Source organism: Sarcophilus harrisii, chromosome 2, assembly GCF_902635505.1.
Source record: "Sarcophilus harrisii chromosome 2, mSarHar1.11, whole genome shotgun sequence".
Lineage (NCBI taxonomy): Eukaryota > Metazoa > Chordata > Mammalia > Dasyuromorphia > Dasyuridae > Sarcophilus > Sarcophilus harrisii.
In genome coordinates, this window is record NC_045427.1 from 591,609,513 (window position 1) to 591,897,870 (window position 288,358).

The 288,358-nt window shown below is 39.0% G+C and overlaps 3 protein-coding genes, 1 long non-coding RNA gene and 1 pseudogene across 5 annotated transcripts; 2 read left to right on the forward strand and 3 right to left on the reverse strand.

Moving 5' to 3' along the window:
* Positions 1-43,466: 43,466 nt before the first annotated feature.
* On the reverse strand, positions 43,467-60,359 carry LOC116421918. 2 transcript variants are annotated; one of them, XR_004232511.1, is made up of 5 exons: positions 60,106-60,359; positions 50,208-50,287; positions 47,452-47,578; positions 46,763-46,887; positions 43,467-44,212 (listed from the first exon to the last, which is right to left on the reverse strand). It is a non-coding gene; the product is annotated as an uncharacterized LOC116421918 (long non-coding RNA). The 2 variants fall into 2 exon arrangements; XR_004232510.1 differs by lacking the exon at positions 43,467-44,212 and having other exon boundaries at positions 45,778-46,887.
* R3HCC1L (R3H domain and coiled-coil containing 1 like) lies at positions 59,603-164,255 on the forward strand. Its single transcript, XM_031956221.1, has 8 exons — positions 59,603-59,700; positions 83,858-83,993; positions 112,418-114,222; positions 142,594-142,769; positions 154,131-154,201; positions 155,086-155,181; positions 155,625-155,765; positions 164,176-164,255. The coding sequence occupies exons 3-8, from the start codon at positions 112,432-112,434 to the stop codon at positions 164,241-164,243; spliced, it is 2,343 nt and encodes a 780-aa protein (XP_031812081.1). The 5' UTR covers positions 59,603-59,700; positions 83,858-83,993; positions 112,418-112,431; the 3' UTR covers positions 164,244-164,255.
* A 4,861-nt stretch (positions 164,256-169,116) lies between these two features.
* LOC111718801 (lysyl oxidase homolog 4-like) lies at positions 169,117-175,173 on the reverse strand. The gene is made up of 8 exons (XM_031956222.1): positions 175,154-175,173; positions 174,577-174,744; positions 174,228-174,390; positions 173,420-173,663; positions 172,095-172,210; positions 171,660-171,796; positions 170,371-170,482; positions 169,117-169,405 (listed from the first exon to the last, which is right to left on the reverse strand). Exons 1-8 carry the CDS (start codon positions 175,169-175,171, stop codon positions 169,338-169,340), a joined length of 1,026 nt encoding a protein of 341 aa, XP_031812082.1. The 5' UTR covers positions 175,172-175,173; the 3' UTR covers positions 169,117-169,337.
* A 283-nt stretch (positions 175,174-175,456) lies between these two features.
* LOC100927888 (lysyl oxidase homolog 4) lies at positions 175,457-187,911 on the reverse strand. The gene is made up of 8 exons (XM_031949364.1): positions 187,256-187,911; positions 183,823-184,065; positions 180,608-180,916; positions 179,621-179,799; positions 178,584-178,789; positions 177,421-177,459; positions 176,025-176,319; positions 175,457-175,675 (listed from the first exon to the last, which is right to left on the reverse strand). Exons 3-8 carry the CDS (start codon positions 180,879-180,881, stop codon positions 175,457-175,459), a joined length of 1,212 nt encoding a protein of 403 aa, XP_031805224.1. The 5' UTR covers positions 180,882-180,916; positions 183,823-184,065; positions 187,256-187,911.
* Positions 187,912-226,137: 38,226 nt separating this feature from the next.
* On the forward strand, positions 226,138-241,911 carry LOC100927635 (annotated as a pseudogene).
* The last annotated feature ends 46,447 nt before the right edge of the window (positions 241,912-288,358 follow it).

Here is a 288,358-nt window from a genome sequence, read left to right on the forward strand (position 1 = left end):
ATAAGTAAAGAGGCAAAAGAACTGGGATTTGAATAAGAGCCCCTTTAGAGTGACATCAACATTGCTCTTAGGGGAGCAGGAAAGAATTCCCCAGAAGGCTCTCAGCCCCGAGAATAAGGAGCAGAGGTCAGGGCCTTCCATGAGCCATTTTTCATCAAAGACATAAAATGTCCCTTTACCACAATTTTTGGAGCATACCAGCATTCTTTCCCTTAAAAAAATATAACCACCCCCCTTACTCTTCACCCAAAGGCTAATTACTCTGCCATTCACCAACACTGGTCTTTTACCTATTCTCTAAACATACCCAGAGACCTACAGGCGTCCTTGTTTCTCCTCCAGTAGGGAACCTGGTTTGTAGCAGCAGTGATTGGAATATTGAACTTGAAATTAGAATTTAAATCCAGCCTCAGCCACTTCTTGGCTGTGTGACTCTGGGTATATCACTTACATTCCTTTAGCCTCAGTTTCCTTTTCTATAGGAGATAGCATATGTTAAATGCTTTGCAAATCTGAAAACAATATATAAATGCTATTACTATCATCATTATCCCTAAGGACCCTGGTCAAAGTCTGTGGCTATTTCTCTTGTCACTCAGAAGATACACAGATGCTAGACACCAGAAGTCAAGCTAAGTGTTTCCTGGGAGAATGAAGTCAGATTCTGGCAAAAGCTGGGGAAAAGGGAGGGGGTAGGGAAAATAAGGTGAGTCTAGGTGAGAAAATGACATTATTGGCAGGGCTGATGGAGACATTGAATGGAATATAGAAGCTGGAAGCCATGGCAGCAGGAGACAAATGCCTCATTCCCTCTTCCTCTCCTCCCAACCCCCACTGCCAAAGAATCATTGACTTCAGAGCTTATGTGGTTCAGCTCCCTAACAGAATTCACAGAATCTCAGTCAGAAGGACCCTCAGCAGCCACCTAGTTCTTTTAAATCTTATAGAACTGTGGAATTATAGTTTTTTTTTTTTGGGGGGGGTTGCTGCAAGGGACTTTTGAGATCACTTAGCTCAATTCCCTTATGTTGTTAGGTGTGGAAATCCTAGCCTTGAGAAGTAAAATGACTTTCCCAGAGTCACACAGGTAGAAATCATCAGAGACAAGGCTTGAACCAAGGTCAATAACTCCAAATCCAATGGTCTTTCTACTTCACCAATGTTTAGTTCACATCCAAACCATATGTGATCAATAAATCACATCTCAGAACATTTCTGACAAGTGGTTAAACTCCACTGAAGGTCTCTTCTGACAAAAGCATTTGCTGCCACCCAGGGTCACTCACATTTCATGTCTCAACCATTCTAACCATTCATACATATTTCCTTCTATAAAGTAGAAATCTACCTATTTTCGACTTTCCCATATCATTCTTACTCCTGCCCTTTGTATCTAAGCAAAACAAGTGTCATACTGTTTTGACAGGATAGCTCTTTCTATAATTTAAGGATAGTGATCCTTAAGACTCTCACTCCCAACCCTCCCACTGAAAATCATCTTTAATTCAGACTAAATAAAACAGTTTCTTCAACTAATCCTTGAGTGGAATATTTTCCACTTGCCTTATCCATCAGGTCACCCTTATCTGAAGAAACTCCTGACTGTCAATGTCTTTCCCAAGGACGTTGTTTTCCCATAGCTTCTCAAGGTTTCCATGACTGGATACAATACTCCATCTGTAGTCTGACCAGGTCATGATACAATGGGACTTATCATTTAACTTATTCTTTTTTCCTTCCTTCCTTCCTTCCTTCCTTCCTTCCTTTCTTCCTTCCTTCCTTCCTTCCTTCCTTCTTTCCTTCCTTCTTTCCTTCTTTCCTTCCTTCCTTCCTTCTTTCCTTCTTTCCTTCTTTCCTCCCTTCTTTCCTCCCTTCTTTCCTTCCTTTTTTCTTTCTTTCTTTCTTTCTTTCTTTCTTTCTTTCTTTCTTTCTTTCTTTCTTTCTTTCTTTCTTTCTTTCTTTCTTTCTTTCTTTCTTTCCTTCCTTCCTTCCTTCTTTCCTTCCTTCTTTCCTTCCTTCTTTCTTTCTTTCTTTCTTTCTTTCTTTCTTTCTTTCTTTCTTTCTTTCTTTCTTTCTTTCTTTCTTTCTTTCTTTGGCAATTGGGGTTAAATGACTAGCCCAGGGTCACACAGCTGGGAAGTGTTAAGTGTCTGAGGTCAGATTTGATCTCTGGTCCTCCTGACTTCAGGGCTGGTGCTCTATCCACTGAATGCATGCATGGATGCAGCTAAGTGGTATAATGTATAGAGCCCTGGGTATGGATTTAGGAAGATCAAGCTTGAATTCAGCTTCAGACACTTACTATCTGTGTCATCCTGGGCAAGTCACTGTAAAATGGGAGTAATAATAGCATTTATTCCCAGAGTTTTTGTGAGGATCAAAAGAAATAATATTTGTAAAGTATATAGCATAATATCTGGCACACAAAAGGCACTTAATAAATGCTTACATCCTTATGAATGCAGCCTGAGATCCCATTAGTTACTTTTCTGCCACATAACTTTGTTAATTCATATTAAACTTGAATTTCAATTGAACCTTCAGATCCTTTGCTTATGAAATATTTTCTACCTATATCTTAATAATAATCACATTCCTAATCAGGAGTCCAGGCTTGAACTCATAAAGATGAGAGTACCTGACTCCAACCTGATGCTCTACCTATTGTGCCATGTAGCTGCCCCATAACAATGATAGCTAGCATTTAAATAGCATTATCAATAAATAATTATGGTTAACATTATTAAGATTCCATGTGATATAATGACTGATTTTTTTTAATTTTCAACATTAATTTTTGATAAGATTTTGAGTTCCAAATTTTTTCTTCCTTCTCTCTCCTTTCCCCCTTCCCCAAGAGAGCAGATATTCTGATATAAGTTATATATGTACAATCATATTTAACATATTTCCGCACTAATCAAAGAAAAAACAGAACAAAAGGGGAAAACCACAAGGAAAACAAAAAGAAGGTGAAAACAGAGTGCTTCAATCTGTATTCAGACTGGGTAATAGCATTTTCTGTCATGAGTCTTTTAGAACTGTCTTGGTCATTATAGTGCTGAGAAGATCTAAGTCGATCACACAGTTGAGCTGCACACAATGTTGCTATTACTATGTATGATATTCTCCTGATTCTGTTCACTTCACTGAGCATCAGTTCATGTAAGTCTTTACAGGCTTTTCGGAAATTTGCCTGCTCATCATTTCTTATAACACAATGATATTCCAAGATATTTATATACCACAACCTACTCAGCCATTCCCCAATTGATGGGCATCTCCTCAATGTCCATTTCTTTGCCACCACGAAAAGAGAGTTGCTTTAAACAGCATTTTTTGAGGTTTGCAAAGTCCTACACAAATATTATTTTATTTGACTTATATAACCATCCTAGGAGGTAGGTGCTATTATTATCCCCATTTTACAGATGAGGAAACTGAAGCAGACAGAGGTTAAGTGGCTTGCCCAGAGCCTTAGAGCTTGTAAATATTTGTGTCTAGATTTGAACTTAGGTCTTCCTGATTCCCGACCTAGTGCCCCATCTACTGTGCCAGTTAGCTAATACCTTTTTGTATTTGTATGGTTTATTCCTTGAACTCAAGAGCAGTACTTCCTATTCCATTCATCTTTTTAGACTTTGCCCAACCTCCCAACTTATCTATTTTCTGGAAACTCACTCTTCCTCCCAGATTCAACTCCTCTGCAATTCAATAACACCCCTTATTTCAATTCATTGGTAAAAAAAATTTTTTTGAACAAAATAGGACTAGAGATAGAGCTTTATGGCCCACCACTAGAGACCTGTACCTAATTGAACATTAATCAACATTCTTTTGGCCATTCAAACAGCTTTGAATCCGTCTAAATTATCCTATCATCCAATCTGTATCTCTCTATCTTGTACATTAGGATAGCATGAGAGTTGAAATATCTTACTGAAGTCTAAGTATTTATGTCTACAACATTCCCCTTACCTGACTAGAATAATGGTAAAAAGACATTACTCATTCTTGATGAACCCACGCTGACACACAATGACCACTGTTTCCTTTTCTGAATGTTTGCAAACCAGCTCTTTAATAATATGTTCTAAAATGTTTCCAGGAGCTAAAATCAAGTCTCTGTAAATAATACCACTTTTTCCTTTGGGAAACCAGGATAAAGCATGCCCATTTTTATTCCTGTTGAATCTCTCTCCCTTTTTCTCTGACTTTTAAAAGATCACTAACAGTGGCTCAGTGATCTCATTTGCAAGCTCTTTTGGTATCTCGGGATATAATTCATCTGAGCTTAATGCTTTGAACTCCTTGAGGTCAGCTACCTTCTCACACCATCTCTTCAGTTATCTTGAGCACCCTTTCCTTATTAACCATTTTTGCTCTATTCTCCCTAGTCTGAGATTCATTTTATCTTGGGCCTTTTTTTATTACCAGAAATGGTTTTGGAAATGAGGCCCTTAGGAGACGGACCTCCAGCCGTCAGAGGAAAGAAGCAAAGGGATGAGAGAGCCCCTTGACATGCTTATCTTATACCTCTAAATTAGTGTTTCCTTCAAAGTAATCACCTTGGGAGTCACCTTAGAAGGCTTTCTACTCATTCCAATGATATACAGAACATTACTAGGACTCCTCTTGGAATTGCCTTTAGAATCACACAAGAAAATAAAAGATTTCAATCTGTACGGGGCCTTGGAAGCCATCTACTCCAACCCCTTCAGCTTGCTGAAGAGGAAACTGCAATTCAGAGACCCTTAGTGCTTTAGGTTTGAATCCCAGCTTTGCTGTTCAGCACCTGTGTGACTTTGAGCAAAGCCCTTAGCCTATTGTTCCTTATTTTTCAATGAGGGGGTTCAGTTAGATGACTTCTAAGGCTCCTTCCAATTTGTACCTCATGGTCCTATGATCCTTTTGTTTCTGACTCAAAATACCCTATCTTCTTCACCGCACTGGGCTTTCAATATCTATTTGCTCTTGCAAAAAACCAGATTCATCTTCTCTGGGTGAAGAGGTTGCCACCATGCCACGGAGGATACTCAAAAGGGTGTCTGCATGCTGAACACCATCCCTAGAAGAATTCAACTCCAAATTCTTGGCGCAGGCTTGCGAACTCCCAGGGTAATAGTTTTGAAGAGGACAATATTCACAGGATCTAGATTTAGAGTCGGGGACCTTTGAGAGGTCTTATCACCCAATCTCTTCATTCTGCAGGTGAGGAAACCAAGGCATTGAGAGTTTGTATGACAGAGAATAGGGACAAAGCCAGTATTTGTATTCAGATTCATTACTCTTCACTGGCAGCATACTACCTCACCCTATTCAGGTATGCAAAAGAGCCTCATGATCACATCTAGGGTTTTTCTGGCCTCTTTATTCAAGTAGTGTGAAGCATTATACTAACATTATTTCCTTCTCAGGCTTTTGTGGGAGGACTTGCCTTTCTCATTTCACAGATGAGGAAAAGTGAATCACAAAGGAAAAAGAGAATAGTTTAAATTCATTTTTTACCTGATTTTCTTTTGGGGGGGCTGAAGCATTTGGGGTTAATTGGCTTGCCTAGGGATCACACAGCTAGTAAACATTAAGTGTCTAAGATTGGATTTGAACTTAGGTGTTTCTGATTTGAGGACTGGTACTCTATCCACTGAGCCATGTAGCTGCCTCTATTCATTTAATAAATTCGAGAGAAAGGCATTAGATCCTTAGCCACAACAGAATCAAGGGTCCCGGCCAATATTGAAAATGCCAAAATGCATCATCAGACTGAGAAAGTCATTAGGAAAGGGTGTTCAGGGCATTAGAGTGAGGTTGGAGACTTGGAAATTAAGATCATGGAAGAGGGATGGAGGAGGAAGCAAACCCGATAAACAAGAAGCAAAATTCTGAGCACAGGACATCAGAATCCAGTGGCCAAACCAAAATTGGCTTCAGTTTCCAAGTCAATGTCAAGGTCAGAATGCATAGGAGAAGCCTTATGGGAAGAAATGGACAGCTCACTTGGGAGCCAGAACGCCTCAGGCTCCTTCATCTCTGTTCCCAACTATGTTTGTTGCTGTCTCCTCCATCTTCTCCTAGCGTTCAAGTTAACCTCTGAGGGCCCAATCCAAGGGCTTCCACAAGGATCCTGGCGCAGGGAAGCTTGCAGAGAAGCTGAGGGTAAAACCAGAAAGGGAAAGAAGGTGTCTTCTATTTCCAGGCAGGGTGTCATCCCTGGAGCTCTTCTGAAAAGAAGAGTTTTGCCCCTGGGAGAGGTTTGCTGCATCTATACAATTTAATTCTCTCAAGTAGTGGGACAAGCCCTGAGATAATAAAGAAGGAGAGTAACTGAGTGAATCTACAAAGACTTTAATACACAACATTACAGGGTAATGGGAAAATCGATGGGAATGTACAGCAGGGTCACCCCAACTGCCAGCATTGCTGTCATTAATGGGACAGTCAAAGTTGCTGCCACTGCAGGTTCCCTGGGCAGGGCACCAGCGCTGGAGCCTGTGGGGCCAATGCGAACCTGCTTCCTGCTGCTAGGGGTGCCAGGAACTGGTCCCTTGGGAGTGTGGAGCCCGTAAATAATAATGCTTTATTTCTTCGGTTTAGTCCTACCTGTCTCCTATGGAGTGAAAGTGAGCCCTGAATAAGGTTTACAATGCCCCTGCTTAAATTTTCACCACATCACCTACAAGGTAGTTATAGAATCAGAGATTTAAAGCTGGAAGGGAAATCAGAGTTCTAGTTCAGAGTTTTTTACCCTGGGATCTACAGGCCCTCAAGGGATCCATAAATAGATTCAGGGAGTCTATAATTTTGGATTGGAAAAAAATTTACATCTTTATTTTTACTAACTTCAAACTGGAATTTAGCATTTCCTTCCATTTAAAAATATGATTCTAAAATATGTTTAGTTTTTTAAATTATAAACATGATTCTGAAAAGGGGTCCAGGGGTTTCCCAAACTGCCCAGGGGTCCATGACCCATAAAAGGTTAAGAAGTCCTCTTCTAGTTGAACCCCTTCTTTTTATATATGAAGGAACTGAGACTCAGAGGTTAAGTGAATTGCCCATCCTTAGGATTGACACTCAGGTCCTCCACTGGCCCTGGAATCGGGAAGATCTGAGTTCAAATCCAACCTCAGATACTTTGTAGCTCTGATTCTGGGCAGGCCACTTAGTCCCTATTTGTTTTCTCAGCTGTAAAATGGGGATAATAATAGCACCATCTCCCAGAATTGTTGTAAAAATCAAATGTCACAATATTTGTAAAGCCCTTAGCCCAGTGCCTAGTACATAGTAGATGCTTAAATATACTTATTTCCTTCCAAATGTAGCACTCTCCTTATGACACCATATCTTTCATTTATGATTGGATATGAAAGGGTGACAAGGGCAATCATGCTTGTGATCATGAGCAACATGGTGATCATGCACCCTTATCAAAGGTCATTTCTGTCGGATAATAAGTTCTTAAAATAGCAGCATCTTCACAAGATTGTTTTTAACTTGTGCTACTATTGCCTACCCCTTCCCAACCTCTCAGTCCCCTAAAGGGTAAACATGACTTCAACATCTGTCACAGATTTTGCCTGACTCATCTGGGTCCCTAAAAACAAGCATATCTCATCTAATATTATGAATTGATTTCATGAAAACATAGCATTAGATGAAATAATTTTTCTAAGGAAGGATTGAGGAGTCTTTTAATTAGGGCTTGTAATGGGGAGGAAAAGCACTGGGTTGAAGATGGATAAGGCTGTGGCTTGCATCCTGGATGGTGAAAAAAAAGATTATTCTGGAAATAAAGGAAACCTGTGCCTTGGAAAATGTTTTTTCTCCCCCAGGATTCTGGGTTCATAATGATGGGATCTAATCTTGGGGACCTGACCTTAAAGGATTTGTTACAAATACACACACACACACACACACACACACACAGAGAGAGAGAGAGAGAGAGAGAGAGAGAGAGAGAGAGAGAGTCTCTTTGTCTCTCTTACTTTCTCTCTATCTCTATCTCTTTGTCTCTGTCTTTCTGTCTATCTCTGTCTCTCCATCACTGTCTCTTTCTGTCTCTCTCAATGTAGCAGCCATTCTTTGACCTTATCTCACCATGGATCAGCATAAGAGTTTTGACTTGCTCTATTTACAATTTTAGCTAGTTCACCCCTGTTTAAGCAGCCTTGTGGTTCCCAATTCCTGCCTCTGTTGGTACCACACACTTGGGGTAGACACCTGACTGACATAGCACCTGCAACTTAGAACTCCTGAACTCAAATGATCCTCCAGTCTCAACCTCTCTGGTTGCAGTGATTTTAAGCTTATCAACAAGTCTTGTCAGTTAATCCCTTTGGCTCATTGACCAACTGACCAAACAAAGAGAGAAAGAAACAGAGACAGAGATAAAGAAAGAGAAACAAAGAGACAGAGAGAAACAGAGAGAGAGAGAGAAAGACAGAGAGAGAGACAGAGAGACAGAGAGAGAGAGACAGAGAGAGAAGAGAGAGAGAGAGAGAGAGAGAGAGAGAGAGAGAGAGAGAGAGAGAGAGAGAAAGAGAGAGAGAAAGAGAGAGAGAGAGAGAATAAGCAATTGGTCATTGAAATTGCTTCAAGAAAATCTAGGATGTTCATGATACAGCTCGTGTTTTTTTCTCTGTTTAGTTGCCTTCAGTCTTGTACCACTCTTTGTGGGGTTTTCTTGGCAGAGATATTGGAATGGTTTTCCTTCTCCAGTTCATTTTACAGATGAAGAACTGAGACAAATAGAATTAAGTGACTTGCCCAGGATCACACAGCTAGTGAGTGTCTGAGGTCAGATTTTCATTCAGCTTGGAGTTTTCATGACTTCAGCTCTGTCACTCTATACATTGCACTGTCCACATATAGCTTATCACTAGTTCATATCTAGGTCTTCCCAAATATGAGTAATAAAGTCTCTGTCTCCCATGCAAGCACTTAAATTATTAAGTACAGGACAACCTTTATTTCATCCCACACAAAAAATAATAAAATTCAAAGAATTCATAGAAGACTATAATCAGATAAAAAAAAACACACAAAGCATTTAAATAATCCATCATTCCTGACATTGCTCCTCCCCAAACTGAATTCCAGCGAGTCCCTCTTCCCCAGTGTTCATCCCCCCAACTCCCACACCCCTAGATTATCATGCTATAGTTTAAACTCTTCCCAGAAGATAAATATATTTCAGGTGCTGCTAAGCAATCAATCCCTTCCTCATTGGTCTTTCCCTGAGTGACTTACTGGCTTTGCTATCCAAGTAACATTGTCTTTAATTCTCTAAGGAAACTGCTCCATCGGGAAATTTTATTTCCCCAGAAGGTGTGATTCCCAAACTCTCAAACTTACCTTAGTGGATAGGGAACAAGATATACAATCAGGAGAATCTGATTATATACCCTGCTTCAGATGCTTATTAGTTCTTTGTTTGGGGCAGCTCATTTAATATGTGTGCTCAGTTTCTTCATCTGCAAGATGGGGGAATAAATTGCCTTCTCACCCAAAAGCTATAATCCTACCCTTTTAGGACAAAAGGGTATTCATGTGTCTGCTGCTGCCATGTGCTTCTGCTTGGAAATCTCTCAATGCCTTGGTTGCCACTATACTAATGGGAAAGTCCATTCTTAGATCTATATACTGTCTTGTTTTCGAAAACTGAAACAGAAAGAAGGTGACCAGAGGTCAAAGAACTTCCCTGTCAAACCACATAGGAAAGCCAGACTTATTGTAAATACCTCACTGACATAGCCAACTGCAACCTAGAACTCCTGAACTCAAATGATCCTTCCTCTCTATGTCAACCTCTCTAATTGTAGAGCTTTTAGGCATACCAACAAGTCTTGTCAGTTAATCCCTTTGGCTCATTGACCCTATTGAAATTACTTCAGCTCATCATGTTCTTTTATGAAAAATCACCTCTTCTGGTCTATCTCCTGACCTCCCTGGCTTCCTTTAAATCTGTTAAATTCCTCACCTTCTACAAGAAGCCTTTCCATTCAATGCTTGTACTTTCCCTCAAGGAGTATCTCCAATTTTTCCTATAAAATATTTCTTGTTTATACACAGCTATTTGCAAATTGCCTCCCCCACTAAATGGAGAACTCTTTGAAAATAACTGTCTTTTACCTTTCTTTATATCTCCAGCACTTAACACAATGCCTGGTACAAAGTAGATGCTGCAAAGAAGCTTGTTGATTGAATAACTTCTCTTGGGAGAAAGAAAGGTACATACACACAATTTTATTTAATAGGAGAATACAGACACATTTCTGCCTTGCTAATTCTATAAATTACATAATCTGTTCCTGGAAGGAACAAATTGGTGGGTGTGGATTCTGCCCCCACCCCATTCAGAACTTAGTTCTCTGCTTTGTCTGTCTTGTCAGAGTAAGCAAGAGAAAAGGGATCTAAACTGTTGTCCCAGCTCACTTTTATTTGCCATAATGAGAAGCAGCACTTTTGATGAGAGTCCATTCTCTTGAGTTGAACAATTATTTGTAAGTTCCCTGTGCTGTATCATCAAGGCATCAGTGGGCAGACCCATATTTTATAGGAAGGTGCTCCTTCAATGTTTCCTCAAAAGGACAATGCAATGTAATCTCATTAGAAGGTGATCAAGGAACTCATCAGATCCATCCTTTGCCCTAACAAGAATGACTGCTAGTCATATAACTTTCAAGTTTGCAAAGCATTTTACATACATCATTATTTCACAGTCTTAGGAGGAAGAAAACCTAAGAACTATGGTTGCCTTTTTGCATGTGAGGAAGGGAAGCTCAGGGAGAATTGGTCATGGGAAGATGAGCTGACAATGTCAGAGGTGGTCTTTCTCACTCCAATTCCTATGTTGTATCTTGGAAGGGATAAGAAGTCCCCCTGGTGGAGCCCAGACTGAGAACTATGGGAGAAATGAGTTTGGAAGGAAATGATCTAACTTTATTACAATGGGGATCGAGACACTCTAGTGGAATTCAATTATGCCTTAATGATTCTATCGAAAAATACATTGGTTGAAACAATGTGAGGTGGTTTACACCTATATTCTTTTATCAATACTGCAAAGTTTAAGTATTTGTAATCTCCTTAGTGTGACTAATCCTTCCCCCAATACAAGGTACAATTATTCTCAAACTCTATGTTGTTTTCTATAATTACTGTGATTATTGCACATATTTAATTTATATCAGATTGCTTGCTGTCTTGGGGAGGGGGGAAGAGAGGGAGAAAAATTTGGAACATAAGGTTTTGCAAAGGTGACTGTCAAAAATTCTCTTTGCATGTATTTGGAAGAATAAAATATGAAATATATAATTACTGTGATCAAAACATTTATTATGTGTAATTATTCATTTGATATTAAGCTTCTGTGATGTAAAAGACTCTGTGTCAAAGCACTGAGAAGATGAAAACAAGAAGGAAGTATCTCCTGATGTCACAGTTTATATTCTACCGAGAGAATCTAACCCATACACAGATAAGGAATGGTGGAAACTAAGAAGAGATTCAGACAAAATACTTTGGGAATATTTGAAGAGGGGGAGAATATGACTAGTTGGTGAATTGGCAGAGACTTCATAAAGGAGATGGTACCTGAGCTGAACTTTGAAGAAATTAAGGAAATCCAAAGGATTATATGAAGAATGTATTGGGAAGGGGAAGGATGAGGTGACCTGTGCAAATATGGAGACTAAAGAACTAAACCAGCTAAAAGTCCTTTCTAGTCTTTATGTATTCTAGTTGCAGCAAGTGGGAACCGATTTTACATGTCCATCTAAGAAATTTAGATTTTTATCCTTGAAGAGCAAGATGGAACCAGTAAAGGTTTTGAGCAAGAGAGTAGCAGAACCAGGTCTAAGGAAGCTTATTTTGGCAGCTGTCTGAAAGGCCAATTGCTGAGGGGAGAGTCTGGAGGCAGAGAGGCCAATTAGGATGCTGTTACAGTGGTCCAGGGGAGTGGTAATGAGGGCTGGAACTAAAATAGTAGCAGCTGGAGCATCCATTGTTTCTCTTACTGTGTAGGTGCGGTGGTGGGCATAGAAACATATACTCTTAAAGTTGAAAGAGACCTTAAAATTAAAGGTCATCTAGTCTAAACGCCTCTTCAGCAGGGATCCCTGTTTCATTATCTCTGACAGACCTCCTGGCTCTGTTTGAGTATCTCTAGTTATGAGGGGCTCACCATCTCACAAGGCATCTCATTCCATGTTTTGACGGTTCTAAATCTCACTGAATATTTCTTTATATTTTGTTGAAATCTGATTTTCAGAAATGCTAGTTCATTGAACCTAATTGCTGGAAGAGAGGGGGATTGGAATTTTGTTGTTCAGTCATTTCAATCATGTCTGATTTGTGACCCCATCTGGGATTTTCTTGGCAAAGATACTGTAGGGGTTTGACATTTCTCTCTCGCTCATTTTACCAAGGAGGACATTGAGGCAAACAGGGGTAAGTAACTAATCCAGGATCACACAATGTCTGAGGCAGATTTGAACTTGGGTCTTCCTAACTCCAAATCCTGCACTCTATCCATTCTGCCATCTAGCTGTTTAGGAAAGTAGAGGAGAAACCTCCAAAGACAAATTTTACTTTCCTTGAGAATTTTTCCCCCTAGAACTCCGACAGCAGTATTTCCTTCAGTCCCCACCTCCACAGGTGACACCACTGAGATTGTCACCTATTACAAGTTATATCTTTCTAAGTTAAGGCTATAGAAGCAAAAGGCATGACCCCTACCTTGAAGGGGTGAACAACAGAGTTGCTGGAGAGAGGAGAGAACTATATCTACCTTTGTTGCTGAGTACAGATACCACCTCTTCCATGAAATCTTCCCTGATCCCAACTACCTCTTACTCCCCAGGTGACAGCATTCTTTCTTTCCTTAGCTATTCCTAGAGCCCATTTCATGCTGCCTTGTACTTTATTTATTTTTCCTACATTTCATCTCTGTTTTGTTTTTCCACTTTGTCTCCACCTCTATTAGAATGAGACCACACATAGACTCCTTGCATCCAGAGTGTTTGTATCCCAGTATCCAGCATCATAGTTTGCATATAGTTGATACTTAATTTTAATTGCTGAAACCTTACAAGGAATGTTGGAGTTTATGGGCTAGATTACTTTTTTCTCTTGTATATTTATTTATTCTATCATAATTAAAAAAACTGGGATAATTAACTCTTTTATTCTATATAGTTTCATTCATGACTTCATGAAATACACTACCAGAAAACCAGGCTTTGATAAAGCCATTGGGATTCAAATGGAGCTACCTGATCATGCCTTAAACCCAAATCACTCTCATTGGTTGGCCAGCAATAATTCCTAGCCCAAGCCTCACTTGGTCAACCCAAATGGGTTTCGAAGGTTCCGAGTGAGAGTAAATAGCAATTGTTTTTGTTTTGACTGGAAATTCTGAAGGTCTTCTTTCTCAGATTTATTAATTTTTTTTGACTAGGTAAAATAAGCCATTTTTTGCTTCATTTCTTACCTAGCCTTAATCACTGGATGGGCTTTGTCTCACACAAACTGAGAACTAGGAAAGACATTAACATAAAAAGGACAAAGTCTCTCACTGTCCCCCATCCCTACCCCAGGCTATTTACAGTCCTCCTGATCTATACTTTGTCACTGTATCCAGATGATTCCAGAGGAGAGAGTGAGTTGGGGACCTTGCATAGCTCTGTCCTACTTAAATTCAATTCACTTGCAAGTCAAAATATCACATTCCTGATATCATTGGTCTTCTTCGAAAATGATGGACAAACAACAAAAACAAATGCCTAATAAATGATCATTGAGCTAAACTGTGATAGTAAGAATAATCTAACATTTATATAGCTCTTACTATGTGTCAAGCACTTGCTAAGCCCTTTACAACTATACCTCTTTTTGTCCTCATAGCACCCTGGAATGTAGCTGTTTTTAGTATCTCCATTTTACAACTGAAGAAAAACAGTCAAACGGATTAAGTGACTTGCCCAGAGTCACATAGCTAGTAAGTCTGAGGCTGAATTTGAATTCATATCTTCCTGACTCCAGGTCTAAAGTTCTGTGCATCATGACCCCACCAAGTGGTCTCTGTAGCATGGTATGATGAAAAGGGCAATAGACTGAGGTACTAAAGCCCTAGGGTTAAGTGCTGCATATGACATTAAGTTGCCGTGTAATGGTGAGAATGATCCTCTGGGCCAAGAATGAAAGGAAATATTTAAATATGAAAAACATATGGATAGGGGCAGCTAGGTGGTGCAATGGATAGAGCACCAGCTTTGAAGTCAGGAGGACCTGAGTTCAAATGTGACCTCAGACACTTAACACCTCCTGACTGTGTGACCCTGAGCAAGTCACTTAACCCTAATTGCCTCAGCAAAAAAAAAAAAAAAAGAGGGAGGTGTGGGGTCTGGAGAGAAAATAGTTTTTTTTTCTTCTTCTGCAAAATGAAAGGGTAAAGTGATCTGTCTCTTAAGTGCCTTCCAGCTCTAACATTGCATGAAAGATTTGGACCCAACAGAATAATAATTTTGGCTCAATATACAAGCAAATGTGGTGCTAAGTCTCTATACAAAGAAAATTCTAACAGAAGATGGGGTTAACCAGGGAAGGCTTTGTTTGAAAGGACAGCTTTGATCTGGGTCTTCTAACTATAGGAATTAGCTGAAGGGAAAATGATGATCCTTTCTTAGGTTGGGAAAGTAATGTGGGGAAAAAACATCCAGCAAAGACAAAGTAGGAGATATTGGGGATGGGAAGAAGAGTAGCTGGTTAAATTTGGGGAAATAGTAGGGAACAAGTTTTGCTAATTAAGATAGAACAAAGTTCACCTTCTTTCTGGTTTTATCTAGAGACCTCCTGCTACCACAAAAGCTGAATGCTGTGGATGTTTGCTAAGCTACTGCTGTGAGTACTGGAAGTACAGGAAAAACTGGTGGCTTATAGAAAAGAAAGTTTTCAAATAGCTAGTGTAAGTATGAACCATAGAACTGACAAAGGATGAATTGTTAATAATAGTTGACCTATCAGAACCTAGTTATTTTTCAGATTTAGCAGCAAAAAGTTAGCAGACAAAATAAACATAAAATCCATGCACAAAATTCTCTTTAGAGAATTCTCAGTCTCTCACTCAGAAACCATTTACTTTTATCTTCTACATAATTCTAACTTAGTTGGTTATCTGGTTTCCTGGCTAACAGATAATTATAAGCAGCAAATGGAAAGGGAGAGAGACTTCTGACAGATACATTGACAATTAGAAGTTGCAGCTGAGAGTTTGACAGCAAGGGCAGAGGGCTCAGATGGAATGAGGGATTTGGGGGGAAGAGAAAAAGAGTAAGAATGTCAAAAGTAGACTGACTGAAAAAGCACAGCAGTCTTAAGCCATTTAGTGACAAGAGCCCTACATAGCTCAATAGGACCTGAAGGCATATCCCAATGATGGATGTTCTCAATGAGCATCCTAGTTCCTCAACTCTGCCTCATAGAATTTCTCTTTTCTTTCAAGACACTGCTCAAGACCTATCTTCTATATGATGTTTTTCCTGCTGCCCCCAACTACTAATGCCCTCCCCCTCAAACTACCTTGTGTTTATTGCCTTTGTGTTTATAATTTATACCAGGTGTGGGGAAATTTTTTTCTGCAAAGGGCCATTTAGATATTTATAACATCATTTGTGGGCCATACAAAGTTATCAACTTTTAGAACTCAAGTTGTAGCACCTAGTTTTCAGCTCCTCATCATCTGTGACTGCCTTAGCAAATGATTTTGCAAGTTTTTTATGACCCTCAGGACAATCTCTACCCCTGATATATCAGGGGTGAGTGTATATGCATGTACACATATATAACATACATGGGATATATATGCACACATACATAGACATAAATATTCCTATATACAGAGTGTCTAAAAGTGTGGTTTTAAGTGCAGTTTTAAACTTTAATATCTATATGTATATGTATAGACATCTATGTGTGTATGTAGAAATATATAGAAATGTGCATATTATTTATTCATCTATATCTCTCTATTGTCTTCCTCCTTAGAGATCTGAATTTATATGAAGTAGAATTTATTGCATTCCATGTATTTCTATCTCCAGCATCAAGCATAGTGTCTGGCACACATAGTGCCTAATAAGTATTTGTTGATTCATCCAAAAAAAGTCAACATATGAAAGTTTAAGATGGTGAGGGTTCTAATACAATTAAGAAAGATTTCATCAAAATGGTTAAAACAAAAGTTTTGGTGGTCTAATAAGATAAAGAACTACCTCAAAAACCCCTCTAAATGGAATAGCTCATTCCCTAAGGGTTGTAGATAGCAAAGATTTTACAGTAATTGCATGATCTGGAAGTGTCCAGGGCAAATGTAGTTAAAGAGAGACCTTGGATTTTAGTAGGTCATGTGTACCCAATGATGGGATTTTTTTTCACCATCACTTCACAGTAGAACTGATGCTCAGAGACAAGAGCAGAAGATAGTGTATATACTAAGTTGTAATTATTAGCTAACGATTGGGAGGTTGGGCTTCCTAAGGAAATCCTATAAGTAACTGGTACTAGAAAGTAGTCTATAGAGACTGTTGCAAGCACCACAAGCTTGCCATTATAAAATATAAACCTTGGGTCAGGAAGATCTATATTGAAATCCTGCCAATTCAGTTCAATAAATTGGTGCCTTCTATGTGCCAGGCACTGTTCAAAGTGCTGAGGATACAAGAGAATCAAAAGACAGTCCTTAGGGGCAGGTAGGTGACTCAGTGGATAGAGCACCAGCTTTGAAGTCAGGAGGCCCTGAGTTCAAATTTGATCTCAGACACTTAATACTTCCTAGCTGTGTGACCCTGGGCAAGTCATTTAATCCCAATTGCCTCAGAAAAAAAAAAGAAAGAAAAGAAAAAAAAGACAGTTCCTGACCTCAAGAAGCTTATAATCTAATCTTCTGTGGATAAGTCCCTCTCTTTTCCTATCTATCAAATGGGAATGATACTCTCCAAAGAACCTTACCTTACAAGGCAGTTATAAGGCTCAAATGAGAGGAGATAACTAAAGCACTCTGCCAACATTAAAAACGGGCATAAATTCCATCATCATTACTATTATTGACATTATCGCCTAAATTCTGGCAAATTCCTGGAACAGAAAGTCTGTCAAGAAGCATTTATTAAGAACCTACTACATGCTAGGTAGGCACTGTGATGACTGCTGGCTCCATTTCTTCAGTAAATCTCCTGACCACGCGGTTCAAAAGCAATCTCATCACCACATCCCAGGCAGTAAAAAGAAAGAGGGGGGGGGGCGGAGAGAAGAAAGAGGGACCCTGGAATTTGGCAGGGGTGCCTGCAAGAGGAAGGGGAACCTGAAGGGGGGAAACGGGAAAGGGGCTTGGAGATGGGGGAGGGAAGTTGGGGCGAGGAGAAGGGAGTCGGGGCCAGCAGCTAGTTCTTTGTATAGCGCAGTCATGCTGGGGTTATTAAAGGGAAGAAGAATGAGACTCTGTATCTCAGCAGTGCAGGGCAGGAGTCATCAGCAGCGGTTATTAGAATCCTTTCCCCACCAGTGAAAGACACTTATCGCTCTTCATCAGCAAGGCTCTCTCAGATATGAAAAGAAAAATCAACTTAACAGGTGGGGCCTCTCCTTTCTCTACCACGTGAAAGGCCACTAGCTACAGTGTCTAGACAGTCCCCGAGCCCCATCAGAGCCCCCCCGCCCCGGTGTCAGGGGATCGGGGATGCGGCCCGTCAGCTAGACGGAGCCCCCCCTCCAGGAGCCCTGGCCCATTATCAGTAAGGGCTCTATAGATTCCCAAGTAGGAAACCTTCCAACTGAAACGCCATCACCTGAGGGCTATGTATGCCAATGAAGAGTAACGGCAGTTACGGACCCCCAAACAAGAATTAATTAGGGTGGAGGGAGCACTGCAAAGTGGCTGGAGCTCGCTGGAGGAGCCCCAAGAGGCAAAAACCTCGGCGCGGCTGCCCTCGGCCCCATCAGAAAGATCAAATCGCGTGGGATTTTAGCTAGGGTGTCCAGACCCACGGAGGCGAGGGTCATCCATACGCTTCGTGGAAATGGAAAATGTTAGAACCGGAAGGGACCTGAGAGATCGTTTTATCCACAAGGAAGTTGAGGCCGGTAGAGAGTAGGGGTGGGGAAGGGGAGAGAGGACAGGAGGGGGACTTCTAGAAGGGATGAAGGGAGAATGGGAATAATGTGGCCGAGATCACACAGCTGGGAAACGGCAGATCTGGGATTTAAACCCCAGACTTTATTGCCTCGAGGACAGAGCTCTTCCATGATACTCACCGCTTCTTACAAGCCTCAGAGATAGCAATCCACCGCTTGGGTCTTGCGGCTCTATCCCCTTAAGGTTCTAGCCTTTTGTTCACTTACTAGACAGCAAAAGCTTGAGGTTAGCTTTCTGTGCTATTCCAAGACATGGTATTACCATCTCTTCCCTTAAGTCTATTAGCCCCTTTCTGACTGTACATGACTTCCTCGCCACCTTTTAATTTTCTTCTTTGGGGGGGAGGGAGGCAATCGGGGTTTGGTGACTTGCTATGTTATGCACTTAAGTCATACATCTTGAACTCGGATCTTCCTTACTTCAGACACCGTGCTCAAACCGTTACTCCACCTAGCTACCTCCTTTTTATCTTAAGGGAAGAGAATCCACATCTCTCCATCTGCACTCCTAGTTTATAGAGTCCTGGACTTCATGGGGAAGATATGAATTCAAAGCCTGCCTGTGACTCCTAATAGCTGTGGGAACTTGAACAACTCACTTATCTTTTCAAGGTCTCATTTTCTTTTAAAAATAAAATAAAATATTCTCTCAAAAGAGAATATATGGAAAGTACTTTGCATACTTTGCATACAGCGTTCACCTCTAGAGGATGAAGTTTCTGCTACCAATACACAGTTTCAACTGCTCTGCAATTTTAAAAAAATTAATTTTTTTCCAAATATCAAAAATCACCCCCTTTTTTCCCCTTTGCAATTTAGTCTTGAGAAATACTTGAGTCATGGAAAGAGTACAGTGATTTGCTCATGCTACCCCCATTAATATATATCAAAAGCTGCACTTGTACCCAAGACCAGCTCTCAGGTCACTGCCTCTTGCCTTTAATAAATGCTTATTAAATTGAAGTTAATTTGATGAGCCAGAGAAGAAACTAGCTTTCTAGTTACAAAACACAGCAAATGTAGTGGTTTCTATAATCATCATATGCCATATTTGTCTTTCAACTGGCTATAGGCTGTAAGAGCTTTATAAGTGTCTATTATTCTTATCATAGTTATCTTCTGGATGACTTTGCTCCTCCAATTCAATCCTTTCTGTCTAGTCTCTTAAATTTCTCCATTTGTTTCTTCTTCTCCTGTTTCAAAATGCTCTAATAATTATACAAATATGTACACATGTATTGAATTTAACATGTTTAACATATATTGGATTACTTGCCATCTAGGGGAGAGGGTGAGAGGAAGGGAAGGAAAATTTTGGAACTCAGGGTTTTGCAAGGTTTTTCAATGTTGAACAATTATCTGTGCATATGTTTTGAAAATAAAGAGCTTTAATTTAAAAAAAAATGTTCTAAGATCTGCTATCTTGAAAAAAGCCCCTTTGGTTGATGTGCTGACCCTTGGCTACCAAGTCTAGGTAGTGATGACCTCAAATCTTTTCCCTTCACCTGCTCTCCTCTATGCAGCAGAAGCAATGTTGTTTCCCTGCCAAGGCTGAAGGGAATCTTGTCCCTCCTCTTCAGTGAAGCAACCGAGGAGGAAGTCTTCCCCCTGCCACTTGATGAAGGAGTAATGGATGTTTCTGCTCACAACCACAGGGAGCAGAGAGATGAACCAAGGCAGCATGGAGATAGCAGCAGCCCAGCAAGGGGGGAGCAGTCCTTGAGGCAAGCCAAGCTGGGGACCTACACAGAGATGGTGCAACCAGGAGCCATGCAGAGAAAGGAGTTACATGCATGAAGAGAGGAGCGTGGAAAGAAGGCAATCCTAGACCCAGCCTCAGTACTTGACTGAAGTCTTCTATCCCATAGCCATTGAAGAATACCCTCCAGCTACAGAGAGAGATTGAGTCTATTGCTAGGGTCATTAGTTTGGAGAATCCCAAACACTCTTGGGGTGGAAGATTGAAAGTATACTTTATTAATACTATAATATGGCTGATTTGAGTTCATTACCTTCCCATTCATTTCTGTCATGATTAAATGCTTGTTGTTCAATACTGTTCTTTCCCTGAATCCATTAGCATGGTACCCAATTGAAAATATAGATTGGTGAAATATAAGGTTCCTAGTTTTTGTGCTACATGGGGAGGGGTCAGGATAAATAAATTGCCATCAGAAGTTCCCACAATTAGAACCTGTACCTGTGCATGTCTATAAAGAGATGGATTCACTGACTATACATGCAATGAATTCTCTTTCCTTTTACCAACAAGTTTCTTCAACACTCCATAACTTAACTGGACGATTACAAGTCTCCAATTGCTTCCAATCTCTCCCCATTCCAATCCTCCACAGAGCTTCCAAAGTGTATTGTTGAAGTATGGGTCTGACTCCATTCCAATAACAACCCCATCCCCTCATAAACTCCAGTGGCTCCCTATATGTCTAGGATCAAATATAAATTCTTCCATCTGGCATTTAGAGCCTTTCACAACCTGGTGTGTTTATATGTACTTCCTATCTACTCATTTTCCTCTTAAACCCCACAGCATGGCTTCTACCAACGCACTGAAACAACTTGCTAATAGGTTACCCATGATTTCCTTGCAAAATTCAATGGCCTTTTCTCAGTTCTCTTGCTTCTCAGTCTCTCTGCCTCCAGACATTCTCACTCCAATTCATCTTGCACAGTGGTGCAGACTAGTCTTTCTAAAACAGTTCTCATCATATTGCTCCCCTCCTCAAGAAACGTTAATGGCTCCCTATCGTCTATTTTATCATCTGAACTCTTCTGCTTGATCTCTCTGCTTCCACCATACACGGAACACTAAAGTATACTCTTCTAGGATAAAATAATAATTTTCCAGTGTTCACAGGGACTTGATGATTACCCCTAGGGGATTCCTGGGAGTATGGAAATTCCTTAGAGAGTATGGGATGCTGGCACATCATGACATCCATTTTACCAGTCCTTCCCTCTGCACAAATTGTTTTCATGCAGGGAAAATCAGATTAAACTTAATATTAAGGCCATCCTTAAAGGGTAAAAGAGATGACAAGATAGGCTTACAAGGGTTGTGTCTAGAAAGGAAAAGAAATAGACCCACCTCTTGACCTTAATGATAGTGATGACATTATATATTCATTAGAGTTTCCATATCTTTTAAGGCTGACTGATGCAAATTCATTTGTCTGACCTCCTGTCACTGCCTAGCTGGAAGTTGGGGAAAGGGAAACTTAAAGAAGTTCCCTGTCCATTTAACAAAGATCTATTGAGTACCTTAATATATTCATGATTGTGGGAAAGAGAAGGAGTCATGGCCCTTGCTTTTTTTTTTTTTTTTTTTTTTAATCAGGATGATCTGTAGCTATTCAGTGAAGCAATTTAAAACCCTTTATTTAGTGCATTAGACCAGACACTAGGGATACAAAGATGTAACAGTCCTTGCCTTCAGGGAGGATAGATTTTGGGTTAAGATGAAAGAATGTGTAACTTGTGGGATCCTTCAGTCTAGGACTTTAATTATCTACCTCAGATTACAGGTTAGAATCCTCTCTATGTCATAGCTCATGAGCCCCCAGCGGTGTATTCTGTGCATTTTACCATTCAGCTAAATATCAGTGCCAGACATTTCTTCCTCCTCTCCACAGGTAGAAAACCAACTTATCCAGTCCTTACTGGGAATCCTTCCAACTTTCATTTTTATCTCTGCCTTAGGTTACTTTCAGGACAAGTCCCCAATGTAAAAATTTTTATATGTAAATATAGCATTGCCCCCGTGATCTCTGAGTCCCCTCTCCCATGAAGACAAACATATTCGGGAGAAGAATCGGACTTCATAAGATAATATGATGCAGACATATTTGGGGAATGCATGTAGCAACATATGTAACCCAGACATATATTCTTGGAGGGAAACTCAAATCTCTGAGAAACCAAAGATGCTATGCTTTCTACTTATGGGTTTATATAGCTCTCTGCTGCACCCTGCTAAGTGTTCTCAGATCCAATTCACTATCAACTCTGGCTATTCTCAGGAGAGAATAGGTTTCAAGTATGGGAAATGGCTTGTACAAATACATGAAGATGGGAAATGGACTTTTGAATTTGGGAATTAGCTAATAATTAAGTCTTGATGGAATGCAGAGTTTACAAAGGGTAGTCATATGGGACAAGGCTGCCATGATTTTGGATATAAGTGGCAACATTTCTAGGTCTCAGGTTTCCTAACTATAAAGTGTGTGTGTGTGTGTGTGTGTGTGTGTGTGTGTGATGACATAAGAATGGAACTGGATGTTCTCTAAATAGGGGTCAGATTGTGACAGGCCTTTAATGCCAGGATGAGAAGTCTGTTTTATTTAGGAGACAATGGGAAACTAGTGACAGTTTTTGAACAGGGGGAATGATATAGGATCAGACTTGTTGGAGTCAACTCTAGTTATAAAAAAAAAGATTCTTAAAGTACAATCCATGACGTTTCTTAAGAATGCCAGAGGGAGTAGAGGGTGTCCTATATTGTATTAATATATACTAATATATATTCATTCAATATAATTCATATATTAACATATATTCAACAAACATTTATTAAGCTCCTTCTAATTACCTAGGTTTACAGCCTCAGTGTTGAACCTGATTGCCACTCATCCCACACATAATTATCATTGCCATATAACCTCCACAACATGTCTCATGTACACCCTCTTCCTTTTACTCACAGAACCACAATCCTAGTTCAACTTCTTTTTATCCCTCCCCCAGACAATTGACATAGCTTCCAATTCCTTCAAATCTCTCCCCTCTTCAATCTTCTACATAGCTGTCAAAGTGATATTCCTGAAAAGACTTGACCACATCATTCCCTCCCACTTAATAAACTTCAGTGGCTCCCTATATCAACTGAGAGATCAAATATAAACCCTTCTATTTGGAATGAAAACTTCTTTACAAGCTGGCCCCATACTTGCTTTCTAGCTTTAGTACAACATTAGCCTCCTCCATACATTAGATAATCCATCCAAACTGGCCTTCTTGGTGTTCCTCATCCACAATGTTACATTTCTTGCTTCTGGAGGCTGTCTTTCATGCTTCAAAAGCATTTTGTCTTCACCACTGCCTCTTGGAACTTTTGGTCTCCACAACATGTTACCCTCCCAAAGGACCTTTCTGCTCCCTCCAGGTTCTAGGACCTTCCCTTCCCCTGATGTTACTTTTATTTCCTATGTACCTGTAGAAACATGTATTGTGTTCTTATGTGTCTATATATGTGTGGTGTCTCCCCCATTAAAATGTAAACTCCTGGAGGATAGGGTCAGTTGTGCTTCTGAATTTGCAATTAGCTAATTGTACTAGCATCAAGCACAGGGCTTCGAATATAGGAGTTTAATAAATTCTTGTTAGTTGATTAAAGCTCCCACTTTTACCATCTATATTATGCTAAGCTCTGAGCAAGATATAAAGATAAATGAGACCCAGCCCCTCCACAGTTACATAATTATAATACAAATGTAACATTCATGTTCTATTCGTTTTGGAATTCCCAATGGATACTGGGTTAAATATAAGGGTAAGATATGGCCTCTATATAGTATATAATCTATTAATAGAATAGGCAAGAATTGTAAATCAAAGGCAAGTTATTTAATTGGAATAGACTAACAATATAAATAACAGGAAAGTCAAGCAGTAGAAGCACTATCAGAACCCCCATACATAAGTAAGTAAAATATCCCACAGGAGAAAAAAGAAAGGAATACATATTTATATAGCACCTGCTATATGTCAGGCATATGGGTATCCAGGTGGTTCAGGGGATAGAGTACTGGGCTTAGAATCAGGAAAATTTTTCTTTAGAAATTCAAATCCAGTCTCCAATATTTCTTAGTTCTATGATCCTGGGCATAGAATTATGATTATAGTTTTATAATCCTGTTTGCCTCAGTTTCCTCATCTGTAAGAATAGACTGGAGAAAGAATTGGCAAATAACTCCAATGTATTTGCCAAGAAAACCACAAATGGTCACAAAGAGCTGCACATGACTGAGATGACAACAACACGTGCCAGACATTATGCTAAATACTTTACAAATATCATGTGCCAATGAAGGAGAATTCGGGGCCTCCTTCCCAGCACATCCTGATAAAACTAATGTTCATTAGGCATTCTGGAAAGTAATTTGGAACTATGCCCTCAAATTTACTGAAGTGCATACCCAGAAAGGCTTATAGATTCACCTTTCTCAGTGGAAGGTCCCATGACTTTACTCTAAGTGGGGATAACTGAGTCACATTTCTCTTCACTTCAGGTTGCTTTTCCCTATTCCAGCAGCTTCCAAAGTCTGTCTTCTTATGGATCTTCTAGAGGTACCTTAAGGTTATCTTCCATTTACACCAAATGTATCTTGTATGTACCTATTTAATTTTATGTTGTATTATTTATGAGAATGTACTCAATCTGAAGGTAAGAACAGTTTTTGCCTTTCTTTATCAGTGTCTAATAATTCTAGCCTTTAGAAATATCAATAGATTGAGTGAGTTGTTGATTGTTGGTCTCACACTGATCACATATGATAAGGAGTCTTTCTTAAGACTGTTTCTTTTTGCTTTTTCAGCTCCTATTACATCTCTCAATTATTAGTACCAAACTACATAAATCAGCAAGCATTTATTAAGCACCTATTGTGGGCCAGACTTTGTGCAAATTACCTTGGAGAGCCAAAAAACTCTAAGAAGACTCTTAAGAATAGCCTCTTCCACAATTTCTGTTACCATGACAAAGATGACATCCTCTTTAGACAAAATAAAACATAGCAATTGACCAAGAGGGCTGAAGAAAAGACTGTGTAAGCCCCAGAGATGAAGAGGACTCCAATTTTAGGGTTTTTTTGGTGGAAGTTGCATTTAAAGCTGGGTCTCAAAGAAAGTTTAAGATATCAACAGAGGGAGAGAAAGTGACTAAGTGGGAGGTGAAGGACAGGAATTTCAGGCATAAAAAACTTTGTGAACAAGCGCGATAAAATGGAAAAGTAGGAGGTTAGTGAATAGTCTAGTTATAGCTGGAGGATAATAGTCATACTTTATGAGCATTGAGGCAGCAGAATATAGGAGAAACACAACTGGTTTGGGAGTTAGGGAACCAGGGATCTCTGTCCCTAACTTCTCATCTTGAGCCTGTCAAAGAAGGCATCTGAAACTCTGTATTCCTGTCTATAAAATGCCTTAGAGGCAAGAAGGGGGCCATTGAACTAAAGGTTCTCCAAGTCTATAAATCCATTAACACTCTGTCCCAGTCTGTTGCAGCTGCTTTGGGATTTAGAGACTTTCACAAAAGTGCCAAACTGGCCAGTGATGCTAAAAAACCTTTATTACAGGCATATTTTAGCTCAAACAAGGAATGGCACCACACTTAACCTGAGCTATCTAGAAGTTGGAGTATGGGGGATCAAGGACAAGGGAAGAGGGGTTTAGGCAAAGATAAAACTGGGTCTTTGTTGATGGACTTTAGATGCAATAATTTTTAGACCATAGGAGGATTTAGAACTAAAGGGCGACTTTGAGTGCTCCTATTCAATAACCTTCATTGGCTCCCTATCACCTCCAGAATTAAACTCTGGTATTCAAAGCCCACCTTTCCAATCTTCCTATACATTATTCCCCAGCATGTACTTTTCTTTTTTTTTTTTTTTTTTTTTTTTTTTTTTAATTTAATAGCCTTTAATTTACAGGATATATACATGGGTAACTTTACAGCATTAACAATTGCCAAACCTCTTGTTCCAATTTTTCACCTCTTACCCCCCCCCCACCCCCTCCCCTAAGTGGCAGGATGACCAGTAGATGTTAAATATATTAAAATATAACTTAGATACACAATAAGTATACATGACCAAAACGTTATTTTGCTGTACAAAAAGAATCAGACTCTGAAATATTGTACAATTAGCTTGTGAAGGAAATCAAAAATGCAGGTGTGCATAAATATAGGGATTGGGAATTCAATGTAATGGTTTTTAGTCATCTCCCAGAGTTCTTTTTCTGGGCATAGCTAGTTCAGTTCATTACTGCTCCATTAGAAATGATTTGGTTGATCTCGTTGCTGAGGATGGCCTGGTCCATCAGAACTGGTCATCATATAGTATTGTTGTTGAAGTATATAATGATCTCCTGGTCCTGCTCATTTCACTCAGCATCAGTTCGTGTAAGTCTCTCCAGGCCTTTCTGAAATCATCCTGTTGGTCATTTCTTACAGAACAGTAATATTCCATAATATTCATATACCACAATTTATTCAGCCATTCTCCAACTGATGGACATCCATTCAGTTTCCAGTTTCTAGCCACTACAAAAAGGGCTGCCACAAACATTCGTGCACATACAGGTCCCTTTCCCTTCTTTATAATCTCTTTGGGATATAATCCCAGTAGTAACACTGCTGGATCAAAGGGTATGCACAGTTTGATAACTTTTTGAGCATAGTTCCAAACTACTCTCCAAAATGGTTGGATTCGTTCACAACTCCACCAACAATGCATCAATGTCCCAGTTTTCCCACATCCCCTCCAACAATCATCATTATTTTTTCCTGTCATCTTAGCCAATCTGACAGGTGTGTAGTGGTATCTTAGAGTTGTCTTAATTTGCATTTCTCTGATTAATAATGACTTGGAGCATCTTTTCATATGACTAGAAATAGTTTCAATTTCTTCATCTGAGAATTGTCTGTTCATATCCTTTGACCAATTTTTCAATTGGAGAATGGCTTGATTTTTTATAAATTAGAGTTAATTCTCTATATATTTTGGAAATGAGGCCTTTATCAGAACCTTTGACTGTAAAAATATTTTCCCAGTTTATTGCTTCCCTTCTAATCTTGTCTGCATTAGTTTTGTTTATACAAAAACTTTTCAGTTTGGTATAATCGAAATTTTCTATTTTGTGATCAGTAATGATCTCTAGTTCTGCTTTGGTCATAAAGTCCTTCCCCTTCCACAGGTCTGAGAGGTAAACTATCCTGTGTTCCTCTAATTTATTAATAATTTCATTCTTTAGCATGTACTTTTCAATCCAGTGACATTGGCCTCCTGGCTGTCCACAAACAATATCTCTCTGCTCCAGACATTTTCTCTAGCTGTACTTCATGCCTGGAATGCTCCAACTACCGATCTCCTCTGTCTTCCTTTAACTTCCAACTAAAAGCCTACCTTCTGGAAAGGGATCTGTATGTGCATGAATGTTTGTGGCAGCCCTCTTTGTAATGGCCAGAAACTGGAAACTGAATAGATGCCCATAAATTGGAGAATGGCTGAATAAATTGTGATATATGAATATTATGGAATATTATTGTTCTGTTAGAAATGACCAACAGGATGATTCCAGAAAGGCCTGGAGAGACTTACATGAACTGATGCTGAATGAAACGAGCAGGGCCAGGATATCATTCTATACTTCAACAACAATACTATATGATGATCAGTTCTGATGGACCTGGCCATCCTCACAATGAGATGAACCAAATCAGTTCCAATGGAGCAGTAATGAACTGAACCAGCTACACCCAGTGAAAGAACTCTGGGAGATGACTAAGAACCATTACATTGAATTCCCAATCCCTATATTTTTGCCTGCCTGTATTTTGGATTTCCTTCACAGGCTAATTGTACAATGTTTCAGAATCCGATTCTTTTTGTACAGCAAAATAACAGTTTGGTCATGTATACTTATTGTGTATCTAATTTATACTTTAATATATTTAACATGTACTGGTCATTCTGCCATCTAGGGGAGGGGTGGGGGGAAGAAGGGGAAAAATTGGAACAAAAAGTTTGGCAATTGTCAGTGCTGTAAAATTACCCATACGTATAACTTGTAAATAAAAGGTATTAAAAAAAAAAGAAAAAAAAAAGAAAAATAAATAAATAAAATAAAATCCTACCTTCTACTGGAAGCCTTCTTCAATCTCTCTTAATTCAAGTGCCTTCTCTCTATTGATTATTTTTTATTTATCTTATATTTAGCTTGTTTGTTTATATATTTTTTCTTACTTATCTAATTGTCTCATTATAGTAAGCTCCTGGAGGATAGGGATTGTATTTTGCCTCTTTCTGTATTCCCAGTTCTTACAACAGAGCCTGGGATCCAGTAGGCAATAAATGTTGATTGTTTGATTGACTGATAGTACAATTCCCACATTTTACAAATGAGGCAACTGAAATTCAAGGAGGTTAAATAATTTGCATGGGATCACACAGCTAATAAATGTTTGAGGTAGTATTTGAACTTGAGTCTCCCAGACACCTTCAGTACTTTATTGAACCACTTAATAGCTTCATGATTTGACAACAAAGCTGCTAGAAGTTGCCTTCTGAAATCACAGACCAGTTACACAAAGCTCTGTTCATTTCTCCTACTTTGCCTGGCTTACATCCTCTACCCCAAGTAACTCCAAGATGAAGGGAAGCGTTTATAGGGAGAAGATGGGGGAGAAAGTTCCCTGCAGAAAAATCTGATTGATTACCCATTTCTGTCGTCACAGGAAGGGAGATGCTAGGAATTGGTTAGAAAGTCCATGCCCTTCTTCAACCTGGGATTGACAGTTTTTAGAATGGAAGATTCTTGAAAAGAGAGTGCATGGAGGCCAAGGAAAGAATACATCTAAGCCAGAGGCAGCCTATTGAAAACAAATCTGGATCTCAGATGTCACCATTAATGTAGGAGCTTTGAGTCGAGCCATTGCTTTTAGAAATCCCTTATTATTGCAGGAGGGTATATGTGTATTTGGGGAAGAGGCAGGGCATGCAGAGAAGATTGGAAGGAATCATAATTAACCTGTTAATATCTGTACTCATGGATGTTAGTTTTTTTAGAATAGATGACCTGATCCAAACTAGAACAGAACAGAGGCGAAATAAGTTTGAATAATGAGAAGAATCATAAAACAAGGGAATTAGATATGGAAACTTAAGAGCAATCTAATCCAATTTCTTCATTTTACAGATGAGTCCGAGTTTATAAAAGTGATGTCAGTCACCAAAGATTATACATGTAGTAAGGATTGTTGTTGTTAGTCATTTCAGTGTCCAACTTTTTGTTATCCCATTTGGGTTTGTTTTTTTTTTTTTTGACAAAGATACTCGGGTAGTTTGCCATTTCCTTCACTAATTCATTTTACAGATAAGGAAACTGAGGCAAAAAGATATAATATATCTTGCCCAGGGTAATATAGCTAGTAAATGTCTGCGACTGGATTTGAATTCAGATTTACTTGACTCCAAGTCCAGCACTCTATCCACTGTACAACCTAACTGCCTCCCCAGCAGACCTAGGGTCCTACAACTCCAGAATCCAATGTTCTTTTCGCTAAAGGAACTTCTCACCTAAGAGCTGTTTGGAACACAAGAAGGTTCAGGGAGGGCCTCAGTCTTCCAGGGACCTGGGGATTAGAAAGGACAGAGGGACTGGAGGAAGAGAAAGTAGAAAGCTTATACTTTACCTACTGTACAATTTTCCCCCCACAGACTGGTTGTGATTTCACAGTTTGTTGACCAACCATTAGAACCTTTGTCATATCATTAGAGATGACTTCCAACTGCAAAATTGTGTTAATGACCCCAATAAGGATCTTTACTTGCAGGACTGGGAGGTGGAAATGGTGATATCTAGCACGAGGAGACTTAACTGCAAGCTGGACTCAATAGAATGGAAAATCTAGGAGACTTTGAAGTGGATGTAGAAGACAAGGGAATTGTTTGTTGGAACTGCAGGACCTAGGAGCCAGGTTTCACAGTGCAGTCGATCAATACTGTTCTTTCTAAGGAAACAAACAAAATCAATGCCAGCTGCCCCAGGGCTCTGAGCAGATCTGGAAGCAACAGGCCAGTATATGTGTAGCCAGGAGGCTCCACAGCAACAATACCCCAAAGTGCATCAGGCCCATGCGTCTCAGGAAACCTGTACCTTATTCATTGTGCACACACAGTGCCATACTAAGTAGCCATCTTTGGCATTAAGGCAAAACCAGCCCAGTCTTCCACCTACTGCATACAAAGCTATAGAACGTCAGAATTCAAGAGAGTCTTGGAGATTAACCTTCCAGTCATGGAATGGATCTGTGCTATAGTAGTCCTGACAAATAGCCTCTTCTTGCTTACCTATGATAACAGGGTGTTCTCATTGCTTCACGTGGCATTCATTGCTGGACAGCTCTAATTATCAACAATATCTTTTTTATCCTGAGCTAAAACCTGTCTCCTAATGATCTTCCAGCCCTCTGCCCTAATTTAGCCCTCTAAGGCCATGCAGGCAGCTGGGTAGAGTTCTGCCCTGCAATCTGTGAGATCCGAGTTCAAGACATTAATTAATTAGCAAGTCATTTCATCTATCAGCCTCAGTGTCTCCATACGTAAAATTAAGGTTTATTACTAACGCCCAGAGGTATTGTGAAAATAAAAAGAGATATTTGTAAAATGCTTACACATCTTAAAGAACTATGTGAATGCTAGTTGTTGTTATTATTATTGCTCCTTTTTCTGTGTGACAGGTTTGTTTTTTTTTAAATAATTGAAGATAGCCAATCATACCTAATTTTCTGTTGTTGTTGCTGAGTCATTTTTCAATTGTGCCTGACTCTTCTTGATTCTGTTGGTGTTTTCTTGGCAAAGATACTGACTGGAGTAGTTTGTCATTTCCTTCTTTAGCTCATTTTATAGTTAAGGAAACTGATGCAAACAAGGTTTAATGACTTAAGGTCATATAGCTAGTAAGTGTCTGATGCTGGGATTTGAACTCAGAAAGATGAGTCAAGTTGACTACAGGTCTGGCACTCTATCCACAATGCCACCTAGCTGCCCTTCATCATCCTTCAGATGAATTGGTTCCTTCATCTTTCACTCTCCCAGTCACCCAAGCCTGGACACTACTAATGTGCTAATTCATGTGCCTACTGGGCTGAACACAATGTCCTTGAGGTTCCTAACCACTGATGGTCCGTCTCTCACCTTTGTGCCTTTTCACAGTCTGGAATGCAGTTCTTTTTCCCTTCTGCTTCTTGCATTTTTCTAAGCTTTTTACTTTTCAAAATATGCATGATTTTCAACATTCACACCCTTGAAAAACCTTGTGTTCCAAATTTTTTTCTCTCTCCTTCCCTCCACCTCTTCCCCTAGACAACAAGCAGTTCAATATATATTAGACGTGCAACTCTTCTATATGTATTTCCACAATTATCATGCTGCACAAGAAAAATCATTACAAAAAGGAGAAAAATTGAGAAAGGAAACAAATTGCAAGGAAATAACAACAAAAAAGTGAAAATACTCTGGTGTGATCCACACTCAGTCCCCATAGTCCTCTCTCTGAGTACAGATGGCTCTCTTCATCACAAGACCATTGGAACTTTACCTTGTCTTCTTTTTGTATGTATTTTATATGAACAGCGTTTGTGTAAGCGTGATATCAAAATCACTGTGCGTCATTTTAGTCTTGATGACCTTAATTAGATGAGAACAGGTCTCAATCAAACTACAATTGGCTTTCAGCCTAAGTATGAAGAGTCCTTCAGAAATGGAGTGCTTCTGCACAGGAATCATGTTTGGATAGGCTGAAGCAATTTGGCCATGACCCAGTGGTCATCTATAAATTATTGATCAAGTTAAGAGGGAAGTCATTCCAGAAATTAAAGCAAGTGTGGCTCTTCAGAATACCCCTGAGGAGGAACTGTCTGAACTTGTTCGACCTCAGCATTGACCTTGGCTGGGCCTTCTTTCCCAGCCCTACCACTTTGTTGAAGAGGACCTTGTGAGTTAAGAAGAGTCTGAAGGATTTTGGACTTCCCACCAGCACCTGGGAAGTAGTAAACTTAGTATCATTCTTCTGGAACAGTAATCCTGACTCTCCCAGTATGCCCCCAGAAAACGCTTTTTGGAAGATCAGTTCAGTCCTGGAATTCATTCCTCAAGAGACCTCTAAGCTCATGTGACCCTTCTTCAGAAAGGATGATGCCTAAAGGACCTTTGTTTAAGGAATCTCAGGCCAGCCATTTCTTCATTTCTCATAAGGCTGCAATGCAAACTACTCCATCATACTCTCCAGAGCTGGGATAACTTCCTCCTCAGTCCTATTCTTTTTTTCCAGATTTCTCTTGTATATTGTTTTCTCCCATTAGAATGTGAGCTCTTTGAGGGCTGGGACTTTTTGCTTTTATGGATACCTACAGTGCTAAAGCATAATTCTTAGCATATAGTAAGGTTTTGATAAATGATTGTTGATTGACTGACAGCAGAAGTTAGGAACAGTGTCTAGATTTAGCTAAGAACAGAATGGATAAATACTCACCTTTCTAAAGGGAATATTGAGATAGCTAGGTAGATAGAGTATGATGCTTAGAATCAGGAAAATTCAGCTTGTTGAGTTCAAATCTGGCCTCAGACACTGAGAAGCTGTGTGACCATGGGCAAGTCACTTAAATCTGTTTTGCCTCAGTTTCTTCATGTGAAGCTGGAGAAGGAAATGGCAAACTACTCCAGAAACTTTTTCAAGAAAACTGCAAATAAAGTCATGAAAAGTCAGATATGACTGAATTATAAAAAAGAAATATTCTTTGGCACTCCACAAATAAAAAAAAAGAGATTTCCAAGAACCAGAAATTGTGTGTTACCACTTTGCCACAGATACTCTCTGAGCTGCAGCTCATTTCTCCAGAACTCTGTTTGTATTTTGGGGTGTGCAGATTCTTCATGTTTCCTATTCTTACCATACCTCTTAGAAAATATCCCTTTCTAAAAGCTTCTGGCTAAATAATTCTCAGCTAATAATCTTGTAGTAAAACACACTCTGGAGGTTTGAGTCAATGCCATTAGAGAATAACCTCTGACTGCTTAGTGGGGGTCCTCAAACTATGGCCCACGGGCCAGATACCACAGCTGAGGACGATTATCCCCCTCACCCAGGCCTATGAAGTTTCTTTATTGAAAGGCCCCCAAAACAAAGTTTTTGTTTTTACTGTAGTCTGGCCCTGCAACAGTCTGAGGGACAATGAACAGGCTCCCTATTTAAAAAGTTTGAGGACCCCTGGTTAGGGGCTGCTTCTAGAATCCTGAAAGAGAGATGTAGCCAAGCTCTAGGCACACAAGTCTCACTGATGAGAATGGGAGTGGGATAAAGAGCCTTGGAGCTTAAAGGGGTTCCATGGATGGACTTCTGTGTGTACATTGTTGATTCCCTCCAGAGAACATCAGCTCCTTTAGAGCAGGGATTAGTTGGTTTTTGTCTCTGGTTTCCTAGCACCTAGCAAGGGGCTTGGCACAGAGAAGTTCTCTAACAAATGCTTATTGATTGATTGATTCATTGATGGATGTGGTCTGACTGGCGCAGAGTACAGTAGAACAATTACTTCTTAATGGATGCACTATACCAGAGGTGTCAACCACGCAGCTCTGGGACTGGACAGAGCCTGCAATGTTCCTGAGTGCAGCCAAACCAAATTAAAATGTAGTTGGGAAATATTTAGCAAAATAAATTAAAAAGAATGAAATGTTGGTAATATTTAAATGTAGCTGTAAGTCACTATGCTGCCTGTTGGCATTATGTATGGTTTAGTGTTTCCATATTTCTATCTGAGTTTGATCCTACTGTCCTAGTCCAATCCCAACCATATCCTCTTGTACTGCTGTACTCCAAGTGGCAGAGTGATAAGGAGGGAAGGGGATGCTGGATTTTAAGTCAGCAGACTTGGGTTTATTTCTTGGCTTTGCCACTATTTAATACCTGTATAACCTTGGGTAAAGTACTTTTCTTTGGGTTGTGATGTCCTCATCTGTGAAATGAAGAGATTGTTCTAGATGACCTCTAGCCAGAGATATGCTGGTAAAATGTTAAACAACCAGCTCTCCAGGGAGAAAACTTTTATGTAGGATGCACTATTAAGTTTATTTGCATCTCAGCACTTTTAAGTCTAGATAACCAACCAAACAATAAATCACACCCTGGCTTACAAGGCATAAATGCTCACAATTTGAAAATGTAACTACTGGCTCTCAAAAAGTTGGCTCCAACTCATCAGGGCCTCTAAATACTCTATAACTATGTTGCTATGATGTAGATCTTCAGAATTCTCCATGCTTCATTTTTTTTTTTGTTTAGCATTTTTTAAAAGTTTTGTCTGACTTTTCATTACTCCTTTTGGGGTTTTCTCAGCAAAAATACTGGAGTGATTTGTGATTTCCTTCTTCAGCTCATTTGACAGTTGAAGAAACTGAGATAAAACAGGTTAAATGATGTACCCAAGGTCACATAACTAGAGAGTTCCTGAGGTCAGATTTGAACTCAGGCAGATGAGTATTACTGATTTTCAGCCCAGCACCCATCTAAACTTCTCCTTCTCTCATTTCCTCACACTCGGTCTGCTCTTTGACTTTGTTATAACCTTCAGTTCCTTCCTGCCTCTGCCCCATCTTTATTTTCCCAGTCCATCTCCCTATACTCTAGTTTTCCTCACCTCTGCCTGAAGTTTTGATCCCACTTTCATTCAAAAACCCACATTTATTAAGTATCTACCATGCACAGAACACGTGTGAAGTACTGAGAACTTTACTTCACTAGCAACTATCCCAGAATCCCTTGCCCCATGCTTTTGCTGAACCTGGTCTACAAATTCTTATCTTCTGAGTAACTTCCACCACTTAGAATTTTTTCTGTTCCTCACAGGGCTGTGGATCATCCCTGGAGAAAATCACAAAATTGACTTGATTTCAACCAGTAAAAATTTATGGCATATAACCTTAGTTGAGGCTATGGCGCAGTTTGACAATCCTTTTCTGCCTTTATCGATTCCCTATCTCATTTCCTACAATGACTGTTCTGAACATTTCTTCTCTCCTTTTACCCCAACTGGCCTCCTACTCTTTACATTTATAGTGGATGGCCTAGTCTTTACTTCCCTGAGAAATAAAAGCATTCAGCGTGATCCTTCTGCCCTTCCTCAAAACTTCTCAGCATCATCAGTCACTCTATCCACCTTCCCTCCTAGTCATAGTGAAAGAAGGTATTTTTCCTTCCCACTAAGACTTATCACTTGAACCCATTCTCTCTTGCTTTCTCTAGGCCCTCACTCTAGATTATCTCCTATGCTCGAGATACTCTTCTTCCTCACCTCCACTTTCTAGCTTCTCTGACTTTCATTAAGACTAATATCAAATCCCACCTTCCGCAGGAAGCCTTTCTCAGTCTCTTTCATTATGACCTCCCCCTACCTACACACATAATCTGACATCTTCTCTCTCAATTTATCTTTATTGAGACTGTTTATATCAGGTATGCACAATTTTTCATGTTGTTTTCTCCATTGGAATGTGAGTTTCTTGAGAGTAGGGACTATTATGTTTCATTGTATCCCGGGAATTTAACATAGTATCTAGCAAATGGTAAAGCAATTAATAAATGCTTGTTAACTTGGGCAAATAGGTGGTACAGTATAGAGCAATAAACCTAGAGTCAGAGCAATAACCTAATGAGTCTTCCTGACTTCAACTCTGGCCTCAGACATTTACTTGCTGCATGAGCCTGGGCAAGTCACTTAACCCTGTTTGCCTCAGTTTACTCATCTGCAAAATGACCTGGAAAAAGAAATGGCAAATGATTCTAGAATCTTCATCAAGAAAACCCCAAATAGGGTCATGAAAAGGCAGGCACAAGTGAACAAGAAAAAAACTTGTTCACTTTTCCTAGGTCACATGAGAGTAAGTCTCAGATTCCAGATTTAACCTGAGATCTTCCTCACTCTGGTCTTCCCAGCACCCGAGTTTCTTCTAGCTACCTTGCAATGGGTAAGCACTAGATCACTTAGTGCCTTGTAAAGTAGTCAATACTCTGAGTAGACTCATTTGTATCTAGGAAAGGATGTGCTATTGATTGATTGATTTCTGAGATTAAGATGCCTGTAATCATACTAAAATAAGAAACTGAAGTATGGCAATGCTAACCAGTATTAATAAAAATTGGGATGGTAATAATAAACAAGGCAGCATGTAAAAGTGGATAGAGGATCAGCACCAGAATCAGGAAGATCAGGGTTCAAGTCATCTCTGATATATACTAGGCCAGTGATGAACTACAATATATTTATCTCTTCTGGTATCCTCGGCAACTCTTTAAGTCACCAAAGAGTTTTCTCTTTGCTTTGGTGGAGGTAATTTCTCCATTGGGAATTCTCTACACAGTTGAAATCAGCTACAGACCACTGCCACTTCCCACACTGAAAAATAATTATTGGCATGTGGATAGAACTGTATGATTTACACAGTACTTTATGTACATTATCTCTTTTTTCTCCTAATGATTAATAATTGTGTTCTCCCTCCTCCTTCTCCTCCCCATCCCCAAATATTTATTAACTTCTTATTTGAGAAACCATTCTAAATTTCTTGTCAGGTACTTGCTCAAGTATCTTTTAACCCCTCTCTAGTTTCCTCATCTGTAAAATAAATAGCATTTACCTTACAGAGATTCTGGGGCACCAAATGAGATAACATACATAAAGCACTATGCAAAACTCAAAGAGCTACATAAATGTTGCATTCATTATTTGTTTAATTTGTCAGGAATTGATTTTGCCATTTAAAAAAAAATCTGTTATTTTATACTTTTTAAAAATTAGAACAACATATGTGCATCTTTAATCTTCTGGCACATTTCCCATTCTCAAGGATTCCTTAGAGAATACTAAAAGTAGCCCTAAGAGCTAATCTTCAGATTCCTTTACCTTCTAGGCTATAATTTATCTGGACCTGAACACCAGAAATCATTAAAATGACTAAATGTTCTCATACTATTCAATTCAATTTCATAAATATCTATTAACCCCTTATTGAATAGAGAACACACAGTTCTAGAAATCATGAGAGAAAGAGATAAAATTTAGATAAGATGCAGTGCTTAGAAAGAAACATGAAAAGAAGGGGGAAATGGAAAAGGAATCAGCATTTATATAAAGCCTACTATGTGTCAAGTACCATGCTAAGAGTTTTTACTAATATTATCTCATTTGTTCCTCACAACCACCCTGAAAAGCAACTACACCAAAAAATAAAATCAAAGAGAGAAAAGTTTCTACAAGGTTGTTTCAATTCAGTTCAATTTAGCAGAGATCAGCGGAAAGATCACCAGTATCAAGGAATATAGGTTTGAATATTAGTTAGTTCTTCCACTTAACTACCTATGTAACTTTGGATAAATCACTTCAAATCTTTTAGGCTTCGGTTTCCCCATCTGGAAAATGAAGGGATTGAATTAGATCACTTCCAACATCTCTTACAACCCTAAATCTATGATTCTTTGAGTCTGTACTCTGTGCTAGGCATGGAGATACAAAGGCAATAATTACCCCAACATCAACATCTGTATCAGCATCAACAATAGTAGCAGCAGCAGCAGCAGCATCTCCCAGAAAGAACACTGACCCATAAAAAGTTAAAAACAGTATTTTTAATGGATGATATTACAAATAGTATTAAGCTTTTTTTTTAATGTGCCAGATACTGTTAAAAAGCACTATGCATCCAAACACAAGCAAAAAGAAAAACAATTCCTGTCCTCAAGGAGCTTTTATTTCAAGGGGAAGGATTGGGCAGACAATATGAAAAAGGAAATTGAAAAGGGGAGAAAAGAAGAAGATTCCTAGCTTAGAGAGAAGGGATGCTGGGGGAAAGAAAGAAGAAATGAAGAAATAGCTAGTCTAGATACCCTCTTTAAGTGTAGGTTTTGGGAGGAGGACTCCACCCTCCAATCATATATTCCAGAAAATATGGAAGGAAAACCTTTCAAGACATATAAACCCAATAGTTATAATTATTCACTACTTGTGTGATGTTGGGCAAGCCATTTGATCTCTTTGGGGCTCAGTTTATTTATTTGTAAAATGGGAAAGTTGCACCAGATATGGCCTAAGATTCCTTTCAACTCTAGATCTGTGGCCCAGAGAGAAATGTGTGGACACGGGGAGGAGGGACATATCATATCTATCTTCCTAACTGCTATTAGAGTATGTTACCTCTAGTGAACATGGAGAAGTTAAGATTACATGTCAATGTTGTTGTTGTTCAGTAATTTTTTCATTGTGTCTGATTCTTTATGACCCCATTTGGGTTTTTTTAGTTGTTGTTTGGCAAAGATTTCTTTCTTCAGCTCATTTTATAGGTGAGCAAACTGAGGCAAACTCACCCAGGGTCATGTAGCTAGGAAGTATCTGAGGCTGAATTTGAACTCAGTTCTTCCTGATTCCAGGCCCAACACTCTATCTATTTTTCTATCTACCTCCATATCCCAATATTTATCAAAAATTTAGTCCCTAATGGCAACTGTTGAATTCACCTGTATAACTGTCCACAGATCATTAGAAGAAAATGTATAATTATATTATAAAATTACAAGAAATCATAATTATATGATTAAATTATAAAAAAACAAGGAAGCAATTGTTCCAGAACCATTTCTATATGAACTAATGAGAGAGAGAGAGAGAATAAGGTGATTATGTCCATACAATAAGAGAAACTTCAAATTTACATAGAGTTTTACATACATTATCTCATTTGAAAACCAGTCCCTATCCTCAAGAAGCTTATAAATCTACTGGTCGCCAAAGTCAAGTTCTCAGGTACTTTTACTAGGAAGTAAAGACTTTGAATAGAAGACCTGGATCATGGAACCATAGTCTTAGAATTGTAAAAGACCTTGGAGATCATCAACAGATCATCTGTTGTCCAAAGACCAACTTAGCTATGTTTGGAGAAGATGAGCAAAAGGTAATTAATTTTTTTTTTAAGGAACTGCTGTTCATTTAATCTTCTCCTAAGGTGTGAAGGTTCTGAAATCTATACTGAAAATGTTGGCAACAACACCAATGAATTAATTTAATTTAAAAAGTGTATTAACCACCTACCACATTCCCTTGTGACTGGACACTTGGAATGCAAGGACAGGTAGAAAACAAGCCATGCTCTCAATGTGCTATGCCTGGCACATGGTAAGTGCTTGATATCCTCATTTGTAAAATGAGCTGAAGAAGGAAATTACAAAGCACTCCAGTATCTTATCTTTGTCAAGAAAACCCTAAGTGGAGTTACAAAGAGTCAGACATGATCGAACAACTGAATGGCAACTAACTCTCTCTCTCTCTCTCTCTCTCTCATTTTCTCTCTTTCCCTCCTTCTCTCCTTCTTTGTCTCTCTCAGTCTGTTCAACTGTCTACCTATAATCTATATCTACATCTATTAATTAATAATTTATTTATAATCTATTTATAGATTTATTAATGGAGAAAGGGCAAGTACACAAATAACTATAATATGAAAGAGATAACTGAAAGGGCAGGCAAATACTATGAGACATTTGAGGAAGGAGTAATCACTTTCACCTAGGGGAATCAAAGAAGGCTTCCTGGAGGAGATACCCCTTGAGTTAGGCCTTAAATGAAGACATAGAGATGAAACTAATGAGAAGAAAATTCATTCCAGACATATCATAGAGTAATATGAACAAAGATATGGACATAGTAGAAGATAAATGAAACTGGAAATGGAAAACAGCCTTGCTTGGCTAAAATCCAAAAAATGAACAAACAAACAAAAAAAAAACCATGTAGGGGCATGATATAAACTAAACAGGCAGATCTGAGCCATAATGTAAAGAAATACCTCAAATACTTGGAACATTTTATTTTGTATCTATAGGGAGTTTATGAGTAAAGAAATGGCATATTCGTAGAAAACTCTTGAAATAAGTTGACAAAGATGTGTAGAAGAAATCCAATGCTCTGCTGGTTTATGGTAGGAAAGATCATTATCCACTTTAGGGATTAAAGCAGGCTTCATGGAAAGTCTACTATTTAAGTTGGGCTTTAATAAAGGAGCCCAAGACTATCCATCTTGGTCCATAATTCCTTCCCTACATGACTTATTCTACCTTTTCCAATAGGAATACAATTATTCTTGCTGGAGAAGATCAAGGGAAAAACAACAATTCTCAAATCTCATTATCATTATACCATAATAATAACTGACATTTCCATCCTGTTTAAAACTCTGCAAAGTGCTTTACCTACATTATTTCATTTAAGCCTTAAATAGTCCTCTGAGGAAGGTGCTATCAGCATCCTCTTTTTTCCATTTTAAGAAACATAGACAGGGAGAGGTTAAGCGATTTAGTTGCCTGTGGTCACATAGATAGTAAGAGTCAAAGGGTAAAATTGAGCCCCGGTCTTCCTAATTTCATTCTGACCATACATAATTGTGAGTACCAGGAAGCAAATCTATACAGACAGACAGATAGATATGGAGAGAGAGAGAGAGAGAGAGAGAGAGAGAGAGAGAGAGAGAGAGAGAGAGAGAGAGATAAATAGGGTGAGGGGGAGAGAGAGAGAGACAGAGACAGAGAAAGAGGTAGATAGGAGACTAAAAGATAGATAGATAGGTAGATAAGTAAGTAGACAGAAACTGAGAAATAGATAGGTAGGAAGATAGGAGATGGGGAAGGGAGGGAAGTAAGGAGGGACAGACAGAGAGAGGGAGGGAGAGAAACAGAGAAAGAGTGAGGGAGATATGAGATGGAAAGATAGGGAGGTAGATAGAGAGAAGGAGAGAGAGAGTGATAGAGATGGATAGGTAGAGAGATAAGTGAGTAGATAGAAAAAGACGGAGAATAAACAAGGAGTAGATAGATAGAGACAGACAGACAGATGAATGGATGGATAGATGATCGATCTTTCCCTCACTATATTTTTTTTTGAGATTCTCATATACTTCTGAGCTTTGGTCATCCCAACATGCTTTTTCTGTTATTCTTCACTGCAATGAGAAAGTTAAAAACTTGAGAAGAAAGGCAATACTGCAGAAAAATCATGAAAAATAGTCAGATAGGGCCCCTTTAATGTGAAGAACAGAGAGGCAGAATGAAACCCAGGGAATTGGCTCCTGGTACTTCAGTTATATATGGCCAGGGCTACTGTCCTCCCTGAGATGATGAATTCCCTGAGGCCACAGCTGCGGGGGACATTGGGAGCTTATGAGCAGCATGCTGTCAGCTCAGGAGAAGAGCTGATCATCAAGAGGGTTGCAAATTAGAGTTTCTTTTTTGACCTCCTCAAAAAGTTCAAATACTCCAGGCATTTATCTCCCTTCGAAGCTATGGGCCAGAATTCCTAACTTTTGGGTGTATACTGAAAACATAGATAAATTGGAAGATGTAAGTATGGGATTTTAATAGTGAGGAACTAATTACTCTGAAAAGGAAACTCTTGGCAGGAAGGGTACAAAAACTCAACATGTTTAGATCCTGTAATTCATGCATCACAAAATCACAGGGCAGAAAAGACCTTGAAATCTATAGTTTTGCTGTCTCTTGCATCCACATATAGCTAAAAATGTATACTTCTATACTTGCTGAGGGATTGCCTGACCATGTTAATCTAATGTACCATTGAAAGGCATGTATGATCTATGGAGCTATATAATAATGACCTATAATAAAATTACCGATTAGGCATAACATAAGAGCATAGCCATAACTAGGGCAGGGTGATCAGAGTTTCCCTCAGGGCTCCAAAATGCAAAGAGTGTGAAAATGTAAGATGATTTTAAAAGATCATGCAAAGTTAAAATTTATTACATTGACTTTTTATAAGCACTTCCATTCCTACAATTACATAGAATTGAGATGAACACTGTTTATATTGGATAATTAATTAAAATAGAAAGCTACTATACTTTCTTAATAATTAGTATTTATATAGCATTTCAGTTTGCAAAGTGCTTCACAAATATTATATCATTTTATTCTCAAGACAATCTTGGAAGGTGAGTGCTCTTCTTATGCCCATTTTGCAGATGCAGCAGTCAAGTGACTTGAAGCTAAGTATTTGAGATTGGATTTGAATTTAAGTATTCTTGACTTCAAGTGTTTTTCTCTGGAGTAAAATATCAGGTAAACTCTACTTTAACTTGGTCTCATTCTGCTTTGCTTCCTCTGGCAGTTTTTTGAACTCTCCTAGGACTTTCTCTCAATGGCTCAGGATGTCTATGTTTCTGCTACTTGCCACATTCACCAAAATTGCTTGTTAAAGTTATGTTTCAGAGTTACCATGAGCTGGATTCAGTTACCAAGCAGGAAGTCAGAAAATAAGAGAGACCTAGTTCTCCTTCTGTTTTAGTCAGCAAACAACATTTATTACGCACCTACTACTACTACCTGGGCAGAATACTTGTACATTTTAGATAATACCAATCGTAGATGACTGACCAAATAGGATAATGCAGGTAAAGTGCTTTTCAAATCTTAAAGTCCTATATAAATGTCAGCTATTATTATTATTAATGGGGATGGGTAGCCTGAGTAATAAAATCTCATTTGCTTTACAATTTACAAAGCACTTGTCTAATAATAATACTGTGAGATAGTTGCTGCAAGTATTATTATTCTTATTTCAGAGAAGGAAACTGAGACTCAAAGAAATTAATTAATTTGCCCAAGAAATAGCAGCACTAGAATTAATTCCAAGACAGGGTTCTATGATTCTCTAAGATTACTTCTCTTTGTACCATATATATTTGCTATTAATACATACATACATACACACACACACACACACACACACACACACACACCACATACAGGTTACATTGTCTGTGTCAAGTTTCTCAATTTTCCCTCATATGTAGAACATAGAGAATTTTAAAATGTCAGAGCCAGAGAAACATCTTAGAGATCATTGTTTTTGAATGTGTTTTTTTAAATACATTTTATTGATACTTTTTGTTTTTATCCAATGAAACCTTTCCTTTTTCCTTTCCCAGAGAGCAAATCTTTGCAACAAAGAATTTAAAAAGAAGGAAAAATCATTTCAGCAAAATCAATATGTATTTTTTTAAAGCTACCATTAAATATAGTATTTTATGCCTATAGCCTTCCTGCCCTCCCCTGTCAGAAGAGATACATTCTCATATCTCTTCTTTGGCGCTAAATTTGGCTATTATATAATTTTATACCATTCTATTACAGTATTGTGTTCATTCTTTTCCTGGCTCTGCTTATTGTACCTTGCATCAGTTCATATAAGTCTTCAAATACTACTCTGTGCTCATTATATTCCATTTTTAATTGGGTTATTCAGTCAGCAAATATTTTTTATGGTCCAAGTACTATGGTAAATTCTGGGAATATCAGTAAAAGGAAACAGTTCCTGCCCTCAAGGAGCTTACATCCTGTAGAGGGAAGATTAATATAAATTTGGAAACTAGAAAATGAGGGAAATAGGGAGGAATTTACTTTGTTTGGGGGAATGATGAAGTCCATAGTACAGACAGGTGAAAAAGGAAGACATAACTGGCCTGGATAGTCTCCTTAAAGGATCAGGGTGTAATGCTAGAGAAACTGAGGCAAGATAGACATTAGAGAGTTTTAATATTTTATTGGAGAACTTAGATTAATTGATCGGATTAGACTCACATCTCAAAAAATCCAGTAGTGAATGAAGAATTCCAGCGATTTTTGTAAGACTCCAGCTATCAGAGAAACAAAGGCAAGGGTGGATGGAGCACTGGTGAACGGGAATTTCCAGGAACAGACCATAAATTCGGTTCTGACAGATTGGGAGTAAGGACCATAAATTCTTGATAATTTAGGAGGATTTAGGAGCCAGGATATCTGAAATAGAAGATCTCCCCTTTATCTGAGATTAAATATTTACAGTTTATGATCCTAGAGTAGCTGGCCCTAACTTATATCAGTCCTAATAGTCAGGAAGGAGGGTTGCAACCAGGGGACCTGAGGTAGAACAATTCAGGGAAACTGAAGTAGAACAATTTAGGGAAACTGAAGCAGAACAGTTCAGGGAAATCGAGGCAGGGCAGGGCAATTAAAGGAAACTGTGGCATAACATGGGGAGGGACCACAGGGACTAAGGATATTTCTGAGATATGACTTCCAGGGCTGCAATGATCTTTCAGGATAAAAAGCTTTCTGGAGAAATCAGTAGCATAGCCTGCCAAGAAATGGAACAATAATATTACATAATATTCATACAGCACAACTTATGGAGTCATACATTTAGAGATCTGCTCTAAAAGGGTCATCTGATCTCTGAAGTCCAACCCCCTTATTTGATAAGTGAGAAAACTGAGGCCCAGTGAGGTTAACACCTTGCCTGAGGTCATAGAGATAAAAATATCAGAGATCAGATTTAAACTAATTCTTCTGACTCCAGAGCTATAGCTCTTTTTTACCCATTTCTCGATCAATGGAGATTTTACTGAAACAAAACAGTACTGCCATGAAATTTTGATATATATAGACGGGGTCTTTTTTCTAAGAGATCATCTAATCTCAACTTCTCATTTTTCAGATGACAAAAAGGCCCGTAGGAGTAAAGTTACATGACCTCCTTATCTATTTCTCTTGCCCAGGTTCCCTGGGCTTATATTCAACCTCTATCTACAATAAGATTCTCTTCCATCCTTATGTCTCACTGATACTCCAGAGTATGTTGGGGTAAGAAAGAGTCTCTCCTCTTGCTGAGGGCATTTAGGATTGTGGACAGAGAACTTTGGATAAGGAATGGATATAGAGAAGTAGATTTTTCTTTATCACTCTTCCCATGGGGCCAGGGAGATAGAAAGCCAGGCAGGAATTCAGCTAACTGACAGGTTCTCACTAAGGGCTCTCCTTCTGTAGCTATATAAGTAATATAGAATAACACCAAACTGGGGGCATGTGTCTGAATGCTTGGAGTGCCAGGTTTTGCTTATTGGTGAAGTGAAAATTTTTTTTCAACACTTCCCTCAGCAGTTTCCTTCCATGAAACTGTGCAGCTACCTAGATGCATTATAGGCTTAATTTCTCTTTCATCAGCACCAAATTCAAAATCGACAGAGGATTTAGCAATCTAAATGCTCAGAATTGCTCTCTCCACCTACAGTCTTTCTCTGACCAAAGTTCAAGTTGCATGTTGCACATTTCCCGACAGTAAGAGAGACCCATTAATATTTAGCATGTTACATTTTCAAAGCACTTTACTAACACTAATTGATCTTTTCAGCACCCCTTTGTGAGATAGATTAGTACTGCTATTCCTACTGGGGACACTAAGGCAGAGAGAAGGGATGTAGTTTGCTTTTGAACCAATGCTGGAATAAATAGAACCGGAGGTCAGTGACAGCTAGTTCTTTTTTTTTTTTTATTAAAGTTTTTTTTATTTTTTAAAACATAAGCATAGATAATTTTCAACATTCACCCTTGAAAAACCTTGTGTTTTTTCTTTTCCTTCACTCCACCCCCTCCACTAAACAGCAAGTAACCCAATATATGTTAAATACGTACAATTCTTCTATACGTATTTCCACAATTATCATACTGCGCAAGAAAAATCAGATCAAAAAGGAAAAAACGAGAAAGAAAACAAAATTGAAGCAAACAACAACAAAAAGATTGATACACAGTCAGTTTCTACAGGCCTCTCTCTGGGTATAGATGGCTCTCTCCATCATAAGACCATTTGAACTGGCCTGAATCATCTCATTGCTGAAAAGAGTCACATCCATCAGAGCTGATCATCATATAATCTTGCTGTTGCTGTGTACAATGATCTTCTGGTTCTAGTCACTTCACTTAGCATCAATTCATGTAAGTCTCTGCAGGCATCTCTGAAATCATCCTGATAGCCAGTTCTGAATCCCAACACTGAAACCTCCTATGCCCAAAACAGTGCCTTTCATATAATAAGCATTTCAGAAATATCTGATGAATACAACTGAAAATTCTAAAGGGCCTTAAGCTTTTAGGTATGAACTTATTTAAAAAATTTTTTTTGATAACTGCTTGATAATATAATTGATTTCTCTATTAATACTATGTATTTTATTTTATGTGTTTAATGGGGAGATGGAAACAAGCATTTGCCTACTATGTGTCAGGCACTGTGCCAAATATTATTTAAATATTATTTCTTTTGATTTAATTTTAAAACATTAATCTGAGAATAGTTCACAGACTTCACCAGAACACCAAAGGGATCCATGACACACAAAAAAGTTTAATAAGTCCTGCTCTAGACTGAACTTCTTGGATGCCCCAGGAACAAATCCATTTTCTTTAGGTTTTGATATCCCTGGGGTTTGTTCATTCATTCAAAAAGTAATTTTTATATGCTTATCTCATGTATTGTACAATTCTGGGCATATAAAACCAAAAACAAAGATTAATTGGGGAGAATTACTAAACCAGCTTCTGCCAAGTAGAGGATTCTCTCAAAAGTAACAACTTTCGGTATAGATGTTCACCATCTTCCAACTTACTCCTGAAGGATTGGCAAAAGATGAGGAGACAAAATTTTGCTCTGAGGTCCAGAGTTTTAACATAACTTTAACATAACTTATTGTATTTAATGAATACACACACCTATCCATTCAACAAATGTTCTTCTTCCTACCATCTCTTAGAAATCCTTGTTTCCTTCAAATCTCAACTCAAGCATCACCTTTTATACAAAAACGCTTCCTGATTCTCCCAACTATTAGTGCCTCCCTCCCAAAATTACCAGTTAATCATGGATGTTACTTGTTATACATAGCCATTTGCATGTCTTCTCATTCATTAGACTGGGGGTTTCTTGAGGGTAGATCTTGTCTTTTGTCTTCATATAATTAGCTCTTAGTACAATGCCTGGAATACAGTAATTGTTAGAATTAATATGGTGCTTACTATGTGTGTTGTTCAGTAGCATCTCACTCTTCATGACCCCATTTTGTTTTTGGCAAAAATATTGGAATGCTTTGCCATTTCCTTTTCTAGCTGCTAAATAAATGGTTGTTTATTGACTATCTGATAATTCCCCATAGAATGTAAGTTTCTTGAGGGCAAGAACCATTTGATTTTTAGACTTCATATTCCTAGTACCTAATGCAAAACTTGGCAATTATTAGAAACTTAATAAAGGTTTGCTGCTTGCTTGTTTAATGCAAGAAAACTGTTAGATATTCAGGGACATACAGAATTTAGATAACATAGGGTTCCTGTTTTTATGGAGTTTACAGTTTGATAGAGGGATAAGGCTCTCAGCAGAAATAACTAAAATACAAAATATTATATAATCATTGAAGTGGAGAGTAACAATGTAACTCAGTTTAAGGATACTTACTACAGACCCTAGATACAAACTATAAGTGTATCTGACTTTAGATATGATGTTTCTTTGTGGAGGGAAACAATCAGGATTAAGTCACTTACCCAAGGTCATACAGCTAGTAAGTATCTGAGACCCCTTTTGAAGTCCGGTCCTCCTGACTCCAAGGCAAGTACTCTATTTACTCTGCCACTTAACTGCCCCATTTGGTTTTCATGCTCATAGTTGCTTCTGTAAAAAGGATGCTAGATTTAGAGCCAGAAGTAATTTGACTTTCAAGTACTTCATGAAATTACCTCCAGTTTCTTTGGTGTGTGTATGTATATATATATATATATATATATATATATATATATATATATATATATATATTTGCATATATAGTTTGTATAGTTTCCATGCTGTCTCACTTATTAGATTGTGTGCTCCAGGAGTGCAGGGATTGTTTTTACATTTCCTTGTATCTCTAGTTTAGCTTAGAATATCTAGCACATAGCAGGTACTCAATAAATGCTTGTTGACTTGTCAATTTTTCCTTCCCTCCACTATTCATTGTCTGAGGTAGGGCTAGACCTCAGATCCTTGGTATTCTGAGTCTGATAATATATTCACTAGTCATCTAATGGCCTCTAGCTACCTCTGAATGGTTAATTGTGGGGCTTATCTCCGGGCATCCTGATCTATGTCTTCCATCCAATCCACCTGACACCAGAGAAGGAAATGAGGCAAGTCAGGCATCACCTCCCTGATGTCATGGTCCTCTTCAAGAACAAAGACAAACAATGAATTATGAGTAGTAGGAGCTGTTCTACTGGGAAGCCAACTGGCCAGTTTAAATTGAGCCTTTTCCTTTTCCTTTTCCCTTTCCCTTCCCTTTCCCTTTCCCTTCCCTTTCCCTTTCCCTTCCTTTCCTTTCCCTTTCCTTTCCTTTCCTTCCCTTTCCTTCCCTTTCCTTTCCTTCCTTTCCTTTCCCTTCCCTTTCCCTTTCCCTTCCTTTCCCTTTCCTTCCCTTTCCCTTCCTTTCCTTTCCCTTCCCTTCCTTTCCTTTCCTTCCTTCCCTTTCCTTCCTTCCTTTCCTTCCTTTCCCTTCCCTTTCCTTCCTTTCCTTCCTTTCCTTCCTTTCCCTTCCCTTCCTATCTCTCTCCCTCCTCCCTTCCTTCTTTCTTTTTTCTCTTCCTTCCTTCTGTCCATCATTTTTTCTTCTCTCCTATTCTTTTGCCCACATAAGGTATCATACCTTTACCTGCAGGTGCTCTGCCCTCGGGAATGTAAATTTTGATTGCTAAAACCACACTAGACATCTTAGGATTTACCGATTAGATTTCTTTCTTATATACCATGCCTTAAACCCATATCATTCTGGCTGTCATTGACTGACAACAACAGGGCTCAGACCCAACCTCATTCGGTCATTATTTGGGACCAGATGGCTTAGAGTGAATGTAAATAACAATTGTTTCTGTTTGGGCTAGAAAATCTGAGGGGTTTCTTCTCCCATACTGATGTTTGTTTTTTTGTCTTTTTAATAGGTAACAGAGGGCATTTTTTGCCTTATTTCTTACTTAGCCTTAATCACTGAATGGACCTTGCCTTAATCAAACTGAGACCTTGAAAAGACTTTACCTTAAAAAAGATCAAAGTCTTCCACTGCACTTAGGGCCATCCCCATTCATCTTTCTCTCTATCTGGCCACTGGATCCAGATAATTCTGGAACAGAAATGAGGCAGGTGACTTTACACAGCCCTCCCTCACTTAAATCCAATTCACTTGCAAGTCATAGCATCACCTTCCTGATGTCATGGTCCTCTTCTATAAGGAAGGACAAACAACAACCTCAATTTTCACCTACAATTGAGCCCACTCAAAATTTTGAACTTTAAGGAGGTAGAAATGATGGGAGGAACCCTGAAACTGTCTCTACTTTGGGGGGAAGCCGAGGTAAAAGACTTGAGAAACTCCTTGAAGGAGTCTCCTTGAACCCTTGCCTCTGTGAAAGACCCACCCCAGGAAATCAAGTTAAGTAGTTTCATTCTATTATCTTGGTGGGACTAGTTGAGTCCAGGTCCACTCATACTCAGCCCAAGCTGGAGATCTAGATTTCTATTGACTTTTATTGAGCTGAAAATTGGCTTGACCACTCCCAGTAAGTGGTCCTATTGTACTGTAAATCTAGACCTGGGGGTAGTAATTTCATTCAATTGAAACTTCTATTCAATTCCAAGATTTTGGTTTGATTTCAACTGCTCCCAGCCCCTAGCAAAAGTTTCAAATTATAAAAGGGGGCAATCTGGGCACTTCTTTGCAGAGGACTTAAAAGCAGGAATCATGCCAGGCCAAGGGACCTCCCCTGGTATAGCTGTCTGAGAGGATCCTCTGCCCACTGAGAAGGCATTTTCTTCTCAGTGTCAGCCCTTCTTTATCTTTCTCACCTATTTCCCTAATAGGACTACACCCTTCTTTACCTCTCTGTCCAGATTTCTCTGCTAGGAACTTTCTCTCTCTGTCACGACCTTGCTATGAAGGAAGTCAGTCTTCCTAGCAAAGGCTGACTTCCCAGTGCCAATAAACTTTTTTCCAGTATAACTTTTCGGTTTGTAAATTCTTTTATGAAGGATGTATGCTGACCAGAAGGGGTTTCCACAAATGTCTGCCCTGCACTGGCCCTCATCATTTTGGTTCCCTGGCTGGGAATCGAAGGGATCTGAACCTCATCATTTAGAGATCCTTCCCAATATAAGAGGAACTCTTATCAATTCCAAGATAGCTAAAGGCTGCTAGAAGATAATGGTGCCATAGTGTATAAAACTTAGAGTCTAAACCACTCATCTTTTGAGTTCAAATCTGGCATTAGACACTTACAATCTCTTTGACTCTGGTTTAGTCACTTAAGTTCCGTTTGCCTCAGTTTTCTCATCTGTAAAATTAGCTGGAGAAAATTCCTAAAAAAAAAAAAAAAAAACATAGGGTCATCACTGAAAGAAAAAACTGAACAACAAAGGGTGTAAGGCTTTGAGTACCTAATTTGCATATGAAAAGGCCAGGAAAGAAGCTTAAACATCTAGCAAAGACAATGAATTTGCCCCCCAAGTACAAATTGCCTCAGTGTCTCTGTATCTTCTTATCTGAACTGCAGGAAAGACTTTAGAGTTTAAAACAAAAAATTGGAAAAATGTGGATTCCAGAGCTGTTTGTTGATTGTTTAGCAAATTCCATTGTCCCTATTTTATGGCCTAGCTAGAAAAGAAGTAGATTTGGGGAATGTGCTGAATTCTCTTTGTCAGCCCTTGTGTGTACCAGGAAGAGCTGTAGAAAAAAAAAAGAAGCTAAAGATTAAAGGACATTAGCTTGTCAGCACAGCCATGCCCTCTGACCTCCTGTCAGGGAGTTGTCTGTTCTTCTCTCTTGTCAAGACCCTGAGGGAGAAGTGGGGAGGCTTCTGCTAGTCCTCGGATAAGGGTGCCTGCTCATTCTGAAAGAATACAGCAGTGCCCCAGTTGAAGTCGGGAGGAGTAGCCATGACAGCTGGCTTTTAGATCTGTTCAAGCAAGGCCAAAAGCTTGCACACCAGACTTGAAAACCAGACACTTGGAGGATACATAAGAAGTTGTGTGGAGCTGATATCTCCAGACTAAAATTCTTTATCTCCTTTCTCCCCCCCTTAGGCTCCCTCAATAAAGCCTGAAACCTTTTCTCTGGTCTCAGAGAAAGTCTGTTTACTTTTCTTTGGTTTAAACATTTACTTTGTCTTTATAAACAGCATTAGCTGGGTGTACTTATTGGAAATGCAGCTGGGAGGAGGAAATTGAGCATCCTGGGAGAAGAAAGATATATTCAACACTGAGGTATTCCCTTACTCTGCCCAAAGGAATGTAAATTTTGATATCTGTAACCTAGCTAGGTATCTTGGGGTTTACCATCCAGTTTTCTTTCTGAAGAATCTAACTTTAAAACCAAATCACTCTGGTTCTCATTAATTGGCCAATAATAGGTCCCAGCCCAATCCCCAATTGGTCATTGTTTGGGCCCTGATTGACTCAGAGTGATTGTAAAAAGAAATTGTTTCTGTTTTGGCCAGAAACCCTGAAAGTCTTCCCCTCCTGATTGATTTTTTTTTTTTTTGCTTAGGTAAAAGAGGCCATTCTTTGCCTCATTTCTTACTTAGTCTTAATCATTCAATGAGCCTGGCCTCAATCAAACTGAAACCTACTAAAGACCTTAACTTAAAAAAAGTAACCATCTCCCACTTCACTCAGGTCCAGCTGTAGTCCTCCTGATTTATATCTTGCCATGGGATCCAGATAGTACTGGAGGAGAAAGTGAGGCTGGTGACTTTTCACAGCCTACCCTCACTTAAATCCAATTTACTTGCATGTCATGGCCTCATCTTCCTTATGTCAAGGTCCTCTTTGATAAAGTAGAATAAACAAGTTGGGTTGTTTTTGGCTGGGGGCTTGAAACTTAAAAAAAAAAAAAAAAGAAAGAAAGAAAAGAAAGAAAGAAGAAGAGATCCTTTTGTGAAATTTCCCAGCACAAAGAAAAAGCACTTGTACTGGCAATCTATCCAGGTAATGAGTTAATTGTAGTGTGAAGGGTTGCAAACAGGAGTGATTGAACAACTCTGCTGGCTACCTCACCCTATATAAATGATCCAAGAGAAGTCTTTTCTGACCAAGTGGATTTTGAAAGGAAAGTATCCACGATAAGGTAGCATTTGAATTAGACTTTGAAAAGATGTTTTGGGTGAAGGAGGTTTTGATAGGTAAAGGGCATTCCTAGTATAAAGAACAAAGAAATGGAAATGATAAAATGGAGCATATTGTGGAAAGAAGGAAGAAAAGGAGTATTTTTTTAAGCTCCTATTTAAAGTAATTAATAGTGTCATCCCACTTAATTTTCATTTTATCCTATGGAGGTAAATGCTAAGATTACCCCTCTTCTTAAAATTGAGAAAATTGAGGCAGACAGAGATTAGGTGATTTTTTCAGGGTCATTCGCTAGTTAGTGGCTGCATTTGAACACTGTACTTCAGGTTCAGAAGTACTACAATTTCTAATCGCCTAGTCAAGGCATGACTCATTGGACCCATGCCATTTGACTGGCTCAATATATATGTGTGTACACACACACACAAATATAAATATATATGTATGTGTGTGTGTGTATATGTATACATATACACACAAATATAAATATATGTATGTATATGTATATATGATATATATGTATGCATACACACACACACACTCACACACACACACACACACACACACACACACATATATATATATATATAATATTTTTTTTCCCTCTGTTATTTAGACCTTTCCTAGATCTGCATAAAGAAGCAGATTTGGGATTCCTGTTGTCTAGGTCCAAGTAGGTTTCTCTGGTGCCCTGCTGCCTTGGGTTTGGTTTTAAAACAAAATTTTAAATAGTATATTCCTGGTTGAAATGTAGCATTTTTAATCCTTCTCTTTCTTGGTCACATTGATAAGGATTTTGTTCTTGGTTTTCTTTTTTTGGTGAATGATGATGAACAGAGAAGGCAAAGATGCAGACTCTCAGAGAAGAGTGATTCAGGCCTCAGGGTTTCACCATGAGAAGAAACAAAGAGAAAGGGCTCTAGTACTAGCTTTTAGGACTTTGGAACTATGCAGTGGGCAAGGAAACTTTGATAGCAGTCACACCTTTTCCCTCTATGTTGTTATCTTGGAGTGCCTTGACTCAGGTGTGTTGGTTTGCCCTTTACCACTACATTTCATATTATACTAAGCAAACTTCTGTATTATCTTTATCTTAGGGGACTTCCTTCTACTGTAGTTTGGGGATGGAGGGATTATTATGCCTCAGTTTTCCTGAATTGTCCTGCCACAGTTTTCCTGCCTCAGTTTCCCTAAATTGTCCTGCCTGTTTCTCTAATTGTTCTGCCTAAATTTTCCTAAATTGTTCTCCCTCAGTTTCCCTAAATTGTTCTGCCTTGTTCTTTGATTTGTTCTGCCTCAATCCTCCTGGTTGCAAAACCCCCCTTCCTGACCATTAGAACTGAGATAATTAGGGCTGTAGCTGGCCACTCTGATCTTCTAAAAGAGTCATAAAACTCCAGATGTCCTATCTCAGATACCTAATTGGTATCCTCTACCTCTATCTCTAAGTTCAGACTTCCTGGCTCCTAACTCCTCCCAAGTTATCAAGAATTTATGGTCCTACCCTCTAACCTGTCAGAACTGGATTGATAGTCCCTTTCTGAAAATTCCCTGATCACCAGAGTTCTGACTCCGCCCTGCCTTTGTCTACCCTGATCACTTAGAGCCATATAGGTTTCTTTGGAATCACACATTCCTTACTGGATTCTTTTGAAATGGAAGTCTGATTCAGCCCTGGGACCAAAATGGATCCTTTGGTCCCAGAAAATCTCTCCCTCTCAGAAATCCAAATAAAATATTAAAAACTCTTTAATCTCTATCTTGCCTCAGTTTCTCCAGAATTACAGGATGAAAAGGAAAACATTAGTGACAAAGAAGTGATTTCCCTCCCAGGACGAGGTTTGGCTCATAGCTTCACAAACTAAGGATCAGTGTGACCTAGTGAGAGCTTAGGGGTGCAATGGATAGAGCACTGGACCTGGAGTCAGGAAGATCATAATTTAAATCTGACCTCACACACTTATTAGCTGTGTGACTCTGGGCAAGTCATTGAACCTTAGTATAACTCAGTTTTTTCTTCTACAAAATGAGAATAATAATAGTATCCCAGGGTTGTTGTCTTTGCTTAGTATAATGTCTGGTAAATATTAACTGCTATATAAACGTTAGCTATTATTATTATTATTATTATTATTATATTTTGCAGCCAAGCCAGGGATCCCCAAGTGCTGAACAATGGATTTCAGATCTCCTTAGGAACCTCTATGAGGGGAAAAGGGAAGGTAATAAGCACCTACTGAGTTTGGTGCCAAGCATAATGTTAAGCTCTACTCAACTTCTGGGAGTCTTCAGTTCTGTAAATCCTCCTTATAGCTGGTTTTCAAAGTCTGGCTTAGAAGCTCCCGGCCTGCCTGAACAGGGCTCATAGGCTTCAGTCTCCATCATCTCTAAATATTATCTCATTTGATAGTATGACCTCATAAGGCTATTACAGAAATGGTTCAACCACATGTACTTCCCTCCTATATTCTTCCTCCACCTTCTCAGAGAATCTTTGAGAAATCAAAGAAAGGAACATAGTGTGATGGAAAAAACCCAAAAAACTAGAGTGGAGAGTGAGTTAGAATAACAAACAATAGACATTTACACAGCATTTTTTGGTCACAACAGCCTGGTAAGGCAGAGAATATAGGCATTAACCCCATTATAGAAGCTCAGAGATGAAATAACTTGCTCATAGATAGCCAGCTACCAAGGGCCAAAAGCTGCTTTTAAACTCAATCCTTCCAGCCTCTAAGTAGAGTACACTACTGATGAGGCATTCCAGAAACCCTGGATACCATTTCTGGATCTATTACTATCTATGTAACCTTAGGAAAAATAATTTAATTTCTCCGAGTCTTCCATTTCTCATCTATAAAATGGGAATAATAACTATCTAACAAGGTTGTAGTGAGGATCAAATGAGGTAATGTAAGCAAAGTGCTCTGTACCCGTAAAACCTCCTATTAACATTAATTTATAATATTACTTGGTACTCCTGAGATTTTCCTCCAGCAGAGGGACCTAGGAGTTTACAGTTAAACCTAATTTCCTTTAGAAGTCTTCCCTGAAAGTAAATATGGAATTGTTTCCCTCTTTTAAAACAAAACGCTACCAGCCTCAGGCAGTCTGCAGGTAGAAGCATAACCTAAAAGAAAAGGGGAGGCCATTTCCCCAGACATTTTCCCCAGACACAGTCCTGAAGTGGGAATCTATAAATGAAGTAGGAGTCATATATGGAGTCTCCTTTCAATGTCTCTCCCACCCCAAACCTTCAGCTTAAACAAATATGCACACTATTGTCATAGAAGCCTATAGAGTATCTCAAATGTAGAACAGGGAGAGACCTCCCTCTCTGACCTCAGTGTTCAGCTCCTCTTCCCCATCAACAGATGACAAGAACTAAAACCTAGAGAGTTTGAATGACCTGTCCAATGTGACAAGTGCTAAAGAGTAACAGAAGCACAATTTGAATATTTGAATCTAGGTCCTCTGACTTCAAATCCCAAACTTTCTACTATACCATGCTATTTTTTTTTTGTCACATACCTATTTACCATCACACTCTTTTTTGTTTGCTTTGGGAGGAAGCAATCTTCCTTAAGTAACTTGTCACACAGTTAGTGAGTGTCTAGGGCTGGATTTGAACTCTGGTCCTCCTGGACCAGTGCTCTATCACCATGCCAATATTCACTCTTTTGAACTGCACTTTAATTCTGAGGAGAGGTTTTTCTAGACTTCCAGCTCTGTCCCCTCTGTGAACCTTCTCTCCCTCCAAAAACAAACAAATAAAAAACTCCTCGCCCCACCCCAATCTGGAATGACCACAGAGAATATAGAAAATATAGAGCACAGTATTTTGGATGAAAATAAAATCTGCCAGGTCCAGGGACTTGGGCCATTGTTTGGGTACCTGATGCCATCCTGGGATTCATGGTGTGGATGAATGTGCTCATCAGCTGCTCTGTCCTAAATCACCTACTGTTATTGCTTCTTGTCAACAGTGGGGCATTGGAGGGGATCGGAAAAGCAGTCACTTTGAGACTAATGAGCACAGATCTGAATATCAGATTTCTTCTCCAGTCTGTCTCACTCAATAAGAAACTGAACCTCCCAGTGTAAGTTATGCTCCTGAGGGCTATGGTGCTACCTGTGGAAGTCAAGGTGCCTTAATGTAGAAGCCATCAGTTAAAATGATCCAGGGCTGGAAAGCATCCTTCTTATTGGACTGAAATCTTGGCATTGAACTTGCCCAAATTCCAAACTGCCCTTTTGCCTCCTTCATCTTTTGAAATCCTTTCTTCAAGGCTCATTATTATCTCAACGTGCTATCTCCTCAATATAACCACTTATATTCCTGCTGAAAGTTCTCACTCTCTTTCTGTCTCTCTTTTGTTCTCTCTCATCTCCTTGCCTGTCTGTCTCTGTCTCTCTCTTTCTGTCTGTCACTCTCTCCTCTGTTTCTCTTTTTCTCCATCTTTTTTCTTTCTCTCTCGATCTCTTTGTTCTCTGTCTCTATCTATCCTTTCAAATTTCTCTTAATACTTTTCTAGGATCTTTTTTTTTTTATAATTACCGCACTTGTATCACAACTGTTCATGTATATGTCCATTTCTTTCTATTAGATTTTAAACACCTTAAAAATTAGGTTTGTGCTATATCCATCTTTCTATCCCTAATATCTCACTCCGTACTTAAACGTAGCTTAGTGTTTGTTGAACAAAATGAAATTGAAGTGGAAGGAAGGTCCAGTAAAGGAGCATGGGAAACTCCAGACCTGGTATTTTATTCACTATGCTACCTCGTTGCCCTTATGCATAATAGTGGCCATAATATTTATGTTTTTAAAATTTTAATATTTTTCTCCTTTTCTTTTTTTGGAACAAGTGTTTTGTATGTAGAGTTACTTCTTCATTGGACCATAAGCTTCTTAAGAACCCACACTGATTTTTGCATTTCTCTATTATCCACAAAACCTAGTCTTCTCCATTTGACGTGACTTTTCTGCATGCCCTTTCCCATATTCCCCTGCAAGATATAAGAGTATAATTGATGACATGTTCATCATCACTGCCCCAGAGTTCCACCTACCCACTATCTCTCCCTCTCTAGACCAACTTCTGGAAATAAACAACAAAAGAAAAAACAAACAAACAAACAGCAACCAGGGGAGTATTTTTTTGTTTTCTTTGCAGGACTGCTTCAGTAATAATGCAGAGTACACATCTTTTTATCCAACAGTTAAGAGATGCCACTAGTCAGTCATTCTTTATTTACTATTTCTTTTTTTTATTCAGGTCTTTTGGGTTTCATGACTCCCTACAATATTTTGTAAGGCACCAAATACATTTTGGACACTATGTAAGAGTAATCCACTCTAACAATAGTAATTGAGACAGCTGAGAAACTCAAGGAAGCAGTTTGCTTCCTTTTTTTGAATTTTGATTTTGAATTTAGCTTTTTTTTTTTTTAATTTTTATTGACAGACTGATTTGGAAGAGACAATGTGGCTCCATGTCTAAATAGCTAGCATAGACTCTAAAGACTCTGGGTCTAGTCTCAGCACAGAGTACCTCCAGATTCACTTAAATTAAGCAAATAATTTCTTCCACCTGGACCTCAAATCATCACCTGAAGAATCCCCATTATTAATGATACCAAGCTATCTGCTAGCTATCTTACCCAAAACTATGAACAAGAAGGATGATGATAATATGGTACTTTGTCCAAAGGATCGTGGAAATGTTAGATGACACATTTTAGAACTTTTAAGGAGGCAGCTATCAGATTGTATTTTGGAATCTGCCTTCTCTCCCCGTGGGACCCACATTCTTAGTAGCCTCAGTTTCATTCCAAGCTTAGGACTCTAATTTCTGGTTTCCGGCACAGTTGACTTGTCAAGTCCCTTCAGGATAACCATGCAGTTCCTGCTCAAAGCAGGGAGGATCCCAGGATGATAGCTGTGTCTGGGGAAGAGATCTCAGCACCCTTCTACTCCATTATAAGATAAATCTGAGACCAGGGTCACTCAGGTAGTAAACCTAAGAGGCTGGATTTGAAATTGGTCTAAGACGGCCAGAAGGAATCTAGAGAAAGGTCAACTCGTTGGGGAAAGGACTTCCTATCACCTTTAGGATGAAATATAAACTTCTCTTTTGCTACTTAAAACCCTTCTCAAATTGGACCAAATAAACCTGTCCAGCCTTCTTAGACGTTACTTATTTCCCATCTACCTTTCACAAACTGTCCTAGCACTTAGCCCTTCATTTCCTGCAAGCCTCACCCCAGGCGCCCCTTCCCAGACTTCCTGGCTGCTAGTGCCCTTCCCGCTCCCCAATATTAATTATGTCTTTATATATTTTGTGCAGAGCATGCATAGAATGTGGGCGGGATGTACCAGCAAACAGCACCACACCAGACCCGTGCTTTCTCCACACTACGATTTTTATATATAATGTAGTCATGAAAGCGCTTGCAAAGAGCTTTACAAATGCTCCTGTTGCGTGATCCTCACAACTATTCTGGGAGCTTGGCGCTATTAATGTCCCCGGTTTGTGGATGAGGAAACTGAGGTAGATCGGTTACGTGTCCTGTTCAGCATCATCCGAAGTATCTGAGTGGTACCCTGGGTTCCCATCCCGTTAGGGGTTGGACTACACATTCCCCGAGACTGTGTGGGAGTCTGGGAGAGGCTTGTATCCCGCAGAGAGGTCACGAGACCCTGGTACGTCCCTTTCCAGCTCTGCCTCGGTCTCAGTGAGATAATGGATGCAAAGCACTTTGTGAACCTTGAAGCGTTCTATAAATGCCCCTGATTATTACTCTTCACTGCGATGGCTTCCTTCGTAGCCAGAGTTCCTAAGTACTGTTTATAGAGCAATAAAGGGGTGTGTTGGTAAACAACCCCACGGGACTCGGAGGGAGCAAGGGCCAGATGCAATACACGTTTAAGTTTAACCTGCATTATTAACCATTTCTTTAGTTAATCGAGGAGATAATAAAACCACCCCACATCGGACACGCTTTGGGATAACTGGAGTGTAAATGACCACCGAGAACACGGGCTCTCTCTAGCCGGTTAAAGCTCGCCTGCAGTGTCAATCAGAAATCAACAAACATTAATCGCCTACAGTGTCAAACAGAAATCAACAAACATTAATCGCCTACAGTGTCAAACAGAAATCAACAAACAGTAAGCGCCTACAGTGTCAATCAGAAATCAACAAACATTAAGCGCCTACAGTGTCAATCAGAAATCAACAAACAGTAAGCGCCTACAGTGTCAATCAGAAATCAACAAACATTAGGCGCCTACTATGTCCCAGACTCTAAACTAGGGGAGCTCCCGATTTAATGGGCGACAACATGCAAATGACTCCGTGCAAACAAGACACGTAGGGGATAAATAAGAGAAATATAGCGGACAGAACGCGGCAGTTTTTAGGGGCTCCTAGGAAAGGTTTCTTGTATTAGGCGGGATTTTAGGGTGTTTCTTGCCTCGTCTCCCCTACAGGGACTACAATTCCCAGCAGGCCTTGCGGAGACTAGGGGGCGGGGACAAGGGACAGAGCCAGGGCCTGGGCCCGGCGCGCGCGACAGCAGCGAGAGCGGAAACGCGCGCCGGCGGAGGAGCCTATGGAAGCGACGAAGATGGCTGGCGCCGCCGGGTAAATGCCCCCCCCCCCCCACCCTACTTCCTCACTCCCCTCGGGGGGAGGGGGGCTCTCCTCCCTCTGTTCTGGCTTGCCTTCTCCGGCCCCTTCCCGCCCGTGGCTCTTTTCCCCCCTAAGCCCGGGGACCTAGCTTTCGGACTCCCCTCCCCCGAGGCTGAGGAGCGCTTTCCGCCTCACGTGATGCCGGGGAGGGGGGGAGGCCCCGGGCGGAGGTTACGGGAGAGGGCGGGGAGGAGGAAGGGAAGGGGCGGGGCCCTCCGCTTGTCTCTCCACCCCCCTCCCCCCTTCCCATCCCCTCGAGGCGTCGCGCTGCGGAGGCGCCGGCCCCTCCCTCCTCCCCTTCTCCCTCCTCCCCTTCTCCCTCCTCCCCTTCTCCCTCCCCTTCCCGGCCCGGCCTACCCCGGCTGTGCGCCGCCTTTGTCCGCCCGGACGGCGCCCCTGAAGGGCCGTTCCGGGCTTGGGTTGGCTCCCGCGGCGTCGGGGAGGTTCGCGCCCTGGGGGCGGACGCCCCCCGTCCTCGCCGGTTTCGGGCTGCCTGCGCCCGCCGCGTGCCCCTCCCCCCCCTCACCCGGCCCACCACTTTCCCCGCGCTCCCCCCCTCCTCTCCGCGGTTTCCCCGGGCCGCTGCCGCTGCCGGTTCCGGGCCCTCCCCTTGTTGGTGGGCGGGCGCGGACTCCCCAGGCCCTGGCGGGGCGCGGGGCCAGTCTCCGTCCTCCGCTTTAGCGCGCATTTTGCGAAACTGAGGGCTAGAGTGTAGAAATGAGCTCTCGTGCGACCTCTGTGCCACCCAGACGGCCCTATCGGGGAAGAGGAGCGGGCGGAGAACGGCGTTTGTTTTATTTTTTTTACTTTATTTATTAAGCGGCGGCTCTGCGCCTCCCTCTGGGAATTTTCTCATTAGCTCCTCTCAGCAACGAGGCGGTTCTCTTGTACAAATGCGGAAACTGAGGCAGGCAGCCGGAGCCGGGTCTGCCCGGTCCGGGAAGCATCAGCGGCGGGATGGGCTTAGCCGTCCTGTTACCTCTCCGCCCCTAGTTCTCCCAGAGGTTCACGCTGGCTCTTTTTGTGCCCACTCTCTAGTCTTTCCGTCTCCTTCCCCCGGGCCACCGTGTTCAGAACCCAGACTTCTCCCTCGAAAACACCAGTTTTGTCACTGTCACCGGCTGGCTCCAGAACCTCGGCCTTCTTACTGTTCAATCTCAGCCTCTCCCCTTCCCTCTCAGCTTTTTTCTCCCTTTGCGTCCGGGTTGTTTCCCACTGGCCCCGCTAAGTTTTCCCCTCCTCCTTTGTCTTTTCTTCATCTCCATCCTCGCACGCCTTCCCACTTAGCTTTCCGTTTTACCCAGCCAAATCCTACCCTTAAAGTTTCGGCTCCAGTTGTCCCTCTTTTAAAGTCTTCTAGGAGTTGTCATTCCCTTCTTTTGAGTTCCTTATACATTCACTGAAGAAAATTGGCACCTCACTGCTCCCTGTCTTGAATCCTCAAGTTGTTTCCTGCCACTAGACCTTGACTAAACCCCAGTTTCATTTAGGCACCCCAAATCTAGACCTCAACGCTGTCCTGATTAACCCTGCCCCTTCCCTGTTTGCTTCTATAGCGGGGCACTACATAGGTTTTCAGTCATTTATATTGTTGTGAGTAGTAATGCTTATACTAGGCCACCATTCCATAATCTCTTCCCTGCAACTCAGATATCAGGGTTATTGTGACCCATTCTGTCTATGATTTGTGTCCCTCTAAGTCTCACACTTAAAGCGTTGAACATAAATAACTGTAGTTCCTATCCAGTTTCTTTTCTAACTGGCTCCCTGCAGGTCTGGACCCTCCCAGTCTTTGTATCTTAGTTTCCTTATAAACAAAGAACAGTTTTTTGATTCCCCCTCCCCCTTGGTTATTCCCTTCTAGTGATTGTTAAGCATTTTAAAAGCTATGCCCAAATCCTTGAATGGAAAACACTTAAAATATAGTTAGAGAGTCTAACTTTGTAAGTGGAACAGAAAATCCCCACAGAAATAATTTTGCTGAAATATAGCTTCCTATTTCTGAATACTATAGGATGACAGTACTATTAACTGATTGTCTTTAGTCACTTTGTGGGTCTCCACCAAAGTAAAGCTATAGCCTTGCTTTTAATTTAGGGAGTGATAATCACACATCTTTATGAGCACTTAAGGTTTTTGTAGCGCTTTACCCTATTTTATTTGATATCACAATCTTGTAGAGTAAGTTCTGTTATTTTCATTTTCCAAATTAGGAAACTCGGACTCAGAGAGCTTAAGTGACTTTTCCAGGCTCAAATGCCAAGGCTGGTTTGTGATTCTGTATTTTCTAACTCCTAGTTCTCCACTTTATTTCTTATATATCATGCTGGCTCAGGGAAGGTCATGATGCAAGGTCAGATATCTGTTTCGTTCTATGAAGAATTTCTATTGTACAGTTTGATATGAGTAGAATGATAGATCTGGGGGCTGAGCAGCTCTAGAAGCCCTCCTACTAAGTGTTAGATGAGGTGTGACCTTCACCATGCTCAAATCAGTATGACCAGGAGGATGGGATATAGCCTTTGCAAAGATGTGGAATGCTGCCTTCTGTCTAGTTCCTCCAAAGGAACTGTCTATAGGTATTTTCATGACTTGTGGTAACAGTCCAAAGGTAATAACCTTTGTGGTAACAAGGTGTGCATTATAACTTGAAGTCGCAGTACAACTCTTGTAACTTGTATGTTGGCTTTTATACAAGTAAGAAATTCTTGTCCCCTGGTTTGAAAAAAATAATCTGACGTGGAGCTATAATACTTGAAGGCACAGTCAGGTGGAATAAAGTAGTAGAAAGTGCAAGAGGGTGTACTTTCCTCTCATCCTCCCTATTCCCCCTTCCCCAGTTTTTATCAGTGAAGTTAACCAGGCGTTATATACCCAGGGTGGTCAGACTAGGTGAGGCCAATGTGAATGTCAAGTAGAAGAGGATGATTTGATGAACAAAGAAGAGAAATTAGGTTTCCATTTTAGACTGTTAGGCTTCCCTTCTACTGGAAGGTCTTAGCATAAGGAGTCTAATTATATATTTGTATTACTAACTATGCTCTGATATATACCAAGCCAGGTGTTTGGAAAAGGTTCCTTTCACATCCACTTTGGTTTCCTATCAATACATCTCTGTCTTGCCAGCTGCATATTTGCTCACAGGATAAATCAGGAATAGTGTGCTATTTTTTCCCATAATGTGCTTGCACATGAAAGCTAAGGAATAGAGTGTTATTTCCATCCACATCTGCTTTGTGTGCTATAGTGAATGTTACTCAGATTTTTCTTTAAATCTTTGTTCTCTGAATGTTTTTTACTTTTCTGAGACATCCTCCCCTATTTGGAAGGGTAGGGCATTCTCCAATATTGTGGATACTCAATAAATATTGAATGATCATGTGTCATCTGATTATGTAGATGTTGTTACTGACCCACTATTGGTATAATTTGCACTTTGAATTATTTTACTAGTAGTGGTAGTGGATTTGGCTAATCCATTTATACTCTTACCTAGGTCCTCTTGTGCCCAGTGTGGACTTTTTGCTGGCTGGTGTTGGGAGTGCAGTGTCTGAAAGTGGAAATATGGAACAGAACAAGGCTAATTGGCCCACAGGGGGATTGAACCCATGACCTTGACTTCATTATCACCCTGAACTAACCAGCCATAGACAACAAATACATATTAAGATGTTTCAATGGTTCCCAAAGAACTAGTTTCTTCACATAGTTCCTCATTCCCTTTCCATTGGAACTGAGAGAACGAGAAACTATAATAAAAACTAGAGCCTTCTTACTAGTAGTACTCAATGTTTTTTGGTCTGTGAATTATTTCACTGAGTGCAAAACTTTACACTAATCATTTGTGCTACCCACTTGTGCTTACCATAGCCAAAACCAAACTAAACCTAACACATGCAACCTCCAGTCCTCAACAAACTGAAAAGAATACTGACGTGGTTTTGATGAGACAAAAATGATAGAAATCAGAAATAAATTAACTCAGGCCAGAAATAAAAGAACAGAAATTGCCTAATCATCAACTTAAATAGTATAAGAAATCCTCTAAAGTACTACTGGTGGTCGTAGTTTGAGAATCACTATAGACTAACCACTAAACTATAGAATTTCTAGCTATTTGTTGAATTACTGTATATATTGCAGACTCCTGCTAGTCTTCAGGGAGACAGAAGAAAGAAGACATGCTGGTTTACTTTTAAGGGGATATTCTGACTTCTATCAAATCTTTCCTTAATAATTGTACTGATACCTGACGGAGGCAAAGGGCCATTTAGAGTTGATGAACCCAGGAGGATTAAGAAAACCCTCTAACCCTCAAATGTTTATTAAATGACAGAGAAATCCTCATTATCTGAGCCTTATATACTAAAGAAGTTCTATGGTGTCAGCAGCTGTGCAACAGCATCAAACCTCCATTTGGAGAGTCCTGGGAGGCTCCTCCCTCAGAAAATATGTGCCCTCAACCTATGAAGTCTATTTCTTAATGTCTTCTGAACACTGTCTCTCTGTCTTCCATTCTTCACATTCACTTTTCAGGTATATTAATAATTGTCATCCTGACTGTTTTTTTCTTTTGTTTTTCAAACCTGACTGGTCATGATCCAGTGATACCTGACAAAAAGTGCTAGAGACAGCAGGCTTTCAATGTGAGGCGTTGTGAAACTGCCAAAAAGCAGAGGCTGTAGATGTGGAAATGTTTTTTCTCTTCAACTAGAATTTGAGGCAGCATTTTGGAGAAAGGTGTGAAATTCTTTAATATAAGGTCTATCTTTTATCAAATCTGAATATATGTATTTGGTAGTAGTATTTTTTTATATAATTTTTTTTAATTTAAAAATTTTTATTTTCCATTTCCAAATTCTCTTCCCTCACTTTATCCTCTCTTCTATCCATTGGGAAGGCAAGAAACATCTAATGTTACATAAAATATATTTTCATATTAGCCATGTTGACAAAAAGAAGCCAGAAAATGGAAATTTTAAAAAAATATGCTTCTGAATTCACTCTATAAAACTATCAATTCTTTATCTTGAGATGGATAGCATTTCATCATGAGACCTTTGTAAGTGTCATGGATCATTGCATTGATCAGAATAGCTAAGTCTTAAACATTTGATGATCATTACAATCTTGCTGTTACTATGAACAGTGTTTTTCTGGGTGTATTCATTTCACTTTGTATCACCTCATCCAAGTCCTTCTCATGTTGTTCTGGAGCCATTCCTTTCCTTATTTCCTGTAGCACAATAGTACTCCATCATAGTTACATATCATCACTTGTATTACTATTCCCTTGATGAGTTGATGAGATTCTCTCAATTTCTGATTCTTTATCCCCATAAAAATTGCTGCTCTATGTATTTTTGTACAGATGTAGCCTTATCCTTTTTCTTAGATTCTTTTTGGATCTGGATCTAGTAGTGGTATTGCTGTGACAGGTTATAACAAAGTTGTACTGCTCATTGGACTTAGTTCCAAATTCTCCAGAAGGGCTGGCCCAGTTTATAGGTGTTTCTATTGACTTAGGATTGGACTGTTTCATGGTCTCCTTTCCGTGGGATGTCAAAAGGAGTCTATGATTAAAGAAAAAAAGGAAGGTAGATAATGTTTGTGTTCTCAGATTCAAGTTAAGATTTTTGTTCTTAATTAATGCAGATAAAAATTGATGAGAAGGAAGCCTTGGAAATGTTGAGGTGCTCATAGGTAAGAGAGAGACTTGAGGGCAGGTTGGAAAACATGAGGAATCATAATTTTAGAGCTAAAGGGGACCTTTTCAGATGAGGAAACTGGGATTAAAGAGACATGAAATAATTCATCCATTGTAATACAAGTTTGAACCCAGATCTTAAATCTAAATCCATACACCCTTTTATGACTTCACTTTGAACAATCTCATTCTGATAGTACCTAACTCCCTATCATTTGAAGGGTTAAAAATTGCCTCAAATGGAAATAAAAGGGAAAAGCACAAATAACATTTTCAATAATATTTATGCTGAGAATTTTAATAAGGCCTCTTTCACCTCTAAAATTCCAGATCTATGATCCAATATGCCTTTCCTTTGGTTACTAAATTTATTTTTCATGCTTGGCATTTTTAAATTGTTTGCCTCTCCAAGTCAGTTTATCTATTGAAGGCCATTGTTTGTTGTTGTTGTTGTTTTTGCTGAGGCTTGGGGTTAAGTGACTTGCCCAGGGTCACACAACTAGGAAGTATTAAGTGTCTGAGGTCATATTTGAACTCAGGTCCTCCTGACTTCAGGACTGGTGCTCTATCTTACCTGCCCAAGACTCTTGCTTTTTTTTTTTTTTTAAAGAAATGCTCACTTTGCTTCAGTCTCAGGATAGCAACATCTAGGCTTTGTTGTTGTTATTGTTATTGTTGTTTATGTACATCAATAAATATTTATTAATATTTCAATTCATTCTAACAAATATTTACTAAGCCCCTATGTGCAAGACACATGTACTAGTGCTAGCGCTGACCAAGATGAAATAGTTCTTGCCCTCTTGAGGAGCTTACTATACTGGAAAGGCATTCTTGTTATAAATAAAAGTTTACATCTGAGTGAATTGTTGTCTCATAGGTATTGCATATAGGGATTGCTTAAGTTTGCCTAAAGAATATATGGGAAATGTTATTGAAAGGCAACAACAAACAGTTCATGGAATATTTATTTCCTCATAGTCCTTATGATGAGCATAAGAAGAATTGCAACTTAACATTCCAGTATTTATTGCAGTGGGTAAATCATTCTTTTTTTTAAATTCAAAATCTTCTGAGTCAACATATATACTTAATGACTTCATTGGAAATATAGGAGAATAGCTAAAAACTACCTTGGTTAATATGTCAGGATTAATAAATGAGAGGGAACAAAAGCTTTTATACTATCTGTAAGCCTCATACCTACATATCTTAAATACTTTAAGAAGAGTTAGAAAGTACTGAATATCACACAAAAATAAATAAAATGACAAAAAATAAGAAGACAAGGTCTGTTTTAAGATGTGATCATAGGTATGATTATTTACACAGATCATTTAAAAATCAGTTATATGCATGCACAGACTAGAGAAAAGCAATTGATAGCAAATGCAAAGAATAAAAATGAGAGGATATTTCATGTAAATATAGATGACCTAACCATGGTGTACAGTAAAGATGTTGACTCCCCAAAATGAGAATGGACAAAAGTAAAGGTGCTGGCTCATTACTGTTTGTTTAAAAATTTTTTATCAGAACAGCACAGCACTATTACAAAAAGAGATCCTGAAGAAAGTGGAAACAACCCCCCAGCCATCAACCATTTGTTACTCTTACCTAACACAGAGACATGGCAGCCACAAGTTAACATGGTTGGAAAATTACTAGCAGTATTACTAATAGTATTGCTTTACAAGGTAGTAACAAAAATTGGAAATTAAACAGATCTGTAGAAAGTTTGACATAGGACCCCAGCTAAGCCATTTTTTCCTAAGAACATCTATAGATGAAATGGAAGACATTAAATAAACATGAATTGGAACAGATCTGCTAGTGTTTTTATAGGTAGGCAAAGACATTTCAGGAAGAAGGAAAAAAGAGACTAAAAACTAGAATTTGTAGTCAGTTCCATTGGGTAACTATTAGTAGCTAAGTCCACTTACTATACCATCTGTAGGAAAAATCTAGTAATTTGGATAAGTGCTTATAGATTGAGGTACACAGGTAGTAATAGCAGCAAACATTTGTATAGGGTCTACTATGTTCCAGGTACAACAATCTTGGGAGGTAGGTCCTATTATCCTCATTTTACATTTGCAGAAAAGTACTGTACATTTGTAGAAAAGCAGTGGCTAAGTGACTTGCCCAGAGTCAAAAAGCTACTATTGATATTTATATAGCTTCATATTTGTAGGAAGAAAGCCTAGCTTGGAGTCCTACCTCTGACACATACAGGCTCTTTACTCTGGCTAAATCATTTAACTACTCTGTCCAAGACATACTCTAAGACTAAGTCACAAAACAGTTACTGATATTGATATTGGAATTAATAGAGGAAATTTTCTCACTATGAAGCTTCTTATCCAGGTGGTAACACAGACCTGGACTCAGAATCACTTAGTTACTTAGGCACTCCATGTCAAATGTTCTATTCAGTAGGCCATTGACTATTTGTGATTTTCCTCCAAAATTTCTATATAAACAAGGTGTATTGTTAATTTTATCCATTCATGTAGTATGTGCTGAAGGGGGGGGGGGGGAAAGAAAAAAGAAAGAAGAAAGAAAATAAGAAAGAAAGAAAAAAAGTAGTCGTGATCAGACAGTGTGCATAGTTGCAGAAAGGTCTTGAAGATGAGGACTGAGAAGAGTTAATCAGATTTAAGAACAGAGGGATTGTTAATAACCTTCATCTCTTTCATCTACATACTTTGAAAGCAAAGATCCCTTTTATCTATAGACTTTCAACAGGGTTTTCCCTTGAGGATACTACATTTCTTTCAAATCCTTTCCAACTTGACCTGAACGGAAGGGCCAGGAGGAAAGGTGGGCATATTTCCTGATCCCCATTACCATTTGTAGAGCATTCCTCTGCCATCATCTTAAAGCTAATCTTTACACTTTGGAAATCCATATAATTTATTTGTTACCACAGTCTTTTTACTAATTGTTGTTATCTTCACATAATTGCTCCAACTTTTTCATTCACTTTAGTTATTTAGATCTTAGTCTTCCTCATTACTCTATCCTTCTGCTGTCATCCTGATGCCCTAACTTCAGTCTCCTTAGTCCAAATCCTTCTTTCTCCAATCCATATACAAAGAGACTGAGTCATACCTTAGACTTTTTTTTTTTTATTTAATAGCCTTTTATTTGCAGGTTATATGCATGGGTAACTTTACAGCATTAACAATTGCCAAACCTCTTGTTCCAATTTTTCACCTCTTACCCCCCACCCCCTCCCCCAGATGGCAGGATGACCAGTAGATGTTAAATATATTAAAATATAAATTAGATACACAATAAGTATACATGCAAACCGTTATTTTGCTGTACAAAAAGAATCAGACTCTGAAATATTGTACAATTAGCTTGTGAAGGAAATCAAAAATGCAGGTGGGCATAAATATAGGGATTGGGAATTCAACATAATGGTTTTTAGTCATCTCCCAGAGTTCTTTCGCTGGGCGTAGCTGGTTCAGTTCATTACTGCTCCATTGGAAATGATTTGCATACCTTAGACTTTAACATCTATTTCATGACTTGGAAGATGTAGAATCTTGAAATTTCATTCTCTGAACATAACTTTTTAAAAACAAAATCAATTTTATTTTGTTTTCAGATCTGAATTCTCCCTCTCATTCCCCACTAAGAAAGCAAGAAAAATAAAGTCCATTACAAAAGTACAATTAGGCAAAACAAATTCCCACCTTAGCCTAGTTTTAAAAAAATTATGTCTTCATTTTCATTTTGAGTCCATCACTTTTCTGTCTAGAGATAGATGCATATTTCATCATATTATCTTCTGGAATTGTTATTGATCATTGTCTTAATCAGAGTTCTTAAATTTTTCAAAGTTATTTGCCTTCACAATGTTGTTGTTATAGTATAAATCATAGTCCTGTTTCTGATGGGGTACAGGTGAACCCCCAAAATATATTGGGGTTTCAGGCTCTTGTCACAAGGCGTCTAAAAAGAATTTGTAGGTTTAGACCATCTCCAAATCAAGAAGCAAAGATTTTATTGCACTAATGGCATTGAGTTAAGTTTAGCCTTTAACAAGGAGAAAGATGCCATAAGGCAAGCTAAATTCCTAATGATCTAATAACAGTGGGATGGGAAGAACTGCTGATGAAGTGGCCATTGTGATGCTTAGTAAGCAGGCTAAGTTTCTAAAAAGGGATTAGAAAAGAAGTGGAGGACCAGGAGGTTCTCTTATAAGAAAAAAATAATATCAGGAGTTAACATCTGAAACTTGGCCTTCTGATTGAATATAGTAACTGAGGGGAAGGAGGGTCATGATAATTTTGTCTGTGCTAGGAATTCCACTAGGATTCACTGCAACAAAGGCCCACTTAAATTCAACAAAAGCCTCCTGTCAAAGGCTCTCCCTATGGCCCACATATCTGCCTAGGACCTGGGGTCTTTTTGCTTGGGTCTTATTCACCTCATTGATTCTCTTTACTTCTCTTTGTATCAGTTCATACAAGTCTTCCCAGGTTTCTCCAAAAAAACCATATTATGCATCATATCTTACAGTACACATTTCTTAATATAAGTTATCCCCTCTTACAGCTGGTTAGGAAATGCTTCATGTAGGAGTTAGCATTTTAAACTTAATTTAGAAGAATAAAGAGGAACATTAGGTGGGAAAAGGTTTTTCAGAAGAGAATTAGCTTCAGAAGAAGCTTTAAATTTTATAAGAACTGCTTGACTTGGGTGGAGAGCAAACAGGTGCCCATAAAGTCATTTGGTTCACTTCTTAGCTAACACATCAATTTCAGTTAAACTCAAAAACATTTACCAAGTGCCTGTTATGTTAAAGAGAACTATGCTAAGTACTGAGAGAGATAATAGTTTAAATAAAAGTCTCTGGTCTACTACTAGTAGTAGTAGGAGTATATTGCACACCACAAATAACTATAAAAAATGGTACATCAGGAATACCTGAGCAAAATACAATGTGAGGTCCTGTTATGCCACAGTGTCTTTTAACTGTTCTACCTCAGTTTCCCTGCATTAGTTTCCCTGATTGTTCTGAGTTTCTTTAAATTGTTCTGCCTCAGTTTCCTTAACTGTTCTGCCTCAATCCCCTTAGTTGCAAACCTCTCCTCCAGTTCATTAAGACTGACGACCATTTGCTCTAAAATTATAAATTGTCAATGTGTGAGACTCAAAATAAGGGAGAGTTCAGACTTCCTGGCTCCTAACTCCTTTTGCCATCAAGAATTGATGGCCCTACCCCCTACCCTGTTATTGTTTTCTTTATCCCAGTTTATCAGAATGTCGGGTGTCTCCCATCACCCTGTCAGAACCAGATTGATAGTCTGTCCCCACTCTCAATGTTCTGACTCCACCCCTGCCTTGATATACCCTTGTAACTGAGCCATGTGTATATATGTCATTGAGAACTCATATTCACCACTGGATACTTTGAGAAGAGAGTCCTGTCCAGTCAATCAAACTCTCTAATTAAAAAATATTAAAAACTCTCTAATCTCTTATCTTGCCTCAATTTCTCCAGCATTACAGTCCAAAGGGGAAAAAGTTCTTACTTAGATATGGTTTGGGAAAGAATCAAGGAGGGCTTCCCATAGAGTGGTCATCTTCAAGAACAAAAAGGCAAACAATTTGGGATTCAACTGGAACTAGTCAGTTGGTCATAAAGCTTTTTTCCTCCCTCCCTCCCTCCCTCCCTCCTTTCTTTATTTCCTTCCTTTCCTTCCTTCCTCCTTCCCTCCCTTCTTTTTTCACTCCCTCCCTCATTCTTTCTTTCTCCCTTTCTTCCATAGAGGGAATTATACCCTTATTTGCAGCTGTTCAGCCGAAACCTCCCAAGATGTCTTAGAATTTTACTTGTTAGATTTCTTTCTTAAGAACTATTCCTTAAACCCAAATCTCTCTGTCTCTCAGTTGATTGACCAGCAATAAGTCCCAGCTCAAGCCCAGTTGGTTATAATATTCTATCAGATTAGATGGCACAGTGAATAGATCAGAGTAATTCTTGCCTTTAAAACTTGAGTCTTTGGATTTATCAATCACTATGTTATGATGGCCTTACTATCACAGTAACTTAATACTTAATACACAGTAACACAGACTTAATAAATATTGTTGATGAAATTTTACCTAACTTTAAGGTAGATTTAAATATGCCAGTATGTTAAGAAAGTCCATGCTAAGGTCAGGAAACTAGAAGCAATCTGAGCTTGTACAATTCATATAAGCCTCCTTTCTTTTCCTTCCCAGACTGTAATGCCCCATTTTTCTGACAAGTTGAAACTTGTTCTGAGTTGTATATATTTACCCATATTTGTACAGGCTAGATACTTTGACTTTAATTAAATCTTTATCATATCCTTGACCTAAAGCCTGAATTTGTATTGTTATCCTGTAAATACCAAGAAGAATGTAATATGTTTATGTTTTTTAAATAGGTCAGGATAGTGATTCTCAAGTTTTCATTACTTCTGCAGAGTGCTTAAGTGTTTTGTCTTCATTTGGTTAACCCCAGTCCTCATGACTTTATTTTTTTGCCTCAATTATCTTTTATTTAACAGTAGCATTGTGAATGATCAGAAAGTACCCAATAACCTATGGAATTTAATTGGGTTAGATAATTTCAAGGTTCCTTCCAGCTCTCTTGATTAATAAATTTATAAATGCATCAAGCATTTATAAAGGGCACAACTTGCAGAACACTATACTGTAAACTGTGGGGGTGAAAAAAGACATAGAAAATAGCCCTTTCCTTCAAATGACCTATAGTCATAGGGAAAGGGGAATAAGGGATGAGAGATTAGACTCTTAGACGAAAAAGTAGAAAATATAAGCAATTTAGAGATGATACAATATAACTACATATTTGATATACATATATTTGCATACATACATCACACATAGACAAATAACTCAGACATATAGTCACTATGGTACTATATATATTGTAAAGTAAAGCAGTGATCCATGTGATGTTAGGGAAGCTTATTTGGAGGAGATAGATCTTAAACTGATTTTTGAAAGAAGTGATAGTCGTGAATTGATTGAAAAAAAAAAATCAGAATGGCTTTGCAGGTGGAGAAATAGCATGAATGGAAGCTTGAAGGTCCAGATGAATAATGGTGCTAAAGATCTTAGATTGAAAGCTGGAAAGGACCTTAGAAATCATTTAGTCCAACCCTCTCATTTAACAGATAAGGATGTGTGACCATGATAAATTAATGTGTTAAATGCTTTGGATATGATGGAAACCCTATCTAAAAGGTAGACATCAGAAATTATTTCTATGATAGTTATGTGAAGTACTGAGAAGAACAATTAATAGAGGCCTTGAATGCTAAGCTGGGTTCCAACTTGATTCTATCCTTGATAAGGAGCCATTGTATATTCTAAAAGAAGGATCCATGATAAAATTTGAGGAAGATTATCCTGGCAGCATTGTGTGGGATGGACTAATGTAACAAGATTGGTTATCCTAGTAATCTGGGAATGGGATCATGAATGTCCTGTTATATCTGACTTTTGTGAAAGGTATAAAGGTCAAGGGAAATAGGTGAGCAGTGGACATGAGACAAATGAAAGGAAATAACAAGTCAAAGCAGAGAAAAGTGATCAAAAGTTTAAAGCAGAAAAACAGATAAAACAGATAGGAACACAAAGATGCAGTTTACTCTGTCTTGCAGTCTTGTCTTTCATCACAACCATCTTAATTTCTGGGTAGTGATTGTTAGCCATACCTTGTTCCTTTTATCTTCTTCCTTATCACCCAAACCCCCAGTGTTTAACAGTAAGTCCATTTTTCTTACCTTGTGTGCCTCAGATCTAGCTATGGCTGTAGAAATAGGAAATTTGAGATCCATTGCAGAAAAATAATCAAGACTAGGTGACTAATTGGCTATGGGGATGAGGGATAGTAAAATAATTTTTTATTTACCCTGAGATAACAGGTATATATAGTAGTGCCATTGACAATAATGGAGAAATGGGGAAGGAGTGCTGATTTGCAAAGGGAGAGCAAGATCAGTTTAGTTTTTGAGAGGCATTTTCAGATGCCAAGATATATGTGATGTGATTATAAAATAAAGTATAAGATTAAAAAAAAAAACAACAGAAATTAAACTGGTCCATTCAGATGTGGTCTGCAACTTTCAATCATTTGCTTTTGTAGATTTATTTACATGATTTATTTATTACAATAGTGTAACATAATAGCTCAAAGCCTTTTTTTTGGAAAGTTTCTTTTGGAATTGCCTTCAAAGCAAAAGTCCAATAGGAATCTCAGACTCTATCCAAAAGAGAACTCATCTTTCCCCTCAAATTAACCCCTATTACGTAATGGTATCACAGGTACCATTATGTTCCATTGCTCCTATCTTTCTCAATGTCCTACTCCAGATGTGCCTACTCCCCCCCCCCCCCCCCCCCCCCCCCCCCCCCCCCCGCCGGTGTCATCTGCAATGCTTGCTTTGTAGGGAATAAGCATGTTTTCATCCAAAACCTCTTTCTCATTCCATCTTCTTACCTCATTGAAATCTGACTTCCCTCTGATTTTAGTTTCTCTTCCCAGTACAGATTGCACATTAACTCATATGTCTGACTCAGAGGTTGTGGTGGAGGAGTGGGGATATTCCCTGCTTCTCAGTGTTACTTCAAGACTTTCCCCCTACCACTGTCATTCAGTAACCAGTCCTCCTTTAAGAACCATTCAATTTATAATTTATCAGAATTTTTTTGGCTGTCATCAATTGACCTGAACACTTTTCTCCCTCAGGGAGTTCAAGTACCTGACTTACTGTCTTTCTCTCCTCCCTAACTCCTGCCCTCTTACTAGGTGACTTCATTGTATCTATTGACACTCTCTCAATACCCATTTACCCAGTTTTTCAGGTTGCTTTCCATAATCCCTTTCTTCTTCCCACCTCATCTGTACGGAGATGGTCGTATCCTTGATCTTGCCATCATCACTCAAAAGTGAGTCATTTTCATATTCATGAACTCTGAAATTTATCTATCTGATTACATTTCTTTTTTCATTTTATTTTTCCCTCTACCTTACAACACTTAATCCTATTTTTCATCCTCACTGGGAGCACTATTCTGCAGGTTTTTTCCAGGTCATGACCTTACATTGTCTGTGGCCTCCTCCCTATCTCATCTTGACCCTTCTACATTATTCTCTTAAGTCCTTTACACTGTCGTATAATAAATCCAATTTTGCTGTGATGTCCTCTACATTCCTTCCTGTTTGTGTGCCATGAAGGAAACTGGAGACAGTCCTGAAACTATGTTCCCTGGGTCCTTTATGTTACTTAATCTTAACCTTAGACCCTCACTGGGCAAGGTATTATTACTTTTATATCTCTCCCATCACTTCATTATTCTGCTCATCACAACAGTTTTTTCAAATTTCTTCATCTCTTCTCAAAACTCCCATGATTTTTCCCTTCAGCCTTCTCAGCTAAGAGCCTTGTCACATATCAAAATAAAACCCAAACAAAACATTGAGGACATTTGCCATGTGTATCCAATAAAGTATGCATACAACTTTATCTCCTCCCTTCTTCATTTCACATCATTCACAGGCCTTCCACCATCGTCTGTCTCCTTCACCCCTGTCTCATTTGAATAGATGATCCTTCTTCTTTCTTTTTTTTTTTTTTTTTTTTTATTTAATAGCCTTTAATTTACAGGATATATACATGGGTAACTTTACAGCATTAACAATTGCCAAACCTCTTGTTCCAATTTTTCACCTCTTACCCCCCCACCCCCTCCCCTAGATGGCAGGATGACCAGTAGATGTTAAATATATTAAAATATAAATTAGATACACAATAAGTATACATGACCAAAACGTTATTTTGCTGTACAAAAAGAATCAGACTCTGAAATATTGTACAATTAGCTTGTGAAGGAAATCAAAAATGCAGGTGTGCATAAATATAGGGATTGGGAATTCAATGTAATGGTTTTTAGTCATCTCCCAGAGTTCTTTTTCTGGGTATAGTTAGTTCAGTTCATTACTGCTCCATTAGAAATGATTTGGTTGATCTTGTTGCTGAGGATGGCCTGATCCATCAGGACTAGTCATCATCTAGTATTGTTGTTGAAGTATATAATGATCTCCTGGTCCTGCTCATTTCACTTAGCATCAGTTCATGTAAGTCTCTCCAGGCCTTTCTGAAATCATCCTGTTGGTCATTTCTTACAGAACAGTAATATTCCATAATTTTCATATACCACAATTTATTCAGCCATTCTCCAACTGATGGACATCCATTCAGTTTCCAGTTTCTAGCCACTACAAAAAGGGCTGCCACAAACATTCGTGCACATACAGGACCCTTTCCCTTCTTTATAATCTCTTTGGGATATAATCCCAGTAGTAACACTGCTGGATGATCCTTCTTCTTGCCAGTATAAAACTCTATATACACAAGTGATTTTATTCTATTCATCCTGTCTAGCAGGATGGTCCCTCCTTTGGCCCCATTTTTTCACTAATCTTGTCTCTTCCTCTATTCTGGATGCTTCCCTGTTTCCTACAAACTTGTTCATGTCTCTGCCATCTTTAAAAACAAAAACTCTTTCTTGAGTCCCCACTAGCTTTCACCCTCCCTCTTCTTCTTTGTGGGTAAATTCCTTGAAAAGGCTTTCTACAATTGGTGCCTCTACTTCCTTTCCTCTCACTTTGAAAGATCTCTCTTTAAAATTACTAGTGATTTCTTAGTTGCCAAGTCTTGCATTTCTATAGCCTCTGAAACTCTTAATCATCTTCCTGGATACTCTTTTTGCTTTAGGTTTTCAGGACACTGCATTGAGTTAACATCTTGTTTCAAGCATGCTTCTCCAGAATTCTGGTTCTCTACACTCCTGCCTATTTGATCTTTCCTAAAACTTCTCTTGGAACTTCATGCAGGTCTGGCCCTAGTAACGGTCTGTGTCCCTCCAAGGTACTGGATGGCCATAGTCTTTTCTTTCTCAGCTATTTTGTTTGGTAATCTTGTCGGTTCCTCTTGATTCAATTTATTATCTCTGTGGAGATGATTCTCACTTCGATTTATCCATTCCTAACCTATTTGTTTATCCTCCAGTCTTTTATCATTGACCTATCAAACTGGATGTCCCATAAACATTTCAAAATCATTATGTCCAAAATCAAACTATTATCTTCCCCCTCTTCTTAATGTCCATATTGCAGTTGAGGTATATCCTCCTCCTGCTTATCCAGCTTTATAGCCTAAGTGGTGTTTTTAACTCCCTATTCTCTTCCTCCCATATTGTTGCTGAGGCCTTTCAGTCCTACTGTTGTAACATTTTCTCTGATACTGCCACCACTAGTCCAACCTCCTCTTAGCTATCCACATGATCATGAAGTACAAGTTTGACCTTGTCGCCTTCCTATTCAGCAAACTCCAGTGGCTTCTTTTTGTTTCTAAGATCAGATTTAAAATCATCTATTTGGAGGAGACATTTGAAGCCTTTTGTAACCTGGTCTTTCCTTTAAACGCTTTTCATGTCTTATTTTTCCACATACTCCTCAATCTGATGATACTGACCCCCTTGCTGTTACTTGTGTAAGGTGCTCCCATTCCTCAGCTCGTGTGTGTGTTTTCCCTGATTGTTCTCTATCCCTGGAGTATTCTCCCTCTTCACCTTTGTTTCCTGGATTCCCTGGCTTTCCTTAAGAGTCAGTTAAATCCCACCTTTTTCTGCATGAGGCCTTTCTGTCCCAGTCTTCCTCACTGCTAGTACCTTCCCTCTAAGATTTTCTCCAACTTATACTGTATATATCTTGTATGTACATATTTTTTGGCATGTAATATCCTTCACTGGTTTGTGAGTTCCACGAGGACAAGAACCACATTTATTCTTTTTTTTTTTTTTTTAAAGTAACCAGCTCAGTACCTAGTACATAGTAGGTACTTAATACAGATTTGTTGTTTGCATTTGGCTATTTCCAAAAGTTTAACTGGCCCCAAAGGATAAAGATTAGTTTTTATTGAAATTCCTCCAAAGAGTATACTAGTAGATTCTGAAGGTATATTTAAAAGAAGAGTTTAAAAAATATAATGAGTAATGGCAGCCTTGTTAGACGAATATAGCCTCTCAAGGTGACTTCTTCAAAGGGACAGCACTTATTTGGATGTATGTATTCTAGTTCATTTTCAGAAAAATCAATCATGCTTTTTTTCATTTATTTTTTATTGGTGCCTTTGTTTTTACATTTATTTCTAAATATAATCTTTCTACTTCAACTACACAGAGAACATTGCCTCTTAACGAAAATTTAAAAATTTAGCAAAATCAACCAATACATCCATTGAGTCTGACAGTTTAGTCAGTCAACATCTGACAGTTTAGTCAGTCAACAACCATTTATTAACCTCTTACTATATGCCAGACACTATGCTATACCCAGCCTCCAGCCGCTGTCTTGTAAAAGACAAGAAATACATTTTCTCAACTTTTCTTCAGGACCAACGATGTTCATTATAATTATGCTGAATTCAGTTTCCATTTTTGTTCTTTTCCACTCATGTTGATGTAGTCATTGCATTTATTTCTGGTTTTGTTATTTTATTCTGCAACAACCCTTATAAGTATTCTGAAGATTCTCTGAATTCTCTGTACTCATTTCTATAACAGTAATATTCCATTACATTTATGTACTGCAGTTTAAATACTTCCAGTTAATCTACTGTTCCTAATACTTTGTTGTTCAAAAAGTGCTCTTGAGGGTGGGGTGGAAAAATGTGTGTGTATATGTACATACACACATGTACACCACCTACCCACCCACCCCCATACCTGAGACCTTTCTGCTTTGACCTTCTTAGGGTATTTGTCTAATAGTGGACTCCCAAATCATGTGCTCTGGACATTTTTTAGTATAGTATAAATCACTTTCCACAATTTTTGAACTAATTCACCACTCTACCAATAGTGTATTAGTTTTCCTGTATTTTTTTAAAATAGTTTTTTATTTACAAAACATGTGCATGGGTAATTTTTCAACATTGACTCTTGCAAAACCTTCTGTTCCAACTTTTCCCCTCCTTCCTCCCACCTCTTCCCCTTAATGGCAGATAGTCCAATACATGTTGAATATGTTAAAGTATATGTTAAATCCAATATATTTATACAGTTATCTTGCTGCCCAAGAAAAATCGGATCTAGAAAGAAAGAAAAAACCCGAGAAGGAAAACAAAAATGCAAGCAAACAATAACAAAAAGAGTAGAAATGCTATGTTGTTGTCCACACTCATTTCCCATAGTTCTGTCTCAGGGTGTAGGTGGCTCTCTTCATTATTAAACAATTGGAACTAGTTTGAGTCATCTCATTGTTGAAGAGAGCCATGTCAGTCAGAGTTGATCACTGTATAATCTTGTTGTTGCCATGTATAATGATCTGGTTCTGCTCATTTCACTTGGCATCAGTTCATGTAAGTCTCTCCATTGAAAATCACTGAAATCATCCTGCTGGTCATTTCTTACAGAACAGTAATATTCCATAACATTCATATACCACAATTTATTCAGCCATTCTCCAGTTGATGGGCATCCACTCTGTTTCTTTCCTGTCTTTCTTAATCTGACCTACATAATCATTTTACTTTATGATCACATTTTTTTATAAATGAAATCATCCTGTATACTTAGAGGTATGATTGGAATTCCTATGAAAGATCAGGCCTAGAAATGTAGCTTTGGTAATCTTTAGCATATAAATAGTAGCTGAAGCGGTAAAAATATATTAGTTCTTTTTGAGAACAGGTATAATGGGAAAAGTTCATGGGACTAAAAACTGAGTGGTGAAGAATTTTCACAATTTTTAGACTCAAGGAAAGAATAATCATTGAAGAAAACAGTAAGATTAATCATAAAGAGAACCTGGAGACTATATTGTCAGGAAATTAAGGAAGAATATAAGAGGGCAGTGCCGTACTCATCTTATATTTACAATAGTAGCTCTTTTCATAGTCATTTTGTTTGTTGGCTTGAATTGAGGCGATTGTTTTAAAAGAGGCCTGCAATACTAATTAGAAGAGGTATAAAAGAGATGAGAACTGAAAAGAGATAATTGTATATTTTCTAGGTCATTCAGTGGAATGGTAAAGGGTAAAGGAAAAAAAAAAGAATACTAGATATCAAACCTAGAAGAGAGTGATTAAAGATTATTTATTTTACCCTTGGAAGAGAAGTGATAGGATTGTGATTAAAAAGGAAGAGCTAGACCAAGTGTAGATTCCTTCCTCCCCTTTGGCCTCCTTCCCCACCTCCAAGATTGTTGAGCTTATTTAAAGAATCATAAGACATTAGAAGAAAGAAGATAAAAGGTGTTAGAAGATGAGGCTGGTTTTTTTGTTTTGTTTTGTTTTGTTTTTTAGGAAATAGGGAGAGATAGAATACAGAGCACAGAGTTAGCTCTAGAAGGGGGACATTTCTAGAGAGGACAGCTATGTTGACATACTGGAGTTCGAAAGAATCATCTTTCTGAGTTCAAATCTGGCCTTAGAAACTTTCTAACTATGTGACCCTGTCATTAAACCCTGTTTGCCTTAATTCCCCATTTATAAAATGAGTTGAAGGAAGAAGTGACAAACCAATCCAGTTTCTTTGCCAACAAAGCCTTGAGTGGGGTCACAAAGAGCAGGACATGACCAAACAACAAACTTGGTACATAATCAGAATATTAGACAAAGGAGAGACAGAGAGAGGAGTTTTGAATTCACACACAAGACTGCAGGGAATAATCAGCATTTCAGGTAAGCATTCTTTTAAAGTGCCTAATATGTGCCAGGATAGATGCAGAGGTAACAGCAGTAATGATAGACAGTGTGATATAATAGATAGGATCTTCCAGTTAGGAAGACCAGGGTTTTGAGCATGTGTGACCCTGGTCATGTTGGTTAACCTTTCAGGGTTCCTAGCAGTTCTTCAGATTCTAAGTTACAAATAAAGTTGCTAATTTGTGATAAAGAGGATTTCTATTCAAGGAATTTCCAATAACAAATATATATATATATATGAAAAAATATTTTTATTTAGTGCTTTAAGGTTTCTATAATAATTTACATACATTATTTCATTTGACTCTCTTAGTAATTGCATGAAGGATAAATATTATCTAAATTTTTTAGATAAAGCAAATTGAGACTCAGAAGGGTTGACTTATTGATGGTCTCAGAGTAAATGTTTGAAGTGGGGATTTGAACCTAGACCTCAACTGAGGTTATACCATATTATTTACCATGCATTGAAGTTGAGAAAGATTTTAAGGTAATAAGAGATAATAGTAATAAGTAACAAGGAGAAAGTGATTTGAAGTAACTTTTGTGGGGTATAAACTAGAGAACTTGAATATTAGTAAGATGATCTTTCAGAAGCTAAGATCAGATGATTATGATCCAGTATTTGGCCAAGTCTCTTTGGTTATAGCATTTTGTTCATCAGTGCTTTGCAATTGTAGGAGAGTGAAGGAAGAAATTTTCTGTAGGAATTATCCAATATTGGAGTTGACAAAATGTGCTTTTTAAAAGAGTAAAGGAATTTTATGGTAGTATGTAAGTGTTCAACTCAATCAATTGAAAGCAGTTCAAGATTGACACCACAGGGTTAATAATTGTTACTTTGGTCTATTTATTCCAGTAGTGTGTTAACTTAATTTTTATTGTCATGGTTTTTGGGGAGGTATTGATGAGTAGTACAAAATGGCCTAAAGTTTGATCTGACTCCTTAATGAGCTAATGCGAAATATTTTTCCCCATCCTGCTGTCAGATCTCAGCAATGATTTCAAGATAGAATAGCAAAAGGCTAAATATATTTTTGATATGTTATCAACCTATACTATTGTTCAGATGGCTCTCATATATTGTCATTCTGTTTCTTATCAGTGTTTTTTATCTTCGTATTATTTTTGCTTCACACTCTTCTTAACTGTATTTCCTAAAACATATTAATCAGCAAATTTAATTAAATGTGCTGTTTTCACTCTTTCTTCTTTACTAATGAATGTATAAGTAAGGCCAAATCTAACAATCTTCCTTGTGCTATAGTGATTGAATTCTCTGTCTACTCAGTAATTCGGTATGTTTATGTGGTACTTATTTCTCTTCCATTACAAACACTAGAGAGTATAAAAGCTGCCTAGCACAGTGCCTTGCACATAGTAGGAGAATAATAAATGTTGGAAGATTCTCTCTTTTATCTCCTCTCTATACTCACCTACAAATAGAAGAAAGGTGTAATAGTGCTAAACACTGTTTGTTTATATTTATAGAACAGATTTCTGAAACACTGTTTTTGTGTTCCTTTCTGGAAAAATATTTAAATATATATTGTAGATTTAGAATCACAAAATGCTTTGCTCCCTAGACTTTTTTCTCTAACGTGATCTTTGAGAACTGCAAAAGTAGATAATTTTTCTAGGTAACTATTAATAGTATCAGACCATTACAATTCTTGTGTGTCACAAAGAATGGAGCACAACTGTCAGATAGAAAGATGAAGGTATATTTGTTATCTACAGAAAGTATCGCTATTTTTTTTATGAGACAGAAGGATTAAGGGCCTGGTTAGCTTGTGGACTTGTTTCTTGTGGATTTCTGAGTTAGATTTTGGTAGAGCGGCTCTTTTACCTAGGTCTCAGAGAGATGGCAGCCAAATGCATGCTCTCATCCCTTTGTTTATGTAGACATGAGAAATAAGTGGTTTATTTTCTGGCTTGTTCAAAAGGCTCAGGATAGAGAGAAATTTGGATTTGAAAGGAAACTGGAACTTTTTTTTTATCCTTTTTTACCCCATGGTCCACAATTCATCAAGTTTAAGAATTTCTTAGTTTCTTTTCTGAAAATGACCTTTTTTTATATACATGACATTGTGGAGGATATAAGATCCAGAGGATATAACTTTCTTTGTTTTACTATGATGCTGATTTTTTTCCTTTTCTCAAGTTTTTGCCATCTTACAAAGTGGTAAAAATTAAAATATTCCTTGAAGTTCAGAAGCTTGTAACTTCATTTATAATTAAAAGAAAAGTAAAAGTAAACTCAATTAGTAATTTTTATGTCAATAATTATTCTACTTTTAAATATACTAACCCGATACTATGAATAGGGCAAATGATGCATACATTACATGTTTTCTATTATTCTTTGTAGTAAAACTAATAAGCGTGTCTAACTACCTCTTTTAGAAAAAACAAACAAGCATGTGCTTTTTCATGGATTTAGAATTTCAGTATATTTTGCATGTATTCAGGGTTATTTAGAAATCTTTCTAGGCTGCAAGTCTTGTTTCAGCTTTAGTTGATTTTTAAACAATGTTTAGAACTCTTGACTATTGCTAATACTCATTTGTGCCTAGGAGGCACAATGCATATGGTCATCTAGCATTTATTAAGTTTCTTTTATGTGTCAAGGCACTGTGCTAGGTGTTTTATATATAGAGAAAGGCAAAAAAGAATCTACTCTCTGCAGTCTCGTAGTCAAATGGAGGAGACAACATAAAAACACAAACACAATATATACAAGATAAATTAGACATAAAAATATATTATAGAAATATATACCTATAGAGAGGACAAATTGGAGAATATCTTATAGAGATGGCACTAAAAATAAGGTGCAATAGGAAAGGTATCTTGGAGAAGATGCACTTTGCTGAGACATGATATAATCCCAGGAAATGGCAGGCAAAGATGCAGAAGGGAGTGTTTTAGGCATGGGAGAGCCAGGGGAAATCCGGCTGGAGTTAGGAAATAGAATGTCATTTTTGAAGGTATGAGCATTTTTTGAGGAGGCCAATGTCACTGGATTGCAGAATATGTGGAAAAGAGAAAGGTATAAGAAAACTGCGTAAGAGCGGAAGGGCTGGTCTTGGAGTCAGGAAGACTTGAGTTCAGATCCCATCTTAAGACACTTATTTAACTAAGTAACTCTGGGCAAGTTTCTGTCTCAGTTTCCTCAGTTGTGTGATAGGGATAATAATAGTGCTTCTATCAGAATTGTGAGGATCAAATGACATAATGTTTATAATAAATTCTATTTAAATGGTTATTTTCTCCCTTCTCTTCCCTTCCTTCATCTTCCTTATTTGTAAAATGGGAGTAATAGTCATCATCACAAGATAATTATGAAAATAAAATGAGATAATATATAAAAGTGCTTTACAAACTTTAAAGTGTTACATAAATACTAGTTATTACTTTAAAATGGCTTCTTAAATACTTATTTACTTTTCTCATTTCTGTGTAGGGATTTTGGTTTGGGTTTTTTTGGGAGGGGTCATTTGAAATTTTCTGCTGAAATTTTTTTGTTTTCTTGTCATTTTATTACAATAACTATTTTAAACTTTTATAGTATCTTTTTGTAAAAATAATGATTCCATTTTTTTTTTTGTAGGTATCAATGTTGGTGAATAAAAAGAAACTACCAGGATTTTCCTCCTTTTTCTTTGGAAAATTTGTGTAATTTTTTTCCCATCTTCATACACAGTCCCTCTTCTGCCCTTCTCATCAAAAATAAATGGTAATATTTGGTAAGTAAATTACTTTGTTAAGCCTTTGTATATTTGACTGGAATATTGAGAAATTTTAGTTTATTTTCCCAAAGACCTTCATCATGTTGACTGAATACCTTCTGGAGGATTTAGGAATAAATTGTTTCACAGGATGAAATGGTATGGATGGGTTTCATTTTATACCCACATCAATAGGACCATGGATCAATTGAAATATTGAAATGATTTATTAACAATTTAGTGGCCTTTTTGTTGTTTTCATATAAAGTTTTGTAAGTGATGCTTTGAAAGAGGTAGACACTGAAAGATTTCCTTCCAACCACCCTTCAGCTCTTTTTTCCTTGAGATATATACCAAGGATTGTTTACAGAAGGTATCCATGTGTTAGCATGCAAAGCAAAAGTATCTTGACCTCTCAGTCATCCTTCCCTCTTTAATTTTCAGTCTTTCTTATACTTTCTCCTTCCCTGCCACATACAAATAAGCTCAGATTTCCACCATTATTAAAAATCCTCACTTAACCCTTCTATCCTCCTAGGTTATAGTCCATTGTCTGCTCCCTTCTGTTTATAACAAGTGCCTCTATCCTTTTCCTCTGCTGTTACTTCTCAGTCCTTTATAATCCAGTTTCCCACCTTCCTTGTGGTTGACTGTCTCCAGTTACCAGTAATCTCTTCTTTGCTAGATCTGATTCCCTAATTCTTAGTCTTCAACCTCCTTGATCTCTGGGGAGCATTTGACACCAATAACAACCTCTCCTTCTTGAATCCTTTTTGCTACCTGGCTTTTCATGTTCCCGTTTCCCTCCAGACTTTTCTCCTATGTCTCCGCTTCTCCGGCTCCTTTGCTGGATCCTCAGCATAATCCATCCCCTAAGCGTGCATGTCTCCTAAGGTTTTGTCCTTGTGCCTTCTCTTTCTGTGTGTGCTTTCTCTTAGTAAGGTCATCAGCTCCCATGGTCTTAGAGATAGTCTTCATGTTGCTGAGCTCAGATTTCCATGTCTAGCCTTCTCTTTTCTGAGTGACCTCCACCTGTTTGTTGGACATATCCAACAAGATATCGCATAGTAAACCAAACTCTTTTCATAATCCCTTATTGTCTGACTTGGGACCTTATCATTCCACTGAAACTCCTCTCTCCCAAGTCACTAACAATCTTTTAGTTGCCAAAATTAGCCTTTTCTCAGTCCTCATTCTCCTTGACCTCTATGTAACCTTTGAAATATTAATCATTCTACCCTTGAAATTTTCTTCTCTCTTGGTTTTTGGCATATGACTCTTTCTTGGTTCTCCTCCCATTTGATTGCTTTTTCTCTGCCCCCTTTGCTAGATCCTCTTCCAGTCCATGTGATCTAATCAGGGTTCTGTCCTGGGTCCTCCTCTTTTCCCCTTCACTACTCTTTCACTTGGTAATCTTGTCAACTCCATGAATTTAATTAACATCTCTATATTATTGATTCTCAGAAATACCTAACCTTTCCTAAACTCTCTTTTGACTTCTAATCTTGCATCTCCAACTGCCTTCAGACATCTTGAACTGGATGGTCAGTAGAGATCTTAAACTCAATATACCCAAAACAGAACTCCTTATCTTTCCCTTAAATCCTCTTCTATCCCCCACCTTCCTTTTTCCTGTAGAGGACAACATCATCCTTATTAAGAGTCATCTTGAATTCCTTGTTTGATCTGTCATCAGGGTCTGTCAGTTATACCTTTGCAATATCTCTCAAATATGCCCACTTTTCTAGTGCAGACCTTCATCACCTTTTTCTTGCCTTAAGGCTCTCCCTAATCCAGTACATTTCCATTTAGCCATACATAAAGTGATTTTTCCTAAAGTTCAGGTCTGATCATATATCGTTTCCTCCTCTTCCTTTCTCTTACCTTCAGAATCAAGTCCTGAAGTCTGTTTGGCATTCAGAATCCTAACCCCCCGCCCTCCTAACATTGCAGTCTTCTTACAACACTTTATTCCCCAATGTTATGTTTGGTTATTCCATAGACAAGGCACTCCATCTCTCAGCTCTGGGCATTCTCTCTATCTGTTTCCAGGATTTGGAATGCTCTTCCTTTTGCACTCTGACCTCCCTGGCTTCCTTTAAGTTCTACTTAGATTAAAAGCCATCTTCTACAGGATGTCTTCCCCAATCCCTTTTAATTTTAGCATCTTCCCTTTGTTTATCACTTCCTATTTATCTTGTATATAGGTTGCTTTTCAAATATTTGTTTGCATGTTGTCTTCCCCAATAGATTGTAAGAGCCTGTCTTTGACTCTTTTTGTTTCCACCACTCAGCATAATGTCTGGCGTATAATAGTCACTTGATAAATATTGATTGATTGATCCAGTGCTTCAATCATTATCTTCCACTGATGTTCCCCCAATGTTCTTCCACATTTCCCTCTCTCTGTTGAGGGAACAAGTACCCTTCATGTCACTGAAGTTTGGAATTTGAAAGTCTTTTGCTTTAACATCTTGAGCATCATATCTTTTCCCCTCACTTACATAGCTACTATCCTCATTTAGTGCTCATCACCTTTTGATCATATTATCTTAATAGTCCCTGAAATAGCCTACCAGATTTTTTCCATTCCTGTTCTAGTGCACTCTCCATATAATTGCCAAATTATCTTCTGAAAGCATAGATAACTACTCCTGCTTGAGAACCTGTAAAGGCTCCCTATTGCCTCTAGACTAAAGTATAAACTCTCAGTTTAGCATTTCAAGTTTTTTCTAATCTGACTCTAGCCTACCTTTCCATGCTCATAGCACACTTTTTTTTTTTTACTCTCTACATCATAGCTAACTGATTGTCGGCTGGTCCCTGGACTTGACCCTCCATTTCTGGTTTCCGTACTTTTTCATGGGCTTCTGCCCTACCTGACATGTATTCCCCCCTCAAATTCAACTCTTAGAATCTCTTGTTGCCCTCAGTGCTCAGCTTACATTCCATTCCTCAATAGGAGGAATTGATGGATTTTTAAATCGCCTTGGTTGTTAGTGCTTTCTCCCATTTTCGTCAATGACTCTGTTTATACGTGTCTGTTTTTATGTGGTTTTTGTGGTGTTCTTCTTTTTTAAAATATAATAGTTCTCTGTGGGAGCAGGTTTCTTGGGGAGGTTTTCTGGAGGCAGCCTTAGTTTCAGTTCAGAGTAATAATCATCTCAAATACAGCCAGCTGTTAAAATCCAAACGTTTATTTTCTCCTTGTCTGGGGCTGGACAGCTTTCTGAAGAGCCTTTCAGACCAGCCTTGGTCTCAGTGGAGGAAGTGCAGGAGGCCAGCCACCACAGTGGTGAGATGAAGTGAATGAATCTGGTTCCACCTCCGAGACTGGGCTTCTTCTGAACTGACTCACTTCACTAACTCAGCTCCTTTTTATGCTCTTTTAGAGGTATGAACTCAAAGGTTGACTCCTCCTCTGAGAGAATGGGATGTGGGTTTCTGACTTGTGAATCTCATACTGAATACTGACTTGTGAATCTCCCAAAAGTGTGAACTCCAATGAGTACTTAAATACATTAGTGAGCTAGAGAATTTGCTAAGTACCATGCTAAATTAGGCAACTGACATCACTTTGTAAGTTTTTCCCAGGAGAATCTTAGTTCCTTCAAGGCCTGAGCTGTTTTTCCATTTTGTTTTGCACACAGTAGGCACTGAATAGATGCTTGTTGAATTGAATTAGTACTTCAAGCATTAGAGTTCTGTTTGAGACCCAAGGACTTTGAGGTCCTTGCTGGACTTTGTTGAGATAAGATTGAATGATATACACAAAATCAGTAGACAGAGTGGCAAGGTAAATTATTAATCCTGCCACATATCTTGGAATTAAAAGGAATTTTATAATAGAGTAAAACATTCTAATTTTTAATAATTACCCTTGCAGATATATAATCTCATTAATTTTTTAAGAAAGTAGAAGAGGCTGTTGTTTCATGGAAGATAAGTGTCTCCTATCACATCACAGTTCTGTGAGGAAGGTAGTGGAAGTATCGTCTCCAAACAAGGCAGTGACATTTAAAGAGTAAGGGACCCCCAGGGTATAACACAGTTAGTATGTGTCAGAACTGAGATTTGGATTCTGGTCTCCTGCATGCAAGCATCCTTACCATACTGCATCCCAATCTGGGCTAACTCTCCACCTTTATCCACAATCTAGAGACACCTCTGTAGCTGGGCCTTGTTCTAGAGTTGCCTTTCATGGTGGTGGCTCTCATGGTGAAGGCTTGTAGTAAGGGTCAAGGATTCATATGGTGGGAGGGACCTTCAGTGGTGGCTGAGACCATGGTGACAACAAAGGAGCCGGTGACTAAAAAGTTTAAGGAAGCACCTTCAGGTGATACAGCTTTCTTACTGATGGATTAGCATAACCGAGTCTTACTTGAAGCAGCCCTGTACGAGGCTTTTCTACCAAAAGGCACAAGAAAGGCTGCCTGACTGATAGGTCTTGCATGAGTGATAGCAGCCTCTTATGGCTGGCTCATGGTCCACTGCTTGCTTGGGTAACGAGAAGAATAGGCTGCAGCAGTAAAAGTATTTTCCTAGTAGAATCATCAGAGCAATTCTAGGGAGAGGGATCAGTCAGTCAGCAAACATTTGTGGAGCACTTACTGTATGCCAGGCACTGTCTTAAACCTGAGGAATCCCAGCACACCAGTGAAACAGACCCCACCTTCAGAGGAGCTTGGTGTTCTCTGGAGAGATGGTGTCAGCTCACAGCTAGGAGAATGGAGGACAGATAGAAGGGAAAGCCGCAGGCTGCCTTGGCCTTTTAGCTGCCCACTTTTTGTTTTTGTCAAACATATAGACACTTTGTGATTATTGAATAACTTCATAGTTGGTGGTCACATTTTGCCTGGGTTTCTTCCTTGTACTATATCAACAAGCATCTTTTGTCTAGGAAAATTTCTAGATTTATAGGATGTATATAATGACCATTGTTGAGAGGCAGAGTCCTATTGTTTTGTTTCTGTTTTTTAATGCGAGACATTTTTCTGTGTCCTTGCACAATTCAGAATTTCTTTTCCTGCTTCTATATGTTAAAATGAAGCAGTGTCTGAAAGTAATTGAATATTTGGCATATGGAACAATCACTTATTTATAGAGCTCCTACTACGTGTCCTGCACTATATTTGGTTCAGTCAGATGGTTTTTGTCTATAAAATGCTTACCATCTATTTGGGCAGTTGAACTCTATGCATGAAACCATAATTAAATATCTGAAATTTACAGGGTATATTTGTAAAACGCTTTATGTTTATCACCCTATTTGAGCAGCACAATAATCCTGTGAGGTAAGAACTGCAGGTATTATTCCCATTTTGCAGAAGAGGACACAGAAAGGTTAAGTCATTTGCTCAGGGTCACACAGCTAGTAGGTGCTAGGTTGATGTAGAGTTCAGGTACTTTTCTGCTTATGCTACCAAATATGACTTGCTAAAAGGCATGATGCAGATCAGGAGTTGCAGAGATGTGGAGAGTGCTGGCTCTCCCTGGAGGAGAGAGCACTTGAACTGGGTCACTTTGAACAAGGGACAAGATTTGGGAAAGAAGAGAAGGCAAGGCTGAGCATTCCAGGAGAGAGAACCTGGCATGGAGATGAGTGGGGTGTGCCGGGGGATGGTGAGGTCCTTCTGGCCCGGGCCGGACCAGCACCTTGGGGAGTGCAGCGAGAAGGAGATGCTAATGCTTGTTCAAAGTGCTCTTGTGGAAAAGTCTGGAAAAAGTTCTCTGACAGAGGGAGCAGGTGTGAGAAGAGAAACAAAGTGAGATTGCCCTTGGATGCGCTGTTAGGTCTTGTGAGTATCTCCACATCTGGAAGCCAGGGCCCTTTCCATTTCACAGAGCTGCCTGCCAGTCGTCGTAGCTGCCATGTGGCTTAGGGTGAGCAGAAGGACAGGCCTCATCGAGCATGGCTTTGAGGATGCCCAGACCCCCAGAGAAAAGCAAAGAGAGATTTAATCTTGGCTGTTTAAAATCTCCTTGTACTTGCCTTTTCATTATTATTATTATTTTTTAAGAAGCCAATCTGCACCTGGCCATAAAGAGTGACATTGTGTCTGGGAAAGTGCTGTGCCAGCACACAGAGCCGTCCCACAAGAGCACTTCCCAGGTCCCCAAACGCGGGGCTGACAATCTGCAGCAGCAGTCTGCGAGGGGGGTGGGGATGGACAGCCATGGAAAGGGGGGGTGTACCCGCTAAAGCTGAGAGCTGGGGAAGAGCAACTCCAAGGCCCCAGAGGCAGTGGGATGGAAACTATTGGACTTGGCAGGATCAGGGCGTCAAATGGGCTCTAAAGCCACCACTGATGCTTTTGGGGGTCTGTGTGGGATGGGGTACAGGAATTTCACTCTGTTTCTCAAGGTGTTGCTGTTTCATTTTATCAGCAAGGCTCTAAGGTTAGAAGTTTTATTGATAGAAGTATGGATTGGATGGAATTAGAAATCTTGAAGCAACTAAAAATATCACTTCTTGCCAGGAAATGAGACTGCTCAAACCCTCCCTGCCCAGCTGGGAGGGCCCGGGTGAAGGGTGGAGAGTAACTGCAGTTTACCTTTTCCAGGAATTGTTACATTCACGGTGAGACCAGTCTCCGTATGCACATCACATACTGACTGCCTCTTCCTCCCTGGCTTAGGTTTGTTGTGCTGTGGATTCAGAGACTAGTGGGCCCTTGTAAGTAACCTCATTCTGAACCCAAGGCAAGGCTACCTTGTCACCGCTCAGATCCTGGAATAAACTTGAGGCATTTGCCGTGCCGGCCTTCTGTCTGACTTAATTGGGCCATTTTTAAGTGAGTATGGATAATGAATGTGTTTGATTACTGTTCTTGGTCCTGTCTTCCATTTTGCACACAGGATTGGAACTAAGGGAGAGGTACTATTCTGAACCTATTTCTGCTATTTTTTTCTTTTCTTGGCCACGTTTGAGCACAGTGTGTGAGTAAATGATCATAACAGTGCTTATGACTCAGAATTCAGGTATGTATCTTGTTCCCATTGCCCTAATAATATAAACCCGAAGTAAGATTGATAGCAGAGAAAGGAAGCAAAAAATCTAGGGAAAATCTCTGAAGGAGTAAGAAGAGGGATGCAGAAATGGAAAGAGTCTGGTAGTACCACTTTTTCAGGCCTCCGACATGGGCCTTCACCGGCTCCTTATTGCTTATGAATGAAATCCCAACTTCTCTGCCTGGCATTCAAGGCCTATGGCCAAATAAGAGTTTTTTCCCCCTAGAAGCAACAGGGTTGTTCTCCTAAAAGTACCTTGTTCATTTTCATTTCTCTCCTTATCTCTGGTATTTTGACTTCCTTGTTTTTTTTCCCACCCATCTGAATCCTTTAAGGTCCTGTTCCTTTGCTAGTTTTTTTAAGTGATCTCTCTTTTCTCTAAACTTCATAGTCCTGTACTGCTGTTTATATAAGACAATTATATACTGCCTTATGCTGTTATTATTTTCTGTTCATTGGTTTTGTCTTCTGAATTTATAGGATTTTTGCAGACAGTACTTATTTTTCCATTTAGGAAGTCTAGGATATAGACTCTTGTCTAATCTAGATTAAATACCTCCATATCAGTCAACACAGAATAGAATAGTCTAGCAAACTAGCATGCTAGTATTCATCTTTTTAGTCTCATTACAATATTTTAGGCTTTGCTTATAACCTAGTCAAACTTCCTAAACATTTTCTGTTCTTAAAGCTTGATAATAACTTTTCCATATATGAAAGAGTAATCCCTGGTTTATTTTTATCTAATGTTTTCTGTGCTCATAAGTGAAACATTCTGCTTCTATTTCTCCAGAAGCCATATTTCAGATTCCTAGTATGACTGGGAATAGTAAGGAGAGATAGAGCCCAGATACACTGACTAGTCCTTGCATTCTTCAGACCACTAATGCCTGCTTCTGTTTGAAACATGCAAATGTTCTTTTCTACTTACTGCTGCTTTGCTGCTTCATCTACCTAAATTTCTCCATCAGGCTATTTAGTCCTAACTTAGATAAAACACAAGTCTTCAAAAAAGAGAAATAATGTTCCAGGCTGTTTTTTCCCCCCATGGTTTCTTTATATTTTAGTCAGTGATTTGTAGGCTTCAATCTGTGACTTGAGAAGAACCATGCAGGGAAGAAAAATGACTTGGTATATAACCTGTTTAGTAAATATCAAGCTTTGGGTTCAGTCCACTCTTTGTGTCCCACTATAAGATGCCAGGCTAAATTAGAATAAGAATAGATCCAACAAGGGAACCACTCTAGAGCCATTCTAGAAGAAAGCTAGACTGTTGAGGAATGTTAAATTCAGCCACAGAATTCCAGAGTGAGACACAAAGTAGATTAAAATGTAATTCAGCAGCGTTTAACTAAATAAAAATATAATTGTCACAGATAATATTTGTTTGTAGTTTTCTAAATCTGAGTCAGTGTTTATTTGAGTTTGATACTCAAATATCTCTAGTACAGAAAAACCTTCAAATTATGACTGGTTAAGAGGGACACTTAGGGATGATTTCTAAAGGTAAAGCTTAAGAGATCTTGAGCTCCAGGATCCCTGGATCCTTTTTCAAGCTGATTGTAACTTCCCCAGGTAACCATAGAACTGGCCTTGTCTGAAAATTGGGATTAGTGTGAAAACAAATTCATGTACAACTTCATGGAGATAAGAGTGCTATATATCAAGGGTTAGATGCCAGGTAGATTGATCTGCTCGGCAGTCTCAATAAACTCTCCTGCTGCCTGTGTATACCATTGCTACATATGCCAAAATGTGTGATCTTGGTCATTTTCATTGTCTTGTAACTATTTTAAAAGAAGCATACGATAGTACCATTTAACTTGGGGATTGTTTGCAGCCGTTGCATGTTTTGTGAGGTGATATTGCTAAGGTGTATATTTTGATTAGAAAACACGTTTTTCCCTTTGTTTATGACTTGTTCATTGTTCAAGCCAATGAAAAACCTTGAACGGACTGCTTTTTTCAGTGGTCACTTTAGGTGTCAACATTAAACTCTTAAAAATAAGTTGGTGAGCTATAGGGTTACCACATCAGTGGAGTGTGAAAGAGACTGAGCTTCAGGCTGTTTCCTAGCCTATAGAGCGTGAAATCATTTGGTGGCGATGCATGGCTACTGGGGCCAGTGGAGTGTAAAATAAGTTGGGGGTGTGAGTTGTGTTGTGCTGAGAGATTAGCTTCTTCATACCATAGTTTGCTTATGCCCTTGGAACCACCAAGATCCTGCTGGAACCATATATCCCATATCTTTGTCTTAGACACTTGGCTTTCTCCTGAAATGTTTCCTTCTCTGCTCCTTATTCCACTGCAGAGAGGTGAGCAATACATATGCCCAAGGTATATGTTAAAACACGCGCACACTTCTAAAAATACCATCTCTAGCTGGAATTTACTGAACAAGTTTCATTTGTTTTTAGACTTTGTAGCATGGAAGTCTTATTGTTCTTGGGACCTTCTATAAAGCTAAGACTTGTGCTAATGTCACTTTCATTGGTCATTGTTCCCATGTATACATTTCCCTGTGGAGCAGGGGAGTACTATAGGGAAGAATAAGATGTTCTGAATAATAATATGACAGAGATGGTGGGAGGAGGAAATTTAAGAAAGATTATTCATTTGGGGAAAAGAAGGGAGGGATTTCATCTCCTGACACATGGTGAGGTATCCCTACCATATGTTTTTGAGGGTGAAGCAAGGTGAATGGGGATGTTACAGACAACTATGAATTATGATTATCATCACTTTTAAATCTAGAAGGTTATTGGAGTGGACATGTACTGAGCACTACAGATCATGCATTCTTATCCTTGTCTATTTTAACCATTCTCTCTACTGTCTTTCTTGGCATTTTGGACAGTCTTAGAACTTTGTTGAGTCTTTGCAAAAGGAAAATTTTGAATATTTGTAAAGTCAATAAATTATTGTAAGAATCACAGGCATATTTGTCTCACTCCTTTTACCTCTAGGGTCCTTACTATGGGGTGTGTTGACCAGAAACCATTATTTGACATAGACAACCAAATTATTTTATAATCATTTGAATAAAATAGACTATTTTTAAAAAATGCCTATCATTACTGACTTTGTTATAATTTGAAGGTTTTTCTGTACCAGGGAAATGAAACTTGTATGGGAAATTGCCTTTGAAAAGGGAAAGGTTATCATATGAGGTGAAATATGCTGAAAATTAGCATAAAAATTTACTAGTTCAGAGAGTAGTTAAGTAACAAAAGCAGCACCCTCTTATTAGGGAATTATATAGGTAATTAAACAAATAAGAGAAATGATATTCTTTTTTTCTTGCCCAAGAGATGTTGTTTACTCTTAGTAAAGTCAGTTTGGGCAGTACTTAAGGTGGGAAGCAGTGTTTTCTCAAATGCTAAATAGTCTTTGTAGAATAAAGCTCTTGACCAGTCCTTATATGGCATTTTTTTTGCAACCATTTAATTAATTTCAACTCAGACATTTATTAAACACCTGCTGTGTGTAAAACAATATGCCTGAAAAGTGGGAACTCAAAAATATGACATAAAATCTTTTCAAGAAGCTATTGTCTAAGATAATGGATAATGTCATTTATCATATTCATTGATGAAGAGGAGAACATCTAAATTTTTTTCAAAATATTTACCTTGTTTAAAATTTGCTTTGTCTTTGAAATGACTTCCTGGTGGTAATAGCTACTCAAATGTTTATTGATTGATTAATTGATTACATCTTAACCCTGTACTGATTGATTGGATCAGCAGTTGAGGGAAGCAGTTTATTAGTAGACGTTGCAGTGATATCTTCTGCCCACCAGAGGGACTAAGCTTAGCCTTGATCCAAATCACAATGGTCTATTTATTGAAAGGAGGGTTTCTTGCCTCTTTCAGCATAGCCTGTGGACAATACCGGTCTAGAAACGTTGTTAAAATAGGAATGAGGGCTGATCTAGCTCCTTGTCTTATTAATCATTCTAATTGTTCTTCTAGGAGAGTGATTTTCAATCTTTTTTTTTGTTGTTGTTTCTACAAACCATTGTTCCATTCGTTTCTTCACCAAAGCCACATCTCATACTTCACTGTAGTTTGTTAAGAATCAGTGCTGCTTTTGATGAGATACCAATGATATGTGGCCTTTCTGTTTATTAAATATCTAATTCTGATCCTTATTGTCAGAAAGAAAATTATGTCCTATTAGAGTATAAACATCAGTATATAGAAGAGATTCGCTTACAAAATAGAAATATTCATACTTTCAGAGTCATTATTGAAAGAATAGACTCTCTTGGCCAAATATTTTACCTAGGAATGAGAAAAAGAGATAGCATGTGTTTGTTTCTCAGTAGCTAATCTGCTACAAGTAAGCGCTTTGAATTTTTAAACATTATTTTCTTTCTATTTAGTTCTGTTCTTAGGTAGTTTCTTTATGAATTTAATTTTAACCTGAATTCTGTGCACTTAGAAGGATCTTTTCTGATTAAAATAATAATAAAACTAAAATAAAAGGCAAGATAAAGGGAGAAAAAAGCTCTTGTATGTTAATGCAATTTTATTCTTTTTAATGCCTCTTAAATATATTAAGGTGTTGCTCTCTTATTTCCCAGTTCCTTTTCCCCCCAGAATACTTTAAACTATTGACATCCAAGTAAAATGGTAAATACTGTTTTGGGGAGGATCCTTTTAAGGATAAGCTCTATGTGTTTCCCTTATTTTTTTTTTTTAAATCTTAGATTTTTGTAGTCACTATCATTTTCATTGAGTCTGCCAGTTTATATTTCCAATAAATTATTCCAGACTATAACCAGAGCTCTCTCCCACACAAACTCTCTGGGTCAGCAGTACCCACTAAGGGTAGGTAGGGTAACATGCAGGCAAAAAGATCCAATCAAATGTTTGATTAGCCTTAAAATAAGGCATATGCAGATACAGAGGTGGCTGGTCAGACCTGGTCACTTCCTAAGACGGTATAGTATTTCTATCCATGGGGAGACATAACTGTAGAAATAACTGAAGTGACTGATGGATTCATAGGTATAAACACAAGGCATTAAAGTTATTGTTCCATTCCAGAATATACTTTCTTATCATTTCTAATTGCCAAATTCATACTTATGATTGGTACTTCACCTTGGATGATTTATTTACTCTCGGGTAGAAAGAGGTATATCTCCAGTGTAGTAGAGGGAGGCCATTCACCTTGCAGTGCTGGCAGAGCTGACTATCTCTTAGACTTGATGGGTGCTCCAGCACATTGCAGAATTAAAGCACAGGTCTAGGACTTGGGTTCCCTTGTTCTAGTATCACCAAATTATAGTTAAGTACCTTGTCCATGAGTTTTTTGTTTTTCATTCCAAAACAGATAAGATGTGACTATTTAGTTGATAGGTTTGAGATCTGTCTGAGAACTTGGGCCAGAAATTCATAACAGTGCAAAGGGCATAAGCAGAAATGAAGTTAGAAAATATAGGCCTCAGCCTGCATCCAGTTTTTGAAGGGTAGAAGAGGAAACAGAGTTTGAAAAGTGTCTCAGAATTTGGCATAGACTGGGCAAGTCAGCCCACTAAGGTAGCTCAAGTGGGATTGTTGATGATAGGGGTTAGGCTGCTTGCCCTTTGCCCTAGTTTTAAGCACCTTTAGTTTGAGTACAGAAAGATTATGTGGTATACTCCAGGCCTCAAAGGACTTGTAAGATTGTTGACTCCAGGATTGACAAAAGTCTGAGTAGAAGATGAAGAAATTGAAACTATTTCTAACCATATGAAAAGATGCTCCAAGTCATTATTAATTAGAGAAATGCAAATTAAGACAACTCTGAGATACCACTACATACCTGTCAGATTAGTTAGAATGACAGGGAAAGATAATGCGGAATGTTGGAAGAGATGTGGGAAACCAGGGACACTAATACATTGTTGGTGGAACTGTGAATGCATCCAACCATTCTGGAGAGCAGTTTGAAACTATGCTCAAAAAGTTATCAAACTGTGCATACCCTTTGATTCAGCAGTGTTACTACTGGGCTTATATCCCAAAGAGATCATAAAGAGGGGAAAGGGACCTGTATGTGCACGAATGTTTGTGGCAGCCCTGTTTGTAGGGGCCAGAAACTGGAAACTGAATGGATGCCCATCAGTTGGAGAATGGCTGAATAAATTGTGGTATATGAATATTATAGAATATTATTGTTCTGTTAGAAATGACCAACAGGATGATTTCAGAAAGACCTGGAGAGACTTACATGAACTATTGCTGAGTGAAATGAGCAGGGCCAAGAGATCATTATATACTTCAACAACAATACTATATGATGACTAATTCTGATGAACTTGGCCATCCTCAGCAATGAGATCGACCAAATCATTTCCAATGGAGCAGCAATGAACTGAACCAGCTACGCCCAGCAAAAGAACTCTGGGTGATGACTAAAAACCATTACATTGAATTCCCAATCCCTATATTCATGCCCACCTGCATTTTGGATTTCCTTCACAAGCTAATTGTACAATATTTCAGAGTCTGATTCTTTTTGTACCGAAAAATAACGCTTTGGTCATGTAAAAAAATAAAAAACAAAAACAACAACAAAAAAGTCTGAGTAGATCCTTGGGGAAATTCTAATGATTCTCACTCATACCCTTGAATACACACATAGATAGCTATATCCCCTGCTTTCATGGAATCTGCAGTACATTTTCCCAGAGCTGATAAGTTAGACATGCACAGGTATCTCTGACTTTTGATGTAGTTTTTCAAACCCTACTAAAAATTGAGCTCAGCTATTTCTTCTGAGCTGTAAATTGGTAGAGTCCATTGGACCATCATTTAGAGAGAATGAAATTATATTTTCAGCCATGTTTATGATTAGGGCAAAGCAAGTGTTGGTATTTCTTTTCAGGAGGTTTAACCTGATTATGTATCTTAATATTACTGGGCTTCTGACCGCTGATATATGGCTTAGATCGATGGTGGTTTGGAGAAAGCAGAACAAGTTCCATCCATCATGCAGAGGCTCCATAGAAGCTGGCTTATAATGCTGCTTTCACCAAGCAGCCATCTATCCATCCATCTATCCATCAGTAGGATGAAATGAGATTTAGCGGAACAGGCAGCAGGAACTCTGAGACACTTTCTAACCAATAGTTGCAGCCATGGCTGAGGTCTGACCACAAAGTATAACAGTGGGGCTTGGAGGGATGTGGAAAGCAGTACAATCTCCTTCCCGTCACTGCTAGCTTAGCTTGTACTACAATATGAGGCAGTGGCAGCAGCACTGCCTTCCGTATTCAATTTAATTGAAGTTTGAGTGAATGTGGAGCTTTAGCAAAGGGTAACTTTGTCAGGTTGAACAGAAACATTTGAAGTAGAAATTTTCTCTTTGAAAATATTATTTAGCTGGGAAAGAAATAGTATTTAGCTGATTTTCATTTTACTTGGGATCCTACCAGAAATTAGCCTTAAATCCATTTCTTCTATTGATGGAACACCTTGCAACTGAGAAATGTACTGAGAATGGTACAGTCTCATCTACGAAGGAACCTCTGGGAAATTCTTAGGTTTCCATAAACTGGAGGGGATGAGTATGATATAGTTAAAGTAAATTCACAGATAATCCAAATCCTTTTTCCATCCTTTCCACAGTTGTTAGCAAGTGGCTAAAACTATGGAAAGACCCAAAAATTGAGGACAGAGGTTCCGGTGCTGCTGCTGGCACTGTCTGTGTGACCTTGGACAAGGTATTTCAGCACTCTCAAGTTCAGGTATTTTATGTATAAATTGAGGGCACTGAGCAGGTATCTAAAGTCTTGTGAGTTCATGGTGCTTACTAGAAATGAGCCAAAATATGAAGATGAAGAATAGAGTTGGGAGGCTAAGGAGGAGATAAATAAGTTAGATAATCCATAAACTAGATAATCAGCCTCTGGATAATTGATTGTTAACTATATCTCCTTGATTGCTGGACTGTCTCATCTCAGTTTGTATTCTGAGGGAATTTATTTGATACCATTTGTTTATCCATTTGCCACCTATCCTGTTCTTGGGTAATGAATGCCTCTCCCTGGCCATGGTCAGTGTCCTTGATATGTTTATGTGGATGTCACAGCCCACTTCACAGTAAAGACCCCCATTCTTTGTTCTAAAGTCTTCGTTTTTGTTTCAGATTGGGGGGAGGGGTTGAAGGGAGCCTAATGTACCGGAGATGCCTCGGAAATGAGAGCCTTGGATGAATTCCTGGCCCTATTGATCCACCGGCAGTTTATGCATCCTGACATTCATAATCTCAGTAGGCTGCTGATGTTCCTGATTAATGGGCCCAGGGGCTGTCCATCCGTCACTTCACATTAATTACTGAAGAGGTGTTTTTCCAGTGATTTACCTGACAGCGGGCTGTGATGAATACCCCTAAACAGAGTGGGCAGTGATTAATCACAGGGCCACACCCCTCCCCCACTCTCTCTTCCCCCTAACCACAGGCCAGCTTTGGGATCTGACCAAGGAGTGCCCCCTCCTCACCAGCCATCTATCTCCATAAATGCTTGTGGATGCATATTTATCAGGGCATGGGGCCTGGCAGATAGCATTCTAGTATTTGTGCCAAAGATGATGAAAAATAAATCTTCCCACCAGAAAGGGGCATCTAACAGGCATGTGTATGGGGACAAAGAAAAGCATGGGAGCTGCCTTTGTATCTCTCTCATGGAAATCTGTTAGGCAAATAGCTAGCCTTCAAAACAGCAATCAGTGAAAATTCATTCAACATTCATTCACTAAGCATTGATTAAGCACCTATTGTATGTGGTTAGAGGTGTGTGAGATTTAAAAAATAAAAGACATTTTCCCTATCTTTCCATCTAGTTGGGGAGGATCCCTAAGTTCTTGTGAAAACCAGAAAAACAATTCAAAACAATGTCATGTGCTGGAGTTTGGAGTAGAAACAGGGAACTCCGGGGGTTTTAGGATTTCTTTTTTTTTGGAGAGGGGGGGTTGGCTTGAGACAGGTTATTTAAATGGACATTTTCTTCAGTTTTTCACTCTGAAAAACTTAGTTTTTAGTTAGTTAACTAGCTCCCTTATTGAACCCTTACTAGGTGCCCACTGTCATATTAGTTGTCATAGAGGATTCAAAAGAAATATAAAATGATCTCTGCTTTTAGAAAGCCAGTGGCATAGTTCTGAAGATAAACCTTTCATGGATAAAGCTTTTAAACTATAAGAGATCTTCTAAGTATAAAAATGGATGATATGGATAATAACTGCTATATTAGTCAAAAAGAGATAAAAGTCAGTGTTGGCAAAAGTGGTCAGGATAAGCTCTAAGCAAGTCACAGCAATCGAAATAGTCCTTTTGAAGAATGCATGAAGGTTTGCTTGAAGATGGTAGACAATCATTTCAGAAAAGGAGATGAGTATGGGTTTATTTGGCTAGAGCAGAGGATTTATGTTTGAGAGCAATTGGAATCAGAATTGGGGGCTATTTGTGTAGAGGCTTAGGACTTTTGACTTTATTCATTGTTTCATTATTCCTGGAAAAAAAAAAAGTGGAAAAATTAACTGCATTTATATACACAATGTGGTTTGAAGAATCTATAGAAGCCCAGGGTATTTTCACTACTCCACATTTTGGAAACTCTTCAGAATAAAAGTATCCCAAGTATGTTTTGGAAATAATTCTATTAGTAAAATAGATCGGGGGCAGTACAATGTGGTTACATGAGGAATGGATGATATAATTGACATCTGACAGGTGATCGCTTTTTTTATCTGCACTCAGACAAAGCTCAGTAAGTCAAGGGGAGTTATAAGCAGTGACTGAAGAATTAAAGTACGAATCTGTAGCCTCAGGTTTTAAGAAGAGAATTGATTCTGAGACTGATGTAACTTCATTAAGGCTACACTAATTACTCTTTGGCCTTTAGGTAGACAGATCTCAAAGCTGAGAGTTGTGATTAAAGAGTCAGTGTATCCAGCTGTATTTTATAGGAACTTCTAAAGACTGGAGTTTTCATTGAGCTTTATCTCTCACGTTTTTCATGTCAAATGTACATCTTTGCTGGTAAGCATACTGTTAAAATCTGACCCACCTCCTTTCTCACAGGAAATTATGGCCATTGAATAATAAATTTCTAAATGTTACCCCAGAAATTTGAAGTTTCCCTTTTTCTTAGTGACTAAATGAAAACGAACCAAGGTTTACTTCTACTATCATTATTAATTGGACTACAATCTGAAACAGTTTCAAGCTTCTGGTGGGAGTATTGATAAGGAAAATGGAAGAAGTGATTTTTCTTTTGAAAACTTTTTTTTTAATCCTTTGAGATTTTTTTCTATTTAGGAAATGGTTTTTGGTTGCATATATTTGTGTTAATTTCTTATATGTCTTAGATATCAAATTTTATTATATATTATCAAAATTCTTCCACCCCCAGCTGACTTTTCCTTAGCCTTATTGATTTTACTAATATAGAAGCCCTTTTATTTATGCAGTCATATTTGTCAGTTTTCTTTTTTATAATCATTTCTATTCTTTCTGGTTAAAAATTCTCTCCCTAACCCTAATTATGAAAAGTACCTCCTCCTATTCATCTTTTTTTTTTTTATCTTGTAACCTATTATGTTTAAGTTACAGTATGACATTATTCTTATATAAGTCAGTTATTGGGACCAGCAGTGATTTAAAGGGAAAGGATCATTTGTAGGTATTTTTTTCTCATTAATTTAGGAAGGGAAAAAAAAAAAAAGGTGAGACCAATACTCAGTAATTCTTATGGTATCTGAATACATGTCAGGGAGTGGATACAATAAAGTGTCTAAGGAAATTTTTTTTAATGATCTTCTTTAAAGGGTGATGATTAGAAGACCCAATTTTAGAGAAATTGGAAAAACTGTCAGTTTGACCAGAATTTTCAATTTCCTAATCTAAAGTTATATTAATGCATTTATACGTAAAAGAGCAAATATCATCTAGGCCAAAGAATGAATACTAATTGTAAATGGTTTGGGAAATGATTGTTGGGGAGTAGCTGATGAATGGAAGAAGAAAAAAATGATAAGTTCTCTGTTTACTTTTGAGGTCATCACCAAACTCCCAATCACTCAGACTCATCTCCTTAGTGCTAAATTCTCTCCCTCACTTTTTTCATATCAAAATCTATCTCTTATGCACAGAGCAGCTCCCTGGAAACCCAAGTCTGAAGGGCCTCATGGTGGGAGTGTGTGTGTGTGGGGGGGCAGTGTTAAAACATATCAAGGAGCTAGGAAAATATGTGAATATGGCTTAAGAAAGGTATCATCATAACTAGGTGGCTTGAGCTTTAGGCATCTGAACTAAACAAATCGTTTCTTTAGTTTTTAAGGAAAGAACTACCTTAACTTGTATAAGCAAAGGCAGACTGAGTTATCCCAGGAAGTGATCCAGTATGGTGTTTCCTCAGGAATTAAGTCAAATGAAGTAGTCATTGATAGTCACACACTGATGTGCTTCTCTGAGTTTATACAATTATTTTCATAACAGAAGAGATCCAGTCTCTCTGATGGAGTTACACCAGACTGTTTTCTGGAATGTAGTGGTTTGAACAGGCATTTGACTTACTGTTCAGCTTCCTATTTTGGACCTAATTTATACAATACTTTAGTTAAGGTGTTCTGAGTAAGCTTCTGAAAGGACCTGTATAACTCCAGTGTATCAGTTTCATCCTAAAGTATCTTTACAGAGAATGCCCAGGGCAGTTTCCTGCTTCCCCTAAGTGTTACAAGTTATGGATTTCATGTTATTGATCTAAAATATAATAATAAATTTTCTACCACCTATTTTAAACAGAAGTAAGAGTGCACTACTCCTAAGCATACATAGAAATTATTCTGTTTTTTCAAGTGTGAAATATCTCATTGTATTAACTGGTGCAAGTGCATTTATGGAAGGGTGCATTAAGAAAACTACAGCAGAATCAGTTGTGGTTCATTAAGAGATTCCATAGTTATTTAAATGTGAAGTCATCTCTCTGCTGTCCAAGTAGAATCTTTCCTATTATTATGCCCCAGATGAGTAGCTCTGTGGTGTATTTGAATTAAGCCTGCTTTAAAGTGAGCCTCCTATGCAAATGAAGAGCACTTTTTTAATGTCTTATTTCTATATTAGTCTTTTGAAATGTTAGGATAGAGAACCTTGATAATATTTTAAAAAATATATAGTTCTGTGTGTTCTCCAGAGGATTGTTTTTTTTATTCTCCCAGAGAAGCCTATTTTTTAAAATTCTAACTAGGTTTTACATTCTCTTCAGATTGCTGTGTTTTTCTTTATTATTTATACAAGTATACCAGTATGTCTTAACCTTTTTAATATCTCCTGACCCTTTAAAATTTTTTTTTCATACCCTACCAATTCTTGCTCTTTTTTTTTTTTTCAGTCTTATTTTTCAATCCCTAATTCTAAATTCTATCCTTTCTTGGTTAGCATTAGTCTTTTTAAACAGCATTTTTTGGCCCAAGGACACCAACTGGAACCTTAGAATATCGCTAGTTCATTTATGTAAATCAGTGTTGTGAAGATGTTGTTCAAATTCCTATCTGTTCAAGAACCAGTGATATAAATTTGTTATCATGATTATTTTAGCTTATAAATTTAAGTCCCTTCCTTTTTCTAAAAACTCATATATATCCATCACTTCAAAGAGGATATCATAAGCTTCACACACTCCCTTTCTCCCTTGTATAAATACCTTGGCCTTTAAACAGTAAACAAGAGTGAGGAGCCTTCATTCAGCAAGAATTTAGTGAGTGCTTCACTCATTTAATAAATAAAGAATCTGAAGCCAATAGAAGTGAAATCTTTTCTCCAAAGTTCTTAAAAACAAAATTTGGGTCTGATAGAAGGGCAACTTGACCAAATAGATTTTATGTAAGATAATGTGAGTTCAGATCTCATTTCTTCCTTTTACCATCCTGCATAATATATTTCATCCCTAAGGTCACTAATTTCCTTCTCTGTAGAGGGTGGAACTTTGGAGAAATATACTTGAAACAAGGTATTAACTCAGTGGAATTGATGAAATGATTGTTCTCTAGTTCACATATATACTTAGTACTTAGCATGGTGATGCAATGGTTCTCTAGTTCACACATACTCAGTAGGTATACTGTAATGATGTAATTACAATAAGGTATACACCTAACAAGGTGCTAACAAGGACTGGAAGATAGACATTCTATCTTTGACCAGCATTGTGGTGGTTCTCATGCCTCCTGCACTAAGATCAAGACTGGGCCAGAATAAAGAATCTAGACTCCATTCTTGACCATTCTCGTGGTATCTATCCTGCTGAGACCAAGGCCTGTCCCAAAGACCTCCGGAAAACTAGCCTGAACATTACATTTTGGTGTCCAACATGGGGCATTAAGGATTTACACTCAGCAGTTCAACTGACATGAACATGAGTTCAGTGGACAAGTCCTGGTGACCCAGAAATAGGGTGAGTACAAAAATAGACAAGCAGGAAATTTTGGTAAGGCTAAACTAGTGTTTCAGCTAAAATGGGATAATGCTTAGAAAAGAACCTTCCCCATCCTAAGGGAAGTGTCTAGAATGCATAGTTAAGCTAATAAAAAACCAAGGTTTGATTGTAACTTGGAAGCAGATCATTGGACTCTTAGAAACATTAGAATATACGTCTCCTTGGTTCTCTAAGGAAGAAAAATTAGAGCCAGATAAGTGGAAAATAGTGGGAAAGAAACTAACTGGATATTACAATGATAATGGTCCTGATTTAATTCCTGAAGAAACATTTTATATATGTGTGTGTATATATATATATATATACACACACAACATAATACAGTTGGCTTTAGGGAATTACATAAGTTTTAGAATAAGAAAAAGAAGAAAGAGGAGGAGGGGGATGGTACTGACAAAACAGCTAAAAAGCATGAAGTTAGTGCTACCCCTTTGAGATGGACATTTGAAGGTGAAACAGGAGTCTTTACTCCTTTTGTAGTAGAAAAAATCCCCATCCATCTGTGGGAAGAGACATTTTATAACAGTTAGGATTATAGTTGAGTATTTCGACTTTTTAGGTAGGGCTGCTATTGAAGGCTTGCCTGCAGAAGCAATTTGACCAAGTACGCTTATAACCTCCTCTAAGTCCTTGGAATTCCTCTATATTTGTTGTAAAAAAAATAAAATAAAATAAAAATCTGGAAAATGGAGGATGTTGACTGATTTGAGAAAAGTAAATGAACAGATGGAAACTATAGGAACTCTTCAGCCTGGACTTCCATCTCCTACTCAATTGCCTAGAGAATGGCCTCTTTGGGTTATAGACATTAAGGATTGTTTCTATTCTGTCCCTTTGGATAAGAAGGATATGGAAAGATTTGCCTTTTCAGTGACCAGTGTTAATTTAGCTGAGCCTTATAAAAGATATGAATGGACAGTTTTGCCACAGGGAATGAAAAACAGCCCTACTATGTGTCAAATGTATGTGGCTGCTGCTCTTACTCCAGTAAGAAAAGCATTTCCAAAAAGTTATGTTGTTACGTTACATGGATAATATTTTGAGGTGTGCACTTGAGGAACAAATGTTGAAGCATGTCTACCAAAAACCATAGAAACACTAAGGAACTTGTAGTTCCTCATATATATCCAGTTCCATGTATCTCCAGAAAAATGCAAAGACCTGCTCCTTTTCAGTATTTAGGATATGAAGTATATCCTAAGGTGCTTATACTCCTCTCTAAATGAGAATGATGAGAGAGATGATCTCTAATCTTTCTTCCAGCTATAAATTTATGATGACCTTCTTAAGAAGTGCAAAGTACACAAAGTCTTCTCTTTTTTGTCCATGAAGGTCAGAACAATTTAAACCACCCAAGTATTATGACTCTTATTTTGTAATCTAATAATTCTAATTAAATGTTTTCATGAAAAAAAAATCTTAGTGAATGCTTGCTGTGTGCTGGATGTAGAAGAAGATACACAATTTAGATAAGACATGCTTCCTGTCAATTTGTCAGCATACCCTGCCCATTTTCCAAAACAGAATTTATCAGTGAAGATAAAGGGGAAAGTGTGTATCATGGAGAAAGTGCTGGCCTTGGAGTCTGGGAGACCTGGATATGAGCCCCACCAATTTAAGTGATCTCTCTGAATCTCATCTTCCTCATCTATAAAATAAAGATGGTAGACATGATGACCTTTGAGCTAATTTTCCTGGTGAGGAATTAAGCTAAGATGGGGAACATTTGGCTAAAAAATAGTTCATAGGAAAAATAACTGGGGGATTCTAGTTTACTAAAAGCTCAGTGAGGCCATGGAATATATGAGAGGCTGTTAAAAAATTCCATTCCACTTGACACTACATTAATAGAAATACAATGTTGTGTAGTATTATACACCAGAACTTGAGGTTCTAAGGTTGCTAAGGTCACTGGAATTGATAGAGACAATGCTTATATACTTAGTTCACGCTTTTAGAGTTCACACCTTTAAGAGAGTTCACACATTAGTTCACACCTTTAAGATAGTTCACACATTAGAGTTAACACATTAATTCACACATTTAGAGTTCACACCTTTAGAGAGCATATATAAGCTAGGAGCCTTAACTAGGATTGACTTCGAGACATTCACAAGTCAGAAGCCCACAAGCCCATTCTCTCAGAGGCAGTGTCAATTCATTCCAACTTCCACCTTTGTGCTGGCTGGAGGCTTTGGATTCGGAGGGAGCTAGAGGCTGAAGCTGTCAGAGGCTATAGGACTAGTGGCAAGAGTTCTTGGAACCAAGGAGAGAGATAGGCATCTAAGAAAACTAACTGGGCTAGTTGAAGCTGGCTGCATTTGAGGTGATTATTACACAAAACTGAAATGAAGGCTGCTCCCAGAAGCCCCCCAAGAAACTTGCTCCCAGAGAATGATTTATAGTTTAGAAAAGAAGAATATCAGGGTGGAGAAAGACTTGAAGCAGAAACCCTGTTAGAGAAGAACAGTACAGCATAGGAGAAAGATAAAAGGCTCATTGTACTTTGCTCCAGACTGAGCATATCTTGGAGTCTTTTGTCCTTTGATTGGTACTGCATTTTAGAAAGGATATAGGTAAACTAGAGTATGTGCAGAGGAGGGAAACCCCAGTTATGAGGACAATGGGAAAATGTTGTGAAAACACTGGCGTAATTTCCCTGGAGGCAGGGAGGAAAATGTAAAGGTTATCATTTTGATGATTATTCTGAGGGGAAGAATTAAGACCAGTGGATCAAGAGAGTTAGAGGAATGCAGATTCCAGCTTAATATGAAAGACTCTATTCCTACCAAAATAGAATACAGTACCTTGTGAAGTAGTTAAGTTCCTTGTATCTGAAAATGTGTAAGCTGAGGCTGAATGACTTCTTGTCACTTAATGTTGTAGAAGAGATTCTATGCATATAGGAGTTGGACAGGGTGACTTTTAAAGTCTCTTCCAACTTTTAAGATTATATGGTTCTAGACCTGGCCATCCTCAGCAACAAGATCAACCAAATCATTTCCAATGGAGCAGTAATGAACTGAACCAGCTACTACGCCCAAAGAACCCTGGGAGATGACTAAAAACCATTACATTGAATTCCCAATCCCTATATTTATGCCCACCTGCATTTTTGATTTCCTTCACAAGCTAATTGTACAATATTTCAAAGTTTGATTCTTTTTGTACAAGAAAATAACGTTTTGGTCATGTATACTTATTGTGTATCTAATTTATATTTTAATGTATTTAACATCTACTGGTCATCCTGCCATCTAGGGGAGGGGGTGGGGGGGTAAGAGGTGAAAAATTGGAACAAGAGGTTTGGCAATTGTTAATGCTGTAAAGTTACCCATGCATATAACCTGTAAATAAAAGGCTATTAAAAAAAAAAAAAAGATTATATGGTTCTATTGATTGTTACACTTGCTTTCCTGGTGCTAGAATGACACTTGTTATCGTGGCCTGGGCTAAAAAAAACCCTAAAGGACCGATTGGGATAATTTGGGAACAAATTCTGTAAGGAATCCCATCCAGAACTTGGCCAACACAAGGATAATATTTAAGAAAGAGATTAAGCATGTGATCTTGAATGTAGCAGATGCTGTGACCTAGACAACTTGAAACAAGTGAGATTCAGAAATTTACCATGAACATCAGCTCTACCTAATGTATTCTCCATTGTTAATGAGATAATAGAAAGAAAAGGAGGTTAAATTACCTTCCTAAAGTCATTTGGTTAAGATTATGATCCCTATGAAAAATTGGAACAAGAGGTTTGGCAATTGTTAATGCTGTAAAGTTACCCATACATATAACCTGTAAATAAAAGGCTATTAAATAAAATAAAATTTAAAAAAAAGAGATTATGATCCCTAGACTATGGCTGTCTCTTGTAAACCAGTTAGTTTCTCAGGTTTATTGTTGTCATATGCATCACTGTTGTAAAACTATTAATTATGAAAAAGGACTAGTGAAAAAAGGTTTGAACTTATCTAGAGAATGTGTTATGTACATGGATTTAGTTTATCTGCAAAACTTCTCTAGACTTAGAGATAAGAACCTCCAAGTATAGGATTAACATCTTGTGTTTATGCATTACCTTTCCACTGGGAACCTAGCATTAGAAAAAGGAAATGATTCTTCTCCCTCTTTTGAGGTACTCCAAAAAGATGATGCTTTTATGTTCCCTTAAGGTAATTTAAGTAAGCATGATTTATCACATAGCATATTAACTGATCACCACCTTCCAGTCCTCACAAATACTTTTTATTTATAGAACTTTTATATATATTGTATTGCTAAAATGAAAAGAAATGGTATTGGTGGCGATAAACTCCTAAGTGAAATTTGCCTGAGTACTTACCATAAAGGGTGGTTGCTGATTAACTGGGCTTTACCTTGTGCCAGCTCTCATCAACAGGCATTTACTAAGCACTTTGCATGTGCCAGCATTGTGTTAAGTGGATATAAAGACAAAAATGAAATAATCCTTTTCTTCAAGGAGCTTATGTTCTAAAAGTGAAGGGAGAGGGAGAAGTATACAAGGTACATACAAAATAGATTTTAAAAATTAATCCTGGAGAGGGAGCCTCCTTTAGAAAGAGGGATTGTTAGCCAAGTTCCTGAAGAGGAAAAAGGTATTAGAAAGGTAGGAAGGAGCCAAGTCATCAAGGATTTCAGATGCCAAACAGGATTTCATATTAGATGCTTCAGGTTTAGGGAGTCACTGGAATGTATGGAATGTGGGCAATGGGGTGTGTCACATGGTCTACCTATATTTTAGGAAGATCCATTTGAAAGCTGAGCAGAGGATGGACCTGTTATGGGCCAGAACTTGAAACAAGGTGCTAACTCACTGGAATGGATAGAGACAATGTAAATGTACTTAGTTCACACCTTTAAGAGTTCACACATTAGCGTTCCAGATTCACAAGTCCAGGAGATTCACAAGTTCAGTGGAGGAGATTCACAAGTGACAGCTCCCACAATCCCACTCTCGGAGAAAGAGTCAACCTTTGAGTTCACACCTCTAAAAGCATATAAAAGGACAAGCCCACTAAAAGCTCTCAGTCTCAGACAAGAGTCAGCAGGGGAGATTTGAAAACGAAGGATTCGGAAGAGGAGAAGCTGAAGCTGGCAGAGGCAGAGGTAAAAGACTAGCAACAGGAGCTCTTGGAACCAAGGAGGGAGATAGGCCTCTAAGAAAGCTACCCAGGCCCAAGGAGAGAGACAAGCCTTGGAAGGAGAAAATAAAGGTTTGGATTTTAACTCCTGGCTGCATTTGGGGTGATAACACTGAACTGAAACTAAGGCTGCCTCCAGAAGCCCTCCAAGAAATCTGCTCCCAGAGAACGATTATATTTTAGAAAAGAAGAACATTAGGGTGGAGAAAGACTTGCAGCAGGAAACCTGTTGGAATAGCATAGGTATGAGCTAAATAGCTGCACTCAGGGGCTGCCAGTGTCAGATGAGAGAAGGAGGCATGTGCAGGTGACATTAAGAAGGTAGAACTGACAGAGCTCTATGTGCATGAGAAAGAAAGTAGGAGGAAGGAGAGCACTGAGGTCAGGAGCCTGGGAGTGGAGAGGGACTACCTGTGAGTTCTCTTTGGTCCGTTTTAGTTTTCAGAAAGTCTGTCCCTTAGATGAGTCTCCCTACCTCTAGCACATCAATCTCTCCTCCAGCTTGTTCCTCTAAAGCACTCATTTAATTTATAAACGGATTTTTAAACTTTTGCTTTATTGCTTGTGCTCTTGTGGCAAAGTATTTTTCTTTAAGACTGCTTTTAAATAGTATAGACTTATTCTCTTCTTAGATATTTCTGGTTCCATAAGAGTTCTTTATTGTAGTTTTTTGTTTGGTTTATCATTCTTCCAGGTTTCCTGAATTTCAGACTTTTTATTAGCACTGGCTTTAGTAGCACTCCACTTCTGGAGTTTTGAGGCCTTGTTTGTTTCTGCTTTTTGGGCATTATATTCTTCAAGATTATCACCATTGGCTCTGGCCAGGGAACTGCAGATTTTTCACTATTCTCTTAATTGGTGTGATCTGGGAGCAGGGAGAAGTCTAATTCAGGCTTTTCAGGCTTTCAACCTATGTTTGGGTCTGAGTGACACAGCTACAGATTTTACCCTTTTTGGAGCTTCAGGAGAGACATCTGCTAGCCCCAGACTGTCAGTTAGCTGGAAAGCTTCATGAATTCAGAATGACAGAATTTTAGTAAGCCTTGGTCTGTACTCTCTACTCTGGTATTCATCTGCAGATCTTCGCCTGGATCTTAGGGCTGAATTGGAGATCCTAGTTTAGGGTGAAAATGACGAACTTTGTGCTTATTCCCACTTCCTGCTCAGTATGCCCTCCCAGTCTTTAGCTATGCTGAATCTGTGACTTTGTTTTCTTTTCCATGGTATAGAGCTGTTGGCCCTACCCTCTGTACACTAGAGGGTACTAGACCGGGGACCCTGTTCGAGATTCAGAGCCTGGTTTCTCTTTGAATTTCCCAAACTCTTCTCAGTTTGGTGGTCTTCCTCAATCTTTGTTGGAATATTTGTGGTGGACAGCTTAGTTCCTATTGTGCTATTTTTGCTGGTTTCCTACCCCATCTGACTTTGAGTAACCCCCAGAAAAAAGTAATAATCATCTGCAATGGAGTAAAAGGAACAGTTAGAGTGTGTGTGTGTGTGTATGTGCGCGCGTGCATGCGCGTGGGTTTTTCCTGTCCTGAAACATGAACTTTGAACATTGCCGTCATCATTTTGTCATGTCTTCATGTTTGGCCTTTCTTTCCTACTTTATACTACTATTTGGTGTACTCCATTCTAGCTACAATATCTTCTGATCTCTTGTTTCCAAACTTTGGCCCATCTTAAAGGATTGTTCAACTACAGTTCAGAATGGAAAAAGAAAAGAAATAGGGAACAGAGAAGGAGCCCTTTATCCACCTAGTTAGATTCCACAGACCCAATGTTAGAGGTAGAAGCAAAAAGCAGGCTTCAGAAAGTGATGATTTTACCATTTCCTAGATATTCAGCCTCTCTTCTTTCTTCCTTTCCCTCCCTAATCCACTCAGTTCTGTAATTGTGCCATATAAAAAAAATTCTTAGTGGTCACAGTTAAGGTTAATTTATAGACTACTGCTTGCTTCTTTGGTCAGTGAAGTCCAAAGATTGGGGTTCTTGTTCTACATTTGAGCTTTGCTTCCTGTGTGTTTTTTGGCAAGTCATTGAACCTCTCAAAGCTTCAGGTTCCTCTTCTATTAAATGGGTTGGTGAGTTTAAATGATTTCTAAGACATCTTTTAACTCAAGTCTCTGATCCTATGATCTGTACTATTTCCTCTGTATCAGGTTACAGTTGAAAGCCCCTCTTTTTAGGAAAATATTTTTGATTAATGTCTTCTATTTTCCAAGCCATGAATGTAATTAATAACCCAGTTCTTTACTTCAGTTCATTCATGTTGATTTTTATCTTATACTTTTACAAGGACAAGTGTTGAGTCTCTTCTGTAATATAACCCCTAAGTACCCAGAGCATGGTTTCATTCCTTGGCTATTCCCACTCTTACCAATTTGGATATGTTATAGCCATGAATGAGGTAAATTGTTGAAAAGTTGAGAGGATCATGGAAGAAAAGGTGTTTTTAATGTGAAGAACAGGAAGTATAAAGTAGAACAAAGGAATTGTGAATAAAAGAACAAAGTCAGAGATGTAATTCGTGGGCTCATAGATTATTTTAGAATATGTTTTTTTGGTTGTTTGATTAGTTCTTTTCCAGGCTAATTCCCTCCACCCCCAGTAACTTTCATTTCTAAAAATAAATTATTGACTTTAAATTAGTAAACAACCCCACCTCCACCCCAATCATCATCTCAATCCCAGAATGGAAAAAAAAGCAAATATGTAACTGCCTTATATCTAGTAGCTAATTAATGTGTACTAAAGTATTCTTTTTCTTCCAGATTGAGGTAGCATCATGCAGCCTGATGTTGAGAAAAGCAGACCTCGGGCCAGAAAGCCAGATATGGCCCTTTATGTACCCAAAGCTCGAAGAGGTTCAGTACTTCCTTTATCAAGTCATCAGGAAATGAGTTATAGTCACCTGAATGCTATAGTGAAGCAAGGGCAAGAAGAAAGTCATGTGCCCTCGAAGAATGATGTCTTCAGAGCTAGTTCTGAACTTCAGAGACCTATCAGTAATCCTAGCAGACAAGAGCACAAAGCCAGGGATGGAAAGAGACCTAATTCAAAATCAAAAAAAGGTACATACTTCAAAGAAAGAAACAGAGGAAAATTCCATGCTCAAAAGGGAATGGCAGAGTCCAAAGAAATGTTCAACAAAAATCAACAAAATATCCTAAATCCTAGTAGTTTTTCCAAAGTACCTTCACAAACACATTTTAAACCAAAGAAAGAAGAGAGATTTATGGATTCCAAAAGCAATGATATGACAGTACCACAAGGACTACTTATTTCACAATCTAGTACGGAAACCTGTGAGTCTCAGACTTCAAGTATACCATTCCAAAGTGTGAAATTATGTGATTTCAGAAAGGAAGAACTAAGTGGGATGAGTTATGTAAAAGGAGACTTGAAAAACAGTGTTAATGCTGATTGTAAAGTAGTAGAGATGGTGTCTAGTTCTCAGTTTTTAGATGATCTGGTAGGTTGCAATTCTATTTTGAATCCTGACCATGTGCTAGCATCCACATCTTCTGAAATTGTGCAAGAAATCATCTGTACAACAGGTGACATATTGAAGCTCAGCACTGCTATTCAGGAGAGCCCAAAGAGTATCATCGATCAAGCATGCATGGCCATTGAACCTAAGAATGTCAGTGACCTAACTGATCCAGTGTTCCTCAGCAGTGCAACTGGCATCTTGGATCAGACAAGTGTGGATAGTGTGTCTGAAGTTGGGGATCCTGTCTCTGGCCACATGCACACAGTCAGCATATTAGAGAATGCCAGTGATGTTATGGATCCACCTTACATGAGTGGAGAGTCTGAGAAGAAGGGTGACCCTCCTGATGAAGCAGCCACGTGCTATGACTCTGATAATTTAAGTGACTTTGCTGATGAAACATTTACAGGTAGGGAGCAACAGAATGACAGTGACAACACTAACCAAGCATGTATGAGCATTACAGATGGCATATCTGATGAGACATGTGTGGGCAGCACCTCGACAATTGTGGGTGGAATCACTGAACAGGCTTGTAGCAGCATCAATAGTTTGCTAGACTGTATGGGAGTAAGTACTGACATAACCCCTCTTCTAGTAGCTAACAGCTTGGAGTGTGAGAATGAAAATTCAAGCCGCTTGACAGTTTGTGCAGACAGTTACACTGAAGATAGTTCATCCAATTATCAGGAGTCAATGGGAAGACTAACAAAGGACTTGTCAGAGTATACCTCTTTAATACCTATAAAGGAGGAAGCATCCAGCAATTGTGGTTCCTGTTTAGACTCTGAACTCTGTATGTTAAATAAGACTGAATTGCTTTCCAACAAGTCCTTGAACAGTGATCTGGATGGTGCAGATGACATCACAGAGTCTTTGAATAATCTAAGAACTGGTGAAGAGTTCAAAACAGATGAGAATGATGCCCCTGGGAAAGTAGAATATACAGTATCTTCAGACCAACAATCAGAACTGAAAGCTCCTCATCCTTCCTCCAATGATGAAAGTGCTTCTACAGAGGAAAGTTGGGATTCTTTATTTAATGATGATGGAGACTGCCTGGATCCACGACTTCTAGAAGAGGTATGTTTAGATGAAATGGGATGAATCTGGGGATGTCTGTGGGTCTGAGACAAATCAGGCAAAGCATGGTGCATGTCCATGATAACATGACTTAAAATGACAAAGTTCAAAAAAATCTATCTGCTAGATCTTTTAAATAACTCCATAGAATATAGCTTTCATATAGTTAACCATTGCCTAAGGAATTTTATTGAGAATGTTAAAAAATCAGGAATTCAGTGGTGAACAATGGCTCCCTGTTTGGGAAGAGACAAAGGAACTTTGTTGGAGACAACAACTTTATAGGGACAGAATGAATATCAGGTTGTTCCTATTTGGGATTGTGAGTTTTCAAAAGACATACCCTCACATAGTAAATTATCATCTGCTGTCTTAATTTCTTTCACAGAAACTTGACACACTGGGTGAAACAACATGGAAATATAGAATTTAGAATTGTAAACTTAGACATTTTCTAGTTTTGGCTCTTCATTTATACCTGTTAGGAAACTGAGTCCCCGAGAAGTTGGCTTTTCCAGGATTAAGCAGATATTAAACTGATATTAAAACAGATATTAAACAGTGTGGATTTGAAGCCAGATACTATTAATTTCAAATCCAAAGTGCTTTTGTATAGTTAACCCCATAAGAAATGTTAGAAATGGGAAATTCCTTTTGAAGCAGTCAAAATTCAGATGTAAAATAAGTATTTATTGAGACCTCAGAGTATACAATCTATATCCTGGTAATAAATGTTAAATAAAACAATGTATTAACATAATTAAAATTTAAAAAAATTTTGGAAATTCATAAGGATGATCCTTCCATTGTGATGACAGTAAACAGATTGGTCTTTGGGAAATTAATGCTGTTGAACTTGAAGAGCTAGCTTGTATTATTGCTGACTATACAATTTTTATCCTGGGTGATCAGCTGCAGTATATTATGCCCATCACCATTGTAGCTTTGCAAATCCTTGCTGTAATATAGTTCCTGCAAAGTAATATTGATTAGGTGATGTTATGAGGAGTATCCTATTGATCCCTCTCCCCCCACAACAAATGTATAGTATTGTTTTAGACACTATGAATTGAGTTTATGTTTATAAAGATATTGCAACTATCCTCCAAGAATTTCTCTTTAAATTAAAGGAGACGTACTACCAAAAAAATCATAGGATTAATGCTTGTACATTGTATATATAACATACAACTGAATAATGAAGTGCCATTGTATTGGGTGCTTAGTATAAATTATCACCTCTTATAGCTGGTTAGGAAAAGCTTCGTGTAGGAGATGGTATTTTAAACTTAACTTAGAAGAATATAGAAGGAAATTAGGTGACTGGGAAAAGCTATTCAGGAGAGGACTAGTTTCAGAGGAAGCTTTAAATTTTATAAGAACTGCTTGACTTGGGTGAAGAGCAAACATGTATAAAGTGCCCATAAAGTCATTTGGTTCACTTTTTAGCTAATATATCAGTTCAGTTAAACTCAAAAACATTTGCTAAGTGCCTATTATGTGCAGAGAACTGTGCTAAGTACTGAGAGAAATAATAATTTAGATAAAACATAGCCTCTGGTATATTGCCCACCACAAATAACCAATAAAAAATAGTACATCATGAGTGCTTGAGCCAAATACAGTGTGAGGTCCAAAGGGGAAAAAGTTCTTACTAGCTGTGGTTTGGGAAAGAATCAAGGAGAGCTTCCCTTAGAATGTCATCTTCAAGGACAAAAAGGCAAAAAATTTCTGTGAGTAGTTACCCCACTGGGGACTCAGATGGAACTGGTCAGTTGGTCAACACATCCCTTTCCCTTCCTCTTTCTTTCCCTTTCTCCCTTTATTCTTCTCTCCTCTCCCTTCTTCATTCTTTCTCTCCCTCTCTCTTATCATGGCCTCCCTGATGTCATGGTTCTTTTCAAGAAAGGAGAACAAATAACAACAGCATTTGGATTGGATTTTAAGAATCGATTGTAATTCAGCAAGTAGGTGGAGAACAAATATTCCAGGAATAGGCAACAGTGTACCTTAACAAAGATATCAGATACTGCAAAATAGTATGTTACTGGAACATATATATTGTAGATAATATTGTAGAGGTTGGCAAGATAACATGATGCTAGCTTTTGGAGGATCTTAAATGCAAGACTGAGGAGTTTGAATTCTACTTGGTAGATAGTAGGAAACAACATTGAAGAATTTTTGGTCAGACTCCACCTGACTTACAGAAGAAAAATTGGTTTGGCAGCAGTGTGAAAAGTTGATTAGCATGGAGATAGTAGGGTTAGGAAATAATAGTACATGTAAATGAGAATGGGGCCTTTGCTAAGATTATGACAGTGAATATGGAAATGAAGAGTGGGTCTCTCCCCCAGTCTCCCATCCCTGTCTCAGCTAACTGAGGCATATAGACACTATAAAGTGATAGTAATATAGGCTATGATATAGAACATACACTCTATAAGAGTTGACTCTAGATAGTATGACATAAATATCAAAAGATAAATGCTTGTGTGTTCTGTATATAACATAAAACCAAAGAGTGAAATGCCACTGTGTTGGGGTGTACCCTCTCACAACTAGTTAGGAAACACATCATGTAGGAGATAACATTTTAAACTTAGAATGAAAATAAAGAGGGATTATGGAAGTCAGATTAACATTAACTAGAGATGAAAACCTGGGGGATTGTGGTATCACTGATAAAAGTCAAGTCAGAAAAAGAGAGCAGGTTTTGAGAGGAAGATAATAAGTTTATTCTGGAGTATATAGATTTTAAGATGCTGATGGAACTCACAGGTAGAGATGAAGTCTTCTTCTAACATCTGGAGAGATCTATTTGGCATTCAGGGAAGGAGTCATTGATAGAGATTTGGGAGTCATCTACATATATATCTGATGGTTGAAGTCATAGGGTTATCAAGAGAGACAACATAGAGAAAAATGACCAGGGACGAAACATGAAGCAACACTTAGCTGAAAGAGGAAGTACCAAAAAAGAACCAAGAAAGGGTAGTTAAACAAGAGGAAGGAGAACTATTGGTGCCTAGTATCTTAGAAGACAAAGAAGAGGAGAATATCCAGTAAGAGGGTTGAACAGCAGTGTTAAATGCTTCTGAAAGGTCATTGATGATGAGAACTGAAAAATTTATACATCCAAATGAATATTGTTCCCTTCAAGGTAACTATCATAGGAAAATATACAATTATTCTAATGGTGCTGTCATTGTTGAAAACATTTTTGGAACTCCTCTATTAAAAAAAAGTCAGCACCTTTTGCATTGCTTCACTTACAGGAAATCTTCATCCCTTGAGGGTATATTTGACTTTTGCTAGCAACTAAATGACATTCTCTGCCAATTGTGAATAAAGGAGGATGATCAAGCTGGGTCACGTTGCTTTTGTTTCTTTTTACCTTTTTTAAAAACTGTAATTATAAAATAATGATACAGACTTTGGTCTGTGGATGTGACTCAGAAGCTGACACTAAAGGTCCTAACTTGGTAACCGATGCCTATGAGTCTGAAGTCTCAGACCCATAATGTCCTGACCTCAAGTTGGATATGGAACAGGTACCACCTGCTGGCTTTGTCACCCACTATCCAATCCCAGGTCATAGATCCAAGGTAAATTATGGAAAAGTCCTACAGCCAGGGATGGATGTTGCAGAATAAAAAAAGAAGTTCAGAAGCAAGCAGCTACTATGTGGCTCAGGAGCCTGCTGCTCAGGAGCCTCTAGTTCAATCTAAAGCCTGTAGAGAAATAACTAGGATAGGAATCCCATACCTAAAGGGGAGCTTACAGGTCTGTCACTCTGAACCAGCAGAGAGCTTCATCGGTAGCTTATCTTAATTGAATCTAGCCACAGCTTACTGTTTCTCTGACCTAAATGCAGGTCAGGAACTTGTGAAGCTTAGTGATCAGTGATCAGACTGCCCTGGCTCAGACTATGCACTAAAAGCTTACAGGTCCCCAACCTGAGCTGAACCTTGAATACTCAGCATCCCCCAAAAGACCAAACCAGATATTCCCTTGACAAGTTCTCAGAGCCTGGTCTTAATGTCATCAGGAAGTAGGCTAGAACAATGAGCAAACAAAAATGGAATCCCACCATTAATAGCTATTAGGTTGACAATGATGCTCAAGATACAAATTCAGAAAAGAAGACTTCAAAACATTTATAAGCAAAGCCTTAAAGAAAAACATACTTGAATTTGTTCACAAATTCAACTAGAATTCTTAGAAGAGGAAAACAATGAATTTCAGATTTTTTTTAATCAATGGAAGTTGCAAGATGAAAAATTTAGAAAAGAAATGAGAGCTATAGAAGGAACAATTGATCTTAAATATTGTCCTCAGTGGAATCAACATTATTCTTATCTTTTTGGTCTTGATGATAAAGGGGAATTATATTCTTTCTTAAAAGGTCTCTGAATTCTGTGTCTAGACTTGTCAGCAAAAAATTTATCTATTGGTATTACTTAGTTCCTCTAGATGTTTTACTACACAGAAGATAAGGACACTAATGTTTCTGGAGGAGAGCTAAATAGAGAGTATACCCCCATCCCATTAGCCATTTTAGTTCTGACATTTGTTGATTAAATATACATTTCATTGAAATGCACATATTTTTAGTTACTTTATTACTACTTTCCATGAGTTTTTAGTTAAACATTGTCAGTGTTTATTGAAATATTCAGTTAATGACATTAAGTGCCTACTACATTCCAGGCTACTGTGCTTAGTGATGGGAATACAAAGAATGACAAAAGATACTTCCTTCTCTAAAGAAGGAAACAACGTGAAAAACTACATACAAACAGCATATACGGGACATCCCAAAAGTCCTGGTGCTTTAAAAGCTTAAAATTGCACTTTTAGGATACCCTGTATACCGAATAAATTGGAGATATTCAGCGGAGGGCAGGCATTTGCACTAATGCATAGATGACTTTGTGGGATCTCACATATTCAAGAAGCATTTTTAGTAAGGAGCAGGCATTCAGAAATTGTAAGTAAAGCTTTCTTAGATGATGATGTAAGTTGTAGAAATCTTTGAAAACTGGAAGAAGAGGAGGAGGAAGAGCGATAATGGCAGCAGTAATAGTTAGCATATAATCTGTCATTTGAAGTTTACAGGTTTACAAGTTTACAGCTATATTCTCTCACTTAGTCCTCCCAATAACTCTGGAATCTAGATATGATTATTGTTCATGGTGAGGAAACTGAGGATGAAAGACATTAGGAATTCTCTCAAGGTCTCATAATAAGAACTACTGACAGAAGAACTTTAAAGGGAAAAAAAATCTGTATTATTTATAAACATCTACAATTCATCTAACATAGCCAGTTCTGTTGTGCTTTATAACTCTAAGTCTAGTAACCCTCATTCTCTTGACCCCACAGCACCAGAGTTTAATATATTAAATCCTGGTATAGATATTTCCCAAAATATGGAAACCTGCTTAACTAAGTTCTGAATTTGTAGAATTTTACATTTCAGATACCAAAAAAAAAAAGCTCTCTGAATAATTTCCCAATTTAATGAATTTAGAGCTTTTATTTCTATTCTAGAAGTTTTTTCTAGAGTTTGTGGATCATATTCTTCATGGGTCTTTTTGTCATTCTATTTTTTTATTTCTATGAGCCCTCATTGTACTAACTATTCTTGCTGCTGCTACAGATGCCACTTGAAAAATGGCGATGTGGAATAAGGGAAATGGAAAGGTTTATTGAGAGCCATGGGGTAGAGATTTTAAGAGGTTGGGAACAGGCTCAGAGGGAGTTGATGGTGTCTGTGAGTTGGTTCTTGAGCCCCAAGCAAGCCTGCAGTCTTTGCTGTTATAAGTAACAGGAGGACCACAGGCATTAGGGCCTGAAATTACAGGAACTAAAATCTCTGAAATGTGCTTCCCATTTTTAAATGTAAATCTTTGGGAAAGAGTCTCATTAAAGAGCTACCCCCTGGAAAACAGCCCTTCTGTTTTTTAAAAAGTTTTATTGACATGTTTTGTTCTCACATTAAAAACATTTCTAGATTACCCTCATCCTTTAATAGCTCTTTTATGACAAGTAAAACAATTTAGTAAAACTAACTGTACAGTGACTCCAACAAAAGGAGGGGTATACAGCATTCCACTTCTGTTGTATCTCTCCATCTCTTTAAGTGTTCTTAAAATGAATAGAAAGATATTTTCTTTACCATCCCATTGAAAAAAAGAGAAAAGAAAAACTAATTCCTTGGAACAAATATGTATAGGCAAGCAAAACAGGTTTTTTCAGTAGCTGTATACAAAAACGTCTTCCTCATTTTATGCCTTAAACCTGTCCCCTTTTAGTCAGGTAGAAAATAGTTTGTCTCATCATTGGAACTCTAGAATAATGGTTGATCATTGTATAGATCATATTTCTTACAATTTTTAAAGACCTTTGTCTTTGCAATGTTTTTATTATTGTAAAAATTGTAATCCCTGCTTCTGCTCATTTAATCATTAACATAAAAGTTTTCAAGATTAATTTTTAAAAAATAATATGGATGTTACACTATAAATTGTTTTTCTAGTTCTACATATTTAACTTTGCATCAGTTCGCCTAATTTTTGCTGGTCTCCTTAAAGTCATCTCTGCTTGTTTCTGACAGCATAATAACATTCCAACACAATTATATACAAATTACTCAACCATTCCTCAATTGATGTGCATCCCTTTAGCTTCCAGTATTTGCCATGACAAAAAGAGCTGCTGTAAATATTTTGTTCATATATAACATCTTTGATCTTATTTTCTTTATTCTCTTTTGAATATATCGGGAAAATATAGCCCCTCCAACATTTACCATAAAGCTAAGATTAAATGGGAAACAGTTGATCAGGGTAGAAATCTTTGCAGAAAATTTCTCTGATATGGGTCTTATTTTCAAAATATATAAGGAGCTGAATGAAATATGTAACAGTAAGAGCTAGTCCTCAGTTGACAAATAGCAAAGGATATGAACAGGGAGTTCTCGAGGGAAGAAACCTGGGCTATCTATAGCCACATTTAAAAAAAAAAAAAAAAAAAAGCTTTAAATTGCTACTAATTAGAGAAATGCAAATTAAAGCAATTCTGAGATTCCACCTCAAATCTTTCAGATTGGCAAAGATGACAGGAAAAAAAAAAAAAAAGGAAATGACCCTTCCATTTTAGAAGGAATATCTAGACTTCTGTGGGCATCTCATTACTAGAGTTATAGATGTTACAGAAATGGAACAAGAAATAATTGCTCAAGGCTTTCCCTTTTTTAACTGCCTTGTGGGTGTTATATTTTTTAAGCATTCATATTAATTTTGTCCTGGATTAGACACTTTGCTCTCTTTAATAAGACCATTCTGCTCAAAAATTTCACAATTTAGGTTTTTTCTCAGCCCCTAGTCATGCAGGATTTTAAAAAAAAAATCTGTTCCAGCCTGTCTTAACACATCTCTAATTAATTTTTGTTGTAAAATTGTCTGAATTAACATTTTTTATTGATCGCTTTCTTGAGGATTTATAGACATTCACCTTCCAGCCATGGTATATTCTGATAAAGTCACTTGGGGGACTAGGAAAGGAGCCTGATTGAATTATATACTCTGTTTAAGCTACTGTAGTCCAATCCATTAGATGATGATTAGATCTCCAAGTCATCCAAAGATAAGGAACATTAAGTAGGTTTGTTAGATTAGCATTAACAAATTGCTCTCTTGTTCTTATGAGGTGACCTCTTCTAAATAAAAATATTCCTTCAAAGCTTTCTTGACGTTTCCTTCCCAGTAATTTTCTTCTGAATTAAAACAAAACTCTTTACCCAGCACATTTGCTTCCCATCACTGATATGGCATAATGGAAAGAGCCCGGTCCTAGGAATTGAGGTGTACATTGTAGTCTTGGCTTTGCCCCTAACTGGCCAGAGAAATCAGCTTGTCTCTACTTCACTTTCTGCATAGGTAACACAGACCGGCTTAACTCTGATCTCTCTCTAACACCAATAATCTGTGTTTCTAAGAATTCTAGATTCCTATTATAAAAGCCTCCCACACAGGCCTTCCTTCTTGGTGTTTTTTGTAGTTCTGATTGGGCCTTCCATGGAAGGCCAGGATGGAACAAATGTGTATGACAATAGAGATTCAAGATTAACAGGAAAAGGAAATTTACAGAAAGTTCAGTTATGGAGGAGGGAACAGTTGCTTGCTGGTGGTATGTTGGTCATTCTACATGCTTCTGGTCTTTAGGTCCAAGTGATACTCCTTATGGTAGAAGCCATACCATGCTTGCCAAGCTAAGCTCTGTACCTAAGGAGTGATCATTCATTTTACTAAATATGGTAGAATATAGAGTTCAGAGATGTTTTGCTCCTTGAGGAAATTGAAGTTGATAATACAAGGCTGAAATGCTGATTATAATGGAATTTATTCTTTGTCAAGCAGAAGAGAGGAATGATAATAAAACCAAAATATTTCTATGAATTTAAAGATTCCTTAGATTACCAAGGATCCTTTAAAAAATATAAATATAAATGCCCCTAGGGAGGGTTGTACCTCTGCATTCCCTAATATGAATTTCTTTAATCAGAAATAGAAATAAAAGGCCAGAGGTATTTTAGTTTGGCAAAGCAGACCTGCGTACAAAATTGGAAATATAGCAAGATAGTGGCTTATCTGGAAAAGATTTGATGAGATTTAGTAGGTAACAAGGTCATTGTGAGTTAAAATTGTTATATGGCATCCAAAAAAAGCTAGTACAATATTATTTTGTATTAAGATAGGCAGAAGATGCAAAACTAGGGAGAAAAAAATTTCAATGTTTTCTGCTCTGTTTAGCCCACATATGAAGTTTTGTCCTGGGTACCACATTTTATTTTGTTTTGTTTTTTCTTTTCTTTTAAATTTATTTTGAACATTCCTTTTTACAAATTTTTAAAAAATTTCACACAGTCATACCAAAATTTTTCATATTAGTCATATTACAAAAAATAGATACAGTAAAATCAAGAAACATAAAGAAAGTGAAAAAGCTGTCAGTCTGCACTCATTGTTGATAACCCTCTCTGTACTTAGCTAGGATAATTCTCAGAAAAAAGGCACTGCCTATTTCCAGGTCTATATGCAAAACCTTTCTAATATGGTACAATTAACCAGAGATCATACTCATTGTATTAGTCTTCAGGAACTTACTGTTGCTTTCATCTCACAGTGAGTCAATAGAGAAGGACTTCATATATGAAACAGACATATACTTACCGGCCATAAACACATTTTATATGTTTGAAGATAGATTTGTAGGAAAGGGCTTCATTTTTGCTAATGGGGAAAGCTTCAATTTATACTCAGAGTTCATTAGATCTCTCTCTAGAGGTAGATAGTATTTTTCATTATGAAATTTTTTGGAATTGTTGTAAATCATCCGTATTGATCAACATAGCTAAGTCTTTCACTTTTGATCATCCTAACTGTGTATAATGTTTCCTTGGTTCTGTTCATTTCATATGGCTTCTGTTCATATAAATCTTTTCAGGTTTTTCTATAACCAGCCTATTCATAATTTCTTTTTAAAAGCTTATTGTTTATTTTTAACTTAAAATTTTTTTTTTGAATTCTAAAATCTCTACCTTTCTCTAGTCCCTTTTCCTTCTCTCTCCACCTGATCCCATTGAAAAGGCAAGCAACTTAATCAACTGTACATGTAAAATCATGAAAAACATATTTCCATATTAGCTATGTTTAAAAAAATAGTGCAAACTGAAGTATCATTTTCTTTTTTTCTATTCTCTATCTGGAAGGGGATAGCATTTTTCCTCACGAGTCCTTCATAATTGTATTAGGTCATTGTATTGAACACAATAGCTAAGTGTTTTACACTTGATCATTAACAATATCACTGTTACTGTGTATAATATTCTCTGGTTCTGTTCAGTCTTTGCTTTCTGGAATATCATATTACAAGCATTCCATTCCTTTAATGCTGTTAAACCTTGTATGATTCTGATCAGCTTCACAATATTTGGACAATTTTTTTTGACTGCTGACAGTATTTTCTTGACCTAGGAGCTCAGGAATTTGGTTATAATATGCCTGGGAGTTTTTATTTTGGAATCTCTTTTGGTAGATAATCAGTGAATTTTTTCAATTTCTCTTTTATCATCTAAATCTAAGGTAGTGGGACAGTTTTTCTTGATAATTTCTTGAAACATGATGTCTTTGTACATTCTTTGTTCATGACTTTCATGTAGTCCAGTAATTCTTAAATGATTTCTTATCGATCTATTTTCCAAGTTGTTTTTTTCAATAAGATATTTCACAATTTCTTGGGATTGGTTTTTTTTTTTTCATTCATTTGATTTTGTTTGTTTCTTGATAATCTCATGGAGTTGTTTACTTCCACTTGCCGAATTCTAATTTTTAAGGAATTATTTTCTTCAGTGAGTTTTTGTACTACTTTTTTCCATTTTGTCAATTCTGTTTTTAAAGGTGTTATTTAATTCAGGATTAAAAAAATTTTTTTTCCTTTACCGATATGTTAATTGTCTTCGTAATTTTCTTGCATCATTCTCATTTTTTTGTTTTTGTTTTTGTTTTCAGTTTTTTATCTTATCACTTTAACTTTTCCAAGGAATTCTTGTTGCGCTTGTATATAATTTGCAGGCAGTTTTTGTTTGCTTTTTCCCTTTGAGGCTTTACTTGTACCTGTTTTCGCATTGTATTCTTCTGAGTTTGTGTCTCAGTCTTCTCTATCATCATGGTAGCTTTTAATGGTTAAGTTCTTAGCTTATTTTTCTAGCCTATTGACTTTGAACTTTATGTTAAAGTTGTGCTCTACTTATCTGGGAAGGTATTGTTCCAAGGCTTTTTTGTGCTATTTTCAGAGCTAGTTCTGGAGTTATGAAAGTTTTCATTGCTTTTAAGCTAGTATGACATAGGGAGAAGTATTATCACTATTTTCCTGGTCTTTACTCAGCAAGGCCCCTTGTTCCCTTGCATCCACAAGTACAAGTGCTCCTCTCTGCCTTGGAGCTATGACCCAAAACTGTATTTAGGCAACAGAGTTGTCAGTAGCTCCAGGTCCTACACTCTGGTCCAGCAAAGGATCTCTGAATAGTTTTCTGACTCCATTATTATATCATGGCTGAAATATCCCAAAGCTGCCACTTCCATTGCTGTCTTTGCTACCTGCAAGGCCCATGGCTGGTGTTCCTGCCATGCTCCTAGGCCTGGGTCCCTCCCAGCATTATAAATTTCTTCTCTGGACTTCCCAAGTTGTCTCAGGCTGAAAAAATGTCTCAAGTTTGACCTTTCATTGGCCCTGCCGCTCTAGCATTTAATTTGCTTTGAGGAGTTATTTTAAAATTTGGAGGGCAGTGTTGGGAGAGTCTGATGGATTGTTGCCTCTACTCTATCATTATGGATACCACATTTTTGGAATAATATAGACAAACTAGAAAACATCTCAAGGAGTATGGCCAGAATGGTGAGAGATTTGAGGATTTTAACATAGAGAGGAAGAGAAAACTGAGTGAAAAGAACCCCATCTCTGATGCTTTTTACTTGTATGGCATCACACAAGGCTCTTAATCTCCCAAGACTCAGTTTTCTCATATGTAAAATAAAGGATAATAAGGATAAGTCTCTTCTAGCTGAGCTAATCTTATTTCTTTTATTGATCGGATTACCTAATGTAGTACAACAGAAGTATATTATAAATACAAATTACCTAGATTTTAATTTTTTGACTTTGGGCTTAAATACCAAAAAAGAACATTTTCATATATTATAGCAGAGCACATAAAAGAAGATTCTCTAAGAAATTGAATTTCCATTTTGCACAGCTTGCTTTTTTAAAAAAGAGTATATAATATATTCTACATATTACTTTCAAGACTGTCCTACTTATCAGTGTTTCCAAATTCCTTTTCTTCTTTTATGTGCATTTTTTAAAAAATCAAAAGAATTCTTACATTATGCATTATAAATTTAGATTCCAAAATTATTACTGAGTTTTAGTTTCTCTATTTTAAGAAATTTTCTTGAGTTTTTCCTCTTTTTGTGTATTGGTACTGATTTTTCTCGGCACTCACAGTAACCAAGGCAACTTGAGAAGAGGAAAAGTAGTGCCAATAATTTTTAAAAAATCAAATCTCTTGTAAAGTAGTTTTTCTCAGATTCTTGACAAGGCTTGATTTTGGGGAAAGTAACTGTCTTCATGAAGTATACACAGTCATTTGACATTTGTGCATGCTCCCAGTCATTGAATTCAGAGTGCACATTCTTAGCATCCCTCAGGTAGAGTACTCTAGCAGAGGCCACCAGGGTAGCAAGATTCTCAGCCCTGGACTTCAAGGAGTTTAGTAGAGTTGGAGAGATAAAATAGACAGGCATTTGTTGATCACAAATGATCATGCAAAAATAAGAATTATGTAAGAATGTAAGAAAAATATTTTTGAGGTTATTGGTAATATGGCAACTGGAATTAATCAGGGAGTCTTATTAGTGAGTTTATGCTAACAGAAAAAAAAAAGTACATGAAGAAAAGTCTAGATAGGAACAGATTTAAGAATGGAATAAAAACTCTTAATTTGTTCCCACTGTCCCATAGGCAGGCAAATATTTAACAAATTATTCATTCCTTTTTGTAGCACTTCTATGATAAAAGGGAAAAGACATATATTTTTTAAAATTAATTTGGTATTTGTTTTTAAATCATATGCATTTTTCAATTTCTCCCCTTCTCATAGAACTATCTCTTATAACAAAGACATTTTTAAAGTTCAGCAAAACTAACTCACATTGAAAAAGTCTGAGGATATATGCAGTTTTCCACAACTATCTCAGTAAAAAAAGAAAAGAGACAGATGCATTTCAGTTAGGTAAGCAGTCCTGTGTAGATCTCACCCATCCTTAAAAAACTTCACTTGGTCCTCTCATCCTCTCAGGCTAACATCTTGGATCTCCCTGGTTTTCACAACCAAATCCTAGGAGGCAGAATTATCTGTCTCTTCTTCTCTTCTTCACTGCTGTGGTCTTCCACTTCCTAGCAAAACAGAATCATGAACTTGTCCTCATTTGATGGAAAAATTGAAGCATCATCTTGAAGCTGATTGCCCAGAGGGCAGTTCTGGGGAAGGAGCTCATTGTAGTCATGTGGTAACTTCCTATTAAACTAATTGCTCTTACTAACTACTAGTGCTAAGAGTACTATTGTTTCTCTTCGTGCTCTCTTAATTTGGCACCCATATCAATAGTATTTATGAGATAGCTATCCTACCTCAACTTTTTTATTCTGGAGTTGGGGTTCCAGAGCATTGCTCGTTGGTCCACTCATGAACATCTCCAAGGGATGAAGAATTGTTTCTGATAGTGCTATAGCATCTCACAAGTCCCCACCAGTATGCTTCTCAGTGATTGTCAGCTTATAATCAAGGAGACAGAGTTAGACTTTATTTATTTATTTATTTTGCTGAGGCTTGGGGTTAAGTGACTTGCCCAGGGTCACATATCTAGGAAGTGTTAAATGTCTGAGGTCAAATTTGAACTCGGGGCCTCCTGGCTTCAGGATTGGTGCTCTATCCACTGCGCCACCTAGCTGCCCCAGGGAGTTAGATTTTAGAAAAAGAATATTTACTTAGGTGATATAATTGGGAAAAAATATTTCCCCAAAATCTGTGGCATGCTATTACTAATATATACAGAAGCCAAGGAAAAGTGGCTTCAAGCTTGGAAGGCACATGTGACAAAGGGTTAACTCATAGATCCTTGAGGTTTTTTCTTTCCCGGAGTCCTTAAGATGTTCCCCTTGAGAGTATCCTGGTAAATATTTAATAACAGAGTCTTCAGGGGGAGAAATGTTGCTATGACTTCCTTTTGAGTTTAATCTTCATTGTCTACATTTTCTCCATTACTTTCTTAAGTTTATGCAATCAAAAAAACAATAAGTCAAACTGTTATTTGTAACATTTGGAATTTCTTGCAAATTAAGACAAATTTAAGGTATCACTTCACACCTTTCAGATTGGCTAAAATGACAAGAAAAGATAATGATAAATGTTGGAGGGGATGTAGAAAAACTGGGACACTAATACATTGTTGGTGGAACTGTGAACTGATCCAACTATTCTGGAAAGTAAATTGGAACTATGCCCAAAGGTCTATTAGACTGTGCATGCCTACTATTAAGTTTTGTATCTACTCGGTCTGTATCTCTAAGAGATTGTAAAGAAGGGAAAGGGATCTACATGTGGGAAAATATTTGTAGCAGCCCTTTTTGTAGTGACAAGGAACTAGAGACTGAGTGAATGCCCATCAGTTGCAGAATGGCTGAATAAGTTATGGTATGTGAATGTTATGGAATATTATTGTTCTGTAAGAAATGACCAGCAGTAGACTTTACATGAATTGATGCTGAGTGAAGTGAGTAGAACCAAGAGAACATTGTACAGAGTAACAGCAAGATAATGTGATGATCAACTGTGAGGAACATGGCTATTTTCAATAGGTGATTCAGGCCAGTTCCAATAGAGTTGTGATAGAGAGAGTCATCTGCACCCAAAGAGAGGACTGTAGGGATTGAGTGTGGATCACAACATAGTATTTTCACCTTTTTTGTTGTTGCTTGTTTGTTTTTTCTTTCTCATTTTGTTTTCCCTTGATTTTTCTTCACAGCACGACCAATATGGGAATATGTTTAGAAGAATTACACATGTTTAACCTATATCGTATTGCTTATTGTCTTGGGGAGGGAAGGAGAAAAAAAATGGGAACACAAGGTTTTGCAAAGATGAATATTGACTATTATCTTTTCATGTATTTGAAAACTAAAATAGTATTGAAAAAATGGGATTTCTAAAGTATAAATGCTTACAGTAAAAATTGGCAGTGAGGAGCAAATGAGATGTTTATTTTTTAAATTAAAGCTTTTTATTTTCAAAATATATCCATGGATAATTTTCAACATTCATCCTTATAAAACTTTTGTTTAATTTTTTTTCCTCCCTCCCCAAAATGGCAAGTGATCCAATATATGTTAAACATGTGCAATTCTTCTATACATATTTCCAAAAATATGCTGCACAAGAAAAATCAGATTAAAAAGGAAAAAAAATGAGAAAAAATTAAAATTCAAGCAAACAACAGTAGAAAGAGTGAATATATTATATTGTGGTCCACCCTCAGTTCCCACAATGCTCTCTCTGGGTGTAGATGGCTCTCTTCATCACAAAACCATTGGAACTGGCCTGAATCATTTCATTGTTGATGAGAGCCACATCCATCAGAATTGATCATCATATAATCCTTGCTGTTACCGTGTACTATGATCTCCTGGTCCTGCTCATTTCACTCAGCATCAGTTCATGTAAGTCTCTCCAGGCTTCTCTGAAATCATCTTGCTGATCATTTCTTATAGAACAATAATGTTCCATAACTTTCATATAGCATAACTTATTCAGCCATTCTCCAGCTGATGGGCATCATCAGTTTCTTAACCACTACAAAAAGAGCTGCCATAAACATTTTTGCACATGTGGGTCCCTTTCCTTCCTTTATAATGAGATAATATTTTTAAAGTGCTTAGCACAGTCTGTGACTTAACAAATAATTGTTTCCTTCTCATTCACCATATCCAGTTAAATGCAGAATCTTATCAATTAAATCTGTCTGGCCTCAATCGCAAAACAGTGTCTCACATATAATAGATACTTAATACATGCTTCTTTACTTGACTTTAGTTTCCTCATATTGCAACAACCCTAGTTCAGGCCAATCAGTAGCAAATGGTACTTGCTGTTATTTATCTGGACTGTTGCAACAGTTTTTTTTTTTTTTTTAATATTTACCATTTTATTTTTCCCATTTATATGTAAAAAAAATTTTAACATTTGTTTTTAAAAACTTTTACGTTCCAAATTCTCACTCATACATCCTTCCCACTCACCCCCTTATTGAAAAGGCAAGTAATTTAATGTGGCTCATGTTAAGGACCATGCCTACGTGCATTGTAAGGGGCAGGTCAATTCTCCAACAGTCTCCACAGCTGTGAACATCTGAAGGCGCTGCAAAGCAGCCTTTACTGACACATGTGTTGCTTGTGGACTGGGAAAATAAATTGGAGGCAGAGGGAAGAGGAGAGAGGTCAGACAATGCAACAGCCTCTTAGTGGGGAGGTCAGAGAACAGCAACTGCCTCTCAGTCTCCTTGAATCACTATCATCCTCTCACAAGAAGAGAAAAAAAGGTCTTACTAGAAGTAAAGCAAAGTTATGAATTGTGTTCCCAACATGCTCATGTATGTGTAGTCATGTAAAATACCCATATTAGTCATGTTGAGAAAGAAACATAGGCAAAAAAAAAAAAAGTCAAGAAAAAAGTTAAAAAAATACACTTCAGTCTTTACTTAGACACCTTCAGTTCTTTGTCTGGGGATGAATAGTACTTTTCATCATAAGCTATTCAGAATTGTTTTGGATCATTGTATTGCTGAGAATAGCTAAGTCATTCATAGCTGATCATCTTATAATGTTGCTGTTACTTTGTACCTGGTACATTTCACTTTGCATCAGCTCATGTAATTCTTTCTAGTTTTTCTTTCTTTCTTTTTTTTTTTTTTTTTTTTTTTTTGAGAGCATTCTGTTCATTATTTCTCACAGCTCAATAGTATTCTATTGTAACCACATTACACAATTTGTTTAGCCTTTTCACAATTGATGGGCATTGTCTCAATTTCCAATTCTTTGCTACCAGAAAAAGCTGCTATAAATATTTTTGTATATATAGATCCTTTTCCTTTTTCTTTTTTTCCCTTAATCTCTTTGGGGATACAGACCTAGTAGTGGTATTGCTGGATCAAAGTGCTTTGGGCATAGTTCCAAATTGCTCTACAGAATGATTGAATCAGTTCACAACTTCACCAACATTGCAATAATGTCTTATTTCTTCTCACATCTCCTACAGCATTTGTCATTTTCCTTTTCTGCCTTATTAGACAATCTAATAGGTAGTACCTCAGGAATTGTTTTCATTTGCATTTCTCCAATCACTAGTGAGTTAGACCGTTTTTCATGTTTATAGACTCTTGATTACTTTATATGAAAACTTCATATCTTTTGATGATTTATCAATAGGGGAATAACTCTTATTTTTATAAATTTGACTCATTCTCTATGTTTGAAAAATGAGACCTTTATGAGAGAAACTTGCTTCAAAATTTTTGCACTATTACTATTGTTAAATGCATTTTCCTCCATCTTGTTCTTCCCTTCCCATTTATTCTATTCTCTCCTTTCATTTTTATCCCTCCTCAAAAATGTTTTCCTTCTAACAACGCCCTCCCCAATCTGCCTTTCCTTCTATCACCATCCTCTTCTCTTATCTTCCTCCCCTCCCACTTTCCTATAAGGTAAGAGATTTCTGTATCCAATTGAGTATGTACATTATTCCCTCTTTGAACTAATTCTGATGAGAGTAAGGTACCCACACTCCCCTCACCTCTTCTCTCTTTTGTCGGAGATAATTTATGAGGAATTCTGCCTCTCCTTTTTCCTTTCTCTCTTTCATCCTTTACTTTCATTTTTTAAAGATGTCATCCCTTCATATTCAACTCATACCTTTGTCTGCTATATTTATATTTCTTCTAATTTCCCTAATAGTGAAAAAGTTCTTATAAGTTATAAGTATCATTTTCCTACATAGAAATGTAAATTAAAAGTTAAACTTTATTTATTAACTTCAATATGATTTCCCTTTCTTGTTTACCTATTTATATTTCTCTTGAGTCTTGTAATTTGAAAGTCAGATTTTCTATTCAGTTTTTGCCTTTTCATCAAGAAAGCTTAAAAGTCCCCTATTTCATTGACTTACCATTTTTTCCTTAAGGGTTACTAGCTGGATTATTTTTTATTGTAATCCTAGCTCCTTTGTCTTCTGGAATATTATATCCCAAGCCCTCCAGTTCTTTAATGTGGAAACTGCTTAATCTTGTGTGAGCCTGACTGTAGCTCAACAATATTTAACTTGTTTCTTTCTGCTTGCTTTGAATTATCTTATTTGTCCTAGGAGCTCTGGAATTTGACTGTAATATTCCTGAGAGTTTTCATCTGGGGATCTCTTTAAGGAGGCAATCAGTGGATTCTTTCCATTTCTATTTTATTCTGTCTCCAATAAGTTAAGAGATAGTTTCTTGAAAGAATATTTATGCTCTCATGCTTTCATGTAATCCAATAATTTTTAAATCATCTCTCCTGGATCTATTTTCCAGTTCAGTTGTTTTTCCAGTGTGATATTTCATATTAGCTTCTATTTGCTAAATTCTAATTTTTAAAGAGTTATTTTCTTCAGTGAACTTTGTACCTCTTTTTCCATTTGGCTAATTCTGCTTCTTAAAGCATTCTTCTCTTCAGTGGCATATTGTTTCTCTTTTACCATGTGGCCTACTCTGTTTTTTTACTTGATTTTCAAAATCCTATTTGAATTTTTCCATGGCCTGACACCAGTTCATATTTTTCTTGGAGGCACTGGACATAGGAGCTTTGATTTTGTTATCTTCTGAGTGAGTGTTTAGATCTTCCTTGTCACCATAGTAATTTTGTGGGGTCTGAATTTTTTCCTATGGCTTGCTCATTTTCCCAGGCTATTTCTTTGACTTTTGACTCTTTGTTTAAGTAGGGCTCTGCTTCCAGGGTGAAGATGCCCTGTCTCAAGCTTCAGGGGTTTTATTGCAGCTGTTTTCAGAGATACTTCTAGAGAAATGTAAGTTTTCACTTCTTCCAAGTTGGTATGATCCAAGGACAGATGCATTTACTCTTCTCTTGACCTCTCTGGTCTGTGAATGACCACAAGCACTCTTTTCTGCCCTCTGACGTGGGTCCCTCCACTGTGGCTTCAAGCTCTGGTGTGCTAATGCTCCTCCTCAGCCTGGGACTGTCACCCAGGACTGGGACCAAAATCTGAGTATGCACCAAGTCCCAGAGGCCTGCCTCAGGGCTAGCAGAGAGACCCCTATTACCTCTTTCTGACCAGTCATTTGTGCTGTGTGGAGGCCGAGAGCTCCAGGAAGCACTGCTGCTGCTGATTCTGAGGCTCCCAGGGCCTGCTCCTGGCTTGCTGGGCTGGGTGTGTGCTGGCACAGCCTGGACTCCGTCTCACCCAGGTGGGACAGACCTGTCCTGCTGACCTCTGAATTGTCTCTGGCATGAGTATTGCCTGACTCCATCCTTTTGGGCTTCTTCTGCTCCAAGAGTTGTTTTATGGCGAGAACTCTGGCGAGTTACCACCTTTTGTCTGCCATCCCTCTCCTCAGGTTATCTTCCCACCGCCGCCAAACTGTACATTGCTAAAGATAAGATCTCACAAAATTACTTCCCTGCTCAAGAAGCTTCGTGTCCCAGGATGAAATGCAGAGTCTTCCCTTTGGTCTTTAAGGCAACCACAGACTGGTACTAGCTTCTTCTCCAGGCTGACTACACATTGTTACCCCACATACAAATGGCACTCTTTGCTTCAGCCAAACTGGCTTACGTGCTGTGCTTGTGTACAGCGTTCTATCTCCTCCTCTATTTGTGTATCAGCTGACCCCTGGGCCTGGAATGCTCTCCCTCCTTAGCTCTACCTTAGGGAACCCCTTCCTCCCTTCTTTGCTCAGCTCAAGGGCTGCTTTCTTCCAAAGAACTCCCTTGATTCCTTGTTGCACCTAATAACTTTATATTTTACAGAAAGCCTTAAGGGCAGAGACTGGCTCAATTTGGTATTTGCAATCTCCAGCACCTAATAGTTTCTGGGACATAGTAGGTACTTAGTAAATACCTGTTGAAGAGTAGAATCAGCAACTCTGAGTTGGGTTTTCCCCTCTGCTGTAGATGCTTTGAATAGTCATACCAACCATGCAAATTAACAATAGCTGCAAGTCACAAAAGCACTTTAAAGTTTTCAAATGTTCTCCATAAATGACCTCATTTTGTAAGCACCCTCCCCCATGTACCCTAGGAAGCTTCTAAATTGGTCCAAACAGTAAACCAACTGTTGGTTCTTTCATTACTGCCAGCACTATCACCTACTGTCTGTTTATATACACAATAAGTCATTTAAAGGGCAGTTATGTGGTACAATGGCTAGAGCACTGAGCTGGGAAACAGAAAAACTCATTTTCACGAGTTCAAATCTACCCTCAAACACTTACTATGTGAACTCATCAAAGTCATCGTTGCTTGCCTGAATTCCTCATAATGTTTGGTTGTTTGTTTTTTTTTTTTTTTTAATGAACAGGAGAAGAAAATGGTGGCCCACTATAGCATCTTTGCTAAGAAAATCTCAATGGGGTCACAGAAAGTTGGATATGATTGAAACAACTGAATAACAACAACAAATGCCATTTGCATGGGGTTTTGAGGAAAGTACTGGATTGGAAGAGTCAGAGTCAGTCATTTAGCATGTATTAAAGCACCCACTGTGTGCTAGACATTGTGCCAAATGCCGGAAACTTTGGTTATAGTCCTTTTGTGCCACTGACTTTTTTTTTTTTAATGACCTTGAGTATATCACAGTTTCTTTAGGGCTTGTTTCCTTATCTCTACAATGTGGATAATACTTCTTTTCTGTCATCTTCACAGAAGAGTTTTTATGATCAAATAAGATAGTGCTACTGAAGCATTTTACAAAGTGTGAAACTTATGCGAATGTTAGTATTTTTTGACTTGAGGGTTGAATAGAACCAATCATCTAAGATTCTGTTCCTGGTGTGCGTTTCTCTTCTTATGGCTGAAAACAAAACCATACTATTCTTTTTTTTTTTTTTTTTTTTTTTTAAGGAAATAAAAATAACAATCCTGGCATCTCTCCCTTTTTCACAGCTCAGCAATAGTCATAGTTAAAACAGGTGAGGTGTCTCGAGTTTGTTTTCAAGGCTGGACTCGTAGGCCATAAAATTGCTAAACTGAGTTATTTAGAAGTTAATTGAACTCTGATTCTATGACTTTGTGGGGATTATTCGTGAATGAATAAAAGAGGTTTGCTGAAAGTATATATTTGACCCAAATGTTTTATAAACAGTAGGACTTGCTACTGGTACACTCCTCAGTATATTCTCATGAGCCAGAACTCAGATGTTCATACTAGGTTATGGGCTCGTGGACTCCCCTGTCCCCTCTGTCAGGCTCTTATTCTTTCTTCTCCCAGAAATATTTCAGATTGGTCTGACATAATCAAAAGTGCTTATGAAAAGAGCCTAATCTGATGCATCTGATTTATCCCCCTTCTGAGAAGTATCAGAGTATGTATGTGCCTTTCTTATGCACTTCTCCACCATGCTCTAGTTTGTATTACAGGACATGTCTTATTTCTCCAACTAGATCTTCTCAAAGGTAAGGACGATGCCTTCTTTAGCTTCCAATTCCTTTTGTTCCTATGTAATATGATGCAGACCAGGTGCTTTATATTTGTTCAAGGAAGTTCTACACTGAATGAGAAGACAATGTTGACCCAAATATAAGTGAATGGGAAGTTACACTGTTAGATTACTTAGCACGGGAGCAATAGATGAGGAAACTACTAATAGGTCTCTTAGCTAGTTGCTGCTTTCTTGTATTCCTTTTCAACGATTTTGATGATTCTATAGAGCTGTAGTGTCAAATTCGAATAAAAAGGAATCCCTGTAGGCCACATACTGACTTAGAAAACCATGTATTAATATTATCTGTATGTATTGTATTTTTATTTTGTTTTGTTAAACATTTTCCAATTACATTGTAATTTGGTTTGGGCCATCTCTGCTATAAAGGATGGGAGTACATTCAAAACAACATTCCCTCTTGTATTCTCTTCAAGAACTTGTTAAGTTCATAGGATTTGAAACTGGAAGAGACATTAAAAATCATTTCTGCCTCCATATTATGCAAATGATCAAGAGGATTAATGTTGTGCTACGGGAGTCACCTGCCAGCGGCTGCTGGAGGTCTAACTCAGACCTGTAGAATGGATCTCTTCTTGTGAGAAGATGATGATGATATAAGGAGACTGAGAGGCCATTGCTGTTCTCTGACCTCCCAACTGAGAGGCAGCTGCGTTCTCTGACCTCTCTCCTCTTCCCTCTGCCTCCAATTTATTTCATTCCTAGTCCACAAGTGACATCTGTGTCAGTAAAGGCTGCTTTGAAACTCCTTCAGATGTTATGATCCATAGCTGTGGAGGCTCTCGGATAATTGACCTGCCCCTTCACCTAGGCATGGTCCTTAACAGATTAAGGTATTTAAAATCACACAGATAGTAACAGAGCCAAAATGTAAAGCCAGAACCTCTGATTCCTAATTCAGCTCCATTTCTACTTCACCATTCAACTCCTCAGATCTAACTTAATGGTCTCAAGGCTTCAGAGAAATGAAAATTGTTCAACCTAAAAGAATAGTTAGGAACTTCTGAAGTAGTCTATTCTGGGAATAAGAAGGAATTCTGCATTTGGAGTTTTGTCTTCTAGATTCTGTAAAGATTCAAAAAAAAAGTATATTGACATTATTGGCAATGTTGAAGTGAAGTTTAGTCAGAAGGAAAACTTAGTAATGGGTTTGAACCAATGGGGGGAAAAATTCCTTAGGGAACTTCATTCTGCAGAATAGGAAATCAAGTTAAGACCCACATGACAAACAGTATTGAGCGCCAAGGCTAATTCTGGAGAGCAAGTCATAACTATGCTCAAAAAGTTATCAAACTGTGCATACCCTTTGGTCCAGCAGTGTTCTACTGGGCTTATATCCCAAAGAGATCTTAAAGAAGGGGAAGGAACCCACATGTATAAAAATGTTTGTGGCAGCTCTTTTTGTAGTGGCAAGTGCAAGAAACTGGGAACTGAGTGGATGCCCGTCAGTTGGAAAATGACTGAATAAATTATAGTATATTAATATTGTGGAATATTATTGTTCTATAAGAAACAATCAGTAAGGTGATTTCAGAAAGGCCTGGGGAGACTTACATGAACTGATGCTAAGTGAAATGAGCAGAACCAGGAATCATTGTACATGGCAACAAGAAGATTATATGATGCTCAATTCTGATGGATGTGGCTCTTTCCAATGAGATAATTCAGATCAATTCCAATAATCTTGTGATGAAGAAAGCCATGTACACCCAGAGAGAGGACAGTGGGAACTGAGTGTAGACCACAACATAGCATTTTCATACTTTTTGTTGGTGTTTGCTTGCATTTTGTTTCTTTCTCAGGTTTTTTTTTTCCCCTTTTTGATCTGATTTCTTTTGTGCAACAAGATAATTGTATAAATATGTATACATATATTGGGATTAACATATATTTTAACATATTTAACATGTATTGGATTATCAACTATCTAGGAGAAGGAATGGAAAATTTGAAACACCACAAGATTTTGCAAGGATCAATGTTAAAAAATTACCCATCTATGTGTCTTGTAAATAAAAAACATTGATTGGAAAAAAAAAGAGAGAGAGCTAAGGCTAAGTCTGCCTGCCTGTTAGTCTTCTTGGTCTCTTTTCTGCCTATGTGGCCAAAATATTTAACAAATAACTCATTCCTCTTTGAAATACAAAAATAGGTAAGAGGCAGGTGTATTTCTCTTTTAATCCAGTGTCATCTGCAAATTTGCTAGTTCTACCTTCTTTGAAGTAGTTGATAAAGATGTTAAATATGGAGGGCAACAGATACTTCCTAGGACACTCAAATAGAGATCTTCTTCCATTCTGAACCAGATATTGACTATTCTTAGTGTCTGGTCATTCAGCTAATTTAAAATCATGTAACTATTCTGTAATTCAGCTCATATCCCTAGTTTCTTTTTTTTCCCTGCAAAAAGAACATAACAAAATTTATTAAATTTTTGCCAAAACATAGACACACTTTGTCTATAACATTTTATTGACATAGTATCATCCTTGTCTTTCTCTTCACCCCTTCAGTATCTTCAGCTCTGGTAGATGAAGTTTCTTGGTGGGAAACCAGGCCTACATAGTTCTTCCCAGCCATCACCTCACTAGGTTACTCCCTACTTTTTGGCCACCATTTTTATCTTAACTTATAGTAACCTTGGATCCTCCCTGGATCTGGGGAATCTTAAAAGATGAGCTTTTAGCTTACCTTGCTGAAAATGAAGTTTCTGCTACACTTCATGCCTTGTTCACATCATACCCAACCCTTCTATGGCATTTTCCCATTAGAATGTAAGCTCATTGAGAGCAAGGACTGTCTTGCTTGCTTTTCTTTGGATCCCAAGTGCTTAGTATAAGCATGCTTGGCACAAATTAAGTGAAACTTTGTTTCTTTAGTAGGAATTTCCCCCTTTTTGAAAATTAATAGTTTACCATTTAACAGTCCTGAAACATCTCTCCCAGTCTCCAGAATTTTTCAGAAATCACTGACAGTGGCCTTCCAATACAGACATAGCTTTTTCAGAACTATTACCAAGTGCAATTAGGTGCTCACTTAGTATCTCCTTAGTTAATTTTGTGCTTCAGTTCACTATTAACAATACATTTTCTTTCTATTCTTTCCAATCTTATAAGATAAGTTTTCTTTCTCTATCCCATTATCTTTATGTCTTATCTCCTAAGTAGGGATTCTGACCCTTCTTTGATCATTTTTCCTAATATAGTTATAAAATAAAAAGCCTCTTTTATTATAAGGATAATAAGTATTTCTTTCTAACCTCAGTTCTCTCTGAGATTTAACACTATTCTTAGAGTACCATATCATACTTTTTTTTGTTTTCCCCATTATTTTCTCTTGCTTCTACCTTACATGTATTTTTTTTTAATCCAAAGTAAATTCCCTGATTAAATATTAGTCCATTTAAATGGCTCCCTCCTTTCTGACTGATTGCAGTTGTTATTGTTTACATTTTCAGATTTTCATTTTTTAGAGTTTTCCATTGATGTGACTTCCCTTATAGAATTTTAGGCCATGGGATCCCTAACTGTCCTTTCTGTAAACCTTTTGAAAACTTCTTGTCTAAAATTTCGGGTATGTGACAAACTTGCCTGGATTTCTATATCATGAATGCCAAGATGGAGCAGTTATTTTTCCCAAAAGTACCTATCTTCACTAATTGAACCATAGATTTTTTTTTCTTGTTGACCAAAATCAGGTATAAAATAACATTTTCTCATGTTACTTTTTCCACTTTTGAGAGAAGAAATTTTAAGTAAGGCAAGTCAATTTATTCATTCCTTTAATTTTGATAGAATTCCAAGAGATGTCCAGATAATTGAAGTCTCCTCTCATTTTTATATCCGGTTTTCATGCCAGGCTTGTTATCTGTCTCTTGATATATTTCATCACATTTATTTCCTTCTTTTTCTAAGGAATTCTTCTGGAATACCTCATTTATTTCTTCCTCCTAGTTGTCTTCATCCAAATACTTACACCTTACTTCCCCTTACTTTGGTTCCTTAATTTCTTTTTTTTTCCCTAGTAAATTTATTTATTTTTAATACACATTGCTTTATAAATCATGTTGGGAGAGAAAAATCAGAGCAAAAAGGAAAAACCATAGAAGAGATTAAAAAAAATAATGGAAAAAAGTGAATATAGTATGTGTTGACTTACATTCAATCTCCTTAGTTCTTTTTCTGGATGGATATGGCATTTTCTGTCCATTGTCTGTTGGATTGCTTTGGATCACTGAACCACTGAGAAGAACCAAGTCTTTCATAGTTGATCATCACATATTCTTGCTTTCAGAACCCTAGTTCTGCTTGTTTCCCTCAACATCAGTTCATGTAAATCTTTCCAGGCCTTTCTAAAATCATCTTGTTCATCATTTTTTGGTAGAGCAGTAGTATTCCATGTATTGAGATACAGATCCAATAATGGTACTGCTGGATCAAAGGGTATGCACAATTTGATAATTCTTTGGGCATAGTTCCAAATTGCTCTCCATAATGGTTGGATAAGTTTTCAACTCCACCAATAATTCATTAGTGTCTCAGTTTTCCTACATCCCCTCCAACATTTATCATTATCTTTTTCTGTCATCTTATCCAATTTGAGAAGTGTGAAATGGTACCTCAGAATTGTTTTAGTTTGCATTTCTCTAGTCAATAGTGATTTAGAGCATTTTTTCATATAACTATGGATGGCTTTAATTTACATCTGAAATTATCTGTTTATGCCCTTTGACTGTTTATCATTTGGGGAATGACTTGTATTCTTATAAATTTGACATAGTTCTTTATATATTTTAGAAATGAGACCTTTATCAAAAACACTGGCTGTAAAGATTTTTCCCCACTTTGTATTTCCTTTTTAATCTTGTTTCTCTTAGTTTTGTTTGTGCAAAAAAATTTAGTTTAATGTAATCAAAGTTGTCCAATTTGCTATTCATAATGTTCTCTAGTTCTTCTTATGAGTATATCTTTTTAATATATAATTCTATTCTTTATGAATTTTGTTGTTCCTTTTGAATGAGGTAGACCCTTTCAGAGTTATGTTCCCATCATGATTTCCATCTTACCAAATTTCACTGAGATAAAATTTGCTTTCTTGTATTTGGATATTCATTTTACCTTCCTTATTATTACTTACACTTTATATATTTATGTGTAAGCAGGATTATTCTTAACTTTTCTCTTGGATCTTTATCTTTTATGACTTATTAGATATCCCTGCTATTTTTTGTGTTGAGCTTGCTGTTCTCTGTGATATCTAACTTGGCAAGGTATGAGAGCAGTTTTCTTCCACCCCCTTTTTAGTTAAAATCCTTATGAGCATATTTGCCAGAATACAATAATATGTATGTGTCAACCTTCCTGATCAAAAGTCTGTCATTCTTTTATTTTAAGCTGTGGTCCAGGAATCTAAATCCCATTCTTTAATCACCATCTTAATCAGTTGTTCACTTCCCACTTTTCCCTTTCTCTTCTGAAGACTTACATTAGCAATTCTGTTGGAAACCCAACCTACTGTGTCTCTAAGGTCTTTCTTTCTCAGAACTTCTTATTTCCCAAGAATACTTTCTAGGTTTCTTATTGCAGCAGCACTTATTCTTATAACGAATTACCAGATGTCATTTCTCTTTAAGACTTAACATATATAATTAAGTTGGAGTACTTTTATTTCCAAGTTATTTGCTTGGTAGGTAGCCATAATAATATATTTTGGGATTCACACTGTCATTTTATAGAATTGTACACAGATCAACAGAGTACATCATAGAGTCAAGTGCTGGAACTTGGAGCTTTTGAATATCTTTCTCTTGTTGGTTAGACTACTCAGTTATGTTGTTGGTATTCTGTTTCTTTTTGAACATAGAAGCATGTAACAACAATTCTTTTTTCAGCTGCATACTCCATATTTTTAAACTACCTCCCTTTCTTTCTTTGTGATTCTCTTCTCCATCAGGAGGATATGATTTGTTACTCTCCACTACTTTTATCTATTAATCCTGACTTGGCGTGTCAAGGAATACACATTTGAGATTGGTAAAGGGCACCACACTGAAGCTTCTGACCTCTACCTCTTTGCCACTATTTCAGGGTGGGATAAACTTGGGTAGGCACTAATCTTGCTACTGACAAATAGGAAGCATAATAGTCAGCATCCTGGCTTTATTGCTGCTTTCTATATCCCCACTCCCATTTGATGAACTTGGAGATTTGGTTTTACCAAACAGGTAGCAATCAATCAATGAATCAGCATTTATTAAGCACCTATTATATGCCAGACCCAGTAAAAGTGATTTTCTCTCAGTGGAAAGAATTTTATATTGATTCCATTTCAACATTTGACTAGGTCAAGAATAAATCTTTTCAATTGCCTTTTAGAATGACAAAATACATTCGTATTACTGTTTCCCCCTACTAACCCTTTACAAATTCATCACTTCAGTCTAACCAAGATGATTTCTTTATGTTTCTTCAAAGCTAGTGGCCCTGAATATACCCCTTTTACCATTTACTTGAGAGAAAATTCTGTGTCAAGGAAATTCTGCTGTTTTCTTCCTCAGACTACTTAACTTGGTCAACAGAAAGCAAATAGATTTTTCCCCCATGTTGTTAAATTGAAAAAGCATGCACACTACATGATGAATCTGATCAATAAGTACAAAAATAACAAGTGCCATTAATCCATCTCCTGAGTTCACACCACTTATAACTCCCCACATTAATCAGTCTTTATTTCCTCACATGCTAGCACACAGGTGAAAATTCAGTTTCTAGTGCTACCTGTTCTCACTAGAAGTTCATTAAAAATTCATAAGGTTTTATAAAAACCTTATTCTCATCATTATCCCCATATATGTACCGTCTTAACAGTAAAAAGGCTAGAATCAAGGAGTAGGGATTGGATGACCAAAGAAGACACTCATATAGGAGAAGTATTTACTATATTTTGTCTTAATGGCTCGGTTACTTATGTGCTTCCTCCTCTTCCCTAGTTATCAGGAAATTCGAAGAACAGGAAGAGTCTCCAGGAACCTAGATTTGATTATTACAACTATGAAGCTCCTGAGCTTGACATCAGCGATTGTGAACTTCCTCATGTCATTGAAATCTATGACTTCCCTCAGGAATTTCGCACCGAAGACCTCCTACGAGTCTTTTGCAGCTATCAGTGAGTATTTTTTCATGGGTTGGGAGTGGTAGGGGGGATTGGGGTAAAGATACTTTAGAAAGCCTTCTATAAACACTTAAAAGTCTTCAGTTTTCCTAAGAATGGCTGTAGCTTCAAGTTAGCTTATGTTCCCTAAAGCTTAGAATATTTTTTAAAATCAATATTGTCATCAAAAATAATTTTCCACAATATGTTTAGAAGAATTGCACTTGTTTAATCTATATTGTATTACTTGCTGTCTGGAGGCAGGGAAGGGAAGGAGAAAAATTTGGAACACAAGGTTTTGCAAGGGTGAATGTTGAAAATTATCTTTGCAATGTATTTTGAAAATAGAAAGCTGTTATTAAAAAAATTAATTCTCCACAATTAACAACTTTTCAAACTCTTCAAGTACCTTAAAATATTAATTAGTTTTAATTCCCCCTATGAATCCTATGAATCATCATTTCTCACTTGAAGGTCTGTTGTTCTTGAGTTTTACATTTACTCCTTTAAATGGTGGAATGGTTTCCAGTTATTCATGCTATTTTTGTCTGAGTTCTTACAGAATCCAAACTTTTTTTTGAAGCATACCTGTTGATCTCACTATATGTCTGGATTTCATATCCCCTAAGTTTGCCTTAAATTTTTCTGATTATTTCTTTTTTGGGTTGCACTAAAAGGCTTCCCACTTCGAACCCCCAAGCCCCACCCCAGATAGGCTTCTGCTACTATCAAATACTTTGCTTAGACTTAACTACAATAGCTGAAAACTTAACTCATTCTTGACCTTGAGCATACCATTTTCTCCCAAATCTTTTTAAATTAGTTGCTCAACTTGACTCCATCATTTCTGACTACTTTTTGCTAAGTCTTGTTAAGATTAATATGAGAAAAAATTACTTTAGGCAGGGGTCCTCAAACTACGGCCCGGGCCAGATACGGCAGCTGAGGATGTTTATCCCCCTCACCCAGAGCTATGAAGTTTCTTTATTTAAAGGCCCACAAAACAAAGTTTTTGTTTTTACTATAGTCCGGCCCTCCAACAGTCTGAGGGACAGTGAACTGGCCCCCTATTTAAAAAGTTTGAGGACCTCTGCGTCTAGTGTTTTGGGCCTGTGTCTATCTAGGACTAACATTCTTCTCCCCACAGAATACTCTCTGGTGTTGAATTCAGTCTTTTTCTAAATATATTTGTAGTAAAGAATCTTATTTTTTTGTTCCCACAAATCTAAAAGGATCTCCATGGTTCTTTACCTAGTCACATTTAAATCTTATCATCTTTTCTTAAGAATTAATCCTTCAAGTTCTTGAATTATTTCTGTGTTATTTCTCAGAACTTTCTACTACCCACTCATCTGCTTGTACCTACCCAGTTATTAATTTTGAATATCAGTTCTTTTGAATACTATATAGTCACAATTCTTAACTTTAATTAATAAGTATTCATTTAAAATCTATCTTTCAATAGTCCCTTCCCAAACATATATTTTCATCACTTTCTCTGACTTTAATTTGGTAAGTATGTTTTAAATACCTGTAGTACACTGAGCATTCTCTTTGTGCTGTGGGGAATTCAAAACAAATATAGTGACATAGATCCATCCCTCAAGAAGTTTATATGTTTTTCAGGAAGATGAGGCATCCAAAACATGAAACAAAATATGATTAAGTACCATATTGAATGATATAGTCCAAGTATTAGACAATATTATTAGTGTACTATATCTGTAAAAGATATTTTTCTGACTTAATAGAAAATTTTTTAAATGCTATATTCATTTTATATAAGGGTAGTGGAGCATCTAGATATAGCTGCCAGGAAAGAGAAGATAGGAGCTTTCTTAGGAGCCCTGGCAAACACAATATGCTTTCAGTGACAGTTTGCAGGCATACTAAGGGTTTAGTTGAAGAGTAAGTGTTGTCAAATACTTTATTCCAACTTGGAGACAAGGAAACATTGATACAGAAGAAACTCTTGCCATGAGCTCCAACAGAGAGAGAAGGTATGTTTTTCCATCTGAGGTGATCACCAGCTACATCTAACATACCATATGAACTTAATCTACTAAAGAAAGTGAGAGACTTGAAGTCCATCTGAAGTATACTTCCATCTTATTAGAGATGATAAAATTTTCTTAGATAAAAGGAAAGAAATAATTTTGAAGCAAAATTATTCCAGGGCAAGGGGACCAAAATCATTGTTTAGCGTTGATGAAGTAAAAAATTGAGACGTTGAGGAAAGAGAAGAAACATCTTTTTATTGGAACTCTACAATAGATATGAGATTTATCTTCAAAGAGTGATTTGTTATGCTCTGAAAAAGTACCACCCCATATTCCCAAGGAATATTCACAGGCACAAACCAGTGGCTGAATTCTATTACCATCAAGATGAAGAGATCTTGATGATGCTAGACCTGACAGAGCAAGTGAAAATGTGCACTGTCACAGCATGTCTTAAAACTGTATCTCCAAGAGATGATAGTTACCAATAGAACTACTCTGTGATAAACACAGGCACACAACAGAAATTGGCATGGTTTTGGGGAGGAGATGCCCAGTAATACCTAGGTGAGTAATATTTATAATCCCAGCTGTCTGTATACAGGCATAATAGACCCCTCCCTCTGCTTAAAGAGAATGGGGCTTAGACATTACTTCCAAATCTTCCACCATTTAAAGATGACTCCCAGGGAACTCATCTCAATATCATCCATCCAGCTGATCTTCTAGATTTCAAGATCTATAAAAATTCAATGTTCTCCATGATGAGTTCAGTTCTGTAACTCACACCTCCTCAAATGGTTTCCCATCCTCTTACAAGACCATGTTACGTTCCCACTGGGTACATACCACCCTACCCCCTACCCAATCTATCACCCTCCCACCCCTACCTCCCCACACATATTTCAGCTTCTTTGCTTTTTTCTTCCCCATTAGACCTTGAGCTCTTTAATGGCAGGAGCTATCTTATTCCTCTCTTTGTATCCCCAACGATTAGCACAATTCCTGGAATATTATAGATGCTTAATTTTTTTGACTAACAACTAACAACAATATGGATTAAAAAATCATTTTTGAGTTCAAGAAAGTAAAATCTGATAGGTTTCACTAAAACTTAGCACAAGATTTATGACTAGAATATGGCATTAGAAATGATTCAGTAGAGAGGAAGCAGATGTAATGCCACATAAAGAAATTACATATTTACACTTAAGAACATGAGAATAAAAACCAAAAGAATATTTACTGACATTTAAATAAAAAAACAATAGAAATAGTACCATTATAGAGGGGTATGTACATGGCCTAGCCAGGTACAGAATATAGATGATACTTTTCTAAAACATACTATAATACTGACACAGGAAACAAAATTTAGTAATAATTTTTGTGGGAAGAGAATTTGACAATGCAAGCATCTGCTAGAAGTCTCATTATTTTAAAAACAGAACATCTGATAAGTCCTCCTCTGGCCTTGCACCTTTTTTCATAATGCAGAGGAAGCAACCAAAGGAATTATTGATATCTTAAAAGAACTTCAGCTTTAAAGAACTCAGTGAGTGCCTAGTCTCTTTCTCTACCCACTCCCATGAGGTAGAGTTGAAGTGACTCGCTCTATGCCATATGAGTAGTACGTGGCAGAGCTCTGCTTTGAATCTAGACCCTCTGACTCCAGAACCTGTGTTCTTGCCACTGTACCACATTGTAGTGAAAAAGAAAAAAATTTACAGAAGGGGAAATGGCAGGATCTTGGGCAAGGCAACCAGATCTTGAGATTCCCAATAGGAAATGTTAAGCTGAGGGGAAAAGAACAAAGATAAGAGGCAAGATGGGTGGTGGTGATGCTGTTAGGGACTTGGTGAAAACTCTGTCAAAGAAGGGCACACAAGTAGAAAACTATGTGGCAGCAGTGCATGCTCTCCTATTGACTCACGTTTTTAAAAGAGCTGTCCACATATGAAAATATATTTAGACGGATTGCAACTATTTAACCTATATCAGGTTACTTACTGTCTTGGAGGGAGGCAGAAAAAATTTGAAACACAAAGACTTAATTTTGAACTTTGAAAGCTATCCTTATATGTATTTGGAAAAAAAATTCTTTTGGGAGTGGGGATGGAGGGGAAAATGAATCCAGAAGAAGGTAGGAGCATGTGATCAAGATTAAATACAAGAGTGACACAGAAGAGTCCAAGAGGCTACATCCAAGAAAAAAATATCTTCAGAAATGCTTTGAGAAGATTTTTTTTTTTTTATTTAATAGCCTTTTATTTACAGGATATATACATGGGTAACTTTACAGCATTAACAATTGCCAAACCTCTTGTTCCAATTTTTCACCTCTTACCTCCCCCTACCCCCTCCCCTAGATGGCAGGATGACCAGTAGATGTTAAATATATTAAAATATAACTTAGATACACAATAAGTATACATGACCAAAACATTATTTTGCTGTACAAAAAGAATCAGACTCTGAATTATTGTACAATTAGCTTGTGAAGGAAATCAAAAATGCATGTGTGCATAAATATAGGGATTGGGAATTCAATGTAATGGTTTTTAGTCATCTCCCAGAGTTCTTTTTCTGGGCATAGCTAGTTCAGTTCATTACTGCTCCATTAGAAATGATTTGGTTGATCTCGTTGCTGAGGATGGCCAGGTCCATCAGAACTGGTCATCATATAGTATTGTTGTTGAAGTATATAATGATCTCCTGGTCCTGCTCATTTCACTCAGCATCAGTTCGTGTAAGTCTCTCCAGGCCTTTCTGAAATCATCCTGTTGGTCATTTCTTACAGAACAGTAATATTCCATAATTTTCATATACCACAATTTATTCAGCCATTCTCCAACTGATGGACATCCATTCAGTTTCCAGTTTCTAGCCACTACAAAAAGGGCTGCCACAAACATTCGTGCACATACAGGTCCCTTTCCCTTCTTTATAATCTCTTTGGGATATAATCTCAGTAGTAACACTGCTGGATCAAAGGGTATGCACAGTTTGATAACTTTTTGAGCATAGTTCCAAACTACTCTCCAGAATGGTTGGATTCGTTCACAACTCCACCAACAATGCATCAATGTCCCAGTTTTCCCGCATCCCCTCCAACAATCATCATTATTTTTGCTTTGAGAAGATTAAAGATAAAGTAGGCCCATGTGTTGGAGATATAACAATAGGAGGCACAGCTACTTAATTTCTTTTTCTTTATCCCAACTTCCCACAATTCTCTCCAACAAGGAAAACAGCATTCTTTCTTTCTTTCTTTTTTTTTTTAAATTATAGCTTTTTATTTGCAAAATATATTCATGGGTAATTTTTTTCAACATTGGCCCTTGCAAAACCTTCTGTTCCAAATTTTCCCCTCTTTCCCTCCACCCCCGCCCCTAGATGGCAGGTAGTCTAATACATGTTAAATCCTATATATATATATATATACATATTTATATAGTTATCTTGCTGCACAAGAAAAATTGGATCTAGAAAGAAAAAAAAAAAAAAAAAACCTGAGAAGGAAAACAAAAGTGTAAGCAAACAATAACAGAAAGAATGAAAATGCTGTGTTGTGGTCCACACTCAGTTCCCACAGTCCTCTCTCTGAGTATAGATGGCTCTCTTTATCTCTGAACAAGTGGAACGAGTTTGAATCATCTTATTATTGAAGAGAGCCACGGCCATTCGAATTGATCATTGTATAGTCTTGTTGCCATGTATAATGATCTCCTGGTTCTGCTCATTTCATTTAGCATCAGTTCATGTAGGTCTCTCCAGACCTCTCTGAAATCATCAAAAACAGCATTCTTACTGAGATCTAAAAATCATGTAATATGAAAAACATTTGGAGGATCGAGAGCTATTGAACCTGGAAAAGAAGGAGGATGGGTGTGGAACTGAAAAGATTAATGATTGCTATGTTGCAGAAAGAACAGACTTGTTCTCTGTTGTTTGAAAAGCCAGAAGTAGGACTAGTGATGGAATAGCTTGGGGTATTAGTAAGCTCCTGAGACTGGAAGTATTTAGAGAAATGATATTCTGCTAGAATTAGGGATGATTTAGAATGAGCAAGTTCAGGGGACAGGAGATTGGACTAGATGATTACTAGTGTTCTCCTTTATGTGGAAAAGGGGCAGATCAGTATGATGGCACTAGATTGCTTAAGATTAAGAATTCATGAAGAATGAAGGAATGAAGTTGGCTATTTCAAAGTGGTTACTGAAGAAGAAGGAAGATATGAGAAAACAACTTGGGCAGGGGTTCAGAAACAGAACTGGTCATGACTTGAATCATTTCAACGAGACATTTGGAAGGTGCATTTTTGTTGAGAAATAATAAAGTGAGAATAGTTCCATAAAAAGGTTCCAGGTTATTATGGTGAGCACAGAAATTGGTCTGAGTAGTTTTGACTTTGTCCTACAAGCATTTACAAACCAGCTTGCATAAAGGATTTTGAGTAGGAATCAAAGCAGTGTTTAAAGAAATTAAATCTGTGGATGCTATAGTTCTGGAGGTAGCAGCCTCCCCCTCCTTCGGGGTCTTATATCCCATGGCTTCTTTTCAGCTTGGTTGTAATGGCAATTCTTTTTTGGCCATGGGGGTAAGCTAATATACTTTCTGACTTCAAGAGTCTTTATGTAGATATGTAAAAGAGAGATTGAATGGAGAAAAGACTAGAGGCAGAAAAGACAGTTAAGAGATTGTTGGAAGTGATACGAACATTAAATAATAAGGGCCTCAATTACTCAGCATTGATAATGGAAGAGATTGGTTGGATACAAAAGGCTTCTTGAAGGAAGAAGAGACAAGATGTAGTAAATGAATAGGATTGATGAGATGAAGGAAGGATAGATTTAATTTATCATCTCTATGCGTGTGACATCCAGATTTGTATTTAGCTGCCAAAGTGTTTTTTCTAAAGCATAAAACTGACCATGCTCCACACCACCTCCAACCTGCCTCTCAGTGGCTCTTTCTTGTCTACAGAATAAAATATAATTCCTCTTTTTGACATTAAAAATTATTCATCCTCTTGCCTTTCCCTACCTTTCTAGTCTTGTTATACTTTAGTCCCTTCCATGAATTCTGTACTCTGGCTTCAGAGGTCCACTTGTAGTTCCTTAAATATGACTCTCCATTTCCTGTCTTTGTGCCTCACTCTGCCTCTTAGTTTACCTGGCTTCATTCAGGATTCAGCTTCCCTGCCAACTTCTATGGGTGGCTTTTCCCAATCCTTTCCACTGCTAGTCCATTCCCCTCTCAGATTACCTTCCATCTTTTCTATCTTATATGTACCTACATATTACATTACAGAACATAAGTCCTTCTTTATCAGCTGCCTACTGCAAATTTCTTTATAGTCTTGTTGTTGGTTTTATTCTGAAACTGATAAGCACCCAACTAAATGGGCATTTTCTATAGATAGTAAAATGGCGAGAAAGGATTCCACATGAGACTGCAATCTCTGTTATATACAACTTGTTTTTCTTTCTACATTTTTAACAAGTTCAGCCTGTCACTTTCAAAGCTGCCTGACTTGTCTGTGCTTCTTAGTGGAGTCTTGGGTTCTTGTCTCCTCAATCATCCACTTGTCCTTTTTTCTTTTCTCTCATGCCCACCTTGAGTTCTACCCCTCTCAATAATGGAAGAAGAAAGCTCTTGTAACAAGTCAGTGATAAACATTTACTTTGTGCTTCCTAAGTGGGGGGGGGGGGTTAGTTGGGACTTCAAAGAAGTCACTAGATGGCAAGGAGGGAGAGCGTTCCAGGCACAAGGGAGGGCCAGAGCGCCCAGAGCCAAGAGATGGACGTTCTTTGGAATAGCAGGGAGGTTAGAGAAGCACAACCAATGTACACATTGACTCTGTCTGAAAATAGATGGCTTATTCTGCATCCTGAGCTTCCATACATTTTAAGCTGTAACTTCAAATCCAGAATGTTCAAAACAGAACTTAATATCTTTTCTTCCCAACCCATCCTTCTCCCAGACTTCCCTATTATTATCAAGAGCACCACCATCCTTTCCCTTATTCAGTTCACAATCTCATAATTATCCTTGACTACTTATTCTCTCTTACTCCATGTCTCTAATCAGTTGTTTGTACTTCCACAGTACCTCTCATGTCTATCCCCTTCATTCTACCCATATAGCCTCAACCTACTTTAGTGCTTCATCACCTCTTGTGTAAATATTGTAATGCCTCCTAGTTAGTTTCCTTGACTCTAGTCCCTCTCCACTCCTTCTCATGGCTTGCAGCATGCATTTCCTAAAGCATAAGTCTGACTATGTCACTTTCCTATTCAGTAAATCCTAGTGGCTTCCAGTTACCTCTAGACCAAACATAAACTCTGCTGTTTAGACTTTAAAGGCCTCACAATCCAAAGACTCCAACCTTTCAAATCTTTTTTTAACACTTTCACACTCCCTATGGTCCTAACAAGTTGGCCTTCTAACTGTTCTTTATATACAAGCTTCTATTTGCTGTTTCTGTGCTTGAAGAATAGGTTGATGAAGTCTCTAAAATCTCAAGCCTTGAATGGATCTGTTCTCCAGAGCAGAAAGTAAAAGTTATGCTTCCTAGCTCATAAGTTGAGCCTGTTTTTGTGTAACTCTAGAATCAATGAAACCTGGCTGTGATTCAGAGGGAATCTTGGAGACTATAGCAAGAATTCTATTGTGCTTAGATGAGAGAGGCTGTGGATTTTAATAATATATATCATAGTGTCCAAGCCAACCTGAGTTATATCAGGGTATTTAGTACATCACTTTGATGAGCTACATTTTGAGAGCTATGATTCTTGTTTGAAAATATTAATTTAAATATTCATGACTATATATTGAATTCATGAGATCCTAATTCTGAACATGTAAAATAGAACAAGGAGTATAAAATATGTTGTTTTTTTCAACCTCAGTATTAAAGGCACATTTTTTATAAAATGTATAACAGATTTTAAAAACCAACTTAATCCTCTCCCAAAACAGGAATTTTCTAAGTTAGGTTGCTGTTAGTGAATGGCATATGTTAAAGCTATTATCCAAATACTTGTAGTCTTTAAGGGATAAGCATTTTCTATTTGTTTTCTAGACTTTAACAGAGAAAGACTGTAGACCCTTCCCATCACTTTCTAATATACATTTCAGAGTATGGCAACAAGAATCTTCCAGAAGGTATAAAATTCATCCTTTCATCACACAAATCATCTTGGATAGATAGCTGTCATATTATGAATCTTTCTAGAGAAAGACCTTTCCATTCTCTGTAGTAACTTGAAGTGCAGCAAGGAAATTCTTTTTTCTGATTAACCTAAATCACTTTAATTTCCTTTTATCTGGTTTTCCTCAAAGGATCCTTTTCCTGGCTGGATGTCTTGATTATAGGGTATAGACTGTCATTTCTTACTTCTTTAGTGTGCTTTTCAAAGTTTTGAGAAAGCAGGAGGGCAAATGCCAGAGTTAGATCTTCAGACTTTGGAATCTTAAGAGTTGGGGCTAGAAGAGACCATAATCATCATCCAGTTCAACTTCTATTTCAGTGATTAAATAGAAGTCCCAAAGGGGTCTTGATCAAAGGCATATAGCTAGTTAATGGCAGAATCTGGACGTGGGGGCCTCTTGTTTCTACCTTCCCAACATCTCATTTTCATCGCCAAATCTCTCCTCATTTCCATCACCTGTTCTAGTAGCTGAACTGTTAATAGGCTTATCTAATTGTTGCAATAGCCTCTTAACTGAATGTTTTGCCTCTGGTTTCTACCTACTCCCATCCCTTCTCCATTCAGCTCCCAAAGTTCAGGTCCAATCATATCATCACTGTGCTCAATAAACCTCAGTAGCTCCCTGTTACCTCCAGGATCAAAACTGGTGGTACATTGGGTAGAGCTCCAGGACTGGATTCAAAAGAACCTGAATGCAAATCTGGCCTCAGACACTTACTAGCTTTGTGATCCTGGCAAGTCACTTAACCTCACTTTGCCTCAGTTTGCTCTGTTATGAAATGGGAATGATAACAATAGTACCTACCTACCAAAGTTGTTTTGAGAATCATATGAAATATTTGTAATATTTCACTTGGAATAGTGCCTGGCATATTATAGGTATTGAATTGATGCCTTTCTTCCTTTTTTTTCTTCTTTCTCTCTTTTTTTTCCCTTTTGTCCTCCTTCCCTTCTTCTCTCCCTTCCTTCTAGCATTTAAAGCCTTTTATAACTTGATCCCATCTTGCCTTTCCTGACACATCACTCCTTTTTATCCAGCCAAACTGGCTTTCTTCTTTTTCTTCTCACGTGGCTCTCTAGCTCCCCTCTTCATGCCTTTACTCTGGGTGTTGCCCATGCCCAAAATGCACTCCCCCTCCTCCCTTCTCCTAGCATCCCTGACTTCCTTCAGGGCTCAGATCCCAAGATTACTTCTTCCATGAAGTCTTCCCTGATCATCCCCAACTGCTAGTGTCTTTCCCACAAATGCCTTATGTCTGTTTGTATGTATGTATGTATGTATACACCTACCTATGTTTGTGTATATATGTACATATAGTCTGTCCCTGTAGAGATTGTAAGCTCTTTGAAGGTGAGATAGTTGAACTTCTAAAACCTAGGACAGTGCCTGGCACATAAGAGACATTTAACTTTATTGATTGATTCTGCCTGACTCAAAAAAAAAGGTAGCCTATTAATTCTGCTAAAAGGCTAACTTTCCACTGTTTTGTCTTTTAATCTGGTCTAGCATCCACTTTATATTTTATTTCTCTTTATCATAGTTCCTCTGACTTCATCACAGCTTTTACTATGATAGTGTATAAGAAAAAAACAAAAGACATCTTTTAATTAAACTGCCCCTTCTTCATTATTTGCTTTTTGCCATTTTTGTATGAATTCCATCTTACTGTTTAATCTCTTCATACCCTTGAGTCTACATTTGCAAATAACCTTCCCCGTTCACCTTCTCCCTTCTAGTCCTCCTCCACCCCCTCCCCTGTACCTGTTTTCTACCTCTCCCTTGTCCCCTGCCCACAAGAACACCTCTTCCAAATAATGCATTTAATACATTCCCTCCCCAGGGACTTGTGAGGATTAATTAGTTGATGTCTGTAAAGTACTGGGGAACATAAAATACTCCCGGGTAGTGCTCTGTGATGACATTATTGCTTTTAAAATTCAGCTACAGCTTCTGTTCTCCATTATGGTGTTTTTTTTTTTTTTTTTTCCTGTGTATCATTATCCACTTTTGACTGTATATGAGATTGGGTCTGTCTCTTTCTTTTCCTTTCTCAGCATAATGTGTTTTGTGAGACTTTATAGGAACTTAATAAATGTTTACCAAATGAATAAAACCGTTAACTTTTAAGGCATAAAACATTTGCTTTCTTGTGTTGCAGAAAGAAGGGATTTGATATCAAATGGGTGGATGACACACATGCTCTAGGAGTGTTCTCCAGTCCAATTACAGGTATTTCCCTTTTATCCATTCTTGGTCTTCTTGATCAGTTGAAGGACCCAGGCTGGTTGTAGCTCAGAGGGAAGCTGCTTTACCATGTCTTGAGGAGGAAGGTTAGGCTTGTTCATCTTGACCCCAGAGGGCACATTTCCCTAAAAAGCAGATTTCAGCTTGATATTCACTATGAGAGCCTCTGAAAGTCAAAAGGCTCGTCTCCAAAGTGATGACTTTCCCCACCTGCCGTCTCTCTGCCAGGCCTGGAGAGGGAATGTCCTTCGTACTGCAGGTTTCCTGCTGCTCTCAAATCCCGATGCCTTTACTTTCCTACCTTCCTTTCAGAGCGGTGCTGTGGCACTTTGAGCTGTAACTGCTTGTGACCCAGGGAGAGGAAGGATTCCTTCTGAATCTGGTGGAAGGTGTTATGTTTACTTACTAATACCTGGAGGATGTATTTCCACAATACTTTTGAAGTAATTTCATCATAAGCAACAATAAAATCACAAATCTGAACACGTACCTTCTCTTCCCCTCCCCCCAAAAAGCATTAGATGTAATTAAGTTGTAGTGACAGAAGCCCCCTCGAGAGCTGGTAATGGCCACACTTTTGTTGCCATGTACCTTTTGTGTATGTGAGCAATCTCGTGTCAGACATTTCTCCCCCGACCCTCACCTCTAGTCACCCCAAGATCTGTTGTGTTTGCATCCCAAGTACCTAATATAGCTCCTGGGATAGAATAGGAAAAAAAGAAATACTAGTTGAGCAAGTGAATGAATGAAGTCACTTCTCCTCAAAGCATTTTTATTTCAAATTAGTTCCTTCTGCGAATCAGCTCCTGATTTTTTCTTTGCTTCATTTCATTGCACTCTTACGTGTTGATGTTCACACTTGTCCACAGCCCGCGACGCCCTGAGCAGTAAGCACATGATGGTGAAGATCCGGCCGCTCTCTCAGGCCACAAGAGCAGCCAAGGCCAAAGCAAGAGCTTGTGCCGGTGAGTTGAGCTCCTCTCTGCTACCTGCTCTTCCCTTCCTGCTTGGCCCCAGGCCCGGGGCGTCCCCCTTCCAGTCCTCTTGTCAGCCCAGGAAGTCAGTCCTGGGCTCGGAAGGTCCCTGTGGGGTGGGGTCCTCGCAGTCGGGATGGGGTCAGGTCACTGCAGCGGCCTTACTTCCTGGGCTGGGACTGGTGTCTGCCCCATCCAGCTCTGGCCGAGACCGACTTGCTTAATAGTCACTGCATAAAGTTGTGTTATTGCAAATGATGAAGCCAAGTTGTACTTCACAGTGTTAATTTCCTGTGATGCTCATCTAACACTGGTATTAATTACTGCTGATGCAGCCCTTGTTAGTCTATTTGGTATGTTAATTACTGTGTTAAATCACTGCGGACTGAGCGGCTTCTTCCTTCCCTCCCTCTCCCTCCCTGCTCCCTCTCTAGAGTTTCTCCAGCCGGCCAAGCCTCGCCCGGAGACCTCAGCGGCCCTGGCCCGGAGGTTAGTGATCAGTGCCCTTGGCGTGCGGAGTCAGCGCACCAAAGCTGAGCGGGATGCCGAGCTCAAGAAACTGCAGGAAGCCCGCGGTGAGTTAGCTGCAGAGCCTCATTTAAAGGCCATGAGGAAGGGAGAGTAGCCTGCTCCATTCTGCCATTTCCCCCACCCTGTGCAAGCTCTCGTGGGTAAACAGCGGGTTCTTGTGCCGATGGTTGGGAGAAAGACAAACTAAAATCTGCTTGCCAGTGTTATACCCAGCCAGATATTCTAATCAATGCCCCTTGCAATGCTTTTCATGAGATATGTATCAGCCCTCCAGATAACATCTAAGGCTCTTTGTAAGGCATAATGTCTTCCCCAGCCTTTAGCAAGGACTTTTTTGTGAAGTGCATTTCCAGTTGAAATACCCTTTAACATGAAAGGAAATTTGCCATAGCTTATGCTTAGCACACCCATTACATCACTGTGTCGTATATTATAGACAGATCTGATTTTATCAATACTCAGGTAAGAAGTAACAGAAGTGTGGCATTTCTTTATTTTTCTGGTGTGAGACAGCCCTAAATGTTTTTAATGTGGTATGGTCTGGAGTTCCCATCTTCGAATTATTTACTAGTAGCTAGAGTTCTAGGAAAGTATTTCAAGTCCACAGGTAGATTTTTTTTCTTTTCCCCACATTTAGGAGCTGAAGTTAAAATCTGTCTCTTTTCCTTTATCATCTGTTGACTTCTTCGTAAAAGCCTGGGATTCTTGCTTGGCTCCTAAGTACTTTTTATCGACATTTAAAGTTTAGACAGTTTCATTGCCCCAGCTACGATCTGGGGAACCTGTGAAGGCAATTTATTTTGAGAATTCTACTTACCAGAAAGTAACTTCATTTTTCCATTAAATGAATTGAAGTTCCAAGACCTTGTTTATTGCTGGTCTAACAAGGCCATTAATACTTCCTGTCCACTCTGCTCTGGTGATAGCTGCCAGCTGGTGGTCGCTCAGCTGCACTGACCAGATAACCAGTGATAGAGTGTATCATGGCAGGTGCTGAAGTTTCAGAGCTGAACCCAAACTATTTTTGAAACCTTAATGATTGTAATGAACTAGTAGTGAGTTCTCTAAGATGCTCCATCATTGAGATTCTATAGGTCAGGATAGAGGTTTCCTGTTGATTTTGAGAGGCAGTGACCAATGAAAGGGTTCTGTGAAGAAAGGCCAGTGGCATGTTACCCCCTGTGTTATGTCATTTTTCTTTGTATATTTATCAGTTGGTAAACATGAGTCTCGCCCAACCTTCCCCTTTGGGAGCCCTCACTTCATGTTGTAGGACTGCAGCAGACAGTGCCAGCAGTATCGCCGTGAGAGTACCTGGGCATGCAAATTATGTATAGATGATGGGGACTTTGGGACTGTGGCTAGTTTACACTGGCAGGGAAGGGGGGAAGCAGACATTTTTTAAAAGTTCCTTTTATGTGCCAGGCACTGTACTGAAGTACTTTACAAACACATCTTGTTTGATCTTCACAACAAACTGAGAGATAGCTGCAATTATTATCCCAATTTTACAGTTAAGGAAACTGAAATAGAGAGTGGATAAGTGACTTGCCCGGGGTCACACAGCTACGGAGAGGTATTCCATCCCTCCTGACTTCTGGCTCAGAGCATTATCCTCTGTGCCATCAGCTGCCTCTAAAAGGGTGCTTAACAGCACAATTAGAACCTTCTTTCTGGTCATACCACTGTCTTTGTAGACTTTTCTTTTTTTTCCCAGAGATGATCCTAATCTTTGTGTCTGAGTCGTGTTGTGTAAAATCTCTCTTATTAGCTCTGTTCCAGATTACACAGATGGAATTGTGTTTCTGTGGAACCCCAAAACGTCCACTTATCAATATCTGAAGTCGGGCCTTAACCTTCTCTTTGAAGATGAGAGAAAGCTCTAGAAGATACACTTTTTCTGTCTTTTTTTTTCACTTTATATTTTAAAAACATTGATCAAATCTTACCACTGTCAGGAGGCCTCCCCCCTCATTCATGGGTTAAGAAAATATATACCTCCCTGAAGCCTCATAGAAGAGTAGTTTCTCTTTTCATTGCTGCCCTGCAGATTAAAGTCAAAAATATAAAACCATAAAAATCCTATCATCAAGCCAGGTTAGATGAGACCTTGAAGCCATATCATACTTAAACCTTCCCTGGAAAATGATAATCAATTCTGTTTTGAAAGACTCCAGAGAAAGAAATTCCACAACCTCCCTTGGTAACCTCTTTCAGTTTCTAACAGCTTTCATTGTCAGAAAGTTCTTAAGTCTCATTAAATTTGTTGTTGTCGTTAACTTTTTTCTCCCTAGTTCTCTCCTTGGTGGAAGTAGAGATTCCTTAGAAAGAAAGACCTAGAAGTGGGAACAAATCTGAGTTAGCAGGCATGAAATCAGCTTTTATGAGTCTGGGTGGCCACAAGAAAGTCCTTGTGTCCCTATTTCCTCATCTGTTAAATGGGCATAATAATACTTGACTTGTTTCCCTAATGGAGTTTGTGGGAAGGTAAGAATGAGATCTTGGATGAAAGTGCTTAGGAGAGTAGATCTTAGTTTTTGCCTCTTAAAATGATGAAGCTGAATTAGGTTATTTACAGAAACTCTTTGAGCTCTAGCATTCTCTGATTCTGGAACTAAGGAATCCTATTCAAATGCCAAATGCTGTGTGATTATTATATGATCATTAAAACAGTATTGACATTAGTATTACTGATACCATCACCTCCTTATCCCTCAGTCTTCTCTAGGGCTCACTACCTTTGACTTTTCCTCATAAACTTTATTTAATCATCTTCATGCATTGCTTCTCATCCCCTTTACAACTTCTTTCCATCCTGTTACTGTAGAACCTGGACAACACAAGATAGCATCCTTTTCACAAATTCAGAATTTGTGGCTTTGACTACTTAGTGCTTCTTCATGCCATGAAGCCATGACAACATCTACTCTCATGCCAGTTTGTGACAGCAGCTTAACTGTAGTTACCTGTCATCTTCCCAGCTTTTTAATTTTCTAAATTTTCCTAATTTCTCTAATATACTAGCTCTGAATTCACTGTCCTTGGTTCTAGTAAACTGGAAGAGGAAGTAAAAGTGCATTTTCATCACCCACTCTACCTAATTAAATCATTAATAATTTAAAAGCAGACTGTTTTCATAGATGACTCTGAAGGTGTTTGTGATAGAATTATCTTGCAGAATCTCTGAGATTGAAGGAACTCCAGAGATCATTTGAGTCTAAATCCATGCCTATATGAGACCCTCCTGGGAGACAGAAGGGGATAGGGCACTGGCCTACGAATCAAAGGACCTGGTCTCTGAGGCTCCAACCTCTGTGACCATCAACAAGCCCCCTCCCCTCTCCAAGCTTCTGTCTTCAACTATAAATTGCAGGCATTGGACCTCATGGTCTCTGAAGGCCTTTCTAGCTCCATTGCTCTCATTCTCTGGTCCTTCTGTCACAAATGGTCATCCATACTGGACTTAAAAATCTCCGATGAGAGAGAAAGCCCACTATCTCCTGAGGAACATTTTTGGATTTTTGAGTTGTTAGGAAGCCACCCTCATTTGCCATTTTAAAGCATTTTTTCTTTGTTTTTATGAACTTAATAATCAGCAGCAAATTTAAATACATATACACTTATAAGGATTGTATATGAAGTTCTGAAATTGTTACATAATTTGTATTGAAAAGTGTGTATTAAATTTAGATGATTAGATTGCTCTAATTGTTTCTTTCTGAACTTATTTTTTTAATTACAAAAGAAAATAAAAATAATTCTTATCATCTAATATTCCTGAATTAGCTGAAAAAATGCCTTTTTAACTAGAAAACAATGCGTTCAATAGTTGAATGACTAAGTTTGTTTTTTTTTTTAATTTTGCATTGATATTCGTTAAAGAATTCCCTATGATTTTCCTTCCTACAAATATTTACTATGAGATTCCACACTCCTTGTATTGAAAGGAATATAAAAATAGAAGTTATAGCCCCTGCCTTCCTGAAACTTTCAGCCCATTTGGGAAGACAATTCAATTCAGTCATTGCTGTAGTAGAAGCAAGTGAGCAGCCTCTAATAGCCCAGGTCACAGTCTGTTGGCCAGGGCTTTCGTTGGAGCGACCATAGGCTAGACCAGAAAATAATTGTAAAGGGCCATGCTAAATAGTAAGAGAGAAACAAAATTGAGCACAGTTTGGCCCTCCCCATGGGCAACTTGCGGTCTAATACATAGTAGATATATAAAGGCCAAGTCAGAAAGGAGTAGCTGCCCCTGACTTGGATGTTTCTGCTGTCAAAGTTCCTGATTATGCATCCCTTTGTAGGGCTGTTTTTAAATCACAAAACTTCATTGATGACCACTGCTCAGGTTTGTGCCATTTAGAACATTTTCTGTATGTTCCCTGGATGTATCTCCAATCCAGGTTGCTTCTTGGATACATTTTGGTATCTTTGTATCTGTGTACCAGCACATTCGAGCTGTGTCCCTCCCCGTCTTCAAGGTCATTAATAGCTTTAATGAGCATCTCATTTCTTCCATCATACTCAGCAGGGGAGTTTATAGAGCACTTGACAATTCAGAAAGTGCTTACCTCACCCTAACCCTGAGAGTAGGTCATGGAAACATTATGTCTATTATACAGAAAGGAAAACTGAGAACTAGAGGTATGGGACTTTGCCCAAGGTCACTGAGCTAATTGTGATAAATGCTTAAGTACATAAATCTCTTTCCCACTGAACCATAGAAGGGTAATAAAAATGTTTTTAACAGCCCTAGCCCAGAAGCCCTGCTGAATGCCACTTAGTTCTCTAGATGGATAATAGTAACCCATAGATAATCATCCTCTAAATATGACCTTTCATGGCACTGTATCTCCCCACTTCTGATAGAACTGTTCTGCAAGCTGAACTGCATTTTCTTAGTATATTGATAAATATCTAAATGCTTGCTAAATCAAGAATCTAAAGACTTACCAAAATCAAGTTAGGTCACATTTTTCACCTTCCCTTGATTTACCACATTTTTCACTCAAAGTAATAGACGGATATTAGATTAGTATGGTTGGGCTTGTTCTTAAGAAAGCTGTGCTCATTATTATTCTGTAGGTGTTTGTGAATTGATTTTGTGATGATTTTTTTCATTATTTTTCCCAGGTATAGAAGTAAATCATACAGGGCACATCCCTATTCTCTTTTTAAAATGAAAACACTAGTTCTTTTCCAATCTTCAGTACCCCAAGTCTGAGAAATGGTCGCTAGTGACCTTTTGGTGACTTCAGTCAGTCCATTTAAATCTAGGAAGTGTATAAATCACTGATAGTTAGGATGCATCAAAGGGCGTTCATGCTCTGGGACCACTCCTGCTGTCCTTTCTTCCTCTCTGTCTCTCCTAATCCATCTTTCTCTGTCCCTGTTGTTCGCTTCCACATCACTTATTAACGTCAACTCAGAGCTCCACAAAAACAGGCCAGACAAACCCTCATCTCCTTTTAGTGTTGTCTGTTCTCTTCAGTTGGGTGAAGGGACGGCATTTGTCCTGAGTTTTCTGTTTTACATATTTTCAGGTTAAATTTAAAGTGGCACTTGAACCTAAGGGAAAGTACACCGGGCTTGCAGGGGGACTGGTGGAAGCCCCTTTCTGTAGAATGGGCATGGCAGCCTTAGTGCTCTCTCCTTCGGCTCTAAGAGTCTCTGATTTTGGGCCTGCTTGAGCATTTCAGAGTGGATTCACTGTTACGTTAGACTGCTCACTAAGAGCGGGTGGGCTGGGGAGAAGCAAAGGTTGTCTGGCTTGTTGGCATTTCTGCTTTTTTGCAACTATTTGTACAACCATCTAGTTTTCCCTTACATTTTCCATGTTTTTTATATTTTCTCAAAAGATTGACATTTACAGAGTCTCCCTTCTTGGGCTCCTTTGTGTTTTATTTTACTTCTTCCCAGAACAGCTGTGCTTTTTGTGTCATGGAAGGACCCTGTGGTGGCCTATGGACGCCTTCTCAGAATAACCATGGTCTACCTTTCTAATGGAAGTGAATGCTAACTTTTAGTGAAGGATTAGTTAAAAACAGACAGAGACATACACAGATATGGAATATGCAGGTGTCTATGTGTTATATCTGTGTGATATGTGTATATACAGATACACGAGTGGGTGAATTGAGATATTGTTTCTCTTCCTTCCCCCCTCCCCATTAAGATTCAGGAAAATCTCGGCCTAGACCAGTCCCTGGCTGGTCTGTAGACCCTAGATTGAGAATCCCTTTTGTCATTTCTTTAGCTTGACTGGTGAAAATTCACTTTTTGTTTATTTTGCAGGAGTCCCATTGACTCTCCTTACAGCCTAGAATCTTTTTCAGTTTCTGGTCAGTTTGTCATAAACTCCTGTTGTAGACCCAGGGGGCTCCTCGGTTTTCTGAGCATCCAGTTACTGCCGTGTCCTCGGGTCCATGTGTCTGCCTCCCCCCCACCTCCCCCAGCCACATCATTTCCCCAGCAGCCATTGCCTGGACCGAGGGAGGGAGGGCTCCTGCAGGCCGGCTGCCATCTGGCCTTATGGATCCTGGCTGCTGTGACCAGCGCCTGCCACAAGGTGGAGCCCACAGTGCAGCCAATTCCTTCCCTGTCAGTGCCCACCTGCTAGCCTGGCACGGTATAGGAGAGGTGAATGCAAAGTATCTCATTTCTCAGCATAGACGCGATTTCAAAAGCATTTTTATTTATGCAGCCTCTTGGATCCTCAGGCTGTAAAGTTTCTTACAGGTATTCACATATTTAATCATTTCAATAGACCCAGAAGGGCAAATAATGGGTAAGGCTTATTTTATAAAGTTTGCAGATACAATTACACTGACATAGGAGCTTCCAGAAAAAGAAATTCTCATCCAGTGCAGGTTGGCAACTTCTCTGCAAAGTCAAGTCTTACAGAGAGGTCTAGGACACAGAGAAGTGACTCCCTGAAGAGTCACACAGACAGTTTGGGTTAAAGGGAGGACCTGAACTCGGGTCTCCTTGTCTTCAGAACTGACTCTCTGCCCTGGACTGGGCTGGCTCTCACTGTCAAATTAAAGAGAAGAAATTAAGTCACTGCCCCTAGAATTGTATTTTCAGTAGACTTAGAAGCAATCATTGCTTGCAGTCATTATCATTTACTGAATATGCTTTCTTCCTTCCCCTGCCCCCAAACTCCTCCCATCAATAATCTGAGGACACTGAGTTTAGGAAAAATTTGGCAGAAAAACTATGTTAAGAAGGTATAGTCCATTCTAGTGTTAGCATTTCCATTGGAGTTTAGACTCAATAGCGAATACTTAAATTCATTCCTGACATCTTGCCCCTACCCTTGTTCCTCTTAGGAATAATATAAAAACCAACTAACCCCAAAATGATAGGCAGTTTGAAGGAGGCATTAAGACAGTTGAGAAGTAGAATAAGAAAGGCAAGAATAACCAAGCAAGAACTGATTTCTGGGATTTGCTGGAATTTGGTCCTAGTTCTGAAATATATTTATTTTCAAAGTCAGTGCTACACATTTATATACCGCAGGGTTATAGCATCGAATATTTAAGTAAATTAAATGAGGTTCAGGAAGAAATGGTAAAATTATATTAATAGAAGATCTTAACTTTCCCCTCTCAGAAGCAGATAGATTTAACCAAAAAATAAACAAGAAAGAAACTAAGAAGGTGAATAGAATTTTCTGGAGAAAATTGAATAGGGATAAAAAGGAATGTACCTTTTTCTCAGCAGTACGTGGCATCTGCACAGAAATTGGCCATGTATTAAGGCATAAAAATCTCACAATCAAATACATAAAGGCAGAAATATTATATGCATCCTTTTTGGAAAATGCCACAAAAATTACATTCAATAAAGGACCATGGAAAGAAAGATTAAAAATTAATTAGAAATGAAATAAATCTAATCTTGAAAAACAAGTAGGTCAAAAAACATGTCATAGGAACAGTGAATAATTTCATCAAAGAGAATGACGACAGTGAGACAATATTCCAAAATTTGTGGGTTGCGGTCAAAGTAGTACTTAAGAAGGGAAAGTTTATAACTCTAAAACTAATTAAATAGAGAAAGAGAAGATCAATGCATTGGGTGTGCAACTGGAAAAAAAAAAAGTAGAGAAAGAATAAATTGAAAATCCCCAATTACATATCAAATTGGAAATCCAGAATATCAAAGGTAAGATTAATAAAATTGAAGTATAAGAAAGCCATTGAACTAATAAATAAAACTATGAACTAGTTTTACAAAATATACCTTTTTCTTGCCTCTTCATGCTCTCTCTTGTTTTTCTATAATAATTACGTTTTCTTCAGTTGTGTTGCAGAAGTATCAATAATTGATAACCAAATCAGCAAAAAACCAGTGATTCTATTTGTCTTGATTGAAATTTCCCTGAAAACCGAGGGAAAGTCACTCTGTTGGTGTTGTGTGGTACCAGTTTAATAGTGCTTGTCTTTACAGAAAGAAAGCGGTTGGAAGCAAAGCAACGGGAAGACATCTGGGAAGGCCGGGACCAGGCCGCTGTGTGAACATCATCCAGAGAAAAAGATTATTTCAAGGATTCAGAAGGCTCCAGGCTAGAAGACTTTACCGAGTTTCCTTTGTTTGTGAGAAAGGCAAAGACTGTGGGTCCAGAGAGAAAGTAAGCTGCTCCGTTGGGCAGCTCGGCTTTCTGGATCTGGAAGGAGCAGTTTGGGATCACTCCATGTGGAAAACAGGAGGAAGCAGCTCCATCAACTGGGAAGGAACTTGGAAGCAGAGTCCACTGGGCAAGAGAAGTCCTGGGTGTGTGAGCAATCTACTTAGGAAGAGCCCGGCCAGCTTGGTGGCAGAGCACCCAAGGGAGCACAGGACCCAGGTCAGAAGAGCCAGCGTTCCTCCAGCTGGGCTCCAGGATCCAGAACCAGAATTTTAGTGCCGGCTCCTTTCTGATGATGGGCCCAGAGCCCAGAGAGGGCCAACAGCAGCCCATGTCACAGATGTGTGGCCTCTAGAGTCTCAGCCTTGCCGAGAGCCTGCCTGTCCCGCGGCAGCCGGAGCTGTGTTCCATGGCACGCCGTGCACCAGAGCCCGGGGAAACACTGGCATCGTGGTGTAATAGAGATGCATTAAATCTATCTCCTGATGTGTGGCTTGTACGCTTGGTCTGTTTCGTCATCATCACCACCACAGCGGGGCGGGGGCGCAGAGGGGATTCCTTTGTTGTCTTCATGTTGGTAGTCTGACGCACAGTTAAGTGGAGTTTTAGTCATCCTGCAGCCCAGGGACTCGGTCCTCTATTTCCCTAAGGCAGCCTTTTCTGATGTGGGATTATTGTGTAGTTGTTAGCATGTGGCCTCCTCCTCATCCCCCATCCCTCTAATCTGTCATCCCACAGAAAGCATCTGGCACACAGCGTGCTCTTAGTGCAATGCCACTTGTGCCAGCGTCCCTTGGCAGCTAGGGACAGTCCCTTAAGACCAGGGTCTGCCAGGGTCAAGCAAAGCCTCTGGGCAGGGCCAGAGTCAGGGACCTCAGAGCGGGCTTCGTGCTCCTGAGCTCTGCCCCGAGGCACCGCGGAGCCGGCCAGACCAAGCTGCAGGGGGCCTATGTGGCAAGAACCAGCCTGGCCTGGGTCCTCAGGGAGGCTGCAGCTCTTAGGGCCAGGGATGGCAATGGGTGAATGGCACCGCTGGGGCAGGACGGAGGAGGAGCTTGTGGGGGAGATGGGCACAAACATTCCCTGGGAGGGAGCCCGCATCTTAAACCCGCTCTTCTTGGAGCTCCCTGGACTTGGGTCAGCCTGGCGGGCTTGGCTATCACCATCAGTGTCCCTTGGTCTTGCTTTCTCCCCACCGTCGTTACAGCTTGTGAAAAACACTGGTCATGAATCCCACTGTCTCTCTCTGACCCTTGGCAACAAGGCCTCCTCCCTCTCTTCCCAGAACAAGCTTCTCTGAGATCCTTACAGATTCCTGAGCCATGAGTGTCGGGCCTGCAGTGGCTGGCTGCGGCCACTCAGCTCGGCTGCTGCCTCCACTTTCCAGCCGGGCCTTTTCTTGCCTCTCTTTCCTGAGAGCCAGGGGTGATTAGCATAAGGAGGCACTTCTCTTATTACTCCCCTCTGAGGGCTCTTGGCCTTTCCTCAGAGCATTTCAGCCTTCAAATCAGCAGTTTCATTGTTAAAATGTGCAGTTTGATAGAGATGACATTAATTATCTGAGATGTCATCTATCGCTTTCAGAAAGTCACTTCTATCCTCTTTCTAATTTTCAGACATTTCTTTTTCTCCTGGCATTTACTCTTCTAACCTAAACAGGAAGAAGGAATTTCTAAGACAAAAATCAAAAGCTCTGAGACTTTTCTCTTTCATATATAAATATGACTCAGCTCACCTATCAATGGGACTTATGTTTTGAGTTTTTTTAGTAGTGCTGATGGATCTGCACTTAGACAACTATTTCCATTCCATTTTTGAACACTGACTTTTTTTTCCCCCCAAAGCTAATTTGGGTGAAGGTAGAAATCATGGAATAAGATGAGCCTACCTTTATGTAGGAGCCACAGTAGCCTTGTGCTGTAACCAATTTCCTACCGATTAGAATCATCCCCCAGATGAAATGGGCCTTGGGAGATAGTAGGTCACCCCTCCTGAGAGAGCTTAGATCAGTGGTTCTCAAACTTTTGTTTTCAGTATCTCTATCCTATTAAAAATGATTGATCTCTCCAAAGCGTTTTTTATCGGGATTATATTTATAGACATTTACCATATAGGAAATAAAAACTATTTTTGAATTTGTAGACTCTCTAAAAGGGTTTCAGAGATCCCCAGGATTCTCTAGTCCATACTTTGAGAACCACTGGCTTAGATCAATCATCCCTTATTGGGAATGTTGAGAGGCGCCTCTTGAGTAAAATTAGACTAGGGCCTCTGAGATGAATCCGTGCTTCTGTACCAAATGGAGCTAGCCATGGTGAATCGTGGCATTTAGCCTGGAAAAGACCTTCATCCAGTCACAGCTCTCCGCTTTATAAATGAGGAAACTGAGAGAGATGAAGTCATTTGCCCAGAATCATCCTGGTTCAGAGTTGGGATTCAAAGCCAGGACTCTTAGTTCTTTAAGTCCAGTATTGTTTCCCGATACAGATCATTTCTGTTCTAAATGCCAAATGTACACTTGCCAAAAGACTATTTTATGGAAAACTCATACAAGGCAAGTGCTTACATGATGGTCAGAAAAAGTTTCTCTGAAGAACTTTGGAATCAATTTGCAATGTGGGAGCCACTGGCCAGGACCCTCCCCTGCGTGCCCTCAGAAAGTGCCATGCTCCCTGAGAAAAGCAGAAGTGGAGGAAACATGTCATGCAAATTGAGAGAATCCGCCCCCAGTGTTCACAGGGGCTGTTGGGTCTGACCTGTGGCAGAGCACTCCGACCTCGTCTTGGTCTGATCAGCCACAGCTGGACACACTGGGACACTCTAACCTAATGATGTCACTTCCGTCCTCTTTGAGAACAGAGGGAGAGCAACCATCCGACCAAGTGTTTTGTTAGGGCCCGAGTAGACGGTCTCATCTTTACATGCACACAGGGTTCCCTCCTTATCCACTTATTAACGTCTTATGATTTAGTGTCTTAATGCCCATAATTAAGTCCCCAAAACAAATATTCCTTGTGAGTCCTGAACTCTTCTGCCCACGGCTAGAAGAACTAATCGCAGTGACTAGACCCTGGGAGCCTCTGCAGAAGTACAGCTAACCTCGGCTCCGGAGGAGGAAGCTCAGGTTCCCCACGCGTTAGCTGCCTAGAGACGGGGGTGTGCTGAGGCTTTTTGGGGTCTGTCTGGAATCTGGGTAACATTCCTCGCCCAGGTCTGCGCCGTGTTAGCCAGCACCTCCTCCTCCACGGCCCCCTCCTTCCTCTCCCACCCGGCCCGGGGACAGCGCAGCCCTTGTGTAGCTGCTCGCCAAGGTTGGAACGGCCGCTCCTCTCGGACGTGTGATGTGGGCACCCGCCTGGGGACTGGAACTGTGGCTGTCTGCCTGACCTGCTTTCTCTGGCACTCTCTGAAACTGGGTCCTGCCAGGAGCCGCGGCTCGCCCCCTGCCCAGATCTGGCCCGCGGAGCCATCCGTCGGCACACATTCCTCCCTGGACGCACGCTTTTCCACAGACCGTTAGCTGCGTGTCTGCGGATAATGTCCTCACTGTTCTGCAGCTGTTTGCCCAAGCCAACAGGAAATCGGTCCTTCCCTTGTTTACCCAACCTGCCACACCAAAATATAATGTCCCTGCTGCTTAATAAAAGAACTGGGGGAGTTGAGAAGAGAATGTACAGCACAGGGAACGAGGGAACACGGTCAGGCCATTTTGTGCTCAAGGAGCGCCCCAGAGCGTGACCCTTTTGGCTCCCAGAGAAGGGAGACAACTCCAAATGGAAGGTGAGGTGGGTGGGATGGGCCTGTGGCCATAAATCTGCCCTTAGGGAACGAGAGAATACTTCCCCAATAATGAAAATTAATAAGCCTGGGGATTTACCTTTTTATTTGTTTTTGTGGGCACTGAGCCGGGGGCGTGCTGTTTTGGGGAAGCAGGAGGTAAAATTGGCTGACCATTTTGAGGGGGATAGTAGGGGCCTTCGTTTATGAGACATGGTTGGACTAGATCCCCTCCGGGACTCAGTGAATGATCCACATGTGGCAGCCTCGGCATTTGACCAGTGCCCGGTTGGAGGGATGGGGGAAGGACTGGCACCCCCCTGACCGCAGCATGTGTCCCTAGAGGGGGCTCCATGCGCCCGATAGCCCATACCAACCTCGTTCAAACACCACTCCCCAAAACTTTGTCAGCAGATAGCTACTCGTTACATTGCAAAACATATTTATTCATTATGAAGTTCACTCTGGAACGGGAGTTAAACTGGACCAGAGGCCAGTCCTGAGGCAGAGTGCCCCGAGGCAACATGTCGGTGACAGATGCCGTGCTTGGGGCGAGGGCCCTCGGCTTGTCCCAGAGCCCAGATCTTGCCATCCACCGTGTTTTCTCGGGCCATCATGCGGTTGACCTCGTGGCATCAGGAGCTAGTGGTGACCAGAGACCCAAGTTGCTGGGAGTTGGGACTGCATTTGGATGAGGATCCCCAGAGAAGGCGGGGATGGGGCAAGGGGATGGGAGGCCGAGAACGGCACAGAGCACGAGGCTGAATCCACTGATGTCTGAGATCCTGTGGTCTTAGACATCACTGGTGACTTACTCCAGCTGTGTGCTCGGTCTGCTGGCAAACAACAGTTTATTCCATCAAGCTTCTTTCCCCCAGTGCCACATACATGAAGCACCATAGAATTGGGGCTTCTGCTATCCCAAGAAGGCAAGAGCCTGAGGAGCCAGGGGATGGTGACACAGAGTTCAGGGAAAGGCGGTTCTGTAAGACTCGGGCTCCATGTGACAAAGGTCCAAGCCCATGCTATCCTTGGGGGGCTGTGCTCATCCTGCTCTGGCATTCTCTCCTTCCAAGGCTCCCTGAGCGTATCTTGTCGCTTCTGGACGCTCTCCCTCATCAGGAGGCTGAAGCTCCATGAGGGGACGGCTCCAGGAGGCTGAGGTATCTGGTGTTGGGGCAGCAGGTGAAGGCTTGTGGCCGGGACCTCAGATGAGGTTGTTGAGGAGTCGCTGCTGCTGTTCCAAGACTTCGGTATTGGCTCCATAAGCGTCACCTAGAGAGGGGACGCAGTTCCTGTTACATCTCTTTCCCTGTGCCATCCCCTCACCCCCAGACAAATAGATTCTCTGAACCTAGGATGAATAAGCTATGGCTTTTCTAGGAATTGATAGAGGTTCTTCGGGCATCCTCAGGAGTAACTCTGAAAGCAACATTGTTTCTTCCCCTTTCACTTCCATGTTCAGAGGATGGTGCCCCCGGATCCCGGAGCGTGGTGCTGTGTGGGGGTACACTTACCCCCCACCCCAAGCCCCTATTACTCCCTAGCTCCCACTGCCTGACGGGTATCCCTGGGCTTCCAACCAGCCGCTGAATCATCCCCCAAACCCAGCCTTCTAATTTCACAAGGGCACAAAGTATGAGGCCTATAGAGTAAGCACTTCAATGTTCAAATTCAGTTGAAATTAGACTAATTTTGAAACTGAAATCAGGGAAGGTCTCAACTGGACGGCCTTTTTGTTACTCAGCCGCCCTTGGCTTCTGTCCTAACTCCTCCCTGCTCAGCCTTCTTGCTTAGGATCATGTCGTCACAGCTGGAGACGACACTGAAAGACCCATTTCTGCCCAGCATTGCCATTGTCCATGTGGCAGCCGGGCAGGGAGAGGCTAAGGGTGGGTGTGGTAGGGAGAAAATGCCAAGGAAAAAAATCTAGGAAAATAAAAAAAAGAAAAGCTTGTTTTCATCTTTGTCACTGGGAGTGATTGAAAAGGTTGGAGGGCAGGTGGGAAGACTTTGTTGAGGTTTGGGGGAGATACAGGGGGTTGTTAGTACTGGGGAGGGTTAGGAAAGTAGGTTCTGGACAAGACTTTGTTAGGGGACTCATCCTTCCCTCAATGTAATTAATGCCTTTGTCCACAGGGAATAGTCCTGACTCAGGACATAACTCTGCAAGTGGCTCCTTCGCGTGGTCGGCAACTCCGAATTGCCTGGATCCGCCCCCTGCCCTCACAGCCCCTCACCTGTGTGGCAGCCGTGCAGCCAGACCCGGTGCCCGTCGTACTTGCATCGGCACCGCATCATGTTGTTGGAGAAATCTGACTCGGCCACCTCAAATTTAGGATTTACCACCACCTGAAAGAGAAGGGGGACGAGGAGAAGAGCAGAGGATCGTAAACAGTAGGGGATGGGCACGTTGGCTTTGTGAGGGACAAGGAGGAGAGGGCACTGGGGGGATTGCGGCCCCAGGGCGGAGTGGCAGGGCTGACACATGAGACCCTCTGTGCGCTGATAGATGGATTCCAGCAGTAGACCACACTAAACATCCTCTAAAGGCAATATTAGAACACTTGATTAAGTCACAATCTCCCCAAACCTTAGTTTGCCTTATAAAAAAGATGGTTGATCGTTTAAAAGATAATTTATTATATTTTATAATTTTATAATATTTAGCATAATTTTTGTTTTATTTATTGTTTTACTTCATTTTAATTTTAGCTCTTTTAAAATAACTTGTCAAAAATTACTTAAATTTTTAATTAATTACTTACTTAATCTCTTCTAGTAATTCTACTTGAGTATGTTCAAAAGCTGTTATTTTCCTCCGAGGCATTATTTGTAGCATCCCTGTTTAAGCATCCCTGTCACCACAATAGCTCAGTTTGGTGAGATTCTTCCCCCCCACCCCCCCATTCTTCCCCAGCCTTCCTGATTTCACACTTAATATTAGGCCTGGACTCTGCAGCACTTGTAGAAGGAAGATCTTGACTGGTCTTTTTTGCTGCTTTCTTGGGTTATTGTGTTGTGCTATTAAAGCACCTAAGGAATAGACTATGGACCTGCAGACTTTCGAGACTCAAAGTGATTCAATCCAGAGAAACATTTGATTGTTTCCACCCTGGTCTGTCTGACCTCTGCAGGTTCTTGAATGTGGTTTGGGTCTATGCGGGAGTAGATTTCTGCTGGATTCCACCTCTAACAGGCGACTGAAAAGTCCTGTTAGTTCAGAGCACCAGAATTGTCGCTTCTCCTTTGTTTTAGGTTTTCCACCCTGATTATTCTTCTGCAGGCTGGGCTGGATGTTGAAAGTGAGGCTGGCATTGGGGCGACTGGAGCCCTATCCGTGCTATGTGATTGATCATTCTTGCCTTTCCTATCTATGTCAGAGGGACATTTGGAAGAAAGAGGGCTAGTTTGGGGGGTTTTAAAAAATAGTTTCAGTGCCCCCGTGAGGTAGACAGAAGAGCAGCACTCTCAGGGCTCCAGCAGAAAGATTTGGGGATTAGAGTGGACCTGGAATGGACACCATTACCTGGAAGATGTAGTCCCCAGGACGCACATCTGTAATGTCCACCCACTGGCAGTCGATATCGTGACGATAGGTGTCCCAGCAGCCCACAGTCACCCCCTGCTCCCCAAAGTTGGCGCAGGCATAACGCCGCTGTAGCCCTAAAGGAAGGCAAAGGCAGCTTCAGAGGCCTTGGTTCGTTGGGGAGCCGTGTCTGGGAAATAATGGCTACACAACACGCTCCCTTTGCATATTCCCAGAGCCCGAGCAGCAGGAGAACTTCCTTTAACTGACTGCTAGCTTTCTCCAAGCCTTATCTGGGGGGGGGGGGTCTTTGAGGGCTTGGAACAGTAATAAAAATTCACAGGAAAGGGAGAATGGAATCGAGATGGGGAAGACCCTAAGAAAAAGTCTCATCTGAGAATCGGGGCCCAGCCACGTTTCCTGGGTACCACGAACCTGTGGGGCAGTTGGTGTCCTCTAGGCAGAAGCTAGCCTTATGTCCTTCAGCAACCTTGGAGCCATTGAGGGTAAGAAGGTCATAGTGGGTGAAGACCTCAATACTGTGGTAGTGCCTACAAAAGAGAGCCCATCACCCCTGGCACCAGGACAGGGTCTCCTGGGGGGCGTCAGCTTCACTCTTGCCCAGAGAAGGTCTGGGATAGCAAAGCAGAGCCCCGAGCTGCCACCTGGAGACAAGACGACCAGGCTTTGCCTTTTCAGGGTCTTGCCCTCTGCCAGTCGCCAAAGTCTGCCCTTGCCCCCGTCCAGCTGAGCAGGGCAAGGCGTGATAGCAGCTGGAAGCCTTGGTACGACGAGACTGGGGACCCGTGTGGAGCTAAGACGCCTTTAAGGGGAGCTCTCCTTCATGTCGGGCTGAGACCAAATTGCTAGTATGCCGTCCAAACTGGCAGTAATAATAGCTCTGCTGGTAACACTGGGGATTGTGCTTATTATCCTGGGTAGGACCAAGACCCAAAAATGCCTCTTCCCCACCGCACCCCCTCGCAGCTCTTTTCCCCATGGGAGGATATTTTCTATGCTATTGCCTCTCCCTCTGGGTGAGACTTTTCAGCCTCCCCCTCAATCTGTGGGGTCTCCACCTTTTCCCCAGCCATTGAATGACCAAGAATGAGGTTCTCCAAAGGCAGCATCCTGGCTGAGGAAGGCTTCAGAGAGCCAAGGAGTCAGGACAGTAGCCCAAGACTGAGCTCCTTCCAAGCTCACAGGTTTCTGGGTACCGTGACTCTGACAGAACTCCCAAGAACAAGGTGCCAAATCCAAAGATGTCCCAACACTTAACCCTCTTGGCAAAAGCTTCTGTGCCTAGGACCCTGAGGAGCTATAACTAAGGATTCTGGTACCCATGGAAAATTCATTTTGGAGGAGGGGGAAGATGCCAGACTCCAGAGGATTGGAGGGAGATGGGTGCTAGCCTTCTTTCCCTATGAAAATGGTGGCAAGGTCCCCAACAGTCTCCACCCCTGAAAGTCTGATCTGGGTCTTCATGGTAGCTGGGGTGAATCTCCCAACTCTCAAGAGAAGATAGGGGCTGGGATAGTAGGACCAAGAGAGTGGGGTCCCAGGATTTCTGGAGAAGGGGACATTTAACCAGTAACCATCAACGCCAGGGGAAACTTTTCCAGTGGGGACAGTTAAAAGTCTTTACCCAATACCATGGGTAGCAGAGACCACAGAAGCCCCGTTTTAGGCTGAAACATCTGCTACCCTGATTAAGAGAGATGTCCAGGCTTTCCAAAGCCAAGGCTAAAAAGGGTGCCCACCTGTGGCACTGGTGCCAGATCCAGCTATGGCGCCCAGTCTTAGGTCGGAAGTCCGCCCGGCCAAGGTTGTGGATTTGGGAGGAAAATCGCAGCAGGCGGCGGTGCCCGTAGGGCCAGTTCATGTGGTCAGCTGACTGCGAGAGACAGTTTTCCTCATGGGCACAGTACAGCAGACTCAGTGGGCGGTCCTCCAGGTAGGCTGTCTCTTGTACCAGCTGTGCATTCATCACCAAGTCTGGGGCACCTGGGGTCAACAGGAGCCAAAGGCAAATGGCATTCCTTTTCTCCCCCAAAAAAGATCTTCCCACCTGCTTTACCAAACTGGGGCCAGGATCAGGCTTTCACCCGAATAACAGTTTACATGAGTAGTAAATAGTTCTGTAGAGTTTTAAGGAACTCTTTTTTAGAGTTTTGGAGAAAAGCGCTAAGTCTTCTGTTAGGTTCACATTTAGGCAGGGAGACTAATGGCCATTTTCAGATGAGAAGACCAAGGTTCAGAAATGCAAAGGGATATTGCCCCAAGATCACAGGGTTGCTAAGTAAAAAGAGGGACATAGACCAGGGAGTTTTCCTCCATCATTGTTCATGCTCTAATCAATGAGCGGATCTCCCCTTCCCTAATGACCTGACTCTTTGAACAAGATGCAGAGACCCCAGACCCAGCCAAGAGTAGAGGCTCCCTTTGCTCCCCTTCCTCTGTGCTAGTTGGAGTTGGGAACAGCCCCCACCAAAAGGGGCTCTTATGGAATCGTATCCCTCCCATGTCTGGCTCCTGGCCTAGCCCCACCACAGCCCAGGTGCTACTCACTGTCAGTACAGGTGACTCCTGCTGAGAAGCGGCCCACCCCGTGGGAGCAGTGCACAGGCCCGTGCCGCTGGCACTGCTGCAGGGCCAGCTCTGTGCCTGAGCAGCGCACCCCACTCATCACCACTTTGCCAGCCCCTGGAGTGCCTTGCCAGTACCACGTGTCCTGGAAAAAGTCATTTCCCCATCAGTCAACAGAGACCACCTGGCCACAGGAGCAGGGGGTGGGGTGGTGTGGGAGCCGTTGTCACCGACTCCCAGAACCCGGACTTTAGAGAGGGCCCGGACCCCTCCCCAGGGTCCCGCCTGAATCGGAACAGAAAGGGATCAAGGGGGAGTCGCGGGGACCCACCTGGATGGCGTGGTTGGCAAATCCCATGCCGAGCTGCCTGCAGACCACCATGGCCTCGTTGAGTCCCCAGAGGTCACTGCACACAGCCCCCCAGACAAGAGCCCCGTTCGTCTCCACCAGAACCTCCACCACGCCCTCCTCCGGAGTGCGGCCCCCAGCCAGCCGGATCTGCAACAGCCAAAGGGAGAATAGCGGCCGTCTCCACCTGCGCGCTGCAAACTTACACTGGAGGCGTTATCTGGGTCGCGGCGACCCCCCCCCCCCCCCCCCCCCCCCCCCCCCCCCCCCCCCCCCCCCCGCTGCCGACCCCTCCCCTGCTAGAAGACATCCCCGCCATCAGGCGGCATTCCCCGAAAAGTAAGATTTGTATTTCAGGCACGTGGACCTGCGAGGATGAGTTCACTATCTGAGAAATGGCCCTTAGGACGAGGATGCTCATTGGGCGGCCATTCGCTCTGGGCGCGGGGACGCCTCCCGGGACGGAACGCCCAGCCAGGGAACGCAGGCCAGGGCAAGAACTGGACTCCGCACGCCCTGCAGGAGGGCCGGAACGGCCCTAGGGGAGCCCGCCGCCCACCTGCTTCTGGAAGTCCATGCGGGACGGCTCGACGGGACGGGCGCTCCTCCGGCTGGCAGCCGCCGGGAAGCGTCGAGAGCCGGGCAGTCGCTGAGCACGCTCCGCGGGCAGCGATTCGGCTCAGGTGGAGGCCCACCCGCGCGAAGGGAGCTGCCTGGCGGCTCGGCCTGCTGGCGCGCCACTCAGGCGAGGGGCGTCCCCCGCGCTCTCGCTCCGGGAAGCGGACGCGAGGGGCATCGGCCGCGTCGGGCCTCATCCCTTCCGGGCCCTCAGAGGGCCTCCGGCGGAGCCGTGAGCTGCTGGCTACAGGACGCTGGCTGAGAGCAGGTTCCAGCGGCGGTCACAGACGGTGCCCCACTGCCTCATCAGTCCCGCCAGGCCTCGGCCGGGCCGAGCCCGGCCGAGGGAGAGACCCGGAGTGAGCAGGTCGCTTGGAAGCGGGGACCGTGCCTGGCTAGCGGGGCTGGGCGGTGACGCCCCGATTTCGGTGGGGAAGCCAGGAAGCGGATTCGTTTTAAATCTCTAAAAAGAGACTATTGGCCTCCCTGACAGCAAGGTCCCTCCCAGAGCTTAATCTGCTACGATTCCAAACCTTTGCCTGTGGAGGTTAATGAGGCATCCTTTGAAACACTTGGTACCATAGAAAGCTCATCAGTTAGGAGTTAGGAGACCATTGCGCAAATCCCAGCTAGGACCCGCACTGTCTATGTGATGGTCTCGCCAGTCTCATTTTCCTCATCTGTAAAATGGGGTTGCTTATAGCATGAATTCACTGCCTAACTCTCAGGGTGGATGTGAGCGAAATATTTTGCAAATTTTAAAGCACTTTGAAAATATGAGCTCTTTGGAAAATGTTCCCTCCAGAAGCAACCTGACACAAGAGCCTTTCCCTGGGAGTCCCCGGGGGACCCTTCCAGGGCTGCTTGCCTTCCTCCTCCCCTCCCCTGGAAGCCCTTACCTCCTTGCGGCGGGGCTTCCCCTTGGGGTGGCGGAAACGGGGTCCTGCCACACAGCTGACCACAGCATGCATGCCTGAGGGGCAGGCTGGCCGCAACTTGCCCTTCCCTGGGGACGCCTGCACTTGGCATTTAGCCAAGTGGGGCTCGGTCCCCAGGCAGTTCACCCGGTGGATCCAAAAGGAATTCTTCTTGGTCAGGCTCCTCAGCCTGCAAAACAAGTCGGGAGGAGAGCATGGGATCTCTGGAAAGAGAGGAAGAGAGATGGGGGGAGCGGGGTAAAGAGATGGAGGGGGAAGGCGTGGTGGAGGAAGGGAAGGATGGGGAGGAAGGCTGGAGGCAGGGAGGGAGAAAAGGGATGAGGAGGGAGGGAAGGAGGAAAAGGAGGGGGGAAGAAGAAGAGTGAAGGAGGGAGGGAAGGAAGAAAAGAAGGAAGGATGGAGAAGGAAAAGGAGGAAATAAGAAAAATGAGCAAGAAGCAGAGGAGGGAAGAAGGAGGAGGGAAAAGGAGGGGATAAGAAAAGAAGTGAGCAAGAGGAGCCAGGTACAGAAGGAAGAAGGGGGAGGGAAAAGGTAGAGGCAAGAAGAGGAGTGAGCAAGAGGTGCCAGGGAGGGAGGGAAAGAAGGAGAGGAAGCCAGAAGGCTGGATGGAGGGAGGAAGAAAAAGAGATGAGGAGGAAGGAAAAGGAGGGGATAAGAAAAGGAGTGAGCAAGAGGAGGGAGGGAGGGAAGGAAGGAAAGAAGGAGGGAAGAAGCGGGAAAGAAAAGGAGAGGACAAGAAGAAGAGTAAGCAAGAAGAAGCAGAGAAGAAGGGAGAGAAGGAGGGAAGAAGGGGGAGGGAAAAGGAGGGGATAAGAAAAGGAGTGAGCAAGAGGAGCCAGGGAGAGAGGGAGGGAAGGATGGGGAGGAAGGGTGAAGATCGGATGGAGGGAGAGAGGGAAAAGAAGGGATGAGGAAGGAGGGAGAAAGTAGGATGGAAGGAGGAAGGAAGGAAAAGGAGGGGATAAGAAGAGGAAAGAGCAAGAGGAGTGAGGGAGGGAGGGAGGGAGGGAGGGAGGAAAGGAAGGAGGAATGGGGAAAGAAAAGGAGGCAAGAAGAGGAGTGATCAAGAGGAGCCAGGGAGGAAGGGAGGGAAGGAGGAGAAGGGAAAAGGAGGAAGCAAGAAGAGTGAGCAAAAAGAACCAGGGAGGGAGAGAAGGAGAGAAGGAGGGAGGAAGGGGGTGGGAAAAGGAGGGGATAAGAAAAGGAGTAAGCAAGAACTTTCTCTCTGGGGAACTGACTGACCCTTCCACCCACCTCCCCATTAGTCACCTGGATTTAGGGTCTTTCATCTTCATATTCCAGAGTTTCCTGCAATTGAAGAAAACCAGACGTGAGGGATTAGAATAAGAATATATGGACCTTTCCCTTCAGCCCATTCCCAACTGGTCTGGAGACAGACTTTGGGGTTCAATAAAGAGAGCCAGATGATCTGGATTCAAATCCCAATTCACTCTATTTTCTGCCTTGGTGGCCTTGGAGAAATCATTTGATCACTTGGGCCTCAGTTTCCTTATCTATAAAAGGAGAGCATGGAGCTCCCTCTGTGAGCCTTTCAAACTATGAAGGCCTAACTCTATTTGAGTCCCTGAATCCATCCCTTATCTCTACTGCCTTCTCTCATTCCCCCTGGATCCAGGGGTGAGAGACAGGGAAAGGGGCAGCCTTTGAAAGGAATCACCATCAAGGTGAAGGTCATGGTTCTAGGGAGCAGCAGCCTAGGCTATAATCAGAGCTCCCGGGGCCTCCCAGGGATGGTGACTGAGTCAGCCACGGCCCAGACGTGCAATTAGTAGAATTTAGGTCAAGCAAGGGCTTGAGTCCTGGCAGTAGAAAAAGCAGGAATCACATATTGGCTGTGTGGTCCCTTGTCACCTTTCATTTGCGTTATATTGGTCTGTGGGGCAGGGAAGTAGCACGTGAGGCTGGACTTTGGGGCAGAGCCACATGGAGCAGCTGGGGGGAGAGGAGGTACTCGGGGGAGGAGAGAATTCCCAATTCTGTGGGAAAAGGAAGATTTCACTAGAGCAGGGCCCTCACGTAGACCATTTGGAATTGGAATCTTGGCTAGCTTTGAGTCACCTGACATCTAGCCAAAAACACCAATTAGACAGCGCTTTAAATAGATTTGACATAGTCCAGAATTTTACTTAGGATTTTAAATATGGATATTCTTATCAAATCCCTTTAAATGTTGTAGTTTTTGCTTTCACAATTAAATACTTTGTCTAGTAGATGAATTTCTACCCACCTCACCCCCTTCTCTGGTGAATCCTATTGCTGGGCTTTCTAACTGAATAGGGTACTGTGTCTTGGAGAAGCCCCTCTGAATGGGGTCTGGCTTCCTTCCTGAACCCCAAACACCCAGCTTAGGCACACACTTGACTTCAGCCCCAACACCCAATCCCTGACCCCCAAAGTCAGGATCTCCCTACCTGTAGAAGTGGGTATTAACTGGCACCTCACTGGGGAAGCCCAGCATCCCGCAGACCACTCTGCTGTTGTTCATGGTCCAGTCCTGGTCGCACACCTGCCGCCAGTGGCCCTCATATTTCACCTCCACAGCACCCTCCAAAATGGGGTTCTGCCGTTTTGCGCTGGCCAGCACGGGCTTGATCCGTACCTCCTCCAGCCGCTGTCCCTGCCCAAGCACATGGGATCATATAGACACTGAGGGTGTAGGACAGACAAAGAGAGTCCTCCATGGAGCCCATTGGGGAAACTAGCCCCTAGTGAGCTCCTAGGGCTAGGAAGCTGTGAGCCAACCTCATCTACCTCAAGTCTACACTCCAGATTTTCTGTCTACTTTCTGGGGTCCTCTCTGGTCCTGGGGTCACCTTGTCCCGACCACTCTGGAGAGTTTTCCCCTTCATTCCTTTTCTTTCCCCATCTCTTCCCCCTGAGGGTGGCTGCCCTCAGGCTGGCAGCTCTCCTGAGCCCAACCTGCCCTATGTTGTTTGGCTGTGGCTGTTTTTAGCTCTGGGATGTTTGTGATGAGAAGAGGCAGCAATTGTGGCCAGTTGTGTGGGTGAAAGAGCCCCAACTTGTCCTCCCTCTGCTCCCTCCCTGCTGGTATACTCTTTCCGCAATTCCCAGCAAGGCCAGCCTCTTTTTTCTCCAAGTCTACTCAACCTCAAGAGACAAGATGCCAACTGGCCTTGGGTCTGGGCCTCTGCCTTCATCAGAGAAATAGCCTGGGACTCTCTAAGCCCAAGGATCTCTCCCTTCCTCCTTCTCAGGGCTTCCATCATGAATTCAGTATGTTTCATGAGCATCTGTTCTGAACAAGGTAATGTTCTACCCACTGAAGATGCCAAGACAAAGATACCAAGACCTGTTCTCTCAGGAGCTTTTAATCGACTGCTCTGCAGTAAGGAGACCTCTCCATCTATGTCACCAGGCCTGGTATCTCCTCCATCCAGACCCAAAGGGAAGCTTGTTTTACGGGCCTGTATCCAGGTTCCCTTCTCACCTGTGGCCCCAGGATCTGCGATGGCCTCTCTGAGCGGTGGCTGGGCAAGCTCTGGGGGTGGCAGACAACCCCGACATCTTCAGAGTGGCTGCAGTCGCTGACGCCCCAGCCGTTGAACCTGCACTCTGCCAGGGAGCTCTCAGTGCCCACACAACGTACATTATCCATCCAGATGTGGCCTAAGGGGACAAGGTGAGGGCGAAGGACACTTAGGACCAGGAGGAGATGAGGTCTTAGGACATGGACCCCACTTTTTTCTCTTTACTTTGAAAAGATCTCTAAACTCAGTGATTTTCTTTAAATCGATTAGTCCACAAGCAGTTATTAATCAGCTCCTATGTGATAAGGATGTGCCATGCAGTGAGAAATATGTGGGAAAATGGGACAATGTTTGTCACTGAGGATCTACTTCTAAATTACTGTAACCAGCATTTTCCGGCTTACAAAGCACTATATTGATAGGTTATGTGCTCTCTACAGCAACCCTGTGAGCTAAATCAGCATTTATTAGTCTCACTTTACAGATAGGAAAACTGAGGCTGGATTACACAAGAATACATAATTAAATATTACATAAGAATATGGGGCAGGATTCAAACACAGATTTTTCTGACTCTGACTCTAGCACTATATCCATTATGCTACCCTAAGAGAGCAATCTCTTTTTCTTAGCCAGTGGTCTCCTTGAAGAATTCCCTGTCACCTGAATAATCTATAGATTTATAGAGAGAAGGAAAAAGGGGGTGTCAGGGGAAGTTAAGGTTAGAAGGGACTCTGGAGATGATCTAGTTTAAATACCTCATTTTTTGGATAAGGCGCCTGAAAAGAGAAATGATTTACCCACAGAGTGCCAAAATTCATGCCCCCTGCTTCTCTTTTTTTTAAGTCACAGTGCTTGGCTCCTAGACCTGCTCTCTCCTGCGTCCTGTTCAACTGCGGGGAGAGAACAGACACTGAGCCCTGTTGTCCGGAACCCTGGTCACTCACCTTCCCCTTGACCATACTTGGCACTGTGTGCCCACGTCAGGGCAGCCTCAAAGCCAAGCTGGCGGCAAGCCACGTTGGCCTCCAAGAGGCTGAAGTCATCATCGCACACGGTGCCCCACTGGCCCTCATGCAGCACCTCCAGGCGACCCTCCTCAGGCTGGCTCCCGGCACCCACCAGCCGCAGCTTAAGGGATTCTAATGACTGTTGCCAGCTTAGGGGGACCTGGCACAGCCACAGCAGGATCAGAGAACAAGTAGGAGGTAGAGGCCACATCGGGGTAGCTTCAGGAGCAGCAGGAGCTCAGAAATCTGGGGAAATAGATGATATAATGATGGGTAAAGATCCCAAATCCACTTAGACAACAGAGGCTTTGCCCCATTTGGGGATCCCAAAGACTCAGGTGGAACCCCTAGCTTTCCCCACTTATACAAGGTGGGAAGGAAGATAGTCCCAGAACAAAATGCTTATTAAGTGATAGTTGACTGTCTGACCCTAAATCAGCAGGCTGAGTATCATTGTGGCTTCCAATGTTTGCAGAGCAGTGGAGATACTGGGCTGTATCCTCAGAAAACTCTCTCGGGCCTTTGTCTTGTATTGAAACAATTTAGAAGCTGGGAGCGGGAAGGGGGTGTCCTGTTACTAGTCTAGCTAACCTGTCAGTTACCATCAAGCTGGTCAGCAAAGACACAAAAACCCATTTGTGTTATTGCTGGCTGAGTAGGTGCTTATGGACAGTACCGAGTCTTTTCTTTTTTCTTCCCCCCCCCCCCCCCTTTATTAAAGCTTTTTATTTTTCAAAACATATGCATGGATAATTCTTCAATATTAGTCCTTGCAAAACCTTTTGTTCCAATTCCCCCCTTCCCCCAAGCCCTCCCCTAGATGGCAAGTAGTCCAACATGTTAAACACAGTAGAATTATATGTTAAATCCAGTATATGCATACATATTTGTACAATTATCTGCCGCACAAGAAAAATCTAATCAAACCAGAAAAAAAAAAGAGCAGCAAAATAACTACCGAGTCTTTTCACATCAATAAAGGGCACCTTTTGGTTATGAGAGTGAGTTTTCCACCTTTAGAACCACATTCCCACAATCTGCTACTTCTTCCCCCATTGGTGGTGACATCGGTGGGAACCAGAGAGAGAGAATGCTTCCCTCCCCCTGTGCTTGCATGTGTCCTGAACAATTTCTGGGCTTTCATCAGGGCTCAAGTTCCTTGATGTTGGACCCGCCCAGGACTCTGAAAGTACTTCCTGGCTCCCAGGACTCAGCAGGATCAAACCAGCTTGTACTGTGAGCTTTGTTTGCCCTGGACTGACCCTCTCATGGAGGAGAAGTAGGTGGTCACCCATGTGGTGTAGGGGGGGAAACAGAAGGGATTGGCTCCTAAATCCCTCCCTTCCCACCTCACCTGCCATGCCCCTGGAAGGAGTACCTCCTCAGATAAGGAGGAAGGGTGACTGTCCCCAGAAGCCCCCTGTGGATGCTGAAAACATGGTGTTCTGAGATGGGCTGGCGGTGGAGGGAAGTTATCCCAGCTCCTCCAGCTGGCTCTCAGATACACACCAGAGGGGACTCCGGGTCAGGAAACTTCCTCTACCAAACAAGCTCAACACCTGCTCAAAGTTTACGAACTTGAGAGAATTTCCTGGGCTGCTGAGAGGTTGAGTATTTTGTCCAGAGTCACACCTCTTGTTGTGAATCCTAGTTGTCCTGAATCCCTGGCCTCCCCTGGACTCTTCCACTTTAAAAGAAGAAGTGACACTTACTAGCAATAAGAGTAGCGATTATTATTAAGTTATAACAATAGAGGGTTACAAGGTTACCAAGGCAATTTGTCTCATCTGAGCCCCAGGATTCCCCTCAGAGAGTATCATTGCCCCATTTTACAGATGCAGAAACTAAACCTTTGGGAGCTTGCCAAGGAGACACAGTCTAAGTGTCAGGGCAGGGATTTGGGCCCAAATCCTCTCATTCCAGCTTCAATGATGCTCCTTCCATACCAAGATGCCGCCATTAAAAATGTAGAGAATAAAAGTTTATTCGATTATCTAATTGCAATTTATTTGTAATTAATTTGTCTATTAGATTATCTAATTGTACTTTTTTTTTGTAATTGTAAATTTTTTTGTTGGTTTTGATTTGGTGGAATCAGAGGCAGCCAAGGGTAGAGCAGCTATGGAGGGGGAGGGAGACAGCCAGGCAGGAGTGGGGAGTGGGCAGCATGAGGACCTGGGGTTTGCCAGATGGGGGTAGCTGGGAGCATTATTTGAGAGCAACAACAACAAAAAAAGATCAGTTCTCCTGGCTCCCAGGCTCTGCCCTAGGCCTAGAATTCCAATTAAGGTTAAACTCCCATTCAGCAAACATTCTGCCTTGAGCATCCTGGAACTGATGGGTTCAGCTCATGCAAACAGAGTCAGGGCTAGATGAGCCTTCAGGTGTTCCAATTCCCTCATTTTAGAGAGGGTTCTGGGATCAAGTCTTGTGCACTCTTTCTTTGAAGTTTCTCATATCCATCCCTTCCCCCACCCCCACCTTCACTGCTGCCATCTTGGTCCAGGCACTCCCATGGCATTTGCTGGGATACTAAACTATCCTAAAGTAAGAGACCTAGTCTCTTGGCCCAGCTTTGCCAACAAGCTACATGGCTTCTCCATTTCATACACCACCAGGACGGAACAGAAAGATTGCAAAGTGTGGAGGCAAATGTCCTAAATGAGAATTCTGAGTCTTCCACTTACTACCTGGGAGAGATCTTTTTTTGTTTGTTTATTTGTTTTTGTTTTTTGCTGAGACAATTGGGGTTAAGTGACTTGCCCAGGGTCATACAGGTAGGAAGTGTTAAGTTCTGAGGCCAGATTTGAACTCACTTTCTCCTGATTTCAAGGCTGGTGCTCTATCCACTGTGCCACCTAGCTGCCCCTCTGGGAGAGATCTTGAGGAAATCACTTATCTTGAAACAAAAGAAATGGACTGAATGGTCCCTTCCTGCTCTGTACCCATGAGACTAAGATCTTCCTAAGACTCTACTTTGACCATTCCTCTTTCCCCAGTTTCCCATCGCCTCCTAAGTCAGGAATAGGCAGCCCACCCTTTTGGATGCCTCCAATTTCTCCAAATTACTCAATTGGCTGCAATAAAATGAACAAACAAAAAAAAATGTCACTCTTTATTTCAAAATCAACATTTCAGCCATCGGAGCATACCTGACATAGGGCGCTGCCTGTGGGTCACTCCTGGTTCCTCTCACCAAAAATAAATAATCACAGAGTGTGAGTCTCCCCGTGTGGTCAGAGAGGCTTGGATCGGTTAGCGGACAAAGAGAAATAACACCTTGGTCACTTAGTCACCAGTTTGGGTCTGGCCCAAAAAGAGAGGCGGATCTTCAGGTGGGTGGATCTTCAGTGTGGTTTGTGGTCAGCAGCACCTCTGCACCCAGTATGAAGGAACTGGAAAGAAAAAAGACAATATGTGGCAGAACATCACTGATTGGTAATGCAGGAGTAAGCATAAGTGGGCTAGTAGGTAAGAGATCTGAGCGGTTGCCTTCCCCACCCCCTACACTTAATACCTGTGTGACAAACCTCAATTTTCCCATCTGAAAAATGAAGGATTAGGTTTGATTATAAAGAAAAACTTGCATTATAAGACTTCTATGGTACTTTCTAACATACTGTGATCCTATGGTGTTATGAATCTATAAAACACTGTGATTCTAAAGGGGAAGAAGAGGTTTCATTAGAGAAACTGAGTCAGGTAACACTTTCTTCACTAAATGAGAGAAGCTCATCCAGCCACTCAGCAGCCTAGTCTGTGCTCTGAATCCCCTGACCTAGTCACAAAAATCATGATTTAGAGCTAGAAAAGACTGGTCCAAGAGTGTCAAATTCAGATTGAAGTGACTCCTCATGAGTCTCATATTGATTTAGAAAAATCACAAACTAACAGTATCTGTATTATAATATTTTTATTTATTTTGCCAAACATTTCCCAATTATGTTTTAATCTCGTTCCAGTGCTTAGGAGTTTTGTCTCAGTTGGACAGTTCTGATCTAGTCCAATCTGATTTTTCAGAGAGGAAACTGAGCCCCAGAGTGGTTGGGTTAAATAGTAATCCAAGTAGTAAGTAGCAGAGTGGGAACGAGAACCCTGCATTACTAACTAATGATGTGTTGACCACTTCTCTTTGGGTATCTCTCTGTCTTTCTGTCTATCTCTCTGTCTTTCTCTGTCCCTGTCTGTCTCTTGCTCTCTGTGTCTCTGTCTGTCTCTCTTTTCCCTCCCTCCTTCCTTCTCTACTTCCCTTTCTCCTGCTTTTCTCCCTCTTTCCCTCTCTGTTTTCTCTCTGTCCCTGTCTCTGCCTCTGTCTCTCTCTATCTCTTTCTCTTTCTCTCCTTCACTTTCCCCATATTGGTGGCAACAAGACTGCCTACCACAAAGTACACCAAAGACCTGCTCAACTGCTACCTCTGGGTCAGACCCATGTCAGTCACTAACTGGCCAGCCCATTCTCTCCTTTTGAATACTAAGCACTTCTAAGTCAAGATTCCTCTCAGGTCTTTGGATTCCAAAGCTAGCCAGCCCTCTTTCCCTGGCTTCATGCAGCTCTATCCCTACTTTGTGTGGGCTGATGGGTGGGGGATAGCAGAGCTATTTGGAAATAGAAAAGGGCTAGGGCAGGAGAGGAAATAGAAAGGTGTCAGGAAAGTAAGATTCTTGCCATGAGAAAAAGTGAGCTTGAATGCAAAGTTTCATCCACTAAAGGGAGGCAGCAAATGCAGGGTGTGCAGAAACAGGGCTGTAGACAACCGGCTATTAGAGAGGAAAAGTGAGAGGAACGTATGAGGAACAGGGCTGGGGGAGAAGGATGAATGAAATTCCACCATGTTATGGGTTGATTTATGACCCTGGCAGAACTGTGTGAGAGCCCTGGGGTAGGTGCCAGCTCTGAGCTGAGCCAGGAGACAGTTTCCAGGCTGGTTCCAGCTCAGGGTAGCATGAGGCACCTGCTCTGTGGTCCTTGCCAAACAAGACTGGCACCTGGCCTGACCTGGCTGAGCAGGAGAACTGCTAGGTATGGGGATATCCCAGAGCCTGCAAGGAAGGTGAATTGAAAAGGGGTAATTTGGACCTGAGGGTCTTTTGGTCACTCATGTCCCCTTTTCCCCAGAGCCTTCTCAGTCCTGGGTCCACATGCAGGTGGCAGCTTTGAGTTCCCCTTAATCCAAGCTTCCTGAATTATAGGCTATGGAAAGTAAGAGTACAGAGGAACTTTTGAGATCTTTGAGTCCAATTCTAGTTTATGGATAAAATAAATAAACAATCAAAAAAAAAAAGTCCAGAGGATCAGAGAGGTAAGATGTCTTTCTTATAAGTGGCAGAGGTGGGACAAGAATCAAAGTTTTCTGATAGCCATATTAGTCTCCTTTTTACTATACCATTCTATCTCCTAAAACTGGGCTTCAGTCTATTCCAAGCTAATGGGCTGAATGAAGTATCTTTCTGGATTCACAAAAAGTGGAACCACAAATACCACTCACTTCTCTGTAACTCGAAGGAACATCCTCCCTCCATGTCTGTCTCCATGGCTCTCTCTCTGAGAGTCTGAGAGTCTGAGTCTGTCTCTCTGTCTGTTTCGAGCTCTCCACTCCCTCCATCACACACTCCTCTCTCTCCTCTGTCTCTGTTTCTTTGTCCCTGCCTGTTTGTCTCATCCATTTCTTTTTCTCTCTAATCTTAGCCTGTGCCTGTCTGTCTCTATCTCCTCACCCCTTCCATCCCACATTTCTATCTCTCCTCTGTCTCTCTGTTTTGTTCCTGCCTATCTCTTGCATGTATTTCTCTGTTTCTCTCTAATCTTAGCCTGTGTCTCTCTTTCTGTCTCTGTCTCTTTCTCCCCACCCCCCCCACCCCACACTTCTCTCTCTCCTCTGTCTCTGTTCCTTTGTCCCTGCCTGTCTCTCCCATCTATTTCTCTGTCTCTCTCTAATCCTAGCCTACTTTTGTCATGGACCCATGGCACACTTCTGCCAACCTCCAAGGCGTGTCAACCTTCTTTGCCCAAAAACATCACAAAAAGTTTGCCCATAAAGAAAGGATGCGCTTATGCCTATGGGTAAACTAATTCAGTCATTTTACCAATCAGTAACAGGTTTAAAAGTAATTAGCAAACAGCTGTGGACCAATCCAATCATACAATGCAACTTGCTGAATAATAGCCATCTCCCCCCCCCCCCCATCATCCAGACCTATACTGTTTTCAGAGTACATACATCTCAATCAATCCTGCCCCCATCCAGCCATAGACTAAGCAAGAGTTCTGATTCTCCTTAGACCTATGAGAAAACTGAGCCTCAGAGGGGCGAGAAGCGACTAGGAGCACTCAGCCAGCCAGGGATGGAGCTGGGGCTGGAATCCAGATGTCTGAATTTCTGGGTTAGTGCTGTTTCCAATGCAACATGTTCTCTTTAGACATAGCCCAAAGTCAGTAAAAAAAATAGATTCTCTAAAACTTAGGCCAACAGGCAGACAGAGACAGAGGGCTGGGTGAGATAGAAAGAGGGAGGGAGGGGAGAGGGGAAAGAATTGGGCAAGCAGGAGATCAGGAACACTGACTGGATACCCAGTGGGTTCACTCACCACTTGGAGCCAGATTGGGTCAGGGCAGATTAGGGCTGCTGCCGCCGCTGCCGCCACCTCCCGGATTGCTTCCTGACAGGTAAATCCGGGAGCTGTCCCGGCCCCTTATATCCCGACTCCCTTTTCCCTTAATCCCCTCCCTCGAAGGAATCTCTGAGGAGGGGATGGGGAGGAGCTTCCGGGGGCCAGATGCCCAGCAGGAGGGAACCAGCTCAGCCCAGCCCAGCTTCCTGGGCACGAACCTGAAATAGCCGGGGGCCGGCTCCAAACTCTCCAACCTGCACCATCCCCCCCCCCCACTAGGGCTACCTCACCGGGCGGGGCAGCTCTGGGGCTTTGAAAGGGAGAGTTGGACTGAGGCTAGCAGAGTGAAAGGAAAAGCTCAGCTCCCAAGAGCTGGGGAGGCGCTTCCTCTGCTCAACCCCGGGGGTTGGCCCGCCCCGCCCCCTGCCCCCCAGAAACTAGGCAGGCTCATCCTGCGCCCCGTGCCCAGGCTCCGGGTGGCACACGCGTGCCATTCTTCTCCCCCTGAGTGTTTGTGCACGGTTTGAGGTCTTGGCAGGCGCAGGGATGCCCAGCACACGGCTTTATGGAGGCTATTTTCACTGGCCACTTTCTATTTTCACCCAGGACTAAAGGAAAGGAAATAACCATAAACAGAAGCATGAAAAATCGAGGTCAGATAGAGGGAAGCATTTCCTGGCAGCCGAGTTTGTCAAATATTGAAACAGATTACTTAGGGAGGTTGTGAAATCCTGCTGGAGTTTGAAAGGGACTGAGAAAAAAAAAAGGGATTTGTATGACATGCTTTAGCTGTGGGCCTGCCCCAAAGTAGTTAACAGAAAACGTTTGTTGAACCCAAGCTGCATTTATCCCCTCCTTCCTCCTCCCCCCACCCGTGTCTTTCCTTTCTCACCCTTGGGGAAACTGAGGCTCTTTCCTGGGTCAAGGAGAATCAGTGGAAGGATTTAAATCCTGAATCTTAGCTCCATGTTTCAGTCATTGATTCACTATGTGACTTTGAGAGACAGATACATGTTCCTTCTCAGTGTTCCCATCTTATAAAATGGGGGGAAATGGTCCCAGCCAGCCTTCTTCCTTCTTGGGGCCCTGGGGGCCCGGACCTCTCTCCACTTAGGTGAGTCCCCTGCCCCCTGGGCTCTGTCAGCATCCTCTCCTCCCGTCCCAGAGCTCTCATCCATGTCTCTAGCCACTCTGTCCTGTCTGTAACCCTGCCCCACCCCAGCTGGAATTGAAATATTCCTCTAGCATGTCCCTGAAATGAGTCAACAGGAAAAAATGCTTCCAAACCTGGGTCAGCTGCTGTTTGGGGCGGCTCCTGGGGCCCTCTCCCTGGGACACTGAGGCAGCTGTGGGCCGGCATGCCAGGTATGCTGTTTCTGCCTCCCCTCATTCCCAGCTACCTCTAATGCCGAGCCAGGAACAACACCGGGCAACTTGGAAGGCCCAAAGCTACGGGCTGCCAATCATCATCTGCCAAGGCCTAAAAATACCCCCCCCCCCCAGAGGGCCTGGAGGGTGGGGTGCTTCTCAGCTGGGGTGGGAGAGGGATGCAGTCTGGAGTTTCTGGGAACACCCAGGTGATCTCCAAGGGACTCAGAGAGCCCTTGATACTGGGGTTAGTGAGCAATCACTGTGGGCTTTGGAGCAAGGCAGCGTGGAGGGGCTGCCCATTACCTGTTCGATAGAGTTCCAACTCCTGATCCTGGCATTTAAGGCTTTCCACGGTCTGCTTCAAATCTTCCTTTGTGGGTTTCTCTCACATCATTCTCCTCTGGGTATTCAAAGCTTCAAGTAAACCAGACGGCTGTCATCCTTCACTCAGGGAGCAGCAGCCAAATCAATACATGACAATTGGCAGCCCTCTGACAATTGTCCTCCTTGTGACACACACTGGCTGTGTTCCTGGGAAGGTCCCTTTACTTCTCAATGCTCTAGGTCAGTGGTGACACTCAGATAGAAACAGGGTCCACTAAACCAAATAGAAGAAATATGCGTGTGTGTTTACATGTGTACATTTATTTATTCTAATTACATCTAAAAACCATTTTAAACATTCATTTTTCAAAATTTTTGAGTTCTAACATTATCTATGTTCTATTATAGTTTTGTTTGTTTTGTTAAATATTTCCCAATTTCATGCTAATCTGATTCAATAACACTAGAGAATGTTGCTGGTGGGGGGCATCTTTGACACATTCCCTAAACCAATAACTGAAGAAGGCATTTTTTCCTCTGGGAATTCCCTATACCGATGAAATACCATTTCCAGTCCTTATTTTTAGGGCTCCATTCATTATCACTGTAACTTCCCAAATAAGTTTACCTTTCCCCGACCTGTAGCTTCTTACGTGCCCTGTCTCCCGTAACTAGAATATGAACTTCTCTTTTTTATTTCTTATCCTAACAGCACACACCAAATACTTCTTATTCCTTTGCCACACAACTTTCTTGCTTCCGTGTCTTGGCTTATGACATTTCACTGTGCCAGGAGAGCTCTTTTCCACAATAGCACCCATCTGTGAGATTCCTGGGTCCTGAAAGACCCAGCTTAAGAGCTGCATCTTCAGCTCCAACCTTCCTTGACAGCCCCCTTAGGAAATGGCCTTCCTCAGTACTCATAAAGCATTTTGTTTACAACTCTCCTCTAGGTTCCTACTTTATTTTGCACCATGGTTGTTGGTGTATGCATCCTAGTACAACAGAAAGAACATGGGCTCTGGGAGACTCCGAGGATTTCTGGTCAAATCTTGCAATAATAGATACTTGTTACTTTTTATAACCTTTTCTTTTTGTTTTGACAAAATACTTTTACTCAGTTCTTTACATGTAAGCGCTCAAGTGTCAATTCCATCAATTAAAATCTAAAAACTCAGTTTTGTGCCAATTGCATTACAAACCATTTACAAATCTGGGACAAAATATATGTCCCAGAATTCTTCCATTTATCAAGTCCATATGCTGAAATTAATTCTTGCTGTCAAACCGATAAAGTCAGGCTGTGTGTATATGGCTCCCCATTCTTTCTGAAGATTCCTCTTGATAAAATCGCATACTCTCATTTTTGAAGCTCCAATTTGAATGGAGGGACATGAAAGAGGAAGGTCTTTCCAATTTCCCGCAGAATCTTTCATGTGAAATCAGTCAGACGTAAAGTCTCTTCAATTCCCCAGGCCTCAATTTTGCCAACTGTAAAATGAAGGGATTGGGCTAGATTGCCTCTCTAAATCTATGATTCTATGAGACGCTCACTGCTGGGAAAATTGTTACCAGTCATATGGAATCAAGCTGAGTCATGGAGGATCAGATATATGGTTCTCGGGCAAAATTTGCAATATTTCATCACTATTTGTAGCATTTCTTGTCCCACCTCCAAAGAAGCACAGGGTCTGATCCTGAACCATGTAAGACACTCGGGAAAACACTAACTCTCCCCATGAGCTCTTGGCTGCATTTCCTGGAAATATACCACACACATGACCAAGAGAGACAGGATGCAAAAACCAGCCTTCATGGCTCATTTGTCTCAAGTTTTTTGGAACCTTATCTGCTCTTCACTTCTTGATTCTTCAAGACACAACACTTCAACTCTCTCACAAGCACAGGCTGGTTTAACCAGGGTGTTATTGTTGTTTACTTTTCCCCCACTTCATTTTGGAGTTTTCTTGGCAAGGACATTGAAGTGTTTGCTATTTCCCTCTCCAGTATGTTCCCATTTTACAGATGAGGAACTCAGGCAAATAGTGGTTAAGTGACTTGTCCAAGGTTACACAGCTAGTGAGGACTTCCTGACTCCAGGCTTGGTGCTCTATCCACTGCACTACCTAGCTTCCTGTTGACTTGGATAAATCAGTCCTATAAACAAAGGCTGCTTTAAATATCTGCACTTACCCTTACCATATATGAATGAAACCCTTCCTTCTTATCTCTGATACAAGTCTGGCAGAAATCCTTTATCCCAAGACTTGCTGACATTTGTATTATATCTAGCCCTTTTGTAGTCAGGGACATGTCTAAGTTAATTCTGTACCTCCTCTAAGCTTAATACAGTGATCTGAATATGGTGGGCATTTAATACATGCTTTATTTTTCTTTTTGTTACTGTTGAATTGATGTTGAAAATGCCATTTTTAGGAGATTAGTCTGGTCATAGCGAGAAGGATAGACTAAAAGAGATAGGTGAACATTGGTGAGACCAGCAGGGAGATGCTTTTTGTAGAGCAGAAAGATCATCTGGGATCAAATCCTAACCCTACTACTTCCTACCTGTGTGACTATGGGGAAATCACAACTGTTAGGAGCCTAGGTTTTCCTGATCTATAAAACAGGGAATGAGATTAAATAACTTCTCTTGTAGCTTTAAATCTGAGACCATCATGGGTGGGAGCCTAGAAATTAGCTGAGGAAATAGAAGAGTGAGCTTCATAAACGCTAAATGTTGGAAGGGGTTAATGCTGAAGATAAGTTCAATTCCTTGATTTTGTAGGTGAAGAAAGAGAGGGATTCCTTTCAATGAATCTACCAAGCTTTGAGCATCGCCTCCCCAAATGATTCTGGCTTTAATGTATTTTTATTGATGTGTGTATACCTCATGTCCCACATCTCCCCTTTCCTCTTCTGCTTTCTACTCTATTCCTACCCTGTGCAAATTCCTTAAGGGAATTTTATATAATTTTATGTTTGATTTTGAGTCTCTAATGCCTAAGGCACAGGGCCTGGATTCTTCATTGATGTTTCTGATTCAGGAACTGAATTGAATAGAAAACCTGGGTGGGGGTGATAATCTATCTTCCACAGACTAATTCCCTCCTTCCCCCCACCCTGCCCACCACCATGAACTTGGATGGGGAAAAAAAACCATTACATATTTATTTTAATATATAATTGGGTACCTTTGTATTCCAATATATTTTATTTTTTCGCTTAAAATCCTGCTTCAGAGATGGTGTTTCATAGATTTCACCAGAGCCTTCCAGGGCTCAGTTCATATAAAAGCTACCCTTCTTCAGTAACTTCCTGTCTCCTCTAGGGTAAATTGTTATTCAAAGCTCTTCATAACTTGAACCTTATTTAGGATTTCAGGCTTTTTTATGACTTCACTACCCATTGTCCATTCACTATACGAGCCACATAAATTGACCTTCTTCATCTCCCTCTTTCCTTCACACCTTTGCATCAGATATGTCCCATGCCTGGAATTCATTTCCTCCTCCTCCCCACCTTTCAAAATCCCTCCCTTCCTTCAGAGTCCAGCAAGGTCCCCCCTCAACCAAGGCCTTTCAAGTTCCATCTTCCCCCACAACCATTAGAGCCTCTCCCCATAAATGACATCATTTCTACTTTTCAGATATATAGCATCTGCTTGGGTGATATTGCTGCCTCCCTTAAAACATCTGTTTCTGGAGGGCAGGGGCTGTCTCAGTTTTGTGGTCGTATCCTCAGGATTTAGCATAATGCCTGGCATGGGGTAAGTACTTAAAGAATAAAAGCAAATAAGATAAATAGTTAGCATTGATATGGTGCAAAATGTCTTACAAATATCATCCTATTTTATCCTCCACAACAACCCCAAGATCTAAGTATTTCATGATCCCTATTTAACAGATAAGGAAACTGAGGCAGACTGAAGTTAGGTGACTTAAACAGACTTATGCAATTAGTCTGAGGCCATATTTGAACTCAGCTCTTCCTGATCCAAAGTTCTATCCATTGCACTATCTTGTTGCTTGATTATAATATAACTCCATGAAGAATATGCCTTATTCTATGTCTTACTCTTCTATGTACTTTTTTCCCCACAGCATCTAATCTGTTCTCATAGAACTTATGGTCTAGGTAGACAGATAAGATATCTAGTTCAACCTAAGAAATATCCTGAGGTAGTAAGTGTAGAATTAATTATTAATCAATTATTCCAAGTGAGCAACACAAAGGACAAGGATCATTGGGGCAGCCAAGGAAGTCTTTATGGGGCAGTTAAAATGACAATAATAACTGTTGTTTGCATAAGCATTTTAGATGTAATATCTTCTGATTTGTGACTGTGAGAGAGGTAGATCAGAAATTATTATTCCCATTTTACAGATGAAGAAACTAAAGGTCAGAGAGGTGACAGGATTTCCCCACAATTGCAGAGTCAATAAATCATGGAGTCACAGAATTACATCTTTGGGACGTGTCTTGGATGTCATCCAGTTCAGCCCACATCCTGAGAGGAAACCCCTCCATCACAAGCCTGACCAAGTGTCATACAACTTTGGCTTCAAGATTCTATAGGGGCAGCTAGGTGGTGCAGTGGATAGAGCACCAGTCCTGAAGTCAGGAGGATCTGAGTTCAAATGTGACCTCAGACACTTAACACTTCCTGGCTGTGTGACCCTGGGCAAGTCACTTAAGGGGAAAAAGATTTCCTATAAAAGGAAGTTACTCTACCTCCTAGAAGGAAGAGAACTGGAATTTATTCATTGCCTACTATGTGCCAGCCACTGCACTAAGTGCTTTACAATTATTCTCTTATTTGACCTGCACAACAATCCTTCGAGGTAGGTTCTACTATTATCTCCATTTTACTGATGAAGAAACTGAGGCAGCAGGAGTGACTTGCTCAGGCTTACACACACAGTTAGTATGTGTCTGAGGCCATATTTGATGCCCAGTGTTCTATTCCTGTGCCTCCTGGGTGGCCAAGCATCTCAAACCATCTACTAGAGTTCTACCTAAAGGGACATTTTTCCTTATATCAAGCCATTGTGTCTCTCTCCATACAACCTTCATCCTTTGTTCCTGGCTCTGCACTCTAGGCCAAGAAAAACAGACTTGATTCCTTTCCTTATTAACAATCTTTCAGAGGCTTGAAGACAGGGACCACCTAGATCCTCCTGTTCAGGTCTTCTCATATCCAGGTAGAAGATCCCATTTCCTCAGCTGATTCTCATGTGACATGACCCTGACACCTTCATTATCCTCATTAACCTATGGGCTCTCTTCAGTTTATCAATGGCTTTCCTAAAAATTGGTCCCCAGAGCCAAATTCAGTACTCTAGATATGGTGGAACCAGGGCAGAGTAAAGAGTAACCTTCACCTCCCTGGTTCACTAGGACATCAGCACGCTGATCCCAGGGTCATCATTATTCATGAAAGGCAAATGCTAGAACTTCTAAAATAGCATTTATGGTCAAATTAACAGAGCATGCTTTTGGGCACTCACAAAAATGATTTAGATAATCTCCTGATTAACCCCTACAACTTCAAATCAATTTCTCTTCACCATTTCCCGCCCAACATCCCAGTGGTCTCCTGAGATAGTGGGAATTTAGTGAATCACACTGACCCCATCCTGTGACTCAACTTTGGTTCCTTTCTATTCAATTATGGGTCTAGTCCAGTTTCTGTCTTGTGAGAAAACTTTATTCAATTATAGGAAACTTGATTGCGCTGTTTGAAGCTAGCCCTTCATGGCTGGGAAGTTGAACCACCTCCACCTGCTTCTTAGAGACCTTTAACTAAGGACCAAGGTTATGCTGACCAGAAACCTGGTCAGATGCAAAGATTGATGCAAGGAGTTTTCTCCCAGTGGTACATCTCAAGTCACCCATGTGTCTTATCTGAAAACTGGTCCTGTACTGATTCTGTGCTGATAATTATTGTTCCAGTTTTCTTTGATTGAATAGGGACACATGGTCAAGGAGGGGGAGATGATGGAGGAGGACCTCTTTTCTTGATCTCAGGAAATCTGACCTTTTGGCTCTCCCCCTCTCAACTTGGAAAATCCCTAATATTTCCTCCAATTAGAAATCAGATTACCTAATTTTGTATACTGGTTAATTGTTTTTTTTTTTTAATTAATTCGTCTTACTGGAAGAATTTATTTTAATGCATAAAAGTCTGTCTCTCTCCCCCAATATTCTGGATCCAATGGCAAAGTTGAGGAGGTCTGCTCCATATTTGTTATGCAACTGCCATGTGTTCCTTCATAAATTGATTTGCTCAGAAGCTCAAACCTTTGTTTCCTCAGGCATTTCATCTTTCACCTAACATCCTTCTCACCTGGAAATGTCTCCACCTCTGTAATTTCTTTCCCTTATCTGTATATTGAACTCCCATTTCAAGAATATCCACAAGAGTCATGCTCAGCTCCTGACTCTCTCTTCTACTTTTCTACTTTGTCCCTTCTCCAGAGTCTGTCCCTACGTCCCTCCCTACCTCACCTGGGCTTCTCTGTTCCTTCCTTGGCATTGTCTCCCCCATCAGAAGGGAAGCTCCTTGAGAACAGGAACGTGTGCAGCATTTGTATTTCTAGGGCTTAGCACATACTAAACCCATAGTCTAGTACATAGTAAGTGCTTATTGAATGTTAATCTGATATTTCTTTAATGACAACATCACTAACCCAATGACGACATAAAATAGCAGTCATTTCTGGCTCTCCCTTTTAGTCATTACCCTCAATCCCTCCCCAGCATCCAACCAATCCTGTCAGTCCTAATAAAGCCATGTTCCTCATTCCCATCAGCGCCTTTCCTCCTCCTATCATGGGCCTTCATTACCTCTCCCTGTGGCAGAACTGGGCTTTGTGACTAAGTCCATGGCCTTTCCACACTTGCCTCCCCACGCATAACAAAACGGAGACGGACTTGGCCCGAGTCCCTTGACCCCTGTGAGCTGGCCCAGCCCAAGGTGGTCTATAATAGCCTACAGAGCTGAACTGGCATGAAGCCAAATCCCAAAAATGGTTAGGATTAGGACTTGAATAGTGGGGAGTGTGAACTGTGGGGAATACAATGCAGGTGGTGAGAACTGCTCCCCTGAGGGAGTGTGGGAAATTAACTATGAAATAACGGAGAGAAATAAAAGGATTATTGAGCAGCCTCGAGTGCTCTGCTAGAGATAGGCAGCATGAATCTGTAATGTGCCAAGTGCAAGTCTGCATGGTTCCCTGCTCTCCAGCCTGGCACAGGAGCCAAGAAAGCCCATGATGGCAGCGGGCCAGGTTGAGGTGACAACACAGCAGAAGGTTAAGAGACTGGGGTGTTAGTTAAAGCAGCATTGGCCAGCCATGATCTTCAGCTTGGATGGAACGGGAACTAACAAAGTGAGCAAAGGAGCCATGCTCTCAAAGAAGAGGTGGTAGGGACCGGTGAGTCAAACTGCAGTCCCCATCACTGCCACCGTCACCACTAGCACCTTCCCTCAGAGCCCCAGGGAGACAGCCCAGGACACTGAGCCCACCATCCCCTAGAACAGCAGTACCATCCCCACCTCCCCACCCAGGCTGTCTCCATTCCAATCCCTGAAGCCATCATTCAGGAAATCAACCTTTGTGGAATGTGACCTGGCAACTGCATTTGCTCCAGCCCTTGTCTCTTTAAGCAGACCCTGCTTCTAAAGACCCAGAAAAAGAGAGGTTTTGCAACCAAAGTCCTTGATCCTGTTTAATGGCTCCACATCAGAAGTAGATCTGGTTTTATCAGTGGAAAAAATGTAAAATAAGATGAATCACCTTCTTTTTTGGAAGGACCATGGGGTCTTTTCATCTAGCTTGCAGGTGATCCCTCTTTGGTTGGCTCCCCTTATTAGAACTTCAGGGACTCTCTTGGTTTTTTTCTATTTATATCACTAGCATTAAACACAGTGCTTTGTACTTATTGGTTGCTTAATAAACATTTTTTTTTGACTTATGAGAAAAGCAGAAGTTGGAAAAGGCCAGGCAGAGAGCTGATGCAGGCAGTATTGAAGAGGAAGAGAGGTGGAAGATATTGGTATCGCTACGTGTTTTGGGAGGCAGTGTCTTCATGGAGTGATGAAAATCGTGGTATGGCATCATTTTTTGTGGGGTTTGGGACCTAACGGGGTAGACAGTGATGGGACCCAAGAGTTTAGAAATTCACATTCTATTTAGCCTTGGAATGGATGAGGATTTTGTTCTGGCCTGATAGTAGAGGGGAGACACCAAGGATGGATGAAGAAGAAAGAAAAGGGGATGCCCCAGAGAGAACCTTAATTTTCTTAACAAAGCAGGAGAACTAGAGAATGGAGAAAAGGGAGACTACTACTGAGGGCTTAAAGATAATTTTAAAAGCGCAGAACAGTCACTGTGAGGAGCATGTGGGAAGAACAGGAGAATTGTTGATAGAATCCATGGTGTATTGAAATTAAACAGCAAGACCTGTGATTTATTTCTTCTTTCCTCCCTTCCCCATTGTAACTCTTTAGTCTGGGAACAGAGAAAATAGATGTTGGCAGGAATCCGGAATTGAGGATGGACATGATGGACATACCTATGGGTAAAAGAGTTCAGTGAAGTAACAGAATACAGCATCCGGATCTTATAGACCAACCCTGACTAGAAATCAAGAGGAGTCAGCAGAGACAGGATGGATTTGGTAAACCAAGAAAAGCAAGATATTAGCAGATCTCTGGGGAAACACAGAGAATGTTCAACATATGAGAGCTGAAACAGGATCTTTTTGTAAAATGAGAAGTTGGATGGTTATTCAGCTTCAAACAAGCACATCACAGAAGCACAGAATCTGAGAGTTAGAAAGGACCTCACTGGCCATCTAGTCCAATCCATACTCAAAGGAATCCCTGCGACAATGTAGCCAACAAATAGTTAGCCAATCTCTATTGAATACATATAGTGAAAAGGAACCCACCAGCTCTGGAAGCAAAACATTGTACTTTTGGACTACTCTCATTGTTGGGAAGTTTTTCCTAACATCCAGCCAAATAGGCTTCTTTGTGCCATCTGCCCATTGCTCCTGGTTTTCTCCTCTGGGGCCAAGCAGAACAAATTTATTCCTTCCTCCACAGGACAGGCTTCAAGCCTTTAAATCCAGCTCTCCTGATCCTCTATATTCTTTTTTCTAGGCTAAATATGTTTGATGTCAGTAATGCTTTTATTTTTCTAGTCCTTCTTAGCTTTAGTATTCTATGATTAAAAGGTTGTATTTGAAGGGCATCTATCAATATTTAATCTTAGTAACTAATCAATTCACTAATATTTTCCACTCTGTAGGTTTGTGGTGAGGATGCAATGAGATAATGTATGTAAATGTGAGCTATTAATATCATTATCATCTTATATTCAATGGAGTTTAAATAGAAACCATCCTTCAAGATATCACATCCCTATTACTGTTTTTTTACATTTAATGTTTACTAGACTATTGCTTTTTGTAATTGAATGACCATACTGGGCTATAAGCTCACTAAAAAAAACTTTGGGCCATCTCCATTATAGCTGGGGGATGATAAGTACTTCACTGATTTCCCACCTGGCTTTGACTTCCTCCTCTAGGTCTCTATTTTTTGAGGGCTTTTTTTTACAATGCAGTTTGGAGGTAATGAGTGTTTTGTATGGTGATAGCTATTTAAAAAGTGTTATTTTTACAATTTTATGGGTCAATGTTATTATGCCTAGGCAACTGTGGGTGACAGTTGTCTGCAAAGATGCTCCAATTCTAGGACAATTTATTTATTGAATTTGGGAGTTTGAATTTGTAGGACTCAGAGACTTGTCATCTGCAAGTTTATGGACTCTGTCCTGGATCTTCTCCATCACAGTGGCAATTAACTTTGGCAAGTGTACATTTCCTTGTTTTATGACAAGCTTTATGTTTATTATCAGAGGGTCATTGAACAGAATTCTCTCTGTTGTTTCATTTTCCAAGGAATCATGAATGATCTAGATGTAAGAATGGGAGACACCTACTTGTATAAGAACCTATGATGGGGGAATTTTGGAAATAAAATAAATTTTTTGATTTTTGTTTGTTTGTTTTTTTTTCCCCTTGGTGTACTTATTTTCCTCCTAATCCTCTCAGAAATTTATTTCTTTTTTCTCTATTAATTGTTTTATTTTTTTCTGGTTACATATGTATATTGACTTTTTAAAATATACATTTCTTTATAAATCATGTTGGGAGAGAAAAATCAGAACAAAAGGGGAAAACCACAAGAGAGGAAAAAAAAACGCAAAAAAGAAGTGAACCTAGCATGTGCCGATTTACATTTAATCTCCATAATTCTTTTTCTGGTTGCAGATGGCATTTTCTATCCAAAATTTATTGGGATTGCCTTGAATCAGTGAATAACTGAGAAGAACCAAGTCTTTCATAGTTTGATTATCATACAATCTTGCTGTTACTGTGTACAATGTATTCCTGGTTCTGCTGGTTTTGCTCAGCATCAGCTCAGATCTTTCCAGGTCTTTCTAAAATCAGCTTGTTCATCATTTTTTGTAGAATAATAATATTCCATTACCTTCATATACCACAACTTATTTAGCCATTCCCCAATTGATGGGAGAGAAATGCTTGTTAATTGAAAAAATAAATAAATTTTTAAAGGAAACAGAACCAATAAGAGAGTATTTTCTTCTTTTTCACAATTAACAAAAAAAAATACAGATATCTCCTATTTTTTGTATCTTCCAGTTAATTGCAAAATAGTAGAGATGTGGTCCATTGTTGTCTTTGCTTATGAAAGCCTACTTGCCTCTCAATACTTTTAAGTATGTCCTCATTTTTTATACAGATGGTTCCCATAAAGATTTTGTATAAAGAAGAAAGTAGATAGTACTGACTTACATAGATCAGTAGTTACTGATATTTTCTTGGTCATTTGAAGTTTTTTGCAAGGATCTCCTCTTTCAGATATATTGTAAATCAGTCCCTCAATACTCTTTCAATTGCACCATCTCCAGCACAGATCTACTCTAATGTACTTATTCTAATCTTTTCCTACCTTTGTTGTTCATATTGCTATTCTATCCCTTCTACACACACACCTGGAATTGTGATACTGGGTCCAAACAAAATGTTTTCACCATCTTTCATGAAGAAAACAGTTTGTTAAAATGATTTTTGCAGATATTTTCCATTTTTCTTCTATTTGTAGTTTTCCTATTTTCTTTCTTGGATGCCCTTTAGTTGACATTGCTTAGTCGGATATCTCGTAAAGTTTTCTTTAAACTGGTTTTATCTTCCACTGTTTTTCTCTGGTTTATGAGACAATATAACTCATAACCATCTATCATCTTTTTGAGGGAAGATTTTTACAAATGATTTTATATTCTGATATACTATTGATTGCCTTTGGCATCTATTTCTCACCATTTGGCAAGAAAGCCAAATGTTTGCTGATCAAGGCAATTTTGGAGTATTTGTTGTGCAATTAATTTACATTTGTTAAATTTCTGTAAAAAATTATTCTAGTTGTTGTCAATGTCATTTTTTTAATCCATTTCCAATTTTTGACTTTCAGTGACTTCTTAAAATGATTCGGAGCTAAGTAGTTTCAAATGTATACTATATCTTTATCTCATTTTCTTCTTTTTAAAAAGAATGCTGATCTTGGAGATCTAGTGCAGAATTCAGGTCAAAAAAATAAAAAAAAAAACATTGTGAATGGTAAGGTCCTTCAGATGCTCCTGTTGGCAGACAACATTGTTTTGATTTCCATGAAACTCTGAACACAGCAAAGTCTCCTGGAAGAAATATGTAATCACTCAAAGGAATTTGACCTGTCCACCCACACAGGAAAGAGCAAATGAATGAAAAAATGTCTATTGCTCAGATACCAACATGAATTTAGGTGAACACTGTAAAGTTTATCCAACAGTGTGTGTATCTGGGACAACCAGTAGGAGTTGGGCCTAGAGTCAAATAGGAAAAAGTAGCAGGCTAGACTATGTTGGGAAATAACAAAGTTCTTGTATTGACCTTTAGCTTCTCATGAAAGCAAAAGCCTATCTTTTCAAAACTAAGATTTAATCAGTGATATCATATGGCAGTGAAACACGGAACACCACTTCCTTCAAAGAACTGAGAAAGAAGACAATGGAAAGGCATATGTCGTTTATGAGCAGGATTAAACAGACAACTGAGAAAGGGTAGTAATTGGGAGAAAACCTCATATATCCATTGTTGGAAACTGGCCCTACACATCTGGAAAGCTGGAGAACTGCTACCTGTGGCTTAGAGACCCTTAACCGAAGACATAGGTTATGCTGATGAGAAACCCAATCAGATCCAGAGATTAATGCAATTATATATCTCAAGTAACCAATATCTCTTATCTGAAAACTGGATCCCATACTGATCAATCCCTATAATATTCCTATAATAGTTTACAGACACTTGAGGAGAGTGGAATCCCTCTTTTCTGAATTCAGTGAATCACACCTGTTCATCTCTCCCTCCTAACCTGGAAGGACCTTGATCTTTTATCCAATTAGAAATCAGATTCCCAAATGTTGCACTTTTTCTTTTTAATTAATTGGCCTTACTTGATTAATTGTTTTTAATTTGTTAAAAGTCTGTCTCTTCCGGTATTCAGGATTCAGGCCTAAGCTGGAAAGGTCTGGTTTTGTTGACCTCTCAAATTGTTCAGACCACAAAGCCATATGAGAATTTTAGTTTGTGAAGAATAGAAAGTTCTCTGCCATATAATTTGGGCCAAATGATTTTGTCTTTCTAGGTAAATTAGATACTAAATTTTTACAACCTGTCCTTATAATTGCACAGCTTTTACCATTTCCTTGTGTTGTGATCTCATGGGCTTACCTGGAACTTTTATTTGAAGGTCGAGTACTCCAGGACATACCAATCCAGGTTCACCATACTTTGTGTGACTGTACTCCTAAAGCTAGGTAGGACTCACAAGCTCCTATCAATGTTTACCTGTTTATTTTCATATAGAAGCCACAATTAGCCCAAAGCAGTCATTTATTGTAAAAGAGTGAAAAAATAAACAACAAAACTTTCCTTCAAAAATTTAGAGTTACTTTCCCATAAATACATGGAGTCAATAGGAAGAGAGTATACTGTAAAATTCATAAGTAAAAGGGTACATGTGACCAAGTCAATTTATACCTCTAGTTTTCCATTTCTCCCTTTACTGGACTCCTGGTCTTGCTCCTGCATAAGAAGTATTGCTGTTAATGATTGGCCAGATCTCCCTCATTTTCAGACTTGGACTGAGGTAAAATCCTAGCTTGGGAAATTCTTCTCACCAATACCCTAATCTAGGACCAGTCAGAGTCTCAGATGTGGAAACTGCTATCTTTCAAATAGAACTCTAGTTTTAGAATCCAGCCTCAACTTTTCTCCTATTCCATGGGACATTGTCAAATGTTTCTGGTGGACAATAATGAGGGGAGGTTGGGAGAGATAAATCCTACCCATCCTTGTTCTCTCCAAGAGGTGGAAGGCTAAAAGTGAATAGTGAATTTGTTCTTCAAAACTCACTGTTTCTATTCTATCAGAGCAGGTCACTATTTTTAAAATTCTCACTAAATATATGTGCACTAAGGGACAGGAACCTATTATCTCTGACAATTCTTAGCCATAGTTCCGGCCTAATTTTTTTAATATGCAAATTTATCATTCAAACTCTGAAAGTGATATACCCTGAATCTGTTATATCTTTCACCTAGAGTCACTCAGTGTGTATGGAAACCCTGTAATTCCATCAAGCGACTTGGAATGGGCGGGTGTGAGGGAGAGGTATCTACACATATATTTGCCACATTTTCTTCAACTGGAAAATTAAGGTTATGATAATGAAGATGATGGAGAGAATACAAAATATAAAACACTTCCTTGCCTTCAAAAAACTTACAGTCTGGAAAAGGACATAGGTTCCAGGGGAGGGAGTGAATTATTGTTTTCCCCAAAACATTTTCTTCGTGCGTGTTCTCATACTACCTTATCTTTAGCACAGCTTTCAGTAACCAAAGATGGTCAGGGTTGTTTTTTCTTAAGCAAACAAATATGTACCCATATATTAGGCTCCATTGGCCATGATTATAAAGAGCAGTAAAACACCAAAAACCAAATTCTTGGGATTTTATGAGAAATTTGAATATTTCCTCCAACAGATCTAGGTATTCAGATTTTTTTTTTTTAAGCCACAGCCCTTCCCTAATCATGTTAATGACTTGTGGTAAATTTGGGCAACCTAAGAGCTTACTGAGGAGAGACCTTGGAAATGGTCATTCAATTAAATTAAGTTCAACACATACATTTATCAGTCCCCTACTATGTGCTAGCTAGAGTGCTTTAGGAATAAAAAGGAAATAGGACCTGCCTTCAGGAACCTTTAAGCCTGATGAGGCCCTCAAATATAATCTATATAGAGCAAATAAATTCAAAATCCATCAAAGGGAGAAAGAGCAGTAAGAAGCACCAGGATCGGGGTTGGCTTTGTGAAAGAAGTAGCATCTCAACCAAGCCTTTTGGGAAGATAAAGAACATAGGTTTATGGAAAGGACTTTAAAAATGTCTCATTTTTCTCTTCTGATTTTAAAGCTGAGGAAACTAAGATCCAGAAAAATAAGAAGACTTGCCTATAAAAGAAGTGGCAAGACCAGGTTCTGAACTCAAGGCCTTGGATTTTCATCCCCCTCTTGCTCCTTTTTGCCATATTTCCTTTCTTCAAGGAGGAACTGGTGGAGAGGAGGCTAGGTCTTTCAGGCATAGGGGAACAACTTCAGTGAATGCATCAAGGTAGAAGGACTATTGAGTCCAGGGAACCATCAGAACATAAACATTTATTAAGTTCCAATTTTATTCCAGGCACTGTGGTTGGTGTTGGGAAAACAAAAAGAAACAGTGTGTATTGCAGTCTGAGAGAACAGTTTGTAATGCAGTTTGGCTGGGAAGGAGGAGTATTTGGAGGGGAGTAATGCAAGATAAAATGAGAGCTCAGTTGTGAGGAGCCATCAGAGTTAGACTGAGGAACCTGAATTTCATCCTAGAGACAGTGGGGAGACACTAAAACTCCCCTTTTAAACATATGAAATGACATAGAAAGGTAAAAGATTACGGAAGGAGATCTATAGGTAGGCAGTTAGTCTGGTAAGAATACAGGGAAAGGCCTTGGCCAGGGTCATAGCCAAGTATGTGTGGAGCAAAATGAGAGGGGAAAAAGAAACACAATAATATTCCCAATTAGCCCCTACCATCTACCACCCCTTCTTGGTCCTCCTTGAATGTTGCTCTTCTTCAGATCCAGCCTCTTTGGAATGAGATAAATGTTTTGAGAAAAGGGACAAGTTCATATTTCTTTCTTTCCCTCCTTTCTTTTCTGATTTTCTTCAATTCAATTTAGCAAATGTTCATTAAATGACTACTGCTTGCAGAGCATTGTGCCAGGTCCCTGGGTAGAGGAGGCAGGGAAGGCAAAGATATATGAGGCACCAACCCTGCCCTCAGGTGGCTCACAATCTAAAAGCAGCATGTGGTTCATTTATAAGTAATTATATAACTTGAGCCCTCTCTTTCTTTTCCCATCCCAATTATGTCTCTGAATTGTTTCCCCATGGGCCCCTGAAGAGATAGGAAATATTATGGAGATGGAAGAGAAAGAGGTAGGATAGGGTAAGGTGGGGTAGAGGAGGGTAAAGTTGGTAAGGAAGAAGCAGAGAAAGGGGGGAGAGAAGGAGAGAGGAGAAGGGAAAGTAGAGGAAAGGGGGAAAGGGAGGAGAGCAAAACAAAAGGTAAAAGAGAAGAGAGGGGGAGGCAAGGAGAGTAGTGGAGAGAAGGGGAGGAAAGGACAAGAGAAAGGAGGTGAGAGGAGGAAAGGGGAGGGGAAAGAGAGACACGGAGCAGGAGGAAAAGAGGAAGAAAGAGACACAAAGAGGCAGAGAACAATTAATGATCATCCTGGCAAATGAAAAAAAAATTACTAGTTGAATTTTTTCTGGAAATCACAGGAAAGAAAGATAATTTTTTCAGCCCCTTTTTTTCAAGGGTTTGAACAGAAGCCACTCAGCTAGCTAAAGGAACTCTATCTAGTCACTTCAGTAGGACTCTTTCTAGCCCCTGGCCCCCCTCCCTCTGATTCCTAGAAGAGAAATGGGAGTGTTAACCTATAACCAAGAAACCACATGGATTAGGCACAAAAATCACAGTCATAGTCCCAAGACAGAAAGGCACCTAGAATCCCAGCTGAGCTGGGAGATGTTCTGCCCCCAGAGCTAAGATGGAGGTGAGTACTTCTAGGAGAAGAGAGAATGACTCAGGGAGAACCAGTTGTGCAGCTGTGAGAAGATAAGATCCAAAGCCTCTGCTGCTGCCAGCTACTAGAAATCCCATTGGGATAGTCAACTGAGAGATAGATTTCCTTTTGGTGTGAAACCTTCTCATAATGTTCCCTGATTTTTCTTTTTCTTTTAGCTCATGATTCTGAAACAAGGAATGGACACTTTCCTATAAACTATGGTTGAATGTAATTGGAATTTCCTGTCACAGCCAAAGATCTGGAAGGGCAAGGATTAGGAGGAAGACTAAGAGAACGAGATAAATGCTTCCATATAGGAATGTTTGAACTAATTTTCTTTTTCACTTCAATCTAAGAAATCAATTAGCTGATCACATATATTAAGTTGCTGAATCAGTGCATCGGGGAAAAAAAAACTGAGAAAAGGAGAATCCTCAGAGAACGCTGGAGACAGATTTAATATTTTAATCTAATATTCCATTTCATCCCTCAGATTAATTTAAGACTTGGCCATCAAGGAATGATTTTCCTGCTGCTCTTCAGTATGGCCGTGTTTTGGAGGGAAGCAGTCCAGGCATCTATTTATGGAATGAATGCTCTCAATTGGCCCCAAGGGGTGCTACAACCCCTTAAGGGAAGGCTTTCTCACACCAGAGAATGTCACTCTCAAAGCCAATGGTCTAATGGTTTAAACAGAACCCCACTTGGTGGATAAATAAGATATTGTACTCCCTTGCTGGATAATTCATATAGTAATATATTCTCTCTTTCTCCCTCTCTCCTTCTCTCTTCCTCCTCTCCCTCTTTCTCCTTTCTTCTGTCCTCTTTTTCTCTCTTTTCTTTCCTCCCTTTCTCTCTTTGTCCCCCTCCTTCTCCTTTTCTTTCCTTCCCTCTCCCTCATCTCTATCTGTCTCTATCTGTGTCTCTCTATCTCTCTGACTCCGTCTCTATCTTTGTCTCTCTCTGGTCTGTCTCTTTGTCTCTATCTGTCTCTGTCTCTCTCATTAAGGAAAGCAATACTAGAACTAAGTAGCCAAAAGGCCCCATGACTGTAGGACACAAATATAGATGAAGTACTATTCAGGCTCTCAAGTGATACTGCAGCTACTCTTTGGGGACTTAGAGATTTCCATAGAAGACTCAAACCAGCCAACAATGACAAAAGCAATAGCTCTTTTATTAATCATTGTTGTGGTTCAGTCATTTTTTAGTTGGCATATTTGACTCTATATGACCTCATTTATATTTTTCTTGACCAATGTACTAGAGTAGTTTGTCATTTCCTTCTCCAGTTCTTTTTACAGATGAGGAAACGGAGGTAAATAAGGTTAAGTGCCATACTCACAATTACACAGCTAGTAAGTATCTGAATTGAGGAAGATGAGTCTTCCTGACCCCAGGCCCAGCATTTTATCCCTTGTGCCATCATAATCACCCTTCATTAGTCAAACGATGTCTTACATAAAGGAAAGCCCTTAATTTTAAATGTCTGAAGTGTGGAGAGGGAGGGAATTAAAAGGAGGAAAAGAAGGCAAAAGAAACAGTTTGAAGTAATGATAATGCATTGTAGCAGCTAGGTGGTTCAGTGGATGGAGCACACTCTGGTGTTAGAAAGACCTGAGTTCAAATCTTACTTTAGACATTATCTGTGAGACTTTAGGAAAACCTTTAATCTTAATTCTTCACAGGTAAAATGGGAATAGCTACAGCATCCACCTCCCAGGATTCTGAGGATAAAATGAGATAATGTTTGTAAAGGGCTCGGCACATAGTAGGTGCTATTAGTTATTATTATGAACCGTGAAGGGGCAAGATACATATAGTTCAAGCTTTCCACTGAAAGTGATTTTGGAGATTTGTGAGAGATCATCCAGGCCAGCCATCTCTTCATTTCTCACCTAGTTGCATGCTTGCCTCTGAATCTCTCCATCATGCTCCAGGGACAGTATTTTCTTCTCTTTTCTTTGAGGTCAATTTTCCTGTCACAGCATCTTCTTTTCAGTTTGATTTTGCTAATTGTCTTTCCCATTAAATTTTAAACTTCTTAAAGGCAGGGAGTCTTTTGCCTTTCTTAGAACTCAAAATAGGGCTGGTATATAGTAGGAGCTTAATCAATGGTTATTGACTGACTGATGACTAATAGGGAGAGGAAAGGTGTAAGTGGGATTAACTGATTCAGGTGAAAGATACCCTGCTGACTAGATTATAACAAAATCTTGGTCACTCCTCTAGTTTTTTATTGCGTCCCTCTGTCCTATACAATGGGCTAGAGTAGCAATGCTCAAGAGGGAAGGGGCTGTCTCAGCTGCTCCAATTGCTTTCCTACTTCTGATATCCCAGACTGGGACCAGGTACCCATGAACATAGGGGTTTCATGGAGAATGACAGCTTCCAGCAAAGAAGAATTCATATATGAAGCAGGAATGTGAGGAGAGAAGCAAGGCTAGGAGAAAGGATCTTCTCTAGAGCATAACTGTCAGGTCAAGACCAGTCTTGAAAACCCTCTCTTTTTTTCCACATAACCACCAGAGGAAAAGGTCATAGTCAGCTTATTAGTGGGGAAAGGCTCAAAATACGAGATGTGATTAAAAAAAATAATAATTTTAAAAACCCTAAAATTCAGGCTAAAAGACATTTTAGAGACCATCTAGTTTAACTACCTAGTTTTATCTTTTGAGAAGGGTAAAACCCCAGAGGGGGTAAGCCACTTGTCCAAGGTCATATAGTTTACAAACCTCAGTTCTTTGATCCCACATCCAGTGATTATTCCCCTATTCCACACTGCCTCTCTATCTCATGTCAACTATGAGTGATAATTAGGTTGGGATCTTGCTAGCTGAGCATTTAACGTAATCAAATTCAGTTGTTTACACTGTCTCCACATATTGATTAGTGAGCTCTGTGTCCCAGAAATCCCTAGCAGCAACTTGTGAGTTTTGTACTGACTTGGCAATCTTATACTAATACTAACATCACATGCTAAATTGGACCTTTCCATATGACTGCTCTCAATGATGTTTCACTTTAATTGCTTCTAAGCTAGGGAAGAATAGAAGCTTCTTTCAGTAGCCTGAATCTAAAGAAGAAGGGAGCTCTACAGCTAATGGACCATAGAGCTATACCCAGCTGGGAAGGATAGGGTTGGCTGCCCAAGATGTCACCCCAAGGGATGTATTAAGTATGGCCTGGAGATTTGTGAGAGATCATCAGGTATAATTAGAGGGGTATAACATCACAAGGGACATAGAACTATCCTTAGCTCATGCTCATTCTCTTCCTTCAATAAAGTCTTTTTCTTCATCCTATGTTTATGCAAATAATTAATTTTCAATCACTTACTCTGAGTTATGAATACATGACTTAGAAACATATGGCACATATGGCCAATGGCCCACTGCTTTGCCTTCCTCCCACCCACCTTAAGATGAATCCCTCTTCCCAGCTTCATCTAAAGAGCAACAAAATTCTTCTGAACCTACAATGCCACCTGGAGGCTAGCTCAAGAAAATGGCTGACTCATTGCTTCTTCCCCACCATTGCCTTTCTTTCCCCTTAAGAGGATCATTCACACATTATGCTCCCTGATGATTTCCCTTCCACTTTTCAACTGTCCACAACTCAGTTTTTTCTACTTCAGGCAATTTATTTCCCATACATATAAATCTTCATCAATTACCCTTCAAACTTATGCTCGATGTCATCAAGAAAATTTTTTTGCATTCCACTGGTGGACAAAAAAAATGACCCCAGTCTTCCCTGATGAGCACATGAAGAGTGCAAGTAATGTAGAGTATCAAGAAAAAGAATCACTGGTTATAAACAAGAGCTAATGATACATATTAAACAAGGACTGAAAAGTCCTTAGTTTAGAAGTAAAATTAGGCAGAACCAGAGCCATCAACCAACATGGCTCTTGAAAGTGCCTGGAAGTCATGGCTTTTAGAATCTCTCTCCAATCCAAGCTTTTACCTTCTTCTCCTCAGAACAAACCTAATTTTCCTCAAGGAATAACCAAAAAATAATTTTTGTTCACTTTCATTGTTCTTATATTTTGCACAATAACTCACGTTACAAAGTCCCCTGAAAGGCTTAGAACCAGAAAGAACACACACTAGAAGAGTGCTATGGCAATTCACTAAACCTCTGGAATCTCTTTGAGATTATAAATTACAGCAAATGATCAGTTTGCACTGGTGAAAGGAGTTTCCACAGTGGGAGTAAGTTAATCAGTCAATAAGCTCTTATTAAATACCTATTATGTGTCAGGCACTGTGTTAAGCCCTAGGGATACAAAGAAAGGAAAAACTCAAACTCCCATGTTTCCTGCCCTCAAGAAACTCATATTTTAATGAGGCATAAAGATACATACAAGATATTTCAAGTTAAAAATAAGAGATAATCTCAAGGGAAGGGAGGAAAGGAGGACCAGATAGGTTTCTTGCAGAAGGTGGGATTTGAGTTGACTCTTGAAGAAAACCAGAGAAGTCAGGAAAAATAAGTGAGGAGGGAGACCATTCCAGACATGAGGAACAGGTAGTCATGGGGAACAGCTAAGCAAGAGGGACAGCTTGTCAGCTGACTGCCTCATTATTTCATTCATTATGTCTGTGACTTCCTACACTCAACAACCCTTCTCTGGCCACAATGTTTTGTTTTTAACATTACCTTCATTTCAATGTATATCCTTCCCACTTTCTCCTCTCTAGAGAGTTATCCTTTTATTGCAATGAAAAAGAAAGGAAAGAAACAGAGACAGAGATTGTTTAGCAAAACTAATACATCAGATCTAACATTGAATCTAATTCTATATTCAGTATTTGACAGTTCTCCACTTCTGCAAAGAAGTTAGGAAAGTTTATTCTCTCCACTCTTCTTCAAGGTCAAACTTTATAATTCCATGACACGTGGTTTCATTTTAAAATTATTCTATTTATTTTGTTGTCATTATTTATGATGTTTTCTTGGTTCTGCTTACTTCATTTTACATCAGTTTATGTGTTCCAATGCTCCTCTTGTAGACCTCATATTCAACAATTCTAATGGCACAGTAACAAATCTCATTCTCATACCACTCTTTGTTTAACCATCCCCAAATCTATGGGCATCTATTTTATTTACAATTCTTATTACTATAAGAAGTACTGCTGTAAAGATTTAGTGTATATAGGAGGCCTTTAGTGTATATATACTGTAAATATATAGTATATATAGTGACTTTCTTGGAGAATATTTTTAACAGTGGCATCTCTGAGTTCCAAAGGTATGGGTGAGTTAGTCACTTTCTTAGTATAATTCCTAATTGCTTTCTATAATAATTTAACCAAATCATATATCCATCAATAGTTTATTTCTACACCTTCCTTTCTACAATCCCTTCAGTTGTTCTCATCTCTTTCATCTTTGCCAACTGCCATGGGTGTTAGCTGAAATCTCAGGATTGTTTTGATTTGCATTTTTCTTAATACTATTAGTGATTTGAAGCATTTTTCTTATGGTTGCTGACAGATCATGATTCTTTTGAGAACTGTTTGTGAAAAAAAGAGAACTGTTTGTGATAGTGTTTTAGCTGGGGTGGTAATAATAGGATTGAAAGCTTAAATTCATGCCAATTATCTGGTATTTGTTTATACGGCTGATTGATGAAGCATGATGTCCTCGGATAACACATCAACAAAGGGTTAAATATTTTCAATATATCTCCTCATCTTTCATTTCAGGACCCAGCACAGTTTCCTGAAGATAGTAGTTAATTAAATGCTTATTGGGAGAGTGGATAAATGAACCTTTGAGTGTTCTATTAAAAATATGGTTAATCATATTTTAGTGCAATGAAATGTATTCTATTAAGTTAATTTTGTAATGAATAACAGAGCACATGGAAGACAGAGGGCCAGAGTTTCTGGGCTTGGGTTTCTGGTAAGGGTGAGGACAGAATGTATTGAAAAAACATCTGGCAGCTGACCTGATTCTTCTTAAAGGGGACAGGCAGCCTGCAAGTAGCACATTGGTGAGCAGGCTGTGGCAAAATTGGAAGAGACAGAGTAGCTTATTATATCCTGGACCTGTTGCTTTGCTCCAGTGTTGGGCAACTCTGTTTCAAGCTTTGAATAAATTGAAGACATTGGAGACTATGGAGGGCCCATGCGATGTTTGTTCAGCTCTCACTTTTTATTACTTTTTAAAGTTTCATTGATGCTTATTGCTCTTTATATGATTCCCTTCCCTTCCCAATACCTGCTCTGTCACCATACAAGCCTCCCTTGTAACAAAAATAGTTAAGTAAACCAGCTGATACAGATACTGTAGCTGAGAGTACACGCTGCACTCTGTACTTACAGTCTCCCACCTCTCAAATGGGTGGAGGGAAGTACCTTTCATCATCTCTTTTCCAGGACTAAAGCCCAGCTCCCTGCTCCAGGTGTTTCCATTTACATCACTGTAGTCATTGTTATCCTATTTCTGCTTTCTTGGCTCTACATCATTTCCTAAGAATCTTTCCATGTTTCTCTGAATTCCTCTTATTCATCTTTTCTTACCACACAATAACATCCCACTACATTTATATAAATGATGAGTTTTCTTGAAATAGCAATTAGAGTGGGCACAACATGTCACTAAAGGGTCTTTTATATGAAAGAAGTGATCTAACCTTGTCTGTACCTTCGGCAGTGCTGCTCCCATTTGAGAACATTTTTAGAGGCTCACTGATCAACTGGAAGCTCTTTTCTCAGATTTCATCCTCCTTGACCTCTCGGCAACATGTGGCTCAACCCTTTGCTTTTAAGGATCCATTCAAAATGGTCATTGAAGTCTTTCCTGAATTGTTAATGGCTTCCCTACCTGGATGTCTTGGATTTATTATCTTTTACATTTATTTATTATATTATATATGCTTAATTAGCAATAATTAATATACTATATTAATATTATATTTATCCTTTGTATAATCATATATGTATGTTACATGTGTATATCTATATTTATGTACATATATAGATACATAACACACATACATATGAAAGAAATGGCAAACCACTCCAGTATCTTTTCCAAGAAAACCCCAAATGGGGTCACAAAGAGTCAGACACTACTAAAACAATTGAATGAATATATACACATATATGTATGTGTATGTGTATATATATATATATATATATATATATGTATGTATAAATATAAGTATATATGCTATGAAGCACTGCTAGTCATGGGGAACAGCTAAGTAAGAGAGACAGCTTGTTAGCTGATTGCCTCATTATTTCATCCATTATGTCTGTGACTTCCTACACTCAACTATCCTTCTTTGGCCACAATGTTTTGTTTTTAACATCATCTTTATTTCTATGCATAGATTTCATTATATATATAGATATCATTTCTCTGTATACATTCTACGTATATCCTTCCCACTTTCTCCTCTCTGGAGAGCTATCCTTTTATTGCAATGAACAAGAAAGAAAAGAGACAGAGACAGAATTCTGATTGGCAAAGATGAAGAAGGAGTATATACCAGGCTTGGAGGCTAGTTTGTGCACATATATAGAGGCAGGAAATTTAAGTGTTAAGTTTGAAGAACAATATATAGTTCAGTTTGGCTAGAATATAGAGGACATAAAGGGGTTTCTTCCCATTTTTTCTCATGGACATTAAGTATGTTTATAGGAGAATGTATCCTAGGTTTATTGGGAGAAATGTATTGTAGATACTGTACATACTATGCTATTTTAGTAAATGACTTTAATTTGAGTTTATTTTGTCTATTGACTGATTTTTTTAAAAAAAACATTTATTTATTATTAAAGCTTTTTATTTTCAAAACATATGCATGGATAATTTTTCAATATTGATCCTTGCACAGCCTTGTGTTCCAAATTTTCCCTTCCTTCCCCTCACCTTCTCATCTAGATGGCAAGCAATCCAATATATGTTATACATGTTAAAATATATGCTAAATCCAATATATTTAAACATACTTTGTAATGTTCATCTCTAAATTATAAAATTCTCTGGGAGCAGGTTTCTTGGGGGGCTTCTGGAGGCAGCCTTCCTTTCAGTTCAGTGTAATAATCACTTCAAATGCAGCCAGGGATTAAAGTCCAAATCCTTTATTGTCTCCTTCAAAATCTTATCTCCTTCACTTGGGGCTTGGCTAGCTTTCTGGAGGACTTCTGGATCTTGGTTTCAGTGTTCTCCACAGGACAGCCTGCCACCACTTCTCTGTCTTCCTTCGTTCTGCCCAACTGAATCCTGGCTTCTCAATCTCCCAGAGTCTCCAGCCAGCACAAAGGTAGAAGTTGGAATGACTCTGACTCCGCCTCCGAGAGTGGGCTTGTGGGCTTCCTGAAGTGCATCCTGATTGAGGGTCCTAGCTTATATATGCTCTCTTACAGGTGTGAATCTTGTGGAACTCTAAAAAGTACTAAGTACATTTAGAGAACTGTCAAGCACCCTGCTGAACAACCATTGTTTCTATCAATTCCACTGACTTAGCACCTTGTAAGAATTCTAACAATACTTGTACAATTATTTTGCTGCACAAGAAAGATCAGATTAAAAAGGAAAGAACCAAATGCAAACGGAACAACAACAAAAAGAGTGAGAATGTTATGTTATGATCCACACTCAGTTCCCATAGTCCTTTCTCTGGGTGTAGATGACTCTCTTCATCACAAGATCCTTGAAACTGGCCTCAATCATCTCATTTTTGGAAAGCACATCCACTAGAACTGATCATTGTATAATATTGTTGTTGCCATGTACCATGATATCCTGGTTCTACTCATTTCACTTAGACCAGTTCATGTAAATCTCTCCAAGCCTCTCTAAAATAATTTGGCTATTGGCTGAGTATTGAAATAAAAATAATCAGCAGGAGCTCATGAGCTATAATTCTAGAATTGTAAGTCCATAGAGTACCTTGAAACTAAAATAGTTGCTCCTCCATGGACACTGAATCTGCAAATATATCTATGAGGATCAACTTGGGAAGATAACTCAGAAAAGAGTGCTACACACATACTATTTATCCTTCATCTTCTATCTCCATGCCCTTGTACTGGTTGTCCTCTATTGTTAGGATGTCCTCTGTCTTTACCTTTGCTTTTTAAAAGTCTCAAGTTTCTCTTAAGATTCAGCTACAGAATCATATTCTACATGGTTCCTTTACTGACTTATCCAGACATTAATGAAGCTTTCTGTATGCAAAGCAAATAAGAACTTGCCTTAGCAATGATTTCATCCTTCAAAAGGTAGAGGAATCAATAATCAGAAATTCTATACTGGATTTGATTGCTTGTTTTGGGAATTTTGCTGTGTTGAAAATGATAGGAGATGGGGTAGGGGAGAAGAGAAGGGCCCATTTTGTGCTGAAGTTTATGATAAAGAATGAGAAGAATTCTGGGTAAGTCGATGTACACCTGAGATTTTTCTTTTGAATTTTTAAAAACATTTTTATTTAAAATCTGGAGTTACACTGGGATTATATCCCAAAGAGATTATAAAGAAGGGAAAGGGACCTGTATGTGCACAAATGTTTGTGGCAGCCCTTTTTGTAGTGGCTAGAAACTGGAAACTGAATGGATGTCCATCAGTTGGAGAATGGCTGAATAAATTGTGGTATATGAAAATTATGGAATATTACTGTTCTGTAAGAAATGACCAACAGGATGATTTCAGAAAGGCCTGGAGAGACTTATACGAACTGATGCTGAGTGAAATGAGCAGGACCAGGAGATCATTATATACTTCAACAACAATACTAGATGATGACCAGTTCTGATGGACCTGGCCGTCCTCAGCAACGAGATCAACCAAATCATTTCTAATGGAGCAGTAATGAACTGAACTAGCTATACCCAGAAAAAGAACTCTGGGAGATGACTAAAAACCATTACATTGAATTCCCAATCCCTATATTTATGCACACCTGCATCTTTGATTTCCTTCACAAGCTAATTGTACAATAATTCAGAGTCTGATTCTTTTTGTACAGCAAAATAATGTTTTGGTCATGTATACTTATTGTGTATCTAAGTTATATTTTAATATATTTAACATCTACTGGACATCCTGCCATTTAGGGGAGGGGGTGGGGGGGGTAAGAGGTGAAAAATTGGAACAAGAGGTTTGGCAATTGTTAATGCTGTAAAGTTACCCATGTATATATCCTGTAAATAAAAGGCTATTAAATAAAAAAATAAATAAATAAATAAATGAAAAATTAAAAAATAAAAAATAAAAAAAAAATAAAATCTGGAGTTACAAACTATTTCCTTCCCTTCTCTCCTCTTCTTTTCTTTTCCACAAGTTTCTTGGCTCTTTTCCACAATGAGATGATTCAGACCAGTTCCAATGGTCTTCTGATAAAGAAAGCCATCTGCACCCAGAGAGAGGACAGTGGGAACTGAATGTGGATCACACCATAATATTTTCATTCTTTTTGTTGTTATTTGCTTGAATTTTGTTTTCTTTCTCATTTGTTTCTTTTTGATCAGATTTTTCTTGTTGCAGCATGATATTTGTGGAAATATGCATAGAGAAACTACATATGTTTAATATATTGAATCACTTACCGACTGAGGGAGGGGATGGGGGGAAGAGAGGAAAAAAATTGGAACACAGGGTTTTGTAGGGGTTAACGTCAAAAATTTTCCATATATATATATATATATATATATATATATATATATATATATGGTTTTTTCCCCCCGAGGCAGTTGGGGTTAAGTGACTTGCCCAAGGTCACACAGCTAGACAGTGTTAAGTGTCTGAGGCCAAATTTGAACTCAGGTCCTCCTGACTTCAAGGCTGGTGCTCTATCCACTGCACCGTCTAGCTGACCCCATGTATATATTTTGAAAATAAAAAGCTTTACTTAAAATAGGTTCTTTTCCTTTTGGGGGGGGGATGTCTTCATGATGAGATCTAGCAATGGTATTGCTGGATCAAAGGGTATGCTCTCCAGAATGGTTTCACAATTCACAACTCCACCAAGATTTTAGCAAAGCAGATTTCAAAGGGTTCCAAAGATAGGTGTGATACCGTGTATTAACATCCTATAAGAAAAGTATGCCCAGGAGAAATGGAAAATATTCCAGAATGAAATTCTAAGGACACAAAGGGAAACAATTGCAGTGAGAAGGAAGAATGAAATTTGTCTGGATAGACTGGAAATCACTAACCAAATTATATTTTTAAAAAGAATTTTATAAAAGATGAAAACAAGACTAGGTAACAGGATGAATAATGCATTGTGGCACAGAACTGTAAGAATAATGTTAGGAATGCTAAAGCTTATCCTGAAATTGGTGAGTAAGGACAACAAAAATGCTATTTTGCTGTTGCTTTTGATTTGATTTAGCTCTACTGGGAGAAAAAGGAAGATCAAAGAAGGGAGGGGACCTTTGCTTGGGGTAGATGGGATGATGATAACTAGCAGCAGAGAGAGAAGGAAAAACTGCTCAATTCTTACCACCTTTCTGCTTTCGGTGCCAAGGACAAAGACCCTTGAAAAGGAAATGAAAAAAAAAAAAAACAAAGTGACTCACAAAGAATGATTTCCTAAGATAAGGGAGAAGAAAGTAAGAGAGCACACAATTTTCCTTGATGAATTCAAATCTCCTAGCCCATGAACTATATCCTTAGAAGTGTCAGAAATGATCATGGGAATGGAAAAGTTGGGAAAGGATGAATTTGGTCCCAATTTTCAAAAGTAAGAAGGAATGTGCTACACAAATTATTGGTCAGTGAACTGGTTTTTGACTCCCGGGAAAGTTATAGAACTGATCTTTAAAGTCATGGCTAGTGGATGTCTAGAATGAGAAGCAGTAATTATAATAAACCATCACAGCTTCATTGAGAGTAAAACAATCTGAAGTTAACTCATTTTTTAGATTATTGAACTAGGAGATAAAAGAAATGGTATGCATATGTATATCTAGATTTTTTTCAATGCTCTTAATGAAGTATCTCATAATATTCTTGTGAAGAAGATGGAAAGATGTAAATTCAACAATAATTCAGTCAGACGGATTCAGAACTGATTGGATGTCAGACACAAAAAGGATTTATTAATATTTTAATATCAATGAGACAAGCCAGTTTCAATGGTATGAATATCTAAGGAATTGTGACTGCTCCTGTGATGTTTAACTTTTTTTTAATTTTTAAAGCTTTTTATTTTCAAAACATATGCACAGATAATTTGTCAACATTGACCTTTGCATAGCCTTGTGTTCCAATTTTCCCCTCCTTTCCCTCACCCCCTCCCTTAGATAGCAAGCAATCCAATATGTTAAACATATTAAAATATATGTTAAATCCAATATATGTAAACATATCTATACAGTTCTCTTGCTGCACAAGAAAAATCAGATCAAAAAGGAAAGTAAATGAGCAAGAAAAACAGAATGCAAGTTAACAACAACAAAAAGAGAGAATGTTATGTTGTGACCCACATTCAGTTCCCACAGTACTCAGAGGTGTAGATGGCTCTTTTCATCACAAGATCATTGGAACTGTCATCAGTCATCTCATTTTTGGAAACAGTCACATTCATCAGAATCAATCATCGTATAATATTGATGATACTGTGTACAATGATCTCCTGGTTCTGCTCACTTCACTCAGCATCAGTTCATGTCAGTCCCTCCAGGCCTCTCTGAAATCATCCTCCTGATCATTTCTTATAGAACAATAATATTCCATAACATTCATACACTATAGATGCTTAATATTTTTTATCAATGACTTGACATTGATAAATGACAAGTGCATCAAATTTGCAGATGATACAAAGCCAAGAGGGATAGCCAGTAGTGGATAGTAGTCAGAATATATGAAGTATCTGGGCAGTCTAGTGTGCTAGGCTCTGATTTTATCTACCAAGATGAAATTCAGTAGGGATAAATATCGTGCCTTTCACTTGGATACAAAAGATAAATATCTAAAGTACAAACTGAGGGAGTTGTAATTAGATGACAATTTTTCTGAAGAAGACCTAAAAGTTTTAGTGGACAGATAGTTTAGTATGAATCAGAAATAGGGCAGAAATGGCTGCCCAAAAGATGAATGTAATATTGGACAATTTTAAGAAAGACATAGCTCCCAACATTAGAGAGGTGAGAGTTACATTGTACTCTTACTTTACTGGATCTCATATAGTCTTGGGTTTAGTTCTTGGCTATGCAGTCGAGAAAGAATATTAATAAATTAGTGAGTTTCCAGAGGGGCTTTTGATGTAACCATTGCCATAGCAACTGATATAGCTTTCAAGAATTCCAGGTCATTTCCATGTCATGGTGAGTTGTCAGAAGATCAATTTAGTGGATGATAAATAATGACAGTCAACACACATAATATAATATAGTGGCAGAGCTCTCTCTCTCTCTCTCTCTCTCTCTCTCTCTCTCTCTCTCTGTGTGTGTGTGTGTGTGTGTGTGAAATAGAATTACAGAATCTCAGAGTTGGACAGGATCTTAGTCCCATCCAGTCTCAGACCCATTATTTCTACAACATTCCCAATTAGTAATCATTCATCCAGGCTCCCCTAGAAGCTTTCCAATGAGGAGATTTCCACTATCATCCCATTTCATTTTTAGCAGTCCTAACCATAAGGAAGTTTTCCCATAGATCAAATGGGTATCTTCAATGAGTACCCATTACTCTTAGGAACCATAACCCTCTTAAGGAAAGTGAAATCAATCTTATTCCTCTTCCATAAGACAAGGATATGAAGATAGCTATCATGTCCCTCAATATCTGCTTTTCCCCAAGCAAAACTTTTCAATTTTCTTCAACTGATATTCTATTGGCATGGTCTCCAGTCTTCCAGTAGGTTCCCTGAAGTCAGGAATGGACTTTTTTGGGGGTGAGTAAATTTGGTTTTGTATCCCCAAAACTAAATAAGTTATTTTCTTATGAATGAACTTCAGTTTATTGATATCCTTACTAAAATTGATTCTCAGACCTGAACATAATACTCTAAATGTCTACTAATCACAGCCAAGTTCAGTAAATTATCTCAGTCTCCATAGTCTGGATACTACTGGATACTGGATATTAAGCACATATTAAACTGAAATTATGTTCCAAGAACTTCTATGCTAGTCACTGGACATATAGAGAAAAAATAAATAAAATAGTCCCTGTCTTCAAAATGTTCATAAGCCTCTTTTGTCTGCAAACTAAGATCATGTTAATTTTCTTAGCTACTATTGGGTAATATTGAGCTTGGAATTAAAAAAAACAAAAACAAAAATAACCAAACCTTGTTAAGGACCATGCCTAAGTGTACTGGAAGGGGCAGGCCAATTCTCCAAGAGCCTCCACAGCTGTGAACATTTGAAGGCATTACAAAGCAGCCTTTACTGACACATGTGTTGCTTGTGGACTGGGAAAATAAATTGGAGTCAGAGGGAAGAGTGGCGAGGTCAAAGAACAGCAACTGCCTCTCAGTCTCCTTGAATCACCATCATCCTCTCACAAGATGAGAAGAAAAGGTCTACCAGAGGTAAAGCACAGTTACATATTGCGTTCCCAACAAAACCTCTGGATCTTTTTCATACAAACTGGTATTTAGCCATATCTCCTATCTTTTATACTTATGTTGTTAAGATTTTAAACCCAGCTTATGGAACTTTTTATTTGTCTTTATTAAATCCCATTATCTATTACATTTAGTTCATCCATCATTCTAGCCCACTGAGATTTTTCAGTAGCTTGATTGTGAACCAATATGTTATCTGTCCTATTATATTTCATGTCATCTGCAAATCTGATAAACATTCTATCTATACTTTCCCCAATTAATAGTATTTTATTTTTTCTTATTACATATAGATTATTTTTAATATTGCCTTATAAAAGATTTTCATCTCCATTTTTCTCTCCCTTCATTCCCTTCCCTCTCCCTAAGACAGCAAGCCATCTGACATATATTACACATAAATCATAGTAAACATATTTTCCACATTAGTCAGGTTGTAAAAGAAGAAAGGGAAAAATCATGAGAAAGAAACAATAAAAAAGTGAAAATAATATGCTTCAATCTGCATTTAGATTACAGAGTTCCTTTTTCTTAGATAGCATTTTTAATCATGAGTCTTTCAGAATTGTATTGCTGAGAAGAGCTAAATCTATCAAAGTTGATGATCACACAATGTTGCGATTACTGTGTACCATGTTTTCTTGGTTCTGTTCACTTCACTCAGCATCAGTTCATGTAAGTCTTTGCAGGTTTTTCTGAAATTTGCTCATCATTTCCTATAGAACAATAGCATTCCATTACATTCATATACCACAATTTGTTCAATCATTCCCTAATTAGTGGACGTCCCTTCGATTTCCAATTCTTTGCCACCACAAAGAGAACTGCTATAAACATTTTTGTACGTGTGTGTCCCTTTCCCTTTTTTAATGATCTCTTCTATCTATACCTTTAAAAGAATTCTCATCTTATTCTTATGACAATCCTATACCAGAATTAGGAAAGGCATAATTACCCTCATTTTGAAAATAAGTAAATCAAAACTCAGAAGTTAATCAATTTCACATGACTATAGTAGAGGATTTGGTCTTTGAACATAGAACACCCTAAAAGCTGAGTGTTCTTTCTACCAAAGTGTATTGATAACTGCTTGGTTCTTTTTCTAGACTTTCTAAACTTTAAAGGCATCTGTTTATTTTATATAGTGGAAACTTTGGAGATAAGAAGACTCAAGGAAAAATTCCACCTCAGAAACTTACTAGCTGTGTGACCTACTTAATCTTTTCCCAAACTCCATTTCCTTATCTGAAAAATGGAAATAATCAGAGCTCCTACCTCACAGGATTGTTATGAGGATCAAATGATATAATATATGTAAAGGGCTTTTGCAAATCTTAAAGTACTATATAAATGCTCCCTCTTACTAAGTGGATTCATGTTGGACTCCTGGAGAGGACAAAGACAGAGCCAGGGGGTTTTCTGGCCTCCAGTGTAAATGGAATGGAATATTAAGGGCAGGTGTAGATAAATCTTGTAAAAGAGGTATGGAAAACCCTACCAGCTCTGCCACTCCCTCATGTCTTGGGTCTGACCATTCTCCCTGTTCCTGCTCCTGCCCTCACCCCCCAGCTAGAAAAAAGTTTTCCACTCTGTCTACTTCCTCCCTTTGTGGGAATCCAGAGCTGGTTTGATGTGAAAATCAAAGGGAAAACCAAATCAGAATGAGCAGGCAGAACACAATGGTCCTGGGAGCTCAGGGTGATTGGTTTTTCCTCCCACTTTGCTGAAATACAACTTGCCCAAAAAACCCAAGGATAATTGCTGAGGATGACAAAGAAGATGTTATACAAGTGGCAGCTTTGGTTAGAGTCCCAAGGCACAGCCTCCTGTGGCTCCCTTTCCCAGTTCTTCAAAGTAATTGGAGAACCTTGACCTGTTAGTTCTAATCTAACCATATGGGAGGGAAAAAGACCCCAAGGCAGGAATGGATCATTGCCCAGGCTCTATCCAACCTAGAGTTTCCAGTCTGTTTTCTGTTTTCCACTAGGACTTATACTCTGTGACTCATTCCCCGCCCCCCCCCCAACCCACCTCCTATCTCCCAATTCTAGTTTTCCTCAGTTCTTTGAACACTCAGCTCAGATCTCAGCTTCTGCAGGAGTTTTTCCTAAGGTTTCCCAGCTATTAATGCACTTCCGTCTCAGATTGCCTTTCATCTGCTTGGTATGTATTTTGTAGGTACCTAGTTATTACAAATTGTCTTTCCCAACAATTTGGAACTATGCCCAAAGGGCTTTCAAACTGTGCATACCCTTTGATCCAGAAGTGTCTCTACTGGACCTGTATCCTAAAGCAATCATAAAAAAGGGAAAAGGGACCACATGTACAAAAATGTTTTTGTAGTGGCAAGGAACTGGAGACTAAGTGGATGCCCATCAGTTAGGAAATGTCTGAATAAGTTATGGCATATGAATGTTATAGAATATTATAGTTCTATAAGAAATGTTCAGCAGGATGATTTCAGAGAGGCCTGAAGAGACTTACATGAACTGATGCTGAGTGAAGTGAGCAGAACCAAGAGAATGTTGTACATAGCACCAAGAAGATTATATGATGATCAACTATGATGGACATGACCCTTTTCAAGGATAAGGAGATTCAGGCCAATTCCAATGATCTTATGATGGAAAGAGCCATCTGCTCCCAGAAAGAGGACTGTGGGAACTGAGTGTAGATCACAATATATTTTCACCTTTTTTGTTGTTGGTTGCTTTCATTTTATTTTCTCAATTTTTTCCCTTTTGAACCAATTTTTCTTGTGCAGCATAACTGTGGAAATATGTATGGAAGAATTGCACATATTTAACATAGATTAGATTACTTACTGTCTAGGAGTGCTGGGGAGAAGGTGGGGGAAGGAAGGGAAAAATTTGAAACATAAGATTTTTCAAGGGTAAATGTTGAAAATTATCTATGCATATGTTTTTAAAATAAAAAGCTTTAATAAAAAATTGTTTCTTCTACTAGAATGTATTCCTGAGGGAACAGATGAAGTTTTTTGCCTTTCTCTTTATTCACTCTTCCTGCCACTTGGTATGGTGCTTGGCGCCAGTAAGGGCATAATAAAAGCTTGGGGAGTAACTTTGACAGATTCTTCTAGTGGCTTTAGGTAGCTAGAAAGTATAATCTCTGCCACTTCTGCCAGCCCATGCCTAGGACTTTCCCTAAGTCAGGGGATCTTAACTTTCTTTATGTCATAGACCCCTTTGGTTTTGAAAGGTATGGACTCCTTGCCAGAATAATGTTTTTAAATGCATAAAGTAAATAAAACAAAAGGAAAATAATTTTATTAAAACAGTTATTCAAATGCTAAAAAAAATAAATCCATGGACTCCAATTTAAGAACTTCTACATAGATATTCCTGTCTCAACTTTAAAAATGCCTTTATTTCCCTTCAGACCCCAGAGTAAGGCTATATGTATATCTGTTTATACACACACATGTGTATGTGTATACACAGACACACAGAGAAATATGAAGGTACTATGTACGTGTACAGATGTGTATCTGTCTTTATATGCACATATATGTATACAGCTTTATTTAAGATTCATTATTATTCAAGGACAAATTATAACGTAAAATAAAAATACCATAGCGCAGAACTATTGAGGCAGAGAACACAGGAATGTTATCCTAGGACACCTTCACTTGGGCCATTAATGATCCACTCAAGCTTCTAAGCCCAATAAGTCCCCTTCCATCTGGCAGACATTATGCTTGACCATTATTTCAGGGGTGTTGCAAGGCTCCAATGAGATCATGGATGTGATCTAGACAAACTTTAAAATTCTATATAAATTCCAGTTATTATTATTATTATTATTATTATTAGCCTCCAATCACCAGGCCTCCAGTTCCATGATGACTTTATTCCCTGAGCCTTCTACTGTGCCCCTCCTCCCTGACTTTACATAATGTTTATAGAGTAAAATAGGAGGTGGTGGTAAGTGTTTAACAACAGGACTGAGAAGGAGGAAATGAAGTTTAATCTGCATTATTAATACTTTCTGAAGGGCAGAAAAGCAACAAAACAAGAAATCAAGCTGTGATGATTTCTGAAATATAAAGGTTCACATGGAATTTTAGCAATGGGCTCTTTCAAACTAATTAGAGCTGACTACAGCCTGTCCCCTAGTCACTCCAGAGGTTATCACATGACCCTACCATCCTGATTTGGGGAAAAGCTCAACTTTACCACCTCTCTTTCAGGTTCCCCATGGAGATATGCTGGAAGTACAAAGAGTAAATCTGAAAAAATTCGCTTTCCACAGGGATGCCTGGTGCTTCTGAAGAGAGCTCCAGGGCAATTATTTTTTTGGAGTGTCAGAGATGGCACTAGGACAGAAGGGAAAGGTGGATGGTCACAGGAGCAAAGGATTAACTAATATCTTTCCCTTCACATACATGCTGTAGTAGCCACCATCCTACAAGAAAGCCCAACCCCTACCCCCCTCTACCCTTCCTAGAAAAGGAAGTATGTTGGCAGCCGCCCCGCCCTAGTTGGGAAAGTCTCCTAGAACTGAAATATAATGAGCTGGCAAATCCAATGTGGAACCACAGGCAGCTTTTCCTAAATGATCAAAAGGCAGAAAGGGAACTTGATGCTCTGGAGGAAATGCTAATCTGGGTTCTAGTCCCAGGGACCTTAGGCAAGGTCCTCTCTGGGTCTCTATTTCCTCATCAGTAAAATGAGGGAGTTGAACAAAATGATCTTTCAGATCATTTCAGCCCTAATCCTTTTTTTTTTCTTTTTCTTTTCTTTCTTTTTTTTTTTTTTTTTTGTAATAGCCTTTTATTTACAGGTTATATGTATGGGTAACTTTACAGCATTGACAATTGCCAAACTTCTTGTTCCAGTTTTTCCCCTCCTTCCCACCCCCTACCCCAGATGGCAGGATGACCAGTAGATGTTAAACATATTAAAATATAAATTAGATACACAATAAGTATACATGACCAAACCATTATTTTGCTGTACAAAAAGAATCGGACTCTGAAATAATGTACAATTAGCCTGCAAAGGAAATCAAAAATGCAGGTAGGCAAAAATATAGGGATTCGGAATTCAATGTAATGGTTCTTAGTCATCTCCCAGAGTTCTTTTGCTGGGCATAGCTGGTTCAGTTCATTACTGCTCCATTGGAGCTGATTTGGTTGATCTCATTGCTGAGGATGGCCAGGTCCATCAGAATTAGTCATCATATAGTATTGTTTTGAACTATATAATGATCTCTTGGCCCTGCTCATTTCACTCAGCATCAGTTCGTGTAAGTCTCTCCAGGACTTTCTGAAATCATCCTATTGGTGATTTCTTACCAAACAATAATATTCCATAATATTCACGTACCACAGTTTATTCAGCCGTTCTCCAGTTGATGGGCATCCACTCAGTTTCCAATTTCTGGCCACTACAAAGAGGGCTGCCACAAACATTCGTGCACATACAGGTCCCTTTCCCTTCTTTAAGATCTCTTTGGGATATAAGCCCAGTAGTAACACTGCTGGATCAAAGGGTATGCACAGTTTGATAACTTTTTGAGCATAGTTCCAAATTGCTCTCCAGAATAGTTGGATATATTCACAGTTCCACCAACAATGTATTAGTGTCCCTGTTTTCCCAAATCCCCTCCAACATTCCGCATTATTTTTCCCTGTCATTCTAGCCAATCTGACAGGTGTGTAGCGGTACCTCAGAGTTGTCTTAATTTGCATTTCTCTGCTTAATAATGACTTGGAGCATCTTTTCATATGGCTAGAAATAGTTTCAATTTTTTCGTCTGAGAATTATCTGTTCATATCCTTTGACCATTTATCAATTGGAGAATGTCAGCCCTAATCCTTGAGCCTTCAATCCTAAAGGAAAAAAGAGTCTGAAAGAAAACCCCAATTTCTATTATGGTTAGAGCACTAGCCTTAACAAAGTACCATTTATCTATTTGAGAGATTAGTTACAATGAAAAACATTTATATGGTGCTTTAAGGTCTGCATCATGCTTCCCACAGATTACCCCACTTGAGTTCCTTAACAATTCTGTGAGGTAGATGCTATTGTCATTCCCCTTTTAGAGATACAGAGACTGAAGCAAAAGAGGTTAAGAATTGCCCTACAAGGGTTACAGAGCCAGTAGGGATTAGGTTAGGATTTGAATTCAGATCTTCCTGACAACAAATCCTTTGATCTCTTCACTGCCGCCTTACTGCCTCATCTAGTCTGGATGAGGGCAGAGTGTGCTGAGGGAGAGATGGTTCTATGTTCTGTTTGAATTCACTATAGACACTTAATAAATGTTCAAGCCAATCTCACCATGAGGCATTATGGGAGCATGAAAGGATTCCAACTTTTAACTATTAAACGTTATGAGGTGAAGATCTCTGGATCTGAAGAATTAATTAATGAGCAAGGTGGGGAAGATCTGGGTCAAAACAGAAAAGCCTGATTATTCACTGGTCTGTGTGTCAATCTGAATTTTCTAAAAAGACAACAGGATGAGGACTGGCATTGCCATAGAAAGAACACTGCATTTGTAATCTGAGAACCTGAATTCAGATCCCAGCTCTGTTTCCTCCAAGATGGTTAATCCTAGGAGGACCTTTAGACATTACCCAGTCCAAACCCTCAACTTGCTAATACCCATTTCACTAGGTTGAGTTAAGGAAATCGCAGATAGACCTCAAATTGCTCTATAAGGGTGAGGGAATATCATTTCAAATGGGGAAACTGAGGCTCGAAAATGTGAAGAAATTGCTCAAGATCATCCAGAAAGTCAGTGGGAGAACCAGGACTAGAATCCAGGTCTCCTAACTTCCAATCTGGCTTTCATTCTACTCTACTGAACCACTTATAGGGCTGCTAGTACTTTTCCCCCTTACTCATCATGCTCAAAAACAACTCCACCCATCTACAAAGAAACTTGCCCAACATTCTTCACCTTTGGGCTACAGTTCAAAAGGAGAAATATCAACTGAGAAGGAAAATTTTGGACAAGTTCTAAAGGAGTAAGAAAAAAAAGGAGGGGTGATGGAAAGGCTTTTGAAACCTTGGTTTCATGGTCATTGCTTGACCCAGTTTTTTCCGTTTGAAAAAAAATGTTCAGGCCTCAAAGACTCTGGTGTTATATGTAGGAATTCCTGTGAAAGATTCACAGTGAAAACAAACTCCAGTGAATGTCAGTCGTGGCTATGGAAAGAATATTGTCCTCCCTCCCCAAGCCTGGATCCCTGGGTTCTAGCCAGCTTCCAAAGATAGACCTGGCTTTATGCAAATCCCCTAGTCAAAACCTTCTGTGCAAACTCCTCACTGGTGAAATCTGAGCTCATTGGGAGATTTCTCCTTTGCTCCAGGAAGGAAGCTTTGGAACCTGCCAAGATTAATGTAGCCAGTGTGGCCCGTGCTGGGAGCTTTCCCCCTGCTCCCACAATGAATGGTGCTCCCTGAGGGAATGAAGCTACAGGACTTGGAGGGGCAGAGCTGTCTCCCATATCCCTTCACTTTTAGTGAGCTTAGTAACTAAGCTTGGATTGTTGATAGCAGAGAATAATTTTCTTCTACTTGAAAATATCTTTGATCTCTGTCGTGGATGCCACTTCCACAGGTGCATAAGATACCTTCTTCTCTTGTACCATTTGTTTTTATTCCCTTCCATAAATTCTCCAAAGATGATCCATTCTGGTTTATCTTTGAATTAGAAGATCCTCTAGATCAAAGGTCTTTAAACTATGGTCAATGGGTTTGTGAATTTGGACAGGAAAAAAATTATACTTCAATTTAATAGAAATGATTTCCTTTATAATCTGATATCTTTTATTTTTCACACTTAAAACATTATTCTGAGGAGTCCTTAGATTTCTATAGCTGACAAAGGAGTCTAAGACACATAAAACAACTAAAGACTCTCAGTCTAGATTTTTCTAGATTTCAGAAAGTACTAGGGCAGCCACCGGGATGTCCATCATTATCCTGCACCTTTGCCACATCTTTTCCAATTGTACATTTCCTGGGGTTCTTTCATGTGACTTCTTAAGTTTATTCATCACTGGTAAGAGATACTACAAGCTCCTTATATCCACAAGTCTCCCTGTGGTTTTTTGGACCCTCCACAACATTCATTCTTTGGCATTTCTGATGTCCCATGATTTGCAGCCCAGCAGTAACATTGGAAGACTGTTGGTGTTAAAAATAAGAGGGTTTGTGTCAAGGAGGAACTTAGCATCATTTTAAGCACCATTTAGCTTCTCAAATGCAATCTAGCCCACTCTCTTCCTTCTCGTCAGTTTTTGGCCCAGCTCATTGTCTATTTGTAGCACCTGTCAAAGACATATGTACTAATGGGCTAACTCAGTAGAAAACTGCTTGTCACAATCTGGATAAATCCAATTTCTTCACTTATTTGGTTTTTCCTGGGTGGATTGTTAGACCCTTCTCAGTAATGTTTTCTAGTTTTCTAGATGCAATGAGAACAATGTTATCCATAACTAAGAGCATCTGGAATTGTTACTCATCCCACTTCTATTTGTGGGCCACTTAGGATATCCTCAATGACACTGGAGGAGAAAGGATAAGGAAGAAGAAAATGACATTTAGTAAAATCTACTGTGTCAGGCACTATGCTGAATGCTTCAGAAGTACTATCTCATTTGATCCTTATAAGAAGTTTGGATAAAAGTACTAGGTCTGGCATCAGAAAGATTCCTCTTGAGTTCAAATCTGACCTCAGATACTTACTATTTGTGCATTCTTGAGCAAGTCACTTTACGTTGTTTGCCTCAGTTTCCTCATCTGTCAAATTAACTAGAGAAGGAAGTGGCAAAACTCCAAGAAAACTCCCAAATGGGATCACAGGGAGTCATACATGGCTGAAATGACTCAGCAACAACAACAAAAAGAAAGAACTGGGTGCTATTATTAATCTCCATTTTACAGCTAAGGAAACTAAAATAGACGTTTTGTCCAGATTCATACAGACAACAAATGTGTGAGGCTGAATTTGAACTTAGGTCTTTCTGACTCCCAGTTCAGCACTCCATCTACTGTACCACCTCTAACAGAGAATCTCTGCCTCTAACTGCTGGTGGAGAAGTGAACTAGTCCAATTATTCCAGAAAAAAATTTAAAATTGTGTCCAAAAGGCTATAAAACAGTACATATTCTTTCACCCAGAAATACTACTATTGGAGATCAAAGAGAAAGGAAAAGGATAGGAAAGGGACCAATATTTACAAAAGTCTTTAGACCAGCTCTTTTTGTGCTGGCAAAGAATTGGAAATCAAAGGAATGTTCAGTTGGGGAATGGCTGAACAAGTTGAAACATATGATTGTGATAGAATACTTTTGTACTGTAGGAAATGACAAAGGTGGGGGGGGGATAACAAATGAACTGATGTGAAGTGAACTGAGAAGAACTGGAAGACTGATGGATACGGTAACAATAATATAATTATGATTAATTGTGAAAGACTTGGCTATTCTGCTCACTACAATAATCTAAGACAATTCCAAAGGACTCATGATGAAAAAATTCTATCCCCCTTCAGCCAGAGAACTGATGAACCTTGATGGAAATTGAAGTAGAATTTTCTCTTTTTTATTTTTCTTGCTTTTCTTTGGAAGTATGGCTAATGTGGAAATGTGTTTTGCATGTTTTCACATGTATAATTTATATTATATTTTTTGCCTTTTCAGTGAGTAGGATATAGGGTGAGGAGGAAGAGGATTTGGAACTCAAACTTAGAAAAAGAAAAGGATATTAAAATAAATAAAATTATTTTAAAAATGAATACACTCATCTATAAACGTTTACAGATTTACAGTAAGCCTGATGAGAAACTCAATGAATGAAGCCAAAATATTTAAGTATAATACTAGGAAAAACACAGCAAACAGATGAAAAATGAAAAAAGATCTACCCAGATTACTGTATCAAACTCTTCTCTTTATCAAGAATAGTGGAATCACCACATTTGAACTCTAACATTATAGTCCTTAATTCGCTGTAAGGAAATACAAATGACACTAAGGAAAATTAAGACAGAAACAGCAACTCGATTGGACCAAACCTACACAGCAAGAATAGACAACAATTTGGAAGACATTGAAAGATCGGTTCTAAGACATCTGAAAGAGGGGAGAAAGGTTGCTGTCCTTCATGAAGAGAGACAAAAAGACAGACCAGTACAGGACTGGAAGGCTCTCTTATAGGTTAGTCACAATTAGTCCACATGAACATTTGGAGAGGAGATAGCTCTATATTTGGGCATTTCTTTTGAGCTACTGCAAAATCTGCTTTGCTCATAAAGCACAGCACTCCATGACTCTCAATTGATTCGAAAGTTCTTCAGAAAAAACTTGAGACTGTCCTATTGCTTCTTCTGACCTCCATGTAAATACTATCTTTGTGTGAATTCTCTATAAAAAGGTCCCTTAAGCAAATGTACATTTGACATTTGAATAATGTGGCCAGCCCATCAGAACTGTCCTCTCTGTAATAGAGTTTGAATACTTGGAAGTATAACTTGAGGAAAAAAAAAACTCAATGTCCAGTATATTATCTTGTCAGGTGATCTTCAGAATCTTCCTAAGACAATTCTAACAGTTGCAAAAAAATTGAGGATATTATTAATATCCAAAAAGAAGACAGAGAAAAAAATCAGCTAACCTACTTACAAACCTACTTTCCCATTTCTGCAAAATCTTTGCAAAAATAAGCTATCTATCTACCTATCTACTTATCTATCTATCTATCTCTCCATCCATCCCTCCAGACACAAGTGTATATGAATCCTTGATTAAGGTGATGAGAAGGGGACAGGCAGGCTTTTGTAAATCTTGTTTTATAGCAGAAAACATATTTTGATTCATACAATTAACTTGACAGGTTCATAGAATATCCACTTTACTTTTTAAGTCTTATTTCTTGGGAAATCTCTTGGGGAAGAAATGATTGGTTTGGGCTATTGTGGATCAATAGGCATGAATTGACTCCGTTGTGGGTCAGAGTCAATCTGTTGGTTAGGCCTAATTTTTATAAAAGGGAGTCTTTAGAGAATAGCCTTTTCCTTTTTGGAAAGATCCTGAGATTGCTGAATATAGGTCAAAGACCAGTGACCTGAAGATAGGCTTTGGTTCCTGGGAAGTAACTGCTGCACACAGGCAATCTTCCAGAAATCAACTAACTTCCCTCCCTCTGCCCCCACAGATCTAGTAATAGAAGCCTTTTTGCTCAAAAAAAATGACAGTATCCAGGGTGTTGATGGGGAATTGATTGCTTCTGTGCCCCGTGTACCAGAATTCTGAGTGTCTAGACCCAGCCTTAGTGAGAGAATGAATTTCATGGGTATTATTGAGTTCCTTGGGAGTTCAGAAAGCCAGCCTTTGTTTGGGAGAAGTGGAAATTTATGAGCAGTACTTATTTCTCTTTTTTTATTAAAGCTTTTTATTTTTCAAAACATATGAGTGGACAATTCTACAATTCTTCAACATTAGCCCTTGCAAAACCTTGTGTTCTGATTTCCCCCCCTCTTCCTCCATCCCCGCTCCTAGATGGCAGGTAGTCCAATATATATTAAACATGGTAGAAATACCATGAGGGTGAAGAGTATCATGTATGAGGCTCTGAAGCCCAGCAAATCAACAAAGAACTGAATTTTATATAGAAGAGAAAAAAATTTACCTATTATGAGTTATTCAAAAAGCTTGGTAATAAGATTAGTAAGATGATAAGATGGTTGATTGTCCCTCTATAAACCCCGATTTCATTTTCTTTCCAGGGTGAATGCAAGCACTTAAAACAGCCACCATCCCTGGGGTGAAAGTGGGAACCACCATAATGTCTGGGAGGGTTGACTTTCTACAGTGCTCAAGTTTATTTTCCTTCAAAAAAGAGTCCTAATCACAGGGTGGTGCTATAAATCTGGAGTACTATAAGACCTTGGCAAAGAAGGAAAATCTCACTGAAGAGGGAAGAGAAAAGTACTGATTACTTAGGAGTCATTTATGTCTCTCTCTATACAAATCCTTTATGGGTTTTCTTCATTTTCTTTGGGGTGAAATAAGGTGGTGCAGTAAAATAGGGGATGAGTCTGGAATTTGCAGGACTTGAGTTCAAATCTGACCTCAGATACTTCTTAGTTGTGTGATCCTGGGCAAGCCACTTACCCCGTTTGCTTTGATTTCTTTATTTGTAAAATGAACTGGACAAAGAAATGGCAAACCACTCCAGTGTCTTTGCCAAGAAAATCACAAAGGAAGTCACAGAAAGTCAGTCATGACTGAAAGCAATTGAATTTGTGGCTTGTTTTACTTACATCTGGGAAAAATCTAGATATAATCTCTTTTTGAACTATATTCTAAGATTTCCTTCCAAAAGGAATGTGAGGTAGGTGGAAAATGAATCAAAGAAGTAAGATTTGAGGAGAGGTCACCCCCAACATTAGAACTGGCCCTTGTAAACCCAGAATCTTAGATGCTGAGTATGGGTTACTCAAATGGATTGATGGTCTCATTAATTTGGATGCTCCCTTCAGTGACACAAATCAAAATATATCTCTATCCTTTGTGTATAGGTTTTAATTTCCTATCAGTTTATCACCCTCTGTGAGGAGATACACCTCAAAATATTAGATAGAGCTTTTCCTCATTTTCTCCTGACATCTTGAGGACTCGCAATGGAGCAGTTGTCATTTTTTGCCCTTTCCACATCACCTGACCAGCCAATCTTTTCCTATCATATATTCTGATCACATACTTTATTCCTCTTCTTGCTCATAGCTATCTTCTGCCTTATCCATTGCTCTTTGTATGAAATTCATTTATAGTTCTTCAGAGGCTCTTGTGTTCCATGGTTTACAGTCATGAACATCAGTAGAATGTCAGTATTAAAAAGACCTTCACTGCTGTAAGAAATTTGGAATTATTGAAAGAACATTTCAATTTCCTGAAGGCAATCCAATAAACTTTCTTTTTTTTATTCAACTCTAGGTTTAGTTTGTCCCCTATATAGATATATACCCATAATATGTAACATAGACAAATTTGTGGACTTAAATACAAATATATTTCTGTAAGCAAGACAGATAGAGAGAGAGATGGAAAAGTCCTATAGGTAGTCCCCCTAAGTGGCTTGTTATAATCTGGTCAACATATATTCGTCATCTACTTTTTCTTTTTTCTTTTTAAAATTTATTTGGTATTTTATTTTCCCTCAGTTACATAAAAAAAATTTGGCATTTGTTTTTAAAACTTTGACTTTTATATTCTTTCCCTTCCTCTGTCCCTACTCCCCCCACTTTATTGTGAATACGGCAATTCAATGTAGGTCATACATGTCTGGTCATGCAAAATATTTCCATAACAGTTATGTTGTGAAAGAAAACACAGACTAAAAAAATAAAGAAGAATAAAGAAAGTAAAACCAAAAAGGATGCTTCAATCTGCACTCAGACACCATCAGTTCTTTCTCTGGGTATAGATAGTATTTTTCATCATAAGTCCTTCAGAGTTGCCCTGGAAAGAATAGTTATGTCATTCACAAGTTGCTTATCTTACAATATTGCTGTTACTCTTTTATTTGCTTTGTGTAATTATTTAAGTCAATTTTTTGTCTTTTTTTTCTGACTTATAAGATGTTTTGCAATATTCTGGGGCTTGATACAACCCAGCATGACATCATCTGCAAGCAGAAGCTTTTGGAGGACCTCACCATCTACTTCTTCACTTTGGCATATATGTTATATGACTTTCATCACAATGACAAACACCTTAAGCAAGCTTTATGTCTCACCTGCAACGTTAAATCATTCAAGGAATCTTGAATGATCTTGATGTATGGGCAGGAGACACTTTGCTAGAAGGAACCCTTTAAGGCAGTGTTTCATATGTTTTTATCATCAACAAACAACGCGTGATGGGATGTTTATTCTCTACATATTTTAGTCAATTTTGTTCAGGGAAATATGTGACCCTCTTTCTTTTCCTTGCCAATATCTTCCATGTATTCAGGGGGTTATTATAGTATGTTTAGCTGCTTCAAATGTAATTCCAACTTTGGTCACACCCACAAAAGGCAAAGAGACTTTTAGGGAAGGAGAAGACTTAGTGTTCAGACTCCCAAGGTGTTTCCAGATTTCTGTCTGGCAGAAAGAAAAAATAGAATGCAATCACAAATGGGGAGATGCTTTGGGGAACAGCTGCTGTAAGATAAGCCATAAGAACAGCTAACATGAAGTAGCACCATGGCTGGGAGAAGAAGTCCAGATCATAGTTTGATGGGACAGGACTGATCCTGTCTGGTGGCCAGGCTCCAGTGAGAGAGCCAGGAATATGCCTCCAGGGGTAGGAGAGAGAGAGACATTTTCCTGGCTTAATGACAGGTGGTTATTTCCTTCTCTGTTCCTCCTGGGAGAAATTAGCCTCCCAGGAGCCAGTAACGCCCTCTGCTTCTTAGAGAATACTACTTCTCTCCATTTTGGCTACTGGTTAAAGTAGCTGGTTGTGTACAAACTTGCTTATCTCTTATCCAATTTAGATTTTATTTACCTTCCATAAAAAAAATATTGGCCAGTGATTCTGACTATACTTAATTAATATCTGTAGCTTGATAAGATTTTGGAAAGGCTCCCTCTTTCTCATGGATCTTGGAAAGTATGTTTCCTCAAAAATAAGAGCTGAGCTTAGGGCCAGAACTAGACAATTTCAGAGGATAGAAAGAGTATTAGCTCTCTCTCTTTTTCTTTCTCTCTCTCTCTCTCTCTCTCTCTCTCTCTCTCTCTCTCTCTTTTAATGTGCAATCACTCAGGACCCATAAAGATATTCACTAGGAAATGGGAAAAAAAAGCCATTGCCTAAACCAAGTAAGGCAAGTAGCCATTTTTCTCCTTCTCCTAGTTAGAAGAAAGAATGCATGTGTTTTCAAAGTAAAGTCATGCCCCAGAAAAGGAGTAATTTGTTAGCCCTGAAGTCCTATAGAAGGCGTGAAGAATCAGTTCCCCTAATATACTTGAAGTTCCCTGTATGAGTGATAGGTAGCTGGACCTCCTTTGCTCAAAATGATGCTTAATGGTCATACCCATAACATTTTATCTATACATGAAGAAGGCATTTACAGTAGACAGCTAGATGGCATAGTGAAACTATGGATCTGAGTTCTAAACTGACCTTAGATACTTCCTACCTATGTGACGATGGGGAATTTGTTTAGTTTCTATTTCTTTAAAAATGAAATGGGAATGAAAATAGTACCTACTGATGAGGTTTAGATTTAAGGAACCAAAATGATATTAGGATTTCTGGTGATCAGGGAGTTAAATGATAAGGTTTCATGACAGGTTTGGGGTTCAGGGAACCAAATGGAGAGGTTTGGGTCCCCTGCACCCCTTTGGGATTTGGCACAAGGGTAGGGAGTTTTGGGGACTCTCTTCTGGTGGCACAGAGGTTCTCTGTAAAGGAATTTACAGACCCAAAAATATAGATTGATAAAAGAGGTTTATTATGGGGATTGGAAGTAAGGTTAAAAATCCCAACAGAGAGGCATAAAGTCTGGTTAGGGAAATAGGTGAGGATAAGGAGGGGATGGCACTGGAAAGAGTATTCCAGTGGACAGAGGCCCTTGGCATACCAAACATGGAGCTTGTCATGTTTGGAACATCTGCAAAGAGAGGGTTTTAGTTTGGCTCTTTTATAATGAGAGCTTTGGCTACAAGCTGAAGGGGGCTTATGGGTGGAGTCCCAAGTTGGCTCCTAGCTGGGTTTCAGCTTGAGCTAGAATTTGAATTGAATTCAATGAGTTTCAGTTCTGAACCGACCCCACCCAGATAATAAGGATGAAATTGTTTGTCCCTTGGGGCAGAGTCCCTTATTGAGGCAGAGTTGAAGGAGATTTTCTCCTTCTAGGATTTTCAGAGTTTCAGGATCCCCTTTTCACTACCTCTTAAAGTAAATGGAAGGATAACACAGAACAGCAAAATGGCAGAGTGGCTAGAATACTGGGTCTGGAGTTAGGATCTGGCCTCAGATATAACTAACTGTGTGACCCCAGGCAAGTCACTTAAACCTGTTTGCCTTAGTTTTCTCATCTGTAAAATGAACTAGAATAGGAAATGGCAAACTGCTCCAGTGTCTTTCCCAAGAATATTCCAAATGGGGTCACAAAGAGTCAGGCACAACTGATAAATGACAACTATACAGGATAAAATGAGATAATATTTTCAAAGAACTTTGCAACTTTGAAGTGATATATAAATGTTAACTATTATCACTATTGCTATTATTGTTGATGATGTTCTCTTCACTTATTCTTCAGCATTAATAAGGTCTGAGATGTGTTTTAGACCTTTGGTAACTTTTCTTCTTACAGATACCTTAAGAACAACTTCTCAACATCCTCCTGATTACATCACCTCCACCACTGATATCCTCTACATCACTTCAAAAGATAAAGAAAAGCAATGGAGGGGAAAGTATTCTGTAAGAGAGATAATTAGAGAGGAAATGGATGTTTTCTTAGTTTCTGAACAAGTTGAGACTCTGACAAATGGAAACCACTCCTCTCAGGTGTTCCTCAGATTCACACACACACACACACACAGACTCACACAGACTTTCTCATACACACATACACACACACATGGTACAATGAAAGAAGTAGAGGTACAAACTAAATGAGTGTTCATTGTAGAAGCATGGGGAATAGATTTCAGACTTCAACTTGAAAAGCTTTGAAACTGAGGAGCAAAATGGTGGCCATATGGACAAAAGATCAATATTGACCAGATGCTACTTTCTTAAAGATTTCAGACTGCCTCAAGAGAGAGAAACAGGAGCTTCTCAATCTCTTTATTTACAGCCTCCAAGAAGACTAAATACTGACCTACCAGGAGGTTTTTACCATGAGTGGAATACCCCAAAGTAAAGCCTTGCCAGGTGTGAAGTGGTATTACCGCTTGGTTTGAGGAAGATCATAAAAGCTGAAGTGATACCCATTCTGGATGCATAGATATTATTTACTTTATTATTTGGCATATAACCCAGTCATTTGCATGAGACTCTTCTATAATTACTCCATGCCATGTGTTTGCAAAGGGGCAATTGGTGAGAACTTGTAAGTAGAGGGCTTCTTTTCTCTTTTATGGTTTTGAGCAAAGAGAGAAGATATACATGGTTCCAGCCTTTCTTCAAGAAGAGGTCCCTGGAAGGAATCCTGGAAAAAGAGAAAGACTCTGAGAAGAAATCAAGGAGTGAGAGTTTGAGCATGTCTCTATTTCTAAATTACTGCATTAGAGACTTCAAGCAATTTCTTTTTGGGTGAGATCAGAGACTATTTCCATTGGTCTAAGATAACTTTTTCCTATAGGGAGTACTCATTGACTATTTTGTAGTTTATGCTAATGTGTATAGCTTCTCTATTTCTGTTTGCAATAGACTTGTATAAATGGGGTTTATTAGCTATGAACTTTGTATAATAGTCTTTGTGTAACTGGCATTTGGGGTAAAGGGAATCAAGCCTCTGGATACTCCTTCTTTGATAATATATGGTAGCTCAAAGGAGACTGACTTGAACCTAAAAATAACTTTCCCTAGATTAGCAATATTTAGGAAAAAAGATATATATTTTTAAAAATATTATTTCTAGAAGATATTGTAGGTCTTCACAGAACTAAGCAAGTTTAGCCTCTTTGGTATCAGTGGATGGAGTGTAGACTTGCATTATTATGATGCTGAACATAGAGTATAAAAGCTAGCTTGAAGCTTAATATTAAAAAAATTAATATATATTATATATGTGATATATAATAGATAATATATTTTTTATATAAGGTCATTGCAACTTGACAGGTAGACTCGCAAATATTTTATATTGTCTACTGTTATTTTAAATGGGATTTCTTTTTCTAAAGAAATGCTTCTGGGCTTTATTGGTAACATATAGAAATGCTGATGATACATATAGGTTTATTTTATATTCTATAATTTTTCTAAAGCTGTTAATTGTTTCTACTAGCTTTTAGTGGAAAATCAATATTTTTAAACTATGGTGCTAGAAAAGAGTTTTGAGAATCCCAGGTATAGTACTTAAAGAAATTGACTCAGATTCTTCTTTGGAAAAACAAATATTAAAGTTGAAGCTTAAATACTTTGGCCACATCATGAGAAAATAAAAATCATTGGAAAAGACCCTGATTTTGAGAAAGATTGATGGTGAAAGAAGAAGATGGCAGAGGATGAGATTGATGGTGTCATGGAGGCAAAGAACATGAGCTTGAACAGACATCAGGACATAGTAGAAGAAAGCAGGACTGGGAATGCTATGGTCATGGGGTCAGTGAGAGTTAGATACAACTGAATGACTGAACAATCACAATGTAGAAATAATTTTAGTCTATTATCCCTTCTCTGAGCACAGCAGAGTAGACCAGTCTCATGGCTCCTTTTAGGAATCAAAATCTCTTTAGAAGAGGGATAAAAGAAACTCCAAATACATCTATTCATATGTCTCTATGAGCTGCATTTAGAAAGATCCGCATGGACACATATATAATCTACTTAAGCAACAAACACCTTTTAAATTAACATTCCGATTCAAGTTTTATACAATATGTCCTTGACTTAGAGTCAAATCAATGAAATGTATAACCAGTGACAAAATTAAGAAGTGGAAAGGGAGTTATCCTAGTAGGTTTGAGGCTGTCATGATCTGATTAGATGGTCCACAGAGGCAAACCCAAGACCTAAGAGACAAATGCTATCATACAAAAAGAAGTAGAACTAAGGGAAAAGAGATGGCCGGTTTTTGAAAGCTGATTAGTGGTGAGAACACCTTTTGTAGTTGGGCAGTACTCATGAGAGATGGGGAAATAAACATGTGATTGACAGAATTTGTTCCTTACCAAAAAAAAAAGTTTCACGTTGATCATAATGCTCCCTATTTATAACCGTTAGAATTCAATTCTGAATGTTCAATAAGTTTAACTATGGTGCTAGAAAAGATTTTTGAGAATCCCATTATTTAAAAATATGTTTTCAAATTATATCAGAACATAGAACATAGGATCTCAGAGCTCAAAGGGCCCGTAAAAATCATCTAGGGAAGAGAAAAAGGTTCTTTCCTTAAAACCCAAACAACTAGCCAATTCTTTGATGATCTGCCTTTTTATAGATGCCTTTTGTGTTTATGCCTTTGTCATAAGACTGCCCTCTGCAGCTGTTGATAGTTAATTCACAGTTCTTTAAAATAGATGCTAATAAATTGGTTGGAGCCTTTCCCACTGTGTTTTTCACCTTGGAAAAGCACAATTATATTTCTTGTGTAGCTTGGTTTTTCTTGATCATCAATCTATCTGAGTATTATTGAAGTCGGCTCTTCATGAAACACATCTGGATGACAATCCATTTGTTCACTGCAAGATTTAGTAGTTTTAACTTCCTTAGGTAATTCCTTCACAAATGTTCTCACCACAATTCAATTCAACAATCCAACAGGAAATTTATTAAAGCACCTGCTATGAATGAGGTCCCTCTGTGCCAGGAATACAAAGAGAAAAAGGACACAGTCCCTGTCCTCACAAAGCTTACAAATGAAGGGGATAGCAGGAGAGAGAAGATAAAGGTTTGAATCCAAAAAAGTAGAATTGAGGCAGAATATGCTGAATGCTAAAGGGAAATACAAAGAACTATGAGAAGTACAATGGGAAATCTGAAGCCAGAGAGGAGACCTTTGTTTCATTTTTAATTTATTTTGGTGAAGTAATGAGGGTTAAGGGATTTGCCTAGGATACACAGATAATTCAGTGTTAAGTGTCTTAGACCGTGTTTAAACTTAAATTCTCTGACTTCGGACTATCACTATATCCACTGCACTATCTAGCTGTTCCAAAAAGACTTTTGAGAACCAGGGAAAAGGTGACAAATTAGGGAAGGCTTCATGTAGGAGGAAACACTGAGTCTTGAAATAAATAATGGGGAGATAATAATAATAACATTGGCTCACATTTCCATGGCTTTAAAAGATTTATAAAATGTTCTAGAGATATTATCTTATTTGAGCCTCAAAATAACCTTTTGAGGTGAGTGCTGTCATTGTCTCCATTTTATATTTGAAGAAACTGAGATTCAAAGAGGTAAAGAAATTTACTCAGGATAAACCAACTAGTAAATTTCTTGGGGAGGAGCTGGGGAATTCAAACCCAGATCTTCCTAAATTACTGAATTTTATCCATTAAGACTAAAATAGAAAAATACCTTGAAGTAAGAGAGGGCAAGGTAAGAGTGGGGAGAAGAGAGAAGGTCTCTTTGGCAGGAATATATTGTATATGGAGGTGAGGAAAGTGAAATAAGGCAAGCAAGGTAAGTGGAGCCAGACTGGATTTTTCCACAGATTATTAGTCTTTGGACCCTAAGTAACAGAGCTGTGAACAAGGGAGGAGGAAGTGGGTGGAGTGAGTAAAAAGGAAGGGTTGGGGAAGTGGACAGAAGGCTGATATTCTGACACTACTACAACAAGCTAATTTGGTAACCAAGACAAGAACGTAAACTTGTATCCCCTCACAACCTCATCTTCTTGGCAAGGCACCCTTGAGATAGGAAATAGACTTTCATCATCTCCCAGATTTGTACACCCAGGGAAAGTGCCTTCTTTGCCTCTTCCTTGTTATTTATACCTTTGATTTTTTCCCCTTTCTCTTATAGGTAGAGGATAAATATTGATTCTCATCATATGGGGTCGAGTGGGGTAGAAACAAAATTGTTTTCCCCAAATAGAAACTCCAAAGGAGATGAGCCTCATAGTTTGGTGGTTTCTGCTGTACTTTCTCCCAATCAAGGATGGTTCCCAGAAACATGAGCTCACAGCTACATGTCCTGACCTGAAGGAAAGAAGAAACAGATATAGTCTAGAATTCTCTATTCAGAGTTTATAAAGAAAAAACTTTCCAGATCCTAACTTCTCAGTCTCCCCCCTCCCTTCTTATCCATAATCTTCTCCCTCTTATTCAGCTTTAGGAACTACCTCCTTCCCTTTCTAGGGTATCCCTCTCCTTTTATCTAATACCCCACCTATTACCAGCCCTGCCCACTATGATTCAAAGACCTTTTCCTATTAGCATCTCCTCCATCAGTCATTCATTCTCATCTCACATCTGCAAGATGCTGTCACTCAATACTAAGAGAAGGACAGTCTTTTGTGTGCCAAGACCAATTCTACTTTGCCCTGTGGGGCATCTTGAAAAGAAAATGCAAGTTTAGGTATAATGTCATTTTTCAACAAAGAAATAATAATACAAAAACAATCTGGGAGCATTCTCTTTAGGAGACCCTATAAATTCAATCATGTCCATTTTCTTAGGACCCTTAACATTGCCTCAACCCCGAAAAGAGTTATCTGAAAACACTTTTAATCTGACTGAAGAGCTATGTATTTGGAGTCACAATTCAACAAATATTCATGGAGTAGGGATTAGTGACTCATAAAATTACACACCAAAAACAGTCAAAGGTGACCCAAAGAAACCAAAAGGCAGGATGTCTACTTATACTTCCTTTGTACAATCATGCCATGAAGAACATAAGAAGAAAGTCTGGAAGTTCCTGTAAGTTTTGAAGAATTTTCAAAGAAGTGTTCAGAAGCATGGAAGAATATGTCTAAGAAGAAAAAATCCAAGTCTGATGAAATGGCAAAGGCTGGTAAATTGCAGTATGACAGAGAGATGAAGGATTATGGACCAGCTAAAGTGGGGGTGGAGGGCAGGAAGGATCTAAATGTTCCTAAATGGCCACATCTGACTTCTTCCTATTCAGAATTTTGCCTCAAGATAAAATCTACAAACCCTGGGATATTTGCTGGGGATGTAGCAAAAACAAACTAATAAACAAACTCGGTGAGTGAGAATGAAAAGCAACCATACAACAAGGCTGCAAAATGAAGGAAAAATATGAAAAGAATGTTGCTGATTTTAAGTCCAAAGGAAAATTTGATAGTACAGAGGGGACAGGCAAAACTTCCTAGAGAAAGGTAGAGGAGGAAGAAGAAAAGGAAGAAGAGAAACATGAAGATGATGGGGAATAAAACTATATAATATTTATCTTAAGTACCATAGAATGGGGAAAATACTAAGTGAAGCACCTTAATTGATTTTTTCTATATGTTTGTAGCATATAATTTTAAAAATAGAAAATAGGTGCTCTAGATATTTTACCTGGTTTATGTGACATTTGTACCTGTATGACATTTGAATATATTCCCAAACATTTTTAAAAAGGAAAGGAAATTTAGTGTTTTTCTTTCTGTATGTTCTTTGCTGTTGGTATAACAAAACATTTTTATAAGTTACAGACTTTTATGTGTGATAATTATGCTTATTGATTAGAAATTCCAAGTTATAAACTTATAGTCTCTCTGTGTATCCAGAGGAGAGAAGGTATATACATATCTCCACATAGCCATATAAACATATATCCACATATAAATATATAAAAGTATGTATTGTGTATGTATGTGTGTTTATATGTATTAGACAAATTCTTCTAATAAATATTTGAAATTATGACACCTTAGAAAGGGGATATTAATTTGGATCTTTCATAAGGTTCCATGGACCAAAGCATGCATTGTTAGAATAGCTGTATAATTATATCATTGGATTTTTCCATCCAGCTTAAAGTTGCCATTCTGAATATAGTGAAATGGGCAGGTGGATGGCGCTGTAATGAATAGAGTACTAGGTCTGGAGTTAGGAAACTTCATCTTTCTGAGTTCAAATCTGGCCTCTTACACTTATCAATTGTGTGACCGTGGGCAAATCACTTCATACTGTTTGCCTCAGTTTCCTCATTTTCCATCCATCCATCCATTCCATCATACAGAAGGAAATGGCAAACTACTTCAGTATCTTTGCTAAGAAAACCCCAAATGGGATAGCAGAATGTTGGACATGACTGAAAAACAATTCAGCAACCACAACCTATAGTGATATAAATAAAAATAGCCATTTTTAGATGTGGCAAGGGAGTGGGGTTTCAGCTGGCATAAATAGTTGTAGTTGTGAAATGCTATTATTTTTAAATGGAAACAAACAGACAAAAAACACTGAAGGAACAACACAACAGTAGAAGTCAAAACACATTCTATACCTAACAGTTGGAACATTTTGTTGATATTTTTAAATATGTTTAGAATGCTAAAATGTTTTTCAAACGAAACAAATAGTATTAACATTAAAAAAATTCTATGGAGGACCTACTATGTAAATGATGGGGATATAGAGGAAAAAAAAATGAAGTTTTTGCCCTAAAGAGCCCTCTGCTTGGAATGGGCAGGAAGGAAGTGATATGTGCATCATAATACTTTGATGAATCTTCATGAATCCTGCCAATATTAGTACTCTTTTGAAAGCTACAGTCTATAAGACTCACTTTTTTGTTTTTTCATCCTAAACCAAATTTTTCCAACATCAAGTTGCATCTATTAAATATACAGCTCATGAACCACCATCTAATATTCCCTTTCACACATCAAACCATTTACACATGAATTCAAAGCAAAGGGCATTCTAGTTAAATAAATATATCACAAAGTAAATAACAAGGACAGACTCCCTTAATTTCATTTCCATGAGTGAAACCCAAGTGGAACTCTCCTCCATCTCTAAAACTGCTTTTAAGCTACTTTTCTGCTGAGCTACTGTCACCTGCCATTTGCTGTTACTAGGTTGCTTCTTCCCTAAAAGGAGTATTTACAGTTTAGCCCATGTTTCAGGCATTGTGAATCAGACCCACAATTACATTCAATCATCAAAATAAAGAATTCCTTAGGTCTTTAAGTCTTAAAAAATAGATTAGAAAACACTACCATCACTAAAACCACTTCATCTGTTCCCATTCTTTTTTCTATCTTTTTGTCTTATTTTTCTTAATAATTATTCTTAAATTTTGAGTTCCAAATTCTCCCTCTCCCTCCAGTCCCTTTTCCACCCATTGAGATGATAAGCAGTATGATGCCCATTATACATATGAAGTCATACAAAATATATTTCTTTATTAGCCATGTTGCAAGATAAATAAAGCAAAAGAAAAATGCTTTAATCTGCAGAGCTCATCAAGTTTCTTTCTGTAGGTATATAGCATCTGATATAATGAATCCTTTGGAATTGCCATCAAACTAGTTAAGTCTTTCACAGTTGTTCATTGCTACAAAATTGCTATTACTATGTAATGTTCATTAAATCACTTTGCATCAGTTCATGTAACTCTTCCCGGGTTTTTCTGAAACCATCCCCTTCATAATTTCTTACAGCACAAAAATGTTCCATTCCTATACCACAACTTCTTTAGTCATCCCCCAACTGCTGGATATCCCCTCAATTTCCAATTCCTTGTCACCATGAAAAGAGCTCCTATAACTATTTTGTATGTATAGGTTCTTTCTACTTTTCTTTGATCCCTTTGGGATACAGGCCTAATAGTGGTATTGCTGAGTCAAATAGTATGCTCAGTTTTGTAGCCTTTGAGGTATTGCTCCAAATTATTCCCCAGAATGGTTGAACAAGTACATAATCCTGAGAACAGTGCATTAGTGTTCCTATCTTCTCTCATTCCCTGCAACATTTATCATTTTCCTTTTTCTTCTTGTTTCCTCCAGACCTTTTATAAAAAATTGATAATTTATTAGAAATAAACAAAAACTCGATAAAATACATTTATAGCATTTCCCTGATCTATCAGTCTTTTAATTTATGGAATAAAACACATATTTCCAAAACAGTACCATAAAAATAATTATACATGAAACTGCACATCAACTTTAGGTACAATTTGCTACTCCTTTCAAATGTGCAACAAAATTATCATGTAAATTGTTTTTCCTCTTTCCCATCCCAGAGATGGCTAACATACGATACAACATATACACATACACAAAGCACAAACACATATATGTAAAATTATTGTATCCAAATTTCTATTTATCATCATTCTCTAGATATGTATTTTTATATATATCTTTCTTCATACATCCTTTACAGCAAATTTGAAAGTGAAGAAATTTCTTTCAACTCTCACAGTTTCTTAAATTGAATATTGAAAATTTACATGGGAGCTTCAGTAAGCTACACAAAGGAGTAGAGGTGACACTGATGACCTTTTCCCTGAATTCCTACTACTACAGTGAAATTGGTGCTCTCCTTAAATTCATATTTCATTATCCTCTTTTTGCATGACCTTGCAACCATCCTTTGCATTAAAGTCACCACAGAATATGTGCTCATTTAACTTGGAGAGTATTATCAAATTTTTCATAGAATTTCTCAGTTGTCCTCTTTAATATTTGTGCATAAGCTGCAGTTGTCTTGAATAGTATCATTCCAAAAGCTGTTTATCATTGAGATGTTCAATGTCCAAGAAATGATATTTCTTCTTGCTTTTGCACTCACAAAAAGTAAACTAACTCCACTCCCAACCAATACTTTTATTTAGTTCGTCTAGAGAGGTGAACTAAACCCTTCCATTTGTTGCAACTTCTTTTCATTTTTTTGGTGTGTTTTATCTGTGATGAGAATTTCAAGATTGATGCAATTCAATTCCTGCAATAGTATGCCAGTTCATCAGTCATTGGACAAGGACCACAAATTCAGAGTATCAGCAGTTAACGTTTATATACAATCTAAAAATTGTCTGGTTCTTTAGGACATTTTGTCCCCATCCCTACAGAAGCATACAGTTCTTTTTGCATTTTATTTTTTCTCACAAATTCCCGTGCCTATGTAATTTATCACCTAGCAGTCATCTTACTGGGAATGAGTCTCTATCTTTACTGAGTTGGCTATCAGAAAGTAGATGTCTACTGTAGCTAAGACTATACATGTGTGCACAGACGACTATAAAACAAGGTGGTGAAGGGGACACAGAGTGCTCTGGGACAATTCAAAGAAGGGAAAAAACATTTTTCGTTTGGAAGGAATTAGGAAAGGCTTAATGAAGGAGGTGGACACCTAAGCTGAGTCTTGATGGAAGAGAACGATTCTGAGATGCAGCAATAAGGAAAAAGTATAACTTGGGCATAGGGAATAGTCTGCACAAATTCAAAGAGTGAGAAATGGCATGTCAAGTTTGAGCAGAATTCCAGTTTGACTGGAGCATGGACAAGGTAGAGGAAGTGATAAATATGAAATGAAGGGGGGTAATATGAAAAAGAGTAGAAATGTAGGATGGAGCCAGCTTGGGGAGGAAAAGCAAGAGGGAGGTGTAAAAAAGGATCATTCTCATTCTGACCCCCAATGTTGGGGCTATACTCATTAATTCCCATCCCTCCAGACATTTCAAGATGACAAGAAGAGCAGTTTGTTCTTCAAAAGAGCTATTTAATACCTATAACCCCATATGGTCCCTCCAGCCCTAGTTAAAAAACCAAACAAACAAGGTTAGTGGTACTGGATGAGGAGAGGCTGGGAGCAGGAGGAACAAGGCCAGACATTAGAAGCTATAGCCACACCAGGTGTGAGGATACAGCTGTGAGGAAGTAGCTGGCCCGAGGAACCTCTCTGGAGTAACCAGGGGGGAGGGACCCCTCTATAGAGGGGAGACATGTCCAATCTTCTTTTTCTGGGGGGAGGGGAGGGTCCATTATCTGCCCAGCATTGCCTATTCTCCTCATCCTGGGGTGGGGCAGGAGGGAGAAAAGGGTGTAGCATTATGGGAACTCTTTTGTGGCAGGCAGGTGGGGGTTGTGGGCTAGACTTGGAAGCTTACTGACTCTTCCACACCTGGAGCTCTAGGCTTTTTCCAGTGGATGCTGGGTAAAAATAAATACATTCCTCACCCAGCCTGGCAGAAGCTGCCCGTTTCTCATCATGGCTCAGGCTGGAATCCAGTTTCAGGCATCTGGCATCCCAGCTGCAGTCCGCCAAGGTGCTTCAGCAGCAGAACCAAGCACGTAATTAATTTAAGCAACTAAAAGAAGAGGCTGGGATGTTATTTTTTCCCCTCTCTTGGAGAAACTTCTTTCTTGCTGCTGATCCATTCATAACAGAGAAACTCACAGTTGGATTCTGAATGTCGTTCAACTGAAGCTAGAGATGGAAGTGGGAGTTCTGAACTTCTTTGGTAAATAACAAGGGACTTCATTGCAAATGAGAGCTGACATTGACATAGAACAAGTATTATCACCTTCCACTTCTATTCCTTTGAGGAACCAAAGGCTCTCAGAAGTTAGGGGGTACACAGGCTGTCAGAGAAAGTGTTGAGACTTGAACCCGAGCGGAAAGTGTTTTTAATGCTATTAATTGTCTTTTGTTTTTATATCAGTCATTTCTTTTTATATCATCTCCCCCCACCTCCTGCATACACTGGACCCTTCTTTTTAATAAAGAAAAATATGTACAGAAAACCAATGTATAAAGCAATCTTGTCTAGCAGTGTAGTGTACAGTATTTTACACCCATGGCTCCCTACACTGAGAAGAGGAAGATTTGTTCTTTTACAATTCATCAGTGTGGCTGCTTAGTGTCGATACATTTTATATGACTGTAGTCATATGTTGCTCTTCTTGTTTTGCTTTTTTTTAATTCTGATATATTTCATTGAAGCCCCCACCTTTCTCTGTATTCTTCATATTTATCACTTTTTACTACTAGTAATAATAGCTAGCATTTTTCAGAGCTTTAAGGATGGCAGAATTTTTTGCCAATATCATCTCACCTTATTCTCACAATAACTTACCAAATGAGGAAACTGAGTCAACCAGAGGTGACTTTTTTATAGAGTCTAGTAAGTCTGTGAGGCTGGATTTCAACTCAGGTCTTCCTGGCTCCAGATCCATGCTCTGTCCTCTGAACCATCTCACTATTTATTATCTGCATAATAATATTTCCTTACAGTCACATACTACAATTTGTGTGGCTATTGCTTAATTGATCGTTACCTCTTAAAATTTTTGTTGATGATTTTGTTGATGACTAGAATCTTTTCTCCCTATGTAAGTGGAGAGATGGATGACACTGTGAAGTGCTTTATCTTGGGGTTAAAGACAGGAGCAAATATGTGTCATCACCGTGATAACAGGGAAGGTGAAAGAAATCCTATCACCTGTCAAAATCCTACCCAAACTTTCCTCACTTTTTAGTCTGTATGTAGCCCTTTAAAATTCACATCATGCTTTATGAATATTACCTAATTTGAGTCTCACAACAATCTTGTGTAAAACTTGTATGGTTTTACAGATGAGAAAACTGAGGTTCAGGGAGTTTAGGTGACTCATCCAGAATCACACAGTTAGTGAGTGATTAACTCAGGTGCATCTGTGCCAAGCCCAATGTGCTATCAGCCGTGGCAAACTACCTTTCAAGGTCTTCCAAGCCTAACTCACAATCTGCTGCTTCATGGGCTCTGCTAGGAAGCCTCACCTTCCTGGGCCCCTTGTATGGAAGTGCTCTCCCCAAACTCACCCCTGTCCCCGGTAGCCTAGCTTGCAGTTGTGCTCTTTGTTTTATTCATTGAATTTCAAGATCCTTGAGGGCAGGGACTGTATGTAGGTTATATATTTCTGGGCCCGTCTCTACCATATAAGTACAATATCCAACCCATTGTTAAAGACATATCTCAGAACAACATGTGGCCCTGGAATCTGATAAAAATGGCATCCAAATCTTGTCTTTGACACTCACCCACTCATTTATTACAGGCAAAATTTTACCTCTTTGAGCCTCAGTTTCTCACCTGTAAAATGGGAAAAATTGACCCTGTAGTAGAGAGGTGTTGTGGTATAATACTCGATAGAAAGCTGATCTCCAAATCAAGAAGTCCTGGGCTTCAGTGAGAGAACTCTGGGAAATGACTATGAACCACTACCTAGAATTCCTAATCCCTCTATTTTTGTCCGCCTGTATTTTTGATTTCCTTAACAGGCTAATTGTACACTATTTCAAAGTCTGACTCTTCTTATACAGCAAAATAATTGTATGGACATGTATACATATATTATATTTAATGTGTATTTTAACATATTTAACATGTATTTGTCATCCTGCCATCTGGGGGAAGAGGTGGGGGGAAGGAGGGGAAAAATTGGAACAAAAGGTTTTGCAATTCTCAATGTTGAAAAATTACCCATGCATAATATATCTTGTAAATAAAAAGCTATAAAAAAAGACGTCCTGGGCTTAAGTTTTCCTTCTGACACTCAGAGGCTGTGGGACCCTGGACAAATGACTAGAATAGTCTCTAAAATTATACAGTGTGGATGAAATGCTCATTGGAATTGGTAGGAGGAATTCCTCTCTGGGAGTATCAATGAAAAAAATAGTAATGCCTATAATCCCTATTTCACATTGATGTCAGGAAAATGAAACAAGTTATTATTGTATGTTGTGGTTAAAATCAATTATTGTATCAGCAAGAAACATTTGTGGAACAATGGAAGGAAGGGAGGAAGGATGGAAGGAATGAAGAAAGGAAGTAAGGGAGGAAGAGAGGGAGAGAGGGAAGCAGGGAGGGAGAAATGAAGAAAGGAAGGAAGTAAGGAAGGAAAGGAGGAAGGTAAGGAAAGGAGGAAGGTAAGGAAGAACAAAGGAAGGGACAAGGCAGAAGGAAAGGAGGAAGGGAGGGAGGGAGGAAGAGAAGGAGAGGGAAAAGGAGGAAGGGAAGGAAAGAGACAAAAAGCAGAATGTAGGCGCTAGGCTGGAAGCTGGAGCAAACTCCTTGGCAAGAGGAGGCTTGTCGCTACCAGCAAGTGAGAGGTGGAAAACGAGGGTAAATGAAAGGCAAGGACAGGGCTGAGACCCCTGATGACAAGCCTGGCTGGCTGGCGCTTGTGACACGGCCCACCAGACTCCAGGTCTTGGAGAAGATAATGAAGATAGAAAAAGTTGAAGGTAGGGCAGCAAAAATGATCCAGGGACCAGGGAACATGACTTACGGGAAGAGAGTTTAATTGGTTTAGCCTAAAAAGCCCATTACGCTCTCTGGTGGACACGATGATGCTATAAATATCTACAAGGTGACAACACTGGCAAGGGGAAAGAATCTGTCATGTCGAACACTGAGGCTCAAACCAAGGGACTGGGAGTTTGTGCTAGACTGGCCCATGGCTCCTCGCATAGGAGACAAGCCGCCCCCAGAAGCTGCAGGCCAAAGGGATGGCATTGCAACGGAGAGTGAGCTGGGACGAGAGAAGCAGCCAGAAATGGCCTCCGAAGGTTGTTCTGATGGAATATGGATTTTGGACAAGATCCTGGTGGTTGAGACACCCCTCCAATCACACCCAGGAGGAGGCAGCTCCTTAAATAACGAGCACTAAGCCGCCCAAAAATCAACACTATCTGCAAGAGGTGTTTGTTTCAGGCTTGGCAAGGAATCCAGGACAGGGAAGCAAATGTGTGGATGAGGAAAGGAAATGAGGGTGGTGGCCATGCTGGGTAAAGTGCTTTCCAAGGTGGGAAGAAGAGCCCCAGGGATTGGGGAGCTAAATCTTCCGACCCTCAGAGAGCTGCTGGGTCCTCAAAAGGGGAGGGCAGCAATATAATCATGAGATGTAGATAAGGGGAAGTCTGAAGGTGAAAAGCTGATGAGTGGTTAAGAGTGAGGGTGTGGTAAGCTGGCCTCAGCCTGTCCCTGGGCTGTCGCCATAGTATGGGAACCCCCTCTCAAGACAAATCAGGACCCTGATTTAGTAGATTATCTCACTAGTCCATTAGCTGAACAGTTTTTCCCCATCTCTTTCTTTTCTTATTCTTTATTTCAAGGGATGTTTTAAAACAAGAAATAGCTTCCCATTCCCTGGGGACTCCTTTTCCTATCCTGGAAGACACTTACCAAAAATGGCCACCCTCCACAGAAAGAAATAGAATATCCCTGCACCTATATCCCCAGCTATCCACACAATTGTCTCCATATCTTAGAGAATAGGGAGAGGCAGAGATGGGGAGAAAGAGATTTTCAGAAATTAAGGTGATGTAAAACAAAAGATACCAATAATTTCTTAAAGAGATAATTGCTATGGCTGAAATTTATCACCTAGGCCCAAAGTGGTTAAGTCAACAAGCCTATATTAATTGCTAGTATCTGCTAGGAACTAAGCTAGGTTGGTCCACAGTAAATAATAATAACTGGTGTCTATATAAGGCTTTAAATACCTTATCTCATTCAATACTTTCAACAACCCTGAGATAGGAACGAGAATTGTTATCATCCCCATTTTATGGATAAAGAAGTTAATGCTGAGATTTATTAGGTGATTTGCCCAAGTTCAGGAAGACTAATAACTGTCTGGAGTGAGATTTGAACATAGGTTTCTCTAACTCCAAGTCTGATGCTCCTACCTGGAGGCTATCTAGCTGCTATACAAAGCTTTCCCACTTAAGGCCTCCCAGAGTTTATGCTTTGCCTTCAAGAAGCCAGGATCACTTGCATTTCAGGATGAGGCATCCAGAGTAGGGCTTTAGGGAGACTTGCTGCATCATAATGTTACTAAAGCGTCCCATGTGGTCTATGTCTTATCTCTACAGTAAGAAGGCGTTGGGACAGGACCTGCCCTACACCTCTGAGTCTTGTTCTGGACACTTAGTGTTTGACTAATTTGGGACTGAATTGTTTATGGGAAGTAGAGGCCAGCCCAGGAGATGGGGTTTGTGGTATACTTCAGAAGGAACTTAGGGGAGACTGCCTTTGTAAACCTTTGCTAACCTCAAAACCTAGGAAAGAAGGGGAAATGTATTGGGTGGTTAATAATGAGGGACAGGGAACCAGAATCAACTGAGAGTCTGAGAAGTCACAGGCCAGTTTGCTTGAAGGATCCCAAGTAGACATTTTCTGCTCCTGCCTCGTTGCTGTGCAAGCCCTATTTTCCCAAGTCTAAGACCAAGCCAAGGAGCAGGCAGTGAAAAAAGGTCATCCTTTTGTCCCTTTCTCCCCAGGCTTTTGTCCAGCCCTTTGGAATATGTTTCCCCAGAGAGGTGGGCCTAACAATTCTATTTCTATAAGTAGCACATGTATGATTATCCTTCCTAGGAAGTTAAAATGACTTGCCCATAGTCAATTAAGAAGCAGAACTAGTGCTTAACTGGAACTAACTTCAAGGTCTGTCTTTGCTCCTCCCGCAGAACCTAAGACACATGTGAATGGGAAGGCTAAGACAGAAGGATAGGAAGCAGGAACCTTGAAAACCACAGGACTTTCCAACCCCTCCTGCTCTGCCCCAGAGGTCAGCTTCTAGATGGCTTCCTTCTCAAATACTACGAGGAGGATCAAATGAACAAGAGTAAAGTCAATTATTTTAGGGGATGTGCCACTAGGGAAGCTGATGCGGTGGGTGAGCTAAGTCAGGGAGGAGACTGGAAATAAAGTGGCTCCTTCTTCCCACCTAGGTATCTATTCAGGGCACTTAAACCTATGCTATCCAAAGGCAATAATGATAGCTCATAGTTCTCTAACTTTTAAAGTTTCCAAAGTACTTTCTGAATAGCAACCTTGGAAAGGGGATAGTCCAGGTGCTTCTATCCCCATTTTACAGATGAGGAACTGAGAGGCAAATCCCCTCAGTTCTCTGGTCTCAGTTTTCTCAGCTGTAAACTGAGGAGGTTCAGCTAACTGACCATCAACTCTACAATCCTATAACTTGGCTCTTACTCCGATGCTTTATTGTACTGTTAGAGGTAACCCTGGCTCTCAGAGAATTAGGCCAGCATATGACAAACTCTGTCAGGCTTTTCCAAGATGCAAAGGCTGCCAGGAAAGAGTATGTACTAGGCCAGATTTCTGTGGTCTGAAGTGTAGCCCAGCTAAGATTGGAGAAGCTGATCACCATGCTTTGACCATAGCAACTCTTGACTATGTAGCAAATCACAAATGGATTGTAATTCAGGTCAATGGATGAAACATCCACTAGATGTTTCCCAGATCCTGTATATATACTGAAGTATTTCTGTAAGAAGTACAAGGTTGAACACGCTGAGCGCTCATGGTTACACTGCTAATGAGTGGGGGAGCCTGGATTTGGACATGGGTTCTTCAGCATTTTGTTCAGCACTTTTTTCTGTTCTAAAAATGCACTGGGGAGAAGTAATGGAATCACAGAGAAATAATGCAATCCCAACATCTCAGAATTTAAGAGTTAGGAGGGTCCTCAGCTGCCGCCAAGTCGAATTCGCACATGAAAGGAATCCTCACTGTAACATTCACAACAATCGGTCTTGCGATCTCTATTTGAAGCCCTCCAAGGAGGAGCAATCCACTACTTCTCAAAGCAACCAGTTCCCTTTTTGGACAGCTCTAATTGCTAGGAAGTTTTTCCAGACAGCAAACCAGAATTTACCTAAAATATCTGTCTTGGCATTGGAGGAAATTCCTGGTTGGTCAAAGGGAAGCAGGGGTGGTAGGAGTTGTGGGGTGTGTGTCTGTTTGTGTTGGGGAATTCTTAGGTCAGGGAAGTTTCATAGTAAGAAAATGTAGCTGGTCATGTGAGCTGTAACTAGCAGAAGGCAAATGGCCAGGATGATGCCAATGGGGCTCAATGGAGGTATGCGGCTTCTTCTTGGCAATGACCACTGGCCCCACACTTTTCAGGCTTCTGCTGGCTCATTCCCTGCCCTTGGTAAAACAGTTACAAAGGGTCCTATTGCTGTTCTCTTATAGTCCTGCGTCTCCTACGCTAACTCTCTCAAGGGCAAAGTCAGATTGCTCTCCTTCCCAGTACAACTCCTTACCTTTCCCATGACCGACCATGATTCTGGAGAACTGATGCAGCATGCTACCAGCCTTATGATAGAGAAATGATAGGCTCAAGATGCAAAATGAGGCACATATTTTCAAACTTAGCCACTGTGGGAATTTGTTACAAGGATATTTTGTTTTAATTTTGGGGTTAGGTGAAAGAGAAGATTTAGTGATACAATTCACCACAAAAGACAAAAATGATCATTGAAGTATTTTTTTAAAGAAGAAAGCAGAAAGAAAGTCAGAAGGAAAACAGACAAGTAGGATAGTTTGGAAAGTAATATGTTGAATTTATTATATATTTCTGAGGAAAATAATAAGGATTCACCACTTCATACATAATCGTTTTCTGTTCCCCTGTGTTTATGGAAATGCTCATTTTATTTGATGTCTGTTAAGTTTTCAAAAAACAGTGCTCTATGCCCTTAACTGGTAGTATCTATCTAGGGGAAAGTGAGTTCTCTTCTCTTTCCTTTCTTTCTTTTCTCATCATTCCTTGTTATTGGTATCTTGTCTTTTATATACTTAGATCTTCTAGAACATTTAGAATACATACAAAGCTATTGGCTTGACTTAGGTTCCTGGATTTGTGATATAACCTTAAACAACATGTGTCTTCATGTATAAAGTGAGGGGTTGGATTAAATAGATGATATCTAAAGTCTCTTCCAAATTTTGAGAATCTGAGTCCATGAAAATCTCAGCAAAAAATCTTAGACATTTCCATTCTGTACAACACTGAAGAAAGATAACCAGCTCTCTCCTGCCCTCTTATGGTTCCCTTAACTCATCTGCTTTGGGGAATCTGTCAAAGGAAGCTAATTCGGGAGTCACAATAAGAAAAAAGTTGATACTTCTATGGAATTTTACAATGTAGGAAGCACTTTCCTTAGAACAAATCCTTGGGAGGTGAGTATTGTTATCCCCATTTTGTAGTGGAGGAAATTGAGGTTCTAAAAGATGGTATGTCTTTCCCAAAGGCATCTAATTAAAAGTTGGAATGTAAATCCAAGTCTTCCTCACTTCAAGTTCAATGTTCTTTTTACTAGACCATGACACGTCATAAACAGAAGAGCAGGAATCTCAATTCAGTTTCCAATAAAGGTCCTGAGGTGGAGGGGGCACCCCTTTCTAGTCATCCAAGCAGAGAAGGAACAAAATGAGAGGTAATGCGATAAAACAAAGATCACTGATCTGGGGGGTTGAAGAGTTGGAACTGGGTTCCAGCTTTGCTACATTAAATAAATCACTTAGGCTAGACATAGGGGTCTAGGGCTGACCTTGGCAGTGATAGTTCCATGGACAAGATAGACCAATGAAATAAAAGGGAGGGCAGAGAATAAATCATTACTTAGAAATTAACCCATGAATCAAGTTGAGTGTATTTGAGCCTGGGGCAATTATGTGAATTGAATTGTACAGTCAACCACAGGTGTTCTGTTTGCAAGAATTCAACATACACAAGAACCTTGTGAAACCTGTTTCCAAACTTGTGAAATGAAGGGAGGAGGATCCTAATGTTCCCTTCTCCCTCTGATTTCTAGGATCCTGTGATAATCCACATAAGGCAAACTGAAATAGTCAATATTTCATTAAGTGTAATTTAATGTAAAGTAAACATTATCATTTCTATTTATAGTACACATCAGAACAATTTACATTTCTACAGCATTTTATAATTTACAAGTCACTTTCATCACAATCCTTGGTAAATATGTAGAGGAAATTAAGGCTCTGAAAAGTTGTAAGACTTTCAGTAAGTCATATAAGTGGCAGATTTGAAACTGAAGCCTGAGTTTCTGGAAGCTGGACAACACTGAAAATGTGAAAAAAGGCTATTATACAATAATTTTCCTCGGAAAAGCCCAATCCTGATGGAAATTCTTGGAATGATGCTAGGGATGATCTGGGACAAATTCTTTGAACTATCCATCACTCCATTATTAGAGGCAGATGAGAGTAATGGTTTGAGAGGACTTTGGAAGAAGGAAGCCAAGTTAAATCAAGGCAAATCAACTCAACAAGCTAATTGCTGGAAATACAAGGAGAAAAATAGTCCTTTCCCTCAAGAAGTTTATGTTTTTTTTTAAGCTTTTTATTTTCAAAACATATACATAGTTTTCTTTATATATATATATATATATATATATATATATATTTAATAACTTTTTATTGACAGAACCCATATCAAGGTAGTTTTTTTTACAACATTATCCCTTGCACTCACTTCTGCTCCGATTTTTCCCCACCCTCCCTCCACCCCCTTCCCCAGATGGCAAGCAGTCCTAACATGTTAAATATGTCACAGTATAGATACAAAATATGTGTGCAGAACCAAACAGTTCTCTTGTTGCACAGGGAGAATTGGATTCAGAAGGTAGAAATAACCCGGGAAGAAAAACAAAAATGCAAACAGTTTACATTCATTTCCCAGTGTTCTTTCTTTGGGTGTAGCTGCTTCTGTCCATTGATCAATTGAAACTGAGTTAGATCTTCTCTTTGTCGAAGAAAGCCACTTCCATCAGATTACATCCTCATACAGTATTGTTGTTAAGGTATATAATGATCTCCTGGTTCTGCTCATTTCACTTAGCATCAGTTCATGTAAGCCTCGCCAATCCTCTCTGTATTCATCCTGCTGGTTATTTCTTACAGAACAATAATATTCCATAACATTCATATACCACAATTTACCCAACCATTCTCCATTGATGGGCATCCACTCAGTTTCCAGCTTCTAGCCACTACAAAGAGGGCTGCCACAAACATTCGTGCACATACAGGTCCCTTTCCCTTCTTTAGTATCTCTTTGGGGTATAAGCCCAGTAGTAGCATTGCTGGATCAAAGGGTATGCACAGTTTGATAACTTTTTGGGAATAATTTCCAATTGCTCTCCAGAATGGTTGGATTCGTTCACAACTCCACCAACAATGTATCAGTGTCCCAGTTTTCCCGCATCCCCCCAACATTCATCATTATTTTTTCCTGTCATCTTAGCCAATCTGACAGGTGTGTAGTGTTATCTCAGAGTTGTCTTAATTTGCATTTCTCTAATCCATAGTGATTTGGAACACTCTTTCATATGAGTGGAGATAGTTTCAATTTCATCATCTGAAAATTGTCTGTTCATATCCCTTGACCATTTATCAATTGGAGAATGGCTTGATTTCTTATAAATTAGAGTCAATTCTCTATATATTTTGGAAATGAGGCCTTTATCAGAACCTCTAACTGTGAAAATGTTTTCCCAGTTTGTTGCTTCCCTTCTAATCTTGTTTGCATTAGTTTTGTTTGTACAAAGGCTTTTTAATTTGATGTAATCAAAATTTTCTATTTTGTGATCAATAATGGTCTCTAGTTTGTCTTTGGTCACAAATTTCTTCCTCCTCCACAAGTCTGAGAGATAAACTATCCTATGTTCCTCCAATTTGTTTATAATCTCGTTCTTTATGCCTAAATCATGGACCCATTTTGATCTTATCTTGGTATACAGTGTTAAGTGTGGGTCCATGCCTAATTTCTTCCATACTAATTTCCAGTTATCCCAGCAGTTTTTGTCAAATAATGAATTCTTATCCCAAAAGTTAGGATCTTTGGGTTTGTCAAATACTAGATTGCTATAGTTGACTATTTTGTCTTATGAACCTAACCTATTCCACTGATTAACTAATCTATTTCTTAGCCAGTATCAAATAGTTTGGTGACTGCTGCTTTATAATATAATTTTAGATCTGGTACAGCTAGGCCTCCAAGAAGTTTATGTTCTAATGGAGAAAGAAAACACATAGAAAGAAGCTGAAAGGGGGAAGTAGGGGAAGATATGTTAGGGAAAAAATTCTGGAGAGGCAGAGGCAGAGCTAGAGTGAAATGAAGGAGAAGACATGGTTGGTGTGAGCACTTTTCTTAAAATGGAAGTTCTTGGAGGAACTGACCAATTAGGATAATGTGGATTCGATGTAATGTGGGGGAATTAGGGTTAGGTTTAGGATTAGGAATTAGAATTAGGAAAGAGTAGTCCTTTCTTGTGATGGAAAGGTAGTTTCTATTCTGAAGAAAGGATGGGTTCAAATCCTCTTTTTGACCCTATGTGACTGTAGATAAGAAACGAATCTCCTTGAGTCTCATTTTCATCTGTAAATGAAAACAATAAATCCTATAGGACCTACATCACAAAGTTGTTGGAAAGCTCAAGTGATACGATCTGTGAAAGTGCTTTGTAAACCTTGAAGTGAACTATATTCCAATTCTCCCCTTCCTGCCTCAGTTTTCTGATTTGTAAAATGAAAAGGTTAGAACAGGCAACTTTTAAGACCCTGTCAATCTTTAACATGCTCTGCTCTGCTTTAATGCTTCCAAAAATAAAATGATTTTTTAAAACTGTTATTGGGTTGATGAGAGAAGCAATGTGACATGTTTGAGTGTCAGTCTTTGGGAGAGAACAACATTAAGTATGGGACCTTGACACATCCAAGAAACTTAGCTCCTTAGTCCCCTCAGGCATCTCTTGTAGAGCTATCAGTTACAGAAAAATTGCTGATCTTCACTGGTGGAGAGCATTTCAACACCAGGAGTTGCTTATGGAGCTGACATCCAAAGTTTGGATACCCCTCCCCCCCACCAAAAAAAAAGTATTGATCGGAAAAGGCTAGTCCACCTCCTAAGATTTCTCCCTGGTGACGTGTGTTTGAGAGTGGCCTCCTGGAAACATTCTCCCATGTTGTCTACTGTGACTCATGGTGAACACTTCAAGCCAGAGTGGGGGGGAAGGGTGGAGTCCCAGAGAGCTACATATACGGTCTGTGCTTCTATTCTGATACTAGCACTGCACAGACTTAAATCTCCTGCCCCCAGCCACCCTCCATCTGGCTTGGAATAACCTGTAATCTACTGACATTTGAATTCTCTCAAGCAGACTACCCTTAATTGACTGTGCAATTCAATTCACCTAGTTCCCCCACACTTGAATGCACTGCACTTGACTCGTGTCTAACTTCACAAGCCGTGATTCCGTTGCCCTTTTTAATTCTGTTTGGCTAATGTGTCCTTTCTCCTGTCACCCACAAGGTTGGCCACAGGCCCTCCACGGCCTCGCCCTAACAGCCTGCCCAGTTTTATCTCACCCTGCTGACTTCCAGGAAGCCTCCTGACAGCCAAAGCTATCTACTCACCCTGCTATTAAACTGAGCGTCTTTGAGCTGGAGCTAGAAGGGGCCTCAAAGGCTGATTCTAGTCTAAACCCCTTCATTTTTCACAGAGAGGATCCAAACTGAGAGGTGCAGGTGACTATACAAAGTCAAACAAATTGTAGCTAGATAATAGTTGGAAGATGGATTAGATAGATACAAAGTTATAAATAGAAATAAAACTAGATAGATGGATAGATAGTTGGCAAATTAGATACAAAGATAAAAACAGATTAGACATCAATAGATATAAAGATAGATGGATAGATAGATGCTGTTATTCATCATTTGTTTTCAAAGGAAACCAGTGATATCACTGGAGGATGTTTTGACTTGTGCCTGAATTGCCTGTAAATGAGACGGAGTTATGCAAAGTCCTCAACCTCACTCTCCCAGTCATTAAAATCCAGTGTTAAGACAAAATCCAAGGGAACTGGTGATGGCCTGGGATGCAGAGGGGACCATGACATTTTCACAGCCCCTGCTTTGGCTGCCTTCATGGCCACTGGAACAAATTGTTCCTATCTGCTCATTCAAGCCCCCCAACTCAGGACTGGTTTAGCCTGTCTAGCAGGACAGTTCCATCAGGGCATGGCTACTGCACATGCTACAGAAGAGAGCTGAGCTCCATGTGGTCACCAAAAGGGTATGAGAGATGGATCAGAAGACAGACAGACAGATACATAGATAGTAGATAATAAGTATTTGGTAGATAAATACAAAGACATAGATAGATTATATATAAAGATAGATGGATAGAGTACATAGGTAATAGCTGGTAGAGATATGAAAGAGGGAGAGAGACAGAGACAGACAGACAGAGAGAGACAGACAGACAGAAAGGAAGGGAGACAGACAGAGACAGAGATGGATAGGCAGATCTCAAAGTAACATTGAAACCCAGGCTCACTGATTCCAGAACCAGGGCTCTTTCCACTGTAATATGCTATCTCCAATTATTTAATGAGTTCTGTGCCTTTCTTACAGGTAGAATGTTCTACTCTTCCTATTCTAGCTTATTGAAATCCTACCTATCCTTCAAAGTCTAGTTCAAATGACACCTTTTCCATGAAGCCTTTTCTGCTTTGTTCAAGGTTGAAATGATCTTTTAGAATCAGAGTTTATTTTATTTTTTAAAATTCAAATCTGCTTTCATTTGCATTCTTTTTTATTATTATATAGCTTTTAATTTATAAGATATGCATGAGTAATTTTTCAGCATTGACAATTGCAAAACCTTTTGTTCCAACTTTTCTCCTTCTTCCCTCCGAGACCCCTTCCCGCAGATGGCAGGTTGACCAATACATGTTAAATATGTTAAAGTATAAGTCAAATACAATATATGTATACATGTCCATACAGTTATTTTGCTGTACAAAAAGAATCGGACTTTGAAATAGTGTACAATTAGCCTGTGAAGGAAATCAAAAATGCAGGCAGACAAAAATAGAGGGATTGGGAATTCTATGTAGTGAGAACCATAGAGTTTAAAAGGACCTTACCAAGCAATCTGGTCCAAATTCTTAATTTTATAAAGTTAAGGTTACTTTGATTAGTTAGGTGGTACAGTAGATAGAATGCCTAGCCTGAAATCTGGAAGACTCATCTTCCTGAGTTCAAATTTGCCCTCAGATATTTATTATTTGTGTGATCATGGGCAGATCATTTAACCCTGTTTCTCTTAGTTTCCTCATTTGTAAAATGAGCTGGAGAAAGAAATGGCAAACTCCTCCACTCTGCCAAGAAAATCCCAAATGGGATCATGAAGAGTCAGACATAGCTGAAGTGACTGAACAACTATATAAATGATATTCTATCTCCACTTTTGTATCTTTCCACCAATTTTCTTTCACATCTGAAATGTTCTCTTTCCTCACCTCTAATTCTTAGTACCATCTCACTTTCTTCATGGTTCAACTCAGGTGTCACTTCCTTCAAAGACTTCCTTGATTTTTCTTAATTGTTAGTATTACCCATTCCCAAGTTGTTGAATGCTTATTTTATCTATTTATTTACCTATAAATAAGATTTATCCTCTGAATAGAATATAAACTTCTTGAGAACAGGGAAAGTCTCATTTTCATATTTGGATCATTCATAACTATCACGATACCATGAACATAGCAGGTTCTTAATAAATATTTATTGTTTAACTATATGACCATCCCTGAAATGCCAGAGGTTGAGTTAAATGAACTTACCTAAAATTGAATAGAAAGGCATGAACCCGTTCTATACAACAACAGTGGCTTGGTTGTTTGGTTGTTCTGTGGTTTTAATCATAAGGAACAGCAATGAATTGAGATGAAATGGAGTATTTGTAGCAAAAGAAATAAATGAAGGTGTAGCAGCATTTACCAACACTTGCCTATCTTAGACATTTCAGTTATTATGACAAAATATATCTAATCCCCAATCACTTAAAAAAGTCTCAGATCAAGGGTAACTTGAGTAACTGCCCCTGGATAGAGAAAGGTTGTTTAGTTTTGTCTTTTCCTATTAAGGGCTATTGGCCAACAGAAAGAAAAAAATCCATCATGGACTATACATAAGCAAAAAGCAATTTATAACTAATATTGGATGGGGAATTTTTGTCTTTCTTTTTTGAGAGGAATAGAATATGTTCAACTTACTTACTGTGACATTTAAAAGAGGTTAAGGTTTCAGGACAAGTCCCAGAAATGCTTTATGATTAATAAGAAAGGCTTTATAAATGCTGCATGGTTCTGTAGCTCACCTTTAGTAGCTGCCACTGGTGATTGGTGGTGCCTAATTAAGGTAGTGCAGCATGGCAGCTATTTGGAGAGCTGAGAAAGGAATGGATCCAATTGAACTTAACACATGCTTATTGAGTGTAATAGAGATGCTGGTCAGTGAGGAGGCATATGCCATGTGGAACACACTCATGTAAGAAACCAGTAGACAAGTTTTTCAAGGAGATAGGAAAAAGAAAATGGCAACTAAAAAAGAACATTACTTTTCTTCCTTACCCCCTACCCCATATCAGTTGCATTTGAAAAAGAATGACTGAAGGAAATGGGTACTTTTATTTGCCAGAAAGTCCAAGGGATATTTCAGGACTAAAAGGACAATATTGGGACAAATCTAATGAGAAATTATACCCCAATGTCTGGGGCCAATCAATTTATTAAAATCGTACCATTCTTGGAAGTAGCTTCCATGGTGGTCTAATTTTCCTCTGTTGTATCAAAAGGATGTCTTATTTGCCAGTGATGTGGACCACGTGACTGAATAACAACAACAACCACCCCTTTTCTTAGTTCTTTGAGCTGAGATCAAGAATTTGACTGTGGGTTACCTTCAATCCCCCAGATGGAATAAGAGAATATAAGAGATGTATTTTTGCCCAAATGTTTTTACTTCAAGAGGGGCTAGGTCCAGGCAAGGGTGTGCTACAGCCAGCTCAGACTGGTTTGAGAGAGTCTTGAGAAATAATTATTAGATTTTCAGAGTCAGCATTTGTATCTCAGAATTCAATACTACAAATTAGTATTTGATATATTGTTTTGTTGATTGTATAGGCTTAAGAATGTGCTTCAGAAAATGTTAATAATGCAGATTAAACTTTAAAAAGGGTCCTATTTATGTTCCTCCCACCTTTTCCCAGAGTAACAGTTGTTAAACATTAACCAGCAAGCACAACCATGGGTTCAAGAATCAATTAGCTTGTGTGAATAAAGGAATGACAAATATAAGATATTTTTAAAATGATATTATATGCCATGTACTGTATTAAACACTCAGAATATAAATACAAAAAGAAGAGCATTCTATCATACTAATAGGAAGAATCAGTATATATAGGAAAGTAGAGAACAAAGAAGAAAGTTTTGATGTGGGGAGTCACAAGGATAATATACCACTATGAGCAGTGGTATAGCTGATAAAAAAAACAAGGCTGGTATAGACATATGGTGTCAGGGTAAATGGCAAGATGACCCAAGTAGATGTATGGATGGGATATGAAACATGGTCTGGGGAAGTGGGCTATTGATTTTGGCTAGGTATATAATTTGAAAGTCATCTGCATAGAAACAATCATTTAATTCGAGGGGGCTAATGGATTGTGAGAGAGAAGGAGGAGAAAGAGATGGAGAAGGAGAATAAAGAGAAGGAGAGGAAGAAGAGAAAGAAGAAAGGAGAATTTTGAGAGACACCCATAGTTTATGGCTCCTAGCTGGCTAATTGCCCACAAAGAAAAGAAGAAGGAATAGCCAGGGAAGAGAAGAACTGAAAGCAGAGCACTGTGTCACAGAATCCAAGCCATGCATGAAAAGTGTCCAGGAAGAAGAGGTGGTTAACAATGCTAGAAACAGCTAAAGAAGTCAGGAAGAATGAGGATGAAAAGGAAGATGTTAACAGTTATGAGACAGTTGGTGACCTTAAAGAGCAATTTCAGTAGAATAGTGGAATTTTGATGTTCATGGAAGGAAGCCAGATTGCAGCATGTTGAGGAAGGAAAGTAATATGTTTACATTTCTTTAATAAATAAAAATAGAAAATATACCTACCTTAATAGGGCAGATGATTTGGTTCTTCCCTACTCCCAATTTTAGTTGAAGTAATGAAAGAATGGAAAGGGGACATAAGTAGTAATAATAAAATGCTGTTGTTCAGTCATTTTTTCACTTATATCTGACTTTTCATGACCCCATTTGGGGTTTCATTGGCAAAGAAAGATAATGGAGTAGTTTCTTATTTTCTTCTGCAGCTCATTTTACAGATGAGAAAACTGAGGTAAACAGGGTTAAATGACCTGTCCAGAGTCACACAGTATCTAAGGCCAGATTTAAATTCAGAAAGATGATTTTTTTAAACTTCAGATCTGGCAATGTATCCACTGAAAAGAAGTGTCTACAACCCATTATCCATCTGCAAAATGTGAAGAAGTTTTCCTATTAGGCTCGGAAGGGCAGCTTACCATTGGCATATAGAATTTTCTGAAATATACTTACACTTAAATACAGATGAGAATTTTTTTTAAATCAAGTCTTTTTGCTATTCTTTCTTAGCATGATAGGTTCAACTCCAGGGCTAATTGGTTTCTAAGGTTCTTCACAAAACTCACCTTCTGAGGCTTTTGCTCTCTTTTTCTCTCCCTTTCCTTGGCATTCTAAATTACTATTTATAGCAAAGAATGCACTTAACTGTTCTTCCTAATTCACTCACTTAGGCTCTTATCTGTGAGTGAATGACTGCTATCATTTTTATTACCTGCTTTCTTGAAAGAATTATCTCCTTCTGAACATTTTAAATAGTACACAGACCAAAACCCAACTAAACAAAGTAAACTAGAACAGAGAAGATCCACGATTCATTTCATAAATACAAAATATTTTTAAAAAAAATTATTAGGATCTTTGTTAGGGTCAATTAAAGGAGAAAGGGAAATTGAATTTAAACACGTAAAAATCTGAACTGAGCATTTTATACAGCATAGTGGTCATGGAAATCTGAGGGAACTTTCTAGCCCAGATGAAATCCTGGGATATTTTAAATTCATAAGACACAGCTTTTAAAACTGGATAGAACCAGAGATGAATTCTTCTAGAAAAAGATAAAGAGAAAAGTCACCAAAAATCACACATCTGTAACATATTCAGTGTCACTGATTCTACAAACTACATAAATATTCTTATTTTTCTAAAGCAGGGGTTCTTACCTTTTTTTTGTCATGGTCCCATTTGGTAGACTGATGAAGCCTATGGACCCTTGTTTCAGAATTGTCTTTTTAAATGTATAAAACAAAACACATAGGGTTACAAAGGAAACAATTATATTGAAATAAAGAGGTACTTTCCCCCCACATCTAAACTCACGGACTACCTGGAATCTATCCACGGACTCCTTGAGGATCTCTGGTTAAGAACCCCTTACTATATAGTCTAGAGGGCATGGGGCATGGAAAACAAAAATGGTGGTATACTGAATTCCAGCCTGGAAAAGGAAAAGAAAAGCAGGTAATTTGGTTAAATTACATCAGAACTTTGCTGGTAATTAGATCCTGTTTCATACCTTCGAATAAAAGACTATCAGGGGAACCTTTTGTTTGTATTAGGCCTTATTGATAGTGTGCCAATTGTCAATTAAAGTTACTACATATTAGAAGATAAGGGGGGGAGGTCATTTGTAAATAAATTAGACATATCTAAGGACCCCTCCCCATCATACCTTCATTATAACGGAGCATGATAAACAGACAATTAAATAGAAGAGTTAGCTCTAAGAGCCACCAACAAAAATAACTAAAATCCAAGAAAAGAAATCATTGGTAACTTTGGAGAAAGGAGTATCAGTTAAACAATGATGTCAGAAGCCAGGATTCCTATGTTGTGCCTGTTATAATTTATGGGATCTAATTATGGACACACATACATATGTGTACATATGTATATATGTGTGAATATACATATGTGTAGCTTTCTTTTTCTGTCTACACTTTCCATTATTTAGCTCTTGATTAAATTGAACTATATACTTTTCTATAAAGTGTGGGAGGCAAAGGAAATTTTTCAGTGTCCTATAGAGCATGCACTCTATTATTTCCATTTCTGAGGAATAGCTACATATATCTAAAGTGTAGGATCATTTCCCTCCTAAATGAGAAGATAAAGGGACTGGAAGAAGTCCACTTTATTTTCTGAGTTAGCTAGGCTAAGGAGATGTACCATGTTGTAAGAGATAGAGGTTTTGGCTTAGAGGCAAGCAAGGCTTTGGTTCATACTCTTCTTGCCTCTGACACCTACTAGCTGTGTTATTCTGGACAAATCACTTCCTTTCACCTGTTTCCCCATCATAAAATGAGGGATTTGGAAAAATGGTCTGTAAGGTTTCTTCTAGCTCAAATTCTATGATTCTAGGATTCTAAATGGTCTTTCAAATAATAGAAGTTATTAAAAGAAGAAACAGACTCTGAAGAGGAATAATAATTAATTATTTTTAGTGCTATGTGCTAAGCAAGACACTTTACAATCATTATCTTATTTGATCCTCACAACTTCAGAAAGTAGATGCTATTATTATCCCCATTTTGTAGATGGAGAAATTGAGGCAAACAGCATTAGTTTATTTTTTAAGAGATTCAGATTCACACAGCTAAAAAGTGTCTGAGATTGGATTTGAACTCTGCTCTTCTGGCTACAGGTTTATTAACATCCTATCCATAGCAACACTTGACTGCCCTAAGAAAGGAATCCTAACCTGTGTCAAGAAGTTGGAGGTAGTATAAAAATGTGACAACAAGAGGACTGTCAGATACTTAGAGTAATAAGCAAGCATTTAGAAAAGAGAGGGAGAGAATCGGACACTCTAAGGAAGAAGGAGCTTCTTATGCTCTAAAGAATGATCACAGGCACTATCAAGAAAAAAAGATTATCCAATAATGATCTGAGGAAAAAGACAGGTCATAATGGTTGGTGACTCCCTTTGAAGGAATACTGAGGTTCCTATTTGTTAGGGGGAAATAAACAAGAAATGAAGTTATAAGTCTTCATGATAGAGAGCCTCCTGAGACGCTTTAAATCCTATCTTCAATTCTAAGGATTCACATGGGGATAAATAATCCTGATAGCAGGAAATTAAAAAATTCTCACAAAATATCATGAAATCTTGGGCAGGACACAGAAGACTCTAATGGCATTAGGTGGTGTGTTCAGGAATGAAAAGCAGATTTAGAAAGTGAATAGTTAATTGGCTAAGGAGTGGCATATGAGAATGAGATTTGTATCCTGAACCATGGCTTAAAATATAGGAATCATGGGTCTTGATAAAAGATGGAATTCACCTAATGAGAATAAGGACATAAAGACATCTTCCAGGAGTCTTGTGAATCTAAACAAAAGCTAAATAATGAAAAATGGAGAGAGAGAGAGAGAAAGAAAGCTACATATATGTATATGTACATATATGTGTATATTCATACATATATACATATGTACACACATGAAAGTATGTCCATAATCAGATCCCATAAAGCATAACAGGCACAATATAGGAATCCTGGCTTCTGACATCATTATTTAACTGATACTCCCTTCTCCAAAGTTACCAATGATTTCTTTTCTTGGCTTTTTGTAACATTTCCAATTTCAATAGTGAATAGCACTATCTTGAGAGTCTTGATGAACATACTATTGTACAAACCATGTTTTTGCTTTTCTTTGTATCCTCAGCACTTAGCCCAGTGGCTGGCACTTAGTAGGTGCTCAATAAATGCTTGTTGAAGATGATGATGAAGAGGAAGGAGGAGAGGAGGAGAAGAATGCAGTGTGGTCCAAGAAAAAGGGTTTGGACTCTAAAGAGACTTGGATTTAAATTCCATCTCTAACATTTAATAGATGATTTTGAGGAAGTCAGTTAATTTCTTTGAGCCTTAATTTCCTATTGTATAAAATGGATGGGTGGGGAAATAATAGCTATATTAGTTTCTTGGTTGGATCAAATGAGATTATTTATGTAAAATGTTTTGTAAGCCATGTAATTTTATGTAAATATAAGCTATTACTATTCCAACATTAGAGAAGATCAGTAATTCACAAAAATAATATCTTAAATAAGAACCACCAATAAAATCTATTTCCTCAGATGTAATGGACTGAAACTTGAGTTGATGCACTGAGGTCCCAAGCACGTGAGGCTAAATAGTAATTGGACCATACTCTATTAATATATATGCTTGGAAAAAGAACGGCCCCCCGCCCACTCTTTGTGCAAGTCCTGATGTGTTGTATAGGAAATGACGATTTTGGTGGGTGGAGGAGAGGGGCGGAGAGAAGTGGAGAAAGACTGCTGGCTGGCTTCTGGTCTGACTGGCTTCTTGACTTAGCTGCACACATTGCTATCGCGACCCCCCCTTCACCTCCGATCCCCTTTCACCTCCAATCTTCTTCATTTTCTACTGAGAATAAAGATTGAAGATTTTCCCTTAACCTGAATTCCTGACTCAGGCTGATTTTAAAATACGCGGCCATCACACTCAGATATTTACATGTGCAAAATATTTAGTAAAAAAAATAAAAATAAAAATAGGAAAGCCTATTTTCACCATAGGGTGAAAAAGTTCACCCTATGAACTGGAAAGCCTAACATAAGGAGTCAAATTTAGCTTCAGAGTATCACTGAGAATTTGTGTGAAGGGATTTATGACAGGAATATGATGAAATGGTACTTAAAAAAAAAGAATACATAAAGGAGATACATAAAGGAGTTGTGAATTAGTATTAAATGTTAACAAGATATTCTCATGAGGAAATCCAGAAGCAGGAGGAGGGATGCATGATGAGTATCAATGGAGAGAAAAACAAAAGTGATACTATCTTGGGGTTATGTAACAGGTCACCTGAATGCAATTGCCCAGTTAAGCTACTATTGGTTATCTTTGAAAGAAAATGAATAACAAAGATGTTCCATAATACAGAAGGAGAATAAATGTCCTGATTTTTTTTAAGTGTATAAACTTCCAACCATAGTCCTTGATTTTTATTATTCTCAAAATTCTATTTTTAAACACTTATTCAAGGAATATCTCATGAGCATTTAGGAAGGGACATGATGATCATGAAGACCTACTCTAATATGCTTTCAATAATACAGGGCATGTCAGGCAAGGGCAGCTAAGTGCACCATGGTGTACAAAGCCTGGAATCAATCAGATATCTTCCTGAATTCGAAGCTAACCTCAGACACTTACTAGTTGTGAGACCCAGGGCAAGTTACTTAATCCAGTTTACCTCAGTTTCCTCATCTATAAAATAAACTTGAGAAGGAAATGACAAATTATAAACACTCTATTATCTGTGCTAAGAAAACCCCAAATGATTCATAAAGAGTCAGGCATAACTGAAAATGACTGAACAACAGCAAATGACAAACCTCATTCCCTTTGTAGGCAGAGTAGATAAAGACTATACTGTGACCTATAATGAGATTTTTGACAACTATCTGACAAAGTATCTTGCTATTCTTAGATATAAGATAGAGAGACATATATTAGATGACGGTACAAGTTGGGTGTATTTAAAACTAGTTGAATGACCAGACCCAAAGAAGCATCCTGAATGGATCAATATCACCTTGAAAGGTAATAAGAGAATGCCCCAGCCTGCCCAGGAATTATCTTTGACTCTGTGCTATTTAGAGTTTTTTTTAATCAATGACTTAGATAAAGATATATATGGCACACTCATCAAATTTGCAAATGACAAGGTACTTAGGGGGATAGGTAACATATTAAATGATAGTCATAAACCTAAAAAATTTGATCATGATAGAATGATGGCCAAACCTAATACAATCAAATTTAATGGGGATAAATGTGAAGCCTATCATTTAGGTTTAAAAATTGATTTCATAAGTGGAGGATAGGCGAGATATGTCTAGGCAAAAGTTCATATGAAAATTACTTGGGGGTTTTTAGCAGACTACAAATTCAGCAATGTCACACTGAGAAGAAGAGGGTCCATAATGGGGGAAGTCTGTGGTAGACAAACAACCAATAAACATTTATGAAGCACTTACTATATATAGGTAATAATACCAGAGTACAAAGAAAAAATTAAAAACTTGCATTTAAGAAGCTTATAATCTTTTCTTTAAACTATAAATATTTTTCAGGCTCATGATACTTTGTCTGTCTTTCCTACCTAAGAGGGTGGAGAACACATCTGCTTTTTTTTTTTCTCAAGTGCTTTAATTTTTCAAAATTCTTGACTTAACAAACACCAAATAAAACGGGCATTTCCAAGTATGGCATGTGGTATAGCAGGAAAAAAAAAGATTGTACAAGAAGCTGTAGGTCTCTATCATACGTGTGTTGTTGGTATTTAAATTCAACCTATAGTTTTCAAAGTTCGTCTTCCTGTCTATGCCGGCATATTTTCTATTCACTGAGTTGAACACATACACACACACACACATACACACACACAGAGAACATGCCTCAATGACACATACATAAAGTGTGTGTCATTTTTCCCCACATTCTTTTTTCTCCATTATTCTTATGCCACTTCCTACCTCTTTCCCATTCCCCCACTGAAAAAGAAAAACAAATCCCTTGCAGTAAAGATGCATAATCAAGAAAAAATAAGTTCATGCATTAACCAAGTCTGAAAATGTATGTTTTCTGCATTGTGAGTTGCAAAAAAAGTGGGTAGCACACTTCATTCTTTTTTTTTTAATTTTAAAAGCTTTTTATTTTTAAAACATATGTACAGATAATTTGTCAACACTGACCCTTGCATCGCCTTGTATTTCAGATTTTCCCCTCCTTCCCCCCACTCCCTCCCCTAGATAACAAGCAATCCAATATATGTTATACATATTAAAATATATATTAAATGCAATATGTGTAAAAAGATTTATACAATTCTCTTGCTGCACAAGAAAAATCAGATCAAAAAGGAAAGTAAATGAGTAAGAAAACAGAATGTAAGTGAACTGCAACATAAAAAGTGAGAAGGTTATGTTGTGATCCACATTCAGTTCCTACAGTCCTCTCTGGATGGAGATGGCTCTCTTGGATCATTGGAACTGGCATCGGTCTTCTCACTGTTGGAAAGAGTCACATTCATCAGAATTGATCATCATGTAATATTGATATTGCTGGGTATAAAAATCTCCTGATTCTAGCACACTTCATTATAAGTCTTTTGGAATAATAAATGGTTATTGAATTGACCTAAATTCTTATATCTTTCAAAGTTATTTTTCTTTACAATGTTATTTTATTATAACACAATTTGCAAGGTAGGACCTATGAATAGTGATACTGGCCAAAAGATGGTGGCCTGATCCTCCATTAATCAGGCTTAGCTCCTTTGTGGTTACATCAGCATAAGCATCAGGTACTGCATCAGACTATAACTGATCTTACATGAGGCTTGAAAAAGAAGTGAGTTCTTTCCAAAGCCCACTAATTTCTAGGCTATGAAATCCTTCATTATTAATTTTAAATATTTGGATAAACAGAAAATCCTAGTTCGAGTGTCGTAGGAGAAGTGAGATGGCTCAGTGGATAGAATGTTGGACTTCCTGGAGTCAGGAGGACCTGAGTTTAAATCTGGCCTCAGACACATACTAACTGTATGACTCTGGGCATTTGTTTGCCTTAAATTCCTGGAGAAGGAAAAGAAATCATTCCAGAATCTTTGCCTGTGTGGACAATATATTCATGGGCATCATGAGGAATTTCATATGACTAAATGACTCTACAAAATTAAAATAGGTTCTACTGGCCATGAGACCCAAGCCACATAAAGCCCTGAACCCAGAGCAGATAAAATTACAATTTTTGGATTTGTTGTACTCATCCCTACAATCAGAACATGAGTGATGTGCTATTGGTGACAGGCCACTTCACCTGGTTCACACCCGATCAGAATCCAGAAGTCTTTTAGAATGACTAATATAATAATACTAAATGTATAATTGTATATTGTATAATTGTATATTTGTATAATATATACAAATATATATATAGTATAATTGTAATAATACTAAATGTATAATACTTAATGTATATGGGAGAAGCCTTTTTTCTAGTGTAGGGCTTCCCTATAACCATTCCTTCTGATTAGGATACAAAATTTGAAAGTAAACTCCTCAGTTCAGTGGGATATAAACTTGATAAAACTATCTAAATCTCTACCAAACAACCTTGAAGGAGATTTACAGCATGCATTTTAATCACACTCTCATGAACATGCTGGGGCCCCTGACACTAAGCAGAAATCTTGGTGGGGTCATCATGTACACTCTCTAGTGTAAGTTTACACCACCCAGAATGATACCCCAGGTCATATTCTGTACACACCAACATTTGGGCAAGAGTCACAACTTCATATAGGCTGTGGTTTGGCATTTTTGTAGATGGGGAAAGTACAGAGACTCACAACTATCACGTTCTTCCTTTGAGAGACCTTTATTTAGCTGCTGTCTAGCTAAGGACTCTACTTAGAAAAGTAGCACGTTCCAATTTTCTGTTAAGAACTCAAGTCAGGGATAAACATAAACTCTTGGGACCACAGGAAAACAGAAGATGGTGAACTGTTACAATAGCACCCTATCCCAAGTGGCACAGAGATGAAATGCTCCACTAGTCCAATAAAATAGCTCCAGGAAAAGACTGGAGTCCACCTAATGGTGCTTATAAAACAAGGACACATCTTCCCTTTTGGAGAAGGATGGATCACAAATAATGAAGGGTTTGTAAGATTGAATATACATAAATCTACTGTGTGATGATAGTGTACAATATATACTTGCATAGGACTTAATTATCTGGCGTACTTTGCTTGCAACTATGATAAGTGTAATTCATGAATGTTGTATAATATATGCTTACAGATTGAACATATGCTGTCATTATAATTTTCAGAACTGCAAAATTTTTAATTGGGGAGATTAGGACAAAAGCAATTTTAAAGGAGCTTGAACAGCTTCTCCACCATGTAAGAAAAAAGCTAAAGAAAATATGGAATAGGAAGAAGATAGAGCTTGCAGGAAGGACAGCTATGAAGACTCAAGAGCCAGAAATAGAGCTCATTGAAAAGGGGTCATTATAACTATTGCATTGATTTAAAAAAGAAAAAGGCTAAGATATGAGACCCTTCCTTATAAATATGCTCTGTCTAATGCTTTCATTAGCCTCAGTGCTTTTAGGAAATCGGAAGAGACTTGATCAGATTCTGGTGTTCCTAGTAATGACTTAGAAGGGGGAACAAAAGTCAAAGAGATTACCATTAAAGAGAAGCTCCCTAGACTAAACTCAGTCCATCAGGTATAACAGGGTACATCTCAATCAAGTTTCATACTTGTTGTAATTTCTATTAAACTCAAGATGACTTGGTTCTGGATAGATGTTAAGAACTGACATTGGAAGGAATCATGGGATGGAGAATTCAGGTTTTTCAATCTGAAGACTGAGGATATATCTCCTTAAAATATTTCCATACAGAACATATGTGCCCACTATACTTTTCTTACTTTTTATTCAAGACTCCACATATACATTTTTAAAAAACACAAATAACTCTCAAATCCTAGAGTGTTTTGTGGCAGTGCTTATGTGGTGGCAAAGAAAGCAAGGCGTCTATGATTTAACTGCAGTAGGGCTGGTATTCTGTGTGAAGGACTGGGAGTGGAGGACAGGGTTTAAGGAGGAGTTTCTCAGATGTGGGGACACCGAGTCAGAAAACTGCCCTAAAACAAAACCTGTCAGCTTCTCCCTGCTTCAATCTCTGTCAAATTTCAGAGGGTTAATTAGGAAGTGCTACATACTCACAACCATGAGCTTTGGTCATACAGCCTGTCAAACAGTGTGTCCCTTGCCTTCTTTTATGAAGTCTTCCAAATCAGAATCCGCCTTCTAAATTGTCATTGATTGACAACAGTGGAAAACTTGCTCCAGCCCATAAAGGGTAGGTTTGATCATTCTGAAAAGGAAGCAGAGCTCTCAGATGGAGTTGTGGTTTTGCAGCTAAAACCTCTGCATAAATATTGGGTATTCATTCTGTGGCCTGGCATAGATTGCTGGGAGGGGCTTGTTAAGTGTAAGGTCATTTCATCATGGAGGGCACCTCTATAATCTCTTCCAAGGATTCTATAACCAAGCCCATCATTTTCTCTGGGGTCCATGAAGTTATGTTTATTCAGGGGTCCAAAACATTTTAAAGATTTTCTTAAGAGAATTTGTAATGTGCCAATTAAGAATTTGCTTCTTCTTTCTTGCAAAGGATCTTCCCCTGAAAACTCATCACCAGAAGCAAGAAGAGAAGGGTTTTGCTCTTCTTCTTGTCTTGCTTGGATCTAGAGTAGGTCAGACTCTCCAAAGAGCATCCCTCAGACCAGCAATATCTTAGGGACAGAGGTAATTGCAAGTATCACAAAGACAATGTTTCAGAAAACTAGGGAAACTTGGAAGCCCTAAGTCTTCCCTGGTTCCTAGTGACCTAGTGGTTAGAATCTGATGCTCTGACATCAGGCCCCAAGTTTGATGCCTTGGTAACAGAAAATTTGAATTAGAAGAGAATTCAGAATTATTTAGCCTATCTCTCCCATTACAGATGAGGAAACTGAGGTCCCAAGAAGTGAAGTGATTTCCCCACAGTAGTCACACAGTACAGTAGCAGAGTTAGGACTCCCAATCAGTTCTTCTGACCAAGTCGAGTAATCGGTTTTAATATGCCACATTGCTACTTAGCCGGGGTAACAAGCCTAGGAGCAATTAGTGTAGTAGAAAGAGAACCAGCGCTCACAAGATGAAGGTAGCCAAGTCTGAAGCCCAACTAAATACAGTGAAGGAGGGAGAACAGAAACAGAAGAGCAACAGCAGCATCAGTCCAACAAGTGATGTCTGACCTTTCTGTAAGGCTGGTTGGAGTAGATGTAGCTTAATTGTTTTGTGGTAGTAGCATTGGCTAATAGGCAAGATGGGTCTGGCCGAGTTCTGTGCAAAGCTGCAACTAGATCATGAAATGCTTCTATCTTTCCTTTGCTTAGAAGTCCCATCTTTGATGGCTTGGAGCCACTGACAGTTTGCTAATAGCTCCAGCTAGTACTTCAAGCCAAATTCATTCAGGTCAGTCCAGATTGAGCTTCTAAAGCCCCGAAGATATTTCTACTGTAGAAATGACAGTTGAAAAAACCGAACCATTGGAAGGGGAAAAGTGTGTGGGAAGCGGAGAGAGAATATTGCCAAGCATTGAAGTTATAGAGAACAAAGGGTTACTTATAGAGAAAACATTAGGTGTCAAGAAAGTTCACAGAGTTTGTGAATAAAATCCTCTAATAGGGAGATTGGACCAAAAGGAAATTAGATTATCATATAGCCTTATTTCTAGGGAAAGGAAAAAGGGACAGTTTTTAGAAGAGTTGTCTTCAATTCAAATTGAATAGCTGTTTCCCATCGATAGAGCTCATATAGTTATCTAAATATTTTTATTCACAAAGACAGTCATGTGAACATGTGTCAGAACAAAAGATTGCATGATCTAACATAGGGAAAGGGGAAAGGGAGTCTGATATGGCCCAATCTTGCTACCCCTGTCCTAGAAGGTTCCGTATCTGAGGTCAGAGAAAAGGAACTGCAATAAAAATAGAAAAGGATTATTCTTTCCGAAATCAGAAGGGGCTAAAGATAATAGTTAGATTTGGATCTAGAAAGTAAAAATAGGGTAGACTGGCCAGAACCTTGAGACCTTAGAGATCATTTACTCTCCTCATTTACTGCTGAGAAAATTGATGTCCCAAAGAAAAGGGGAAGAGAAAGCAATAAGCATTTAAATAGAGTCTAGTATTACAAATATTATCTCATTTGAGAAAAATGGAAATGTAAAAGATTTGCCCAACTTCTCATAGATATAGTAAGTGGCAAATTCAGATTGTGTGGTTCCAGATCTGGTGAGGAGGAACCTGACATCCCTTTCATGTTCAGTGATTAGCTGTGATGTACAGCAATTCTAAGAGTTTTGATAGGCAAAAACTATGGAACTCAGGGCACACAGTGAATTGATTAGTTCTATATTTGTTTTTTCTGATCCCAGTAAACTTGAGAGTGAGATTGTAGGATAAGCAATAACCCCTACGTACACTTCTACCTCTTTTCTTCTTTCTTGGTAGCTAGTATATCTTATCTGCCAGCGTACCTGTAACAATCTCCTGAACCTTGAAAAATATACTGGATTTTAAAGGCTAGATTTCTTTCTTAAGGGCCATGCCTTAAACCCAAATCATTCTGGCTCTCTTTGTATGGCCAACAATGATTCCCAGTCCAAACCCCACGTGGTCATTGTTTAGACCCTAGTGACTCAGAGTGAGTATAAATAGCAGTTGTTCCTGTTTTGGGCCAAAAACCCTGAGGATTTTCCTCTCCCAGATTTTTTAAAGGTGTATTAGGTAAAAGAGGCCATTCTTTGTCTCATTTCTTACTTAGTTTTAATCACTGACAAAGCATTGTCTCAGTCAAACTGAGACCTGTTAAAGACCTTGGCCAAGGTCTCCTGCTGCATCCAGAGCCATCTCCAGTCATTCTGAGCTATATCTTGTCATTGGGCTCAGATGGTTCCCGAGTAACCTTACTCAAATCTAATTCACTTGCATGTTATGGCATCTTCTCCCTGATGTCACGGTCCTTTTTAAAAATAAAGGACAAAAGCAACAGCAATAACTTCTCATGGGATTGTTGTTGTTCAGTCATTTTTCAGTCTTTTCTGACTACTTCTCATGTGAATCATGCCCCAAATATCTATATGCTCTGATTCAAACTTCTGCTATTCCTCCTATTCTCCCCTTTGTAAGAAAGCATTATTCTAGGTTTTTATGTTCCCAACTGCTGCCCTCTTAAGAGCACCTTTCAAAGTTGGGGATGACTCATGATTTTGGTCTTTCCAGCCAAAGAAGTTCTACCAGTCAGGAAACACGTATTTACTATGTACACAAAGGGTCACAGTTGGTACTACAAGATGTGGTATGTTTTACATTTTGGTAGAAGAAATAGGAAAATTTTTAGAATAGAAGAAATTAATAGGAAAATATGACAGAAAATACAGAAGACAGATGATTTTCCTCCAACTCACTAGAGAGATAAATAGCATGTCTTTGTGGCTATTCCTAAAAAAAGTCTGTCAGCTGTCAAGATCTTATTTGCTTAGGGATAGGAATTAGAGCTGTGATTTCATTAATATGAGAAACTACCTATGCAGGTCAGAAACTTCTCTGGAACTTATGTTTTAGAGAATTGTCTAAAGCAGGGCATCTTAAACTTTTACCACTTGTGATCCCTTTTCTCCTGAGAAACTGTTATGTGACCCAGATATATAGGGTCATAAAAATAGGTATACAAATCTAACATTTACTGATTAAAAATCACAATTTCATGACCTCCACATTCAGATATATGACTCCATATGAAGTTACAATCCCATATGGAGTTTAGAAGACTGAGGAATTAAGTGACTTCCATTAGCTCTCAAAAACAGTATATGTGAAAGGGAAGGACTGAGCCCACATCTTCCTTCTTCCCACAGGATGCCGGACTTGAAGTCAGGAAGAACCACGGAAGTTTCTGGCTCTTCATCTTTACCTCTTGGCTTCCTTCAAAATCTCATCTAAAGTCCCATTTTTTTTAAATAGTGAGAGGGTATAAATAGGCAATTTTCGGATGAATAAGTCAAAGCTATCTGTAGTCATACGAAAAAAAGTCCTAAATCACTACTGATCATAGAAATGCAAATTTTCAACTATCAGATTGGTCAATATGACAAAAAGAAAATGATAAATGTACACTAATGCACTTTTGTAGAGTTGTAAACTGATCCAATCATTCTAGAGAGGAATTTGGAACTCTATGCCAAAGGGCAATCAAACTGTCCATACCTTTGACCCAGTAATATCACTATCAGGTCTGCATGACAAGGTAATTTTTTAAAATGTGAAAAAAAAAACTCATTTGTACAGAATATTTCTAGCAGTAATTTTTTATGATGGCAAAGAATTAGACATTGAGGATATGTCCATTATTGTGGAATGGCTGAACAAGTTATAGTTCATGATTGTAATGGAATACAATAGTATTATAAGAAATAACAAGCAGGATGATTTCGGGAAGACTTGCATAAACTGATGCAAAGTAAAATTAGCAGAACCACTATACACAGTTACAGTAATAGTTGTACAATAATCAACTGTGAATTACTTTAGCTATCTTCAGAAATACAATGATCTAATAGAAAATACTATCTGCATCCAGATAAGGAAGGAAGGAAGGAAAGAAAAGAAAGGAAAAAAGAAAAAAGAAATTTACATTGAGTTTCCATAGTTCTTTATCTGGGTGCATCCTGTATTTATCTTGTTTGCAGCTATTTGTTGGCATGTTGTCTCCCCCATCATAAAGTCTGAGAGCTGGGGCTGTCTTTTGCCCTTTTTTGTGTCCTTAGGCTAGTGCCTGTCATATATTAAATGCTTAATAAATGCTAGTTGACTGACTAACCTGAGTTCAAATCCTTCATCAATCTCTTACTAGCAGTGTGAACCCGGGACAATTCACTCAATCTGTCTTAGTTCCATCATCTATAAAATGGGGATAATAATAGCACCAACCTCCCAGGGTTGTTATGAGGATTGAATGAGGGAGTATTGTAAATGTGTTTTGTGAATCATAAAGCACTATATAAAAGCTAACTATTATAATCCCTTGGCTGCCTCTATGCTCTTTGCTGGTTTCATCATGTGAAAATAGGTGGGCACATGTTTACAATTTGGATACCTTGACTTTCTACTCTTAGCTCCTCATTCATTCACAATAAAAACTGGTTTTTAAATGGCATCTGATTCATAGCCTAGTGCCACCCACACCTTCACTCTAAGTATAACAAATTGACAAATATTGTGATTTTCTTAAAGTGCAAGTATGATCACATCACTTCTCTATTTAGTGGCTCTCCATTAATTCTAGAATCAAATACTAGCTCCCTTGTTTGGCAAGTAAAGCCCATAACAAGTAAGAAAGTATTTATTAAGCACCTACTATATACCAGGCACTGTGCCATGTGCTGAAGATACAAAGAAAGGTAAAAACAAAACCTAATTCAGTTCCTGTTCTCAAGGACTTCATAATCTCATAGGGAAACAATCTACAAACAACTAGCTAGAAACAAAATATAAATAGGATGAATTGGAGATCACATTAGGAGAAAGGTAGTAGTAAGGGAAATATATCGAGAAAGGCTTCCTGCAGAAAGAGTAATTTTAGTTAGGACCTGAGAAAATCCAAGGAAGTCAGGAAATGGAGATATGTAAGGAGAGAATGTGCATGGGGAATAGCCAGTAAAAATTATAGAATAGGGAGATGGAGTGTCTGTGAGAAACATCCCTGAAACTGATGTCACTAAATAGCAGATATGTGGAGGGAAGTAATGTGGAAGAAAACTAGAAAGATAGGACTAGGCCAGGTTATAAAGGGCTTTAAAAGTCAAAAGAGAATTTTATATTTGATCCTGGAGGTAACAGGGAACCACAGTGTTTAATGAACAGGGGTATGGTGCAATAAGACATAGACAATAGGAAGATGAATTTAACAGTTAAATGAAGGATAGACTGAAATAAGGAGAAACTTGAGGTAGGGGGACCAACCAAAAGACTACTGTAATAGTCTAAGAATGAGTTGATGAGGACCTGCATCAGGACGATGGCAGGGTAAGAAGAGAGAAGGGGTCTTATTTGAGAGCTGTTTTGAAGGTATAAGTTATAGAACTTGGAAAAAATTTAAATTATGGGGGCAAGAGTAAAGGGGGGTTGAGAATGAAACTAGATTGTAAGCTTGGATGACTAAAAGGATGGTAATATCCTTCACAACAATAAAGAAGTTAGGAAAAAGAGAGGGTTTTGGTGGAAAGATGAGTTCAGTTTTGGATATATTGAGTTTAAAATGTTTCCACAATGTCTAGTTTGAAAAATATGAGACAAGGAGTCAAGAGAGAAGTTAGGGCTGGATTAAGTAGGTTTTAAAAATCACGAATAATAATTGAATCCATGGGAGTTGATGAGATCACCAAAGGAAATAGTATATATAGAGAGAAGAGTAGAGGGTCCAGCACAGAGCCCTTTGAGATACCCATGGTTAGCAGGCATAGTCTGGATGAAGATTCAGAAAAGAAGATTAAGAACAGTAGGAGGAGAACCACGAAGAAACTGAAAGAGAAGAAAGCTTCAAGGTAAGAGGGTGGTCAAAGTCAAAAAGGATGAAGATTAAGACAAGGTCATTAGATTTTAATGATGAATGAGGTCAGAAGTTAGACTGCAGAGAGAAAAAGTGAGAGTAAGAGGAAAGGAAATGGAAGACCAGCTATAGAGGTCCTTTTTAAGGAGTTTAATTATGAAAGAGGGATATAGGGCAAGAACTACCAGGGACCTATTCTGTTTTAATAATATCTGGCTGTGGCTCAGATTATGAGCTTCTTATTGTGAAATTCAGACTAAATTAAAGAAAGTAGGGGAAACTATCATACAGGTATGACCTAAATGATATGCTTAATGAATATAAAGAAGTAATGAATAGATTCAAGGAATTATATCTGATAGATAGAGTAGCTGAAGAAATATGAATAGAGATTCGCAATATTGTACAAGAGGTGACAACAAAAACATTCCAAAGAAAAAGAGCAAGAAAGTAAAATGGCTGTCTAATAAGATTCTATAAATAGCTGAGGAAAGAAGAAAAATGAAAGGGAAAGAAGAAAAAAAAAGTCCCCATAATCCTCTCTCTGGATGCAGATAGCTCTCTCCATCACAAGTCTACTGCAATTGGCCGGAGTCACCTTATTTATACATATATTTATATATACACATATGTATATGTTTATGTATACATACCCATTTATGAAACTTATTCAATCGTGGGTTTCTCCCATGAGAAAATTTCTTCATGATCTTAAAGGTTCTTCAGCAATGAAAAAGTCTTTGATTCTATGATTGAAATATCAAAGGAGAAATTCTAGATTTAATTGTACAGAAAAGGGGGCCCCAAAGTAGCTGTAATGTGTAACTCCATTGCTTCCTTAGAAGCAACACGTTTACTTAAGTCTTTTTGCTCACTTAAAAAAAAATCTTGCTTGAATAAGACCCAAGTCCACTCATCTTTATAAAACTTTTAAAGACTATCTTTACACGTGAATTACCAATATGTCAAACAACATAATACATGTGGAACATTTTATTTATTGATTTAATTGGTGCTTAGAAGTTTCAATACATGAACATCCAATAGTTTTGATAATGTCTTACAACACAAAACAGTGTTTCTGAATAATAATTACATTAACAATGAAAGTTTTGCATAAAGAGTAAAGCATGTTTTCTTTTTTTGTCACAAAAGAAATTCTCTTCAAGAGACAGGCTTTGTACTGTTATATTGGAGAATTATATGGGTTCTCTTTGTAAATAGCATGTTTCATCATTGAATGAATGTTTATTACATTGTTCTTACAACTTTCAAATTTGTTTTACTAGTGTTTGTCCATCTCTCTCTACTTTGCACCAGTTCATATAAATCTTTCTATGCCTTTTTGAAATCATCTTTTTTTATTTCTTACAGCACAAAAATGTTTTATCACATTTACAAACCAAAGCTTATTTACCCAATTGTTGAGCATCCTCTTTTTTCCCCCAAGAAAAAGAGCTGCTATAAATATTTTTGATCATTTAGGACCTTTTTTGCTTTCTTTGATGTCTGTTGAGTATAGAACAAGCAGTGATAAATGGATCAAAAGGAACACACTCTTTAGTAACTTTTTGTGTATAATTCTGAATTGCTTTCCAGAATGATTATACCCCCTGAGAAGTCTACAAATAGTGCAGCTATATACATGTTTTTCTAAAGCCCCTCAAACATTTGTCATTTTCCTTTTTTTTTTGGTCATCCTTGCATATGAGGTAGAATCTTAGAATTGCTTTAATTTGCATTTATTTAAATAGTAGCATTTTGAAGCATTTTCATCATATGGTTATAAATAGTTTTCTTCTCTTGAGAATTGTCTGTTCATATCCTTAAACCATTTATCAATTGGTGAATGGCTCTTTTTCTTATAAATTTGAATCCATTCCTTATATATGTTGGAAATGAGACCTCTACTCTTTACTCTTGAGACTTCTACCGCTCCAACAAAAGTCTTCCTCATCCCTGTTTCCTAATTGTTCTTTATGTATTTTCTTTACCCCTTCCCCTTGGTGGTAGGGACAACATATTTTGCTTCAATTATGTTTTTAGCACTTTGCACAATGACTGGCACATAGTTAATCATTTAACAAAAACTATCTATCTCTCTGTATTGTTTTTGCTGGATAGATTCTAAACTCCTTGAGGGTAGGAACTATTTCACTTTTGTCTCTGAATCTCCAATTTAGTTCACATAGTAGGTGCTTTTTTGATCGACTGATTCTACATTGGTTTTATTTTTCTTTAATTTTACTATTGCCCCTTGTTTCCATTTCTTTTATTCTGGCCAGTATGTCCTTTGCCCTCCATTCCCCAGCTTTAGATCTTTATTGAGTTCCCTTCCTCTCCAAATGTCACCAATCTCTGAGCCCTACACTTACTGAATGAGCTGGAGAGATAAGGCCCACACTTGGAACTGCTTTTAAGATTTAGTGGAAGTCTCTTAGATAATTGGATTAGATTGGTTCATTTCCTCTAACACCGCAGTAACTATTTGGTCATTTGATAAAGAGTGTATATTCAAAATACTGTGCATTAAATTAGTGTTTGTAGACATTTTAAGAATTCTGTGCTTCTTAGCAACCTCTGCCTCTCTTTCTGCCATTGCTGTGGTTGAAGATGTTGTATTTATTTCAAGGAATAGACAACAGTTTGGTTTAGATGGAATATTAAGCATATAAAGGGAGTAATATAAAATAAGACTAGAAATGTAGGGTTAATGGGAACAGAGTGTGGAATGCAACATAGCATTCTCATTCTCTCTGTTGTTATTTGTTTGCATTTTGTTTCTTTCTTAGTTTTCTTTTTATTCCTTCTTGATCTGCTTTTTCCTGTGCAACAAGATAACTGTATAAATATGTATACATATATTGGATATAATAGGTATTTCAACATATTTAACAAACTATTCCTTGTAGGGTCTTCCTCCAAGCTTCATTATGACATGGACCTGTCCCTGGGTTCTTGAAGGTTATGCCATTAGGGTCCAAGATATAGAAAGTCCTTCTAAACTAGAATGGCTTCAGGTATGGGCCCAATGACCACTCTATGTGTGCTTGCCTGAGTACTAGTAGTTGTAGGCTGGTCAACAGGAAGCAAACACATCAGAACTGTGGTGCAAGAAAATTGTCCCTGAATTTCTCTGATCTGTTAAATATTAACAATTCAGTTTGTTAAAAGAAAGAAAGAAAACAAGCCTTTATTAAGTACCTAGCAGGTGCTAAGAACTTTTCAGTGATTTTCCCAAGGAACATGGCTAGTTAGAGGTGGACCTGGAACTAGAATCCTGATCACTCAGCTTTGCCAGTGCTTTGTAATGCACTATACCTATCCATTATATACTACACTGGCTCCCTCCCTTAGAGATGTGGTGAGGGATGATAATAATAAACATTCTCTAATTCTTTGAAAACCTTTAGTTCTGGGTTACAAACAAGGTGTCAGAGAAATTGGAACCAAAAAGTGCATCTCCCATCTCTAATTCTTAAAATTCTGGATAGCTGGCAGTTTGACTCTGAAGAAAGCTTTCTAAGGAAACATCATCATTACATTTCTTTCTCTGAAGCTAAAGAACAATAGAACTAGGTCTTAGAAAGACATAACTGTCAATGGGAATAGGCAGTTTTAAACAGTAAGTTAAATCACCTTTTCTGTCTTTGTGACAGGAATTCCTGTGTCCAGGAATAGGAATACTCTCTACATTAAATTTTGGGGTTTTCCTTATTTGGTCTTGAGGCAACTCTCTGTTTAACAAGTTTTTTCCTTCCCTATCCTCAGATTTCTTCTTTATTGTTAACATATTAGGAAGATACAGATCATGTCATATGAGCTGCTGGAATCAGAGGTATTGCTGGGTAAGCTGATGTTAGTCAGAAGAGAGGAAGGGAGGAAATTGGGGAAGCTTAAGATTTAAAAAAATTGAGAAGCATGGAGAGATATTGCTGATATTCATGCATATGACAGTGTCAGAATTCTCCCCAGTGCATCACTTAGAGGGATGTGGTACAAAGGAACCCACAACCTCATTTCTGTACTCCATCTTTGGGGCTGGGCCTAGGATGCTTGCTTGTCTCTACTGTCACTCTGCCCATATCTCCCAGGGGCATTACTATGGTATTTGAAGAGAAAGGATTATATGATGATGTTTCCTTAAAATTCTGGACAGCTTACAAGAAACAATGAGATGGAAAATCAGTAAAGGGAATAGAAAAGAGCAAAGAAGTTTGAAATTTTGATGAAGAGCAGCATATTAAATGATAAGCACTTTGGAAATAATAAGCATTTTGGAACCAGCAATGCAGATAACATTTAATGGGGTTAAGCTAGGGACACTCACTTCACTGGATGAACTGAACTTTTCAATGCATACTGAGCAGTTCCTACCTGTGGGAAAGGGCCTCCTATCATGTCAGAGATAATCTCAGAAATGGAAGGCAGAGATAATCTAATCCAACTAATTCACTTTATAGATGAAGAAACTGAGGTTCAGAAAAGTGAAATAATTTGCTCAAAATCACATAGTTATCTAGTGGTCAAGTCAGGAGTAGAATCCAAGTCATAAATAATCACCTGAATGAAAGTGTAAATTTTTACTTGTTCAATTTAGTCTTATGATTTTAGGGAAACATTTCTCAAATTTAAGAACAAGTTCTCAGGTGCTCTGCTAGGTCAGAAATTGTCAGCTTCAGTCAATCTATAATAAAGGGTAAGACAACTAAACATTTAAGTAAATGCAATTTATCAAAGAATAGGCATTGGTCATTTCTCATATGAGAACGTTCTTTATTAATCCATTAAGAAAGAATTCGGTGAGTATGTGACCACCAAAGGGACAAAGGGAGTAGGTAACCAAAGAAGTGGAAAGTTAGGATTTGAATTCTATCAACGAGGAGAAAAGAAGTAGGTAATTAGATTTAAAAAATAAAACTTTGATGCTAAGTAGAATTCTATTTAAAATCCTTTCTCATAGAACAGCTAATGGCAGCTTCCATTTACATTAGATCTTGGCAGAAATCTGCTAATTATCAATGGAGATCATCTGGACCAAGTATCCTCTCTCACAGATAAGGTGGGGTGCCTTCTACAAATGAAGCATTTCCTAAGAGACCCTAGTACTGAACCCCAATGGAGCAAATGCACAAGCATTGTCTGAGTTGGTCACAAGATCTACCAAAAGGAGTGACAGGGTACTGAGTATCTTACTTCCAGAAAATATGAAGGACAAAGGAAATTTTTCAATGACCTAAAGAGAATCAGTAGGTTCCATTTTTTTCTGTCACTACTTCTTAGTACACATATGATCAAGACATTCCTCTATTCAATTATAAATTCCAGTGGTTATCTATTATGTCTAGGATCAAATGTAGATTTCTTTGGCATTTAAAATCCTTTACATATCTTTCTGATATTAATATACATTCTTCCCTTTCTTGAACTCTATATTCCAATCTATTTGCTGTTCCTCCCACTCATACAAATTCCAACTCAAATATTAATAGACAGTTAAGGTATTAACCATTCAAATAAGATATTCTTTATTAAGTCCACCTAAAGGAAGAAGAATAGAATATTGTAGTCAGTCCCAGCAAGAAAATCCTAAAAAGTCAAGATGCCTAGGACTTGAACCCAAGGGGCCTTTGAAGTTGGAACTTAGTGGAATTGTTGTATTTAGGAACTGAACTAAGCTGTGAACCTAAGCCCTTTTCTTTGACAAGAGAATGAAGTGATGAAACAGGATTATGCCCCCTCAGCTGTTAGGGGCATTTTGTATGTGTGTTCTTTCTGCATTTTTGCAGCACATATTCCTTTGTGAAAGCTAACCCGACTGTTGGGTGGATAAATGGAACAGGGATGCAAAGGACCCCCTAAAATTGAGAGAACATAAATGGACTTTGGAGCCAATGGAAAAGACACTCCATTAAGAATAATGGAGAACTTTGGTGGAGAAGAAAAATCTAACTTATCTGGGCCTTTAGGTACAGTGGACCAGAGAAGTTAGTGTTACATGTGTAAAGGTATGAAGAATAGATGAAAAAGGAAATTTGACTTTGTAGAAAAAACTGAGACTTGGATAGATGAGACTCATAATTGGAATAAATCTATGGAAAAATATGCTTTATTCAAAGGGAATAGAATAGCTAAATGAAGTAGTAGAATAATATTATATATTATGAAGATATACTTGTGTGAGGAAATTTAGGAACCACAGGTAGAAAGCCTGGTTGTTAGCATTTGGGTGAGGGTCAACTAAGGTAGAAATAGAAATGATATCTTGGTGGAAGTATACAACAGGCCATCTTCATATAAGAAAGACATAGCTGAAGGGATCAGGAAACAACTTATATGCCTGGATTATGGAAATATGATATAGTAGTGAAGAGGGATTTCAAATACCCAGGAAAGATGTTCTCTTTCTCTGACAAAAAATAAAACAGATCAGGTAATAAATGGCAATTGAATTCTTCAAAATTGTGATGAAAATGAAGAGGTGAGCTATTATCATGGATCTGATTCTGACAAAGAGGGCAGAACATATTGCTGAAGTAGAAATGATGAAAACTTGGGAAAAAATGATTGTGCCATTTTAGAATTTATGATAGAGGAAAAGAAAGTCAGCAAGAATCTAATATGCATCTTAGATTTGAAAGCAACAAATTGGAATTTCAAGAAAGAATAGGCAGGAGCCAATGGTCTAACTTCTATAAAGGAAACTGAATGGATGTCCATCAGTTGGAGAATGGCTGAATAAATTGTGGTATATGAATATTATGGAATATTACTGTTCTGTAAGAAATGACCAACAGCATGATTTCAGAAAGGCCTGGAGAGACTTACACGAACTGATGCTGAGTGAAATGAGCAGGACCAGGAGATCATTATATACTTCAACAACAATACTATATGATGACCAGTTCTGATGGATCAGGCCATCCTCAGCAACGAGATCAACCAAATCATTTCCAATGGAGCAGTAATGAACTGAACCAGCTATGCCCAGAAAAAGAACTCTGGGAGATGACTAAAAACCATTACATTGAATTCCCAATCCCTATATTTATGCACACCTGCATTTTTGATTTCCTTCACAAGCTAATTGTACAATATTTCAGAGTCTGATTCTTTTTGTACAGCAAAATAACGTTTTGGTCATGTATACTTATTGTGTATCTAATTTATATTTTAATATATTTAACATCTACTGGTCATCCTGCCATCTAGGGGAGGGGGTGGGGGGGTAAGAGGTGAAAAATTGGAACAAGAGGTTTGGCAATTGTTAATGCTGTAAAGTTACCCATGCATATATCCTGTAAATAAAAGGCTATTAAATAAAAAAAAAAAGAAATTAGTTTAAAAGGCATAAGAAGTTCACAAGAATGAAATCTTAACAACATATAACAAGCATATTTCCAAGAAAAAGTAAAGGGACAAGCTACCTGAAGAGAATTATTCAAATGCACAGTGAATTTTATCAACTTAGAAGGAAAACACATGTATAGAACAGAGAAACAAATTCAGGTAATGAAGAATGAATACAATGAAAATGTCAGTAATACCAAAACTCAGAAAAAACTGAGGCTCGTCATGAATTCTAAGGCCTCAAAAAGGCTTTCTGGGACAATGCTGTGGGCAAGATGGAGAACTAAATATTTTCTCTGATCTTCATGACCTTTCAAGTCTCTTTGAAATAGGATCATGTGGTAGAGGTAAAGCAATTATCATTTCTCTCCTTGCTCTAGGACATCAAGAACCTAAACAAGAGCATAGGAGGCTAATTCCCTAAACCTCCAACAAACTTAATACCCCATGCTCCATCACCACCAGAATCTGGGCAGCAGAGACACACAAGTCAATCCACTTGGTTGCAACAGAATTCAACTCTCTACCCCAAATCTCTTTCTTTCCCTCCAGTTCTGTAGAGGGCCAGAGGGTAGAAATTTGCTCAGGTTGTGATAGCAGCAAGGTATTGTAATGCTCTGTACTTCATCAGAGCTGGGCCAGAGAGTTTAAGAGAGAAAGGGTACTGAGGCAGGATATATATGTGGGGGACTATGTGGTATTTCACTCTTTCAAAGAAAGAGTTCTGAATTCAGGTAGGGCTAGTTCTGTCCCCTCAGGAGGCATTTGGGGCAGAGATGTAGGCTTGTGAATTATGAATTGCCCAGCATGAGAGATTGAGATAGTTTTGAGATCAAGTCCCCAGGAAAGTTGACATTTGAAGGGGATAGAATAAGAAATTGAGCAACAGAAGGAGGAGTTTTTAAAAGACTGAAATTATCAAAGATCTCAGGAAGAAGAAAACTCAAAGTCCTTGAGCATAAACAGATAAACCAACAGGGAAGCTATCAAGAAAAGAAAGGAAAATAGCTTCCATATTAGGAAAAAAAGAGTTCAGGAATCTATGAATACATATTTATAAGACAAAGCAAAATTAATCAACATCCGATGAAGCATAGGATTCTGTGGATTCTTAAGAAAGCATGGAACCACGGCAAGATTTTTCTGAATGGAATAAAAGAGAAGAATTATAAAAGCAGAATTCATGGCTTGCATAGCAGAAATAATTGAGAGTAGGCAAATTTCAGTCCATTGTTGTAAGTTTCAATAAAGATAGAAAAAAAGATAATGCATTGGGAGTGCAAATACATAGAAGTGAAGAACAATCTGGAAGGAAGAAAAGCAATAATACTGAAAGAAAGCATGATTTCCATATAAGCAAAATATATTGATCTTGAAGATAGAATTGCAAAGATAATTTAAGGCTTATGGGTCTCTAAAAATAATAGGTGTCAAGTCAAAAAAACCTAGGCACCTTAATACAAGAAATAATATAATAGAATTTTGGAACACAGAAGACAAAGTGCCAGTTGAAAGAATCCATAAATCATTTTCAGAAAAACAAAACAAAGCCAAAAAACCTATGCTGCAAACTCTA

Coding starts and splice junctions, on each gene's coding strand:
- R3HCC1L (XM_031956221.1), top strand. CDS start 112,432: ATGCAGCCTGATGTTGAGAAAAGCAGACCTCGGGCCAGAAAGCCAGAT. Junction 155,182..155,624: donor CAAAGCAAGAGCTTGTGCCG/GTGAGTTGAGCT, acceptor CTCCCTCTCTAG/AGTTTCTCCAGCCGGCCAAG. Junction 155,766..164,175: donor GAAACTGCAGGAAGCCCGCG/GTGAGTTAGCTG, acceptor TTGTCTTTACAG/AAAGAAAGCGGTTGGAAGCA.
- LOC111718801 (XM_031956222.1), bottom strand. Junction 174,391..174,576: donor TTGCCAACCACGCCATCCAG/GTGGGTCCCCGC, acceptor GACTTTTTCCAG/GACACGTGGTACTGGCAAGG. Junction 170,483..171,659: donor CTGGGGACTACATCTTCCAG/GTAATGGTGTCC, acceptor CTTCTCTTTCAG/GTGGTGGTAAATCCTAAATT.
- LOC100927888 (XM_031949364.1), bottom strand. CDS start 180,881: ATGTGGCCTCTACCTCCTACTTGTTCTCTGATCCTGCTGTGGCTGTGC. Junction 178,790..179,620: donor CGCAGATCCTGGGGCCACAG/GTGAGAAGGGAA, acceptor GTGCTTGGGCAG/GGACAGCGGCTGGAGGAGGT. Junction 177,460..178,583: donor GTTAATACCCACTTCTACAG/GTAGGGAGATCC, acceptor CTTCAATTGCAG/GAAACTCTGGAATATGAAGA.